Source organism: Limanda limanda, chromosome 6 (assembly GCF_963576545.1).
Source record: "Limanda limanda chromosome 6, fLimLim1.1, whole genome shotgun sequence".
NCBI lineage: Eukaryota > Metazoa > Chordata > Actinopteri > Pleuronectiformes > Pleuronectidae > Limanda > Limanda limanda.
The window spans coordinates 23,333,437-23,621,794 of record NC_083641.1 but is presented as its reverse complement, the minus strand read 5'-3'; the positions used below and the strand labels follow the sequence as shown (position 1 = coordinate 23,621,794).

Here is a 288,358-nt window from a genome sequence, read left to right as displayed (position 1 = left end):
CAGTAACATCGACCATGTACTTTCTCTATACTATGTGCGAGATGTTGCCTTACATGTAATTTATTCATTATCACACACCAAATATTAACACAAGCCCCACAACTTTCTTTAAAAGCAGGTATTGAAGTGATCATCCAACAAATCTGCCTTCTGAATATCAAACCCTCTTATCATCTGTGGACTTGAAAGGTTGCTGTGTAATTTAGTTTTTCTTTGCGTCTGTGGCTTCAATTCCCGTCACAATGCATTTCAGTGTTTAAGTTTCACGATGGAAAAAGAATCAAAGCTCCCATAAAGAGATCTCAGATTCTTTTACAGTCTAAATAGACTAATTCCCCTGTCATGTCCGCGAGGCGTCGAAAGCTCGGCTGCCGTTGCTCTGTGAAGGAAGAAACTACATTTTACTGCCACTTTTCAAGTGTGCAGGTGACGAGTGTTTGATATTGAAGGATTTGTGTTGGCGTACAAGATGGATCATATAAAGTGATTTTTGGGGTTGTTAAGAATACTGATGTCCAAATAAAACCAAAGAACTGCATTGCACACCACAACTGCAGCTGACACTTTGAGGTCTTGACTGTGTGGACGGTAAAAACCTCATCGACTGTACCGCAAGCACGTGGCACATAGAGTCGTTTTACTGGTGCATACGACAACACACACACTGAGATGTTCATACTGTTTCAATTAAAATAAGTACAAACACAGCATGTACACTAATAATAAGCTTAAATATAATGAACGTCTTCCCAAAATACATGTCTCTATATGTGTATATTGGTCTTAGAACGTCGTACCACACTATTGAGCAATATCAGACCAATGTATCCAAATGAATATGAAAGAATTGTGGAGGTGTGTAAAGCTCGCTTTGTATATTTATGATTTGTTGGAATCAAACTGTGTTTCACTTCGACTTTGAGCCCAATACCTGCTACAGTGGAATCCCACCAGGTGCACCAGCTTCAGCAGAGGCGCTTGTCATCTCATTTCTAAGCGTCGAACACTCGTTCTTAAGGTCTTGTGATCGGGAAACAAAACACTTACTTCCTACGCACGATGTCTGACATCGTCCCGAATACAGCAAATTACTGTTCCTTCATATTCTCCTACCGCCCTGCAGAGACAGCCTCCATAACTAATATCACACCGGCAGCAGGGAGGGAAGTGAGCCTGGCAGTAGGGGGCAAATTCAATTGGATGTATTATGATCCCACCCAACTGTAATGCATGGTAATGTGAGGCAGTACCAGGTGGAGAGGAGCCTGGCTGTGTTCACACTGAGCTCACAAGACAAACAATTTCAGGAGTAGCCCGGGATTATAAACAGGGTTGCAATGTTCTCAACAACTGATTTACTAAACAGGGTTCTGCCGAGGCAGTCAGCGAGAGAGTAATGGTTTAAAGAAGTGACCAACACCTATTACAGCAATCCCACTCTCTCTCCTCTATCTCCCAGGGCCGAGGGTATCTGCCCGGCTGGGATGGGAGTGAGAGACTATTAGATTTATAGGCCGGGGCAGGAGAGGAGGGATTAATATTACCACTTCCTAATCACACAGGGATAGTGTAGCCTAGTACGGATCAACAGCCCAAATGGCTTACTTCATCATTGTTTGCACACAGGCCGCAGCCGTGCAATTAGCGAGTGCTATTCAGGGGCTGCTCCGACCGCCAGACAGAATGAAGCAGCCATCTACAGTCAGCTGAAAATGCTCCTGAACAACAATACAATAACAACGTTTACTGAGCTTTTCCTCGATTCTAACTGGAATTAAAACTCTTATTGTGAATGATTTAAATGGCAAAAAGTCACCAATCAACTCATTAAAATAGCTTCCATCCGAATTTTGATGCACTTCTACTGGAAGGATGATTCCTTTTAATTTGGAATGACTAGAGCAGAGTAAGGAACTTTTTTCACATCTCAAGGGCCAGTTAAATTTTGAAGACATCATCCACCAGCTCGTACCAAATTATTGGACACACACCACACTAACCTCTGCACTGCAATGGCGATCTTTAATGGTATCTGTTATCTGTTGCTCCAATCGCAGACCAGACAGAAGAACAGGAAATTTCTTTCAGTGTCCTCCAGTGTTTCTTTTCCCGATATCTTGTTCCATATCAGTGATCGGCCGAGTAACCGATGCTTAAGAACAATTTTACCTTGTTCTATGCAGAGCAGCAACAACTGACCTTCAATCAGGTTTCTGATTCTTCTCTGTTAGCTTATAATCAAACCTGCCTGTATCATCAGCTGATTGTCGGGCATTGACAAGCAATTCACTCAAAAGCCTTTGTCCTTGAAAACGCTTTTGTATTTCTGAGTTTCTTTTTTTACAAATTGCCTTGCGGGGTCATATCATGAGATATCAGAGGTCAGTCCTGCTTTAACATGCTGAGACCTTAGATTAGCAAATTGTTTAAATCTAAAAACTTCAAACTGAAGAAAACAGTAAAACATTTTACCCAGATTATTTTGTATTTCTATTATTGCTGCAGTTGTTCTAACAAACAATTTTTTCTTGTACAATGAGGGATTATTGCTCATGTTACCTGTGTTTACTTTCCCCTTTGCCGTCTAATGAAGTGGGAGATAACACACTTAAGCTGTTGTCTTGTTGCTTGTGCTTTGAGCTAAGACGTCTAAATGAACCGGAATTATTTTGTAATGCTTCATACTCATAGCTTCTACGTCTTAGATTAAATGCTTATTCATTGTGGCTGCCAGAGTATACATGTCAATGTAGTGTATGTTGGAAAGCATATTAATGACTCATTTTATCTCAACTGGTGGAAAATAAAGACACATTACTCAGCATGTCTTTGTTTTTGAGTTATTTGCGTAGATCTAGTTTTACAGCTTGTTTTGCATAGTTTTCTCAAGAGCTAAGTTCACTGCTTTATGAACCAGTCTCCTATTTATGTCAAATTAAACCCTCATACCCTGGCCCGAGCAGGAAGTTCACACTGACCATGGGGACAAATATATTACACAAAATAATAGGGCACAAATTAGGCAAGGGCCTGACAGGACAATTGCATCACTGTCATTACGTTCAGTTAATTTGTTTAGACTTTTGTCTCGGGGCGGGGAACAAAGTAAGCGCTGCCGCAGACCGAGAGGAACGTCCCTCTCTCTCTCTCTGCTCCTGTGACGTATTGCTTACACACTCTGACTCACTTCTGACTGGTGAGATCTCTGGAGAATTGTCTCCAGCACTTCCCGTGTGTGTGCTAATGTAAGAAATGTAGGCCAAGTTTTCAGTTCTGCCAAACATTTGATTTTTTTTAAATAAACAAAATGTTTACAAGACAGACAGCGAGCACATCTATAATGAAGTCGACTTGGCGCCCTCGTAATTACTCAATCATGGTGGAAAAGGCTAGAAAGGCAGAAAATGCGCCTGCTGTTCCTCGTTCACTCCAATTAGATCATTAAGCTTTGTGCTACTGCAAGTGAAGAAGAATCAGTTTCTCAAATGTACTTGTCTTCATTTTGTACGCCTACGCCTTGTTAGAAATAAATGTAATGCATAGGAGCTGAAAAGTGTGGGAGGGATTACAGATGCATCGGTAACAGGGTTGAGTCAACATTAGGTAAAAACAGTTCCTCCCCAATTTAGAGCTGCAGTGAGGCTGTTATTGAATTAAATAAAGTTTTTGAATCTGTGGTTCTCTTAAAACATTCCTCTGCATCATATAATATGCAAAGCCCCTGTGAAATAGACTTAATTTAAGAAAAACTGTTACATGGCATTGACATCGTTATCAATAAATATAAATATGAGTTTTAATGATTGTGTATCAACATACTTTAAAAAAAATATTGTTTGTCTTAGATCAGGATGACACTCAAACATCCTCAGTTAGTGAAACAAATGGTCAAACAATGCATGTTGAAATATGAGCACTGTTATAAAAGCTACCATTTGGAATTGATTTTAATTATTACAATAACATTTCTGTAAGTATTCAAGATAAAGTTAACCTAAAATTAAACAACCTGAAGGTAACTAGAATCATTTAAGGATTATAGATTGTTTGTTGATTCACAGAAGTCCGTGAATCACTCTGATTGCAAAAAGGGCAACAATAATAATGATAATAATAAAGATAATACATTTTATTATAGTTGGTAACGTTGACATTTTTTTTGTCACTCATTACACTAGCATGTTCTTCCTTAGATGCCAGTCATTATAATACTAGCGCTGATCTTCCACTACACTACTATCAGGTTAAATAATCTCGATATTACACATTTGAACCAATAAACGATCATTTACCACCTATCTTTCACAATCTTTTAAATGATGGATTTATCTTAACATTAAAAAATGAAGCAGTTGCCATTAAAGACTGATGCAGTGAAATAACTGATTGAGCAAATGGCTAAAGTACTCTCACCGGGTATTACCTCTCCCCCTCCTCCTCCTCGCCACCCCAATCACAAATCCACTTGCCATACAGCGCCGGCTTAATTGCCACATTCCAGTCGCACGTCCTCTAATGAAGCGGATTACTAATTGCAGAGGAAATTACACATTACAATAACAGTGTTTTATGGCTGAATTTCAGACTGTAAATATGACACCTTAGAGTGATGGATAGAAGGGGGCACGTTTTATGGTCTGGGACCCTTTCACCTCGTTCTTCCTTGACTCGGCTACAGCTAACCTGCAGCGTAGCCACTTGATCACGTGTGGTCGTGTGTAGCAGTGAATGCACGAGCGCCTCACCCAGCTCCCCATGCCGCTCGTGTTTCAGTTGTTGGTGTGTTGAGGATCGTGGTGGAATATTTCCGGAGGTGCTGTTGTTAAAGTTTTTGATTTGTATATGATCAGTGTCGTCGCAAAAGGACAAGATTGCCTGCAGACGAGAGTGTAAATCTCCCCGTTAACTCGCCGTCCCGGGCATTTGGTTTGTGGAAGATCTTTGTTATTCCCCTCGGAAATGTCAGCAGCGAAGGAGAGGGAACAGCGTCTCTGGCCAATTGAGTTTTACCACTGTTGCCAGGAAAATGACGCTGCCACGGTCAGAAACAGAAATCCTTCACAAAGAACGGCAGCACTACATTTCACTAAAGCCTTTTTTCACCTTATTTGTGCCTCACTCTAACTCACTTTCTTTCGATATACCTCCTTACCTCTCTCGGCTCTGCGCAATAAAACTTTAAAGAGATAAGAAGCTTTTTTCTATTTCAGGGTCACCATTAGCCTGAATAATGCATTGACAAGAGAAGAGCAGTTTGAGTTCTGTGGAGGATAGAAGCGCAGCCTTCAATTAAATTATACATCATTATCACAGCTGGCAAGCCTAGTGCGACGGTACCCTCTCCATCCTCCACTAAATGTTCCATGTTACTGTCTTGTCCAATATTGTGTGTCTAGCAACAGCCTTTCCCTGTGCCAGCACAGAGCTGGGATGCAGATAAGACCGCCAGTGCTGGATGGAGATACACATAGCAAAACAGGGGGGGGGGGGGGGACAGTAATGCGGGGACATGGCTTAAAGGAACTGATGTTATTCTAACTCACTGTCATTAACAGAGATTGTCCCTGTCCCTAATAGACAATGACCTCTAGTTTGATGCTGTTGAATTGACGCAATCTTTCAGTAACAGCTCCAGTCAGATGCTAATGCTCTTTCCTGTTTGTGTTTCGTAATGAATGTTTGGCCGATAGTGTTCATCCTTGATTTGTGCTTGAGCATCTGTGACAGCTGACTAACTGGAGCTGAGAATTGCTTTGTCCACACATAAGGTTTACAAGATGAAGAGGTACCTTTGAAATGTCTTTCTGTTTATTCAAGGCACTCGGATAAGGAGGCACTGATTGAGGTGGCATTGAAATATGGTTCTTACCCAGTGTCTTTAATGCTCCAGCTCATGATGTCACCCACAGACTGTTTTTAAAGATGGATGAGGCGACTCCCCCTCATCGAGGATACGAATGCCTCCATCTTGAATCCCTGACGTAATTTAGAGCAAGTCCATATGCAAGTCAGTCTAAGCTGTCAATCACAACGTCTCACCACTTTTTCTATAGCATCAAATAACTGATTAAAACCAAACTTCAAACAATCAACATCAGTGTGATAAGAACTGAATTACAGAGATAACAGCAACCACCTTTGAGAATTTTTTTTAATTTAGTTCAGTCCATGTTCCATCCACTAACATTGAGGAGACTGGGTTAAGGACCTTTACTGCAGCCAAACACCAGGGGGCTGTCATGTCGTCCATCTTTAGATACAGTCAATGATGTCACCCAATGTAGGGAGTAGTCCCTCCTGTTAATTATGGAAGCAGCATCTGAACATACAGGACAATCTTATCTTAAAATATAAAGCTATTTGAATGAAAGACATAAATTGCTTTAGTGATTTTAATGTAGAACTTTAGAGGAACACGGCTGCACAGAGCGGCTGTATTTTTGATCGGCTGTGTCGGCAGATGGAACATTCAGGGACCAGGACTACTGTGTCTACATGCACGTCCATTTTTTTTACACATGAATAAAATGTGTAAACCCCAGTAATGCACTGATACAATTCTTTAAAGTAGCTGCAGACAGTCTTTTAGGTCTGATGTGGGTCCAGGGACAGGGAGCGAGGCGGCATTTTGCCTCTGAACCGTGGAAAGGATCCAACCAGATGCTGAATGTCATTCTGGACCCCAGGAGATGCAGCGAGAAGCGCCGGCTTTGTGGGAAATATGTTAGTGCAGTATTTATACGAAGCAAGGGATTTTCACCGCTAAATTAAGGTGTCCACAAATGCCCTCTTTACATTTTGCATTAGTTTGCGTTTTTATCCAGATCCCTTCTCCTGCCCTCACAAAGATATCACTGAAGTGGCTCATCGGCAAATTCTTGAAAATGCGTCTCTTTCTTGGAAACTACTACTTTTCATTAAATGGCTACAAGCTGTAACTTTTTAAAAACTTGCATGCTCCATGTTTGCTGGGAACATTATAGGAAGGAGGTGAGGCAAACAGTGTCCATGAATCCCATGTGCTTTTAATATGACAAGAACATATGTAGTAGTATATTATCCATGCACGTCAATATGCGATAACTGTGAATACTGATTTATTAATAGTAATCTTAATAAACGTTGTCTGTATAGCACCTTGTGTACAAGAAATACAGCTCACATTCTATATAGATAAGAATTGAAACGTAATAAAATGTAATTGAAATAAGAAGAGAACAGGTTTTGAGACAGCTGTGGCTGGAGCCGTGTTCCTGGTTCCATCTTCCTGTCCTATTCTTCTAAACACGACATCACATGAGGCAATGTGCAGGACTCAAAGAAGAACTGAGATATTTGAAGGTCAAATATAAAAGGTCAAGGCCACCGTAACCTCACGTCCATCACATTCTTGTGAAAACCATATACCGGGGAACGCCTGAAGAGAATTTTCCTCGCATCTGACACAGAGATCAACTGATTTGAATTTGGCGGTCAGAGGTCAAACATGTTTTTGCCATAATTCAAGAATTCATAGTCTAATTATTTTCTGTCCTCCAAAGTCGACATATTACATGAGCCTGGACAGACATGGCTGTAAACTGTAAACGTGACTGGTTGGCAGAGACATAGAACTCTGAGGTGGTTTAGTTATTTCTATATGAAATGGATGTAAATGTTTTGAAGCAGTAGCTAAGAAATCGGTTGTTGTTAGTAGCTGTCATGTGCTGTTAATATTATAAAAAGCTCCGAGTGTGTATTCATGTCAACTGGTTTCTACAACAAAATCACTTTCAGACCTTGTTTTGGATTAAAACCTCCTGGTTAGACATACACAGGTCATACAAAAGCATACAGTCCATATTAAAGTCAATAGCAGCTTGACTAAGTAGTAGGATTTTAAATATTTCAACTAATTAACCAACTAATTTCCCATGTCTTTTACTTTGCTACTTTTAATAAGCAATTATCAGTAATATAATTGTGCTAATGGCTGATTATCATGCCACCCTTTCATTCCATTGCAATGTGAATATTTTAACCGGGACAATGAATCGGTCAGTTGTGTTGGAAAATGTGTTTCGGGTGATTAAGCTTAATTCTGGTAATGGGAGGGCGGCTGGCATTCATTGCATTTTAAGAAACTGTAAATTGCTACTCTGGTGATTTCTGTTGTAACCGTTCAATAAAAGGAAAAGGAAGCAGTGACATCCTGACGATGTACTCTCACTGCAGAGCAACATAAAGCAGTGTTAATGTCTGTTTATCCTGAACAAGACATAGTAGAGAAACCGAATTGCCAGGATATATCTGCTGCTCTACTCCGAGCAGAGCTGAAGGCTGGAGTTGACAGGGAAATTTCCAAGTGTGTTATTACCTTTCCTATATTAGTGCTGCATTATTAACATTGTCCTTACCCCACTGGTTAATTAACCCCCAAGACCTTAATTTACCGGCGAATAATGCATAACAATGGATTAACTTCCTGTTCTCATTACTGAGATTGATTGATTAAAATCACAGCTGTGTTATCGGTCATGTTTAAATATGACTGTATTATCAGTGAGCTGCCGTTATTGAGGTGCTACCTGTGGTGAACTCTGGCAGCAAAGAATTCACTTTTCTAAAGTGGGACTCCTGGGGAAAGCAGACACATGAAAGAAGTTTTGAAACTGTAGACATTGTAAGTTTCTGTTTCAAGTTAGAGTTTAATATTTTACCCAGTTTATTCATTTTTTAAAACTCTTTTGAGACCATATTTATCATTTTTATAGATGGTTTAAAATATGGTTTATGAGAAATTCCATTTTAATAGGTCATGGTATGTTGTGTATCTGTTTATCCAACTCAATCCATTTCTCAGGGCCAAACACAGCATTTGATGGAGAGTTACACAATTAATTAACATTTGATATTGTGTGTGCACTGGCAAAGCTGAGAACTGGGAGAAAGATCCTTTAGCTACAAATCCAACACACATCGGCCTGAATGAACCAAAGGCACAGTGTGTATTTGGTGGTAAAAAAACAAACAGCTGTAATCACATGATATTTTTCACAATTTAAAAGTATTGCACTAATGAATCCTTCGAACTGCACTGAAGCAAGTTATGAAGTCATTAGTTATTTTAAGTCGTTTGTCTTTATACGGACCCTTTTTAGATATTTCATGTACTTCCTGCCACTGACCGTGCAATTAATCAAGATTTTTTTCTAAATGCCAAATCTCAGAGTATGTTTAAGAATTAAGTTTTGAGAATATAACAACCAGCGGCTCTTTTCCTGGCAGTATTAAAACAAGCATGCTGATTAATCGTAGGTTGGGTGAAAGAAAGTCCTTTTATTGTCTTCGTCACAGTAAGACAATCTAACAGTTAGGGTCCCCACTCGGCTGTTACGCCATATAGATTTCAATTATAAAAACAAGTGATTGTGTAATGAACACGTGCGTGTGAGTGTGACCACGGTGTTGTTGGTGAGCGCTCTGCTCCTGTGACTGGCAGTGTGTTGTTTTGCAGGTTGTCGGCGTGAAGTCATATTTAGTGCAGCATTATGCCTCCGTGCACTATTTTGTGCGGCTGGATTAGATTGCTTATTGTCCAATTTATCATGTTCAGTTTGCTTGGCGTGAAAAATAAAATATCTCCCCATCTCTGAATATGTAATGGCTCTGCTTTGCAAATACAGGGCGGCACATATTAAGAGGTGTGCTAAACTGTCTTCCAGCTGATACCCCGCAAAGGTTCCAGCGCACGGTTTCCTACGGAGACCGAAATAACTTGTGGAATATTAACCTAAAGGAAAATGTGTGTAAAATGAAGTAATCCCCAGGATATTGCTTTACCTGCCAAGGATCATTTTCCGTTTAAGCCCGGGAAATGTATGAAATGAGAAAAACGTTGACTCGCCGTGAACTTTGTGTTATTGTTTCTTCTGTGTCGCAACTGAGGCTTCTCACCTTTGCTTTCTGTCATAATGGCCGGCGAGGACGCACTGGCAGCATGAGGTGATATAAGACCTCGGATGCTTTGACAGATGAGACAGTGGTCTGCACGCCGAGGCGGGATTAGGAGTTTAATGACTGGTAAAATTGTGGCATTCCGTCCAAGGTGACCCCGGTGGAGAGGTGATCATGCCAAAGCGAGATGAAAAGTGAAGGTAATCCTTTCTTCCTCGTTCCCACATAGCTGTCACCATCGGCCGGCTTCGTCACCGAGGCCCAGGGCATGTAATTACACTTTTATTGGCTTTAGGGAGACTGCATCATTCATTTAAAGAATAATCTCACTTGTGAGCGCAAGCCACAGAGCAGATAGATCATACCTGCATGAGAGCCTCTTGTTCTAACTCGCTGCGGATTAATGGGCTTTTATGAATCTAGTTTTGATGCATTGTTAATAGTGTGTAGGCTGGTAATACCTCAGTGTTATCCAGAAATCATTCCCCTCTCCTTCTCAGTTGGACGTTTTTGCGACTTGAAGAGCAAGGTCCTGTGGGTGTGACAGCGGCAGCATGCGAGTGTCTGGGTCCACTGCCAACCAGCCTTGACACCATTAGCTCTGGTGACACATTAAGGTTCTGTTTGCCTTGTAATTTGTTTTGTCTGTCAATTTGATGGATGTCTTGTTTGCCGGCACTTCCTCACACATTGGGAAATGGTGGCTCGAGGACATTGTTAAACGAACTTCAAAAAGGGGAGCAGAAGGCATTTGTTTCCCTCAAACAGGTTTTTGTGTTAATGGGTGTGTGCAACAGTGTCTTGACTCCGTGCCACGCCAAACACTGGATAATTAAAGGTGAAAAGCTAATTTGAGGAGAAAGGCCGGGCAGCTCCAGGGGCTCAGGCGAGCTAGAAATAGAGATTCCCTTGACATTCTTGGCGTAAATTTCTCACCTTGCAACAGTGTGGAAATCGTAACTTCCTGGCTCGCCACTGCACAACCATATTTCCGTTCAGGAAAAACAGTTTATACCAAAGACTTGAATGTAAAATCACCATAATCAATTCTATCTCGTCTTTCTTCATCTAAAAGAATGTTTGCACCCGAGTACATTCATTTCACCACTAAGTAACCATCACTTATTCTACTGCAGATTCTTTGTTCACCCTATTGACCCGTTCTCTATGACCGATCCGTATAGCTGCAGTTTGGCACTCTCAAGGAGGTGTGGAGGTGTGACATCGAATGGCCAGACCTGTTTCTGCTCCGATGACGGGTCAGACAACCGGCAGCACAGGCCTGTTGAAAACCTCCCTGCTTGACTACTCGCCTCCAGCTGTGAAGTGTGGGAAGCCGTCAGAGTCCTCCACCCCCCCGGCTGAGGAAAAGTTTCCTGCCACACCAGCAGCTCCGCTTAATGAAGCACCTCACTTTTACCTTCAGTGTATGTAACACCCTGGAATGTGTGAGAATTAGTATTTTTGGTTCAAACTAAGATCTTTTTCAGGCATTAAACATGTAACACCCCCAGTTTCAGCCTCTAAAACGATGACTTTTGGGCATTAGGTTGTGTCTCAGATGTGACGAGCTGCTTTCGCACTTTCACTGCAGCCCTGAACTTTCACAAATGTCGACCCGAGCTGAATGTGTGAACCCAAATGTCCGAGTCAGATGAACTGGACAGTAAGTAGACCGTAACCCTGCTATCTCCCCAGTGCTTAGTCAGTGTCATGTCTGACTGAGCTGAGGTGTAAATAGAGACAGTCATTGATGACGTCTCTATCACTTCTCTTTGCGGCTGCTGAACAACTTTGATGGTGATAACTTGTTTCAGAGAGACAACCTCTTCTTTTTGTGCTGCATGTGTGGAAGGATCATTCCGGACAATGTCAATGTGAACATGGCAAAAATAAGAAAAATATTCTGACTTTATCTCTGAGTGATCTGTTTGCATGTAGCTGGAATCCTTGCAAAGATATTCTTGTTAACTTGATGGTGATTTTGTCAGACAGTGCAGCTTTTTCTTTCTGTACGTTTCTGCACACTATTCTATTTTACTTGTGCCTTAACGTCTCGGAGATATTAGTAAGTCAAACCTAATCAGAAACCATTGCGACGTTGCTTTCATCTTCATGTACGTAGGTTGCATGTTTGAGAGACTTTGGTGTTTGGGCGTGTCTCCATGGGCTCAACCATGCATGACAAACATGAGGAAATAAAGATTGTATAACAAAGTTTCCGCCCATTTTGGTCCAGGGCACTGCAAATGCAGATGACAGTGCAGAAAGCAGTCAGGTGGCCATCTCCAAAGCATACAGCTATTAGTCGGAGCTAGGCGAACAGTGTGTGTTGGGATATCAGGTGCCACTGTGCTGTTTTGTTTTGTCTTACTCAGTCTCCAAACCTGACTGAAGTAAGTAAGCCCGGTGTGTCATCGCTCTTCACTCTTTTTCCCCCGGTGCTTTCATTTGTTACAACAGACCTTGAAATTTGAGACATTGTGTGAAGAGCAGTTGTGAGACTGGAACAGACACATCACAGTCTCCATGGCGTCCCCCCTCCATTTTCTTTTCCTTCACATGTGGAGAAGATAATATGTCACAGCTGAGTCTTTTCACAACTCTAATCCACGGAGCAGGGGGATGAAATCTTATTTAGGGATCAGCACCAGTGCATCACTGCCATGATAGCGACAACATGCAACTCTGCAAGCTCGGTTTAAGAGCGTTAGAGCCCAGGAATGAATCCGTCAGCAGAAATACCTCTTTGCTCAATTTTATTTGTATTTGTCAACTAGAACAAAAGCGCCCAAGATTAAGTCCTAGAGTGTGTTACTGAAATGAGTGTTCATCTCTCCTCCATTCACACTGTCAACGATATCAGCCCTTAAATGTGTCTATACATTGAATATGGACGCCTACTTGCGTTGCCATAGGAAAATATTTGCGACAGAGAGCCTTGGATTATTCAAATACAAAGGCTTGGGGAATGAGCTTTGCTTTTGTACGTGTTTGTTTCTTTTTCTGTCCTTTTGAATCTGAAGCCAAGCTTGTCTCAGAAGGATATGCAAATTCAGAAGAAGAATGGCTGTCTGGCTCCCCGAGAAGCTCTTATCCTTTACTGTAGCTCCAACGCTGAATAGAGCCAGGAGATTTTTAATGTGCTACAAGGTGCTGTTTGGACAAACTCTAACATTCGAGCGATGGAATAAATGTTTGTTTCGTCTGAACTGGACCCTTTGGTAGAGATTAAAGCGTTTGTGTCTCTCTGCTCTGTTTTGGGAAGTCTGAATTACTTTGTCTCGTCTATAAATAGCCGTCTGTGATCCAGGATTCTGTCAAACCCCTTATTCTCAAATCTTATTTTAGGTGCTGCCGAGCTAGTATTAGCTTGAATAACACCTGCACCCACGGTAGAAAGGAGGGCACCTAACTCTGTAATGTGCAGAACCATCGGGGGGGCTGATCTCACTGCTCTGCCACACTCGCCATATAAATCCGGTGGAAAGAGTTGTTACTGAAAATCGGGACCTTGGCAGAAGTGTTACACTGCAAAGAGCCTAGAAGTAAAAAATTGCAGAGCGGCAATTTGACGATGACGTTCAACTCGGACGTGTTACTGAAGAAGCTGCTGTATGTGATTTTAAACCTCGCATGTTAAACCTCTATGGCTAAAAAACCCTTCAAATGATTCCATCAACGAGTCAAACATATTCAGAGACGCAGTAATTTGGTTTGTCGAGACCGTCAAATTCTTTTTGCAGTCAACATGCGTTTGCGATTAAGAAGATGGCATTAGCATATTGGAGCACTGTTCCAATTAATAAAGATAATTTCATCCATGCCCACACATGCCCCAGATCTGTGCATGGTGGCAGCCTACAGTAACAGCTGAGAGGATCGACTTTGACTCAAACAGATGAATGAGCAGATGTGAGTTGACAGTTGGCGACCGCAGGTGAATCTAATGATGGGGACATTATGGAAATACAACCGACTTACACCTGAGAGTATTAATGGTGTGTACTTTCCAACTATGTCGTGCTTTACTTTTACGCGTTCATGAGCCAAATATTGTATTACTATATTATATCTTATGTATAGCATTTCCTGGTTGTCCGTGTCTATCTATATTGACTCTTTCCCAGTGCTATATGACATGAATGTTATTCTTAAAATGGACCATGGTTATGATGTTTTTTAGTTTAATAGCTTTGCCAAGCAGCTGATAGAGGTTGATACATATTCATTAGAGTCATATACTGTAATTTATATAGACTGTATATCACTTTGGCTTAATCTAACTACAGCCTTCCAGACAGATGCTAACAGTGGCATACTGTGTTATCCACTTAGCCGTACTGTACAGTGGCTCGGATGAAGGTGTGGTGCTACTGTAAAGAGGCCGTCATGATCACATATGAATATTTTATCGTGTGTGCTGTAATGGGTTACTTCAGTCAGGCTCGAGGGAGGAGCTTTTTTTTTCAAACTCCACTTCCTGGTACACAGTAACCATAGCTGCCGGGTAGGTTAGGTTTATCCCTTTATTCTCCATTATCTCGAGCCCATGGTCATAAAACTATGGATAATAGATTCTAATGCTTTATCTATTAGTACATGCATTTGACTGTTTTTGTTACTATGTCTTTATGAACACATTTAAAGAACAAGTTTGATAAAGTATTGCTCTCGATAGGAGCCTGTAGCTGAATGAATCATATTGGAAAGGACAGATTCACAGGTTGTTTACACTGCTTGCATTTGGACATTGGACCTCTGCCGGTAAGGGTCGTCACCTTTTGTCACCGAAGTTGTAAAATAGTTGACCCGTCTGTGACCGACTGTATTTTCAGGTAATTATAGGCCTGAGTGGCCGACACCTCTATCACAGCACAGACATTTTATGGCTCCAAAGCCAAAAAGGTCCGGATGTGGAACCAAATCATTTTGTACCAGCACCTGAATTACTCATCTTCACAATTTGTGAAAGTCTAACTAAAGCCAGGACATTTTGCATGTATTGATTTATCAAATAATTCTGAATTGGACATTTTGGAGGAGCAGGAAAGATCACCCTTTGTAGATAATTCACTTTTTCCTCACAATACTTGTTGGCTTAAGCCCCCTACTCAGTAAAACCCTGAAAACCAGACAAGAGGCAGAGGGATTGGTTTTATCCTCAACCTCGTCCCATCGGGATGATGCGCTGTCTTTGTTATCTTACACCCAACATCAAACTCCTGATCCCAATCACAGCCTCTTTTTTTATCTGTCCATGCTGTGAGAGCACATTGCTCCCCCACATCACCCTAGTTGCTCTAACACTACTCCTCAGATTAGAGAACTCGCCAGCGCCCAGCTTTATCTCCCACCGTTCCCCACCAAACAAAATTGGCTCCAGAGGGAAGTGGGGAGGAGAATCACTAGGAGACGAGACAGGGTGGCTTTATCTTAATCAGCAACAGACATTAAAAAGTTACACAGAATTAGTTTTTTCTCGCTCCTCTCGGACTAGGGTCATTAGGGTTAACGCAGTAAAGAAGGGATGGGATGTAGGAGAGATTTGTTTCACTGTATTGTGACTTAGTACAAGGCTTCAAGGACAGCTGTGAATTAAGCACAGCTGCTGAAACACAGTGACGTGAGCACGGAGATAATTTATACAATTATATAAATTTCTGTTTTGGTTCTGGTGTCAAAGGGCTCCTGAGGAATGTCTATTGTATAATAAGTTTTGTCATTATCAAATGTCAGTAGAATAACTTGGACAGTTTGCTTTTCTCATCCTCACAGCAGCAGATTGTGTGGGTGAGCCAGGCTTTGTTCTGAGACATCTAGTGTTCATTCTTGTGCTGAACTTAAAGATGTTCCCATTATTTTCTTACTAATGAAGTTAAAGACACACTCCCTATCCACCATAACCATGAGATGAAGTCATCTACAGGGCCTAGGGCAGGTTTTAATCTCTGGGGATATTGAGAACAAAGATTCAAAATATTATATGGTCGAAGGATGGATCTACTGATTGACCTTGAATGAAATGCTTGGTCATTTGTTTGAATGGATAATCTGAATCTGAACATTTTCTTTAGAAAGGGAAAACAAAATTAGTGCAGAACACATCGCAGTCACAGTTCAGTAGGTTTATCTCGTACTGGCTTTAATTTGATCTTGATGTGAGATGTCCTCCTCTAGTAAAAAGGAAATGACCCCATAGGTCGTCCGTACAAGGAGGTTTTTATGACCCACAGTTACGTTTTATTGTGAGCCAACCTTTTAGTGGCTGTTGTAATTATGACAGGAGCAAGGAAGTAAGTCCAATGACAAAGGATAAAACCTAACGAAGTCCATGTTAGAATGTTGGGGGTGAATTAATGTATCGTCAAAATGAGAGACTTTCACACGGAAGACAAGTGTTTGTTTCCCATGTGTAATCAATATATTTATTTTATTCATGACCATTAACAACCTTAACTCCCTGTTTAGATTGTTACAATGATGACAAAGATCCTTACTTTGTCAAGGAAGTTCTTCCTGCTTATAGGTGGTTATAACCACCTTGTTCACTGAGTTGTACATCTTGTCCCTGCAAGTCTTTTACTTCAAACAATAGCCATTTGTCCATTTCTTTATGAAAGCACAGCATTCTTCGGACTTAAAACCAATACAAAATTTGGAATATCCAGAAAAAGAAAGATACCACTAGTGTCCCGAACAACAGACATCGAACAGCTGTTGATGACAGCAAGATTGTGAGAGCTGTGAGGAAAAACTGAAAAAAAAAAAAAAAGTCACATCAACACCAACCTCCACAGGGCAGAGCTGAAGATATCACAATCCATCACTGGAACAAGACCTAGAGAGCAGAAATATAGAGGCAATAATACAGGATAAAAATGCTACACAAGAATCAGAAAGACAGTTTGGAATCTGCAAAGAAATACAAAGATGAGATGCGTCAGTTCTGGGTTATCATCAGTTTGGTGATGTCAGTGTCGCAGGGTTGATGTCATTGCAATCAAAGGTTATGTAACCAAACAAAAATATATTTGGCTAAAATGTGCAAATGATATTGTATATAACACCCATTTTATACAACCTAGAAAAACACTTTGGCTGGTGCTGGATGGTATTTACTGTAAATATCTATCAAACTGTCGTTAACAACCATGTTTAAATTTTGAAACATGTTTTTTCTATTATATCCCTTCTGCCTTTCCAAGTGGAAAAAGCTCCCAGTTATATTCTTTTCTGCAAGCCTGGCAAAAGTCTAACAGTAGAAGATAATACATCTTATCTCCAATTTAGTTTAAGGTATTTAAATTGTATGGTGGCTGTATAAGAAGCAAAAAAAGGAAATGCATTCCATAGTTTCACTGCCCTTGACCTGAGTCCAGAAAATCCACCGACTCTATCTCCCTAATCTGCATATTGAGATCCAATCGTAATGCAGGCAGAATTGCGACCCATATAAAGACCCATGATTCGGTGTCATTATTGAGATAAAGCACCCAGACACAGACCGTATTTCAGACACAGATCACCACATTTTAATACTAGGTGGAAATTGGGTTTAACTTTTATCCAGTCGTTTTTTGTTCTCTTTGAGATTAACAATCACATCATTTTACTGTAAGAAAAAGGTTCGTAACTGGGTCTGGACCTTAAAACGTGTATGAAAATGGACTAATTCAAAAATAAATGTTTCTCATTCCTCTTAATTTCTCCTTGTGAATGCTTGGGTTTTCTTCGCTAAATCCGGTTTCCTCCCACAATGCAACACATGCAGGTCAACCAGGGACTTTAAATCGCCCGTAGGTGTGAACGCCAGCGTGAATGGTTGTTTGTCTCTATCCTGAGATATGACAGCAGCCTGTCCAGGGTGTAGGCCGCCTCTCACCCAATGTTGGCTGCCCCCCAACTATAGCTAATGAATGAATGGATTCTCCTCAGTTCTCACTGGATGGATTGTTCTGGTTTGGATGCAAACTCCCTGTGGCCCGGATCGAAAAAGACAGACTTCAACCCAGACAAGCGGAGGGCAGGGGTTATGGACGTTACCAAGTCCCTCGTCAAAATTTAGATTTGAAATGATAAGAAAGTGACAGATTCCCTGTGACCTTGACCCCAGCTGACATGGTAACTTTGATGCGCCTCACACACATGTCAGGCCTCCTTCAGGAGTCCTAACCTAAACGGGATGTTCGTCTCTTCACTCGTTGTTGTTAGCTGACACGTTGCCTCGCTGCATCTCTTCTGCTCGTCCTCTCTAACTCGATTCTCTGTAACCCCTTGAATCAAACCTCCCATTTGGCCTAATTTTCCCATGAGCTGCTTGTATTAATCAAGCCCGAGGCCTGATTGACAGGAGTTATCACCGGAGGATCAGTTTAGCTCTGCCTATCTGGGCCTCTCTGTCTGACTAGCAGGCTATCTGAGTCGCTGCTATCTCTTGCGCTCGCAGCCAGCGTCTACCACGAGGCCGGGCTGGTGCATCTGTGGCTCTCACTTATCTCTTCCATTTTTAAACATCCCACAATCAAAGAGCCTGTAGCATTTCCTGGCTAATTGCTGGAGGATATTAAATTGCAAAATCCCCCCCCTCCCCCCTGCCGATCCTCTGCCTTCACCTCCATCTCTTGTGCTTGTTGTGACTCACTGGCAGCAGGTAGCTAATAACCCGCTCCGTTTGCAGCCGCTCCCAATCGCTTGACTGTAAGCATATTCCGCATTAAGTTACACGTGGAGTGACCCACTTTAATGGAAAGTGTACCTGAATCCCTGAAACACATCAAACAAATGAAAAATTATCCCGAGCATCATTAGGGCCCCACCGGCCCACTCGATCTGCCAAGATGGAAATAAGGAGCACAAAGGCAGAGCTGGAGTTTTTATTTAAAGATATTGGTCTTTCTCATTGCCCCAATTTACAGGATTACTATCTTTTCATTACGAGCCAGTTATGTTACACCAGATTTACTGTATTTAAACAGATGGCATACGAGGGTGTCAATTTTGCTCGACAGGATTAGGCTCATCTAGCCATTTGGGTGTCTTTAAAGAGGCAGACGAATATTAAAAACACGCGCATTAGGCAAGATGCTTTCATGCAGTCTTGCTGAGAGAAGTACTGAGGGGTGATAATTACCACGGATACACCCTTGGTCCTAATAATGTAAGGCTTAATTATTCTTTGAAAAAGAAATGTTGCCTTTGGGCAACTGATGAGCTCAACAGCATTTCATCTAAGCCTTATCTAGATTCCTATAGTCTTTAATGGGCCTAATTCAGCATTTGTAAGCGTTCTGATATTAGACAACACTGGCCCATTGAGACGTATCTGTGTCAGGATGTTCTCTCTGATTATCACTTTAAGAGGAGCAATCTTCATTTTGACTCAAGTGTGACAGCTTGTTATTAACGGCATTAATTCATTTTGAAACGTCCCATAAGAAAAATGTTTTAATAGACACGCAGACACAACTTTACACAACTCCATCTCTCTTTAAAACAACATTTATCACGAAAGGCATTTACCGAATGTTATTTTATACTCTGTGCTAAAATGTACGACAGATTGTGTTGGTGTTTGGATTATGCAGTTTTTTTTTCAGGTCTCCAAGATTGGCACAGAAATGTGAATTGTTTTTGGGCATAATCTCTGACTCATGAGCAAAGCTGTTGTGAAGCATCTGATGAATATAGTTCATACGTATAAGCTGGTGAGAGCCGGTTAAGCCCTTGTATTTGTTTTGAGAAAGCACTTTATTTAGCTCCTCTAATTGTCAAAGAGGAGGCTTATGTCACATTACTTATTACAAAAGAAAGTTGTAATCAACAATTATCTTTTGGATTTCACGTCATTTATGAAGTTTAAACTATAATTGAGGCATAATCTGAAGTTAAATCAGTTTGCGGATGGATAAACTATGCCTCTGTCTGTCCAAGAAACTATTATTTCCTTATATAAAATTAGTTAATTAATACCTTCATCTTCTGCCCTTCAGTTTAACACTCTTATATGCTGAAGTACATTAACCTTGTTAAAAGAGCTGTTACAAACACTGTTATCTTTCACAGTACTTCACTGACTTCCTCGTTAACATGACATTTTTGTAAACAACACTGCAGGCAGACACTTGGCAAAGATCTACTTTCACACTGAAAAACAAATGTGTTTTTTCAGAATCGTTTAATAATGAACATAGTTTGAAAAGTGGAACACAGTTTAATAAAATACTGTAATAGAAATGTTATAGTACCAGTATTTATTGCTGTACAGTGTATGGATGGGTGTGATTAGTCAGCTTGACAACTAAACATTTCTACGCCTACAGAACCAGAAATACTCGTCAGTTATACTACTTATTAATTTCTGATTTACACACCTGCCCACCAGTAAAGCCACGTTTTGAGCGAATAAACTCTATCTCCAGGTGTTGTTACTTCTGTTGGAGACTCAGAAAGGTTGTAAAGGTCAGGGTATCCTTGAGTGAGATCATCTGCGGCTTTTCAATCTTCAGTTTTGGCTCAACTTTCATCTAGATATTATGAAATCCATGGACGCAAAGGATGGAGTCATGTGGAGCTACATTCAAAACTGTTGAGATTTCATCGTCCCTGATCACCGTGAATGTACCAAAATACCTGTTGCGTATTCGTGGGGACGCACATCCGACAGCTTTCAGTTGTGAGTGCACTTGACATACATCTATCATCGCCCCCCCCCCCCCCCCACTACATATGTGGCATTGCTTCGCTCCCTGCCCCTATCTGTCACGTGCGGTCTGGCCATCTGGGCGACCGGGAGAATTGTCACTGCATCAGTGGGCTGCCGGACCATCAAAAAAACCATAAAGTTTTTACTGCCCCTGTTTGTCTCTTTACAACATTTGCATACCACTGTCCACTGAGCCGCTCTGTAGCAGTTAGGAATTAAAATGTTCTGCAGTTTCAGCGAAGAGGTAAAATGCTTCCACATCCAGAGCTGGAACAAAAGGTTTCACTTAAAGGAGCAGCTGTCAGATCTTTGAAATGTTTGCTCAAAATATGTGATGCACTAAAAATAAAGCTGCTTTGCCATGATTTCTTTTTTAACCCTCAGAAGAGTAATCAGGCCGGCACTAGATAATTTGTTTGGAGGTTTGTGTCATGAAAGCAGAGCAGACACTGTACTGTATTTCAAACCTAACACATGAAGTCAAAGGTAACACGCTAAAGTAGTATTTATATATAATAACTATTGTTTTTTATTTACTGTCAATCTGTTCTTTTTAAGCCATAGAATGGGCTAACACCTTTTGCTGGGTGATTGATTAAACAATTAATTTAACTTCTAAGGAGACCTTTGACAGTTATCATTATCATTGTTAATTTTTAATTTTAATACATATTGATGGGATAACCCTCAAAATAAACTTAATTTTATGGCTGTCAATAAAAACAACAACAGCCAGATAGTCTCATAGCAGAAACAGTAACAACAACATAATATTACAGTGTCAGAACTTCATCTGTGTTTGCGTACATTCAGACGTGTCCTCAGGAGTACGCCCTATGCCGTGCCTGTCATTAGGGGATCCCGTTTTTAAACCCCCAATCATTCGCCTCTCCATTCCCCTGTCCCAGTTCCCCCATCCCTTTTTCCTCTGGGTGCTAATTAATGTGCGTGTAGGCTGAGAAGTTAAGCAGCAGCCACGTTGCAGCAGCATCCCTCAGTCTCCACGGCTCCTCCCAGGGCAGAAGATGCTACTTTTGATAACACCTGAACACATACGTGGATCTCGTGCTTATTTCTCAACTCTCCTTTCTTCACTTTTGATCTCACTTACTTAGGACATGCTGACACAAATATACAATGTACACAATACAAACCAGAAGTTTCCAAATGCTAAGCTAAACCCCAGTAGAAACCACTTTGACAATGTTTCTGACAAACTTTTCAGTTTTCACATACTGTCTAAGTAAGTCATTTCCGATTTGGCACAAATTCACTAGCAGGAAAGTGCCAATGCTCAGAAGTAACAAGGTCTCAGAATCTCATTTAGCCTGCGTCTTAAATAGGCCACAATGTCTTTAATACCTGTGATAAAACTTGACAAACAGAAATAAAATGCAATCAATCTTTAGTAGACTTTGTCCATTTAGCTCATAGAGTAGTAGTTACTTTATACCTGAAGGGCATAATCCCACCGGTTAACACAGTAAAGTAGTAATGGACAGGAAGTCTGCTCATAATTAAAAGCCTTGTTGATACGAGCACTTTTTATTAACTTAATTAAACTGACCCCAGGAAACCACACATGTCCAACTCCATTATGGAGCCAGTAATACATGCTGTAGAATCACTTGACTTAGAAGCTTGATGTTATACTTTTGTCTGTCTGTCAGTCCTTGGCTCTTTAATAATCCCTTTAAAAAAACCACTTTAATATCCTAACTTGTGTATGCATGGTGTGAATGTATTGCTTGTCACTAAATGTGTAAATGTTCATGACTGTACAATATTTTTATTAGTGTTAAGGCCAACAAGATTGATCTCGCATATTTGCAGCCAAAGGGCTTTTATTGATTGCAGCTCTTCAGATATTTAAGAATATAAATCCTTACTTACTGTATTAAAACATACTTAATCATGCCTAATAAGAATTATGAATTATTTGTTTAGATTGTCGTGCCTTCAGCCTAAACTATATAGAACATAAAGAATGCAGCCACTTACAAAGGAAGTTGTTTGGTAATGTTTGTGTATAGCAAGTGCTGAATGCATTATTGAAGTTTTACCGTGCTGCCTGTAATAAATCCTCTTGACTCCTATTATTCATTGCATAATGGCCTCCATTCATCATTGAAAACATGAGGTAAATTAGTTGCTGGAACCTGGTGTTTGGCTCCAAGGCTTTTGCTGAAAATCTTTCCAAGTCTTTGTCTGTTCAGTCATTTCTGAGAAAGAAATGAAATGTTAGAATAAATGCAACTGCTTTTTGTGCAATTGCATTTAATCAAAAAAGATATAGCCATACAGTGACATGTTGTGTGCTATGTATTGGGAAATATTTCTCAGACCTCACACATTACTCATGAGATAAATCTCACATTTGTGCTGTGTTTTTGTTTTTTAGATCATCTCATTGCTCGGATGTAACGTGTGTGTCTCCTCCCATTATATTCAACCCTTCCCCCAAAATGATAATTAAGTGACGAATGCATCTGAAAGCCTAGAAATTAAGTACTTCATTATGCAGCCTTCAAACATGCATTTTTCATGGTTTGGAAATCAACATTCTTGAATATTCAAAACGGCAAAATGTATGAAAAGTGTAACGTGAAAAGAGGCCGAATGTATGAATACAGGGATGAGCAAAACAAAATATACATGCAGGTGGTGAAGTAAAAGGTCTAATGTCACACAGTGTGCAGCCAGAGTTTCAGTTCATTCGGTTAGAAATGTGCATCAAGGAAGGAGAGTGGGTTTAATAATCTGATTAGGAAGTGAATGCAGGGCAGATTAAAAGAATCATCTCAGTGGTGCATGAAGAGATATTTCACCTGAAACAGCTGACCTGCTGGGATCCTATCAGTGGGGACTGTGGTGTGTGGTAACTTAACTCTGTGCATCACAAATAGGAAGACAAGTTAAGTTATGCAGAGTCTGTTATTCATTTGAGTTATTTTCCCATTAAACCGTTTAGCTCACAGTCAGTGCAATTGAAAATTAATTAATTTCGTCAATTTAAATATTTGCAAAAGATGAAAGTTCACATTTGAATTCATACTTAAATAACAACAATGGCTTTGTATGTGTGTCACAAGGTCTCACTAATGCTGTGTAGGCTCTGTCTGTTTGTGTATATACATCGTGTTTGTTTTTGGCTAACACCAATATGAAACAAACTCTATTAGACACCCTCACAGTGAATGGATTTCCACTCCACTCTCTTGTGCATGTAAATGGGTTTCAAGTTTATTTACTCTGAAGGTCATTCTGAGGCGAAAGGAACAGAACCGTGATCTGCACCTCCAGAAGTCTTCTGACTGTGACTCTGTGAACCACTGCCCCAGGAAAGAGCTGTTGCTGTGGCTGAAGGTCAGTCAGGCAGGTCGGCTGGGATGAAACAAGGGCTCCCAGTATGTTTCCTGGCCACTGCTGCTTCCGCCACCGGCCACCAAAACAAAGACGGTGGCCAGAGCCAGCACTTGGCCTCTCTCTGGCCCTGGAAGTCAATCACAAGCACGTGCACGCCCGTATGCGCGCGCGTACACACATTACTGTGCAGGAGACTTGACCAAGGGTCCCCATGAGGGTCTTGGCCTGTCATCTGACAAAGCCTAACAATAGCAATGAGCAGATGCCCGGGTTCCAGGGCCAAACAGATGGATGGGCCAAGTGGCTTTGGATAAGAATCACCCTCCTAACCCATAAAGGCAGCTTGGGGTTCTGGCTGTCAGGGTGCTATGTTTTTAGATAAATTAGCACAGTGAGAGAAAGAAACAGTGGGCTTTGCAGGAACAGCTTGGAGGAAGGCAGGCATGAAAGAGAGGCTTGCTCAGGGCCCAGAATCCCACCATGTCTAATCTCTCACCCATGGCTCGGAAGGCCAGAAGGGAGGGCCAGGAGCTCCCTGTGAGCGACTGAAATATTAAAGCAGTTATAGACCATCAGACCGGGCCTGTGTGATGGCTGACTTGGAGTGGTCACTCGATTTGAAGTGCCAGGAGCGGTGTGAGAATAAAACGACTCATCGCAAGGCGGTGCATTAGCACAAGATTAAAAGCGAATGTCTTCCTTCTTCCCTCGCTTTCATCTCTTGGTTAAAATTTGGCTTCTCTTCCAAGCTGCTTATTTTTCTGTGCCTGTGTCCTATTTCTACATTTGCTTTTTGATCTTTTCTTTTCAACCACATACTGCCAGCCTTGCCCACCCCTGAACCTGTGAAGTGAAGACACCAGTGAGGACGAGTCTTCCTCATAGGAGAACCCCCGATGTGCTGCCGGTGCGTCACTGTGATGAGGCCTGTGATTGGGCCTGTGTGGGCAGGCGGCTGTAATTTGAGGAAAAAGGACGCGTTGGCTGTCTGACCCCCGGCTTGTCAGGCGACCCTCACAGCGTACACATTACTGAAACTCTGGCAGTCAAACAGGGACGGGCAGGCGGCGTAATGGTCTTGAGTGGAGTGGGAGAGGGTGCTTAGCCAGGGTAATTTAAGAGCAGGACACGCGGATGGGATTGAGGGCACAGGAAAGACTCTGCAGGGCAGCAGTGATTAGGCAGAAGGGCTCTCTTGAGTGCAGCGATGGAACTTTGCCACAGTGACAGCAGAGGTGGGAGGAAAGGGGAACCCACCCTGTGACATCATCAAACAGGGTGAAAATGGCAAAGGGTGCTGACCGTGGAGTTTGGGGAATTTATAATCCAAGGCCTGGTGTCAAGTCCTGAAGACACCGCTGATCACGCTGTTTGTTGAAGAACAAGTAGGGACACCAGGTTGCTGGGCTCAGTGAAAATGTCTCTGTGGTCAGCAACGCACAACAGAGGTTTTTCCCAGAGGATGAGGACATTAGAAGGTAAACAATTACCAGCCCAGCAGTGTGATGCTGGACTGCAGCAAACAGGCTCCGTGCACACGCCATCAGGAAGAATTAAGAAACAGCAGCAGTCATCATGCAGTGGAGCTACAGGGTAGTTAAGTAAACACCCGGAGGTTCAAGAGGTCATTGTTGATAAGGTGGGAAAACACGGGAAACTTACTATGGCAGCAGGATGTTGTCGAACCTATCGAGCCAGGCTATGAATACACAATGCTCGTAGTCATTGAGCCCCCTGGCTCTTATTTATCTAAAGGTAAAACATAAATGGAAAACTGCAAATGGCACTCAGCACCTGCATGCTGCCCATGTCTTTTTGAACATTAGGTGTAATGAAAGCCACACGTCCCCTGTCGGGATGGATTGGAAATGATGCAGCTCAAATGAACCTGCCTCTCCGTTAAATGTTTTCACACTTCACACTCCATTATGGCGGTGCTGATGTGAGCGGCGGCAGGTGAGCAGCGGGATGAGGGCTGTCAGCGGAGGAGAGGGGCTGTGGTCCTTAGAGTGGGAGCGGGAGATGGGAATGGGAATGTAGCCACAGCTCATTGGGAACATCAACCTGCTACAGGGAAGAGAAAGGAACATGACTCATTAGGCATGGGCCTTTGCACTTGTTATACTGAGCTGCATGCTAATGTCAGGAAGACATGGCTGAACTAGGTTCCCAGCTCCAGACAGTCACAGAGCTAAAGAACTAGAGCTTTCAGCCTATTTGGAATTCAGGATTAAATAAGATGACAAGGTTCTGAGAAGCTGGTTCTTGTGATAGTCAGTCAACAACAGGTTAAGAAAGTCATGCAACAATCCCGATTGATTGAAAGTGGACTTGAATAGTTGATGAGAGAAAAGTCTTGGATCACACACATTACACCTGTTGAAGAGCATGTGAGCCTTGATGGAGACTGAAGCAGAGTGAAAACCTTTATCATACTAATGAGGGATATTAGCCGTACTTTCCAGGCTTCAACCACGCTGACAATTTTACACTTGACATTAATTGCCTTTCAGAGCACCGAAAATCTTTCTTTTCTACCTCAAGAGTGTCATTTTATATGGCTGGGTTAGATATTGAGGGGGCTGGTAATGAATGGGGACACGTGTCAGCCAGAAGTTTTCTATTTGCAAGGTTGAGATGTCAATAAAAGGGCTCCTGCGATGACATTAACAGACACACTAACACACACTAACACACACTCACACACACACACACACACACACACACACACACACACACACACACACTCACACACACACACACACACACACACACACACACACACGCATAGAGACATTTCTGTTTGTAATTCTAGAATTTTGAGTAGTAGAGACAAACCAATACTTTTTTGGGATAAAACTGATATTGGGAGGTAAAACATTCCGACACATTAGATTCTAGTGAGAAGACTCATTGAGATAACTCAGTCTCTTGCCTTTAACCTTAACCTCACCAATCTAAACTAATATAACCTGAACCTAATTTTAAGATGGACCCTTAAGGCCGGCGCATGCTTCTGCGTCGTCAGGGGCCCGCAGGCACGCAGCTGTAACGCAGGACTCGTTGTCATTCATGGTTCTCCAACCGCTGCGCGTGTTGCCATGCAATTCCCCGCCAGAACACTAGGCGCAGTAATGTTTTTTGTCGAAGTCGGTTTATTTACATCGCCACGGCGGCTCCGCAGAGCCTTTTTCTGGCGGAAAAATCCGCCGGTTAGTGACGGGTTATACTAGTGGACATAGTGTCGGATCTCTTCTGCCAAGTTCTCTTCTATCTGGTGCATATTCGTTCTTCTAAATCTTCCGTGGTTTCCGGGCATGAACCGGAAATGCGACTCCGGAAATGATGTAGTCAGCAGACCAATCACAGCCCTCGCGACCGGGTGACGCTTGCGGGGCTTTGCCGTCTAGTTAGAAAAATTGGCCGACGCACGTAAGGACGTAGGAAGGGCCGTGAGGGGCCCGGAAGGGCTCTCGCGTCTCCGTTCCCGTGAAAACGCAGAAGCATGCGCCGGCCTTTAGACAACATCGTAACTTTCAAATATTGTCCATAGTTGTGAGGACCAGCCAGACGGTCAACAAAAACCTGTCCTCACCACAGGAGCATGAACTCATAACACACACACACACACACCTTCCTGTCCTGTGTGTCGTGTAGAAATGAAGACAAGGTGACATGGATTCCGTCGCGGGGCTAAACCTTGTAAACGATTTACTCCGCATCAAATGCCGAACACGAGTATGAACTGTGTTTAAACACAACATAACAAATGAAGGCTTGTTTGCTCCTGAATTTTCTTTCTTTTCCCGGCGAAGACTAATTAGATGCTGGAGGATACAACTGATTAAACAACACGCCACTCTCAAAATTAAATGTCATGTGCAATTACAATGAGAGGAGTGACTGATCCTCAGACTACGTAAGCCATTTGCATATCTCTTCCCATCGTCCTACCAGCCCTCCTTTTCTTTCTTTTACAGTTTGTCTTCTTGGCCTTTGCAAAGGCATTCATTGTGAGACCTGTGCTATTATTGATCACCAGATGCCCTTTAATATCTTACGGTATTATATTTCACGTCACTTCAAAATCAAACCACGGCGATTGAGCGTTATTTGAAGAAGATGAAAATAGTTTTATTCAAATCTCAAACCAACTGTTTTATTCTCAGTACAATGTCCAATTTCTCTAGATAATAATAATAATAATAATAAAGGCCGGATCATTTCCTGAAACAGCTGGACTCTCAGGAAAACAAGAGGGATTTTATTAGGAGCAATATTGAGCTGTGTATTTGGCAAATATTTATGGCAATGGATGTGGCATTGATTCAAAATACACTACGGTGCTTCTTTGATATGAAGGAACATGTCTCCCAGTCGAAATATGTTACTTTACACCGGAGAGTGTTGATAATGATAGACGACATGATGGCTCCCTAATAGAAAAGCCAAAACATCTTGATTGCCTGATGGCTGGCTGAGTACAGATACATTCCACCTCCTCCAGGTTAGCAGATGGGACATGGGCCAAACTAAAAGTGGAAATTACAGATAAAATACACCTTTTTTTATAAAGATTGTGTTATTTTGCATAGTTCTTATCATACTGATTTATGTGTATGTGTTCTTGTTTTGATTTAGTTTGGGTTTAGTGGGTTTTAGTTATTCAATGTTTCAAACACAAAACAAAATGTGACGATTGACTTATGCTAGGTCAAGCGTGCGTATCGCTAGTTCAAAATGGCAGAATCCATATTATGGATTATTATAGTATCCAGCTCTATTTTAATGCACGGAATCTATTAATTGTTTCATTTCATCTTTTCACAGGGTTTGATAACATTAAAGAGAATTGAAGAAGCTGCACTATAGGCAGCATTCTTTATGTGTTGCTGATGGTCCTATATTCTAAAAAGAGATGTCCCAGTTTCAAACAGATTTATATGAGATTTAAAGTCCCCAACTGAGGTGGTGAATATTCCCTCTGGGCAGAAAACTCCCACTCACTCATACCAGAGTGAACAACAACTGAGAGCGAGCTCCCTTTGCAACCTGTCTCCGGCTTTGCGAGCTTTCCACTGCACCACTGTTTTTGCGTGTTGCTCACCTGCAGTGATTAATGTGTAAGCTGTACGATTTCTGCTATCATATTTTATTCTTATTTTTAGGTTATTCCTCCCTGCAGCAGGTGCAGGCTGGTAATTGGACCCAAACCTCGTTGCCACGAACACCTGGCACACACCTGAGCCTGTTGCATTATGGGACCATTTCAAACACATTCCATCACCGGGTCCCATCTCGACTCCTTTTGAAGAGGGAGTTCTGACTGAAGTGTTTTTTTGATTCTTGACTTCCACGAGGTGACTGTTTTTCTTTTTATCGCAGCTTAGCCTGCAACAGTTAATCTCGAGGGGTCTCCTTCAGATTCCCTCCTCTCCCGCTGCACTGCTGTGATCAGTCACCTGCTCTTAGTTTCACATAAAGCTTGCGTGGGCCCCGGCGCTGCCTTATAACTGGGAGAGGCTGCTTTTCTCCATAGTAATCCCGATTTACTCCTCCGTAGATCCTGCCCACCGCTGTCTGGATGGCTGTGGAGTTGTAGCATGTAGCTCGAGCCACCCGACTCGTCCTCTCTCTCGCTCACTACCCCACCCATCTTACATGCTCTTCATCTGTTTCCAGAGGTGAGCTTTGGAAGTGGGTGGGAGTGTGTCCAATGGCATTAACCCACAGTGGAGCTTGAATCACAGATTAGAGCAGAGGAGGGACTGTGCAGAGCTGGGTTGGGTGGGAGGTGATGCAGTGGAGAGATGGGGCTCCGGGCGCCTGGGGAGGGTGGACAGCTCTCATCAGGGCCAGCAGGGATGGAGGAAGAATACAGAGATGTGGGGCTTGAAATCCAAGAAGGGATAGGCTTAAATCTTCTTCTATTGATATGGAGCTTTGGGGCTAATAAAGGATTCCCTTGAAGGGAGAGTGGGAACTCAGCAGCCTCCAGAGTTGGTCGTGTCCCTGCTGGTGCAGCAGAAGACCAATTTATCAGCTGTGTTCCTCCTGAAGGCTGCCACATTCATGAAGGAGGCAAATATGCCTTCATGTCAGTGTAGTTAAGTCAAAAGTTAAACTGAATCAACAGTGTCTTATCTAACGCGTCTCTTTAAAGCAGCTTTAAGACGCCACATTGAGACATATTGAACCGCTTAAGTTCAAGGGCTCATGGAAGGAATATTATTTGTCAGTGCATTGAAGATAGATTTTCCTTTCCTTTCCTTTCCATCCTTTCCTTACAACTCCATCAGCACAATTTACTGTTGACCCACATACATTTCTAATAATGTACTTAATCTATGTTTCCTTACCGTGCACATTCTCCTTTTTGCTTGTGTTGTGTTATTATTACTATTCTTATTATATTCTGATTTTTTTGTTTTCTTCTCTTTGTTTTATTATAGTCGGTTTTGTCTCTGCTTGATGTATTTTAATTTTCAGATATTCCATCAGGGTACTATTAGTATCATTAAAAGATATATGATAATCATAATGTAATTCACTAGATCTGATCTGAAGAAGGATTATAACAAACAGATATCACAGAAAAAAGTTATATATTGTTTTGGTTTATTGGTTTGTTTGGTGGATTCTTTTCACTATTCTCAGAGTCTTTTTAACTCAATGGCCTTAAACACAGAGCAGGTGGAAGTGTGAAATATTGACAAAGAAACAAAAACTATCAGGCTTATTTATTGGGATTTCTTGCAAACAGAAATCAATGTTTAGTTCATAGTATGTTATTTTTTGCAGGTATTGGCAAAAAGACAAATCAAGAAATTATCATATCCCATGGTTCTCACAGCATTAATATCAGTCAGCGGCAAGAAAAATCTGTTTTTACGAAAATTATTTACATCTGAGTGAACTTTCAAAGTGGTAAATACATAAATCTTATACATTCTACTCTTTCCGTGTGTGTGTATGTTTCGTGCTTTTGTGTGTTTGGGGTGAATGAGTCCATCAATCTTCTTTGCACTCGTTAATAAGAGTCACGTTCATAAATAACAGGACCGGGGGGGGGTGGTTGGTGTTTGCATGCCAGTGGCATCCTCATGTCAGCGGCATATTAACGCCTGTCAAAATGCACAGTTCGTCTACACATGCACAAGTTTTCCCGTCGGCACACTCATGAGAATCACCAGGAGATCTGTCAATAAGGATTCTCTTGAAGAGTGTAAGTGAGATAAGAGGCTGGATGAGCAGTTGAAGATGCCTCAGCTGTTTGGAAGCAGGTGTGCGAGTCAATGTTGTGTAACTGAAAAGTGCGGCACTATGAACATTAGGGTGAAGTGCGTGGGCAAGAATGTTGTTTGTGCTACTTGAATATTGCTGCAGTGTTGAGCTGGTGCTTGATGAATAGCTTCAGTTGCTTTTCTTAAATTGGCATTTGCAGACGGGTTATTCGGAGAAGTTTCGTCCAGATGTTTTCAATTTATGTTGGAAAATGTGGGAAACATTCCCCCGAAAAATCCTTAAAAATCATACAAGGTTGTTTTTTTTGCTTGGGAGAAGTGAAAAAAGTTGATCTATCGATTACAGGAAAACACGATGGAATCAGATTCAAGAAACAAATGATGATGAACAGAAATCACACGATCACATTCATCTCATTGTGTTAAATGGCCCGTGACTGGTAAATTAGAGCCACTTACAGCATATATCAATGAACCATGGGCTAAACCACAACACATACATTTGCACTTTGTTTTTCCCACATGTGAGAGTCTGAGCAAGACAAATATATTCATATTTACTTTATTGTAACTAGTGCTAAAAACATATCTTTGCATTGCATCATGGTACATTTCAATATTTCTAGTGATTCTTTTAAAAAAATGTAGTTTATAAAAACACAGTAATCATTTCTGACTTTAGTTTGTCTTTCTCCTTCTGAATACCTTCAGTAACTCTGCAACCTGTCCCCCCCTCAAGTCCTGAAATTAGGATAACTAGCCATCGCCAGCCAGTTATTTACACTGCATTGAGGCAAGTGTTCATTATTATGCAAATGCATTCAATTGCAAAAGTGGGGGTGGGGGGGTAGTCGTATGAAGATGAGGAATTGCAGATAATTAGCAGCGAAGCATTTTGTTTGAACCCAGCCACTTGGACTCGGGGATGCGCTGTGAAGGTTGGGTGATAAACAAGCAACGGAAAAAAAAACACAAGGGAGAGAAGGAAAGAAGACAAACATGCTCTTTCATCTAGAGAAGCTCCCAGAGATAAGTCTGAGGAATAATCAACTGTTGTGTTGCTAAATGTTGCAAGTAGACAGCTGTGGAATTAGCCATCTCCAATCTGATTGTCCCCAGCACTTTAATCCCCTAATGCAGATAGATGTGCCTGTGAAGTCGTCGGAGGGGGGGGGGGAGTGGCTGCAGCAGCCCTGGGTCTGACCATCTAACAGCGCCTGTCTAAATGGCTCTGACTGTCGATAAAACGAGGCAGTGGCAGCAGCACTGATGTGATGTTCGCTTGCTCCCTCTGTTTGTCTGTTTGTTGTTCACTATAGGTATCATTGTTTCCATTCCATTTCACAGCAATCAGCCTTGGTGAGGGAAAAGTGCTTTTCTATCCTTGAGCTGTGTCTTTGTCATATCAAAGCCTCCAGCTTGAGCTTCAGATTCTGTATAAGCTCTGTGCGTGCGTGCGTGTGTGTGTGTGTGTGTGTTTGTGTGTGTGTCTGTGTGCGCGTGTGTGTGCTTTATCCACAGTACATGCCTTAAGTTACTGCAGTTTCACTTCATGGTGCATCTTTTTTTTTACTGATGTGCTGGAGTGTGTACATGCACAAGCATAGAATATGCTGCGAATGCTGATGGATCTATTTTGGGCTAAAAGAGTCTCTGACAGAGGGAATTGCATTAGTATGACAACAGACATTTCAGGCTTGTTGAAAGCACCGTCAGTAGAATAAAGAATCATTCCTCATCCACTTTTTACAAAATGTACGCAAACACCTTTTGTATTTTAAAGATGACGGATGGATGTGAATTCAGGTGCCAGCTGATTGTCTGGTTTTCGTTCGAGTTCCTCAGTGTCGCCAACATATGAAGCAACTTAATTTTGCAACTCTGGAACACTGTCAATGTTAATGGACGATTTCTTTTTTAATTTTAATTGCATCTATATAACATTTTGTTGAATGGTGCTAGAGGTAAATAATCACACACCTTTTTTGGGAGTTTTTTCCCAACCAACAAACAGACTCACAAACAGACTCACAAAGGGACATGGGGGTGCATGCACCACGCAGGGCTGTAGCGAATGTACTTAATCTATGTTTCCTTACATGTACATTTTTATTTTTGCTTGTGGTGTGTTATCATTACTATTGTTATTATATTCTGAATCTTTTGTTATCTTCTCTTTGTTTTATTAAAGTAGGTCTTTTCTCTGTTTGATGTATTTGAATTTTAAGTTATTCCATTAGGGTACTATAATTAAAAGATATATAATAATCATAATGTAATTCACTAGTCTGATCTGAAGAAGGATTATCAAACACAGATATCACCGGAAAAGTTATGTATTGTTTTGGTTTTGTTGGTTAATTTGGTGGATTCTTTTCACTATTCTCAGCTTTACTTTAACTCAATGGCCTTAAACACAGAGCAAAGTATGAAAGTGTGAAATATTGACAAAGAAACAAAAACTATCACGCTTACTTATTGGGATTTCTTGCAAACAGAAATCAATGTTTAGTTCATAGTATGTTATTTTTCGCAGGTATTGTTGAAAGCACAGTCAGTAGAATAAAGAATCATTCCTCATATTGAATCCACTTTTTAACAAATTGTACGCAAATGTGACGGTCTGTGCTTGTACTGCTGCTCTTTTCACTCATCTCTCATGACTCAGGCTTGGTAGAACAATTAAACTTTATTCTCTGAAACAACAAACAGCACACAGTCATTCGGTACTGTGGAAACTGCATCTGCCTAACACGTGATCGTATAGTTTTTTACTAATTAAATTTACTTCTACAACCAACATACCTGAAACAACAAACAGGACACAGTCATCTATAAAAGGAAAGTTACAAAAAATGCATATTATTAAACACTAAATTAACCATAATCAACTAAAACACTGACAGACAGAAGGGACACAACTTACTCGGTACTGTGGAAACTGCATCTGAGGGAAAAAAGAGGTTGTCTCCCGCTAATCCCCACTAATCCCCGGAAGTTCCTGTTGTGGCCCTTCAAAATAAAATAAACACGGCAAAATAAAAGAAATACACAAAAAAACAATGACTGCTGTTCCAAGTTGAACAGGATTTTAACAATCAGCATATTTACCCCGTTACACAAACACCTTTTGTATTTTAGAGCTGACGGATGGATGTGAATTCAGGTTCCAGCTGATTGTCTGGTTTTCATTCGAGTTCCTAAGTGTCGCCAGTATATGAAGCAACAAATTTTTGCAACTCTGGAACACTGACAATGTTCTGGGCCGATTTATTTTAAACCTTAATTGCATCTCGATAACCTTTTGTTGAACGGTGCCAGAGGTAATTAATCATTTTGGGGAGTTTTTTCCCAACCAACAAACAGACTCACAAAGGGACACGGGGGTGCATGCACCACGCAGGGTTGTGGCGAGGTGATCGATCAACCTGCGACAATGCTTCCGAACGCGCCATCGTTCCCACCATGGCTGCTTTCATCAACAGGCTAATTTGTCTCCCTTTGAAAGCCTCAAACATTATGAGACCTCACACATTTAGCCCCACACCTTTCCCTCTTATCTTGCTTCCCACCGCTTAATACAGCAATTAGAGAGCTGTGGAGGTTGCAGCTTCTCATTAACACTTGCCAGCTCAGGCTAGTTGCCACAGTCACGTAGTGTAACCTGTCGCCTGGTGTCGTAACGGCGAAAGGTGTTCGGCAGGAAAAAAGGCAGCGGGCCACATCAGCCCAGTTCCTTCCTCTTCACCTCCTTCTCCGGCTCCTCTTTTCATTACACACCCTGCTGATATTACCATTTTCCTCTCGCATGCAAGAATCATCGATCTCCCTGCTTTGCAATTCTCCCGTCTCCATGCACAGACTCGCCGGGTTGACAAAGCAATCACCGCCGCCGTAGCATTAAATAGGTAAACATATTAGCACTGCTGATGTGCTTTCTCCGCCCTCTCTCCCGTTTCTTTCTAGTTGCCCACATCTCATTTCTGTTTTGGCTCCACGTCGCTCTCCTCCGCTCTCGTTTACTTGCCGTGCTTTCATGTGCTTTCCCCTGCTCGTGCTCTGCCCTCCTCCTGCAATCTTTCATGTCGATTTTCAGAAACTGGCAAGTCCGCAGACGAGAAGTGGAATGGAGTCAGTTGAATAGAGCCAATTTCCTCGTCTCTTGTGAAGATTAGCCGAGGCTCATTGGAACGTATGCTTTGTGTTTAAAGAGCCTGCCAAATGGCGGAACACGGTTGGGGGATTCATAATTATCTTTTTATTACTCTGCATGTATAATGACTGCCCCCATTATCAAACTCAAGACGACGTACACAATTACATTCCCCCAGACGGCACTGAAGCAGGTGCATCTATTGTACATTACAGTTGATGTCTTTTTGATAACATGTTCGTTTTGTTGGTTTGTTTGTTGGAAGTAAGCGACTGAATGGCAAACGTGGTATTTTTACAAATAACATGACATACTATCAGATTTAATTTTTCTTGTTGACTAGGTGGACGTACAATTCGCAACGTGTTCGAACACTACAGACAAAATGAACGCAATTTCCTACACAGAGCGAGCAAATCTGTTTGCAGTTTTCACCATATCATCTGAATTATGTGTAATTTCGAGAAACAGTGAGACCTGGTGGTAAATAAAATATGAGGGCTCATATAGGGTAGAGCATCTGTTATAGCCTGTAGACATTAAGAAGTTCTGTGGATTACCATACAATAGAATAAGGACTGTCTTCCTCCCTGCTTTACCTCTATCGCTGTATAATTTAAAACAGGGTATGGAAAGTCTTTACAATATACCTGAGTGAACGTTTAAAAGCTTTGAGGGATCACAGGAGAAAAAAGAGGAACATTACAAAAGCCGGGGTGCAGTCCATGAGTCAGCATTACATTCAGAGCGTTTTGCAGATCTTGCCTTTGTCATTTTTTCTTTTTTTAACACACACACACACACACACACACACACACACACACACACACGCACACACACACACACACACACTGTGAATTTCAGATTAATAAGTATTTTTCTTAAAATTACTCCCCCCGTCCATTTTTTCATTTCCTGTTTGGAGGCCTGTCTCGCGGACCATGGCCATTACATCGGCCTGATTATTTTTGTTTTGTTTGTAATTATGTTTGTGTTGCAAATGTAGAACACAGCCGCCATGGGAGCGCACGTACATGCACACTGGCTCTGCCCATCGCGCCCAAACCGGTACAGATGTGAGCGAGGATCGGCTTTATGGGTTTCTGAACGAGGATGGGAGCGAGCTAATGGGCGGTTTGGCCGTAGTAGTATTTCTGTCATCGCACCGCAAACAGAAAAACAACAGGACTGCAGGCTTGTGAATAGACTTCGTTATTAACCCCATAAATCACCCAACTGCTGATGGATGCCATATATGAGACAATTCATCAGATTGTCTCCCTCTCTTTCTCATTTGCAGTCTCTCGCTCACACACACACAGAAACGTATATACACACACACACAAGCATTCATACACATGTGCGAAAACTTAAGCTGGAAAGACGGGAAATGTTGCACATCTTCCACCCACTAGCATGACAGTGCATCTTGGTCAAGAGCGCCACTTCCTCTTCTTTAACGTTTTCCTGCATATCCAAACTGAGACGGATGATTTTGTGTTAAATTCAATCACATCCTTACTGGTTGTAACTAATGCTGTGAGACAAAGCATTTGCCACTTGGGCTACTAAGAGTAAAAACACATTCTCCATGAATAATCCTGGTGATTCGCAAGAAAGAATAGAGGGTAGATAAGATTATAGGTAATGAAGAGGAATGGATTGAGGCAAATCCGATGGAAGTAGGGAGGGTGGGGGGGGGTTGTAGTTAACTTCCTGACCAGCAGCTTGGTGATAGTGATTTAAGAGGTCAGAGAAGGAAGATAAAGGCTGCTGCATTATTAATGCTGAAGGGATCTAACTGGATGTGATTGGAAGTTTCTGCCGCTCACCCAAAATTCATCAATTCAAGTGCTGGCGTGTGTCTCACATCAGTTCCTCCTGAAACGAGACGACATCTGAATATTTGTTCCAGTCCTTTTTCTGTTTTGCATGGAGTAAAAATAGCTCAGACCCTAATGCTTTTTATCTTTTTTTCGCCAGTCGCTCTTTTCCCAGGATGAAAGTCCACGTGAAATGAACTAAATGCATCCAAATGAATTTTTAAAAACTGTGCAGGAAGAACAGTCCTATTGTTTTTTTAATGAAACCAGAGAATTCTTTAACCGGAAAGGAAAAGGTTTGTGCAGAGCGCCGGTGAACGTGCACACGCACTCAGGTCCGTGTGCACGTGGATCGGTCCCGTGAACAGTGTTTGTATGTGTACTGAACATATTTGTGCGTGTGTGTGTTTGCGTGTGGGATTGAGTGTGTGAGCTTGTGGTTGCCTGTCGCCCCCGGTGTGGATTGATGGTTTACAGACAGGAAATATATGACCTCTCTGTGGCTGGCAGGGAGAAGGGTGACACCCGACTTCCCCTGCAGATGAATAAGCGCTGCCCCCCCGCCTCACCTCTGCATGTTTGTGAAAGAACAGATTAAGCTCTGCCTCTCTCTCTCTCTTTCTCTTTCCGGGCTTCTCAAAAGAGCTCCGCTTTCTGCTGATCTCCTCACCTTGCTGTCTTTGCTTTCATTCCTCATGCTCTCCAACACATACCCCCTCCCTCCCCTCCCACATGTCCTTCTTTTAGTACCACGGCTCCTTCCACCCTCTCCCACCCTGTTCATCGCCCACCTGTGGTTGTCTTTGTTTCACCCCCTCTCTCAGCAGGGAGCCGGGGACTTTGACACGCCAGCCATCATTTACAGAAATGTGCTGTGAAATCGATCTCACGCGAGACGCAGCCGTAAATTCGGGGAGGGGAGGGCTGCAGATTCATTTCAAGGTCTTTTGGGTGAAACACGTGCTCTGTCTGAGACACATGAAGGTGTGATATTATATTGTACTTCATCATGTTTGCAGTGCTCTTTCCAGCCTGTGTGTCTGTGCCAGAGGTTTATCGAGGGGACAAGACGGTTTCATTTCAGTTGAAATAAACATCAAATAGTGGCCGAGCTCGATCAATCCCTTCGTCCGAGCAAGTAATTCTTCCCGGGAGAGGAAAGCTGCACTGAGCCGGGCAGCAGCAGCAGCAGCAGCAGAAGTGGAATGGCGGAGAGATGTGTGTGTACAGTGGTTGACTGATGAACGAGGAAGGTATCACACCGCTGGGAGGACGTGTCATTTATTGTCAGTTGCCTGTCTTTCCTTGCGTCTTGTTTCTTTTATGGCCGTGATTACAGAGTGGATGCATGGACAAACAGCTCCCTTAGAGATCCCCATCAGCCATATAGGACACATACCTGCACACACACGCACGCACACACACACACACACACACACACCTTCCACAGAGGCACCACCAGGGCGGTCGGCACACGATGCAGGTTTGTCATCAGTAAAAATTGCATGTGTCAGGTCTGCTACAGGACCTTGTCTGTCCCTGATGTGATGTACACAGGTTATTCTTCTTCACTGTAGCAGGGAACTGCTAACAAGCACAACCCGTGTCCAGGAGACTCTGCCTGTTTGAGTCAGTGGCTCTTTCCCTGGTCAGTCTCTGATGGAGCTGTGTTTTTAACGATAGAGATATGTATATATATATATATTTTTTTAACAATATATTTTATTGCAGTTTCAAGTGCATATCAAACTTCATGACGAATTTACAAACATTTTTATTGTTTTTCAACAGCCACTCATTCACACAGACAAAGAAAAATAAATAATTAAATGACAATGACAAACAGACATCAAACTAATGGAGTAAAAAAAAAAAAAAAAAAAGGCAGGATCATTTTATAACCTCTTTTTCAGTCCATGTTATCTTTTTCATTGGTCAAAAATGACATAAATGATTCCCAAATACAAGCAAACTCCTCCTGTTTACCTTTAACAATGTATGTCAATCTCTCCAGTCCAAGACAAGTCATCAACTCCTTCTTCCATATTGCCAGTGATGGTGGTTCTACATTTTTTCCAATATAGTGCAATCACTCTCCTTGCATGGAGAAGTCCAAAGTCGAGATATGTATATTTCATAAATTTGATTATATTTCCATAAGGAATACAAATATTTTACAAAAAAAATATCAAATGACCTGAAAAGAGACAATAAATCACAGTGTTAGTCAGCAGATGGAGTTTGCCTGTGTGATAACAGGTGGTGGAATATGGAGACGTGAATGTTCTCCGTAATCTTTCTTGCTGCCAAAAACTCCCAGTCGACAAAAACATAATCATATATAAGACATTATTAAGCTTTTAAACTGCGTTGCTATTAAATACTACCACCACGACTTACTACCTACTTTGTTGGCTTTATGACATTCACTTCATGCCAGAGTCTTCAGAGTAAAATAAAGAATATGATATGCATGTAGTAGTTTGGGGAATATAGGCTTAATGGTTTCCTGCAATAGTTCTATTGTGATACCAGAGTTTGTTTTTTTCAACACGAAAACAATAATTGTGTTTTATAAATTACTTTCAGTTTGATTTACTCCTCTTCAAATACTGTTAACCTGTCAGACATCCAGTAGCATGCGTTTGAAATATGTTTTCAATCTCTTATCCCAAGGACACAGTTCTGGTGGAGCTGAAAAAAGTTTTTGCAGCGTGATGTTGTGCTCAGTTGCAACTTCCGAGGTGCGGCTCTGTTCAGCGTTTTCACACATCGTCCCCTGGCTCCGCGTCCCCGACGGAGTAAATGACCACAAAAGGCAATTTGCTTGCTATGGCTGCACTTCCTTCGCGCCATGGCAACAAGAAAGATGCAGCGGTACAGCTGCAGCTTGGATGTATGCAGCCCGGCTCGGCCGTAATTTCCCGTCCAAGGACAGTGCCAATTTAGTGGTGCCTGATCCTGACACTGTGCCAAGCCAAGCTCCTCTTTCTTGTCCTATTTTTCATAATACCACTTTCTTTCAGGGCTAAACAATAACAGAAGGGAGGGACTATAATAAGCCTTCGTCTCAGCCCTGTGCAGCTCAGGGGCTCGTGGCAGCAGTAACTGTGTGTATTTATTATTGATGGCCAGCACCTTGGCCCTGTGTTTCCAGTGGAGGAACGAAGCAGGAGAGAAACCAGGTCATCTGCTGCACAATGGAGAAAGTGCCGGAGGCCCAGCTGACTCACCCAACCATTATTATTGCATTATTATTGCATTTCTTTCATTACTGCTATCACCTGGCTTTTCAATACCTCTGGCTTGGAGTCACAGTTCCCATAGAGTTTACCGTATGGCCTTATGGAGAGCGACTTCTCACCACTACGTGTTCTCTTTTAGAGACACACACACACACACACACACACACACACACACACACACACACACACACACACACGTACACACTTTAATGTTTCTCTCCTCTCGATCCTCTCCGTTTCCACCTTGACTCTTTTTTTCGTCCCCTCCCTTCTCTTGAATTATTTTTCCTCCTCTTTGAAGAACATTGATTTGCCTTGGAAACGCACCACTTCCATAAACTTGTGCTAAGTTGCTTCGAGGTATAATTTGCTGAATCAAAATAAAATTAAAAAATAAGGATGTTTTGCTGCAAACGTTTACTCAGTGTTTCACTCTGGGGTAATAATCGAGGCTTGTGGATGATTATTTCCTGTTTAACAGCTTGGTTTTACATGTGGGTCTGTGCTGCGGGCGCAATTAGAATGGACAGAACGTTGTTGTGGAAAATTATGTTTTGAGGTCAAATACACAGTGAAGCACCTCTGATATATCACGTTGACCTCCTGTGTGTTGTTTGTGTTTTAGAGGGGGAACATTAACTTGTGTTGCCGGAATTATATTACGCTGCATATAACACCCACACATTTAAGGTGGAGTAATTATAATTTGTGGGTTGAGGATAATGGTCGTAGAGTTTGTAAACATTTTTTTAACCTCAGTCTTATTGCTCTCTTCGTCTCAGAACGCCGTTGTGGGCGTTTGATCTCATTAATGTAGCGATTAAGTGTTCATTGTCTCATATTTTTCAACTAGGAAAAGATTTCACTCTTTATGTGCCTGTGAATTGTAAACGTAATGGGACCAAATGATGCTATCACGTCCAGTAATGGCTATTACTGTTTCAGGGTAATTGTGTTTCCCCCCGAATTAGCAGAGGGTCGACCCATAGAGTCATCACACCCTGCGATCAACTGAAATCATTGCTACATTCAAACACTTCAGATATACGTACACTTACACTGCGGGAACATTGCAGCCATTTCAGATTTCAGTCGCTGTCGATGTGATTTTGTCATTGTGGCGTAAACCCAACAGACTTTGACATCTATGTTGTTGATATACAATGTGTCAGGCATGAGGGTTAGTGCTCTTTGACATAGAAACGAGTTTTTCAGAGCAAAAGAGCAATTCTTACAGGCCAAGACCAAATGAGGAGCTCGTGCTTTTGTCAAACTGACAAGGTTTGGGTGTGGAGAGTCTGACACAGAGCAGAAAACAAGTCAAGTTGAGAATTAAACAACATTTTAAAACTGAAACAATCGCTGTTTTTAGCTTTGACCCTTCACATAAGCTGGTTGTTGATCGTCTTCTCTGCAAACAAGGGAGAACAATGATATCATGAATAAGGGATTTATTTTCTCGGACTGACCATGAGGTGGAACTGTAACTGACAGTGAGTGTTAGCAACACTTTGCCTTCACCGCTGTCAGTGGAGTCATACACACTGTCTTGTAAACTGTGACATCCAGGCCTTGTCTAATGGAATGGGCGGGGCCATCAGAGGTCATGCGAGGCCAGAGGTGACCAGCGACCACACATTCCCTGGGTCAGTCATAATTACCCACCCTGCAGCCAAGGGGTGCCATTAAAAATGAGATAGGTCATCTCAATCTCTGCTGCTCAAGCTTTTTTTTCCTTTTTCTCCCTGTGCTGGTTTTAAATGTATTCAGCGACCCCCCACGACAAAGTGCTTCCATAAAACACCGTGCATGGTCCCTGGGCGTTAGTCGGGAGTCAGTCGTGTTGTCTTCTTCTCCTCTTTCCAAAACTAGTGATGCATGAAGGCGTCAATGTAATGTTTCTTCTCCTCTATTCTGTTTTAAATCCGGACTCTGGAATCTCTCGATGCAGACTCAGCTGTGCCTTATAGTACAATACAGTTGATTTTGATTATAAACCTGTATGTCCAACAAATAATAATTTATTGTGTCACAGCTGACTACCATTTATGTAAACAACATTGAGTTAAGCGCCATGCAGAGATGTCTTGCTCCGTAGAAAAGAGGGGCAGACTTTCTTTTAATTGTAATATAATTTTAATCTACAGCTGTCAAACTGGAGGATTATGGGCTCTGCTCCAAAAAATTGCCCGGACAAAGAGACCCGCTCAGAGGGAGATACAGGAAATGATTATGAGTTTGCGTGGAACAATCTGAGGTCAAAAGGTGTCAGTGAATCAGAGCAGAGTGGTTCCAGCATTATCGCTGTTCAACCATGTGATAAACACCCTCACAGAACACCAGCAGTGGGAAATATGGATGCTTTGTCGAGCCCGCGCATATCTAACGGAACCACAGTTGATTTCTTCCCCAAGAACATCCTTTTCAAATGATCAGCTCTCTACGACTAACTTGCTCCCCACATGTCACTTTTTAAGTCGTCTTGCTAAGCTCATCATTTATCTTCAGACTCCCACAATATCCAGACGGCCATGTCTTTTATGGCTATTATTAGAAATGGTGTCTGTCTTCAGAAGCTGGCACAAAAGTGTGAGTGGTCCCTTGGGCACTGTTTCATATCAAGGTTAACTTGGAGTGATTAGGATAAGGAGGCGAGCAGTTGCCATGGGGATGAGGGAAACAGCACTGGAGAGGATGATAAGACTGGAGTGGCAGAAGTTTGATGTTTCTATGGCTTTGTATACAACAAAGCCAAATATGCTCTTGTATATTATTTATTTCCCAGTGTTTTTTAATCCGGGCACCATTAGTCATGGTATGATGACACAAGCACATAGAACCTATCTCTTACATAATGATAATAGTTAAATAATGGTATTCTGATAGTTTGAGATGCTTAAATTCAATATTTCAATAGTAAAACTCAACATTACTGTAGTTTATTGTTTAATTTTGAAAATGTAACAGACCGCTGACAGATTGTTCAAAAACTAATCAAGGCTCTTAATATTTTCCATTCACTGATGAGTTTTAGTCGGACAACTGATCTATTGCTTTGGGAATTGTGCCATCTGTCATCGGAAAATATGTTGTCAGGAACATGAGTTGCTTAATGTAGGTCAATTCACCATTGAAGGGCTACTTTGAAATCACCATAGCCCTCAGAAATTCCCTGAAGAGTATTTCATCTACGCTACTGTAAACACTGAAAAGATCAATAATCCGCCGCCCGTCTTGGATGAAAACTCTGAGAATTGCTATTCTTTGACTAATTTTAGTGCCGATTATAGAGTCTTTATAATAAATCCCCCTCTTGAATCATAATCCCAAATTATGTAAAAACCCTAATCTCAATCTGTTACTATCAACTGGGTTATCTAGAACTGTCTATTTAGCCAAGGGATAGCTCACAATTACAGTATGTATGGTTTTATAAGGGATATGTAATTCTGTTTTCATTTGGTCACTTATATAATACCCTGTAGGTTAAGTCGTCTCTCTCAATGCACCTCCTCCTTCGATTGAGTTGATCCAAAATCCTCTTCAGTGTACTTTTCCCTCGGCGGTGCCTTGAAAACTGCATGGATAATCCTTGGAGGAGCGGGCTAATGCCCCCCGATCCCCCCCTTGAGAGGCACTATCCTCGCAGCCCGACTGCAGAGCGCTCTCCTCTCCCTGGTGCCGTCCCCAGCAACACAATAATTAATGAGCTCAACCAGCCTATCGCTGCAGAAACCTCCCTCCCCAATCTCCATTATTCACATCGCGCAATGATCATTTTACTTGCGTAGGTGCTAATTTCATATTAGTTAAGAGGCAATTAGGAAAATGTGTCTTTTTGACGGGCAGAGGGATTAAGGCTAAGCTGTGATGCCACTAGTCTTCAGAGGGTGCAGGCTTATACCGGCTAGGAAAGGCCCCTGCTTGGCAACACCCATTATCGGTCATCGCATTAATAACCTCATATTTCACATCTCCATTTGATGTGCTACATTTAATTAAAGTGCGAGGTTGTGTGACGAATTAATGCCTAATTGGAAAGCACCTTTTGAACATTCCCTTTGCCCTACACAAGATGTGGTTAATTATGGGGCGAGGGGAAGTTGTCTTATTTCTTTCTCCTGAAGCCAAAAATCAACCTTCCATTCTCAATGGACTACACACTACACATCAGTAGTAATAGTATGTAATGAGCACTGATGCACACATCGCTGTACCACCTACAGTAAGTACGATATACAGTATTCTCTAATTAATGCTGGATTCTAATATAACCTATTTTAATGCTAACTTTAGCGAGTATTTAAACAAATACAGATACACACCTCCCCTGCTGAAGGTTAAATCTGCATTGTTGTGAACTTGGACAACTGACCTCCATCTCTTTACGCATCTGTTATCCTCCATTAGTTTAAATCTCATAAAAATGTTAATCTGCCATACAGGGGTGGAGTGTGTGTCGAAGATGATTTATAAATACCTCAGACGAGCTGTGTGTATTCCTCGTGCGTTTACCTCTCCCTTTGAAGGCTGGCGGAGAACTGGAGCTAATCTGACATTTCATACATCTCAGACTATTTTAGGAGATATTTGATGATAGAGGTATTATTTCCTCTTCTACACGTCAACGTTTCCAAAGCGGTGGGAGGACGATTATTATGGAGTCGCAGGGAAGAGGTGTTAAGAAGTTAAGTTTCCTCACACTGTTTAGAGGCCAAAAAGCAATTTTAACCGCAGCAATAACCGTGCAGGATATTGAAATATAATCTATGCTCTGTGGAATTCTTTAGTTCTTGTCTATTGTTTCACCTGCTGTTCTGTTTAGACCCAGCCTCTCCTGACTGGACTGTTTGTCTTCTGTGTTCTGCTCTGAAGGAGACATAACAAATTAAATTTGCTTTAGAGCAGCAGGCAAATGAAGTCCCATTACAAACAAGTTAGCCCCATTTACTCCCTCGCCTTGTGCCAATTAAACCCCCTGATTCAAACTTAAATTGGATGTTAGATTTCATCATGTTGCACGACAGACACTTTTTCTTTCCTCCTGTTTGTTGTATCGTGTTTTTTTTTGTGTGTGTAAGACTTCTGCAAAGTTAAAAAGCCCAACGTAAGCACACACACAAACACACACACACACACACACACACACACACACACACACACACACACACACACACACACACACACACACACACACACAACACTGTTCCTGAAGCTTCTGAAACTCCTCGTAAGTGACCCGATCAATACTCAAGTCCCACCACAAAGTCATGGGACATCACAGCTAGTGGCTAGTTCGACCTTTAACAAAGCCAAGACATTTGCGAGAGCGGTAGTTGACATTTCACACGACAGACTGGAAGTGATTGACCAATCACAACAGAGTGAGCCAGCAGACCAGGCTTTATCGAGAGGGCGGGGCTAAAGAGACAGGACTTAAAAACAAGTGGATGAGGAAAGTCGTGTTTTCTGAACACTGTATGTAACCTTTTTCAAGTAATTAACCTAATTTAAACAATGAACCTTAAGCACATGTCTCCTTTAAGACTTTTCGAGGTAGCTAAAATCACTTTTTTTCAACGTCCGACGTTAGAAAACCTTATTTCAGTCTTTTCAGACGACCTAATTTTGTCCGTACACCTGCCTGAGTTGCATACGCTGCAGAAGCCGAGTGGGGATTAGAGACTTCTCTGTACACAGCCGCCTAGTTAGTGTCCTCCATGTGAAACATTTTAGGAACATCTATAAATTGCTGCACGCACCAGTCATCTGTACACGAGGCAGAAGGGGGACATCGGTGAATTGTAGCTACAGAATACAACCTCAGACCCCACCCCCCCCAAGCTGCACAGGTTACGTCTTCGCACGAATTACGGTTGCAGCGCATGACACCCACCACCCCAGATAAATTCTCAACACACCCCACCCACATCAGTCTCCTTGTTTCATCATTTGTGCCTCACGCTGTGCTGTAATCACTCCCTGGAACTTGATTAATGCAAGTATCGATTTCATTGTTAAATGCGAGATTAGATGCATGGACCCTATTGCTATTCATCAAAATGCACTGGCATACAAATTGTCTGTTTATATTTTATGAGTGTGCACGTTTATTAAATATTAAACTCATGTTGGTGTAGTCCAGCCACAGGACAGTAACGGAGAGCAGAGGTTGAAGCGTGACATCCATCTGGGGTGGTGGAGGTTAATCTGAAAACACAACATTAACACAGTCTCATTTCAGATGCCCGCTGGAATTTACTGCACAGGAGGAAAGGGAAGGGCATTATGGGAAAAAGATGATGTTAAATAAGTCTCTATAATACAGATTCACAGAGACTCTGAAGCTGTAGCCACATAAATAATTTTTAAAAAGGCATTAAAATACTCTACAGTGTTTTGAGGGAACTGGGGTCGCTGGAAGTCCAATGTGACATTTCATTTGTGTCTATTTAACAGAAATGTCACTTTAAGAACATAATCTGTGGGAACATTAGAAGAAGAACCAAAGCTGAATTATAAAGTAAAAGCTAATGACCTTTCGGGAGCCGGCTCGTTTTTTTAGAGAGCGCCAATGCTTTTATCTCCAAGTGAGTCACCTGATCCGCTTTCTCTTTCCTGATAACATATCCTCGTTGCTCTCTCCCTTGTCCATCATCCCTGCTATAGCTATAAAAAACATACACACGTACCCACCCCCACACACACTTACACCATTTCTGTGTACTGGGATTATGTACTGTGTCCCAGTGCATCCATATTTCAGAGTTGTATCTCTTGTGTCACTCCACATCTTGTCTGTGGAGGCAGCATGGAGGATCCAGCGCGTGTTTAAGCATGTTTATGGTGTTGACCCACTTCTTAGATTCCCACAGCATTATATATTTGACCGGGGTGGGGCAGCAGCGTAGGCATCATTTATTTCAATTTAGCTCTGCATTGCAAAGTGTGCACACGCATGAAGGTATATGTGGCTACACGTGCACGCAGTTACGTCCACACAAACACACACAACTCCACAGGAATAAATATGTGACGTGCACTTTCCCGTCTTAACCAAGCTGTTGGCTGTGATTCTCCCATTAGGTGTGTGCATTACTCGTGCTATAGGCCAAGCACGTGCACCTATAGAATGTTCATGGAAGCTGTAATCTAGCTCTGGGAGTAGAGTACAAGTGAGCTCATGATTGACGGATAATTAAAGGCCTCAACTGTGGAGAGGAAGTGTTTAGATAACCGGGGGAAGATGGAACCATGAGGAATGCTCTAACGTTTCCCCTTCACTTAAAACCCAATGTATTCAATAATGTAAAAAGCCCTTTGAAAGCTCAGCCGAGTAACAAGGTTGGGAAACGTTCGAAAGGCACAGCTTGTACCGAGCGGTGTTTGTGGCGAGTTCTGAAGCCTGTGTGTTGTGTATCTATGTGTGTGTTTGTGTGTGTGTGTGTGTGAGATGAATGTACAGAGATGTGAATGAGGGAACATTGAAGTGTATGCAGTCTCAGGATAACGTGAAATCACATCAAACGACAATGTGGCCTCTTCTCGTGCTTATAATTTTTGCGTTTCTTTCAACCATGATTGTTTTTATGTTATTCAAACTACACATTGATATTAATAATGTAAATGTTTAGTGCACACTCTCTCTATCCATTGACATGTCATCACCCTGAAGAGTCAGAAGATGAAGTCATACAGATGGAGTCACCGTCAGTGTTCAGGCTCTTTACTTCACTACAACCTAACGTATGCACATGTATGTTTTAACACCAACATCTAGATTCCTGGCTCAGTGTGTTCTCCCTTAATCATATTCACACATGTGTATTTGCACCGTTCCTTTAACCCAATCAAGCAAACTTGAAATGTTCTTCCTCTGGTTGTGAACTGTGTAGACGACACGTTCTAACACGGAACATCAACTGCGGTGGCCATCACTGCAATTACACCGTTCTAGCTTGTGGTTCCCCCATCGTGGAACAAGCTGCCAAATACTACTGGGACAGCCTCTTAAAGACTGTGAGACTATCTCCAGAGAACACCTGCTCCTCTAATACATCCAACGCTCAAATATGCCCAACTTTACTGTTGCTCTTCTGATCTCCTTTGTCTTATTGAACTGATTCTGTCCTGAAGCTTAAGGGTTCTCTCTCTCAGCTGGAAAAGCCTCTTTGGATTTGCTAACAGAGTCGGGGGTTAAATAGACGGGACCTAGAAAACAGAGAGTGAAAAGAGGAGAGAACAGTATGTTTTCTGAATACTGTACTTTTACAGTAATACACCTAATTAAAATGATGAACCTGAATATGAGAATGTCTCTTTTAAGACTCTCCAGGATAGATAAAATAACTCTGTTTAACTTTGGTAAATCCTGTGTTAGAAAGCCTCATTTCAGTCTTTTCAGACAACCTCATTTTGGGCCGTGCACCTGCCGGAGTTGCATACGCTGCAGTTACTGAGTGGGGATTATCTTATTGAACTGATTCTGTCCTGAAGCTTAAGAGTTCTCGCAGCAAATGTAAACGTAAATGTGAAATGACGTAGCTCGTATTCCAATGTATTCAATAATGTAGAGAGCTCTTTGAAAGCTCAGCCGAGCGTTGGAGCACCGAGGTTGTCAGCGAGGTTGGGAGCGGTGAAGGCACAGCTTGTACCGAGCAGCGTTTGTGGCTCGTTTGGAAGCCTGTGTGTTGCCTATGTGTGTTTGTGTGTGTGTGTTTTGAGCTTTTCACACATTTGTGATATTGTTATGTTTATTGATATAACAAAAATAGCAATATTGTCCTTGTCTGCGGTCCCGCTGAATGTGTTTTTCATATGCCACCACTCTAAGCTGCAGTAGCCGAGTGTTGTCTCCGACCTTTTTAATTGAACTGTGGCAGCTTTTTTTCCTCCTGTGAAGTGGTCCGCTGAGTGTGTGGACCCATCATGTTCTGCTGGATCCCCAAATAATGAGCCATGTCATCACCTGTGGAGAGCCGGGCTGGCTGTTCTCTGTGGAGATGATCTGCTGCGTTGACAACACCTATACTTCACACACTCACTCACACACACACACACACACACACACATGGCACTGTTGATAAGTGCTGTACAACAAGTTCTGAAACATTTTCCCTCTCGTGTGAACATTAGATGTACACGTGTCATGTGGAACAACCATATCTTTTACAGTGTGTTTATTAGCATTAAGGTGGGTTATCACCAGCTACTGATTGATACAAGCCACGAGCCGATTTACCCTCAATCTCACTGTCAACCCAACGATCTGCTGTCAGCGAACGTGTGACACCTGTTGTCCTGGTTGCAAAGTCTGCTGCTCAGATAGTTTTTGCAGAGATTGATGTATTCACAAACATTTACTGATGTGTCTCCCCGTGTGTCTGCCGCAGAGCTCAAATATTAAGAGTAGCACCGTTATCTTTGGATCTTCTCCCTCTGAGATGAAACCAGACAGTTGACATCATTGACCAGCTCCCCTTTTTCCTTTTCAGCAGTCAGGATGACACCATTTGTCCTCCTGCTCATGGCTCAGCCGTGGACAAGTAGAGTTATGGTGAATCCTTGAGTTTATGTGGGTCTGCCAGAGACTCAGTGTCGTAAATGTCCCCATCAGAGCGTGCACGAGATGCTCTTTGCACCTTTCTTACAAGGACGATTACTGCGCATGTGCTGGAAAAAAAACAAAATGGCTCAATTTGAGTGGCAGCGGGAAGGCCTGCAACCAACCATCCCTGTGTGCATCGTCACCAGAGCATAATTGAGGCCTTTAGATGGTCTTGGCAGTGCCGTCTTGGGAAGTAATTAGAATACACAGTCCTTAGGTCTTTACACAGATATGCTAATCCTCTACATTAATCTTGTCCCCTCGCATGTGGACGTGGGAGCCAGATGCTGCACCAGTCGCCGCTCACACTCTCAACTCAAACGCCTTCCTGTTTTTGCTGGGAGAGAGCAATCTATGTTGGAGGATAATCAAGGCCGCCTGGCTGGGACATCACTGTGGAAACTCCCATGACCCCCCACTGCGGAGGATCAGAGCTATCTGTGGATTAATTAGGACAACGGCTACGAGTCTGCCCCCTTCCATAACTCTTTATCAGTGGCCTCCACTCTGGCCGCCGGTTACACAGTGACCCGACGTTTGGATCAGTTCCACACTTGTTATTTTTAAAATTCGAAAGTCTGTGGTTTATTTCAACAACAGTCTAAAGTAAATTAGTAAAACTGGTTTGCCAGAAGCACTGAAATAAATTAAGCCATTTTCTTCTTGTAGTTTGTGTTGTCTCTTTACAAATATGTTAGTTCACACCGAAGTTATTCGACAGCTCTGTGATTCTAAATACATTTGTCCGTATTAAAACTGTATATTATTGGGTTAGGTAATCATTTTTTAAAGAATTGTTTTTCTATTGTAATTAATGTAGAGATGTATCAGACTCTTTCCATATTTCCATACACAGACTTCTTACACACATGCATAACATTTACTTCTCAGAACCCACTACACATTAGTTGTATACAATTCTAAAAAAGAATTGGAAAATACCAGTAAAAATACTTCCCTCACCAGAGGCTAAAAACACACTTGGAATTTCTTACATGTCTGAAAAATAAAAAGTGAAACCTTTTTATTGACAAAATCGTAAGAAAACCAAAAATATACATCTAAAAAAATTAAAATACTCCAAAACAACTCATTTGTGGTGAAGGCAGCTACTACTTCTGAAACCAAATGACGGGGTTTCTATGAATAAGAAGAAAAAAACACACAGGCCATAGAGCAGAGGGTTTACTCTGGTAATTAAAAACGGCTCCGTACATAACGCACCATTGCTTCACTGTTTATCCTCTGTGTAAATTCATGTCACCAGTAGTTGTATAATTTGTTTTGCCAGCGCTCTGTGTACACACTCCTCTGAACTCCCTCTCCACAGCATTGTGGCTTCTCTGGACCACTGACCATCACATGTAGCTGATCAACCACTTTATCAGCTCCATCGGTGCTGTGGTGTTTCATGGGAGTGGGGGGGTCGGGCATGGTGGTGGGGTTGGAAAGCGGGTGAGGAAGGGCGGGCGCGCTTTGTTTTCTTTATTCACTTCATGCTTTGGTAGCCACAGCTTTGTTGACCGGGGTCCGTCTGTGTGTGTGTGTGTGTGTGTGTGTGTGTGTGTGTGTGTGTGTGTGTGTGTGTGTGTGTGTGTGTGTGTGTGTGTGTGTGTGTGTGTGTGTGTGTGTGTGTGTGTGTCTGTGTGTGTGTGTGTACTCTGGGCTTGACAGGACAGTGCGGGATCAGTGGGAGAATCAGTGGAACAGAACTTGACACGAGAACATGAAGGTTCCCACTGGAGGAGGTTAGACAGAAAACAGAGTTTCTCCGTTTGTTTGATCCCCTGTTGCTCCGTGTTTTACCTCGGATGCTTCCTGATGTCTGATTTCAGATCGTATCATCACGCCCTTCAAAGTCTACACTCTTTTAGATTGTGAAATTAGGTCCTCTCGATTATACAAGAACCAGAAATGATTTTGCTCTAAAGTTATAAAGTATATTTTGAATGTAACCTCTTACTTAACCTATTTTGCATGTGGAAGTTTGTTTCCCACAGAACGACTCCGTACTTGCACTGAATTTTTAATCTGTTTCTTTCAAATCCCCCAAGACTTTAAATGGAGGGATATGCAGCCGAAAATAATCACTCAAAAAGTTCTGGCTTCTAACAAGTGATATTATTCAGCTGCCAAAGACCCATCAGACGTGTCGGAGAAGATCAAGTTTTGTTTTGGTTCAGTCTGTTTGGCCAAATGATTCGAGCATCTCATTAGCAGAAGATGGAGAAGAAGCGGCACAAAAGGACATAAGCCACAAACTGGATATGAAATCAGAGGCAAAGAGTATCTACAAAATGCACGATTTCAAATATAATCAGAAGGAAACACAACTTTCCGAGTTGTCAGTGTTTTTTCAAGACAATTTCTTTTAATTTCTTCTTTGAAAACACAATTAAACGGATCTTTCCTTTTTAAGGGGTTGAATAAATGCCAGAACTGAATCATTCACACATTAAATTGCCATATTAAAGTGTTGATATTACTCCTGATATCGACTCAAGCAACCAGCGCCTGATGCTGATCAGCTTGGTCACTCATTCAGGGAATATTTTTGCATTATTCTACAAAAAAAGTAGCACGACCATTTCCTGCTTATTGAGAGATTTCATAACCTCTCGCTGTGACTGCGTCTGTCTCGTAGGACAGACTCATTACTGGTTTCACATTCAAACGATGATTACCTTCTCGAACTTTGCTGACGTGCTCCGACTGCAGACGACTCGGCACATTGACGTGTGTGCGTAAATAGGATCTGCTCTGCAAACCCTGATTTGTCACTTGGCTGCAGGATCCCCTGCACCGCTGGCAGTGTCACTGTGTGTGATGGCTGCTGTTGTGATGAGTAGTTGATTATGGCTCATCTGCCTGCCAGCCTGCCCTCAATCAACAGCCACAACTAAAGGGATGAGGCAGAGGGATGTTTATCTGGGCCCCGGATTCTGTAAATGTCAGCGTGGAGACATAAGCCCTGCATGCCTTATTTCTAAGCTCAACTTTCGCTGCCTCCTCTCTCTCCCTCTCTCTCTCTCTCTCCTGTTGTCTGACTCTTGCTCTCCCTCGCTCCGTCTCATTCTCTCCCTGTCAGCTTTCTACTTCCCTCCCTCTCTCTCTCTCTCCTGTCCCTTCCGCCACAATCAGAGAGAAATGTTTATGAGCCAGGGCTTGAAATCGTGAACCAAGCCACCCTGTGCCCCCGGTCTCCATCACCTGATGTGTGTGGTTCTCCTCCAACCTCCTGTCTTTGTGCCAGAGTCAAATTGGCCAACCCTTAACATTTCCTGCAGCCCCAGCAGACAACCTCCTCCCTCCCCCAGCCCCCCCCCCCCCCCCCCAGCCCGGCTCAACCCAGTCTGCCAGTCTGCCGGGCCGCTCTGTGCTCGGCACGCTCCAGTGCGCTGTCGGCTGGTGACAGGCTATTTGGGATTTACCCACTGCTGCTGTGCCTGTCTCTTCATCTGCAGCCTTTCATGGCAGTAAAAAGCAGTCTCTCCTCCCCCTTATCCCTTTTCCTCCCTTCTCTTCTCCCCCCCCAAACGCTCACCCTTCAGCTCAACTCATTCCACCATCCTCCCACTGTCCCCACCCCCCCACCAGCCTCCCACCACCTCTGCTCCTAATCCCATCCTCCTAAAGACTGTAATTGAGCAGCGCGGCATGCTGGGATTATGACTGTTATTGGGGGGGTATTATCATTGCAGGGGAAATTTGGGTGAAAGTGTTGGGCCACTGGAATCAGATGCGAGCAGATGGCGGAGGGGAATGTGCAGTGTAGTGAGAAAGGGAGGGCGGGGGGGCTGAGAGAACGGCCGTCACCGGACCCCTGTTCTGACAAGGTCGATCTCCAGGTCACTGCTGATATCCAACAAAGTGACAGAAAATCCATGAAACCATAACGCTTAAACCATAAACCATCAGCGCACACAGCCCAGTGACATCAGATCGCCAGACAATGATAGACACGTATAGTGTTCTCCATACAGTAGCCAACATTTGGAATTACATCTCACCACTGTGATTGGGACCATTAGGGTGATGGATCACTTTAATGGGAATCAGAATGGAACCATGTCACACGGGAGATGATCTGTTGATCTGTAGCGAGATGATGTGTTATGTGCCGAAGCTATGTAACGTATGTCCTGGCACAACCGGGTCCGGGCTGGAGATTTACCGATTGGCAAGCAGCGCTGTTAGATGTGTTTGCCAATTCCTATTGATCAGGTCTTTGGCTTTTGATCCCGAGTTGCAAGGCAGCCCTTTCATCAGGAGATAAGATAAAAGAGACTGCACAGAAAGGCGGATGTGGAGTTTTTTCTCCCTCTCGCTCCCTGAGTTAATTGAGGGATTTGCCGTGACCCAGATGAATATTGATCCCTAATGGGAACTAGACTTCAATTGTCATGTAGGTAAAGCAGGCCATTGAAGCAGTCGATACCAAAATAAGAGCGTTGATGCACACGGAGCAACGGCCAACATAGTTCAACGTCGTCATGACGCTCGTTGAAGTTTACATTTGCATTGAAGTGTGCAGGTTTTTTTTATGATCGACGAACTTGTTATGAGGCCAGCATGAGGTGGGATGTCTTCAGGATTTAAAAAGTCTTGCAAACTGCTGTGGAATCATCAAGTTTATTTCCCTGTACTTTGTAAGCTGCTTAAGTCCTGTGCCAGCTTAGCATTGCCATATTAACATCACCCAGTGAGACAGCTCTGACAAGCTCCCTTCCTCCAGAGCTGCTTCCTGCTCCTATACTAGCTGACTGGCACAGGAGGAAAAAAATACAACTTCTGAACTCGAACACATCCAGCCTCGTGAATACACATAAACACACAGTTTTTTCTGCAACACACAAACACACTTAAATACACGTCGATCACACGTCGCTTTACATACCTCATATCCAGGCTTTGCATTTTGATATTAACGAACACTTACACAAGCCGGAGCGTTTGGCAGAAACGTTTTTTTTCTCTCACCTTAATGATACAGACACGTAGCTGAGGAATGTAGATGGGATGATTGACAAGGCTTAATGTCACGTTACCAGCTGATCAACGCCATTTTCACCAGCACTCACTTCCCTGGCTGAATTCCCTGTTTCCTGACTGCTGAGTTCTGTGCCAACATAAACTCGGGACTTGCAGAGTGAGGATTATAAAGTCACTGCTAAGCAAACATACGAACACGGCGCACTTCACTGCAATGGGCTGTTAATTAATGACACGGCGTGTAAGTAATTTGCATTACATCATCTTACGTGATGAAATCAGCAACCCTTTGACTGGACTTATGATGGATATGCTTGTTAATTTTGTTTAGCTCCAGGACAGTCACTGTTCCGTGTGTTTGCCAGTTTCATGTTTCCGTTATTGTAGTCGTAAATATAGAAATTGATGGCTGGATCCTTATATGAATATGTAGCTGCGCCTTTTTATATTTACAGTCTGCCAGATGTGGTAAAACACTGGCACTCGCTTTCTATAAAAGAATCCCGACACCTGCAGCTTGGCAAAGTAAAAAAAAAAATATATGTCATGTCTTTTGGAAGGTGTCAGACACTGTAACTTAGATGTTCGAGCTAAATTAAACCGTGTTTCACTTGATGCAGTTATAGCAAATGTCAAGTGTGTCGGAGCGAGAGCGGCTTCGACAAAATCATATCAGATTTTGTTCAAACTAAGTAGAAGTTATTGATTGCGTTGCTCTGGGTTTCGGTCGGGCGTGCTCTGTCATGTAATGTCGACCCTGCGGACTTCCACATCTGACCGGTTTTTATGAGGAAAAGAATTTAAAAAACGGGTGAACACGAGATTCGGCTTCTGACAGGTCCATCGTTTCCTCCCTCATCCTGTCGGGGACTAAATGCAACATGCGTGAGCCTCTTACCCAACACACGAGAAAACAAGATGGACTTTTATTGGTTCTCACGAAACAAAGGTATCATTATTACTGCTTGAAGTAATACGCCTGCACGGGTATGTTCCCCCGTCAGACTGATTTCTGAGGCGGTGCAAAGCAATACATTTGGACGGGTGAGAATGTAATTCTATTCATGGCATTCTATATTCCCTCAATATTGTAACATTTATATTATATGCCAGGCTGCTTTCCCTCTGGAGGCCCTCTTGTCAAAGCTCAAAGCTTTCTGTTTTCCTAATGAAGACCTTATAATGGTTCTCACACGCAGCACTCTGCATTTCCACGTTGCCTTCTATCAGCGCTTTGCAACTTTTAAGCATATTCCTATGGCCCACATTTTTAACATAAAGCCAAATATTTACTGCAGACCCGAGTCTTTTCTGGGCAAACGACAGCGGGGAGAATGGAGCCCTGCGCTGGAGTGTAATTTACAACACGCACTGTATGATTTGTCTGCGTAATGAGAACAGAGCTCTTTTCTAAGCTGCTCCACCCACCATATGCCCTGATTGATTAGGACCCGCAGAAACAAACTCCATGGATTCATGCCTGCCTTACTGCTCCGGACCCCAAGCTGGAATATTAACCTAGATGTATTGCAATAAAATATTCACCTCCTTGCGCCTTATAAATCACAAAGTGGGCAGAAATTACAGTGAGTGTGGTTGTGGTGTGATCAGGGTCAGCCTCATTTTTTCCTTTCTTCCTTTCCTTTTTTTGTTTCCGCTGCTTCTCTCATTCTCTGTGTGGCTTCCTCCTCTCTGCCCGGGCAGTAGGAGCATGTCAGAGACAGACCACAGGGTGGGGTAGGAGGACACAGAACCAGCCATATGCCTGCACTCTGCAGCACAGCGGCCATTGGAGGAAATGGGAACGCTTCCTAATGCATCACACAGTTTATTCCACAAACGGACAAACAGATCTCATTTGTTAACCTTCATTTTTGGGGGGGGGGGAGCTGTCTTTCCCTCCTTTCTTCGTATCTGTCTTAATTAAGAGTTAATAGTGTTTGTAATTATGGGATCACGTTCAGGGACTGCTTTTTTTTTTTAATGGATGCAGGTTTTGCACTCCTTTGTTTATCATTTTCCTAAAAGAGAAACATGCATGCAAATATAAATGGCTTGCATCATAAGCCAAAAGATACGCATTGTTGCTTTTGGTAGCCTGGTGCATTCCTGGTGTTTGGCAATGTATTCCGTCGGGCACTGTGCCCTGAGGCGGTGTTGTAGGTGAGTAATGGGGGTGCAAATGTAAACATTGTGTTTGGGAAGCAGTACAGTCATCAATCAGGGGCTCACGCTGAGACCTTTAATATTCAACTGGAATTTCAGTTTGACATAAACTTTCATAAAATTGACAAGAGACATATTAACACAGCCACAAACATAACGGGCTGAACAATGCCCGAACGCACAAACACACAAACACACACACACACAAGACAAGAAGACAAACAGTTCCTCCGATCTGCGCGCCACATTAATGCAATTCAGAGAAGAGTAACAGCGAGAAACCGACAGCATATTATCAACTAATGGCTTTGGTTTTGCCATCCATCTAAAAGCAAACGAACATGCTGATATAAATAACATTACCAACCGGGCTTGGAAAAAGAAAGGCAAAGAAATGACTGTAAAATAGCAAAGAGCAGTTCTTTTGACGGATGAATAAAACAGGTCAGGCTCGGCTCTAATGTTTAAATTGGACAGAGACAAAGTGCAGAGGAGGAAGACGGACGGCTTGTGTTGACGCTCAGACGTGAAGCTTTTCCACATGTGTGAAATGACATAGACGGCAGACATCAAAACCAGAGCAGCGGGATGAGGGTTGTGTGTCTCTAGGAGTGGGTGTGTCTTGACAGCAGTCACATTTATCAATCCACAATATGGATCCCTGGAGTTTTCCTGACTGACGTTTTATCAGTTCCTGGAAACAGCTTTTCTTTCCCCGGGATCACACTCTGGTTTATTGTTGTCAAACAGTGATTAGAGCTCAGTGATCAGGTGGAAATTTCACTCTCCCTGTCAGGTTTCATCATATGTTTCTCTATAATTGTGCTGCTCCTCAAAGCGTTTCAGGTTTTATTTTGGCGGAATCAAACGCTGCTTGCCAACTTTGATCAAAGTGCGACTTCAAGTAAAATTGGAAGAAAAAAAACCCCAGCTTCAAGTCTCCCGAGGGCCATATTGTGAAGTAAAAGTTCTTTTTTTTGACTGTAGGTTCCTAGATACAGAAAATATTAAATTCAGCAATATGTGTTCTGCTTTTTCTGTCACTCAGGAATCCAGCAATCAGCAGTATGCGCTGTACTGCACCGGACTCCCATTAAAACGGTGGAAATACCGAGTTGCATATTAACGAGAGGGAAAGAGACGTAGGTTTCACAGGCAGACTCTAAGCCTGCAGCAGTGAGCGCACCTGAGAACGAGTGCTTGAGTGTCTCTGGGTTATTATTGTGCCAGTCCTCCCAGGAAGGGAGCTGGTGGCAGGAGCTGCTCGGAGGTACAGGGAAACTAACAGGATTAGCAACTCCATCCCCCACGCGCCCACTTTGGCCCTCACATGTGCATAAAGGAGGCCATTTCTATGGTAATTCACTGTTGACATGAATGGAAAAACAAAAATCTGTTATTTGCCATTTTAGATATAACAACAGAGCAAAATTGTGTCGTTTTATTTATTCTTCTACACGAGATTCCTATCAGTTTTGTGTCTATTTTTAGTTTTCAAATGGAAAGCAAATTGATGTCCGTGCTGCTGATAAATCAGACCCTCAGGATAGTAAATAACTGGAGAGCAATCTCACCTCCATCTCAGGAAGCTTCCCCATCCCTACAGCTGGCTCATTTACAACATCTTTGTATTCATTTATATTCCTAAAATACAACACTTGTATTCCCCTGTTCATCATCGAAACGTTATTCTTTACAAGTGGGATATTTCAGCACAATCAAAACAGTTCTTTTCATTATACTCGTGAATGAAGAGCTAGTGGAACAACGGTTATTGTATTGAACACATGTGATACAGAGCAAACATCAAAATTGATTTTTACATTCTCACCGAGCCAGATAAGGGTTGTGTTGTGTTTGTGTTGCTTTTCACACATATGCAAGTCTCGATAGCCTGGACATGGAGGAGAAGATTAAATTAAATTATATATCTGCAGTAAACTAATAGTAATATAAGGTATCAATCAGTTCCTGGCTCAATTAGCTGAGTTGGGTATCAGTCACAACAGGGCCAGCGACCTTTTCATTCATTTCTTTGTTTTAATCATAGTGAGCTATTAACCTAGATGTTGTGTAACTGATGCCACACAAAAGCTAAAGATGTACGTGTGAAAGAAATGTAAAGAATGCAGGTGTAATGGTACATCACCAGTGCAGCAGACCTGACACACTGCAACAACCCACAAAGAGCAGGAGCAAAAGTTGTGTTAACCGTACTGGTCTCTGTTGCTCACATGCGCCCTCCATTGTTGTTATGCTTAATGATTTTATTGCAACCACAAATCGGCTGAGTCAGTAGCTTAGCGTTAGCTTGTAGCAGGAGCCGCACAGGTACTTTGTATTCTTGCAGTAAGTCTTCAAAGAAATTAGCAGTCCACAAACGTCCCGACGGCCACGAGAGTAACGCTGGTCTCTAACAATTAACTATAAAGAAACTGTAAAGCCAAAATAACACAAAATAATGATCACAGCCACTCAGTGAAATATACAACTTACTGATTAAACACAGTTATAGGATCAGCACATGTTAACAGCCGATACCTCAATCCTTGTATCAGGAGAGAAAACTGTAGTGATTTCCCTGTTAATTAAACTGATAAACTGTAAATAAATGCCAACATTCTCTGTTCTGTGACTCTGTGTCTCCAGTAGAGACTCTGATACTGTTCCTTGTGTGTGCGTGTATGTTTGTGTGTGTGTGTGTGTGTGTGTGTGTGTGTGTGTGTGTGTTTGCAATACAAGATGGAGGTGGTCTGTGCAGGTGCAAATACAAGCAATTTCCAAACAATGATAAAATTACACATTGCTGCCTGATCTGTGTAACTACCACCTCGGCCACTCAATCCACCTCCAGAGTCATGAAATGACACAAAAACAATGTGTGCCAGCACAAAAACAACACTTGAACTAAACAAAATTGTCTAACGTTCACAGCGGCTTTGCACCAGTAGACACCATTAGAGCCCACTGGAAAGAAAACGCTTCAGTTTCACGGGTAATGTAATCCAACAGGAAGCAGCTTCAGAATAAAAAAAGGGCTTTTTCTTAATGCAGGCTCTTTTCTGATTCATGATGTATTTCTAGAATGATTTGGACAAAATTTGTAATGAGCATTTAAATTTAGATTTATGAACACACAATATGTAAATGCAGATTTATGAATGTGTACTATAAATAATGATTTGTTATCCTTCACCATGGCAGAAAACGCAATTACACTCTTGATCATTTTTTGGACGAGCACGGTCGTTTTGCTCTGACAATTTTACACCTATTTGAATTTTTACCGTGAACGAGTGTGTTTGCTCAGCTTCGTCTGTGCACTGGTTAAACAACCCTGAGGGTTGAACTGGTTGGCATCGCTCCACATGGAAAAGAGAGAGACTGGTGAGTTGGCTGCTGTCATGTCTGCTAATAAAGACATCACATCCAATGGGCACGCATGCTCATGTCCTTGGTTGGCATGACAAATAATACCATTAACCCCACCTCCCAAAGCAGCCATTTTGATTGATGGCAGAACAAAAGTGAATGGAGTGTGCATAAATGTGTGTGTGTGGGCACGTATTCCTCATGTTGTGGGGACCGAAATCTGTTTGTACTGACACATCAAGGGGATTACGTTCCTTATGGGGACCTTAGGTTAAGGTTAAGGTAAAGGTGGTAGCGACGGTTAAGGTGGAAATCTGCAGTAAATAAGTGTAATTCAATGTAATGTCCCCTGAAATCATGGAGACACAGCTGTGTGTGTGTGATTGTGTGTGTGTGGATGTGTGTGTGTGTGTTGTTCCATATTGCTTTGACCTTTCTAATCTGTATTCAGCTGGTCAGCGTTCCAATTAAAAGTGTAAATGCTGAACGCGACGATAATGGCGCTGAACCCCGGATCAGATACTTGTTTGATGCCTGCACAGAATTACAGCTCAGCTTTCACTGCAGGCACATGGGCTGTCGGTGATAGATCACCAGGTGGCAGTGTTTATGTGCAGAATAGGCAACAGCTCCTCCAGTGGGTCTGAGCTCAGCCCTATAGACTCATTCAGCTCAGCTCATACACACATAGACAGGATCTCTGCACATTTCATACTGGAAAAGAAAAGTCTCTGTTCTGAGGACGAAACATCACGATGTCTCATAATTAAAAAATGGGAGACATTTAACGTGTATAAAAATTTAATGGCTCATTCATAATTTACAGCAACAGATGGACATTCTGGCACGTGGGACTGGGTGCATGCTAAATGCTGTCACTTTTCGGGGGGGGTTGTTGTGTGCTTTGTATGATCACCAAGTGATGGGGGTCATTTTTGAGTTGTTTACCCTGAAAATGATCCACTGTCTCAGTTAAACAGGAGGTGGTTTTTCGATTTGGGGATATAACAGTTGCTGAAGGTCAGTAGAAGTCAATGACGCTCGATTGTCCACATTTCTGCAGATTTTATTCCAGCAGCGATTTTTCCTTATTTTACTCATTTAATGCAAGAAGAGGTCACTCTCCAATAGCATTATTGATTAAACAGGTTGAGAGTGAGTGTGGTGGCTTATTTTAGTGGAAGATAGTCTGACTCCGGTTTGACTCCACTCTGACAGATGCTCTCACACGTTTATTGCACCTTTTTTTGCACCAACAGAACGAGTGCATTGTGAGCACTTGTGGCCTTTAGAGCTGCGTACGTCACCATTAAATCTGTCATTAAACAGCTTGTGAAATACACATCTGCTGCATTACAACCCCCCCCCCCCCACCCCAGCCCCCCCACCCCTCTGTCGGCTCCGGTAGGCCCCTCCCTTCGGTCAGTAAATGCCGTGCCGTCCCAAACTCTGTGAACAGGACTTGATGTGTATCTGACCGTTTTAATAAAGGAAATTGCAGTCAGAACACTCTGGATCCAAATCAAATTTGAGTGATGATGATTCGACTTCCGGCAAACACACGCCGAGAAGTCTTTTGTGTCCTGTGCAGCATGTGTCTGCACACACACACACACACACACACACACACACACACACACACACACACACACACACACACACACACACACACACACACACACACACACACACACACACACACACACACACACACACACACACACACACACACACACACACACGTAACTATGTGTGATTTGTGTGGCTGATTGCATTAGGTGCTAGGAGTTAGTCCCTGCGGAGGAGCCACATGCTCGTTGTACCCCAGCTGTAGCTGAGATCTAATATTCTTCCAGCAGCACCATTATGTCCTTGATGGGCCAAACCCAATCTTCTGCTTCTTTGTGTCTGCCTGGCAGGGTGGAGAGCAGAACAAAACACTGTGCGAGCAGGAAGCGCATCACATGCAATATTAATTTCTTATGAAGTAGTCTTACAACACTGGCGGAAAGGTAACTTCAGTTCAGGAGTTTTCTGTTTCCTGTACCTGGGCTTTGAGGGAAGCAAGGGAGGTCAAACACTTGTCTGAAGAGTGACACTTTAAAAGGTTACTGAAGCAGCATGTTGCTATTAATCATAGTCCTGAATAGGAACAATACCTTTTCTCCCTATATTCATCTTCCGTACTGCGTCTACAGCGGCCGACCTCTAACTTCTCGGTTCACTGCTTTGTTAATTTTCTCATTTCAGGGAATAGGCTTGCATCTATCTCTGCTTGTAGTTGATGTTGTCGTTGATGTTGCGCCTGAGGCTGTTTGCATGAATGCTTGCGGTGGCACGGTGTAGTGTGGGCGGGCCAGACACAGGGCACTGTTGTTACCTCTCTGGAAAATGAAAGTGAAAGCCTCCATTAGTCAGCGTTCAAGCTGTGCTCGATATCTCCATCTACCTGACGAGCAGCCCCCCCCGACAAACAGAGAGGCACCGTGCTCACCGTGCGCACATCAGCCCCAGTCAGCCAATTCAGTCTTCATTTTAATATGCTCCACCATGCCAGATGGTCTAAGTGCAAGCTATATACCCCATTTAGGATTAATTCTACAGCTGTTGCATTTGTTTAGCATATAATGAAAAGGCTCTGTCTATTTTAAGAGACGCAGTCCTTTGCGATCCCTCTGTTCGCCGCCGTTATGGCTGAGAAATTGGCCTTTTCAGCCTGTAATCTCACTCCATTGTCTCTGCTGATTCCCATTATTGTCATCAATTCATAAGCAGTTAGAGTGGTGCCATGTTAGTGTGACACAAGCAAGTTGAGAAGTAATTAACGCAAACAGCTGGTTAGAGAAAGAGTCGCGGCCTGTGCCATCCGTGAGGGACAAGGAAATAAATTCTGTCAGAGCAAATGCTCCTTCGTGTTGGGATGAATGATACCAGCTGATACGAGCATGTTAAGAATCTTGGAAAGTACAGTTTTGCAAAACATATGGTATCTGCATGCATTTATGAACTTTGCAGAGGAGGTTGTGTTAACGCCCGTGTCTGTTGGGTTCGTAGTTTGTGGGTTTGTGAGCCAGATTATGTAAAAACTTAAAATCAGGCACATTTAGGGGACTGATATCTACTGTATGAGCGTGTGCACGTTGATGCAGCTTGATTGGATGTTCAGGGACTGTTTGGCCTTGGCGGAGGTTATGCACTCTAGAACCATTTCAGTTATTGTCATTGAAATTACATTTTTGGGATATGCAAGCAGGCTTTTGTCGTCAGTTTACACAAACATAGTTGTGTACACTTCCACGGACCACATATCATTTTACCTTGACCCATCTCGGTTGTCTGGTATTTTTTTGCTGCACCAAAATAAGAGAGGTCATTATGTTCTTTCAAATATCTATTGGCAGTGCTAGGGGATGAAATATTGTGTTGCCTGAATGATTGGGGTGTTGAACTATTTTCCCCTATTTCGTTGCTATGGTAACGCTTATCATTCTGGCACCACAGAAAGGGTATTGAAGACAAATTGCCCATTTGCCACATGTTGGCTTTTTTTGCCATATGTGCTCATTTCTGACTCCAGATTTATTTGCACGCATGAGCAGCACTTAAGATACAATGTCTTTATACCGAGGTGTAGATTCATTCCACCAACGATGTGCTTGTTTACTCACATCTGCCTCGGCGGCAGAGGTGCTGTCCTGGACTGAAGAGTAAGTGCCGTCCTCCCGTCCAGGACAGCTGCCAAGTGGCCGGTCGGTGATCGCGTAAACCACTGGACTCCAGACAAGATTGATAAATCCAATAACACCTCAGGATTTTAATGTGTGAGCTGATTGCTATCATGATTGGATGCCCTTAATAAACAGAGGGCTACATGAGAGGACGTCCCCCACTGGGTCATTTAGAGGCGGCTGGGCCCAAACCTGGCTGCTCAGTGGCCAGATGTTGGATAACTGACTCTCCTCCACAGCAACGTTTCTGAACTTGTGCAACCTTCATTTTTTGGGGTATAATTAACACAGTGAGTCCAACTTTGAATATGTGGATTTTGTCTTTTCTTCAAATCAGAGCCTTTACAACCTATTTAAATAAATAACTCCCATCTTTAGTCAATATTATTTGTGACAACTTGAGTTTCCTCTATGTTTTAATTTTGATAATTGTTGACAAAATGGGACCTGGGGTGGCAGCAGCCTCTCAAGATCAAAGTCATGGCAACGGACAGAATTGATTGATTTAATAAAAAATATTGTAAGACATCAGTCAGCTCTTTTTATTTTTGTATACTTGTGGCATGAGGACAACACCAAAATCCCAAAGTGTTCCTGTTGAGTATGCCCATTGGATTGTGCCAACACTCAATCTTTACCATAAACCTTCTCTTCTCTCAGAACTTGTCTGCAAAGTTCTGTATTCCAAAGAGTTCATTAGATTATATGGATCAGATGAAAGTTTGCCTCTATTGCCTGAAAGCTTGTGTTGCTTATCTTGATTGACTTGATTGTGTTAACGTCACTGCTTCTCCAGATCCCAGCATTTAACCTAGTGAGTAAACTGGTCCCTGAAAGGACACCTTGAACAATCGGACGCTGGTAAGAATGGACAGATAAAGCAGCATTGTAGGTTGTGCCATAGTTTTGTGTTTTGTGAAAATGGTCTTCTTCCAATATCTGTAAGTTTGGACATTTCAGTTGAGTATTTCAGTTCATCACAATCACAATTGATTGGATGCCTCATTTGCCTATTGGTGATGCAATAAACAAATTGGAGCTGAGATCTAGACATTGTCAAGATGAGCTTCTTTTATGATTATATGACTTATTTTCTGCTCTTCTGTTGTTTGTCAAGCAGTGTAATTGAGCGTCATTATCTTCAAGGGGTGTTTTGATCACAGACGGAGGCAAAAGTCGAGAGTAGCTGATTTGACCGAATGAAAAGGAAGAAATAGGCTTTTATTTTTAATTCCAGCCTGTTTTGCCATTGGATTGTAATCACAGTTCATTTGAGACCTCGCTGTATGATCCATCCATCCCATTTTTCTTGGGATGGGGGGGAGAACCAACATGTGACCAAACTGCTGACGTGAACATGTTCAGGGTCAAACCAGAAAATTCTTATTCTTGAGCTATTTAAACTAGTTTGGATCAGGATTGGACCATATTGGTCACATGACTCATGCAGATGTAGGAAAACACAATATACAGCTTGTGCTAAATTTAAATAAAACATTAATTACGGATTCACATAAGTTAATGTGTTTATTGTGAAATAAAATGGTTATTAAGGTTCTGTCATGGGTAAAGAGAAATTGTGTCAGTTTGAATTTGGTATTTGCTCTTATCTGTATCATCATGCACCTTTTAAATTCAGCTCGTGTCATCCACATTTTTCCTCTCTTGCTATATTTCACGGCTAATTTCAAAACAAGTGCCAGACGCCAGACGTCTCTCCACCTTTTAATAAACCATTAGACGGTGGGACAAACCTCTTATGGCTGCTAATCCTGAAATATTAAAAACAGGAAAGTGATTATTTGAGATATTATACAATTTTCAATATTCACTCCCATGCGCTGAGATTATATGAAAATGTTTTATTGAGGTAATTTAAGCCTCCCTCAAATTCACGAGCATAGCTTTAGGACATAGATGAACTTGCGCTGATTGCGAGAGAAAAAGGCAATAAGAACAAAGACGCGGGGAATAACCTTTGATGATGATCTTCTCCGTCACCTCTCTTTGCCACCAGCAATGTTTCTGGTGAGGCAAAAGCTAATTTCATTAAGACATGGGGGATGGGCTGTGCTTGCCTCAGAGTTCTATCATTAAAGACTTATCCAGTGCTTTTGGCAAACGAGGAAAAGGATGATGGGGACATGGTTCTGTCGGCTTTTCACACCAAAAACAGGGAGCCGGGCCAAGTGACATCAAATTTTGTGCGTGTGTGATTTCAACCGCTGAAAAATCACAGAGGGTGGGAACCTCACCAGTTCACGGTGCTCATGTGGCCAGTAATGGGAACGAGAGTCCCTGCTTCCCTTAATCTGCTTCCTGGCTCTCTCTCTCGCTTCTATCTCTGTCCTGCCTGAGTTCGGGGGGGTGCGGCGTGCGGTGGACTGGAAGTGGGGAAGCACTCAGAACACGACTTTATCACTTTTCACCAGCTGCTCTCTGCTCCCATCTATAGAGGGAGCAGGGGAGGAGATTGCCGAGCTGTGGCAGGACCTGGGAAAAGAGAACGAGTCACAGTGACAGTCAAGTCCCAGCAGCATTGGATACCATAGGGGGGGGGGTTCACTACAAACCAATAATGGCTTATACCTTCGCTGTGCCCTAACATGTGCTGCAGTATAACCTCTGTCACAACTTCTCTGCACTACCTTACTATTTTGATGAAGGTGCAGGGCTCCCAGTACGCACAGTTATGATGGTGTGTGTGTCTGTGTGTGTGTGTGTGTGTGTGTGTGTGTGTGTGTGTGTGTGTGAAGCAGACATCACACATGCCTGCACAGGGGGAGGGGAGTGACTGTGCCCTCTGCTTTTTCCTTTTCAACATGTTAATTAAAGAATTATTAGTGCTGTTCCACATGTAGTCAGAAGCTGGTGATTAAAATGAAGAAAAAATAACTATGTTCAGCTTTTTTTTGGGGTGGGGGGGTTCTAATCTATGAAGCAGAGCCTCTGATATATAATTACAGCTGTGATATCGTTAAGATTGGAATTCTGCTGACATTCAAACATCTCATTGGGATCCATGTTAAGTTGAATGACAGCTATATTTGAGCTGAACTATTAGACATGCAGTCACAGTGGATGGAGATAGATGGTAAACTCTGACCCGAGCACTTGAAACCTTATCTGACATATAACGTTCATGTTTCAGTGCAGATACGGTGGCTGTCCTCCCCCGGAATTAAAAAATGGATTCTTGTCATGTTACTTGACTGTGAAATCAAATGTAAAAGCAACACTGCCTTTATTTTCTGCGGATTTATACAGAAAACTATCAGGGTCAGGCAGTGGGAGGAAGATTTTATTTTTAATTTGCAGTTCGAGGATTAAGTGGAAATGTTGAGAATAAACTTGAAATTTCAAGATTGTAGTAACATTTTTAAGAATACTTCAAACTACTAACAGCAGCATGTGAGGCGGCCTCTAAAAGTTGCCTTGTGAAGATGAATTGATGAAACTGCACTTCAGAATCTGATTATTACGAGTATTTTTTTTCAGACCCTGTAACGGCCACATTATGTGAAGTGGTGGTGTCGTGTTTTTCAGCCTTAAAAAGCTGCACCTCCTCAGACAGACATTTTAAAGTGGATTAAAATATAACTGAACAGTATTTTAAAACTTGGCTGTTTGTGAATGCTCGAGTCGACTGGCTGTTTATTCAGATTTTCGGATCCTTTTTTTCCAAACGGGATTCAGGGAAATGGACTCAGCAGGAATGGGATCATTGAGTATTATTAGTGCCTCAACATCACAGGATTTTCTACTTACAGTAAATACTGGATTAGCACAGGAAAAAGGCCAGTGGCTCTCAGACATTTCCAGGAATGTTGTGTGCTTCTTGTTTACGTACGTGTGACTGCAGATATGCAAGTATGTTTTGTAAATGGCTTTTTTTCCGAAGGTGTGTATTTGTGTGTACATGAGCATGCATGTGAATGTGTGCGCTCTTGGATCTTCAGTGTACCTGTGTGGAGTCAGGGCAGCCGTGCCGTCCTGTTTGCCCGGCCGTGGCCGAGCGGCAGCCGCTGCCTTGGCTCACTCGCCGGCTGCTGTCACATTTCAGGACACACTCTGACTCATTCAGTTTACACCCTCCACTGCTCCTGCACCTCCTCGGGCTTTTCACCTTTCCAGTGGGTTACCGAACTGACATAATCCTTGCATATGAATCGAGGAAAGAGCTCACAGTTATACTGGAGTTCAACTTTTTTCACACCATTGCCAGATTGGTTTCAGAATGAAAATTAAATCTGTAATTTATTCAGCCATATGGCGACAGGAAAGCAAACTGAAATGAAATTATTGAATTATTATTAATGCAGTTTATTTATACGTCTATATGAAACTGAACAACAGATGCATTTGTATCCAGTGGATAAATCTGAGTCCGATATATTTGTGTTGGTTTCCGCCAATTGCCAACGAAAGCATTTTTCTCCATAGCCTGCTCGATGCTCGATTCGTGTCCCCCCCCACTGCTCTCTGATGTCGTCTGTTTGCTCTGTGCAGCTTTGGTCAGGTAGTGTTGGTGAGAGCGCGGATCTGTGGCCTGGAAAATGAAAACAAGGATCCAAAATAGACTAGAAGGGCTCAGCGGGACCACGAGCCAGGTATCAGAGTGGAGTAACGGTTCTCTGGGGTGATCCTGCTCATATTATGCAAACTATTCATTTGTTGCATTGCTAATATACAAAATATTGATGAGCAAAGCTTTTGTTTTCTAGACCTATGACTCTCGTTGGTTTGAAAACATTTTATAGACCTAAACACATTTTATTTAGCAAATGAAAAATATATAGATGTCTGATTATGCTGTAAAACTGCTTAAGCATCTTAGACGCATTAAAAGCACAGATGCACATTCTCACAAAGAGTTTCACCGTTGCCACTCGAAAGACATGAGGTTTCTCTTCATATATATTTCAGTGTTAATGAAGCTGCATGGATTTAGTGACAATAAGCAGGTTTTATTGCTTTGCTGCGTCGTGAGCTGGAGAGCCAGAGGTTATTTAAACAAACCCCCCCTCAAACCAAGCATGGCTCGCTTTTTGTTTATCAGCGTTAATGCTCGGTTATATAGTGCCGCGGGCCCGGAGGGAGCAGGGTTCATCTCTGGGGTGAATATTCATTTGGGACCGACACCTGAGACTCAGCAGCTCCTCATCGAGCCCCATTCGTATCGACTGCATTGTTTCAGTGTTGTCGACACATTCATATTTGTGTCAGTGTTCATTCCGTATAGCTCTGTAGAAACGTGCTCGATCATTCTGAGATCCCATCCGTTTTTTAAACAGTTTAAATACAGCAATGCAGTTAAGTTCACGAGAACAAGATTTACAACAAAACGTAACAATGTCTTACAACAATATGCTCCTTTACACCATTCAGATTTAACAGTGTAATTTCCCCTTCATGTTAGTGAACTGGGAAGCATAGAATTGCGGCGTCTGTGCTTTTGAGCTTCCCCAGACGCGTCATTGTGTGGAATATAATGAAGGCATTGAGTGCTTTATGAAATCCATTTCCCTCTAGATCAATCTGGCTTAATGTCATCTGTCTCGTTCACATCAAACGGCCGAGGACTGTATTAATAATTGCATCGGCGGTATTGATTCCTATTGACTGTCAGAGCAGGCCTCTGTGAAACACTGTAGTCTTCAAGCCGGCCGGACCGTAAATCAAGTGACATCTCATTAGAACAGACAGTGGCTCTTAAACAGATCTTTTCCGGCTATAAAAATGGAAATGGGAAACAGCCACTAACATAAAAGAGGATTGTTTCTTCATTCTTTGCTGCTATGTCATTCCCTGAACTAGTCAATATGTCCCCTGTGAGATTCAGGAGAAGTCTCTTGTCTTTTTATTTATCAATTAACCTGAATACATGAATACAGTGTTTATGTTTTATCCTTTATCCCCTGTCTACACATTACACAGGGGAGGGGGGGCTACCTGCTTTTGCATTGAGACTAGCTGGCATCGTTGAAGTGTGTGGTTTTTTTTCCCAACGCTTTTGAAATCACATGGCTCATGCTGACACGATAAACTCATGCAATTGTTGGTTGAATTTTGTTTTGGCCATGTATTCACGCTGTGCAGCTCTCATTCCGCCTCGCCCCAAATATCCTGCTTTCCTGAGGTCGTCGGAGCCATTGTAGTAAAATGGAATTGCTGTCATTTTCCGAGAGCAATGTAAAGATTGAACACATCTCCTCCGGTGCCTCGTATTGACAAGTTGTTTGTTCCCACGTTGAAGCCCCTGAATGCTTGTTTTCTCTCATTCATTGCACCGTTCTGGGTAAACTGCAGATTCTGTAATGCATGAGGATCCTGGGAGGTGGTTGGAAATGAAGGGAATTTTCCTGTTTGTCCAGAGACAACAAACTCATGTAGATCTCAGATCGTTACCCTTTAAACCAAATTGGTTATAAAAAAATACTGAACATTTTATATGAATATGTTAAACGGTCAGCCGTTAGCCTATACTCACCATTTTTGTCGTAAAGATGTCAGGAAATGCGAAACTCAACAAATAAACGATGTGATCCTCTAAAAGCTTTTCCAACATTCCTCAGTTTTATACACATATTATCACTGATGCTTGTCGTGTCTGAACTGAAGGCTGTAGATAAAGAGTGACAATATGTGTGCTCCCCAAAAGTGACTGCCCCCTTGTGGCTACACTATAAGTCATTAACCATGTCTCCTCCATGTTAGCAGACGGGACATGTACCAAACTAAAAAGTAAAAGTACATCAAATAATCTTCTTTTCTCAATGATGGTTCCTGTAAATTTAGGCTGTTCTTATCACACTGATGTTTGTTCAAGTGTTCAGTTTTTTCCAGTAAAGTTTAATTTGTTATTTCAAGTTGTAAAAATTTTTATATATAATTTTTATATGCAGTCTTTGGATATGCAGGAGAAGTAGTAGCAAACAAGAGGAGATTTGTTCGTACCCCATCATGCCGTTACAAATATGTACTGGTCTAACTTTCTAATTCCTGTTTTCCTCTCTCTCTCTCTCTTTTTGCTGACGGATTCGTTCTTTCTGTGGCTGATCTTTTCCCGATTTAGGTAAGTGCAAAAACCCTATTGTATCATCACCCTCAAATTGCTGCGACACATATTGATATTCATAATAAACCAAAGGAAACCGAGGGAGCACGACTTCAATTGATGAAATATCACAGTGGAAAGAGGGCAGGACCTGGGATGGTTAGAGCTGCTTTCTCTCTTTCAGTTTAATGAGTCACTGGTGACTGGCTGCCACTGCAGGTTAATCTCTTACTGCGGTGCTCTCTTCCTGAGCACTGTAAAAAACAGACCTGGACAAGTTCATTACATCTGGTTCATTCACATCGTTCCTGCTGATGCTGTTAGCATCTTAACCATCAGAACAACCAGTTAACACATTCAGAGTAAATGGTGCCTTAACAATAACAGATATAATTTCCTTTCATTGTTGACAATCATACACACACATCAATTTCTTGTCAAAGTGGAGATAAATGATAAAAATTTACACATTTTTATATATATATAAAATTATAATGTCCATTTTGCTAACATACGTCATAAATCATGACTTCAGGTTTATCAGTTGAGACTGTGGCATGTTTTTTACAGTGAAACCAGGGCCAATATTAAAGATAATGTGTGGATGTGCTGCTAAATGAACACTTTATGATTCAGTGCTGCTCTCTCACGGCTGAGCTCGACTCGGTAATGAGCTGGTAATGAAATTTGGGTTGGTGGGTGCTGGGTAATGTGGCTAAGCAATGCGCAGGGGGCCCGTGGTGTTTGCTCCCTTGGTTGCCGAGCCCCGGCCTGTGATGAAACCCCCCCACTGGTTTTAATGTTCCGGCAGGTTTGTGGCATTAGGGGGAGATGGTCTAACGCAGCCTTATTGCCTTCGGATAGAAGATTATTGACAGAGGACGGACATTGTCCACATCTCACCAAGTCGCACATATGGAGCGATTAATGATTAATGAGATAAATAACCAATTTAATGTCTGTAATCATTTTCTCCAATTTAACAATATGGCCATTTGGTCTCCCAGCTCCCCCCCCCCTACGCTTTACATTCCAATCCTTCCATCAGACGGTTCTGCTGAAGGCAGCAAAACAGGAGTGCTCGTTTTCCTGTCTAATAGTCGTTAGATTTGTAACGGAGCGACAGCTTCATGAGTCCGGAAAGCTCCTTTATTGTGTTAGTCTGCTCAACCTTGTAAATTCCTTTGTGACTCTGTATAAATTTAAGGCATCAATTACACCGTGTGCTGAAGATCTGTGATAAATCTGCGAGGTGCGAGTGTGTGTTCAGATAGAAGATGGTTGTTGTTTTTGCATATGTCCCGAACCAGCCATGCATCTGAAAAAAAAACCTCGCTGTGATGTCAGTATGCAAATGCGTTTGTATTCATCTCACTATTTTCATGATTTATTGACTATAAAGTGTAAATGCTTACCCCAACACAATTCATCCGCAGCACGATTTAAAGGCACATTTATATACAGAGCTGCCTCAAACCTGGAGTGATTGCGTATATGCATGTGTACTAAACACAACTTTGTCAACAATCCGTCAGCCCTCTAATGTGACATGGAATGAATTATTGCAGCTTCAGTTTGTTGGTTGCTCTCGAGGAGAAGAGGCTGTTCCTGTCAAAGTCAGAACAATAAAGAGACGATTTCAGCCTCAGTCCCTTTACTTAAACATAAGCCACTTTCCTGCGCTGCCAGAGTCGAGCCCAGCTAATCCACTGCAGACCTGCCTTCCTTTCTAGTTTGCTGCAGTTTGCACTGGACGTGTGTATTGTGTATAGCACCGGGGCCACGCTCGGGCCACCTCCACCCGAGGGAAAGAGGAACTCCTGTAATGACTCGCTGAGAGAGCTGCATGAAAGGAGCACAGCGGAGAACAGAGACCAGAGAGCAGCGCTCAGCCGACCTGAGGATCACGCTCTGGTTTGGTCTCTCGGGGTTTAGATCACAACCAATTGTAGCAGCAGCCCCACTGAGCCGCCCTCACACACAGCGTGTTCTGAGCACGGCTGTTCACAACCCCACCTGCAACCCTGCCGCTATCTTTCCATACATAGGAGCTGAAAGAAGATGTCTACAGGGAAACAGTATTAAGGAAGAAATAGATCCTAGCTCTCCTCATCATCCCCCAGGTGATAGTCGCTGTTATAAAGTGCCCTTTTGCATTTGTCACACCATTAGATTCTACCTTATTTTTCCTTTCCTGTCGTGTTTCAGAGGGTATTTTTTTTCTTCTCCGCCCTCGTTAATATGCAATACACCGAACACAAGCAACTTTAGCCCCCGACCGTGTGTTCTGTGAACCTCATTTAAATGGAAATTGTACAGTTACATCCCCTGTGAAACTCCACCACTGTGATGAGAGAATTGAGACTTTTTTTTTTAATGTCAAACACGCATTTTTCGGGGGTAACGCTGAGTTTCTCTTCTCTTTTCCGTCAGTGGGGGGGGGGGGACGGGACTGATTAAGGTGTGTTTCGCTTCTAAACGCACTCCAGAAAAGATAATGGCAGCTATCACGCTTAATTTTTTTCCATGAGGCCCACACGCAGGGAGCCCATGAGCCTGAGTTGCACTGGTAATCTCGTTTCCTGTGTGACTCCCCACCTGTAACTGGGCCCGCTGGCACAATAGCCTCAGCACTTATCATAACCACCTGCCATTTACCCACAAACACAATCCTGTTCCTCTGACTAGGTAATGACTGTGTTTGCTGCATTGTTGTGTCTCCACCATGCTGATAGTGATGTCCGGAGATGACAGCTACTGCTGGTTCCCCCCCCCCCCCGAAGCCGCTCTCGAAAGCAGAAGTTCCATCTCCAGTCTCTTCGATTATTGTTTATCATTTTGAACCCAACTTAAATAGACAAACATGCACCGTATTACAATTTGTTTTCGCACTTACAAACAACATCTACACCCATTTGCTTTGTTTTGTGTCTGTAAATTGAGTCTCTGAAGTGTTGGGGGTTGTTATGCACAACCAGCAGCTATTCTTCAACACTACACTCCTCAGGTAGACTGCACAGTTGAAAGCATTCTTGTTTTTCCCAGCATGGCTACAGCTGCGAGATGTTTAGTTCAGGCCTCTCCGTAAATACAAGGCTTCTCAACTGCCCCGGATTAGCACTGTGGGGAAGGGAGGTTCTCGAAAAAGAGGATGGGATGCAAATGCGGTTTCTGGAAGGGAAAGAGCAGCTGTTTGAAGACTGTAAACGCCTCGGTGATGTAGGTCCTGTGCACTTGATAATGATGACCCTGGATCCCATTACTCCAGAATCAGGGAGTGGACGTCCCTGCCCTACAATTTAGAAGCAGGATTCCAGTGTGTAATGAGAGGCCCCTGGTCTGGACTGCATTGGACGGCCACATAATACAGGAAGTCGACCCGAGCTCCAGGTCACACAACAAACACACTGACCTCACTGTGACAGCTACTGCCCATGCATTAAGTGTACCATTGCAGACGTCAACATTGCATTTAGTTAAATGGAAACCATAATGATATAGCTTGCAAAACCATTACGTGTGGTGGGTCATATTTTCATCATATCTGTAAAACTATAATGGTTTATTAAGTGCACTGGCTCTTGATTTAGCTATAATTATCTCTATTAAATAACTGCAGGGTAATATATGCACTTTTTTAAAAACAAATGGCTTATATGGTTTTTAGCTATTTAATCATTTGTTTTCTTTAAAATGTGTGAAACTAATTTATTTTATCTGAAGATGTTGACAGAATTTTGTTCAGATTCCTAATTTGTGTTTATACATTTATTAGCAAAATAATCTCCATAACCAATGTGGAGCAAATCAGTGGACTCCACTGTGATTTTAGATAATGAGTAACAAATTAAATCTTCAACTATAACCTTTCCACAAGTGAATCACACTGTGTGTTTTTGCCAGGAAAGCTTGTATTACTTATCTCATGGGGGGGGGGGGGAAATGAAATCATTTAAAGGAAGGACAATTGGTCTCTGCTGAATTTTAAAAGTCATTTACTGTCTTTTGCCAATTTTGGACAGATGGGAAAGTGGCAATTCTGTTTATCTCCCCGCAGACTAAACAAATGAAATAGAGTGGGAGGGGTGGGGTCCACTGACGAGCTCCTGAGAATGAATTAACGCCACTCTTATCATTATTGTTCTAGAATATGTGCTGTGTAGGTTTCAGCTTGATGCACCCTGCAGACCCTGACCCCCCCCCCCCCACACACACAGCTGTAATTCACATCAGGATTAGATTTCCCATATTTTTTCCGGTTATATATATATATGAAATTCCATCTAGGTGCAAGCAGCATCCTGACACAGTTGATAACACAGTTTATTAAAACCAACCACGGTGGGCTTGGTGGAATGGAGGTCACATAGGACACTCTAACCTGTGTCATCTATAATTCATTGTCGGAATATGCTCTTCTTAGTGGGATTAAACTTTAATAACTCCACGGGCTCTGTAAATACCCCCTTTGTGCAGAGCTAGTGTCTTGCCTGGTGGAGGGACAGGTGCTGGGACTAGATCCTGTGCTGAGTGGGGGGGGTTAGCTGGGAGAGACGTGGGAGTATCCGCTGAGGGAGAGAGGAGGCGCAGTAAGTCCAGGTTAAGCCCTGGGAGCCCGACGTCAGCAGGCCGGTCTCCTGCGTGAAGACAAGCTCCGGCTGAAATGTGTTTCCCTGCAGATAAGGTCCGGTCCTGAATGGGGCCACGGAGGAGATGTGGCCTCATATCTGTTGTGGTTCTTATTGTGTGGGCGAGCGATTACGTTCGGGGAAATGTAATACGTCTCTGAAAGATTTTTGCTATGTATGTACCTACTGTACTATCTCTGGGTGAGGTTAGACAGGGTTGAGGACATACTGTATATGTCACTACAAGAATCGCAGACTTGTGGTTTTACAGTCTAATGATCACAGCGATATATATGTTTAGCAAAACTGCTTATTTAGTAGAACATAAAACAGCCGAAACACGTGTTTGTAGCTTGAGTGAAGATACGAGTGCATATACCCGACTGTGGCTGTTTGGGATTCTACTGTTAGGCTTTCTCAGAGTAAAGGCCAGGGCATGCTACTGCGTTTTCACGGGCCCGGAAGCGTAAGAGCCCTTCCGGTCCCCTTACGTGCTTACGTAACCCTTCTTACGTGCTTATGTGCGTCGCCCAATTTTTCTAACTAGACGGCAAAGCTCCGCAAGCGTCACGTAGCCGGCAAGGCTGTGATTGGTCTGCTACCTACATCATTTCCGGAGTCGCATTTCCGGTTCATGCTCGATAATACCGGCGGAAACCACGGAAGATTTAGAAGAACGAATAAAGACCAAATAGAAGAGCACTTGGCAGAAGAGATCCAAAACTATGACCACTAGTAAAACCCGTCACTGACCGGCGGATTTGTCCGCCAGAAAAAGGCTCTGAGGAGCCGCCATGGCGACCCAATCGCAGACCAAGATGCAAAAAAATCTTTTAATTTCAAAAATAGGAAAAACCAAGGATCCAAAAAGGCAAAAATGACAGGAGCAAAAAACAGAAAATCCAATTCAATAGTTGGCAAAACAGAATTCCAAAAAGGGAAAAAAACCAAGAGGATAAAAAATCTGAATGACAAATATCATACCAGATAAACAGACCTCAAAAACTCAGAGTCCTGGCATGGCTTCTCACAGACAAAAACGATACAATCCGACAGGAGACAACAGAAAGACTGGGCTTATACAGAAGGAGGAACAAAGACAAGACACAGGTGAACAAATCAGGCAAACACTCAGGGTGATGATAGGGAACAGGTGAGGGGGAAAAAGAGCGGGAAGCAGCAGAGGGCGGAGTCTCCGGACAATAACAGAACACACATGGCCTTGACCATAGATATATATATATATATATATAAAGACTAGATGTCTCATCTGCGTTGCCGGCTAACGGAGCCGGCAACCAGCACATGGCGGCCATCTTGCCAGAGGTTGCTCGCTCACCCATAACATTGTGTTGGTAGTGGTAAATAACCATAACTTTGAAACGGTCTGGTTTGTTATAAATGTGAGAGATGTAGTTATCACACTGCATGAATTATTAATTTGGAAAATAAAAGAATTATTCATAAGTGTGCAGTGTCATATCTACATCTCTGACGTTTATGACAAACCAGACTGTTTCAAAATTGGTTGAAAATTGAGCAAGTTATGGTTATTTACCACTACCAACACAATGTTATGGGCGAGCGGGCAACCTCTGGCAAGATGGCCGCCATGTGGTGACGTCCGGCTCCGTCGTACGAGACATCTAGTCTTTATATATATCTATGGCCTTGACAACATAAACACAAAGAGCACAACATAAATAAACAGGGGGAAACACATGGAATAACAAAACACATGCAGGAGGCACAAGGTAAAAAGTCTTAGATCGCCGTGATATTAACATCTACAGTCTCAGTGTGGCTGTGCAGCGAGATCCTGGACTGTCCATGGCCGGGCCTGTCGTGGTTATCGGGTCTGTCTTGTTTATGGCTGCATTCAGCCAGTGGCCTAGGTCATGGAGAGGAAACAACCTCTATGTGACCATCACTCAGCTGGGCTCCGGCTCTGTGCCGCAGAGTTTCCCCTGCAGCACGCACTGCCCGGCTATCGCTAACTGCATTATCAGTAACTTATCTCTGATTGAGGTGGCACATCACAGCACCACTTCAGTGAAGTGACCTTTCTACTTTATCCCTCTCCTGTTAAGACGTGCGTCCTTCTGATCCAACGTGTGGACATTTGCCAGTGGCTGATTGCTGAACGGCAGTGATCCCACGTCCCTGGGAATCTCTTGAAGTATGTCTTACGGTCCCAGCTCGGATTCGGCTTCTGTTGCCTCAGTTTGGCACCGGACCAAACAATTAACCTCTCTAAATGGCAGTTTGGATTGTTTTGAAATCCTTTTCGTCACATTCGGACCCCTGTGGTTTCTATCAGGGAACGGCGGGTAAGGGGTGGTGCGTTGTTTGAGTTTTCCCCTTTGTGCTTGAATGTGTGTGTACTTGCAGTTTTCTCACCGCACTGCACAAGCAAAGAGTTTAAGGTGTAGTCTCAGTGCCACGGCCCAGTAATTTCATTTTCTCTTTAATATAGCTTGAAATCCCTTTTAAGGCTATAGATATGTAAATGCACTCCTTCCATATACCCACCCCCCCTTAGTGGCCCCTCTCTTTCAGCTTTATGGAGCACATTATGGTCTAATTGCTTTGATTTGGATCCTGCTTGTAAAACCCAACCTGTGGTGGTGCTCTTCAGACCATCACCTCGCTTGAGAGTGGAAAATCTATCCCACCCAACGCTCTGAAATAGCGGCGGCGGCGGCTAGGTGAGCAGGAAGAGAGCGTCTCTTTTAACCCGTGATGTTGGCGTTAAATTGCAATTATTCATGATGAACGGGTCAGAGGAGCCGTTCTTTATCCTGAAGAAATAAATTCCCCTTTCATCCTGTTGTTGCATCTTTCATGCAAGCAGCAGGAATTTATGTGTTCTCCTGTTTCTCCTGTGTGTGTGTGTGTGTGTGTGTGTGTGTGTGTTAGCCTAGTGGTCTCACCACATAAAACAACTTGTTTTCCGGGTCTCTGGGGGGCTGATCCTTTGACACAGAATAGATTAAACACCGGTGCAGATATAGCTTTTGTGTGCTGCACTGGGCAAGTGGGCAAATAGTACAACGGCCAGGTAATGCTAGTGTAATGCATTCCCACCGCACCCCCGGCCGCAGCTTTGAGAACGTGGCCCCGGCTCTGAATGACTGCCGCCGTGTGATTTGTCACAAGCCTCGTGTTACAGTTCAGGGTCGGTTTGAGTGCAGGACATTCACACAATGCTGCAGCAAAGCGCTCGAGGAGAAGTGGGGAAGAAACACTCGGCCTGTTTCCATCACTGCCAGTGAGAGATCAAAAGACCTTTTGGGAAGATAAAAGCTCTCGGTACTGTTTCCTCTGTGGTGGGTTTCTATTACCTGCAGGAGCGGGTGGGAGTCTATCGCCTCAGAATCTATTAGAAAGAGACAGAGACAAACGTCTGCCTTTACCAACATACAGGATATCATCACATACAACATGTACATCATTTTCATCTTTAATTCCTGGCTTTTACCTTCATACTATTATCAGATTTATCGAAGCAGACATATATAATAAAATCGAAGCACCAACATGTCTTTCATCTGTCATTATATTATTTTTAAAAACTGTAGGAATTTGTGATAATCTGCAATTAATATGTATATAATATTAAGTAAAATAAGAATGTTATATTGATTAACTGGTGAGTAAGTATGTAGCAGTGTGAACACGCTGAATTGTTAATGCCTTAGTGCGTTCGCTGTATTGATTGATTTCATCTGATGAATTGATTCGGACTCTTTGCTTCTCGGTCTCGGAGTTCAGGTTTTTCCTCTTGGCTGAATATCAGCCTCCTCTTTGTTCCTGTGGTTGATCAAGTGCGATTGTTTTGTCAAAGATCTTCGCCGGCAATTCATCTTCCTCAGAGAACAATTGTAACCGGGACACTTCCTGTCTCTGTTGTTTTTTCTCAGTTCTCTTCATTTGTCTTCAGTATGGCAGCTTGTATTTTTTCTAGTCGAACATGTTTTTTAGAATCAAGCAAAATCCGGAAGGTCCTTACCCTGACTTCCTTGTGGTATATTCACACACACACATTATTAAAACTCATTAGTTCTGTAGTCGGCTGCAGTGGTGTAATGCTGTAAACATTAGAATCCAGCAGAGGGCACATTTTGCAAAGCTGCTTTTCTCCTTCATATCACTTTATCTTTAATTTACCAAACTCCCCCCTCTCTCCTTTACTCTGCCGTGACTGAATGTAAAATAAGATATTGAACTCACACAAATGACTAAAAGGCCTAGAGCATTTAAACCTTCCAACGTTTCTCTCACATGCTGCACATCTGATTGATTTTCTTTTTTGCAGTTTTTCTCTCTGAGGTCAAATCCATGATTGGAGCTGAAAGAAGTGGCCGTTTGGTTGTGGGAATAAAATATAAAAAAGTAAAAAGTTGCCCTAATAGGTTGAGTTACACAATGTTCTTAAACTTAGAGCTTCTCTTCAGATGACATCTTAATGGTCAGATTGTAAATCTTTTGTGGTGTGCCTGGGTTTAAGTTAAAATTTGAGACGCGTAGCGACAGCCTTGGCCACCTCGCTCTCATCCCAATTTATGACCACCAACATCGGACTCCGGGGACAGGAGCTCAACATCGTGGCTCGACAGCAAAATGGAAATACCCCCCCCCCAGTCACCAGGGCCACAGAAGTTCAATACTTGAAGCCCAGAGAGATATTTTGAGTTCCGAACTTTAAAAATCCTCAGAATTTGCTGCATGTTTACTCTTTGTGAGGCAGCTCTCTCAGTGACATTTCTCTTCTGGAGAGATCATGGTCCTCTTACTTCACGGCCCCCATTAGTGGAGCTTCATCGGCCTTTTAAAGGGAAACGTGTGTGTGGGTTGCGACTCGCCTCCGGCTTCCTGGAATTGCTGCAGCTCTCAAGGACAGATAAATAAAAACCTTTCCGTAGAAAACGCTTGTTTGGCAACATGAATGTATGAATTGATTTTTTTTTTCACACTGTTGCCACATTTGCAGACAGTCAGAATTTCACACCACGTATTGGGTTACACACAACTTCTGAGAAATCCCTCTTATTCCTGATTCTGTAATGGATGTATTATTTTCCTACAGAAATATCGAATTAAGTCTTCAATATCAAGCTTAAATTACACTTCTTTGTCACAAGGGTTTGATAAACACATGTTAGGAGTTATTTCATTCCATTTACTCCATTTTTAAACTCCATTTTAATTGGGCTGTATTTATTATGTAATGCTAGTTGTGCTTTTGATGAATGCATTTAAAGATCGGCGAAGAGATGACCTTTCAAAAGTGTACTCAGGGATTGTAAAGACTTTGAAAGCCTGTAGTTTTGACTTAATTCCCCCGAGCCTGTGAAATGTAGCACATTCAAGACAACCTGCTGTTAGTAATAGATGCAGCAGATTGTAGTAAACGCAGCAGTGGGGAGAATCAGCTACAGAAGATGTGCTGAAAGCAACAACTTCAGTGCAACATAGTCTGTGATATGCAATGTGTCCATGGTTTTGTTACATCCACGACTATTCATCTGAAAAGTGATTGAAATCTTATTTCTTCAATAAACATCTTTAGAAATCATCATTAATTTTGTTTATGCAATATTTTGTTCATATTTTACTCCTTCAGCAAACTAGTTTTTTTTCATTGGCAGTTCTGTAAACACGGTTAATGCTTCACGGCCAATGGCTTGCAGCGGTTTAATCCGGCTGTGCTATACCGAGGCGTGAAGCGTCTCCTTGTCTCATCTGGATTAACTAATCTGATTGTAGAATTTCGAGTGTGTCGAAAATAAAAATGCAAATCCACACGCTCCACATTATTTTTTATGTATTTGTTCACTCATGTTTGTCTCAAGACTGCGTTGTTGAATTTGTTTGTTTGAATCGGGGTCACCATCACATACTCGTGACCTACTTTTACTTTGTAGATATATTGTGATTATACAGTGAACCTAAACACCAGCGTGGTCATACTGTGAAACCCTCGTGTCGATTACAGCCCGTAATCCCGATGAAGCAGATAAAGCAGAGACATTGGAAGGTCGGGACGTTAAAGCCAAAGAGAAGTGAACATTCATCGTTGTTCACTTCAGACGTGTCACAATCCGTCTCTCTAGGAAATAACACACAGCAGAATTTACTGCTAACTTCCTTTAAGCCCTCTCCTCCATCCACTTATTTTCTCTTCCTCTCGTCCTTCGCCGATAACGCCCTCCGCAAACAGATTTTTCAGTATTTACCAACCAATCAAAAGCATCCTTCGCGTGTACTGATTTCCTCTTCACTTCACTTGACCACGACATTATCTTTGTAATGGCGAAATACTTCTTTGTGCCGGATGAGCAGGCTTCTCCTTCCAAGTCGTGTCCATCGCGCCTCCGTGGACCTGCATCATGACCCATAATCACCATCTCTGAAGAGAACATGCATCACGTCATACCATTACACCCTCCCCTCCTCGCCTTACAGCCGCGGTAATGCCACTTTTTTAGTGCTTGATTATATCCTTAGGACAGATCAGACAGTGACCACATTCCTTTTGCAAACTAATCAGCTCCAAAAAATTACTTATTGATCCCAGGCCGCAGCATGGAGGGGGATTTAGTGGCGGGGTCAGTGGGAGGGCTCGTAGTGCCTGATTGCCAGCCAGCGTTTCTGAATCATGAAGAACACACACTCACACACACACACACACACACACACACACACACACACACACACACACACACACACACGTATATGTATATATTTTCCTCCCCCAAAATGAATCAGTAACAGCCCCAACATGTATTTCTAATAAGCTCTTCTTTCACTAAAAAGTCCTGATGGTATCTGGATCTGGTTTCAATGATCCCCAGGCACAACATCTCCGCCTCTTAAAATACATAAATTGAAAATTGATTTTCTTTTATATATATATATATAAATATATATATATACGCTGCATGAAATTTAACCCAGAAATGTAATATGATGGGACTGGAATTGAAAAATCATCTCCAGTAGGAATGTTGACTGTATGATCCTATTGAGTTTAGTAATAGCTCACCGTGGGGGGTCAGACCTTCACTGAGGTGCTGAGCAGTTCTCAGATAGTCTTTTCGCAACATGCATTTCACGTTAGTGCCGTCACATCGTAACTGTGTCATTATGTGTGTGTTACACTTTGATACTCGCTCCATGTCCACTGTCGCCTCCCATGTTTTTCCTGTGCTATTCCCACAGCACGGCAACTTTCATCCCAGACAGCATTGATCGGATCTTTTAGAGATGAATGGATTAATTACAGGCAGTGAGAGGAGACGGAATACAGTCTGGCATGGGGGGGGGAATGGAACTGAGGGCTGGGGATTGAGAAAGCCATTAAGGCAAATTGAGGGCATTAATGACTGTAGCACTGCCAGGGGGGCCCCGGCGGCCCACCCTCTTCCCTGGCACTGGGGCTGTGTAATGGCTTCCTCAGCTGCTCTTTTCAGATATTAGTTGAGCAGCGGCTCGGTGGCAGCGCCGCTGACACGATGTTCTTTTTCACACCTCTGAGACTTTGCTCGGTCCCCAGCAGCTCGCTGTCAGACACCAGGAGAACCACCTGCACCACATCACATAAAGACATGAAGCCAAAGACACTGGAGGTGCAGCACAGGTTAGAAACGATCATTAAATATATCAGACCTGGGGCACTAGTGTCGAGTTCACGTATATACTCTACTTCCGGAGAAATACTGATGTGTAGCTTTCTTTATAATGGAGAGAAAATAGGCGCAACTAGGGAAACACAGACAAACTCCACGAATCATTGAGCTCAGGCCTTGCAGCGGTATGCTGACACACATGAAACAAGAGTTCAATAAATAATAGATTGCAAAAAGGAAATGTGGGCCTTGTGTTTATCTAATTAAACAGCATCAAATATGAATGACAATCAATTAGGGTTTGCTCTCAAGGCTTTAAACAGCACCACTGTAACATGGACACACGTCTCTTTAAAGTCATATAATTTACAATCTGCAATCCACACTCTTATCGAATAGATGGTAACTAGCGGTTGCCGGCTACGCTGCCACAATTAAATGTAATGCACACGAGCTTTGTTGATGCAACGATCAATGACATAAGTAATTATATCAAGAATTCAAATAACCGTGGTCCATGAGCTTCTCTTTGTTCTCCTCGTGTAAGTTTGTTTCAGCCCTTCTCAATGTCTAGGTTGTTTAAATCTAATCTAGCTGAACACATTACTTCCCTCACATGGCCCCAGGCTGAATGTAGCAACTCATAAAAGCCCAATGTTTCAGCCATATTGATTCCTCTGGTAAAATTGGTTTGAGCAATGAATGTGCCGCGGCGCTATACACTGAAATGTTTTGCAGCCTGGGGGGGGGGAAAGTGTGAGGGTGACCTTCAATGTTTTTACCCTCTTACTTTCATAACAGCTTTTTTTTTGTGTGTCCTTTCCCACTCTGCCTTTGAGCGTTGTTTCTGATAGCCTCACGTACGCTCTGACGCCAGTGACCCTTCACACGTTATTCACATTATTTTAACCTGACTCACGATCTCTATTCATGCCTCCTGAAGAGAGAAACAAAAAAATAATATCTGGATTTGTTCCTAACTTTGATTTCTTGGTTTCTTGTTTGATCTCAGGTGCAGATCATTTATCTGATGGTTTCTTTTCATCTTTTCATCTCTCTGAGCGAACGTTAGCTCTAAAGGAAAGTGTGTTATGTGCTTGTTTGTGATCCCTGACCAAGATTTCAGTTGCATTTCTCTCACAGCACATTGAATAATACACTTTGCTGATTGGGGAATGTAGCTTACAAAGGCAATTCAACATAAAGACGCCCGATAACTTCAGCTCTCTGGAACACTCGGAGTGTAGATGTAAACACATAATTCTCTTTTTATAACCGGTGAGGCAACGGTATTGTACACATGAGTTGCACTTTATCCCCAAACTTCATTAGTACAGACATCTGAAATATCACTGCTGCAGTTGTACTGTTATGTACAGTAACACTATGACTATTATAGATAAGCATAGTTAGAATTGTATAGATAATATCATTGGTACCAATACTGTTCCTTGGTATCAGACCCCACCTCTCTTATCAGTAGTATCATTGTTCAATACTACTATGTTTTCTTTGTTCCTTTATCAGAAAGGGGGCACGGCTGTTAGAGAAAGGTGTGAGATGTGGACAGGCTTGGTTACTTGCTGTTGGGACCAGTGGTTCAATGTTCTGGCAGAAAGTTGATTTAAAAAGAATAATTAATCATATTACATTTAGACCAAAACTGGAACATTAGAAAATACGAGGCAAACAGCACTTTTTGAGAGCAGAGTTCTGTTTCCTATTGGCCAGCAGACCACTGAAAAGATGTAGTGGCTTTGAGGTTGTTTCATCTCATAATGAGAGTTACCTTGACATCAAGACAACTCATCAGGTTATGGAGCTGCTTGCCAACTTTAGCTAGCCTGGTTGCCAGACGAATTTAGCCCCGCCCACAACAATTTTTGGTCGGGAAGTTCGATCTGGAGTCGCTCCGTTGGCGAGAAATTATCTCCGAACAGAAGCTGTTCGGACCAATCAAATTGTCAGGGCGGGCTTTATACGATGATGGACAGATGATCAACAGTTACGTAAGCAACTACGTCATCAAAGAGCGCTTGGGTTGACTTTGTTTTCCACAAACATGCCTGCCGCTGGAGAGCTGAGATGTGTCGATGCTGCCATTGAGTCTGTTTTATGAGACATCGACAACGCATTCATTTTGAAAGAGGAACAGAGACACGCGATCAAGGCGTTTGTAGATCGAAAAGATGTTTTTGCCGTCCTTCCTACGGGATTCATACATCACATACTACGTTGCTCTGATTGATTGTAGGTCTATCCAATTGATCGAAGAGGCATTTTTTTTCCTGGTGCTGTTGAAACACGCCCCATAATCACAGCCCAATGGAGCGGTCTCAGACTCATATTCTGACTAGAATTATGAGTATGACAATGTCAGGCTAAACTTTAGCCTGAATATCCCTGGAAACCATGTTGTCGTTTAGAGCCAGTACTGTCTGTGCAGTACTGAATGTAAATTGGAGCTTTTTTACTTGACATGCTGCAAACACGGAGGAGGCATGTTTTATGGCCTCAACTGCAACCAGCCACTGGGAGTTGATGATGTTTTGTGTCTCACTTTTTGGAAGCTGTCAGGTCGTTCATCTTTCTACACAGTCTGTCACCAGCCTGATGTGTTGCCCACATTTTACGCATCCGTTCACCTTTGCTTTGCCCGACAGGATCAAAGCAGTCGACAGTCAATAAAGACACATGTGATAAAGTCTCGCCACAAAGATGAATGAATCATCATTATCAAACCTGTCAGTTCACATCCTTCAGTAACACTGGATTATGTCATTCCGGGTGTGTCTCTGTGCATACTTGTGGTGAGGCCTGCAGAGCAAAGTGCGTTGCTTCATGATTTCTGTATCACACTGTTACCTCACCCTCACTTTGTCAAATCAACCACTCGGTGTAAGTCAGAGGTCGACCAGGGGGCAGTCTGCAGTGAGAGGAAATGAGTGGCGAGTGTTCCTCCAGCTTTCCGCCGGCCACAATGCTCGATTGTGAGTATTTTAAAAGAAAACTCGGCTCTATTGTACGAGTGCACATTGTGCTGCGGCTGGGTCAGAGCTGGAAGTGTAATGTTGAACTGTAATAAAGCAAAAGGGGTGAGACTCAAACTGGGGCTGATGGAAAGAAGCAGGAAATTGTCTGTCGGGATCTTTCAGCTGCTGGTCCATTGTGGTGAAATTCTGCAGCTCTCGAAAAAAAAAAAAAGTTCCTCCTGATGGATATAAATTGGCTGGGGGAGTCGGTACTGAGCCGGAGTCTCTAAAGGCCGGACCCGGCTTCTAAATGGCTCAATTTAGCTTTTGTGAGAACCAGGAACCGGCGCAGGTCACTGCCCGGCAACCTGCCACAGTGAAAATCAATAGGTAGTTTCAGAACAAGGGGCCTTATTAAAACAGGTCCTTTCTCTGTGAGGTGTTTGGATGACACTGTCACACAGGAATCATTAAGCTCAGCTCAAAGTGCTCACCACGTTTAAATTGTTACAATCCCTTTTTTTCCTTACCCACACATCCTCTCGTGTTTTCTCTCGTATCCTCTTTCTGATCCTGAAGATAGCGGGAGTACAATTACAATCAGCTGTAATTGTACGATACCACAGACTGTCGACATTAGTTTCCTCTGACACAAAAGGACAAAACTAAATATAGCAGCTCACCTCCAAATATAGCGACTCTTAATATCAGTGAATAGGATAAACTGATTTACAATATCCTAGATAATGCTGCAAAATATATATTTTTCTATCTACTAACTTTTAGATTGATAATTTCTTTTAAATGTATCACAGTTAGATGTTTTTCTGTCTTTTCCCTCTCTTCTCTCCTCTCCTCTCCCTCTCTCTCTCTCTCTCTCTCTCTCTCTCTCTCTCTCTCTCTCTCTCTCTCTCTCTCTCTCTCTCTGCTGTAAAGGTAACAACCTCATGCTTTTAGAGCAGAGATGACCTTTTCAGTTTGATGTGTTACACCTTTACAGCTCACAGTAAAGTCTCAAGGCCAACAGCACTGCACAGGCCCGCCCGTAGTTAAAAATCCAAATAGTGTTGTTGACCCAGGGGCCACATGCCCACACTCTCCTTCTCTTCTCCTTCTCTTCTCCTTCTCTTCTCCTTCTCTTCTCCTCCTCCTCCACGGTCGCGACAATGGCCACAGTGACATCGTGGACATGCCGAACCTTCAAGCTGCTAATTTCCTCCTCATGTTTGGAAGTAGGCTGCATGAGTCACAGCCTCACTGCAGAACCAATTCACCGCTTTGTGATTCCTTTGTTCGGTTGTACCTCCAGTCCGCGTTCATAATCTACACCTGCAGGGAACTCGTGATTCACTGTTGTGTGTTTTAACAGTGTTGCGTGTTCCTACTTCTGTTTTGTTTTGTGTAAACTTAAGAAAAACAGTGGAAGAGAAGTGTCGAAATGCCAAGCGAGCACATCACATTAATCCTCACGCAGACACAAATATTGGCATTGACAGACATTTCTTTGTGTTTCATTTCTATATACGATTACATACACCCACTCCCGTCTGATAAACCATAACATTTTGTCTTAAGCGTCGCCTTAAAACGCTTCTTCATGCAAATGTCGCATTAATGAATATTTCGCTCATTCCCCCAAAATTATACGAAAGAAATTAAATCTCACCGTAGGACAATGAGTGCATAACGAGATTTCATAATTAAAAAGGCACTGACAGCTCTCGTGTAACTTAAGTAAATCACGCCTGTCTGAATCGATTTGTGTACTCGGTCCACACGCTGTCTCGTGTTTTTCATCTGCCATTGTTCCCATTCTATATTTTTTTGGCTTTAACGGCCGAGTGGAAGACAAGTAACAGTAAGTGGGAGGATGTTTTAAGCAGAAGAAAAAAGGAGACGCGAAATCCGGTCTCTCAGCTTTCCTGTTTATTTTTAAAACCGTCCCCATCCACCTTTTATCTCGTCGTCATACACATGCCAACCTCTCCACCTCTGTTCAGAGTAAAAACCCTTTTGTGATGTGACGGATGTGTTCTTGTGCTGAATGCCAGCCTGTTGTCAGGATGAATGAGCAGCCAACTTGCCTTAGCGCACATTAATCATCTCTCTATAGCTGCTTTCAGACATGCTCTGATCTCCAGATATTCTCCTGAATTTATCCGGAGGGGCTGAATGTGAGAACGCAAATCTCTGAGTTTCCCGCTCCGGACATTTCTTGGAAGATTCTCCTGCCAGCCCCCTGGTGACATCTCCAGAGAATGTCTGTGTGAGCCCATGTAACAATGCAATAAAGGAGGTGCCACACCCGTATAAGATGCCAATGAAAATATAAATTTGGTAAGAATATGTGTTGATTAGGGTCAACGCTGATTTCCGCAAATTCATTTTGCAGTTACATCCTGCCTCCTGTGTGCTGCGTCACCCCTCACCTGAACCCTCTGCAGATTTTCTCACATATCTGACCTATATGACCTGCATTGTTCATATGTGGAAGGCAAAGTCCAAAAAAAGGCCCAGATCACATTGTGTTGTTATTTCCCGGAGTTCATATTTCAAAACGTTGGTTTAATAGTCCAGATAATACAAGACACACTACTCAGTGCAGGAATTGGACAGGGGATTTGAAGCATGTCCTCGTGGTGAAAGCAAAAGTCTTTTGAAGCATAATTTTCTCATCATGACAAAACAACAGTAAAGCTCAGGCGGGCTTGGACCCTACAGCAGCGAACACAAGGACCAGAGAGAAGTGTTGCCAGAAACCAAATGGTGCGGAGTCGGGTAAATGTCGTAACAACAGAGTTGTCCAAAGGAATAACGCTCAACTTTTATAAATCCAGATGTGACAAAGCTTTTAGTTCTGTCGTAATACCAGATGGGTTTTTTTTCCACTCTTTTCTCAACTAGCAATTTCCTTTGCACTGCTCACCCAATCTCCCCATTTCCACTGAGACCCACTAACCTAATTGATTAATTAATAAAAGGTAATAAAATTTATGTACTGCTCTGTCTTTGCTGAACACACCCTCTCCTGGAATGAGGCGTGAGAAAGTATAGCTCAGTCTTTACAGCTGATGGGAAAGTGACTGTAAACATTACTCGTAAAATGTTCATTCAGACAATATAGTAAAGGCCTGAGGCTGGATTGGTAATGTTGCTGTGATAAAACAAAGAGACAGTGAACGTCTGAAGAAAGAGCCGCTCCTGGAGGACGAGACGAAGTGTGGGTTAAGAACAAACCAGATTAAACCATAAAGGCAACGGAAAACAGTCATTTAGTGCATTAAAAGTCATTTAGTGCATTAAAACAGATTATGGAAGGATGTTTACCAACTTGAGTTGATATGCAAACGTACAGTATGTGTTTATAAAATGTAGCTTTAAGCAGAAGTGCAGACCCACTAAGCTTCTCTGGTGTTTGGCCTCATTCTATCACCTTTCACTGCCACATAAATAAATTAGAGGAAAATGCAGCATTTCCCTTTCAGCATATAAATGAGTAGTTTGACTAACATTGGTTGTTTCCTTTTCCAATTAGAGAAATCCTGTGTGCTGCATGAACCACCCAAAGCTGTGCAGTGTAGTTTAACATGTTTACACTATTTAAAAGTGCAATAAAACACCATGAATCAAGAGGAATTCAGATTAATACGTTGTGTAACTATGACACAATTTAACCCCCCGGTGCAGCATTTTTCTGTGTCGATGACATCATGGATTTACAGGCTGCTGTTTGAACAGCCGTTGTGTATTCATAGCTTTCAGGTCTGTTTGGCTTAATGTCCCGACGCTGCCGGCGGTATTTTTGGCGTGCTGCGTCGTCTGACTTCTCCAGTGCCTGTAATGGCTCTGCTGGGACGGCGTAAAAGTGCTTCTTCAGCGCTCATTAATGGAGCAAATTGAACAGGTCGCCCAGCCTCGCTCCATAATGAGGACCTCTTTCTTCTCCGCCCCCCCCTCCTCCCACTGCCACCATCGTCCTGCAGTCTATTGTTCACCTACGGTTTTGGGTCAGAGCGGCAGAGCAGTAATTGTATCACTCTGACCCTCTTTTGGTTTTTATTTTGTCACAGAGACCTGCGCTTTATCGGGGGTGCAGGCCGTCCCTCAGGTTGTAAAAAGCCACCGTGCCCCTCCTCCCACACCTAGGGACCGGGGGTGCCTGCCTGCCTGCCTGACTGCCTGCCAGCGATCAATATGCCACTGTCGTTAACTGGATTTGTTGCTGTGGTGCTTGCTTATGAGGCAGCAATTAGAGTGTGAAGTGGCAAGGCCAGGGCACGAGGCTGCGGCTGTGCAGGCCTCGGCCCTCGGGGGGGGATGGAAATGTCAGGGGCACGAGCCCAGTTTCATTAGGGGCCTGAAGAGACTATGACGATCCATACTGTCTGCGTAATTCTTCTTTCAGCCAAAAGGGGGGGTTGGAATTATTTGTGGGAGCCAGTTAGCCCGACACAGAGCGAAGGTCACAGGTCGGGAGCAGCTGTGGACACTTGCTTGCTTTGAAATCCACTTACACGCGGTGGAATCCACTTACATACCTCCATTGTTTTATCACCACACTCAGTGGTCGGAGGGGGGGGGGGGGACCTGAGCCTGAGTGATGCTGAGCTGCAGCGGCTTGCCATGCTATGCACTGTCATTTACAAAAGGAAATCAATCCGTCCTCCAGTGTATTCTGACGCTTCTGTGGAGTGACATCTTTTCCTTATACATGATCACCTGCTGCTTTTAGGCTTTTATTGTGTTTCTCAGTTCATGCCTAAAAGTAATTATAGGCCACCACGGACGGCCATTTCCAGTGATGTCTGTGTCAGACCATCACTCAGCTTCAGATTGGTGACATTGAAGCATTTATGGTAGTAGAGGTGCCTCGGGGCCCCCCCCCCCAGTGTCTGGCTATTTCTTTCTCCCCCAAACGGGTCATAGTGTCTGTGGTCAAGCATAGGGCCGGGTTGATGTGTCGTTGGGGATCGACTGTGACCCAGGGCTCTAAATCACTTTCCATTCCGGGGGACAATTAAGTTTGAACCTCTGATTTGTCGATAGCACTCAGCAAGCATGGGGGCGGGGCCGTCTGGTTAAGTGGAAGAACCCCTGAATTTTCAGTTCCAGAGTGTTTTATTCAATCCAATGCTTTCGGCTCATCCAACGGTATTGATGAGTGAGGACCTAAATGTAAACAACTGCCTCCGAGACGAGACATCCCGAACATCTAATGCAGGGGTTTTCAACCGGGGGTCCGCGACGGGATTGCAGGGGGTCCGCAAAATTTGCTTTGATATTTCAACACATTTCCAGATTACTCTTGAATATCATGAAAAATATCTAAAATAAGAAATATGTCTAAAATAATATAAAGGTGCTGGTGATCAGGAGGTTAAACTTAAGTAGGCCTCAATTGTTTGTGTGATATTGTATGATTATCATTTGTGACATATTCTGCATTACTTTGTCATCTTCCCTCTTCAGTTGTAGCCCCAGTTTATGTTGATTGTTATTGATCACCGTAACTTTAACGTTCTCTCAACATGTCAGCTACATGTCTTTACATTTAAGTCATGAACATTATATATTGATGTAAATATGGTTCTGAGATGCAGTACAACTACAAACTGCATTTTAATTTTGTTTTCAATTCTTAAGCACTGAAAATCAACCGTTTTTGTTGTTTTTTCACAGATTTTTCTAGATTTGTTTGAGGTTTTTAAGTAGATATATCTAGATTTGTTTGAGGTTTTTAAATAAAACCAACATGGAAAACCAAATGTTAAACTTCCTTCTATCCACATGCACGCACGCACACACACACACACACACGTAGGCACACCAGTGGGCCGCAGATTACTTTCTAGTCAGAATGGTGGTCCCTGGGACAAAACCAGTTGAAAACCCCTGATCTAATGTGTCATTTCAGTTCATTCACAACCGTGCGTCATCCCGGGGAGATCGCACATTGCTCCATGTAGCCGCACAACACAACACAACATAACACAACGCGACAGACTGGAACTGTGCAGCAGCTAGATTGTTTGTTTCTGGCAACAGGGGGCAGCAGAAGTTCAAACCGTCTCAGGCCAAAAGGGTGGTCACCGAATCCAAATATTGAGATGAGTGGTTTCCCCTCCCAGCATTCGACTGCAGGTGAGGAGCAAGGCCGGAGATTTAAAGCACGTGAGGGGGTGATGCTGTTTTTATAGTCATGATTACAGTCAGTTTACTGTGTGCGGAAGGGGACAGGGCCATTGGAGAGGTTTGAGTGGAGACAAGACAGAAGCAGTGAGAGAGGCACTTTTAATTCTGGGCTCCGTTCCAGAAGTGAGTTCACGGTGAGAGTGTAATGGCGTATACATATTTTAAATACGTTATCTCGACTGTGTGCAAGAAGAGGAACAGGCTGTTGGCAGATAAAACAAGGGTTTAATGCTTTATACACATTCTTAGTCACTGGAAATGGAATATGTACCTATTGCTGCAAGAGATTTTAATGTACAGTATTAAAGTTAAGAGTCTAGCACAGTGGGTGCCAAACACAATTAAACACAATAGTATGTATACTATATACCCCCCTCACAGAAACACACACACACACACAAACAAAGTGAGTGAGTGGACATCTCTTTGTACAGGTGGGAACACAGTGATAGTGATCAGATCACACCAGACCACATGGTCCACATTGGTTTAACAGCGTGGACACAAATCCGTCCTGGGACACATATGAAGGACCTCCTACTCAGCTGACTTCCTCTGACCTGCTGCAGTTTCACTATGAATCCACCGTGTTTTAAACCTCAGCCACAATATCAACACTGATCATCACACACTGATCAATACTTTCCTTAAATTGGAAAAATCTTTCTTCTCCAAGCAGCTGCACGAGATTCATTCAGCTCCTCTCGCTCTCCACCTCTCTCTTGCTCGCTCGCTTTTGCGGACACACAGACGCACACAAACAGAGACACACACAACACACATTACATTACATTACATTACATTACATTACATTACATTACATTACATTACATTTCATTTCATTTAGCTGATGCTTTTATCCAAAGCGACATACAATAAGTGCATTCAACCCCGAGGGTACAAACCAAGAACAACAAGAATCAAGAAAGTACCAATTCTTTAAAAATAAAGCAAAACTACAAAATGCTGTAAGTAAGTAAGTGCCATTTAAGTGCTACGAAATTGTTAGTTTCAAAAATTGTTAGTAATTTAAAAATTTTTTTTATTTTTTATTCAAGGTATACACTGAAGAGGTGTGTTTTTAGTTTGCGGCGGAAGATGTGTAAACTTTCTGATGTCCGGATGTCGATTGGGAGCTCATTCCACCATTTAGGAGCCAGAACAGCAAACAGTCGTGATTTTGATGAGTGTTTAGCAGTGAAGGAGCAACGAGCCGATTTGCCGAAGCAGAGTGGAGTGAACGGGCTGGGGTGTAGAGTTTGACCATGTCCTGGATGTAGACTGGACCGGATCCTTTCACAGCACGGTACGCAAGTACTAATGTTTTGAAGTGGATGCGGCAGCCACTGGTAACCAGTGAAGGGAGCTGAGGAGCAGACAACACACAAAATTACATCGGACACACCTGTTATGTCAGACTTGGTAAAAACAGCATGACCTGGTCTTCGTGAACAGAAACGATGGACGTGTTCATTTGCATATAGGCCGTGGAAACGAGATCCCATCATGAGATGTGGGTGGGGCCACATGTTAATAGCAGGTGTGTATGGGTTTTCGCCTCTGTCCGTTTGTTTGTAACCAGGATTACTCAAAAACTCCACAAAGCTCGGTGGTGGGGTTGGCCAAGGAGGAAAGCCACTGAAGTTTGCAGCAGATCCAGGATTTTCTTCCTTTAACATTGTGAGATTGGGCGTATCTTGACATTTAAGGGACTGATATCCATGAGTGTGCACAATTTGGTCCAGTTTAATTGAAATCACTGTTGACCCTTCAGCTCTACTGATTTCCATTCTAGTTTTTTAGAATGTCTTTTTCCCCACTGAACAGTTGAATCATTTTGCAATAGCAGCCATAAAAAACATTCGACTATTTTAATTAAATAGTTGCTGATCGATTCAACGTGTGACTTTTCCACGACGGTGTGAGAAGCTACTTCGTAAACCGTAAGTTATTTTCCATTCCAGGCCTGTGAATCAACCAAAGAATGAGCCCCATGTACAATATAATGCAATTCAATACATCATGCAATTCCATACAGATTAACACTTCCTCTAACAGAGAGATACTCTACTTTGTGAAGCTTAGAGTATGATGCTGTTTCCACTCTGCATTTGCTACCTGTTAACACAGACAATTAATTACATGACTTCCGGAAATTGAATATCCAGCAATCCTTAAATACTGTTTATTGATCACATGCCACCAGTGGAAAGGAGGTTTAATTAAAGTCTTACTTCATGCTCACACCCACTCTGCCTCCTCCAACAAAGAATAAGGGATATTTACAGCAGCTAATGTAAGGGACAGCCTTTACTCAGGAAGAGAAGTAAAAATGAATGAATGTGGTGCTGTAGAAGTTCTACTTTTTAGTATTGGCTATAAACAACGGCCCAGGAAAACGAATGCAAATTAGATAATTTATGTCAACACATTAAATTACATGTTAGAAATAAAGGGCTCAGTGGATATACTGTTGTTTGTGCTAATGTAAGTGTGACAATGCTGGCAAGAGGCTAAGTGATACAATCATGCTAACGCTGAAACTTTAATGAGATAATCTCATCCCTCTCTTATCAAAAACACATTTATTTAGCAGAATTGACGAAACAAACACTAGATTAGGAAAATGGCGCATATGTACATTGTAATTTTAATAAAGGTTAAATCGTGAGAAAGTCAAAGCGTGATTTATGGTTACTCAGTAGATCTCAGACATTTATATGTGGGGGGGCTTCCTGTTTTGTAAGGTTTATTCCACCAAACATGACTTGTAAATTCTTGTTCCTGATTGATGGTGGCTCCTGCCAAGTCTCGGGGAGATTTGCAGGGATGTTTTTAATGAGTCTACAGGTTAAATAAATAAATCAACTTATTTTGATTGTGAGATCGGGTGTCTTTCTCCGAGTTTCCTGCAGGGGAAATCAAAATGAATAACTTCCCATTCTTAACAGAGACAGCTGAATGTGAGGTTGACTCTGTGGGTTTCCTCCTGACAGTCATGAAGCCACGGTCTTAACAGTTTTCATAGTGTGGTCCGCGAAGGGGTTTTCAGACCAGAGGAAACGGATCCCGCTCAGAGGCAGTCTAATGATGTCTGAGGAGGAAGACTGCAGGGAGAGGAAGGACAACCTCCCAGCTGATAAGGAGGTTGGAGAGATACTTGAGAAACTCTCCTCCCTTCCTCTCGTTCCCTCCCTCCTGACTCGTCAGGGCTCAAGTATTCACTTCTCACTCATTAGCGGCCGCTGCCCCTCACTCACTGGACCAAAGTGTTTATCCCGTCCTGTCATGACAACGACTAGCACCCTGTTATCAAGGCCGGCCCTAGGTGGGGGATGACAGCTGTGATGAGTTTCCACAGAGGCAGATTACGTGGCTATGTTCAGAGGGGGGGCGAGAGAAGTAGGGCAGCTAATTAGCTGCAGCTCTCAGGACCCGGAGAGGAGGCTGTTTTTCACCGAGACAGGGAAATTCCATAAATGACAGGAATGTGGTTGAAGAGGAGAGGCTGGAATATCTAATACGAGTGGGAGGAAAAGAGAGGTTGACATGGAACAGCGGGGAAAAAACATGGAGGCCAGGAGACAGATCATCCCAAAACGTTTATGCAACTGAACTTATCTCCTCTCACTGTGCACCTCGTAGATTCTCCTGACATGTGTTAGACGTATCTTTGAAATGGCCTCTTCAGGGGGAGGAAACAGATGTAAGCACCTGTGTGCGGGACTAAATGTACGAGTTCATCTTCTACATGGAATGTGTTTGGTTCAGTTGTACTGACTATGTGAAGGACAGGGTTTTCTGCATATATCTCCCTGAAAAGACTCTGTCAGATTTCTATATTTGTGTTTCTGTCCTTGCTTTTCTCTCTGGTTTGAATTAGGCAGAGCTCGGATGGGAAGAAAAAGGTGACATCTTGTTTCCTGTGCACCGCTCACCTTCTGGCAGAATGTGAATCAAAAGGTGTTGCTTGGTTTGCTCAAATTTCCCAAATCAGATCAAACCACACTCACAAAGTCCTGATGAATAAGAGAAACTGAGTTTCATGGTGTTAATTTCAGAAGAACTAAGGATATCTTTGTTCTAAAACTTGTAAATACACATGGATACACATGCAACTACCTTGTATCTACCGCATTCACATTCGCAACAAAAATCAAATACTAGCAACTTGTTTTTTCAGTCATTCACTCGATGTTAAAAGCATAAATTCCTATACAGTAATCCCCGGTTTAGCAACATTTGATAGGCCGTCCGTATCTCACTTCCTGGGCCTTTTCAGTGAACGTAGAGGAAGACTGGGCGATGCATTACATCCAGAGTGTCCTGCTGATGGAGGCTTCTCTCCACACCGAGCTCAGGTGTCGTGTCCTCCATACTTTCTCCATCTGCCCGGGCTGCCTCCTTAAGCCCCTCGGAGGGAGTATCAGAGAGTACAGAATTTAACATGTGTCACACCGGCTTCCATTAAATGTTTTATTGCCTCGGATAAATCCAGATCAGCTGTTTAACGTCGAAAAAAGAAAAAAAAAACACGGGTTCTTATAAAAGTCTCCCACTTCCATGTATCATATTAAAGTCACAAGCCTTGAATAGCATCTGCTAACATTTCTGCCTTTTTCTGGACAGAGATTTGACTGAATCTGTAGCTGCTTAACCTCCTCGTAACCAAATGGAACTCGTTCATTTTATGCACAGAGCCATGTGCATTTTCGGACAATGCATCACTGTGAGAGGTGTGTCACTATTTCAGCATAATGTGGAGACGGCTTGTGTGTATTAAAGAGTCGAAAGAGAGAGGAGAGGAATAGAGATATCTGACAGATCTATTGAGTCGCTGTCACGCCAGAGCGGAATCGGAAAAACTTGCTAAATAAGAAAGTGATATTTCAGCGGATGCTCACACACATGTAGGGATGTGTTTATATGTGTGTGTGTGTGTGTCTGTCACTGTGTTGTACGGTGTGTGCCTCTGTGGGTGTTATTGCCGAGGACAGTGCAGAGCAGAGCACAGCTTAATATCTATGTTTGACATGGAGGCCCATTAATAAGGCTCTGATCCCGGCCCAGTGACAGTTCTGCTGACAGAGGAGGATCATGGGAAAGAATCATGCTCTGCTGAGGGAGCCTGGGCCGCAGGTAGAGCCACGCTGCCTTCCCCAGGTGTCATTACGGATGCTGGGGAGGGAGCAGAGGAGGCCGGGGCCGCTACTGACATCTACATTAATCACCCCTCCACATATCATCCCCCCCTCTCTATCCGCACACCAGCACCTCCAGCTCCTAATCATCCCCACGCAGAGACCCAAACCCAGGAAGGGGATACTCGGCCATGAAAGATATCCAGCTAAGAGCTCCCCAAATACCACTCTGATCTGATCGTGAGTGATGCTGCTACCTGAACCTCTGACCCGGCACACAATTAAAAACACTTTCCTCTCTCTCTCTCTGCCGGAGACTCGGAGGAGAAACGGCTTCGCTGAAACTACACATTCTGTCTCTGTCTCTCCTCCTGATTCATTGTTTGCATTTGATTTGCAAGCGGAGAAGCAAGCAATTAAAACGGAGAAAAATGTCTGTGCTGGAATGTGGTGGCGTCTCCAAACCCCCCCCATTAGGCGCGCTGCTGTTTGTACACCCTCCTGATTGTGGCGTAGATACCACCCTCTCCACTCCGGGACCCCCTATTGATCCTCAGCTGTGCTTTTTATCTACATAAACACAACAACACTGCAGCACTTTGTGTTCACATCGCTTCACTTTGAATTCCAACCACCAGATTCTTAATCTCTAACAGGGAGAATCAGAGGACGCAGTAATTAAAATCTGCAGCGTTGCATAGAAACAGGATTTCTGTCTTTCATTGATTCACAAGCTGATGTTTTCTAAACGAAGTCAGTGGACTTGGGGAATCAACTTGACCGATTGCAGTGGTGTCACTTGAGAAGTGGATGAGGATGGATTGGGGGGGTTTCCAGCCCAACAACCCTCCGTAATGAATGGCTCCGCCCAGGATTCGTCAATGAGCAGATGTTCTGAGAACAATAATGGGGGAATCATGTGATTGATTATTAGTTTTGATCCAATTAAAGACACATAATTGCACAGATATGTGACAGTAATTGTGGCCTGATTGGTTTGGGACAAAATAAATGATCCGTTACGACGTCTCTTGGTAAATTTAAACCAGTCTTTGCAGGAATGGAAATCAAAAAAACAACAATTGCATATGAGACAGTTTTTATCCTGTAGTGTTTTTCATTATATTTTGGTTTCATGTTGTTGACGCAGTCGTTTCCAAACCACTGCTTGTGTTTTGTTTGACCCTCAATGACGTCACACTCGGTCGCGTGTGGTCACGCCTCATCTGGCACGAGGTCTGTCGTCGTAATGAAAGAAGTAATCAACCCAGAAAACCCTGTTTGTCGGTAATATTATGAATGTCACCCTAATAACAGATCTGTGACATTCTCCCCACGGTGGAACGAAGCATAATCTCATATTATAGTGTCCCTGGCTTAGCACCGCCATCTCGTTTCTTATGTGGTGTGTCTTGCCCCTGAGTAAATGCAGCCTCCAGTTTAATTAAAATAAATCCACTTTCAGCTAATATTTAGAATGTCACTGCCTCTGCTACAGATACAGGGATTGGAAGTGTTGAATGAGAGGCTGGGCTCGAAGGAGAATTACACTCTACTTACGTTTCCATCAATGAAGCCATACACCCGGTTGTTTATGTTTGAATCGGGCTTTTCTTCTTAGTAAATGACCTTTCGCCAATTCTCTTTTCTTTTTCCCCACTCTTTTATTTCCCCTCAAACCCGTCGGCAACACTGATGACACAATAAATTTCTCCCTTGGCCCTTTGTGTGTGTGTGTTTGTGTTTGTGTTTGTGTGGTTACGCACATCTGGTTGAATCTGGGACACTGTGGAGGCCCTGAGAAGACAGCATTTGCATGCAGCTCACAAACAAATCGGGATATGAAGACAAATCACTGTGTCTGGCCGGGCTGACAGTGCCGCCCCCCCGCCTGCCTGCAGTGGGAGCGAGGTTTGCAAAACTTGCAACATGTCACAGTTCCCAGTAAGGCCTTTATAGGGCAGGCTGCAGCACGCGGCTCAACAAACAAACCATGAGCAGTCAAAGCTTATTATTAACGGCAATAGAAGTGGTTTCCTTTGCCAAAGCCGTTCTGTCATGGTGCTGGCCCCTGTGTGTTTTATTGGGAGAGTACGGTTTCCACAGACACCTTCAGGGCTTCCACTGCCAGATTTGGAGGCTTTGTTCTCCGGGCGACTTTGATGTAAATCATAAAAATGGGGAAATCTGAACCTTCGCGTTTGTGTTCCCGCTGGTGTTGTGTCTGTGAAGGTGGAGAAACAAAGGGAGTAACCGGTGAAATTAAAACCTTACGTAATTTTTATCTAGTGTGCTTTGTATATACAGATGTGAATTTAATGTCGTGTAATATTACTTAATGTAAAATCACGATAAACCAATATACTCTGTGGGGGAATAAGATGGTGGATTTGTTTAGATGTGTTAAAAGCTCCTTGTCAAAATGATTATTATCAGCAGCTTGAAGTGGTACAGTAAGTTTTCCTTACTACATATAATAGTAATTACGTTTTGTCGTCTATTACAATGTGTTGAAATATCTCTCCCTCTGTGGTATTGATCAAATGTGTCCAATTCTCCTGCTGAATGCAACAAACAAATTAAAATGATGGTGCAATTATGTGATAGCTGCTTCTTTAAATGCTGCTGTTGCTGTCTCCTCTTATTACACCTCTTGAAATGAGTAGAAGAAGCCTTGGGGCACGGATTGCTACGGCTGTCACCAGTAGGGGGAGCTCACAGCTCATAGCTCACCCTGTAATAAACCGGTGGGTGGATATGAACAGGACTGTAGCCTGGCAGTGGTGCAGACCACATACACATCCACACATCCACCTCTATCTCTGCACATCTACATAGACCCGCTGCTGCCTTCTGCGTCTCATTATATTAAATATTAGATTCTTCACATACTGATTCCTGTGTGTTTCTGCACTTTGTCCCAGATGAAGACACTTGTAATGCAGAGAAGCCTCCTCATGTTGTTGCAGGGCCTCGGTCACTCATTCATTGATTTTTGACTGAGATCATATTTACTCTTCTTTTCTACTGTTTAGCATTTCCCCACTGTGCATCTTTCATATGCCAGATATGGGCTCTATCGATCATTGGAAATTAAATTTATAATCACACTATGTGCAGTACATTTTTCCAAATGATTGCCTTAACCTTTAATATATGATCCTGTTACTCTGATACCTGTTGGCTCGTTTTATTTTGCCAAATGCGAGATGTGATTTCTCTGGATAGATTCTGACTTGATTTCCCAGTATATTGCTCACGTTGTGTGATAAATAAGGAATTGATGTCCTGCACAGATTTATGTGAGGCTGTAAAATAAAAAAAGCTAAATGTGAGTAATAAACTCTTGGTGTGGATTTTACCATCCAGCTCCACTGCGTCAGTGTTTATCACTTTTTTTCCTGCAGAAACAAAACGTGCAGCTTCATTTTCTTTATGACTTAGCTGGACTCAGCTCCAGATTCTCCTTGACTTCCTTTCCCTTCAGTCTCTCTCTCTCTCTCTCCCCTCTCCGGTCGCTTCCATCTCCCTGCACCCGTCCGCGTTGTCTGTGTGTGCATGTGTGTGTCTGTGTGTGTCTGTGTGTGTGTGTATCTCCTGTGCATGGAGCTCCAGTGTGGCTCCTCAGTGCGTTTTGGGTTGCGAGCTGTGCCGGGTGCGCAGAGGCAGTGCGCTCCTAGCGGCCGCGCTGTTCCCAAAGCAGACAGACAGAACGAGAGAAGAAGGATGTTCAAGTGACTTGTGGCGTGACTGCACTCCTCTTCTTCCACGTCTCTATATTCCCCAGCACATGGGTCTTCAGGGAGCCAGGTCCCTGTGTAATAAAGCAACTTTTGGGGGGACAGCGCAGGAGGTGCAGGCTGGTGGGGACCATGTGTTGAACTGGGGAGAAGATTGTGCCAAGGACGCGTCTCAAGGAACCGAGGGCATGCGGAGAAGTGCATAGCCTGTAGCTGGGGTTCGTTTTCCAGCGTGGACTTCACATCCTTCCCCCCTCGACTCCCTGTGTGGGCTTCATCCTGCCGGGGAATCCACCGGACACGCGTGGATCCTTTTACGCACACACGGAGAGTTCGGGTGGTTTTCTGGATCTCCACAGCCCGAGCAGCTCCGGGTGACCTGCGGTTCAATGGATCCTCTCTGCTCCTGGACATGTGCACTGGCTGCTGTCAGTCAGTAAACCTGACGCCACAGAAACACGGAGCCCACTCGGCTGTCGTTCTTTTTTTATTTTGGACATATTCCCTATTTTTGTGCGCTGAGATTGGAGGATTTTACGCGCCCGCCGTGGATGTTTAATATGCTAGAATGGGTCCGCTAGCGTTCATCCTTGTTGGTGGATTACTGTGTTTTCGAGCTGATGGTAAGTTTCAAAACGATTCGTTGAGTAAACAAACTTCCTACTTGTGTTTAAATTATTAGTTTATGTTTGGCAGAGACTTCAAACACACCCATTGAGACGCCACTCGTCCGCCTCAGCAGGGTTAATCTGTGCGTAATGTGGGTCTATGTTGTTGGAGGGAAGAAGATAATATAATATATATATTCCATCAATTCACTGGACTTTGATTATTAAAGTATTATTAGCTGCAATCAGGGAATTATGTTAATAACCTTGTGAATATGTGATTTAAATCCATGTTGCACCTTCTCAGGAGTTGGTGTCTCCTGATTTCGAAATTTAATTTAAAGTCACATATGAACAAGAAGTTGAATTCAGCTTCTCCATCCACTGCAGCTATTGTCTTTTTGAAGTGTCTGTCAAGAGGTTTAAATTTAGGATAGAGATTTGTTTTATCTTCATATGCAACAGATAGAAGAAGCAGAACAAGTCCTGTTTTCTTAGTATTTAACATTTCAAAAATATATCTTGTAGGATAGTATCTGATTATATGACAAATTAAATCCGTTAGGGATTTGCTTAGAAATGTTCCTCTGAGAGTAAGATTCTCTTATTCAGTGTGACGCACAGATCTCTGAGTAGATTGTCAGGTGCTGTTGCACTGGCTACAGGTTCTCTCTCTAGAGGTGGAGGCAGTGTTTTGCTTCAGGATTTTTGAATAATAGCAAACAAATCCCCAGCGTGTTTGTGGTTCCAGGAAAAACACAAATGTCAGACAAAGTGCTCTAACGCCGGAGAAAGTAGTTTTGTTCGGATCTGTGGGCACGAGGAGCTTCACTGGCTTGTAGGTGTTGTGATTCCAAACTGTCTGTGTCTTCTGTGGTCATTTGGCTTTTTGGATTTCACTGCTGCACTTGTGCACGGTGGTGTAAGCTGGCTTAAACCCAAACTGGGACAATGCCCCAATCAATTATTCCCATTTGTTTGATTAAACTTTAATAATGGTGATCTCTGGTGATTGCTGCAGCCAAAAGCTTCGGCTCCTTTTGTCCACTCGGCCCCTGACTGCAAAGTCAGCATTTAGAAAAAATAAAATAAAAGAATAATAATTTTACAGGGCTTTTTTGGGAATAGACGGCCTTAAAGAGAAGTGGTTGAACGGGAAATAAAAATCAACTGTAGAGTTAATCTGATGACTTACATTAATCATTGAAATGGGCGGCTGGGTGGGTGGATGGGTGGGTGGGGGGATTCTGGGACAGAAATCGTCACTGGGATTGGTCCAACCTGTGACTGGTGGAATGATGGGAGGGGTGTAGACGTAGCACCTTTTTAAAAATGCATCTGATTTAATTCCATTGGTGCTTTTGAGCTGGACACACCTTGGTTCTTTCTGAAACACACAAACAATGAGAACTTCGTAATGAAAACAAAAAGAATCACAACACTCCTGACCTTTCACATCCTGGGGCATTATATCTGCTCAAGGTCGTGAGTGATGAGTCACACTCCGGTTTGCTTTGTGCTGTTTGTACAAGTTAGCAGAACGTAAAGCCCAGGTTTTCTTCACACTGAATGCTAGAGGCTGCAAGGCCCCATTTTTCTTTTCTTTCACCTGTCAACTCTCGCTTTTGTCCTTCGCAGCTGCGAGTTTTACTCTTGAGGCTTTTTAGTTCAATCTCTGTGGCTTCTGTAGTTGGCAAATCCAGTCCTCTGTGTGCGGGGGTTTGGATATTTCTCTTTTTTATCCTCTTTCTTTTGCAATTTCTGCCGTCTTTCACCGTGCTCATCCAAACCCACTGGTTGCTAGGCAGTGGCTGATGGCATTGCTGGCTGCCCACAGGGAGAGGGTGCACATCTCCCCGGGAGCTTTGGATCCTCCCAATAATTTGCCTGTCACCCTCCTCCCCCCCCTGACCGTTTCCTTGCTTCCTCCCCCGCTCCATCCCAGCACAAACTTACCCATCACCCAGCCCTTTTCAGAGGTAATCTGAGGGTCCTTAGAGAGGGAGGGGCTTACTCTAAGAGTCCACTTAGGCAGACAAAAAGCTCTGGAGTTGTATTCACTGGGCAGCGTAACCGACAAAGCCCAACCTTGTGAATGGCGTCAGTCACTGTTTAGTGTGCTGTGATTAATACCGCCAGTGTGTAAGGCGAGGAGAGAAGAGGTAAGAAGGAGACAGAATAGAGGATGAGAAAGTGTGTTGGGTGTTGCCAGGGCTGGGAGAGAGAGAGAGAGAGGGGAGGGATGTTGAGACCAAAGAAAACCGGGGTAGCACACTCTTTTAAGAATCAGACTGATTGCAGAAGGAGATATTTCCAGGAATACAACGCTCAGCAGCTGCCTGGTTATCTCCTAAAACTCTGCTGTGCTGCTTTTGAAGCTGGATTAGAAGATGCTTTGCATAGGGACCGTGTGCACTCCTGACCCTGTGCTATTCTGAGACCTCCTGCATGCTTGTGTCTGATGTAGGACCTGGTGACATCACGCCCATCCCGGGTGACACACCGAGAGGTGCTGAAACATGCTCCCGACTTTCAGGACTGTCTAATCTGTCTGAGAGGCCGTGGCGACGACCACTCCGGTTGTCTGATGCCTCAGAAAGTGCACAGCCCTCTCTCTCTTTCCCTCAGCCAGCAGAGCTGTGGTTTCACAAAGGCTAAGTCTAAAGAAACTGAAAGTCAGAAAGGGTCTGAAGACGCATTACGAGTGTAATCAAATATAAGAATCGAGAGACAAGTTGTTGAACAACACGATCTTTTAAAAGCAACTTGGGCATTAGGTTTTATTACCGTCGCTCCCTGGAGACTAACAGCTCGGTTGATGGTCATGATTGAATGTGAGTGGTTGGGAGCACTGCCCTATAATGTGAAGTAAAGCCAGATTAAAATAGTCCCAGTAGCAGGCTCAAGTCATTGTGTGAGAGCCATTCCTGTGTCTCGTCCACAAATGTGATTGTTCTGCTCGACTTGGCCGCGTTTAGGTTCGCGTTATCGTAATTGCGGTTCATTTGCTGGAATGGGCTCGCTCTAATGATGAACCTTCATCTGGGATCTACAGGAAGCTCCTCTCCACTGTCTCCCAGGGTCTCATCACTGTCACCGAAGCCACTTCCCTCCACATCCAAGGGCACCGCTGTTTATTCTCCGATTAACGTCAAGCATTGAGCGGAGAGTAAAGACAATAACACTCAAAGGGGGGGGATTGCTAGAGGAAGGGAATGAACATGGAAGAAAGAAGAAGGGAAATCAGTTTACAGGTCTTTGTGTGAGTGTGATAAGTGTTACTTGACCAATGACTTGGGCCTGTCAGCTCCTGTGAGACTTTAACATCCAACTCTGGTTACTCTGCGGCTCGTGTTTCAGCGGCCGTCAATCCCACACGTTCAGGATGGACTGTGAAACACTGCTCCGTGATCAGTAAAAAGATTCACAGCTGTTTTAAGTTCTCCGGTCACGCTGGTCAACGCCCTTACTCTTCTTTTTTTTTATAGCGCAGAAGTGGGAGAGAGATGGAGAAAATGCACGTGGCTGATTTTCTCTGCGAGACCAGCAGAATGCAGCGGAGGCAATAAACCACTTCTCCCTGTTTTACCTCCGCTTTATTAAGCATCAGCCAAGCATACCCCTGACATTTACAGAGCAGAAAAAAGGCCTAATGCCACCATGTTTCTGCCCGGAGAAACAAAGACAAAGGAGGATTAGAGAACAAACAGGAAAAGATAGCGGTTTAATGCCATATCACACATATTTATATATATTTACTCCTGCATGATTTATATTTCCAAACTTCCTTAGCCCCATCCTCCTCCTCCTCACATACACACACATATTATCTCTGTGTCCGTTGTCGGTGTGCATGAGGGTGGAATTCAAACACCGAGGGGCGGTTGTGCACCTGCGGTGGAGGTATAGTGGGAGAATGTGTGGAGTCAGGGGTTGGGGGGGGGGGGGGGGTGGGGAGGAGTGAAATGATGAATTGAGCCTGCTGACTACAAGCGATGAGGGACTTCACCTGTCCCACACACCTGTACTTACAGAATACACACCTGCGCTCGCCCTCCCGGGCCCCGATACACAGAGATAATCCTCTCTCTCTCTCTATTCTCCCACCGCCTCTTGTTTCCCCAAACAGACCACGGAGAATTTCAGGCCAACAGCAAAGAATTCCTCTTATGCAACCACTGATGATGAGATGATAGTGAACAAATCCTTATTCATCAGCCTGCAAACACCCAGGCAGCAGTTCAAATGCAAACTGCCTGGGTGTAGGACAGATTACTCAGTTACAGTCTGAATGCGAAGAGAATTCTTATCTCCACGAAACCCGATTATTCAAAGCGCACGCCGATATGCAGACAGGAAGTCAGGAAGGAGCAACACACAAGTCTGTGAGTCCTTAAACTCACTGGTTCGCCTTTAACAGCGTTTTCATGTTTCATGCTGCGGTGAAACGGGTTCTGAGGAAGCGTCTAATTACTCTATATCTCGTCGCCCTCACTTCGCCCTCTGGTCGGCTGTTTCGCAACAACCTTCAGATAGACAAAGGGGGAATGTCAAGGTTGATTTACTCACATACATACATGCAACTCCAGTAATTATACATAATCACGAGCGTTAGACCTCATACGTATTGAAAGCATACACAGAAGCATTAAAACCAATGCAGGCGATCATGCATGCACTCTGGTGGCATCAAGCATTTATGTTTCAGCAGGAGAGAGTAAGGAGACATTAATGCACATGAGCTAATGTGCTGTATTAATTCACAGAAAATACCCACTTCAATTCATTATCAGTACATTTACCACCACATTCCTGCTGGTTTTTCTTCCCTGTGTTTTCACTCAGTAACAAACCTTCTTGTTTGTCATTGTCGAGCGTTAGCGTGACAGTTGTACCTGAGCAGAGTGTCTCACCCGTGTCTTGAGAGATGAGGTCAGGCCCGGTGATAAAAATGCATGAGCTGTCTCTCAGTGTGAGACGTGTGAAGATGGACAGGCAGAGCACGACACTGGAGCACACATCCGTCACACACAGCAGCAGTCCGCTGGCAGGGCGGCCGGGTGCGTGTCTTGTTCGAACCGTCTCCGTCCCGCTGAGCGGTCGGTGGATCACTCGGCCGTGACAGCCCGGTGCCTTTTCTTCCCCCGTAACATACTTGGGAATCGTAAACTACGGAATTGCATATACTCCAACCTACAAACTATCACTATAACCAAAACATAGACTGTTGATGAAAGTGCACATTGACTCTGGGTCCGGAAAGTGAGGCCAATGTGGAATTTCCCTAAACCCGCATTCTGTTATGACCAGCAGGGGGCGACTCCACCGGTTGCAAAAAGAAGTCAGTTTCTGTAGAAATCTCTGAGAAAATTATCCTAATGCTCTCAACATTTTTATGTTGGAAAATATGGTTCCATTTAGAATATAATGTTCAATAAAGCTTGATATGCATTAGGGCAAGGAAGCCGTGTGATTGACAGCTAGCCTCGTCAGATGGGTGCAGGTGTAGCTGGGCACAAGCAGTTCTCCAAATATGGTTAATTGTGGTTTAAGAAAAGGTTTATAAAATAATTGTTAAGTATGTATAATGGTGGTATACATGATGTGCTTCAGTACTTTGTCTTCTTGACTGTGGTACGTTTGAAAACATCTAGACACAGAGTTATTTCCCTGGTAGTTTTTTGTCCAGATAATCTTTGCATAAACAGATTGCAATACTTTGATGTGTGACATGCTAAATGAAGCACAAATGACAGTTAGAATATGATCATACTCTTACAGATATAAGAATTTGATAGTTGTGTGTGTCAGTGTTGTGGGAATCTGTTCTTGTTGTGTTCCTCCTGAGAAAACTTGCGACCCACACTGTCTCCCCGAGCCACCGTGACCCGGGGTGAGGTTATTTACTGCATGGAATGGCTCCTGGGGAGACCGGCTTTGTGGCTGAAGTCTGCGGGTGAAACACGGCACAAGCCAAGTGTCACACCCATTGTGGCAGAGAGGGGAAAAAAACGACTTAATCGCACTCTTGAACGTTTGAACTCACCAGCTTCACTTCCCGGGGGTTGATGAATTTTTCCGAGGGCTCGCTCCCGGGCATTCGTCAGCCAGAGACTCAGCGACACCCACCCGGCCAGCGCTGGAATTATGAAACTAAGTGATTGTATGTGTGCGATTGGTTTTTCTGAGCACTATTCATAACCATCGCAGCCTGTTGTTTGTTTTGTGTTGGCATGGATATACGGGCCTGAGAATAAATGTAATAAGACCTTCCTTCACATACACTGCCGGCCCCCCCTGACCCTGTGGCCCTCGGCGAGACCAGATGAAGTGTCCCCTGGAATAGAAATTTAATAAATCTCATCATGACTTGCTATGCTGTATCCTTAAAAAAAAAAAACACAACCACTAAGCTATGAGGGCCATTATATTACCTTGCAGTGCTCTCTGAGTCCATCACCCGGATGCTCTGTGATTACAGCTCTTATTCCTCATGTTCACCTGCCGGGCCGAGGGCTGCTGGAGGGTCTTGGGGGGGGGCTGGAGGGGCTGGAGGGTCTGGATTTGGCGACTGCCCTCATTGACATGCAAGGACACTGCGATGTGTTCACTACAGGTCGGCGCCCGCCCGCAGCACACCTCCAATTATCCACTCATCTCTCAGCACAGTGTATCATAGACACCCTCCACCCCCCCTCCCTTCTCCTTTGCCTTCATATCTGAAGCAATAAAGCAGTTATTTATTCCCCCCCCACCCCCCTGTTCAATCTGCAGGGGCAGCTCACAGCAATGCAGGTAAAAGAGATTACAATGCTTGAGGGAGAATCAATTGATGCCATTCATTTCATTGCTTTCGCCCCCCCCCACCTCCAGTAGGAACTGTCAGAGTAGCCCATGCTTGAATGTATAGGGGATCGGTGTTTGGATGTTTGAGCCCAGCTGCGTCAACATTCACACACACACACACACACACATATCTTGGGAACATCAACATAAACACTGCTCCTCGCTTATCTGGTTTTATAGAAGATGACCTGCTGTACCACTCCACAGTTCTCTGCAGATCAGCACTGCTTGCACACACACACACACACACACACACACACACACACACACACACACGGACACACCCACACACATACATATTTACACACACATCTTGGGAACATCAACATAAACACTGATCGTCGCTTATCTGATTTTATATCTGATTTTTTTACCAGTCCCCAATTTAGTCGCACTTAAATGGCACTTACTTATAGCATTTTGTAGTTTTGCTTTATTTTTGAAGAAATTGTACTTTCTTGATTCTTGTTGTGTTTGGTTTGTACCCTCGGGGTTGAATGCTCTTATTGTAAGTCGCTTTGGATCAAAGCGTCAGCTAAATGAAATGTAATTTAATATAGAAGATGACCTGCTGCACCACACCACAGTTCTCTGCAGATGACCACTGCTTGACTGGAGCAGCAAGTGGACGTTAACTAATCTTTATGTCTCCTCCACAATACAGGACAAGGAAAGGAAAGACTATTAATCATTTAATTCACCTCTTTAAGTTTTATCACTCAGTCCAGGATCTGAGTCGTTGATTTTCCACACACACGCACTTATTTTTTAATATCAAGGCTGCTGCAGCCGTAGTGGAAAGCAGAGGCAGGCGAGCACATGGGGTGTAGCAGGGGAAGAGAGCGAGGGATGAAGGAGGTGGGTGGGGGGGGAGGCGCAGCGGGCTACATGCTCGAGTGGCCCTGGCATCGGAAAATCATTTAATCTGCATCACAAAATCCAGTGTCCCCACCGGTTTTCCAGTGGTCCCACAGAGCCGGTGCTGCACTCCTTCCACTAATCAGCTGTTTGTCCAGAGCAAACAGAACCCGTATCAGCACATTATACACTTCATCACAAACAGAAAACCAAACTGTTCTCCTCTCTTCCTTCCTCTCCCTCCCTGTGTCTCTCGTTTCCCTTCAGCGATCTCTCTCTCCTCCTCTGCAGCGAGCAAATGTGCATCGGGCGTTTGCAGCAATACCAGATATTCTGTTTCCCACAGTTATCTATTTATATATTCCAACAGCAAGGAGGGGAGAGAGAGAGAGGGCAAATACACAAGATGCAGAGTCAATACGACCCCACTACGCCACTGCCCGAAATATACACCCGGTGTGGAATTCAATCTCATGTTTGTTGGAGGCAGGCAGGGATGCAGAGAGAGAGTTGGGAGCAGCTCCTAGAATTACCCCTTGTGTTTGCTTTCAGAGTATAGATCTTAGCAGGAGAGAGGCGGGTGGGTGTGAGGGTGAGAGGGGGGGTGCTGTAAGCAGAGCACTGAGGTGGAACAGAGCCCATCATGTGAGCCCGCTAGCTGGCCGGGCTCAGACTTCCTCCCTCTCTCCTGCAAGAGAAGATGAAGCGGAAGAACCTGTGAACGCCCTTCACTTCACTCTCTCTCTTCGCTGTGTATCCGAGGCCGAACCCTGTGGCTGAGCTCGGGATATTCTCCAGCAGATACAGTAGGTTGTCTTTAGTGACACCTCACCGAGATGAGCTGTGTGTCTGGTGTTGGGGGGTGGGGGGTGGGGGTGGACACTGACAGCTCGTCATAAAGAAGATAAATCTCGGGGTGCAGAGCGGGCTGCTGGCGAGTGTCATGGCCGGGCCGGTGCAGAGGCGTGGACGCCCAGTAACATCATCCCATCGCTACCCCCAGTTTCTCTCTCACATTTCCCCCCCTGTGATGACATGACGGATATGAGTCCGTCACCCTCACAGCGAGGCGAGGATGGAACAGGACAGGGAGCAAGTGAAGGAGACGGAGAGATATTGGAAAGGAGAGGCCGGAGATACATGGAGAGGAAGAGATGGAGTGGCAGAGGTGGAGGGAGAAAAATGAGAGGCAGGGGGAGAATACATTTCAGGATGGACAACATAGATCTCATGCATAATTCATTCCGTCTGAAATTTCTTTGAGGTTTTCATTTTTTTTTCTCTTTTGGTATTCACTGAGCTCACTGGGCTTCAGCACTTTCGGCCTGAAATGCCTCCACCGCCTCCCTCTCCACATTACAGTTCTACCGAGTCCCGGCCTGGACCTTGGTTTTTTTCCATGTTTGATGTTTTTATGGAGCCTCAGCGACTGGAACTTTTTTTTGCCTTGGTCTATAAGGTTGCCGTTGGTTACCTGTGATCAGCGCACATGTCTGTTGGCCCGAATAACTAATATCTCTTCGGGGAGCCCTTCCTTTTATGCTCGGGCTGAGACCGGTGCGGGTATTGATTCGGCTGGTGGGCTGGTGGTGCTGGGATTTCTCCTGGGAGCTAATAAAAATAATTACAAAAAGATCATCAAAGGGCTGACCTTCTGTTGCACACATGAATAAATCTGTGACAAAGATAATAGAAAAAAAATACAAATACAATTCCTTGTGTGTGGTCAGTTGAATCTGAGGGAGCGTGAGCTGCTGTGTTTTCGTCCTGGGTTTGAACATCAAATTCGATTTTTAACGTTTATATGCCTTTAGTTAAATTCCAGTGACAAATGTGAAGGGATTTGTTGGAAGATGGAAAAGACACAAAAGAGGGAGGAAGCACTGGACATTTCTTGGACAGCAGCATTACAAAGTAGCATCCGATTTCACTGAAGCTGACATAAGTAGCCTGAAAGAAAAGGGCCGAAAAGGATCAGCTTCCACCTCAGTAATCCCTCTCTCCGATTTCACTCTCCGTCGGCACTCTTGTTTGTTTGTTCTCTGGTCGCCGCTCTCCTCCAGGACCGGGGATGACTTCACAGCAGTGGTGAAAAAGTAATGGTGGTGTTATTGCAGACAGGGGAAAACACAGCGTTTTGATTGGAGCGTGTGCCCCGAGACCCGGTGAAGTGCACTCGCCTCAGCTCAGAGAGCACTTGATTGCACAGCACCAATGATCGCATTAAAAGGGCAACAGAAAGCCCATTTACCGAAAAGAGAGTGAGAGAGGGGGCCTGATAGGAAGCTGGAAATTGACTTTGGCTTCTGTGAGGAGCTTCATCGGATGGCGGCACGCGGCCTTCCTGGACTTCACACATTTTGGGGAAAATTTGAGCCACAGAAAGAAACAAGAAAAGACATATTGTAGGTTTTGAGAGTGAAACAGGGTTTACATGTTGAGCTTTTCCAATATCCAGATTGATGAGCCTCTTTTTAAACATACTCCGTGGCATATGGGGGTGCTTTTAACCTTTTCTACCTCTACACCCGACTGCCCTCGTCTCAGAAGCACTGACCAGGCCCGTGCTCCCGCCTACACCTTCTCTGGCAGTGAAAGGACAATTGTAGAGGCATCTGCTGTGTTCATTTTACCAGGAAAGAGGAGAGAGCAGATGGAGACTCAAGGTTTAAGTGATTAGAGGGCACTAGATTGGAATACAAATTAGATTTAAAGAAATTAGACTGATATAAATCGAATGGAGTCGCCGTAGTTTTTGCGCTGTGCATGCGCCCCGGCCTCAGTGGAGAGCCACCGCAGGGCCGCTGGATTACGGGGGAGGCAGATGCTCCGGTAAGATAAGAATAAATATGCATTTGACACTGAGCGAGACGGGGGTCTCTTCATGTCTGTCCTTTATCTCGCCCCTCCATTTATCAATGTCACGGTGTTAATTACTCCTTCATTTATAAAGTCACTTCCTGCCAGAATGCTAACTTGCCCCTGTGCCCTGTGGCCCTGGCTCTGACCGGGGTAACTGGCTAATTCACCGACTATTGGTGAAAGACGTTGGGTAGAATCTTGCCAGATACTGGAGGGTTCTGTTCGACTACCGATAGGTCATCTTCCGTTCTCCACATAATGCCAATGAGATTAGATCAGGGACTGCAGGACCAGGATATCAGCATCCCCCCCCTGACTTCAAACCCCTGTCTGTGTCCCCACTTAGTGCAAGACACCGGGGCTGATGACTAATCAATGACAGGGAAATGGAGGGAATTAGCCCAAATTAGGAAGAGGAGAGAATAGACTGCCTCCTGTTCTGGGGTCAATATGCTGCTGTCTGAAGCCTGATCCCTGTTAATGCAAACAGTGGACTAGTGCACATTCACACGTTTAAATGCATGTGTGTGCATGTGCGTTTGTGTGTCTGTGTGCACACACGTTCACCACACACAGAGTCTTTGAAGTGTATTTTGTGCTGATCAGTGGGATTGTACCTGCGCCTGTCCTTTTGCCCGCAGAAAAGACCGTGGCACAGCTTGTCCCGGTTTCCCCCGGGACATGCGAGTATGAGGGGTAGTGGAACATGTGCAGACCCAGCCAAACAAAGACCTGGACCCTTCCACTACTTTGCCTTCCATCTCGTGTTGAAATTAGCACTTACATAAGCACAAAGGCCTTCGTGGTGCACTGCTCCTCCGCACCGCACCCCCCCCGGGCAAGGGTACAGTCATCAACCCAGCTCAATCACATGCACACCTGCAACAACTCATTTTAAGACAAAAAAGAGTCCAGTGCTGCACTTAATATAAGCGGCTTGTTAATGACTGAGTCAGGGTTATTGATGATGGGTATTGAGTGCGGTTCAAAAGAGAGAAGATGAAGAAAGAGCTGTTGGAAAAACTTTTCCTCATTCCCCATTCCCTTTGCTGTGTCTCTCCTCGTTTGATGCTGGATCAAACTCTTTGATTGTTGCGTGGTTCCCATGGCCTCTGTGATGTAAATGTGTTGCTAACAGCATCTTATCTCCGCGGTTAAGACCCGGTCACAGTCGCACAGCGCACTCTGACTTGGGAAAGCATTATCTTGACTGCCAGACCCCCAGACCTCACCCACTGCACGCCCTAATGAAAAGCAGTGGGCCGGGGTGTTCAGCCACCAGGGGATTAGCATTTGACATCAGTCTGGACCCCCCCATTCATATTCACATCACATGTGTACTTCAACAACAGTGGACTCGTACTTGTTTGCACCCCACTGAAAGCCAAATATGTAATTTACGCTTGTGTAAAGGTCAGATGTTAGCCAACTGTATGCGTTCATTCACTGTTCACTCATGGGCCCAATTACCCACAAGCCCTTGCACATAGGAGAAGACCAGATGGCAGCTTTTTGGCCGGCCTGAAATGCTAATTAAAGGCTTGAATATATGTGTTTCACATGGGTCTTAACCAAGAGAAACCTAAATAACTGCAGAGCAATCTGTCCAGTTTTCCTCTCCAGTGTGAGTTCCTCTGCTTTTACACCTAGATTTGAATTAATGTTAACATCTCATTATCTTGTGAAAAATGCAGATAAGTTTGGTCAAGTTCTTGCAGATTCTTGTGGTTTCCTCCATCTGTGCAGTTGCTGCGTTTGCATTGCTTCATTTTCAGTGGAGTTGCTCTGTTATTCTTGTCCTTCACAGAACACATTGTTAACTTTAAAGATGTGCTTAAGCACAAGATGCTGCTCAGTACTTCGTGGCTGCGTTTGTAAATCAAAATGCATACGTGGCAGAATCATCTTCTCAAGAGAACACGTCTTGGACAGCAGTTTTCCTCGGAGGCGTGCAGATCATTAGATAGGAAAACACTTTGAAGTGGAAAAGTAGTCTGCTACTTAATTCCTGTTTTTTTTTTTTAAAGCTTTGTTTTATTAACCTCAATATCACAGATTTGCCTCAAGCGTCTTTGCTATCATCTGTACATATTCAACACCCTCTATCCTGAGGTTATTTAGTTACTCTTTATTTATTTAGCCGTTCAATGACATACTTCAAATTCTGCTTCATCGCAGCCACATCCTGTATATCCAGCTCCAGATGTGTTCTGAAGTTAAATGGTTCACTTAATGAACTTGTTGTTGTTAAGTGTGTTTATTCTATCAACCACTACCTTTCCTTTGTGTTCAAGGAAGAGGTTTTTAGCTTGAGAATGTTTGATTTAAATAATCAAACAGAAAACCAGTCTTTTCCTGTGTGCACTGTTCCACTGTTCTTAATTACACGTCTTCTCTTTCCTCCAGGATCCCGTCTGCGCCAGGAGGACTCCTCACCCCGGATTGTGGAGCACCCCTCTGACCTGATCGTCTCCAAGGGGGAGCCGGCCACCCTCAACTGTAAAGCAGAGGGCCGGCCGACCCCGACGGTGGAGTGGTACAAGGATGGAGAGCGGGTGGAGACGGACAAAGACGACTCGCGTTCCCACCGCATGCTGCTGCCCAGCGGCTCGCTCTTCTTCCTGCGGATCGTTCACGGCCGGCGGAGCAAACCGGATGAGGGAGCCTACATCTGCGTGGCACGGAACTACCTGGGAGAAGCTGTCAGCCGCAATGCATCTTTGGAAGTAGCATGTGAGTCAGGACTTTTTTTTATTTGTCTCGTTGCTGTGCTGTTGAAATAATGTTTTCTCACATGATTTATAAGTAATTTGACTGGACGACAAAAAGTCTCAAATTCGCTGCTTCCACAAAATGAAAAGACTGGATTCACATTCAATACAAGCCTTATATATATAATGTAATATTCAAGCATGACCTTGTTCTTTTTTTTTCGATTAATACATGATGGGAAATGATATTGGCTGCAGATTGACAGCAAACAAATAAAGATTTGATTTGAGGCAGCACTATTTTTAGAGTTGATTGCATCTTGCTTTCTGTGCTGGAAAGCACGCTGATCATTTCCTGTCGGCCTGAGAGGGAAAGTCATCCTCCACCGCTGATGATATTTTCCACCACATATTTAAATTAGATTCCATATAGTCTTACCTCAAGGCAGTTGTATTGATTTTATCTGCAAGATCTTTGTGTTTCATAAAGCTACACAGTCGGCCTGCATGTGGTGGTGGAGCAGACAGGGGTCTCTCACAGGTGGGTGGGGGTGGAACAACAGAGAGTGATCAAAGTCCTGATGGACATTTGGAACAGGCTGCCTGGACGGTGGTGGTGAGCACCGACAGGCAGAACCTGAGCTACAGCTCAAATTACCTTTGAAGATGAGCCTTCCCCCCCCAGCAGGCTCAGGCTGGGCTTCCTATGGAGCGGCTCCCAGGGGCCTCACACTGCCCAGGAAGTGGAGTGGAAGGTCTCCTTGTCCGTCTGCTGTTGTAACTGTCAGTGCTTTTAGTTGTATAGTCCTGTATTTCAAACAAGGGTTTCCTCTGTAATATGTGTTTTTTGGATGGTGGTGATTTGTGTGTGTGATTTGTAATGGTATTGGGGACTTTGAGATCTTGAGATGTTTACTCTAGGGTTAGCATCTTCTATTTATCTTCTAGCAAAATGCTACTCCTTCATTCTCTTTAAAAACAAGCAAACGTTCGGTTGATTTGACATTTGGACATGGTAAGAGCAGAAGAGACGGGAAGAACCATATCTTCCACATTATAAACATACAGTGCAGTTGGGGTCTAAGATGAGGAAACGGTAATAGGACGAGTACTTGGTTTGTGATTGGGAAATGGACTGTGCATTGGGGGAGGAGAAGGAGGAGAAGGAGGAGTAGAGGGTTGGTCCCCTGCCTTCCCAAGGGCCGTCCAGCAGCCCCCGTGCAGGTGCTAACTGTGTGACAGCAGCTTGATCTATCGATTGCTTGTAAGAGGGTTCTCCGAGTCTAAATGAAAATTCATGAAAAATTGATGAAGTCTACAGATTATTTTATATTTTCCCTCCTCACACCGTTTCTTCACCTTTCTTCTCAGTATTCTCCCTCTCTCGTGTAATGCGAGGTGAGCGGCAGACGGGGGCTGAATGGAGGCATTGAGTAGTCGCATGGCTTGAAGGTGAGGGGTCAGAGGTCAGTAGACGGGAAGTCTAGCAAGGTGAAGAAATAAGAGCAGACAAATGATCGGTATTAACAGTGGTACTGGGTCTGAGAGGGAGACAGGTTCAGGATAATACACATTTGGTATTTAATAACCAATTTCACTGAATTGTCTGAGTTCCTCTATTGTTCTGCACCAACACAGAATAATAGAGAATATCGCCGCCAGCCAGGATCCTCTTTGGGCACATACTAAATTAGCCACTGCCTGGAATACCATTGCCACCAGAGGGAAACCAAACTTAGGCTAACTACCCATCTACATTTCATTCTTTGTCTAAGTGTCTAAGTTCTCCAGTTCTTTTACAGGGTGAACTAACATTGGCCCTAACCCTCACACAGTTTTGCTCATATCAACCTGATCCAACCCAGCTTGAGACACCAGCCTCTAAACAGAGATCCCACTGCATTGAGAAGACCTCTCATTATCCCAGATTTGCTCGTTTACCCTGAACAAATCAAAGCTGGCATAAGTGTGTTATTTTTCCATTTTTATAGAAGCATGTCAGCTTACCAAAATCACAGGAAATGAAAAAGTAATGCATCAACGTCACCTTCTATCCCACCGTGCCTCCTCTGCCTGTTTCACACAGATGTTGATCTGCCTCTGTAGCTACCTCTGCTGTCGACATTAAGGCAGAACAATTCCCTCCATTCCACGTTTGTATATTTGAGGCAGAATAACACTGCAACTTGGAACAGGCTGTATAAAAAGGTGTATTGATTGTGATGAATCGTGGGTGTAGTGTCGTTGGGTCAATTGCAGTTCAACGGGGACAGTCGCCACACTACTGGATCATGAAGTGCAATGAAGTTTTATTAAAGTGGAATCATTTTTTAATATCAACTGTTTTATCATGAGCTGATCAGAGCCCTCAAAAGAGCTTCACACAAAGAGGAGGAGGTGGACAGATGGAAAGGAGTTTGAATTATGCTCGCAGGATATTTTAATGACTTTTTCTTTAATTTAATGACTTGCTGCAATTTTAATGACGAGAAATATTGGGTAGGGGACGTCGTGAAGCTGATCTGCAGGATTCGTGTCTGAGGGAATCAAGTGTCTGGTCTCGGGGAAACTAAATGAATGGAATCATCGCAGTCTAATTGGGATTTAACACCTCAAATATAATGTAGTGATGATCATGACTCTTACATAAGTAACATACAAATATTATCCTCTGCAGCATGTTTGTCTTTTGAGTATTTCATCATAGACTCGAAGGGACATTTCAAGGAGTCCATGTCTGGTTTGTTTTCGGCCCTGTCAGTTTCCAGCCAGGTCTTCGGGGGGGCTAGGGAGGCAGAATGAGGTGGGCTGCCAAATCCCACAGCGCCGGCTTACCGCAGTGATTAGCCTTATCAGGTCTTGACATCCGTCTAGCGATTGTAATGCGAAAAGCTAATCTCACAAGAAGAAGCTGCATGTAAATCTATAACCATGTTGAACTGGGTTTGTGTTTATGATATGTCTCTCTCTCTCTCCCCCTCCGGCTTCTGCCTCCCTTTCCTCCCTCCCTCCCTCCTATCGAACACACCTTTGCCCCCCTTCCGTTCACGAGTGGTTGAGCAGGACCCCGGAGAGATAATTGAATTGCAGCTCTGAAACAGATTGAACTCAGTTCCCACTGAGCAGAGTGGTGCGGCTGCATGCTGGACATCCAGCTGGGCAGCACTCACCACTCTCTCTGTCGGAGGAGGAGGAAAGGTGGAGCGGAGAGGAAGAGGGGGTGGAGGCCACGGAGAGGTGCCTCTGCATTATTAATGTGGGCCAGATTGGGGGGGACTTAGTCCTCCGACCAAGTGTTAGATGTTGAACACGTTTTATTCCTCAATAGATGGACGAGAGCATGAACTGCTTTGTGTTTTCTGAATCAATGGTGCACATGCAGAGCACCTCTTTGCTGCATTAGGGAAGAGACGTCGTTAGAGCTGCTGTTCACTGTCCTGTTGTCAGGAAGACGGAGAAGTTGTAAAGTGCCTCGAGGGCATCGGAGCAGTCTGCTTCGTAACCCTATTCCTCCTCCTCCTCCTCCTCCTCCTCCCGTCTCTCCTCCACCCACTGCAGGCCAGCTCCCTGGGATGGATACGCTGCGTAGAAGAGAGAGGATGTGCCCCCTTTTCTCTTTTCAGAATAAACTAGGTCAATGAGCAGGTTCATAAATCATTGTGAAGCCTGTGTCAGAAATGCTAGCTGCAGCCACTGCAGCTGAATAAATTGCTAGCACTGCGGATATCTATGTATATGTAAGTGTGACAAGGCACACCTGGGGCGATAGGCTCCCGAGGAAAATGTTAATTAGCCCCTTGTCTTCAGGTGGATGGATAGCAGGCGTACGCCGTGCTCCAGATAAAAGTGTTTAGGGTGAACATGTTGCACTTTTAATTGAGTGTTGGATGTGACTCGGGCCCTCTGACATGTATGTGGTTGTATGTGCATTAAATGCATGTAATTGTCAGCGGGTGGAGGTGCAGCAGAGGTGTGAGGACGTAGAACCTTGAGGCGTGTGCATCCTTTACCTCTGCATTTGTAACCTTTTAAAAAATGCAAATGACAGAAATGAAACAGATGTCTTGGGTTTGGCGCTGAATGCCGTTTGGAATGCGATTGGATGACTTTAAAAAAAGGGTCCTTTGATATCGTCTAATGTACCCCTACCGCAATTAAGTGAATCGTTAGGTAGCATTTGGAGCTCGTACAACAAGGTAATTAGCGGGAAAATGGAGTTGGGAGAGGTGTGAGTGGTGAAGAGAGGAGGAGGGTACCAAGCTGTTCCTGTTGTGTCCAGCATGAGGGGAAGCTAATAAAGGGACAGGCCAGGAGGAGCAGCCCAGGTGGGGAGTCAGGCTGAGCTGCTGAGGCTTTCACCCGCTCATCTGGACTCATTATTGCATTTCAGAGACGGGAGAATGGAGTGACAAGTGCACGCGAGCAGCACACACTCGCCCTGACTCACACAGATGTACACACACACACACACACACACACACACACACACACACCTGCCCCTGCGCTCCCATAAACCCCCGGTAGGCAGAGGTTTAATTTGCAGCAAAGTCCTTGAGAAATAATGAAGGGTAATGAAGGAAGAGGCAACAATGCAGCCATTATGGCACATCCGTGATGCATGCTACAGTTGGAGAACACAGTGCCCAAAACTTAGCTCTATAGCTAATCTTAATTTAAAAATGTTTATTTGTTTGTGTTTAGATATATAAAAACAAATAAAATGCAATCATTTCTTCACCTTTGAATGGCAGAGTTGTGGTTTGGAGCAATGTATTATCTCTGGTTTAAAGAAATCCTTTTCATGATATGATGAGAAGGATTATTCAACATTATTCTTTAATTTATATCGGGTCACATGGTGTCTCTCTCCTTCCACTTAATTATTCTGCTGTTTGAGTGCTCAACATATATATTGGTAATTGTAATGGCTGTTGTTGTTATGTTGTTTATTGCCTGAGCCAAATTGGTATTTGCTCAGAGCAGATCGACGCGGTGATGTGACAGAGGAAGAGCGAGGGAGTATGGATGCAGAAAAGGTGGGAGTGTTGTCCTGCGATAAGAAAGATGGCGAGCGCAGGCGAAGGTGTGAGAAATATCTCGGCCCGATAAACCGTGAGAGTAAAAAATCCCTGATTAAATGTGTCAGCTCTGTGTCTGTGCAGCTGGAGTTTGCTGACCTCTGTAAAGAGGTGTTGTTATCTGTTGGGATTTACTCACACGATGGCCACACACACACACACAGACACACACACACACACACTTGGGTTTCTCCGGCCGTACAGCAGAATGCAGATTGCTCTTATCTCATTTATCAGCCACAGATGGCTCCGGTAAATGAGAATTTCCAACCTCATCTCGAACCATGAAAGCGACTGACCTGCAGAATGGAAACAGAAATTTGAAGACTAAGTTCTCACAGGGATATAAATCACAGGCCTGCACTGCAGTGACTACCAGCACTTTGACCTTTCTCTGACACACACACACATGGAAGTAGCTCATTCTCACACACACGTTAGGTCCTGAGACTGCACTTTTTACTATCCTCAGCGGGCCCTCGTGTCCCAGCTCTGACCTCCCCAACTCCGCCCTGGGAAATAGACTGTCTGCGTAAGCTTCTTACCTTCAGAGAGAGAGTGAAGTGCTGAAGACGGGAAATATAGAACACCTATAGAAAACAACCCCGGCTGTGCCACTGGGCTGCTGAGGAATGATAGCAATAGTGGAGAAGTGCTGTAAGAGCTGTAAAGTGAGGTGAGGAAGTTCAGAATGATCGTTAGGAGAGAACCGAGTTCGTGCCGACCTCCGACCAACTCCCTCCGCCCCTCCTTTTCTCTCTCTCTCTCTCTCCACCCTCACCTTTCGACTTCCTCCGCCGTGTCACCTTCCGGAGTACAAACTGGATGAAACAAGTGTGTGGCACTCCGTCATGGATGCCACGGCCCATCAGCAGAGGAGTGAGCCGTCAAGCGAAGAATGCTGAGCCAGCCGCTTCTCACGCCCATTAGTGCCCGGCAAGATGAAGCACCCGTCGCACCGGGTTTTGTTGTGCCTCTTTTATACACCCTACTCTCGCTCCTTCACACTCTCCCTCTTTCTCTCTTTATAGTGACAGTGTTATTGATGGGCCCTCCACTCTGACAATGCAGGTCTATTGCTTTGTCTTTGCCGCTTGCCTCCTCTCTTCCTTGCCTCCCCCTCTCCACCCCACCATGTGACTGAAAAAAATTAATCTTTGCTCTCTGAAATGTACAAGCTGGGAAGTAAAAACAGAAAGAGTAAACAGTGAGCACCTCCAGATAAGCTTCGAGAAAATAAACTTGCTCTGCGCTGACACTTATTTTTCTCTAATCAGACGGTTTTCAATGTAGACGAAGCTGTAAATTATTGAAATCTGTCTGCAGGCGGATTATTGATCAGAATTAAAAAACAGACAGGGTAAGAGGCGGCTGCTTTCATGGTCTGATTGCACTTTGATTTATTTTTCTTAATATTGACTTTTTCACACCCTGTGTAGTTTTCAGTTTAATGTAGATTTACTTTGATCTTAATGGTACCTTCTGGATATACGTTACTTTATCAGTCTAACAGTCTCTCTCTTTCATGGGACGTGGTTGCACAGGTGTATGAATGTGTCTGATGCCACCCATTTGCTGACACGCGGACAAAGAGACAAGTGAGTGATAATAATATTAATCACAAGAAGGGACCCTGGGTGAAATCCCTGTAGATCTGTGTACTGAGGGTGGCTTGCCATTGAGTCCAGCCAGGATTGGGTCCTCTGACCCCTGAAGAACCCTTTGGCCTCTTCTATCCACCCCAGATCTCTGTCAAACCATGATTCCTTAACCCAGAGCTCCCCTCCGATGAATGTGTCCCCGTAGTGACTGACCTCCCCCACCCACCTTCCTCTTTCTCTCCCTCTCTCTCTCTCTCTCTCTCTCTTTCTGAGACTGCCAGAGATGGTAATCCATCATACGGAGCAGGGGAGGAGGTGTCAGGGTGGAGGGCTGAAGTTCACGCGCTAGCTGATATGGGTTAGAATCGAATGTCGCTGAAATTGATTCACCCTCTGGAGTGTGGAATGGTGTTTTATTTCTGCACTGATGTCCCTGGTTCAAATGCCCATTATTTCCTTGGTTACTTTCACACACACAGACACACACCCGTAAACACACATTTATTCACACGCACACATGCCTTTGTGCAGCACTGTAGGGTGCACAATGCTGCTGGGGGATTGATCTCATGAAAGGGTCAGGACTCGGCCAGACCCTCGGTTCAGCCTGTTTATTTTGGGTTACAACTGTCACACTGCACACTGGCTCTCTGATGGATACGTCTTGTTGGAAGCAAACACAAGTCCACATATACACTTGCACCCACACATACCTTTTTAGGGCAAACAACTTTTGTGGCTGTTTTTCCAGTTGTGCAGACACTAAGGACAGCCTCTCCTGAAAGTTGCCTTTTGTGAGACAAAGTGTTCCAGCTTCATTAGATCTGGAACTCAACTGTGTGAATAGACAGAAGGAAACTGGGGAAAGGGACACAAATTGCAAGTTTAGTATCTAGTGTGCGTCTTTGTTAGTTTTGTGTTTTTTCCAAAAGTTTCTCTTGGCCGTGCACCACAGCAGAGTTTTCATGGGTCCGGGTGTGTTGTGACTTTGCCATCTCTCCACGGCGTAGATAGATATCGTGTTTGTCTTGGACAACGTTTGCTGCACAGGACACCTATCAGCCACCAGAGCCCTGAACAGCTGCGGACCAGGGTTGAAACCTGATCGTCCCGTCTCTCTCCCTCTCTCTCTCCATCACTCTCTTTCCTCTTTCCCCTTTTCCACTCCCTCCCTCTCTCATTTCCTTTCCTGCTGTTTGAAAGTGATACTCAAAGCGTTTTGGTCACTTTCAAAAGTGAAGGGAGACAAGATCAAATGTTTAAGAGGGTGCTTTGGTAGACAGCTGTGGTTCCGTTCCATTTTACTGTCTGACCTTTACTTGACTGCACCGCTGCATCCAATGGGTTATCAGAAGAGGAAGTTGGTTGGCTGCTGTGTCTAGTTGAAGGTGACCTTGTGTGGCGAAGAGCTAATGGCTTCCCATTCCGCTGTGTCCCGACTGCTGCCTCTGCTTGTTAGCCTGTTCTAGGATCAGTCCGGGGTGAAGGAGGGGACACAGAGATTTGTTGTTGTTGGTTCAGGGGCCACCGGTTCCCTGCAGGATCCTCAGTGTCACCTCATTTGAGAAATAGACGCCTTGGTTCTCCGCTTCAGGTGAAGACGTGGTTCCATAGAGGGAACCTGAGTACCTCAGCTATGTGTGGTGCAGTGAGATGACATCACATAGTGGATGATACTGGGACTTGCGGTATGTTCTGGCCACCTGCTTCTGCAGCTGGCAGGATGATTAGCAGCTAGCAAGGCTGCTTATTAACCAGCCAGAATCTCATCCAGCCAAAGGGACAGACATACAGACCGGGACACTGACAGACATTGCACTTTGCCAGATAGGAGCCTCTACATTGGTTGGCACAGGAGACACCAGGCAGACTCGCCCAGACCACTTAAGCACTAGCATGGCCAAAGGCCAACTGAATAGGAATCAGAACACCCTATTCAAATGCTAAGCAGAATCTTATCTCTGTGCCTCTTGCTGCTGGCCCTTGTGCTCTACACTGTCCAGGGCAAAGCTATTAACCATCACGCAGGTGCCTCCTGTGTTTGCCTGTGTTTCTCTGCACTCGCGAATGTGTGTGTGTGTGTGTGTGTGTGTGTGTCTGTGTGTGCGCTCTTAGATGGGTGTATGTTCAGTTGTCTGTCTATTTCTTAGCTATGATGTTCTATTCAGAAGGAAAACTATTGTGAAAGATAATTCTGGAAAACACATTGTATTGTTAGTGTGTTTCCACTGATTACTGCTGATGTACTAGTAGAAACTCGATAATGCCACTCGGAACAGCACTCACCGCCCAGTGCGACAGAAATGAAGGCGGTGAATCATCTTAAGCTCCGCTGTAATTGCGGGGATTTGTCTTGGATCCACCGAGATCTTCTCATTCCACAGGAAATGAAATCTAATGACACTGAGTGATCACCGAGGGGTGTGTGGCTAACTGATGAGCGTGCTCATTTGACTCCACCGATCTTTAAAAGCCATTAACGCTCTCCTGTTTCATGCGCAAATTAGGCCTCCGCACACAAAGGCACACAGGCACAACAGCACATGGATCTCGGGGACTCGTACACAACACCTGGTTTGTAAATGCACGTGCACACACGTGTCTGTGCCCACACGTGTACACACACACACACACACACTCTGTAACAGATTCCAATCTGCCTCTTTGTCTTCCAACTGGCACAGTGAACGTTTGCCTATTTGAGGCCTAAATGACACAGTAGGGCAAAATTGAACCCCAAGACGCCGCGTTGTAATGGAGCTGAAAAGAAAATCTTAATTGGCCACCATAAGCCATGCCCGGGCATTAACTGTAAAATTTACATGTTAGCTTCTTTCCTGTCTTTCTTCTAAAGGTCCCCGTGGTATTCATGAGGAACAGACGCTTGAATTACAACTCTGACACTTCATGAATATCGATTTGGCTGCTGCTGCCGCGCGGGAGGTTATGGAAAATGACATTATTCAAAACATGTTGAGTGGAATACATCTGCAATTAATCTCTTGTTAGTAGTTTATGCACCTAATGTGTTATTAGTGTAATTGCCTGTTTTGGGGAATTAACTTATCCTCTCTCACACTTAACCTTGTTCTGAGAAAAACATCCTGAACATTGAAAATTAAAGTATTTAGAAATATTTGTTTACATATTTTTTATTGATTTTACAATCCCTGGATGATTTATGTTAAATTGCTCATTCTTATCAAATTCTCAGACTCCAAGCAGAAGGGAGCTGTCCATATGATTTAAATCCATTCAAAGCAATTCACAGGGTTGATTGGCTGCCTGTACCTCTGGGTCCAGATAGGCCGACCTCTGGCCGCCTCTCGATGTGACCTCTGACTGACCATCGATTGACCATCATCTGACCCCATCGCTTAAAAACAGAGCTGCACCCGGGTCCATTTAGAAGTCTGGAGATCATCTCATATGCTTCTAATGACGTTATGCTAGTGTTATTGGGAGATGTATGAAAGGAGGAATAGCCGGGGAAGTGCAGGGTTATTCCTGTGTCAGAGGAAGAGAAGCACGGGCAATTCAATAACCGGCTAAAGGATATGAGCAACCGTCAGCTTTTTCATTCTTATAGTACTCGAGTCATGTTATTACTGCAGTTACCTCAAAACTTAACTGCTTCATGACAAATTCAGCCCGGATTGGTTTTCTGACGTCCACAGACCTTTACCCTCTTTAAATTTAGCTCGGTTTATCGTTTTACACCACACTGATACTGTTTCTGCTCCGTAAGACATTTTGTGAAACTAAACCTTCCACATCCCTTTCTACATTTGCTGAGTGCCGGACCAGATTTTGTTATCTCTCCTCAGCATCTTCAACCCCCATCCCTCCTCCGCTTCTCCCCTATCCCCCTAACTGCTGCTCCCTCACTGGCTGGAGATGATAACAGTTTCAGCCCGCCAGCGAAAAAAACGCCCACCCCCCCCCCCCCCTTCTCGCTATGAAAAAAAAATCAAATACCAACCTGGTGACTTACTGCTAATAAAATTAGCTGGATTTCTCATAAACCTTAATATGTAACTTGACTCGATAACGGATGCTGATGAGGGCAGGAGACAGCAATGTAATTGGGAAGAGAAAAAATAGGGCAGAGGGGGGGCAGGGGGGTACCATTCATCTCAGAATCACTCAACGGTGCCAACCGGGGGTGTTGATTGTCGTAAATAATCCTGGACCTTCAATTGTCACCCCCACCCCCACACCTCACCTCACGAGAGCGTCTCACCACTTCTAACTGCATCCACACGCCAGCAACACCAGCCTCAAGCCCGTCTCTCTCTCTCTCTCTCTCTCTCTCTCTCTCTCTCTCTCTCTCTCTCTCTCTCTCTCTCTCTCTCTCTCTCTCTCTCTCTCTGCTCGGGTCCTTTCTCACACGCAGCGGGGGGGGGGATTGCTGGCCCAAGAAGGTGGCATCATTAACTTTGTTGAGTGGCAGACGTTAGACGTGCAGAGGGCTGTCCTGTCCCACCCCCCGCCGGGTGTCCCTCGACCCCCATCACTCCTCACTGTCATCCTCCGTCTCCGTGCCTCTTGCTCCTTGATGCTCAGCGGAGGGTGGACAAGAGGATGCATGAAGAGTTCACGTATATAATGTCAGTGTCATGGGTGTGCCATGTGATTGTTGACGTAGATTTGTGTCATACATGTTTTTGTGTGTATGTGCGGTCCTGAGAATGTATTTGTTGGCATAAATATCCACCCTATTGGATTGATTTGAGTTGACCCAGGACCTTGACAAACTGTGGACAGTCCACTGCACCGCACAGTGTCAGGAGTTCCTATTGTTCCCAGCAGTGTGGCACGTGCCGCTGAGCTCCCTGTGGCGTGACGCCGGGTCTCATTAATCACACGCCCTGTGCCGGAGCCCTGACAGCCCACAACCTGGTGGCCTACCACTTCCCCTCGTGTAAGCTGGGACGGCTCGGCACTGTTATCTGTGCACAGAGAGAAGCCAGCACAGCAGTGACACAGGCCCCTGGTCATTTCAGCCAACCCCCTCCTTTTTCAGTTGGAACCCTTCACGTCATATGTCTCCATCCGAGCTTTTTGGGCCGTCTCCCCCTCATCTCGGGGTTCATATGTTTTGAACCTCCAGGGCAAAGGTCAGTGGATTTGTCAAGTCATTACGGCAAACTCTCAACAGCATCAGATGTCAAGAGAGTTGGCTGACCATGACGGAGCAGAGGCAGGCTCAGACCTCTGTTCGGCCGGCCACTTCCTTCTGAAAGGACAGCAAGTGAGAGAACTGTCTTTTTGCTAAGCCCACTCTCTCCATCTTCCTTGGCGTCAGTTTGTGACCGGGGTGATGGGGGTTGTGGTAGAAGGGTTTTGTGAGGGGCTTGTTCGGGGTCCAAATCAGGCTTGTACTGTGGGGTGCTGGGGCTTAAAACGTGCCATGGTCTAGTTGTGTCATCGGCGTGTAGCTGAGCTGTCACTTGTCTCTAATTGGCTTAGATCATCCCACAAGAGGCTCAAAGCTCACTGACCCACCCTCTCTCTCTCCATCTCTGCCCCTGTTTCTATCTCTGCCCCCTCTCTCATTAGATCTTTCTCCTCAGCCAAGCCAAGACAATGATCTCCACAGGGTCCTTTCCATTGGGTGGTTTGATCCACACAATCTCTCTCTCGCTCTCTCATTGCAGCAGGCCTGCCATTCTCTGCCTGGCTCTACAGCATGTCCTATTATTGGGGTGAAATCCTCACAAGGGACAAGCTACTAGAAGGATGAGGGAGAATGCAGAGGGCAGCTTGATCCACCACTGATTGGAGACCTGATTGATCCGGGCCCTGGGGGTCGTCACAGGGTCAATACGCGGACTGATGATAGTACGGTTCATCGTCAGGGAATAAATCTATGGCGGCACTTTCACATGCCATTACACCTCATATCAAACCAAACAATTTATATGAGACGTCTCCCTGATCACAGTTAAAGATGCATTCCGAGCAACTCGTTTGCCGGTACTGCAATCAGTCAGCCTCTCTGAATCCTGCCAGAGTGGGTGTTCCTTCTCCCGGCTGTGTAGGATTTACGATGTGTGCTACAAGGGTTCAGGGGATGACCCTCCAGTGTGCATCTCTGATGATGTTCTAATTGGATGGGGTGACCTTTCCTCACTGTAATTTTGAAGCGTCCTTGGTCCTTGGGGTGGGTGGGTAAGAGATTAAAAATGCAGCAAGGGTGTGCTGATTGATGTGCGCTGTGGTTGGTGTGGCTGTGGATGGACAGTGACAGGTAGACGGACAGTAACAGACGAGTCCACAGCTGTTGAATGGGGAGGGATATACAGACTGATGCATGGGAGGTTGCTACAGCCGGCCAGACTGATTGCTGCCTGCTGGTGTATTATCCCTTGCAATGGCTGCAAGGAACTGCTACAGCTGAGTGGTTGGGGGAGGTTGATTGTTTGATCTGTGTATGCATCAGGGCTGCCTAACATAATTCATGACAACACCAACAACATGGCCATAAAAGTGGGTCACATGGTCCATGCATCGTGATGAAGTGCAGCATCATTTCCCATAAAAGGTATTTGTGTCTTCTGTGGATTGGTTGGGGTTTAAAACCTGACAGAGCTTCATCAAGGCCTCATATGGTTTCATCTAATAACTGAATTGATCTTGAAACAAGGTTCATCAGGATCAGTGGGATTGAGATCAATGACTGATTGATTGATCACATTGAGTGTGAGGTTGGATCTGATCAGAGAAGCGAACTGCAGCGTTGAGACAATAATAAAAACCTTGAGCTGAATGAAGAGACATTGTGTCGGCTCCCGGTCGGGATATGTGGAGAAAGAACAATCACCACACGCAGATATTTATACACAGTATACATATTTATGTTAAGATATTGAACATTATACTTGCATTCCCCCATCACAATAATACCCTGCAGTAGCATATTATTTTTATAGATATAAATGTACCATCGCTGTAAATGTTTGTGGGATAAATATGGTTTGTGTGTTTGTGTTTGTGTGAGCGGCTCCGAGTTTATCCCTGCATGATGCTGGCTTCTGTTTGGCTTTGCATTCATGTACATCACTGTCGCCGCGCTCACAAAGCTCCCGGCATATATTTGTTTATTGTGTCAATATGAAATTTGCCTTGCTTTTCTTTGTAGCTGGAATGAGTTGAAGTGTGGTGAATGGGCTTGTTTTGGTGCATTGACTGGAGGATCCTATTTTGACAGTGTGTGAAGCTGGAACTAATTCCCTGCATATTTATTTGACTTGGTTCTAAGCAACGTAAGCACTAACCCTACTTAATATTCCAGGGCACGCCGACAGGAACACCCTGTTGGTGTTTCAACGGCGTCAAACAGCCTTTGGAAGACAGGGAGTGGAAAAATGCAGCTGCCTCAGAATGTCAAAATAATTTATTCTCCTTCAAATGAGCATGGATGCATGAATTATTTTTGAAACTGGAAGAAATTTGCGTCCCCGGCTTTCTTTTACTATTTTAGTCCCTAATATGTGAACGCTGTGCTAAAGTGCTGAGAGGAAACAATCCCCTAAATAACAGATCGCCTTCTGCCAGAGTATTCCAGTGGCCGTTAACTGGATTCATCACCTTCTGCACTTTTATTGCTCAATATAGATGACGAGTCTTATTGTAAATTAGTTGTCGGGTCCGACGGTCCCATTGTATGTTTTATATACGTACAGTCTGTGTGCTGCAGCCTGTCTTTCTTCTCGTGTTCAGATTGATGCACCACTCATTGATCCAGACACCCAAACAACCAAGTTCATTTAAACCCTTCATCTTTATTTCCCCTGAATCTCTTTCAGCAAAAAGGGTAAAACAAGATAAAAGAGCACAAGGAGGGAAGAAAGCCTCATCCCTTTCTCCTGGCCATCTCCAGCAGGCTTGAGGCGCTTTTGTGTGTGTGTGTGTGTGTGTGTGTGTGTGTGTGTGTGTGTGTGGACTGTATCTGAACAGATCAGCTTTAACAACCTAAGCAAATATCCGTGAAAAGGCTTGTGAAAGGAGGGCATTGAACCTTCTGTAGAACAGGTGTGTTTTATAGCACTGTATTCCTCCTTTGGTCTTTAATGCTTTACAGTCCGTCATTGTGAATGTGTGTCTGTGTGTGTGTGTGTGTCTTGGAGGCTGAAGCTCCACTGTAGCGGTGAGCCGGGCCCCAGCAACAGACCCAGAGTCGACCCGGTGCCATGGGCGAGCGGCGGGGAGCGCGGCTAACGAGGTGTCCAGGCAGCTGACGGCTTTGTGCCGCCGCCGCTCAGTGGCCACGGCACAAAGAGTCTCCTGCAGAGAGTCCTGTCTGTTCTTTGTGTCTGCCTCTCTCCTCTGTCCGGCACTTTGGGCTTTACAAAAGGAAGCAGCGCCAGGCGGCGTCGTGGCATCAGGTGGACGAGGCGCTGCGCCTGCCCCCCCCCATTCTCCTCCTCCTCATCCGTTGACTCTCTGGACCCCCAAAGAAAAGCATATAGCTTTCATTTGGGCTATTGTCGTTGGCTCATGGGCTATTTTCACTGAAGCCTTGGCAAATATCTATCATTTCATCAGCTTCCCCATCCTCTTTTCTTGTTCCACCCTTCTTTCTCTCCCTTTTCTGTCATATTATACTGAAGTGAGTGATGATGCGGAGGAGCAGGCGGCGCTTTGCCACTTGTGTTTGCTCAGTCTTCCATCTTCCTCTCTTTGCTTTCCTCTCTAATTTATGAACTGCTACACTTGAGTGGGCCTAGCGCCTATTAAAACCAGCGCAGCGCCCATGTTTGCCCTGGCCTTTCCTGCTCCACAGGAAGCTCATCCAGAACCCCCCCACCCACCCCCCCCTCTAGTTAATGCCACTGCAGGGGGTGAGCGAGAAAAATGGACACTTTTGTGGATCCTCTGGCCACTGGAGGGAGAGCTTTGACGCTTCCCTTTAAAAGGCCAAAGTCATTTGTCTTTGTTGTTCTCTGTCTCCCAGGGATTGTTTAGAGAGAAAGAGACAGCCAGAGAGATAAGGAGTGAAAGGGAGTAAGAGAACATCCCTTTCTTTGTGGCTATGTGAAGGTTTTTCATCCTGGCCATTGTACTGGAAGCTGTGTTGTGCTCCACTCTACATTCAAGGCCTTCTGATAAGTGTTCCCAGCTTTCTATTGCCTCATCCTCACAGTTCAAAACACGAGATATGAAACGTGAACAAATTCCGCTGTCATATATTTGATAGTTTATTGTTTTTAAATTGCTCAGGTTTTTAGCATTTCTCTACTGCTATAACTCAAACTTCCCCAACTCCATAACTGTGTTTATGAGCCTGTAAGTCAATGTTTAATCATTTAGACAGCAGGTCTGAACAACAGTTAGAGGATTTACGGCACCTCCGAGCAAAGACTCAGATTTCCAACCCCTTCAACCTGTGTTACAGTCTTCTCCAGTGGCCAGAGCCGCTGTTACTGCTCTGGTGAGTCAGCTTCATGATCTGAAAATCCATATGGAAGCCAGACATGCTCCGGTCATGTAGAAGCAGACACCGGTTCTAACAAAGAATCCACCCCGTAGGCATCAAGCGTTGGATTCACATTGACAGCACAGCATCACTGCAATGTTTCATATGTGAATGTACCACTTGCTGAGCTCCACCGTAGTGTTTTCATATTGTTGCAGTAATCGGATTTAAAACAGAGGAACACGGGGGCAGACAACCAGGAGAAAACCACAAAAATCACAGAAAGGTTCGAATGGATGTCGTCCCAAAGGACTACAAATCCCCACTCCGAAATTTTATTGTTTGGAAACCATGAAACCGGATTCCTGTAACAAGTCTCTGATCAGTGGAGCCTCGGCCCAAAGGACTCAATTAGACCAGAACAGCCCTCTCTGACCGAGCCTTTATTTTGCCTCCTGCCCTCCTGCCCTCCTCACAGCCGAGCTGGTTAATGCCCCGGACTGGGAGCCAGGCCGTACAGCACACTGAGCAATCGCATCGCTCAGCCTTAGCCCATCTCATTACACCCCAGCACCCCCAATCCACACCAGGGTGTGTGTGTGTGCCGGCACGCAAGTGTTGCTAAACAGTAAACCTGTGGCACTCCCCTTGACTCGGTGCTTTAATTGGCGGCACAAGTACGGTAAACATATATTAAAACCACTGGCAGAAAAATAGCAGTTACTGAAACATCCTGCAGTCGGAGGCAGTAATCCAGAATTTAATTTCAGTCATTTTGCCCTCCTTCACTTATGATTAGACTGAATTATGATAATTTCTTGATTATGGTTTGGCCTCTGCCTGTGAGCCGGAGGACACTCCTCGTCTGAGCTCAACACAAGACAACACTAGGGAGCGTGTGCAATCCACTGGATGTGTAGTGTCAAACACTTCCACAAACACAAGCTGCAGCTCCTGTAGCACAAGATGGAAACGGTTCAAACACACTTTGAACAATGGTTGGTAGAAATATTTAACCCTTCATCCGTGGCTCCACATCGGATGCGTGTAAGTCACCTGTAAAGTGAATAATAATGAAAGGTGGGAAACAGGGAAAACATGAAATAGCTTGGCTGATATCACGGGTGCATGAATGATTGCATTTATGATAATGAGCGTGTGTGTGTGTGTGTGTGTGTGTGTGTGTGTGTGTAACGTGTCTCCAAAAGCAATACCACAGCGCTGATTCACATCCAATCAGTGATTCAATCTGCGAATCAGACATACAGACTGGATCAGCCATATTGCTTTCTTCACACGAAAGTCAATTAGACCTTCATTTAAAAAGCAAAATTAGTTGTTATAGATTGAATAAGTGACCGGGGCCGTGGCGGACCGGGGCAGCGCCTGGGAGACAGTGGCTGGAGGTCCGTGGGGAAATGAATGCCTCCTCACCAAAGCCCACTGGTAATGACTTCTGTTTAGTCTTGATAATGTCCACTAATTGGTTAATCAAAGACAATGGCTCTCTACATATACCTCCCACCTTAGCAGCTCCTGCGTGCTTCAATGAACAACAGCTTAGAGTATAAAGCCTTGAAATCCCCATTCACTCTCATCACTGGCAGACACACCTGGTCGGGTTTAGTGCATGCCCGCGGCAAGATGTACGACACATCCATTTGCTGAATTAATGTGTAAATGGATGTGCAAAAACCTCCCCAAAAACTATGCAGTGTTCTTCCTCTTTTTGTACATCGTGTCAGAGGATAATGAAATATTATAAAAGTAATACACTTCATCTGGTGCGAGGTGTCGACACTGGTCAGAAGGTCGATATAGAAAGACCCTCCGGGGCCGGACAGGCACGAGAAACCGAGCATTGACAAAGTGTCTGAGCGCCCCTCGGAGCTGCCATCATTGGGTGAGTAATACTCTGTTTTCTCCATAATCAATTAGTAAGCCTTCATTAGCCAGGCCATTCATTATGTTGGCGTGTCAGGGCCGGGACATGGTGCAGTGGTCGCCCCTGGTACGGGCACGTCGGGGGGGTGCTGATACATGACCACGCTCCCACAATCGCTCTTGCATCTAAAGAGGACGCAGCCATTAGTTTGCTGCACAGCCGAGCAAGCAGGTCTGTGCGTGGCCAGGTCGGCATTACTCTGTTATTACACCACCGGCCAAGTAAGCATTATTCACCTCACTTTCACAGCTAGAATAAATATTATTTACCGCTCTCACACAACTAAATATTCATTACATTGCAAACAAACCATTTGCTTTACTTTCCGAGTAGAAAAACTGCATCTTGTCAACATGGCTGCTGACTTGGCAAGTGTCTACGCCGCATATCTGGGGATTCTTCAGATGGGAAGGTGCAGGCACTCCCGTCTGTGGCTTTTCAAATGAACTACATTGTAAGACATCTTAAACACATCCCAATTACTCTGGTGTCTCATAGCACTAGTGAATATTACAGTTGCCTGTGAGCTGCACTAGGAATCATTAATGTAAAACAGATGTTAGCTGCGTTCCCCGGTGCACCAGCTCTCACCACTGGAGTCTGTACCACTGCATCATCAACTGCTCGGCTTGTTTGGATGCATATTTAATAGCGACATAATTTATTCCACTATATATATATATAAATATATATGTTTGTGTGTGTGTGTAGATCTGTGTGTGTTGGTTGTCAGCATTTGTGTGTCGGCAGTGTTAAAGATGCCCACGGCACAGTGTTAGCCCGCTCTCTGTGCGTAATGGCCTGTGCTATAGAATTATGATGAGGGGCAGACAGAGATTAAAAGAGTGGGATATTGAATAGCTCTATGATGGATGAGGGCTGTTTGGGGATCAATTAAATAATAAGAAATTAATCCTGCCAGCGACATGCTCATTAGGGACTTGGTGAAAGGAAGGCAAAGCGAGGAAGACATGTGTCACTTCTGCATTTTATAATTTTGTCCTTGCAGATTTCTGAAGAATAAAGATGTTAGCAGCAGCAATTTCATTTGAGTGTATACAAAACATGCATTATCAAGCACAATACATCAGTGATATGTTGTTTGCATTCTGTCTCCAGAGCTCTCCTTTATGTTCACCATATTGCTGACCTTGTGTAAAGGCCGTAGCTAAGTGCCATTTTGATTCTTCTCTGAAAAGAAGACAACAAAAACCTTGGATTCAACGATCAAGTTGCATCTTTGTCGACATACATTTACATTTTAAAGTGGTGTGTTACAAACAAAAACGACGGAACTGACATCCTATGCAACCCGATGCTTTTCGTACTAAATTGGCACCATCATTTCCTAAAGTGTTCGGCTTGATAACTTCACCGCAGTGTGAAAGCCACGCAGGCGTAAACGACGCGCAAATGATGCATTTGAAAAAGCTGAAATGTGTTTTATGCGGATGCAGCCTTTGTGTCGCCCGCTGCAGCTTGATTTGGCTGAGCGGAGAAACAGAGGCGAGTCGACTAATTACTGGAGCAGCTCGTATCAAAGGGCCGCTGAGCGCTGCAGTTACGGGAGCCGACAGATGTGAGCAACAGCTGTCACGTGGAGTGTCAACCTTCGCCGGGCTGTCAGTCTCCATTTGCCCCCGTGCGCTGGTAAATAATGTGTTGTCTTAATTCATTTGGCTTCGCTCGCAACAGCCGGAGTGTAATGGATTCTAATATTCAACATGATCCCGTTCCAGTGTACAATTAGTGTGTGGCTCCACCTATTAATGCTCACATATTAATGCTGTCTCCAAGGGTTTTCCTGGATGGCGGTTGTGGGCCTAGTTGTTGTCGGAATGGGACAAAACAATTGGCAGGCGCCAGCGGTTTGGGACCCGTCAGTCCGCCTGCCACTGAAAGCTCTGTGGAACTTCTCTGGTGCCATGGCAGAGTCAGCCCTCTCCCTCCCCCCGCCTCCATGGGGAAGGCCATCCTGGTGGTTGATCATCGGGGGGGGTGAGCACACAGACAGGGCTTCTTGCCAAGCCGGGCCAGGCCCTCTCAGTGCGCTCTCTGTCTGTCTGTGTGTGCAAGTGTCTGCTGGGGGGGTGGGTGGGTGGATGGAGTGCTAAGAGAGGATGTAGCAGGGGTGTGGCTGCTAAGTGAGAATGGCCAAGGGTGCAGATGGGGGTGGGGGGGAGATTGGCTTGCCGAACAGATGTTTTAGGGGTGTATGTTGTTCTAAGGGGTGTAAAGGGCAGACAGAGGACCATGAAGAGGACATTTGTTGTTCAGGCTGCTCCTCTTGTCCCGAGGCTCCTCGTTGAGAAATTAGAAAAGTGAGGCCGGAGATTTGACAATTGTTATTTTATCAACATTTTTAGAGCTCAATCGTATCTTTATCTCCCAATGTGTATGTATCAATGGGTTGTGAGATGCATCAATGGGATATAATAATCAACCAGTTTCATCCGTTGCCCTTCTTTGTGTCTGCTGTCGATAGCTGTTCTCTGGTGCACAGGAAAAAAACACAGATGGGAGATTTCTTTAAGGATGAAAAGCTGTCAGATCAGTGACAGCATTTGATCTGGACATGTGCTCTGATGTAGTGGAAGCAAACCAAAACCAAACCCAAGCCTAGAGAATCCCCCCTTATTCCATCCTCCTCTTTCCGTCTACATTTATATTACACCTGCGGTCAAAGAGAAGTTCTCTGGTGTTTGCCTGTTGCTGTTTTCCATATTTGGTGTATTTTTTTGTTGTTATAATTGGTGCATAGAGACGAGTCTATGAGTATGGATCATAGCTGTGTAACGAGTCTCTCAGTGTGTGCGGGTGTGAGTGTCGGTGGTGGACCGGCTCTGAATGGGAATGAGATGAATGCTGGGTGGAAATGAATTTCTAAAGGCCATGGTGCTTCATCACGGGCCCAGCTCGGCCCACCCCACTCCTGCCTGAGTAACAGCAGAATTATCACTCAGAGAGGGGGGGGGGGAGAGCGATGAATACCTCCGGCTACTACACCCTGGGGACCCTGGTACCCCCCCGCCCCTCCCTGCCGCTCTCCCCTCTACACACACGCACACACACACATTACTGAATGTACTGCACATTCACACAGGTAGAGATGGAGCAACATTATGCACTAATGGTGCGCTCCATTAATCATACAATGATGAAGGCCATTTCCTTTATTTAATTGGCTGCCAGTATCTCAGTGTCTTTTGTTGCAAGTCACTTCAGACTCACAACCAGGAGTGTGTTTGTGTCAGCCTCATTTTTTTTGGAATAAGCAGATAGAGACCTCCTGCATGAGAGCTTCGGCTGAGAGCATCAAACAAGTGTCTTTGTGTGAGTCTGTAGCATAATGTAATATGCTGATAGTACTGTCAATAGAAACAAGACCAGAAAGGCTTCATTTCCTTCAGGTAGTAGGATTCACTGGGCTTAGAGATATTAACATTAGAGATTAATATGTTTTAATTTATCAATAATAATCATCACTTGTTGGTCAAATTAGTTTCCGGACAGAGAACCTGTATCTTCAGACGAATGTGGCATAGTCTTGGTTTAATGTATTAGAATATTAATGTTTTCATTCTACAAGCCGACAGATTGACAGCGTAATTTAGGAGGGAATAGGTTTCGGGGGGGGGGCTAGCGCAACAGAAGCTAACAGACGGCGGGTGAGACCGAGGATTAAACAGTGACAGCAGTCTGATTTATAAGGATCGAACTTCTGCCAAGTCCTGCTCAGGGTTCCTGTATAAAACCGGGTGGAGATAAATAAAGTTTGTTCATTACTGTCAACTCTCCAGTTTCCATGTGTCCCGGCCTGATCCCCCCCCCCCTCATTTTTGGACAATTGTGTGTCCACTGTTCAGCTGCTGACTGCTACTGACGACTTCACACAAACAGCCGCACTAACACATAAACGCAAAGAGCAAACACACACCAGTAAAAACCATGCTCCTGGTTTTAAATAGATACACAATCACTGTGTTGATTTACACCTAGCACTTTTGAGAACATACTTTATCCCAAATTCCCGTTAGCTTGTGGCGTACTGAAATTTATTTTTTTCTCCAGAATTACAGACTGCCTGTGCACTCGAGTCTGTATCTATTATTTATACACCAGAGGAAATGATGGTACTTGTGTGCCACTGAACATATTTCACTTGGCTGTCACCGGAGACATTTTTCTTCTGCCACTGGTGGCCCACTAATAGAGCTGCATGTTAATGAAAATGATGTTGGGAATTAGACTGACAACAATTACAGATATTTTTAGTTAGCATAACATATATTTTTGACTGTAAAAAGGAGTATTCATTCATCATTTATGTGCATTTAGGATTAATAATCATATTTTCTGTTTTTTCCTAACAGAGTACAGTGCTTGGGAACAAACTGTGAACATGATAATAAAAAAGATTTCCCCACAGTTGCAGTTCCTTTATTGATCTGAAGCTTGATCCGATTTTGGCTCAAACTCCCACAGAAGGAAAAAAAAAATGCTGAAGTTGATATGAATTACAAAATATTACAGCAACTGTTATGAATCATATCACAGGCTGTTCCTAAACCCTAGATCTTAAGAGATTCCTTACAGAGAATGAAATTCAACTATGTTATCTACAGTCTTTTCTGTGCTGCTCCTAATTAGACAACACAGCTCTCACACTGCAACAAGAAGAGAAGCATACGAAAAAAGAGGTTATACAATTATGTACTGTACTTACAAAGAGCCCCTTTGATTCACTGCACACTTGGTAGCATGTGTATTATCATAATGCATGCTGCCTGTTCACAGTGTGGGGAGCAGAGCCGGAGAAGCAGAATGCTGCGGTTGGCTTGTTTTGCTCTTTGAAGGCTGAAGGAGGGCATGGCAATATTTACCGAGAGAGAGAGAGCCCCCCCTCGGCCCCACCCTGCTAGGCTAGCGTTCGAGCCTCTCAGCCGGAGGATGTGTTTTGCACCAGTACATCTCTTCCTCCACCCACCCACCCCCACTGCAAGCCCTCTACGGACACACTACACAGGGACACCCACTTCCTCATTAAAAAACCAACAGCCATTAATGTTAGATGAGGGCAAGAGGAGCTGGAGGAGGGAGAGCGGGGTGGGGGTGGAAAGAGGGAGGTGTTTTCCCCTTGATCGACTCCTAAGGACGCATGATGAATCCTCACAGACACACGGGCCGACACGCTGAGAGAGGGGAGGAGAGGAGAGGCTACACACATTTTTTTTATTCCAAAGATGAACCGACTGACATAATCGAGGTCTCGTAAAATGGCCGCAGCGTCTCGTAGACACACGCACCGATGGATCAGAGATTGAAATATGAAAGGAAAAAGTATAGTTAATGATTTATCTGTTTAAAAAACGCATCTTCCTCCCTTTCTCCCCCTTTTTTACATACACAATGAATACGGAGGCATCTAGTGCCCCATAGGGTCGGACTCTTAATACCCTCATGAATAAAAAAAACAGAGTTGGTTTAACATACGAATATTGGAAAAAAATGTGAGGTCAAACTTACAGGAAGTACTGTCCCACCTTTCACAATAAAACAAGCAGTGACAAGGGAAAGATTAAAAAACATTGACCTGCCCAAGGGCCTCCAGCATCCTGTTGAAACCTTGCAACTAAAATACTGATGCTTGCTTTTTCCGTGTTTTAAACGTGTGAAGCAGGTCTCAAAGTGGAAGGAAAACAGGAAAAGGAAAAAGTATAGTTAATGACTTATCTGTTTAAAAACGCATCTCCCTCCCTTTCTCCCCCTCTTTTACATGCACAATGAATATGGAAGCATTTACTGCCCCATAGGGCCGGACTCTTAATACCCTCATGCTTTTGCTCTGCAGGTCTCAAAGTGGAAGGTTCCCTGGAGTCAGAAAGTGACAGGAAGAGGGGGGGGGGGGTAGCACCATCTCAGCCATGTTTAAGGGCAGAGGGATAAAACATAACTTGGAGATTAGGCATAAACGAACATGCTCAGGCACTACAGGCCACAACCAGATACAGTCCCTGACAAAAGTCTTGTCACTTACCCATTTTGTAGAAACAACAGCTTATAGCCTGACTTTTAATGAATCCATTGGTTTTAGAAATGGCTCATATGAAAACATATAAAACCCTTCCAAATTATGTTTAATATACTAGAATACATTTGCTTCACTGAAGAAAGATTGATCATTTAACAAACAAACACAGAAAGGTCAGATTTTGGAAGACAAAAGTTTTGTCGCCTACAGAGAGTAATGTGAAAAATGAACAAATAATTAACTTCAAATACAAAAATATGTTGCAAGAGAGAGTTCACCAATCTTTGACATTGCCTTTCTTTGTTTCTTTTTAAGAGTGGTTCATCCCTCCAGGCATCGACCAGTCTGTTGAGACCCTTGTCCTCGATTCCACATCCACCTTCTCAAATGTGATAGACAGTACATGTCCAGGGAATCAATGCCATCAATATTGTGATTGACCCGAGCAGCACTGTCTGTAAGCACCATAAGCACACAGGCTCAGATCCTAAAAGCTCCGGCTTATTCAGATATTTACATGCTGGTGGTTCATGTTTATCACTTTTGCTTTGCCGCGGACAAGATGATCATTGTGCGTGTTGATGTGTGTGGGAGGAAATTGGGGTCATTGTTATTCCACTCTTTTTATAGAGAACCTCCAGGAAAGAAGCAAACACATTACAGCTCACAGCAACGTGGGTGGATGTTTCAGAGGGCATGTGTGTAGTTGTATTAGTGTGTGTTTTGCATCTTTGCATGCTCGTCTTTTCTTTCCTCTTGTTCATCCAACAGCGTTTGGCTTGTATGTGGAGTTCCAGGGCCCTGATGGGGAGAAGGAGGGTGGGGGGGCATGGCTACAGAGCCGCAGCCCTATAGCGGTGGCTGGTCTGCTGGGAGCTTACTGAGTGTGTGTGTGTCTGGAGGCCCTGTCTGTGCGCTCGGAGTTGGGGGAGACGGAGACGGAGAGAGTGCGGGCAACCAGAGCTCGCTGGCTGGGTAATGAATTTACTCCTGCGGCACTCTTTAAAGCATAATTACACTCATCAAAGCCAGGAAGGCCTGTCTCGCCCACTGACTCTTAGCTAAAACACAAAGGCAGAACGAAAACACGACGGCTCAATTCTCTTTCCATATCACCGTACCACAGCTACCACCACTAGGCATCGTTTTTATCGTCTTTTCATGTCTTTCGCCAGAATGCAAACTGAAAAGTCAGATTTTTCTGCGTAGAAACGACTGGCCCACGATCATTTGTGGTCAAAGGACGTAAATACTGCAGAGTTCAGTTTAACCAGTTTTTAAAAATACAGAAAAAGGGTATTTTTCATCTATAGTCATCATAAATCAGTCCTATAAGCATCACCATCATTGCTTCATCAAAGTTCACATATCAACTCTGCAGATCTGTGTGTCCCTGTTTGACTCTCAAATGAAACCTCACATCCCCTTTGCCGTGGGGGTCCATCCCCCTTGTTTCCCCTTGATCTTCCCCCTTTCACCTCCCATATCTCTGGGAAAAGGTCAGAGTTGTGTGTCTATGCACACCAGGGAGTGTGTGGTTTGCATATAAAGAGAAACCTTGCAGGGGATGTGTAAGCCCGGCTACACCTGTTGTAGCTCCGGGTGACGAGCGGGAGGCAGAGACCAGGGGAGCTTAGAAACCACCCAGCTCTGAGACTGGGATACAGACGATCAGACACTAGTGGTGGAAAATGAATTCACACTGACAGACACATGAGCACACGCCGATTTATGAATGCATTTGCAGTGTACACTATTATATAATAACACACACATTATCAACCTTTCACAATAATGACTCGCCTGCAGATCGACCCCAAAGAATTTGCCAGGGGACGGATATGTCTGACATCTGTGGGAACACCAGTGTGACATGTCAGCAGATGAGTGTGTGTCTCTCTCTCCCAGCAGTCACACTTCTGGAGAAAATGAAGCAAAACGCCTCCACTTTGATCAGCAGACACACTTCAGTTGCACCGTGCTCATTACATGAACCATTACGATTCCAAATCATAAAACTTGACATCTGGAGAGTGAGAAACTAATTAGGTGCAAGTCCCTTTTCGCTCCGTACGCGGGTATGAGGGAAACCACAAAGGTTGTGTCACGGTGCCGAACAGATTAAATATTTTTCTATAACCTAATTGCAATAAAGGCAACCACTTTGTTTGTGTTTGTGCATGCAGGGGTTTTGTGCAGGGCGTGTTTAGTCTAATTACTGCAGCCTTCTGCAGATTTACACATTGTTTTTCTCCTTTTTTTTTTGGGTGGTGGGGCGAAGGGTAAATATGAGAGAAGCACTCTCCCCATTGTCTCTCTTTCCTTCTCTCTCTCTCTCTCTCTCTCTCTCTCTCTCTCTCTGTCACCCTCTGTCTCACTCAATCTTCAACTTAACATAATAAACTGTTTCAGTGCTTTGTTTTCTCCTGCAAGGCTTCAGTGTCTCTGGAGGATTTATCGTCTGCCTACAGTATTTTAAGGGTTTTAATCTCCCACCGTTTGATTACCACCAGCTAATTAAACAGAGGGGCTGCCAAGCAGGTGACAGAGGGATGGAACAGTGAGGTGGCATCAGTCCCTGTCCCACAGCCAGGGCTTCTTTCTTATCCTCCGTTTCCAGTCGGTACAAATACTAAGAAATTGGCTTTGTTTGCCTACTATAATTGTACTAGTATGAATTCTAGTTTGTACAGTGAAGTACGCTACCATATCTTCAGATCTGTCCCATGTTGTTTTTCTTCTTGGCTAAACAGACCTAGTTTTTATTTTGCTTCGCCCTCACTGCCTGGCTGCCTGAGGCCAACGAGAGGGAGTAGGGCAGGATCTCAAGACTCTGCGGCGGAGAAGAAAGAACTGCTGACATCAACAAATTCAAAAGTCATATTAGTGAGAAGCAAAGGAGGGCAGTATCAAAAAAAGCTTACAGATTTATTTCTGTTAAAAAAATATATATATAGAAATAAAGGAACCGCAAAGTTCAATGTCCCTTTTGGCCATGGAGCAGCGAGTACAAATCTTTACCCGTGCATCCATTTGGCGTGACACCTTCCCCCCCACGAGGTTAGGGGAGCAAAATGGTGGAACACACACACACAGACAGACAGATATGAAGGGGACACTGATAAATGTCACCGATGACAATGACTTTGTCAAAGTCGAGAGTTGCCCTTTTCCCCAGCCCCTCCGCAGAGATGCTCTCTTCACAGGTTCTCAATCCCCTGTCAAGTGGTCGAACCTGCACATCCATATGCATACTGCTGCACATGAAACGCCGCGCAGCTGCTTGTCTCGCGCTCGCGTCTGCCGCGGCGGACAGGCAGACAGGATGTCCTCAGCCCCAAGGCCGCCGAGACGACACGGGATCTGCTGACCGGGAGAAAGGGGCCGCAGAGATCCTCAGGGCAAAACCGATGCACTGCTCGGACTGAGGCTGAACTCCTGCATCTAGTTTACAAAGTAGATTCTGTCAGCAGACCAGCGATCACACTGACCTCTTCTGGCAATCCCATCTTCCTGCTTATGGGAACGTGCAAGAGGGAAAGGACTGTGTTAGTTATTAAGGTAGAAGCCTCTGGAAGAGAGCTGATTTGTAATCTATTGTTTGTTCGACTGATAATTCGATAACGCCTGAAGAGACTTCACTACTCAACTCTTCTTTCATCATTTTAATAATCATTACAAATTATTGCGTTTATTTTTGTTCTGCTTCTTTCCATTTGGATCCTACGGGAAAAATATGTCTGTCACTAAATTGCTTCTGTGTAATCACGACCATAATCATCTGTCACAGCTGGAACTGGTACTCATTAACCACGGGAGAAATTGGGATATCTTTTTCATAGGTACTATCCGGAAAAAGGTTGACTAATGGTGTAATCTTTTTTCAGCATTCTCAACATTAGTAAATAAATTCCCTTTAAATGATGTTTCTGTATGGCTCTGCACATTAGCAATAATAAAACCCGCTATCTCCAATATGAAGTGCCACCAGCGCGACACTTAATTAATCCTAATGGCTTCAAAAGCAGCCCGCCTGCAGAATCCCCTTGTTTTTCAAAATGACTCTTCCCTCAACAATATTGCATACAGCCATTTTTCCCCCTGTCTTTCCCAGTGTGATGAAATGCTCTTTGCGCTGCTATCTATTCCTTATCCACTCGGTTCTGCCACACTCTCCTCTCCCCGGCTGAGGAAAAGCTTTCGGGGGCTGCCAGAGCCGACCCGTCATCTGTTGGCAGTCTATTTGCTGTTGTTGGTGGGGGGGATGAGTAATGGCAGCTCCACTGTCCTTATCACCAGTCCACACACCTGCACTCCTCCCTGTGCCACACACTTAATTGTCCCCCCTGTACCCCCACCCTTGCTTCAGGCCTCGATATCTGCTTATGCTCCACATTCCTGGATAGAGGCCTTATGTCCATTAGTGCTGTGGATGTACGGGATTTATAGGTTTGCCACGGCCGGAGAGCTCGGAATCAACATCTCAGGCCTGGTGGGGCTGGGGGATGCTGTTGTCATGGTGAACTGGTGAGGAGGGTCTTGTTCTTGTAGAGAACGGCCATGGAGCGGTGTCATCCTCCTTTGGTTTGCACTGGATATGCTGAGGGAAAAGGAGTTGTGACATTTGCCTGTGATTTCCTGGGCTGACAGATCCCCAGTGCTCAGGGTCAAAGCAGGCGTTCCTCCGAGGAAAACAATGAGGCGGGGAAAGCATAAAGCAAATACTAACAGAAGGCGTGAAGGAGCATTGAAGTGTCGTCCACACAGCAGCAGACAGGCAGGCCCAGAGTGAGGGTCACAACAAGGTACATGCAGATAAAACAATGGGACCCCCAGTGCACGTGCCATGAACAAGCACGAGCAGGTGGAGTGGGCTCCCTCATCGTTCTGATGCATACCCTTCCCTTTGCCTACCCAATCATTGCCCTTATATTTCCATGCAGATAAAGCAGATTTAAGTAAGCTATGAACAATTGCTGCCCAACAGAAGGAAGCTTAAACATTTTCCTCAGATTGTGCTATTCCGTTCGATATCAAGTCATCCCAGAATCGAGCTTTGGGATGATGGAGGCAGTTTTAAATGGATCTGCATTAGTTCAAGTTTAGAAGTGTTTTTATAGTGTTTTGAGTGGATGGACTGTGGAGCAAAGAGAACCTTTCTCTGTGTATTTGAATAATGTTCGCCAAACTAATCCCCTGAAGATGGTTGTGATGTTCAGATTTTGAATTTGATCCTCACACCTCTGTAACTCCCAGGTATATTGGATTTAATTGCACCTGATAATAGGTTGTCTGTCCAAAATTATAATAGGAGTCATCGGCGCAACGACGGTGAAGACCAGAGCAGATATTATATGTTTCTGTTTCTTTTTGAAGCACGTGCAGGACCCGAGAGCAGAAGCGACCTGTAAGCTTCGGTTGAGCTCTTTCTTCCCGAGGCAACGTTACCGTGGGTTGTTGAAAGGTAATTGGAGATTTGAGGTCCTGTGGTCGGAGATTCCTCGAGCCCGCTCCCTTATTTGACAGGCCAGTAATAGCCTTGTCTCTCAGTCACCAGGAGACCGGTAGACTCGACCCAATCCATCCTCAAGGCCTGGTGGAAGACCTCTCTCCGGAGACCATGATTGCACCTCTGTCTATGTGCATTATCTGTCTTTCTAATAATGGAGAGGCAGAATAGGTTATTGGCTCGATGGGTTTTTGTCTTTCCTTATAAATGCACTTGAAAGCATTTTCCTTTAAAATGCCGTTCTCTCTTATGTTTCAAATGTCACAGTTAGTCTTTTCCCTTAGCACCTCTCTTTTTTTATTTTCACTTAGACTTTCAACAGAGAAAATGGCACGAAAACCCCAGACATGCAAAAACAATCCTGTGTGTGAGATTGATTGCTGACACTTGTTTGAAGCGACGTGCATTCTCAAATAGGGAAAGTGGCAGCCGTGGATGCAGCTCTGGTGCAGCTATAAAAGGCAGGAGCAACAGCTTTAGGATCCATTTAGGAGTCTCCATCCTCTGCCGGGTGAATGCCCCAGAGAGCCCCTCCATTAGGGCTCCAGCTGGAGACAGTAGCAACCACAGTTACACCCTTGTCCTGGGACCGGTTTCCAGGTCAGGAGGGTGCTAAGATGCTGCTATTGGCAACAAATCCCTCCCCAGTGATAAATATCCAAGAGCTCACAGGTTGACACCAGATTTTTCATCATTAATCCGAGCCATTATGAGGCCGTTTCCCCAACATTGATCCCCAGTCCAGTGCAGCTGACGCAGCCCCTCCAGGCTGGATGTTTGTGGTGAGGTGGAAGGGGGGGGGGGGGGGGGGGTTATCACTGGGGGAACTGGGACACAGCCAGGCTGCCCAGTCAAGTGCAGGGTGGGAACGCGAGGATAAGCACAGATGTGAAATATTGCCTGTGCATACAAATTAGCGCCGGGCTGCACAACGTGTTTAAACACACAGATATAAACACAGTCCAATGCATGTACTGTATATGTACACAACACAAATATAAACACAAGATGCCGTGTCTGAATAAATTGACTCCTGCAAGGAATGAGATGTTGTGAATCGGGGCCAGATGTCCAGGTGTTTGCTGATAGTAAATCCTTAATTATGTCCACATGCGCTGCGCTGAGAGACCATTGCCTTTTTTTATTAAATGACACACACTCACTCACACACACACACACACACACACGCACACACACACGCACACACACACACACACACACACACACACACACACACACACACACACACACACACACACACACACACACACACACACACACACACACACACACCAGTAAGCTCAGAGGGGCAGATGCACAGCTATTGTCTTAATTTCATTCCCCCACTTTCTCTCGATTTGCTCGTTCTGCCTGCTGTCGCCAATTCCCAGTATCCCAGAAAAAAGAGACAAACCAAATGTATTACATCCCAGTGGAGTGAGGGATGTCGAGCAGGGAGATTTACCTTCTCCTCTTTTTACAAATTATATGAAATCGGGGGAAAGGAAGGTCTCTCAGCTGTGAAATTACGGATCATCCAGCTCTTTCTTGTTTCCGCTCGTCGAGAGAGAACCGCAGAGAGCGGAGGAGCATCGGAGGAGGAGGAGAGGATGGGAAGGTGTTCGGCTCTGTGGGTTTTTCCAGTCCTGCCATCTTCCTCTTCCCTGTCATCCCCGGTCGAGGACAATCTTTCCAGGGCTGATTGCATGTCCACCTTCTCTGATGAAGCCGGGCGCTGAGATTGTCATTGAGCGGCGTGCAGGCAGTGAACTTTACCTCCAGACTGACATTCATCATAATGAGTATTGTCCTCCAGGCATTGCCTTTCACATTCACCCTTAGTTTATGATAAAAACACCCAGGGATGACCTGAAGGTTAGAGTTTTAATAGAGCTATGTGTCCGTCCATACCATGCACCTTCAGACCAGTCAGCTCGGTCAGTGGTAGTGGTGGTGGTGGTGGTGGTGGTGGTGGTGGTGGTGGTGGTGGTGGAGTCGCCTCTAGAGGGGAGGGGGGTCAGATGGACGCGGTAATTACTCAGATCACTGAGCATGAAGGTGGGGCCATGGACCGCTGTCATCACCAGGCTAACAGCTGGAGGGCTAAAGCCCCTTCAACAGCTGGGTGATTACACACACACTCACACACACTCACACACACTTACACACAAACAGTCCACAAGAGTTATCTTCACCTGCACTGGAAAGAGACGAGTGGCCGGTGGCGATCGGTGATTGTCAGTGGCTCAGCCGGCAAACTCCTTGACTCTGTCTTTACAGTTCTTCACACTGAACTGAACCAAACAGTGAACATGGAAGATCTTCTCTGTCTCATACTGTTCATACAATCATTAAGATTGTACGATCGTGTGACCTCCTCCATCTCCTCTCGTCTTCCCGTGTGTTTTTGAGCCGTTGACTTGCTCCTCTATCCTCCCACATGAGGAGAATAGAGACATTAATGGAGCCGGCAGTCCTACTGTGTGAGTTATTACTCTGCTCTTTCCCCTAATGGAGAAAAATTTAATTATCAGCTAATTTGCAGTGTTGTCTCTGGTGACATGAAGTTCCCCATAGTGTCGGCTTCCATTAAATGCCATGCGTTGACTCCTTCATCCAGACACGAGGAGTGAAAAGAGCTCAGGTAGAGGTGCAATGCAATTCTGAGCATATTTGCCTTTTGTAGAACACATTGCTCTCATTGCACCATATGTTCGTACGTAAGCAATTTGAGAAGAAACAGCTTGTAATGGCAAAGTTCTGTAACCGATTATCAGCCTCCACTTGTGATCAGATTCAGACCTGATCAGAGGTGACGTGAAATCACATAATGGTTAATTTTTTTTCTCCGTGTTCATACAGTGGGGTCTTTTCTCATTTGTGTGCCGAGTGTTTCAACATGCACCACAGTCCTCCTTTCACAGTAAATTGGACTGACTTCATGATTACAAAGCCCAGATAAAATAGGAGCAAGAGTAAATCCGCAGAGTAAATAATTCAGTCTCCTTTGAAAACCCATACACAATGGACCTATTTAAAAGTAAGAAGCCTGCGTTAAAACCTTCACGGAGCCGGTCTGATTGTTATCCAGTATGTGTGTTCTGCATTTAACTGTCGGTTTCTGCATTTAACCACTGGGTATAATAATAGTCAGCCGCGGAGCCGTCTTCCTTTTCCACGTATAATGCGGATGCCATCCAGTGGGACCATTAAAACAATGTGTTATGATTGGGCGTCTTGAGCAGTGAAAAGGATTGATTTCCATTTACCCCCCATTAAATTCTCAGACATCTGCCGTGCCTTTGCCGGCGCGTCTCCAACTCCTCCTTTTTGTTTTCCGTTGAAATATTCAGGAGTACCTCTTGCATCTTTGCTCTTACTATCTCTCTGTCAAAATACACTCAACCCTAATTTATTTATTTCAATTTAGAGTGTGTGTGTGCGTGTGCATGTGTGTATATGTGTTTGTGCGTGTACACTTTGCACAGTCCTTTGACAGCTGTATCAAATTCAAGTGCCTTCATCTGACTCTGATTGTTTTACATCTCAGTGTCTAAGTGTGTTTTTATACCTGCAATGCATGCATAGTGTCTGCGAGTGAGTCTTTGTGTTAGTATGCGGGTGTGTGCGACTCTGCTCGTGCTACAGTGAGGCTCGGTGGATGCTGAGGTTGTGTTGTTGTGTGTTTAGACCTGCAGGCCAAGCGTAGAGACGGAGGGAGCACATGAAAAATACATGATAATCATCCCGCCACAGTGCACACACCAGCCCGACTGGGGAGAGGGCTCGCTCCTTATTTGTGCACGGAGAGAAGTGTCAGAGTCAGTTCATTAATCCTTTGTTTTATCTTTACCCTCAGATACTTGGCTGGAGGTTTTTTAGTTTTGCTAGAGAGCCAAAAAAAACTAATCTGCATTCAACACCACATTGTGAAAATCGTAGATATCGAATGCTTCTTAAGGATCCTTTGTTTTTTTTTGGTAATCTATTGCTGAGCGTGCGTTTTTTATTTAGTTTTATTTGTTCAATATCATTTCCCAAATTGTTTCACTAAGAATGGTGCTTCCGCGATGTGATTGTCGCAGTGGCTGTTATAGAAATGGGCCTGAGGCTCTGTCGACAGGGTGTAAATATATGGGTCAGGGGTGCGAAGTGTCGGGGGGGCGCTCTCTGCTCTCTCAGCCATTAGGGCTAACACCACACAGCTGCTTATCCGTGCATACCTCGCCCGGCAATACAATATCTTATCAGCTGAGAATCCACACTGGCCAAATCAATTAGAGCCTCTGAATATCTATGGATCTGCAGTGTGAATGCATCAGCACCCCCCCCCCCAGCCCCTCCTGAGAACAGCTGAATTAATAACCCCCTAAGTGGATAATGCCCTCGCTCCTATCAACATCAAAATTGAATTCCTGCAAACAGCGAAAAAATACAGCGAGGGCAATGTGGCATTGTGGGAAGTCAGCATTACAGGCTTCGCTTTGATAGCCGGGTGTATCCTAGGGTCTCGCTCTGCACATTGAAATTTAAAATGCTAATTCTCAACGGTATCTAATTGGCAGGGGGTGTTTAGTAGAAGTGTTCCTGGAGCCATTTCTTCCCAGACACGCAGCGTTTTGCCGCCGAGTGGCTCCGCTTAACAAAGAGACTGAGAGCAGGGATCTGCAGCGTGGAGAAAGGAAGCGGGTCAAACAGAAGTCAGGTCTACTGGCTAGCGGTGAAATCAGGGTCTCTCACTGAGGAGACGGGATCCTAGTGTTCAAGGAAATAGGTCGAAATTACAGATAAGTGGTTTTACATAAGTAGCCAAACCGTTCCCTTTTTTATAAACTACCCTCTTAGCTGTTGAGATCTCATTGCAGTCTCTTGTTTGTGCTGTTTTAACATTCCTTGTATGTTAAAACAGCAAACATCCAACAGAAGCTCAAGACCTACATTTCTTAAGGGAATGAAATAGAACGCTTGCTGACTTCAATGCTGCTTTCCCCTCTAACTTTATAATATTGTATTTTACAATTAAATGTAGATAGCCTGTTTAATATTTGAAGACCAATGTATGAATATGAGAATGAAAGAACAAGGAAATGTTTGGACAATCTGAAGTGGTACATAGCTGTTGATATTGAGGTGATATAATATATAGTAATTGTTGATTTTCAATCATAAATACTGACGTCTGTAAATACACACTTAAATATATTTCCCATATAATAACACTCATTCTTGCCAGAAGTGCCTTTTGAGTACTTAATGCTTTATATACAAGTCCTTGTATTGGCATCACATTGACTCATCCCATTCACATGTGCCATGATGGCCTTGTTAGTAAGGATTCATTTAAAATAATCAAGAGGACAAATCCACTTTCCTGTGTTTGGTCAACAGTATTTGAAGCAGCAGCTCATCTGAAGAGACTCTCTGTTGTTTGTCGCCTTGAGTTTGTTAAAGTGAATGTGGCTCTGATTAGTTCTTTTTAATAGTTCTCATGTTGCACTTTCCAAGGACTTTATGTCATGTTTTACTCCCTGTCATAAATTCAACTCAACACTGACCCTGATTCACACGCAACCTCTTCCTTATCCTGCTCAATCTGTTTTGCTTAATGAAGTTTTTTGCTCATTTCAAGGTCATATACTTCCTGATTACTTTTTTCTACCTCCCCATTTCCACTAGTCCTGCTCACCCCCTCCCTCCCCGTCTCTACCCCTCTGGATGTCCCCTATGTCCTTCTTCATTCGCCTCATCATTTCATTCTTCTCCATCATGAGTGGGAGAGTCAGACTAAGTAGTTCTTGTCTTTGTGCGTCTGCAGCATGTCATCCACGATGGCCCTTGAGATTGCCAAGAAAAATAGATAATGTGTTATTTTTTTTTCAACCCTTAGAAGCTGCAACATGGACAGAGAGGGCACTGGCCTCTCGTTTTCAATGTCAACAGAGAGGCAGTGGGAAACGAGTAGTAAATAACTGAAGGGGAAAATATATAAGAACCAGCAAAGATGAAGCCATTGAGAATATAAGGAATACATTAACAGATGTGTGGCTAGCTGAATTTAATCGAAACATGTGACCCCTTCTTGAACATGCAACACATAAAATAATACAAAAATTACACTCTCCATGGGTTTGTATTAAAATACCACACCTAAGGTTCGTAGCCCTGTAGTCTCTCCCAATATGTTCGAGACCTGCATGTCGTCTTTAGCTCTACTGGTTTCCTTGGTCACGCTGTGTTTTAAAGTGGTCAATGAGGCGGATGAAGGGTTAAGAAAGCCGCCGTCTCCTCTCGCCTTTGTCCCCCCCCCCGCGCAGCAGTGGCTTGTGAAGTTATTGGGATCCGGCTCGATCTGATAGAAGGGGAGATGGGGTCAGGTAATCCACTGGCCTGCCTGCAAACACTCTTTCATGCTAGACTGCCTTTCAATAAATAAGAAATGTTGTCTCCCCTCTCCAATATAATATTAACCTGATCCCCCCCATGGAGAGTATGGGGGGTATCTTCTGGGTTAGGGGTGGTGGAAAAGGCCTCTAGGCCACACTGCTAATGGATACACACGAACACAGTGTTTGAGGATTAGACGAAAGCCCATCTAGAGGGAATATAGTTCAGGAAAAACAAAGGGGGGGGTTGTTGGAAAGTAAAGGCATCTCATTCTGCTAATTTCAACGTCAAGTCACCGCCACAGACTCACACCTGCTGCTTGTAGAGTCCACAATTCACAATCTAGACGAATGTGACGTAGGTAGAAATGAAAACAAAGGTTTTCTCAGTGAAAAGCCTGGAGAGTGATTCTGTTTTAAAACAACATTTGTGCAGAATTGACACACGGAGGCGGAGAGAGCTGAACTTGAACTGTGAAACAAGGAGGGTGGGATGCTGCGGCTCTCTGAAGTGGCTTCATGCCGAGTTTCCCTTTGAATATCCCACACTTTGCATTCCTAAATTCACTTTTCTCGGGGAGACAATCTATTGGTCACAGTCTCGGTGTAAAGCAGCAAAGCTCAGGCTGCCGAGGACGAGCTCTCTGATTCACAGTCAGCGCCAAATACCCACACTCCTACTCGGGCTGATTCAAATCATTTTGGGGGTTAAACAGGATAAAATATTATGCTGGAGACACAAAGCATAATTGCTAATGGTGGTTTTTGAATTGCCTCATTCTGGAAATGAGAATGAGGGTGACAGGGAATATTTCATGTCTTTATCTTGTGCTTTCATTAATGCAAGTTTAATGGAAAGGATGCCGAGAGAGGAACGTTAATTATCAGCATTCAGCAGCAAAGGCGAGGATGGCTCCACTGGAACAAAGGTGATTCAGACTTGTTGTTCTCTTAACTTGGTCTTCAGTGCTGACAGCAGATCTGTCTCATCGCATGTTAATTTCGCCCACAATTGGCCGCTCATAAGAATCCACAAGATCACATCCGTTTCTTATTTTAGACAAAGAAAGCTTTTTTTATGCCTGTAGTCAGTCAACAGTCATGTGGAATTATTGATCTACTGTGAACAAAACCTATCTTTTATTTATATCTCCACCGGGTTCTGATGTGGAGGGAAATCGTCAGAAAGGTTGTGTTTGTGCGTCGGTCTGTGGAGGAATGCAGATGTGGCGCTGAATGCAGAGTGGATGCACCATTGTTCCCTGTGTGGGACTCGTCTATAATTTACAGGGTCTCCACCCCTTTTCCGTCACTAATGGATGGGGGTGTCTGCTCCGAGGCTGGGGGGGGGTTTTGAGATGGAGGTTGGAGGTTCGCGTTCTTGAAGACCTCCCTCCGCCACCGCAGCAGATAAAGAAAGACCCCCCCCTTCAGTTCTGTCCCACACAACGGGGTTGCCAAAGATACCGAGACAAATCTCGAATGCGGCGCTCAAGGTTTTTGAGGTGGGACACATCTCGTAAGGGGGTGAATACTTGAGAGAGGAGTGATGGAGATATGGAAGGGGTGGGGGGGGTTGTATTGTACAATGTAGAGTGTACACAGATCATTACCATCCCCTATAGCTCCGGGGCTCGTCATGCTGAAGGCAGGCAGATTGAAAGGGCTAATGGGAGCCAGGGTGATGCTGTGCGGAGTAATTTAGTGCAGGAGGCGTGGTGCTGGAGAGAATGGCGGGAGGGTGAGAGACCCTTAATCCTCACCATAAAAAAAAAAAGAAAAAGATATACCGTTTCACCTTAGAGTGGGGGTGCACCTTCCATACATGGAGGACAGGTGCTCAGAATGACGCCGGGCCCCCCTAGGCCTCGTGGAAATGACTGGACGCTGAAAGCTGCCTGTCCGTCTCCGTGTAGCAGAAGCTCCACAGAGAACAGCCTTTGTTGTTGGTCTGTTCAGAGCCTTGACACCAGATGTGAGTGTCAGCCACAGGATGAGGAACAGCTGCTGTGGGGTTGGGATGGAACGGCCTGGGTAAAAATACTCCTTGACTGTTTGCCTGTGAAGCTCAGTAGCCATGGTGATGGTGTGGCATGGCGAGGCTTGCTGGGCTGGACTGGGCCCGGCTCGAATTTGTTCTGAGTTTTCGATTTGTCCGTGGTTAACAGGAAACACCACATCTACAGCAGCGGCCATCACACGGCAGCTTACATGTCAGACCATGGACTGATGCGGACATTTATTCTTCTGTTTATTATTCATTTATTTGCTCTGCTCTTAGACGGACTAACCCTGCTCTTCACTTATTTATACAGGGAGGCTGAGCCATTTCTCTCCTGCCGGCTAGAGGAAGGATCAAGAAACAAGGGGGTTCCATCCAGATAGCTTTAGGCAGAGCCGTGTGATGAGAGCCTGATGAAATCATTGTTTGAATCTGAAGGACACAGAGGAAGCTGTCTGAAGCCGTTAGAATCAATTTAATTTGAGCTTTGGGATCAAAGTCAGGCCTCTGGGCTGCTCAGTATTTTTAGTCCTGTCTTTAAAGCCATCAGTCACTTTTAATCCTGATTAACTTGTGGAAATCACACGATATTTTTGAGGTGTTAATTCTCATTAGGTTACTGGTGGTAGACAACGACAGGTGCATTATTTATAACAAAAAAGACAAATGTTCTGTATCACGCTAAGCAGCCACGCCTCCTTTGAGAAGACCAGAGGTGTCATTGAATGCACATGAACCCGTGACGAGATATCGAGGTGTATTAGTATTTATAAAAGCAAGAGGGTCAACATACTCCAGTGCACCGGGATTAGCTCGTGTGGCCTGGCGGGCAACCTGCTGTTTTCTGCATCATTTCCAACCCGGGGAGTTTTTTCAGAGCGAGATTAGGACTGGGCCAGATTGCTGAGTAATTGGTGGAGAGAGGCCACGGCTCCCTATGATCCCATCAGGATCTTCACACCTCACTGGGATTCCCCTGAGACCAGTGTTGCACAGATAGACTTGAGCGCTCTGTCTGTGCATGCATGTGAGCGTGTATTAGCACTCGTGTTTATGTGTTGCAACAGTGACAGGAAAACAAGAGGACAGGATGAATAATTAGAATAGAAACGATTATGATAATAACATTTATTTCTGTCCCTCCTTCTCAAAACCATTTAGCAGTATGTAGAAATTATGTCAAATATCCTTGCGTGTGAATATTAAGTGTTATTTTTCATATTCAAACAAGTGTTTACTGTCTGTGATGATGGTGTGCGTGAGTGGAAGCTGTCTAGTGTCAGTGCTGGAAGTCTGTTGACCTGTGCGCCCGTCCCGGGGTTCACGCCTGGATATGCAATCTTTCCCCCCAGCTCCCCCACCCCCACACACTTTTGATCTCAGACGGATAAATTCTGCCTGACTGCCCCTCAGTCAAAGAGAAACCCAGAGGAGGGTTAGGCAAGGTCATGTTGAGAGAGGGAGAGAGAGAGAGAGAGACACCGAGAATAGAGAGAAGAGGAGACAGGAGAGGAGGCTGCAGGGCAACAGGAAAGAAAACAAAGACACCACAGAAAGTTTCACCCGTCATCTTCACACGTTGCATCAGCACCATAGACGGATTTCATCACCGAGCAAGCTGTTGACATCTTGCTTACATGTCTGACCCACCCTGCTGTTCAAAACCAAACAAGAGTAGATCCCTCTCAAACAAATGAATTAACTTCCATTCATCACTGCTGGCAAACACGCGCCTTCTAAAACAATTTTTTAACGTGAATACTTTCTTTAGAAACATTGAGCGAGCCCAAATTCCTTGGTAAGACCAGTAGATCGCAGGGATTAGCAGATGTAATACTAGCAACGGGCCACAGCTACACAAATAGCATCGACTTCCCGGCCTTACCTGCCAGCCCACATTGCCTGTCCTTATGTATATTTGCTCAGTGGTTAAAAACACACCGAGGCCTGTCATGTTATCATCCGGCAGGGCTCTTTATTTATCCAGCCGTCTCTCTTTTATGATTCTGCTCATGACTTACCTCTGTCCCTGACTTTATTTCTTTTGAAGTAGGTCGTTTTATAGACGGGGAAAGGTCATTCCTTCAAACTCCTTTGTGCAATGTCATGTTGTCTTGTTCTCCTCCAGAGTGATCGCTTTAATCTATGTAATGACTCCACACTGCACTGGCCATCTATCTATCTATCTATCTATCTATCTATCTATCTATCTATCTATCTATCTATCTATCTATCTATCTATCTATCTATCTATCTATCTATCTATCTATCTATCTATCTATCTATCTATCTATCTATCTATCTATCTATCTATCTATCTATCTATCTATCTATCTATCTATCTATCTATCTATCTATCTATCTATCTATCTATCTATCTATCTATCTATCTATCTATCTATCTATCTATCTATCTATCTATCTATCTATCTATCTATCTATCTATCTATCTATCTATCTATCTATCTATCTATCTATCTATCTATCTATCTATCTATCTATCTATCTATCTATCTATCTATCTATCTATCTATCTATCTATCTATCTATCTATCTATCTATCTATCTATCTATCTATCTATCTATCTATCTATCTATCTATCTATCTATCTATCTATCTATCTATCTATCTATCTATCTATCTATCTATCTATCTATCTATCTATCTATCTATCTATCTATCTATCTACAGTATCTACTGTATCTAGCTGTTACTACCTTGGCAGTTGTGAAGCACATGATGTACGTTGATGTAATGCTTGGACTTGGACTTGGACTGGAGCAATATTATTAGAGTGAAATGCTAATATCCAGATAATGTTGTTAGTGCTGTGCAGTAGTTCCAAGTGGTGAATGAGTGACTGTCGGGGGTCCTCTGCTCTGACAGGCCTGCTGACAGACTCTGTCCACATGAGTGTGTGTGTGTGTGTGTGTGTGTGTGTGTGTGCAAAGAGAAGGCATTCTTAGCTTTGTCACTCTCTAAGCCCTCTGCCTTATAGTTTGGACACATGGACGCATTCTTGCAATTAGCTGCTTGTGGACACGCACACACAAGCACATGTATGCAGTGTTACAGGCGTGTAGACCTTTTGTTATGAGGTGTCATTCATTCAGCCAACGAACGTCCACGCCTTTCTAGCCCAGTTAAGACGTCTGAAATCTGCGCAAACCTCTCTATGGACTCCATAAAGGACACAAAGGCTTAACATTACGTTGGTGGTGGTTACGCCGTTTATGCCGTTAGGAAAATAGCGGCCCCCAGTGGACGAGAGGAACGCGTAAACTATGAATTTGTCTTTATTCAGTTTAACTGTACATATATACAAACTTTGACAAAGATTGATGAATTCTTGTTAAGATCTCAGCAGTCCTTCTCCTTTAACATCCCTCAGTCGAGTGCTTGTTTTCATTTTCTTTGAAGACTGTATTTTGTTGAGCCTTTCTTCTGGAGTCCTTTGTGCTAACAAGTCGAGTGCTGAAGAGGTGGAAGGAAAAACAGATGCACACACAAAGATGCCCTCTTTCGCCTGCTGTTTACACAAGTGGTCTTTCTGCACAGCTACAGGGCGTTCAGGCAGACTCAGTAGGTGTTAGGTTGGAGGTTTGACCCAACCACCACCAGCAGCTCCACCTCTACCCCCCCCTCAGGTCCGTCTCCGTCCTGACCGACATCTCTCTGTGGGGCTGTATCCCCAGCAGCGATGGTCAATAAAGCTCCTGCACTGATCCAGCACTTCAAAAAACAACCCGCCCCAGTCCCTGCTCCAGCCAGCAGCATCATGAATAACAATTAACACTCTCCAGAAACAGCCGTAACCTCCGATAACTCCGGCCTCTCTGGCTTCTGGGGTGTATTTGCATTAATGATTCCTTTGCCTTCATCATTCTCTCTTTCAGCCTCTTTTTCTTTGTCCCGTTGGCCCTTTTCTGTGTATCGCTTTTTTTTCCCCACATGCTCTTTACCTTGTGGCCACGCTGTGCTGTTGTTTTTTTTTTTTAAATCTGTCAAATACAGCCTCAGAAGGAAGACTTGTAATGTAGCTACAAAATGCTCCGATAAAAGATCTTATGAGGGAAGGTTGTCTTCATTTTCTCTCCACTTCTTATTTTCTGCCAGGAGCCCCCAGTAGTAAACAAGATTACGTTTTTAGATGATGTGTAAATCCAGTCTGTTTCACTGCAGCAGTTAAGAGGCAGCATGCATTTTAGAGTGAACATAAACTACTCTCACAATCTTTTTTCATATTTATGAACCCCAGTACTCTGCCTAATGTTTCCTCCTTGTCTCTTCTCTCTCCTCCTCCTCCTTGCCGCCGCTGCTGCCTGGTGACGCCGTGCCTTCCCAATCTCATCAATCAGGTGAGTCATCTCTACTCCTATTTGTCATTTCCTCTTTATTGTATAAGTGATTGTGTTAAAAGTTTTAAATCTTCAATAATTCTGTGCGCTGGGTAAGTTTTTCTTCCTCCTCTCCTGTGCTCAGTATAAATCACCGAATGTGTAAATGAAGTTTCTGAGTTTTCAATGTACCCAGAACCATACACACTCATCCTGTATAGGCCCATATACTGAATGTGAACATGCAGACATGCACGCCTCAGTCACATCTACACCATCACTGCTGTCTGAATAAGCTGATACTGGAATTGTCCCGAGGGATCTGGCTGAAATAGCTGTGATATTTCTTTAAAGGCTCCTTTAGAGTACAAAATAATGGACCGTTTCAGCGAGCCTGTATTTTGTGCTGGGAAATTGTCAAGCAGTGAGAGGAACAAGATGGGAATCTGACAAGCTTTTATTATTTCTTTTCTCGAGGAACACATCCTGCATGTTTCACTTTCTTGTTTTTCCAACTTTGCTCATCTGCCTCTGGTACCTGCTCTCTGCTTTCCCCATCACCTTCCGCCTGTAGCATCCCATTCCTCCTCCCTCTTCCTGCTTTCCATATTTTTTACCCTCATACATCTCCCTCGCTCCCCCCTTTTCCTCCTCCCCCCCCATCCTTCCCTCCATATGCTGTGTCTGGGCTCGTTTACATGGCTGCAGGAAAGGAAAGGAGAGGGCCAGTCTGAATTATACATGCGGCAGCAGCAGAGCACCAGAGACCCACCAGATGCTTGCCCTCCAGATTCACAGCTTTTGTCTGGGTTACCTCTCTTTACATCCCTTCATTGTATGGGTGTTGCTTTTATTGTCTGTGTGTTTTTATGCGTAGCCCTTGTTTAATTATTTTAGAGTAGTTACACAAACTGCACTTTTGTTTGCTGGGCGGTCACCAGCCCTTGAACATGCATGTCCCTCTCTTGTGTTCATCACACATATGAACCCAACCTTTCTACAGGTCCTGGGGTCGCTGACTCCTATTTCTCAGGTGAATTTGATCAGAGCCCTCCTTCCTCTTCAGACATGTGGGTGTGTGTGTGTGTGTGTGTGTGTGTGTGTGTGTGTGTGTGTGTGTGTGTGTGTGTGTGTGTGTGTGTGTGTGTGTGCGTGTACCTGTATGTGTGGGACGGGGAGATTTACATGCTCTAATGATGAGGGATCAGGGTGAGGACAGGGCCTGTCACCGCCCCTAATGAGAGAGGGCCCGTAGCCTGGGGCCAGCGTAAAGAATTAGAGAGGAAAATGGGTGTGGGCTAGGGGGTTGCACTAAGCAGCGGGGGGGCGGTTGGGGGCTCCAAGGCGACAGAGGCTGGCATCTGTCTTCGGTGACAATGCCCTCATGGCTAATTCACAGCACCTGTCCTGAATTCCTCTGTACAGAAATGATGTGGATACAAGAAAGAGGTGCCTCTCTCTCCCGGGGAAGAGGACTCCTGATGAGGAGCCGTGCTAGACTCCGGGAGGATTGAAGCCTTTTCACTCAGGCTCACAATGTCGTCCCGCTGTCTCGGCTCTCCTGAATTATGCTGCTTATTGATTCAGAAGCCAGCAGTAACAACCCCATGCTGGATAACAGGTTTCAAACTGGAAACAAAATATATATAAATGAATAAAATCAAGCATCGGGGGGTGACTTCTAATATTTATAATCTATTGGAACCTGCCAGTAGTTGTTTATTGATTTCACACAGACCCATTCAATGGTTTAGTGTGGAAGTATTTTTTTAATGTTTGTGCCGAACAAGGCAGAATCCCAGGGATTAGCTGAGTCTTATACTAAGCCTCTAAAGATGCCCTGTAGACCTCAGGAGTTTCTCTACACTCACATCCACCTGAGGGACTGTTTTTCTCTCAGCTCCGCTTTAGTGTGAGCTGCTGGTGGAACATCACACCTATTTCTCTACCGTAGGCAGTCAAGCCAAATGTGTTCAAAGCAGAAATGGCAAGACGAACATCCCCAGCATGCTCCATGTAAGATAAATGTGACCTACCCAGGATGGACTCAGATTATCACACCAGCCTGATAGTTTCTGTATTTTCTCAATTTGTATTTTGTTATTAAATCTAGGGAGGATAATTCTGGAAAAACTGACCACACTTTTTAAATTATCCAGCCGATACATCCCCTCCCAGGTGCTGCAAGGTCTTCAAAATATCCCTAATACTTATAATGACATGGCTGATAATGCGAAGTGCATTAAGGCAGGCCATCGACTTGACCTTTGACACCAGCAACATCCTAAGGGCATGCCCTGGCTGTCGGGAGATCTCCCATGATACTCTGAGGCCACTCTGTGTCCACACACGTTGCAGTGTAGCTTTGCTAAAGGCCATTGATAATTCAACTAATGAGTGTGAGGGGATGACCAGGATTAACCCTCTTTAGCATCCCACTGTCTATCTGCCTGTCTGGCTCTGCCTCACTGAGCCGGAGCAAAAAGCACAATCAATATCTGAGATGTGTCACACGGAGCCACTGATCTGTTCCACCACAGGAGCTATTCTGAGCCAAAAGAAACGGTTCCAACAACCAGAAACTAAAACCAAAAATAACAACTGCTTCTTCAGTGCCAGTGTTATGCAGAATTGATGCCGTGCAGCCGTCTCTGTGGTGGTCCTGGTTGGGTAGAAGACGGAGAGGATAAGCACTAGAGGGCCTTCTGCAGAGACCAGTGCAGTGTTTCCACATGCAACAGGCAGGGCGCTGTGTGGGGATGAGTCCTGGGCCTGATTTCACCACATCAGTGGAGGAGGCCTCATCCAGCAGCTCTCTCTCTCTCCGAGCTCTTCTCCACCTCCCGACCGAGAGGACCGAGCTCGGGCCCTGCCTCCACAGCTCTAATTATAACAGGAGCACCACAATCTGTAATTTATAAGTCTGAAACACTGTAATTAGCTACAGCTTTTATAGCGAGTCATAAATATTGCCAGGAGTCTTTTTTTCTATAAAGCTAACTTCTCTGCTCTGCTCTTTGCTCGCCCGCTCAGTTTGGTTCGGTGTAACAAGGGGAGACCTGGTGATTATTACTCACTCGCCACCCACCTCTTCTGGCCTCATAACATCCCACTCATGCAGAAGAACCTCAAAGACTTTGGGAGTTTTTCCCGACGGGTATGGGGGGATTTTGTGGGGTTACCCGAGATTACATCAGAACATCTTGTCAAGTCCTGCCAGGTTTGGGATGTTTGACTTGGTGGTGAGGGGGGGTGGGTGGGTTGAGGAGCATTGGACTCATTTGCCTTTGGTTTTCCAGTTCTCCAACTTTTGGTGAGGGATCCCCCTGAATGATCCTGATATACTTTACTCTGGAATAGTGATGTAATTAATGACTCTAACAGAGCAAGCCTGAAAGCCACAGAAGGCAAGGAAAATGCTACCATATGGCTTAAGTAAAGGCAGATTTCTCTATAATGCCTTGAGAAAAGTATAGGACATGGTGATGTTTCAGATTAACAGTTAAGCAGAAGCTATATTATTTGTAGCAGCAGTTAAAAAAAAAGTGCCACCCTGTCTCTCCCTCCCTTTTTATATGTAAGTTGTGCAGTAGCAGATTTTTCCAGGGTACCTGAGATAGTCGGATATGCACGATAGACAATGGAGCATATGGATGATGGTCCCTGCTCTAATCAGCTGCATTGTCTGATGGCTGTTTTCCACCCTGCCTGTTTGGGTGGCTGGTGATTTATAGGGTGGTCTTTACATTTGGTCCTCAGGGAGGGACAACCAGCGAACAGGCTGGAACAGCTCCGCCCGACGTTCCTCCCCTGTCACAACAAGTCTTCCAACTTGTTCTCCGGGGGAAAACACGAAACAACCCTTACAAAGAAAGATATCGCCCTTCGTCCCCGGAAAAAGAGGCAAAACAATCTCTCTGTTTTGTGTGAGAAAAAGGTTAACAAAAGTGAGATACATAGTCAGACACAAAACAACAGCAAACAAAACCGAGTGTAACAAAGCCCGGGGCTGAGGAGAGACAGAGAGGTGAAGTGTGGGATAAAGAACGGGCCACCCTGGGCACAAGGAACGCTCTCAGCACCCACTCCCCAGGACTCAGCAGACAATAGTCCATCTGCTGGAGACACACAGGGGCATTCAGTCTGCCGTAAAGCCCCCTCGTTTGGATTCAGTCTCCCAGTATCTCTCTCTCTCCTCCCTCCCGACCACCCAGACAGTGCCACCACCCCATCTCCCCGCTCTCGCACATCGCACATATGCAGGGGGATGATTATAGTCCTCCCTGTCTTACAGCCCTGCCTCCAGTTTTTTTAGTATCCACTGGAGACAGATCCTGCTGATAGTTCAAGGCGAGCAGAGGAGCTGTTGGGCTGCAGCTTAAAGCCTCCTCTTTAGCTGACTATTCAGCTCGGAATCAGTTAATCTCAAGCCTGCCTTGCTAAAAAGGCTTGGAGGAGGGATTTTATTTGAAACCCTGCATTTTGTGTGGGTTTTTTTTTGCCAGGCAGCTGAGCATTCTGTTTCAGGTGTTATGAAGAGCTAAATAGAAAACTGATCCATCCCACAGTCTGTCTCAGGAGATAAAGAGAAACACTTAAAAAAATAATCTCTTTCTTCCTCTTTTACTTTTGAAGATGCACAAAATGAATGTGCACACATATGTCAGTCTGCTCGGCAGCCTGTGTTTTTTGCTTGTTTGTTTGTGCCTTTGTGCGAGCAGTGCCGCGCCTGGGACCGAGTGTGGCCCTCAGCGGAGCGGTCGGGCCCCCCGGGAGCCAGGACGCGGCTCTGGGGTTTCCTGCGCTCCCCTTGCTATGCCACGGTCTTTAATGACAATATGGTGACCCGGGCAGTGGCAGCTCCTCTGAGAGAGAGAGAGGGGAGGAGGCGGGGTGGGACGGGCGCTGATTAGTGAAGAAGCCAAAGATGTTTACCAGGCTTTACCGCTCACTGTTTTAACCCCTATCAGCCGCTCCGTGGAGATTAGGCTTTATTTTGATTCAGATGGTGTGCAGCTTAGCTTAGTTTAGCTTTCACCACCTTCGCTGATTCTGATCTGTTGTGGAACAGTCTTTTTTTGTTTGTTTTTTAATTTATTCATTTCCCGATGCAATCTTTCAAAAGTAACTTTAGGAATAGAGTAGCAAGTGCGTTAAACAGTATCTACACTATACTATCCACCAGGCTCCTAAGGAATACTGGGATGTTGCGGCCTGGATTCTAAATGTTTTTGGTGGATTTATAATTTGGGGTTTAATCTTAATGTGGTTGGCAGTTTGCCATTGGTCCGGCACTGTTTCTGCAAGGGATAACTGAAGTAATTTGATGTGTGTGTACGTGAACGTGTGTGCACGCGTGTGTGTGTGTGTTTTTTATGTTCTAGTGGATGTTACAACCAGAAAGCTCTTGACGTGAAGTAGATGTTAATCCTCCCTCTAACTAAGCTGCCAGCTCTTGGGTATAATTTGAACCAATCCAATCTAAATCTCAGCGTGCCCCTGCACTAAGTGGTGGGTTTGCGGACGGCAGTTTCCGTCTGTGCGAGGCAGCTTTTCTTTGATGACATAATGTGTTGACCCCACTTCTTGTGTTCCGAGCACTGGGCCGCTGGGTCGTACGGCCGCATAATCTGGAAATGAGCAAGTGGCAGGGAGTGGGGATGTTCTCTCTACAGCTAAGCTATCTGCCGAGCAGTGATGAGAGGGTTCAGTGTTGGGATGAGAGAAGCTCAGCACATCCCTGTGGTCTTACTCCTGCCACAGCCACTTTTCGGGGACAGACGGAATGGATGCTGGCAGATGAGGACAAGCCGCCTCCTGTCGCTGCTTCACAGTCGTTCTCCACTATGAGTCTCTATGGCAACACAAAAACACACACACTCACCTGTGGGGCAAATAGCAGCTGCCTGCATGACGAAAGCAAGACAAGCTGCATATCACTGCACAGTTATACTTCAGAGTAAATATATTTTAATATATAAATTGTATTCTGTGCTTGTTTCGTTATCAAACGCTGTAGTGCTCTGAACGCGTTAATATTTAACATGTGTTATATGGGGTGGTGCTAGACAGTGGTTCCATCTATAATATCTATAATCAAAAAAGGACCTGCAAACATGCCTCTGGAGCTGAGCAAGCTTACCATTCATGACAGAATCATGAGATGTAGCAGTGTGCTGAAGAAACGGAATAGATGATTTATTTGCTGAGGAAATCGCTGTCGCAGCTTCCCTGCTCTCGGCTCTTTCCCCCGGGGCCCAGTGGGCCAATTAGACCCGCCTCTAATCCAAGGTACAACACCTAACTATGCCACAGGAGAGGAGAAGCACACACAACACACACCGGCTGCCGTCATACACGTCCCAGCCTCGGAGAAACTCCCCTGTTTTTCCATTTTGCATTCTTCTCAACCTCCCCTCTGTCTGGGTTTCTTTTCCCCCTCTCTCCATCCCTCGTGGCGCCTGCTGCACCGTGGGCCACTCAGGCAGTATGGCAGTACGGGCGTTTCCGTATGGTCGCTGCCATGCTCAGGTGATTAGGCCTCATTATGAAGACATCCGTGCTCCACTAATTAACGGGCCTGACGTGTTGCCTCTCAACCCTCGCCCGTCCTTCCCTCTTTTGTGCCGGCCGGAGTTCAGTTTGTGCTCTCACCTGCTCCACAGCTTGATGTTTGTCCTTCCTCTGTAGCAGCAAGCAGATTGTAGACTTCACACTGTGGCTGGAACAACCCAATGCTGACAGTTAATTTGAGTTCACCTTAATGAAGAGCAACAATTAATCAGAAATGCTGTGACACTCAATCAGTGGACACTGGCTGTGAATCAAACATGGCTGAGGGGATGTTTGACACTGTTTTGAACAGATATTCATCTGTTGGCTTTCATCCCACACTGCGGCTGATTAGACATCTCCGTGACCGACCAGTGGAAACGGACAGTCGGTGCTTATCAAGAGTCATCTCTGGCAGCCGTTGGAAAAGCGGCAGCCTTCTAATCACTTCGCTGTTGCGTACAGAGAGAAAAGAGGCCCCACCCTGTCAATTCAGACCATAAAGAATGTGAATATCCAACAGAAGGGTCTAGGCTTCCGTTGTTGCCATTGGCCTTCCCTTGACAGCAGCACCATTAGCAACCGGTGTCAGGGCAAGAGCGAATCAGGGCGAGATGGGACGGTCTCCGGGGGGGGGGAGCCGGAGGCTATGTGGTGGCTGAGGACAAGGGGGATGGGCGTCATATTGCAAATCATCAAACAAAGCAATGTGATTACTGGCAGTAACCGGTTTTAATATTAGAGTATAGATATTGCCACAATATCCACTGAGGCAACTTAAAAATGTCAAACATGATTTAAAAGGTTATTATCCTGCCTAGTGGGAAGAAGACGAGATAGTGTCCCCTGCTTCTTCAGTCTCGTTTCGTCAGCTGTTTCATTCCTATAATAAATTTCACTGTTTTTTTCTCCTCTACCGTCATCTAGTCCAGATTCTGATGAGTGTATTAACAGTGAGAAACATGCTCCAAAACAAGTATTTCAATTGGATATATGTTGAAAAAAAACGACATTCTACAACATAATTCAACACCATATATAATACCAGATCATAACTAATTCAGTTCAAAATATGCCTGCATTATTTAAGGTCAATACAGCACAAGGTATCACAGGGGGATGGTCCACTTTATGAAAATAAGTTTTGCCAACCAAGCGTGCTCATAACATAAACTTAAAGATTGTAAAAAAAGAGATCCATCCATATATAGGCTATAGAAATCTGTGTATGTTGTTAAAAAACAACTTCCAATGTGAAATGTCCAATGCACAACACAGCTTTACATCTGACCTGAAATCTCACAGACATGCTCTATAAATTGTCTGGATACTTCAAGACCATCAAAGTATAGTTTCACCATTTTGTTCTCATCAAATACCTTGTCACTTAAAAGTGACGTTTGAAGCTTTTTCGACAACCACTCATCCAAAAACATTTCAGAGTCGACACGGCCAAGTTTGAAGTCCATTGAACGAGCGGTTGTCTAGAAGTCAAGTCTGAGTAGAGACAAAAGACAGACAGAGGATTCTCCATTTATTCACTGGAGCAATGTTTCTCCCATAGAGAAACTCTCCTGTCCATCTGACGCCCTTTGAAAAGAGCATTTTGTAGTAAATGTATCAGCTGAACTGAAGCTGTCCACTGTGCATCTCAAGGATCTGATCTCACCCAACCCCAGTTACTGTTGCTAAGATTTGCTTCACACGTACTCATCACAACAAGCCACACAGAGCACTAATGGGAATTCGGTTTTGGATTGGGAGGTCCCTGGTTTGGTTCTCATGTGTTTCTGGAAATATGGCTGGAGAAAGTAAATGAGCACTGAGATGGAGGGTTTAATAATCAGCTGTAATTGCAAAAACTGCAATGGACTGGGTTACACCTCATTGAGAGAGAAAAGGTAAAGGCTGATTGGGCAGTTTCTCCACAATGACTCACCCAAACAAACACCTTTGGCCTCCCATCTTTGTCCCATCCTTGTCTCCTCCTAGTGCTCGGAGTTTTGTCAGAACCAATTGTGTTCCCTGCGTGATGCCTGTATGATCTAAATGCACAGGATGCCCCCCATCCTCTTGTCTAACTGTGTTGTTGACATGGGGGGGCCCTCTGTAGGAACAGGCATTTCCAGGGGCAGGCCTTTGATACTCGCTGAAACCATTAGATGTCTTGCTAAAGCACATTAGTTCCGGTGCTGACGGGGGACGACTCGGGAGGACGGGGGGGGCTTGTACCTTGATGTTGGGCTCGAGAAATCCCTAGTTAGGCTGAAGAGCAAGACAGGCTGGTTTTCAAAGCCTAGACTGGGTTCAGATAGGCTACAATTAGCCTCAGCTTCCATTCCTCATATCCTGCAGCTTACTGTCCCAATTGAGTATTAATTTTCCTCCAGCTGAAGCTTGCTGTGTAAGTCAGAGCATCCATATGCAACGCTTTCTCAATCCCTCTGCACCTGCTCTCCTCTCCCCACTGGTTCCACATTTCAAGGCTTCTCAGGGGACGGCCAGAACTGATTTCCTTGCCACCCTCACACTCCCACCCATCACTACCAGTCAATCTCCTCCTCCTCACTCGGTCCGCCCCTGCTGGAATGCCAGCATGAAACGATGTTTGATGAAATATTGAGAAGGGGAAGAAAAGGGATGCATGCTAATCCGGCCTGGTGATGTGGCAGTATAAGTCAGAATCATACTCTGCTGCTGCTGTAAATGAACCCCCCTCTTTTGTTCAACCCCTGCATTCGGTGTTCATTGTGACTTGGCACCTGCGACAGGCTGGTGGGAAGAAGTCCTTTGTCTCAAGCTTGAATTAACCCCTTCTTCTTAATTTAGAATTACATTATACTAGAAACTTGGGACCTGGAATATAGACGTGAATGTGTGAGTGGAGCCAGCCGGCTGCTCGCTGCACGTTCAGCTCTTTTTGTCTGTCATCAGCAGGTTTGTGGTGTGGAATGGTGAAGTGCCTGCTCATTTACAAATTTGTTTGCTTCATAAATCATTGGCTTCCTCCACAGTAGATGTAGAGGGGAAACTGGCAGTGGGTGAAAAAGTGCTCTTTAAGCACCCCCAGCTGCTGTGCTGCCCTACACTTGGGATCTTCCTCATACACAAGTGAGGACTGAGGCAGTGCAAATTGAACCAATCCATCAAACATGCTACAATTTGCTTAACCTCCCTCTGTCAGATATTTGATGCCTCTGCTATTACATGTGTTGCAAAACGCCTCAAATAAACAGTTTCTACCCACTTAAAAAGTAATAGATATGAGTTAAAGCAGGAAGGAGGCCTGGTTCATATATGCACAGACTGAGTGACTAATGGAGTACCGATTGTTGCAGGAGGCGAGTTGAAGGGAACAGAGGAGTGCAGCTGACAGTACAGTAGCAAAGAGCATCAGACAAGAACCAAAGAGAATGCCGGAGAAAGAGAGTTTGCCGGAGAAAAGGAAAAAAGTGAATAATAGGGAATAATAAAACAGTCCCTGGAAGGCAGCCAGTCGGAGTGTGAGGGCAGGGTTCAGATAGAAAGAAGAATAGGAGACTTGGAAGTCGGCCAGTCAGATTTCACAGTTTCTTTTCCCCCTTCACCTCCCCCCCCCGTTTATTGTCAATGCCAAGATCTTTTGCCAGAAAGTAATGGAAACTCCCGTGTAGCGAGTGTTCCAATATTGTAGAAGAGCAAGTCTGTTAAAAGGCTACTTTTGACTACTGTTGTCTTATATATGTACAGTTTGCCTGGTTTGCCGCGATGGAGTCGATAACGTTCTCCACCGTTGTGGTATTACTGTACTGTGGCTGTCCACTGTACAACCCCACCAAACCCATCTCCACCCAACGCTCCCTGAATAAACTTGAGGAACTCCAGCTACGGTTGCTATGTTTTCTTCTGCATGTAGTCATCAAAAACCAATGAAAAGGCAGAAAGAGTCCGTCCCTATGGGAAGTTGGTTTGGTACTGGAAGGTCCCCAATTCGATTCTTATGTGTTTCTGGAAATGTGGCTTGAGAAAGTACACGAGCAGTGAGATGGAGGGTTCAACGCCCAGATGTGGAGTTTCTCAGTGACAAACCATAGCAGACTTGGGCGCCTTTCTTGGGTCAGTGTGAATACGTAAATGCAAAGCAGACTAGTGCTGGTAAAAGCCTCCAGCCAACTCAGATGATCTTACCTGCATTAATAAAAGATTGGATAACACTTGCACCCCTGGCCTCCCAGACATTCACCTTTAAAAGACAGAAGACGGGTGGGACATTTGCCGCCTGCTCTTTCTGTTGACACAATGACACTTATTAAACCGTGACAAGCAGGCCCTTGGCGCCCTGTCGCTGCCCCCCCCCCCCTGGTCCCCACCTCCTTCCAGAGCCCGGAGGATCGTTACAGCACCAGGAGGAAACCGCTGACATTGTGGGCCGCTGCTGTTGCTTGTTATTGCAGCCCACATCTCAGAGCTGTCAGGAGCTCACTGGTGGTGACATGAGGAAATTGGACTGACTGCATCCTGGAGGGCAACCCCCCCCTACTGTGCCCTGGCCTGAAATATGAGACAATGTCCACTAGTCACTGGACCATCACCTGCTGTAGTATTTGGAGAAGCAATGGCGATGGTAGCTTAACTAGAGGCGGCGGTAGCCAGTGTTTGTATTTCAAGGTTTATTTAAGAAAGGAACCAGGATCTTAGCTGTTTTCTCCCTCCCTCTTTCAGCTGAGGATGAAGTGAGTCTTGAGAGAGGGATCTTGAGTGGGACCCTCCAATGGAAAGAATTTATCAGCGATTAGTAAGATTGGATAAACTAATCCGTGGGAGCTACCTCCAGGCTTCTCAGTCCCTTCTCCTGGGGGATAGGGGCCTGTGTGTGTCACACAAATATCCAAATATCCGTTCTGAATCACAAACTACTAAAAACAGCAGTGCAAAATAAAAGGTTGAGTCATTAAACAAGCCTTCACAATAATGCAAATGTATTCAGATGTTCACACACATGCACACAATGAAACGCGCAAATTCATGCACTTCCCAGAGAATCCCTTCTCCACCACCTGCTAGCCCACATCCACAACGTTTTCCTCTCCCCTGCAGCTCATTAGGGATTAGGGAAATTGCCTGGAATGAAAGAAATATGTTCTTTGATGGGCTCTTTTTCATGCATATGGTGGCACAAGACACAGCTGGAGGTGCTTTCTGGAGCCAAGGAAGAGGGTTCAGCTGCAGCGAGCGCACTGAATGACAGGGCGTTGCATCCTGTTTTCTCACTGCTCCAATATGGATATTTTTAGGGTCGCGCTCTTTGTGGTGCTCATTACCTTCAAGTTTACCCACTTTTTTTTTTATACATTTCTGGCGCTGCTCCAGATTAGGCAAGAGTTGTTTGCTGGGGAGGTTTTACCATGTGCAGCTTTGTATTCTCTCAGCAGATGTTCAGTGAATTGTGAACATCCTCCAACCACAGTTTTGCCCACCTCTAATCTAATTGGCTCCCCGGCTTGCAGAACTGCAGCAAACGTTTTCTGCTGCGGTGCTGAACGACGCCGCTTTTATTCCACAAAGTTCACATTGCTTCTCCCTCGGTTGCACAACATGTGGGCAGCAGAGCTCAAACTGCCTGGCCAACTGGATGCCAGCAGCCTGATGGCGAGGGTGGATGTAATGACCCCCCTGTGTATATGTGGGTGGGGCTGAGAGGTCGGACGAGCGGGTAGCGCTCTGTAATTGTACCCAGTGCGACTGCATGTTGAGTGTTTCAATCGGCCCATCTCTTCTTGATGGTCTGCGAAAGCTGTGCATCCTGTTGGGGGTGTTGGGGGGGGCCAGGGAGGTAATTGAAGGGTGTTTGCCAATGTGCCACACATCAGGTTCACCGTTAGCGCCGCAGGAGCAGAATACATAAACATATGAGGGACATTTGAGTAACTAAATCCCAACTGCTTCCTGAGGAGGGAAAATTATGCAAGATAATGTTTCTAAATTGCCAGCATAACGTCCGATATGCAGTAATGTGTGTACGACTGCATCTTTTTCCTCTATAAAGCCCGTTAAGCTGTAATACAGTGAGGCAGTTAAAGATGTGAAGGTGACAAGATGTAATCAGATTAATTGTCAAGGAGAGATTTATGCAGCTATGAGTCATGTTTATGCCCCCACTCTTCATTTGGCTGCCTCTGCACCAGTCAATGGCAGTCGGAGCAAACATCGATCTATTAACAATGTGTACATATTGACAAGCTGGGCTGTAATGTATATTCCTGCAATTACTGGGCGCCTGCTCTCATCCTTATGCATTTCCTCACCTATGACCTTTTACACAGCCGCAGGCACATCAGGCTATATTCTGATAAATACATTCTGCTATTGTAAGCAACAGTATTCAGGTCGTCATGCAAATCTTCCAGAAGCTGAGTTATGAACTAAATTATTCATTTGTGATATACTTTTAAAATAGAACCTTATATTTAAGCTCGCATATTTGTTCAGCTTATTTTGTTCTTATTACCAATCTTTGTATTTTTGGTTCTGACCTGCTTTTCTCTGTCGGTCTTTCACTTAACGTAAACATCCCGTTGTGTGTCTTTCTGCGGGCTCCCTCTGGATGTTGGCTTTGTTCAAACCACAGCAGAGAGGCTTTGATCGTCTAGAGATGGACTCGGCTTATTTTAGGACATGTATTTAAAGTGTACGTTAATGATCAGCACAGAAGCAGATGTCCGCAGCAGAAACTGTATAGGCCGTGCAAAGAAGGTAGCGTGGGTGAAACAAATCCTACAGAGTACATGTGTTTGGGCCTTTGTGTGTTTGTTGGCTTGTTTCCTTGTGAAAATTATACTGTTAGTTTGCAGTACAATGTGGCCTCTCCACAGACTTGATGCTAAGGAAAAGGGAGAAAATCTTGCTCCATCCCACAACCGTTTTCCTTGCCCTAGTCAATTAAGGGTGGAACTACGGGGGGAGCAAGCTTGGACTGAGAGTGGACTCTCTGCAAGGGAGCAAGGGCTTGGTCCAAGAACCACAATCAGACCAGAGCTACTCTCTGTGGTCAGCTCAGCCTTGTAGCGTCCTGGCACTGCAGGCCAGTGGCACCGAAATAACAGCAAAGAAAAGGGAAGTCGTTATGGGGCCTGGGTTAGTGCTCACATCGGATTATTATGATGGCGTCCAAAATAAACATGACCACCACAGTTAGTTGGTTCATGAGAAAAGGTGGAAAATAATCGGGACTGAAATATAAATGCAATTATAGAAAAGTGCAATCGTACTTTATTTGAAATGTATTTTCCGAATTCCCATTCTGCTGTAAAATAAACCAAGAGTTTGCAGTGGGTTCCTAAAACACTCGACATAGTGTTTGAATGTTTATGTTTAATGTAGAAAAGAAAATTTAAAAGATCCAGTTAAGAACATAACTACAGAAAATGGATTTCGGGGGAAATTGGAGAAGAAATGTAAAACGGGTTAAAGTAGTCCTGTCCATGTAGCTCTTTTCTACCTCTCTACAAATACGCTGAACAAAATGTTGTCCGACACACACAGGTGCACATTACTGAGACCTTTTCCCACCCTGCTAATGGAGGGCTCGTATCTCCTCAGTCCCACAGGAAAGTTGTGCTCTATATATTCCCATTGTGGGGCTAATCTCTTGTTTATGGGCCAGGAAATGTCTCTTTCCAACCACAACATCTACTCCTTAAAAACTCTCCCACAAACCACACCGAGTCATATCTCAAGCAATTAAGTGAGCTAAGCCCAACACATAAGCTTCCTGCTCCCGGGCGCTGGGAGGCTAAGAGACAGCACTTGCATGGGGTCCCGGGATGGGGACTGCCCCGGGGGCTATTGGAATTGATTGGATATCCTTACTTAGGAATGGCCGAGTTTCTCTAAGCGCTTAGCATGCTGACCTACGAAAGATGAGGCCAATGTCCTCCTGGCAATTTCCGCACAAATCCACTTCACTACACTCCTCTGAAGCTGCCGACTTCAGTCAGCAGCTTCTGTTCATTTTAAGCCCAGAGAGAGAAGATGTGTGAAATGACATTGGGGTGGTGCCTCTCCCTCTTCGTCTCTCTTACCCCTCCCTCTGGTGAAGAGCAGCTTAATGCCCACCCAGGGTCGCAGCATCAGGCCCGCAGTGTGAAGGTAAAGAGATGTGGGGAGTACTGAGGCAGATGAATAATGAATGTGGGAGTGTGCCATGTGGTGCCAACATCCCGGGGCGGGCAGGAACAGTGGGGTGCACGAGGGCCTCTCGGCCCCCGGGGTCAGAGTACACATGGTTGGATGCGTGCCAGCGTGGCCAGATCACAACAGATCAACAACAGAAGGATCCTGATGTTCCTCTGATCTGCTCTTATTAGACCTTAGTGGGCGTGTCTGGGACTTCTGATCAAGGGAGTAGACGATGATTGGGGTGATTGAGTGACGCTGAATAGAGTGAAAGGAGTTTTTAACAAACTATTTATTTTTAAATGCAATTTTTTGTGAACAGTCTTTTGTTTGACAAACCTTTATTTGTTTGTACTGCTTCTTAACCACAAATTGTATGAATACAGTTTAATTTTATTTTTATTTTATTTTGCACTTTTTAGTGACAAACGATTTAGCTTTAGAAAAACGAAATCACAAGACCTGTCACACCATAATTTATCCTCATCATCCTCTTATAGCAGCTGTAAAGTTGACCAAATACAACGCCCTTAAAGTCAAACTGCTTCAGGATGTGAAGCTTTATCCTTCAGCCATCTGAGCACAGTCCAATGAGATACAAAGAATGATTTAGTGTCTGTCCGTCATGTCTTCTGACGTTTTAATGTGTTCTCATTTTACTGGACTCGCTTTTATGCAGCAGTCACTGTTAGGAAATGGATCAAGATTTCAATGCTAAATGGAAGAATGAAGTATAATAGGTTCTAAGCTGCAGTTCTGCTTCAGGGATGCAGGTTTAATACTTGATAAAATCTCTCTCTTTTTTACAATGAAAAATTGTTGTCTCTTGTCCTTTACCTTCTTTCTCCAGTGGGTATTTAAAAATGTTCTTCTCTCCTATATGCCCGAGATGAGATCAAATCCTTGCTGTTAAGTGTGGGGAAAAATTGTTTTTTCTGTAGCAGAAAATGCTCTGACCAGGGGTTTCTACAAGTTTTGCATGTTTCTAACAGCTCGGCCAATACCAACATGCAGCATACGCATTATCTGACAGTTTGCTTCATGTGAAAATTCCCATTCTCTGCAGGTATTAAGTAAAATGTAATTGCCACAAATGTGTGCTGCGAGTGTGAAATATGCCTTTGACAACCATGAAATACGGAATAAATAGCCATTTCCTGGTAGGCCTAAGGCAATATACATAGCTTATTATTGTGTTTGGTAAAAAAAATCACACAGCCAGACTATCGCACCATCGACACACATCACATTACAGCCACACATCCGTCTGTATACCCCCATCGGCTTTAGCCAGCAAGTGGATGTCAGTTCACGGGTATTTAAATTGTTTTTCTTGGCCTCAGACAATGGAATGATAATGGATAATGGTGATCTGCCAGGCATAAAGAGGGAAAAGAGAAAGAAAATGGTCAAGGTTGAGAGAGTAAATTTCCCGGGGTCAGAGGTCTAGGGATTAGCAGATGTCGGAGGGGAAACTGGAAGGATGCTGTGATGCATGGGCGGAGGCGGAGAGGTAGAGGGCATGTAGGAGTGGGGTAGGGAATACGATAGTGGTCTTAGACTGGGTTCTCACAGTAAACCCGGGTCAAGGTTGGTTCCTTTTAGACCCCATTCCTTGCTCAGTGAAGATTGCTGTTGCTTTCTGTTGCTTCAATCTAACCAGTTCCCATCTCTTTTTCTTTTCTTCCATGCCTGCTCCCGATGATCCTTCTCTGTAATGCTGATCTTCTAGGTAAGTGAATATTGATGTTTTATGAAAGTCCCAGAAATGTTGGCACACACGACAACATTGACAACACCTATAAGAACAACTGTTGATAGAGATGCAGAGACCATGACAGCTAGAGAGAGTCGGAGAAGAGCAATCAGTAGGCTTAGCACTAATGCCTCTAACAGGATTTTCAACATATGTTCTCAATGTGCCCCAAATTACACACTTTAACAAGGATCCAACCCAATCCTCCAAGGCTGAGCAGTTAATATTTGTTCGGAGGAACTGCCTGTGTGTGTTTAAGCCCAGCTGGGGTCCTGGTGGGTGTAGTGTGAGCAGGACGCCGAGGAGGAAATCAAATCTACAAAAAAAATCAGCTTAATTGGCTTGAATTAAAACGACACTGGAGGAATTGGCTCTGTGGTTCTCTGGAATGGAGCACTTGTACAAATGTGTGGGTAAGTGTGGGAGGGCACCACAGCGAGTTGCAAGTGTTCTCTTAGTTCCTTCCTCTCGCTTGCTTGGCACCAGATGGACTCTGAGTGAGGAGCAGATGAAGAGTTGATGAGCGCCGGCAAAGGCCCCCGTGCCGTGAAAACAGCCCCGCCCTCTGCTCATGTAGCTCCACCAGGGGGGTAGGAGGTATACGACCCTTGGGAGGGCTGTTAAACTTTCATCTGCAGTTGTCCTCCCACCCTCCACAGCTGGTTCAGCCCATATCTGTGGTCCCAGAGAGGCCAAGAGGAGGGTCACCAACCCCTCCACAGCCATAAAATATACATCACTCCCACAGAGGAGGATGTGCGTCTTCTCAACTTTCTCATCTGCCGTTACTCTTGAAACTGTTTTAGCAGATTCACCTTCACAGCAGTCTGGGCAAACTCTTAGTTTCCCCTGTTGCTATTTGTGTGGCTTTCTTTCGCCTGATTTCACTCTGGCGTTTTGCAAGCAGGCAAAATAAAGCTCTGCACTGTCTGATCCACATGTCGAGTATCACACTCCCCTACTGCCCTTGTGTCTCAATTTCTTACCGGCAAACAACATTCCTCTGTGCTGGTTGTTATCTATCCAGGGTCACTGTCAGGGGGGGAAAGGGAGGCGATCCAGACAGACTCCATCTTGTTGGACCACAGTCAGATAGCAGCAAGTGAGGGCCTCCTTTGTTCCGACGACCTTCTGTATCTCAGAGTGCAGGACTGAGAGTAGACAAGAAAAATAAAGACAGAGGAGGGTAGAGCTTTATATTTCTGTACACTGGTGGAGTGTGGAAGGGAAAATAATGCCTTTTGCAATCCTGCTGCAGCACTGATTTATCTTGCATGCTTTTATTATTACCAACACTTGATTAGACGTGTTGTCCAGAGCAGGAGCAGCATAATGGAAATCAGTCTCAGACCAGCACTGATTGTGTCCTGGCAGTTTTCTCTAAAGCATGCAAAAACATGGTGCTGGAGTTGTTGTTGAGACTTTTTTTTTTTTTTACTGTAACTGTTTCTTAAGCAGAGTTCAAGTTCAAACCACATTGACAGCCAAGCTCCAGACGAGACAATGAATCACTGTCAGACTCGAGAATGTTGGCCGACCCTATATTACAGTGGAAAACATTCAAAACACTATTCCTCAACAGGCTGCATCTAAGAAAACATGAAATAAACTTATTAAAACTGAAAGTCTCAAGAATAATGTTTGCCTGCATCAGTGCAGAATTGAATCCGGGCTTGTCTTCATTTGGGCCCTCGAGATATGAACTTCAGAGTGAGATCAACTGAGAGGAAAGGACCGTCCATAAAGATCACATGTTTCATCTATTGTGTTGTGATTATTGAAGGAGGAAGAGATGATTGCTAAATTTGAAGCGATTAATACAGATTCTGGCAAGCGGAAAATGTAGTATTTTATCGCATCAGTCGCAAGATGTATATATACATTTGCAAACCCAAGCAGTCTAATATGAATGTGCTACTGTATTTATGTTCATGAATTATGTTTATGCAGTAAACAGGAGTAGACAGCACACTGGCTGAGTATCAGGCTTCTCATCCTCTTCTTGTAATGCTGCTACATGTTCCACTCCCCCGCTCCTTAATGCTTGAAAAGTTTCCTTCTCAGATGACATACAGCAGCTCAACCACACACTGGTTCTTCATCTCTGCCAATCCACGGCAGCTTTTGCAGTTGGAATAAAAACTGAAAAAGTTTACAAAAGTAGTTTTGAATTCCCAGGCTGTTGTTGCTTTGTGCTTCCTTGAGCTCTGACTCGTCATCCTCCTCCGAACTCGACAAATGCAGAGAGGGCAGGAGAGGGAATAAGGTTTAGACAGGTTTTAGAAGTAGCTCTCCAGCCAAGCTGCAGAGGAACTCTGAACTGCCTGCTCGCTAACCCTGTCAGGAGCAGACAGAGGACTCCTGTGGAATGAGACCTCGTGATGACTTGTGTGTCACTCTTGGCTTATATCCTCTTCTCCACTGGCTTAGTGAGGAGACAAGCTGAAACATCCAATGCGTTGAGCAACATTCCGAACATTGTTGCCTGAGCCAGTCAGAGATAATTGTTTATTTGAATATTCCAGTGCAAGTCAGCTTCCCCATGACACTTGCTCAGAAAACAAATTACGACGAGCGAAGCGGTGATGAATGGACCTGAAAGTCCCCGTCTGCAAACTTGGCAGAAAATCCCTGCAGTTCATACAACACCCTTGTACAAACAGACAGGGATTTTTTTTTCTGTCTTACCGGTAGGGAAATGCAATCATGCCCTGACCCGAGTATTTAACCTGATCCTTTTAGTAACTCTGCACACGTCCTACCTGCAGAGGAAGGAGAGGACACAGAGTGGAGTGAGCTAAACGGCCCCGAATAAACATCGCAGACCTTGGATTTCCACATTTACTGTAATAACTAACTACACTTGAAGTTCTCCCATGGTCGTGTCTTTGCCCTGACGGTCGTGTCCACACAGAATGTCAGTGTCGGGCTGCGGACACATGAAAGACTGTTTACCCATCAAACAGTGGGTGCAGAGTGGGAGATGTTTATTCGGCCCTGGGATCTCATTCTGCTAATACGCAGGGATTCACTCTTGATGAATTGTCAAAAAGAAAGTACCGCATTCCTCCTCTGATGGCACTCTAAGCGTGTTATTGCTTTTTTATTGCTTTTCCTCCCCTAATGAGTGGAAAGGAGCCCAATTACAAGCAGAGGCCATCAGGTTTCATCTCCGTAACACATTTCAACCAGCGAGTATTATTATTGTTCATTAGGTTAGGGCCAGAATCTGCGTGGCTAATGAGAAAGCTCAGCAGCCAAGAACCTGTGTGTTCCAACAAGACCAACAGTTCAGTTAATTATAACATACTGCCTAATAACGCCTTGAGACAGAGAATGGCAATCATCACTCCCTGTTTCCTTTTCTCTCTTCCTCCTTGAAAGACACATCACAGTGACTCGCCTCGTGTTTGTTTTAACAGCGACTCTCGGAAAGGAGTAGAGTTCAGCGGAGGACTGTTGAAAGAGAGCTCTGTGTGTTTGTTGGCAATGAGAGGAGATTGGGAGTGGAGGAGGCCTGCCAACACCGCTGTTTAAGTACACACAGCGTTATTGGGTTACTCCAGCGGGGGTGGGGGGGCAGCCTCGATGGGCTGGGATTAGCACGGGGGCAGAGAGCGGACAGCTGGGTGTTTTCTGGTGGCACACGACAGGGCTGGGGATGTGTTCATAAGTCGGGCCCGAGAGGGAAACACAGAAGGAGGCAGACAGCGAGAGAGAGAGAGAGAGAGGGAGAAGTTGGGAGCATGCACAGCTGCCGCTCGACCATTCTCCCTGCCACATTAACTCCCTCTCCATTCACGGCCATTTGTAGTTTGCACCGTGGGGTGTACACGGGGAGCGACTTCCCTCCGTGTGAGAGAGGCTATCACCTCCATCTCCGTCCCCACTGACTCACCTCCTCTTCCAGGCTACCGGCGCCGGGCCCGCCAAGGTCTAATTAGCTCACCGACACAGAAGTAATTGCGCCGAGTGTGGAAACCCAGCCCGTAGCAACCTGGCTAGTGTACACACAAGGCTGCTCAAATAACGCGGCGCTGTGGCAGACAGCCACCACAATCTCCTTTATTTATTCACTTACTCATCCATTGAGTCACTTAGCCTCGGTTGCCATCCTCGCTCTGAGGCCCTAATCAGATTTACTACGCATTTAGGAACTGTTTCAGACTTTAGTTTTGCTCTCTGTGGCATTACTGATTTGTTTTTAGTTTTTTTTGTTATTATGATAATTTGGAACCGTCAGTCATTCTCCCCTGTCATTTTCCTCTTAGTAACTCTTTGACCATAATGGTGCCATTTGGGTCATAAACGCTAATCCTCTATGATCCTTTAGATGCCTGAGGAATCTCTCTCAGTTAATTGCTCTGCTCTTCTTTGGGAGAGTGCAGAGGTTGGACCGTGCAAACACTGGGAAACCCTGACATCCTCTTTCTGACAGACACAGTTTCACTCAAGCTGTTGCAGTTATTTATAAGACTCTGCCAGTGTTATGACTTTTTAAAGAATCACGAACGAGGGAACGATGGTGTACTTTGGAACTCACATTGTGGTTTTTGAATGTTTAACAGTCTCCAGGATTGTGCCACTTACCAAATAAAGGACCGCAAACACTCTCACAAACAGAACAAGGCACACAGGCAACGATACAGGCTGAAACTCATGCATAGTTTTCACACTGGATAAGCAAAACAAAGTCTTTTCCTAAATAAATTGAGAGACTATTCACTCCTCTCTGACAGCAGTGTTTAGTAATGTCACCTGGGGCTAGTGTGGAGGGGGGGTCAAGAGTCAGAGGGGGTGAAAATGGACCCATCTAACCTTCACCATCGTTCATCTTGATGGCTGGTTTAAGCAAGGGAGGTGGAAAAGAAGAAATCTAGATTAGAGAGGAGTGGAGTCGTAGCATGGCGGGGGGGTTTGGGACTCAGACCTGGCTTCCCTCTATGATGGATAGAGGATGTTTAAAGAGAAAAAGAGCGGTTGATGGCGGTATAACTGCCGAGCCCATGCCGGGGAATAAAAGAAGCCAGAATGAAATGATTCATCACGAGGGAAAGAAGGTATTAGTCTGATTGAAGGAGCCGTTAAGAGAGTAGAGGAGGAAGGGGCTGTGGACCGAGGGAGGGAGGGAGGGGCCACCGGGAGTGACTTAATCTCAAAGGTGTAAAGGTGAAGATTTGGTAAAAAAAAAAGAGGGAATTAATGGAGCCGAGCAGATGGAGCACATTTCATTCAGTGTTAAATAATCATGTCTGAGGAGAGCGGGAGAAATGGGTCCGTATTGTCTTATCCGCTGCCTTCAAAGTGCCATTTCCCCCCCGCTGTCTGTGGAGTGGTGGGTCCTGGGTGTTTTCGGGGGATTATGAGGGTTAAGATGAATGGTTGTCCTTTTGGATTCAAGACGGTCATTATCATTCCCACATGGTGCCACCAGATAAAGCCCCCAAATCCGTTTTGATTCACGCGGGTTTGTTGTCCGGCTCATTTTTCTTTTGTTTCTATGTATTCCCAGTTAATGTGGTACTATTTTACACCTCCTCCTCCAGCAGAGTCCAAGCCTGTCATAGCCCACCCCCTCTTTTTTTTATCTAATGCATAATTTTCAGCAAGAAATTAAAGAGTAAATGCAAGGGAATATTTTAGGGTGACAATTAATTTAGAAAATATAAATTTATTGCTTGGCCAACAGATAATTCATTCTACATTTAACATCGCAATAATAGAGTGATAGTGTTTGTTTTCACTGTTTTAAAAGCTAACATTTCTTTACTTGTGTCTGTTTCGAATCAATAAAAAACATCGGTGTACTAAACTAACTGAGCGTTTCCCACAATTTGATTCGAGGAACTGATGTTTATCTTCTGGAGTGAGCGACTGCTCGGAGATATGTCAGTGGATTAGAAATAATTGAAATAATTATGACCCCGTGGGCATGTTTACTCCTATTGTGACTTCATGAAAGCACAGTTGTTTACCAAAAGGAAACTATTTTGTCGGCTTTGTCATGTGTTGCATTCTTGCGTTTTTCTTTCCCTGACATGGACCTTGGCCGACCGTTACTTGTGTTTGGAGTGGAAGTCGCCAATATTTTTATTTCTCCATCTGTTGCCTTGGTAGCAAATTACAGGGTTGTACAACTCTTTCTCACATGGATTCTGTTAATGGCCGTCTCATTCTTTTCCAATCAGAGGCCAGTGTGATTAGCCATGTCAGCGGTGAAAGCCGCTCACACACAGTGTCCTCGGCAGTTTCCCGTCTGAATAGACTTGGGATGAAAACTCTCCGGTGGCAGCCTGAACACTGCAGCCATTCATATTCACATCCGCTTTTTAAAGTGTCACTTCAATATTGTAGTGTGGGTAAGCATGTTGACATTCCTCTCCACTGGATTATTGTCAGTCCCTTTGTTGTCCAGTCCGGGCGAGCTGCGCATTATGAATAATAACACACCCAGCCTCGCCACATGATACTCTCGGATGGAAATGGGGGTTTAACTGACAAGGAGAGGAAATGTCAGGCAGTCTGGCAGGCTCGCTGATAAATGTGACTAGTTGAGTTCAGCCCAGTCCGGGTGGTTTATTTGTACTTTATATATGTGTGGTGTGGACGGCTAGTGCTCATCTATCCATGCTGTTGCTTGTATTTGTTCATGTTGGGAGTTAAGGCACAAAGTTACCTCTGCAAAGGAGGTTTTGGTTTGGCCTCCTCCATTCGTTTCTCTGTTTTTTTTGTTTGTTTTTTAGCAGATTTCCGTGAAACTTAGTAGAAGGATGGGTGTTATTTCACCAATTTCCCAAAGAATAGTGCATGAATCTTGAGGTGGGACATTTTTGTCTGTATTGGTCTCAAGCTTTCCTCTTCTCCTTGTCCTTTGTGCTATGTTTGCTTAGCAGTGGACAAAGGCCTCTGCTAAGAGCATCTGCGGTGCTATGATTAAGTATTAATTCAGTCTTGTGATCGATTTTCCTCCAGCAGCTGCCTAAGAATTGAACACAGTGGACAATGCTAAAAGAACCCTAATTTTAATTAGAGTTTAACACGACTTTCCTCTGTTTTACTCTGGGCACAGGATTCACTGCTAAGCTGACCAGACAATACACGGAAACAGGAATTACTCTTTTCTCTAACCTTATTACTTCATGCTAACATTATTACTTCTAGCGAACATAATGACTTCATAATAATGAATAATAATCAAGCATTATTATAAAGTAATAATTCCTCTTTGTTTTCCCCTGTCAAAACACAGGCTCCCTAACACTTGTCAGAAGTGTTTTGGAATTTCATTTCTGCCTGAGTCTGTGTGGCCACCATAAATCAAAACACTGCTATATTGATACATTTTCATCCCAAGATAAGACTTAATATTTCAGTCTTTCTGACACTGACACGCTTCCCTATCCCTTCCCCTCTCTCCCAGCAAATCACTTGATCTCTGACCCCTGCTCAGGATAGATTGACGCTCACGCCACTCAGTCATTGGAGAGGCCCCCCCACCCCACCTCTAACCCTGCAGGTCACCAATTAGGCTGTATGTCCGTCATCCAGCCAGCCATCCCAAACCTCTTCTTCCTGTAGATGATTCCTCACCGCGGGGAGGCCTTATCGGTCCCGTCCATTTGTCTTCATCAGGACCTATCACAGTGGAGGCCTTTGTGGCCCCAGAGGGCCCCTACCTCCGGCCGTGTCTCACTCACTGCCTCTAACTTTCCCTGAGAGGTCCATGCATATTCTCATCAACCTTTACCTTGAGAAGCCAGCGATGGCAGGTCGAATGGCAACCTATTACGTCCTCGGCAGTTTTGTTTTCAGCATGATAATAAAGAGAGGGAATCGGGTGCAAACAGAGGACAGCACATTGGATAGTGATGGCTGTGGAGGGGCCGTGGTGCACTGGAGCGAACAGTAAGGCAATGCAGCCCAGTATATTGCCAAGAAACAGGCGGGTGTGGAACAAGACTGTAATGGCAGGCAGAGGCCAGGTTAATGGTCCTGTCAACACAGCCAACCTTGCTTTGAGTTTACTGTTTTAGTATCTTTTTTATTTGCCAGTGTGCGCTCCTGGCCACGTGACCTTACGTGTTTGCGCACGCGTGTGCACGAGGGCCGGCTCTCCCTCATCACTCAAGTTGAATGGACGTCAGCCAGCAGTGAAATTAGACTCTCTCTCTCTCCCTCAGTGGTGGACTGTCACTCCCGAGATGGAAGGAGGGTGAGCGCTCTGGTCCCAAGGCACTGTTAGTGGGGGGAACCATTTTGAAGCATTTAATGTTTGACACACACTGACACACTGTCAAAAGCACAATGACCTACAAACAGGCATACCCTCCATCAGAAAGGTATGGCTGAGCTGCAGCACATAGAGCCACAAACTCAAAGTCATGTCACCATTAAACCAGGCAGGCGGTTGCTCCTTCCTTCTGTTTATCCAAACACCTTTTTTGGCACCAGCTCTGAAACTAGCTGCTCAATTTACAGTAAGCCAATCCCTTTGATTGACCGGCACAGTAGGGACAATACCTTTTGTTATTCAGATACAGTAATTCTTGGGAGTAGGGGCATTTTTTTATTATTATTATTATTATTATATTCTTGAGCCAGAGACTGATTCCATTCTCTCCTCAAGGATTACCTAAGTGGACCAAACCACCAAAAGAGCCTCCCTGAGTTTACGCTTGCAGTAATATTAAAGAAAGAGACATAAACATCTTTATCTACCAATGAAACTCTATATTGCTACTTCCATGAGTTACACATACACACATGCATCTGTTTGCATTTCAAGCTCCCTTTCTTCACAAGCACATGATTATGAAGTTTTGGTAATTACCGTCAAACATAATCTTCATACTTTGCTGTTTGTGTGACTGCCTGCATTCCCTCCATCACTCTCTATGCTCCAGACATTTAATATACAGCTCACTCGTTTTATTCCCTTTCTTCTTCAGAAACCCACACACAAACTGTTATTTCTGTAAACATTCCTTTTTTTTTTTTAATTCACTCAATCATGTCCGTGTGTAGAGAAGCAGACCGGGGGGGGGGCTTTGAAACGGCTGCAGTCGCTCGGCATGTTGCTGATATTGCTCGTGCACTCCCCACAGCCTCTCTTTGTCTGACGGCTAAGTGGAGTGAGGTTACAGTCTCTTATTTTATCAGGCTTTTACCACTCCTCCGCCCCCCCCCCGCTCTCCCATTAAGGGTCATCCTGCGGCATCTCCCGACGCCGCGCTTAAATGTTTAAAAGCCTTTCTCCTCTTCAGCATTTACTGTTTGTTTACCTGTTTATTATTTTATCATGCCTCTCATTTATAATATTAGTCTATCTCTTCTTTTTGTCTCCCTTTTGTGTCTGGCTTGTTTTTCCCTTTTCGCCGACTTTATGTTCTCTGATAAGAATAAGTGCCTGGCTGTGGGTACTTGGCCTTGCACGTATACGAGCCTCACATTGATCCTAACACTCACACCAGACCCGATATGTCCACTGAGAGCTGAAGAAGCCGCTTTTCCTTATATATATATATATCTCTCTGGTATTTTATAAGGTTATTGGATTCCTCGGGTCCCATTCGCCGGCCTGTGATCCTCTCGTTTATACAATGTCTGCTCGTCCTTCCAGATTTCACCGCTTTAATTTCGCGGCTGCCCATAAACGCTGTCTTGATTCACGGCTGGTAATTTAGCCGCCGTGGCCACGAGGGGAGTGGACGGGCCCTTGTTCCTGCTCATTAATAGTGAGGCTGCAACAGAGTCAGAGAGAGAGAGAGAGAGAGAGAGAGAGAGAGAGAGAGAGAGAGAGTGAAAAGTCCTCCAGGCTCCATTGATTCACCGCCTCCGTGCTGCATACTGATGATGCAAGCAGCCAGGCCTAATGCCCCAGTTCAACGACCTCAGTGAGGAGCGGGAGCATGAGGAAGAGAGACAAAAACAAAAAAAGTGCCTCGGCCTGACACAGATTACTGTCTCGGCCGCGAAGGATCACAGCTTCCCTCTGCAGTTACACACACCACTCTCCAGAGAGGTGACTGCACTACAACCCTCCCCCCCACCCCCCCACCCGCTGTCAGCAGGTTTTTTAAGCCATCTCAAAGTGTTTAGAACAGAGAGGTGTGTGTATAGTGTTTTTCACACCTCCAGTTTGTAACGATACGTGTGCAAGAGCGAGTCCTGATGGAAACCACGGCTCATTAGCTTCCACCAAACAACTTTTGATGTTCAGTGAAAACAATCCTGACCTGGACGGCCCCTCCCGATGCCCCGGGGGGCTCGGGCGACTGAGCTCTGAGGGGTCAAAGGTCGACTGAAACAGTTAAACGGAGCAAGAGTCACACCTGACCTGACCCCAGGGTGAACTGAGAGGCAAAGATTGGCTGCTACTTAGAGTCCAGGCCAATCTGTCACTCCTCCAGACCCTCTCCTTTTGGCACAGCACACAGCACACAGCACACAGACACACACACACACACACACATACACACACACACACACACACACACACACACACAGCAGGTCAGGAACAGTGGAGGAAGCCATATTGAACTCGTGCTGTTGAGTAGCTTGACGGACATCTGGAAGTGCAGGGTGTGTTTTCACAGAGATAGAAAGGAAGAGAGAGAGATGTCACTCGATTGTAATTCTATTTCTGAGATGATATTGTTGAAATTAAATTTGGACCAGTATGCACAACAACAGATACCTGAACAGATTTGGGAACCAGGAACATGTGCATATGGTTGTTTTAGAGGCTTCCTCCCTTGTGATCCAGTGTGGTGGCTGTAGCTGGGTCTGTTTGGCCAGTGTCAGGACCACTGAGACCCCCCCCGTCCCCCCCCAGGGAGTCTCCTTCCACACTCACTTCATCCTCCTGCTGTTGCTGCCCAGTGGGACACGGAGGCACACACACAGAGCCCAGACGAAGCCACTCTTTCTTGGCCCTTCTCCATTCCTCCTCCGACGCTAATTACACCTCAGATGGTAATAGATGAGGCCTCGTTAGCAGCTCTCACTCTGTTGAAAGATTCACAAACATACATCAGAGGGGCCACTGATCGGTCTGAGCGCCCCGCTACAAAGGCCGGACTTCACAGGGAGCTGGGGGCCCCGATTCGCTAATTACACCGGCAGTTCCACCCGGCTGCCCGGCACGCCGCCTGCGCCAAGCAGACGGCTCTGCTCGCATCACCAGCGCCGCGCTCAGACAGGCCTGCCCCCTCAAACCCGGGCCAAGCTACACAGGCGTGATAAATCTATAATTCAATGATTAAATTAGCTCGATGGCTATTTTTGTCTCTTCCGTAAACCAGCTGCTAATGCAATGACACTGCAGAAAGCAGTTACTTCATAGACACCGAGAGTTTGAACCTCAATTTTTGAAAAAACTCCTGCGCATTTCAGAGAGCGGGCGAAAGAGCTCTGATGTCATTATGGTTCTTGGAGAAAATGCTGACATCTGTGCATTAAGTATGTCATTAGAGCTTCGCCTTACAAAATTACCCTAATTATGGATGGAGTTGGTTATTAAATTATCTCACTACAAAGCATTCTCGCTCGATATTAGAAATGCGATTTTTATTCTGTCGAGATCCACTTAACGGAATGAAAATAGATCTGAAATTTCAACTCGAGTGTGTCATCACTTTCTCAGATGTGTATTTGTGTGTGTGTGTGTGTGTGTGTGTGTGTGTGTGTGTTTGTGCACATCGCAAATTGCTAATTTTATTATTTTACGTTTTCCACCCTACCCTGATGAAAGCTGCCAGTACATGATCCATCACGATGCACAGAAGATGCTCCTCCGGCTTGTTAAACCATATGTGCATGTAGGATATTGACTGGCATATACATCTATCGGGATCTTTATTGCTTCAGACCTGTGGCTGGGCTCTCTTCATTGTTTAAGTGATTTAATTCCACACAATCCCATTAGATTTCATTATCATTTGTGTTTTATTCGCCGGCTGCTGTGAAGGAGACGGAGTCAACAAGGAGATTAGACGCCGCTCTAATTGTGGTGTGGTTTACAGTGGTGCCTGTTTGCCTGCATCGATCCGCTGCGAGAAATAATAATAAAATGGAAGCAAAGCGATGCAAGGGAGGGGGTGGGGGGGGGCGTCCAGCGAGCAGGCCCTCGTTACTGAAGGAATGATGTATTGATCGTGGACGACAGGGCGCTGTGGACCAATCAATCGTGACGGGCGAGCGCAGCCTGTTAGGAGATTCTCCCGGGTCGTCAGGGTCACTGCAGACAACGGGCGATGGGAGAGAAATTAACTCATCACGGAACATGTGGAGATGGAAAGATGGATGGCTGCATGAATAATCGAGAGGGGAAAAAAAAAATACGTTGAGGTATTTGTGGAAAATAATTTTGTTCGGTATCGTGAGGTGAGGAGGTTGATTTCGTATGAATAGATTATTTGGGCAGTGACACCCATACAGATGAAGGCCCTTACCCCCCGAACCGATCCATACCGCTACGGGAACACAAACACTCATTAAAATGTGCCGAGCGATTCGGTGTGTGGACGACTTTCTGTCCTGCAGGTTGCTCCTGCAGACGCTAAGTGGCTGCCTCCTGTTTTAAGTGATTTAAAGTTAGTTCACCTTGAGGAAGAAGGGACTGCGTTGTGTCAAAATAAAAGTAAATAACCACAGCAAAGAAGAATCCTGTGTGGAACAGGTGAGTCGTTTTAAATAATGATGGCAAATCAAAGCAGGAAGAGAGAAACTCATTTATGCACAGCTGCTGCTATACTAACATGTTATTACACCACGTGATGTATTACACCACTCTGTACAAAGTGATGTTAAAGAAGTGAAATATTTTGGTCTTAAAAGTACTTTTGATTTAGTATTTTTTGTGTGTCAATCCTTAACTTTGTGCAATACTTTGTGACTTGTTCGAAGCAGGCGATAGGAACTTGTAGTCTAGAAATTAGTACATAAAGCATTAAGTACTCAAAAGGCACTTCTGGCAAGAATGAGTGTTATAATATGGGAAATATATTTAAGTGTGTATTTACAGACGTCAGTATTCATGATTGAAAATCAACAATTACTATATATTCTATGCAGTGCTCACATGGTCTCGTACTGAACTGAAGCTGGAATGTTGTGCTTTACTTGAAAGTCGCTTTGCATAAAAAATCTTCCACATTAGTAAAAGTTACGTAGTTGTTGCGTATTTCTTTCCCTTTAAAGACTTTAAAGCGTCTAATGTTTTTCTTGCTGATGCAAATGTTTCCCAGTGATTAAATAAATCCACTTCATATCCACTTTAAGGTTTGAACGTAAACCAATAAAAATACAGAATCTATCCAATGACAGGGATTGAATTCATCTGCACTCGTTTGCCGCTCGTGTGAGAATCATCGTTATTGATAACCGACACTGACGTTAAAGTTTAAATGTGAAAGTTATAATAGCAGAAGACACTCGGTATCATCCATCTTCCGTGTCCAGCCTCCGTCCAGGATGCCTGTCTCTCCTTTCCCCTGGAGTACACTATGTGTCTGGCCTCGCCCAAGCTAATTGATAGCTTGTACGTTAATTGAAGTCAGACATGAGTGGTTGCTATTAATGAAGGTGGAACTCGCTGGCCTGACAGTGAGGAGTGGCTTCACGGGAGAGTGATCTACAGCCCGAGGCGCGGTCTGCAGGAGAGCGGCCATCGCATCTCACTAACGCATTCACTGAGAACTCGAAATGAATCAATTTTCATAGTAGAATCACCTCTATGAATTTGACTCGGAACCCATTTTCAGTAGAGTTCCTCCCGCCCTCAATTTTGCCTGGACAGAACCCATAGAGGATAATGGTGAAGTGAGCAGGAGGCCTCTCTCTCTCTGGCAGGCGAAGGATCGGGTATGTTTGTGCTTTATCTGCTTAGATCAATGGACGCGTCCGGCCTGGCATCCAATTTGCATTCAGCCTCCATAATTGCCGGCATTAATAGCACACACATTTACAAAGTATTGTCAGCCATGAAGTGATTATGGTAATCAGCCGATGATTTTTTTTTCGAAAAAGGCAATTTCAAACTGCCATTTTTTTCACCCGCAAATGAGTTGATCGACTTCAATCATCCGAGTGCCTCTACCCTGAATGATCCGTGCTAATGACGGGTTTTTAGCCGGAGCGCTGTTTGCACTGGGATGTGACAAAGCAAAACACGCGTGTATTATGTGTTTCAGCGTGTTTTGTCAGCAGCACAATGCCGAAAGGGTCGTGTTGATGCGGACCGTGCAATAATTACCCCGGCGCAACCGGACTCCTCGGAGAACGCTAAGTGTTAGTTGTCACCGTGGCTCGGGGGAGGTCAGGGGGTCCCGTCCCTCCGCAGAGTGCTCACATGTCACCTCTCTGCCGTTTTAAACAGCGGCTATTTGCCCCATCTGTTCTTATCTCCCTTCTTTCCGTCTCTCCTCCCATGTCTCCTCCCTCGTTTTTTATTCAGTAGCGGTCCAGGGAGCAGGAGCACCGTGTCGCTCGGTGCCGGTGACTCCTCCGAGGCCAGACCAGGGGCAGCCACTGATAATTTTGGTCCCAATGACTCATCTCAGAAGTGGCAGACATGTAAAGCATCTTTTGTTTCGTGCATCCACTCGGTCGAGGAGGGGGGTGCAGAGGTCCATGCTGAAATGGATGCAGAAGATGCAGTCATGCATGAGTGGAGCGTCTAGCTCTTCATCTAAAGAGCTCTCTTTTGCAGGATGCTTTCTTGTGGCTTGTTATGTTTCCCCCCCACACATTCAGACATGCTGTATAAAACTACCTCCATCCCTGCTATCATGGATTCAGTTATTCAGTTATTCATGGCTTGAGGCTGAATAATGAAAGATGGTGGAGAAAAAAAAAAAAACTACTTCACCGTGTTTCTCTCTCTCTCTCTCTCTCTCTCCCTCTCTCTGTCTCTTGACTGGATTGCCTCACTCACCCTCTTTCTCCTCCACGGGGCATCAGTAGCAGGGATGTCAATAATATTTGAAGTCATTAAAAAGCGATGCCTTAAATTCAATAATGCTAATGCAAATTGAAAATGATCAGCTAATCTATACTAATCCAATAATGTAAATCTGTCTACAGGGCACACGTGCACACTGCCTCTCTCTCTCTCTCTCTCTCTCTCTCTCTCTCTCGCTCTCTCTCTCTCTGTGCATTCCCTCACTCCACAGAATCCTACATGTTTTTTTACCCCTGTGCAGCCACACAGTGCATTCGGTGAGAGCATCAGCATCTCGACAGTGATCTGTGCCATCAAAGAACTCGGGCGTGATGCGGCACATGAATGCAGAAGTAGCTCTTTTGATGGCTGTGGTGCGGCAGCGGCAGCGGCTTGCATTGCACGGCTGCCGCGATTGCCACCTCTCTGTGTTCTGCTCTGTTTTATGCGGCGGTGGGAGACGGAGGTGTTTGAAGACGGAGATAAGCTCCTTGGTGTTGTGACAATGTCAGCCGCTGCCTGGTTCCCTCAGCTGCGGTGACTAGAAGGGAAGGAATCAAGCTCTGGACGTGCCGGGGGGGTGGGTGGCGGGGGGGAACAGCCGTAATCTTTATTTGATTACACGTGATACAGATGGAGGTTTCTGTTCTTACATCACCTGAGATCTCGCTGCTTGATTCCGTGTGTTTGAAGTCACACAGCAGCAGCATGTGGTTCCTGTTGTGTAGTGGGTGTCAATTATGAGGGAAGGCTTTCTACCTATAGCGTAATAACCAAAAACAAACACACAGTAATTTCACACTCATTTCTCTTGATTAAGTCTCACACATGAAAGCAGATCCAACTGTAAATACAGGGATCTCTGTCTTGTCTTCGATTTTCTCGACAGCCACTCATCCTGTCAACTTCAAACTTGACAGGTCTCTTCCTTGAAGACCCAAGGCTGAGCGGTGTCAACTGTGATGTCTTTGGGATGAACAGTCCTCCACAAAAAAAAGAGATAGAAACAGTAAAGGACACTTTTAAGGCACATCGCAAAAAGACGGCTGCATTCGCTCAGAGCATCGATTCCTTAGAAAACAAGGTGCAGTTACGCAACCTTTTCACTTGATAATGTAAATCGTGTGGATGTTTTGCACAGAGACCCGGGTTCTTACAAATTGATAATGCAGCGCTTCATTTAAAACACAGTGGCAGCAAGACGGCACCGCTTTGTTTACTTTTAAAGTCCACCCAGCAGGATTTATCAGGATTATTAACAGTCAGAATTTTAGTAATTTATGCACAGCTGCTGCTATACTAACATGTTATTACACCACGTCCTGGTCTAGTGATCACACGGTCTCAAATTGAAGCTGTAATGTTGTGCTTTACTTGAAAGTCGCTTTGCATAAAACCCTCTTCCAAATTAGTAAAAGTTACATAGTCGTTGCATATTTCTTTCCCTTTAAAGATGGTAAATCCTCTAATGTTTTTCTTGCTGATGCAAATGTTTCCCAGTGATTAAATAAATCCACTTCATATCCACGTTTAGGTTTGAACGTAAACCAATAAAAATACAGATTCTCTCCAATGACAGTGATTGAATTCATCTACACTCGTTTGCCGCTCGTGTGAGAAATCATCGTTGTAAACAACTTAACTCGACATTGACGTTAAAGTTAAAAGTGATGACGGAAAAAAGTATTGAACTTATATCAAGATACATTTTCTGCACTGATTAATACACTGATTAATTCTCTACATGTCCCTGCTGGACTTGTGTGTGTCCAGTAGGGGGCAGACCACCAGACTTCTCGTGGAGGCCGTTATCTGTGTGTGTAGCACTAACTGAGAGCGCTGATAAAACCACATGCACTAATTGGGTTTTACAGCAACCACAGTCTCACAATGCTCCTTCATTACCCAGGGGACAGTGTGTCTGGTTGTTTCTGTGTTCAGACATATGGGGGGGTTTACAGCATCGGTGTGCGTGAGGTAGTGTGTGTCTGTGTGTGTGAGTGTGTGTGCCTGCATCATAGATATGTGTGTCAACCACCCCCACTGATCTGAGAGTGCACTGTCTGTGGGCAATCAGGGATTCCGGCAGAGGCAAGAAGCAGCTCAAGTGGTGTCTGCCACGCTAAATGTCCACCCCAACTACAGACGTCCCCCCCCCCCAATGGCTCCCCAGCGTCCTGCTTTCTGGGGTTAGTCACGACGATTTCAAATGTCATTGCATCAAAGTGACCTTCAAGGACCTGGAATTAATCAAAGGAAGGAATGTGCCTTCTCTCTTAAATGGCAAAAAGAGTCACCTCTGCTCCGAGCCCGAGATGGAATCATTTTCTGAATTAAAGTGATTTTCGGATGGTTCAAGGTCTACGTTTACTCTGAAGAAGAGAAATCCGCTTTTGTGGGTTCTGTCATTACCTTTAAGAGAAGTAGTCACAGTAGTGCACAATACACAAAATGAGATATTTCAGTTATAATTTAATGTACATACAAAGTAGTTTCCTAATGATTTAACTATTTACTGTGGTACTAATTAAAAGTAGGAGAGTAATTTAGAGAACAGCTCAATTTAAACCCAATAAGACATTAGTATTGGGAATTAAATGGTCAATATATATTTAGTTGTACAGTCAACCATAGATAAAATTCACATTTGCCTACATCTTTGTAATCAATTTGAATTTATAATTTGAATCTAAACCAGTTCAACACGTAGCATCTCTATTTCACTTGCCTCTTAAAAAAAAATATGGATCTGTAGTAGAAAAACAGTATTTCCTCACTCATAGATTTCCAATTACTACTTTCATGTCTAAAATTCAAAATTTCATCTTGAATAGAATAAGAAAGCTGAGTTGCTTATTATCAGCAAGAGTTTGTTAATGCCCTCAATGCCTCTAATGTTCTTCTGTGCAGATAAAACACACAAGAGAACAAGATTCATATCTCCTCACTCTCACCAGACGCCTGCACAGAGCTTCAGTATCAAAGCCTCACACACACACACACACACACAAGCATAGTGGTCAGCAGTCATGTGGCAGACCTCAGCCAAAACCCACTCCCCCCCCGTCCCACCTCCTATCTTTAGCGGTTCGGGCTCAGTAGTTATAGCTCATTGAATTATTAGCTAATTGCCAGGTGAAAGCAGTATTGATCGTGTGTTGGGAGTATATCGCTGATCCCAAACTGGATTCTCCTACAGGGTGATATGAAAGCAGGGGGACTGTAAAGATAAAGGACTTCCGCGTGGGTGGGAGTGGAAATACTCTCACACACACACAAACACACAAACGTGCATACGGTGTGTGTTTGTTGTTGTGTCTTTGCTGCAGATTCTGTGCCCTGGAGAGCTGTGGGATCACTGTGCTCTGCTGCTGTTCAGCCACTGTCTTGTCCTTGCTATGTAGGTCATCGGTGCCCTCCAACGATATCTTATCCCATCTGCAGTGCAGTCAATACTGTTGACAGAACTTCAAATAGCTTCGGATTAGAAGTTGCCTCATTAACTTTGTTCCTTTGCCTAAATGATTAACCTCACATCTCCGGCCCGGCAGAGATGCGTCGGACAAGTTTTGCCATACGAACACAGCACGAAGCCGGGCTGATTAATCTGCCTTTTTTTGATGTGGTGCATGAGAAATGTGAAAGTGGAGGGATAAATCAAAAAGGAAACGGAGAGGTTAAAAAGAAAGATGGGGGTGTGGAGGGAGAGGGGGAGAGGATGGTTGGCTGAGGGAGAACAGGAATGGTTTAGACACTGATCCTGAACATGGCAGCCAGTGGTGTGTTACCGATTGTTTTCCATTTGCATGATAATGTGAGCATTGGTTGACACACACACACACACACACACACACGCACACACACACACACGCACACACACACACACACACACACACACAGACTGGTGGTTCCATGCCGGCCAGATTACCTGAGTGAGTATCCTGGGTTTTACTCCGTGCCCCCCCTCCCATTAGTACACGGGTTACATAAGCCTCATGTACAGGTATATCCAGCCGCACTGAGGCAGTAAGCTGATTACAGATGGAACTAACACAATTACTCCTCTGTAATGCAATTAACACGAATTGGATTGTGGAATAAGCAACCGGTCTGTCTCTGGGCTCCTGTGAAGATGCAGAGCTCTTTCACCGGGTGACGCCAGCGAAGCCGCGGCGCCGATAAATCACCGGGAAGCTCCGTGAAGCTAAAGTCAAAGCATGTCAGCACACACCCTGAAGTCCTGTGTATCCTGTGTAAATAAGCAAACAGGTATACAGAGAATCTTAGGGTGAGTTCTTTGCAGGATTGTTGTCTTAAAAGATTTGTTGTGCACTACACATCAATGCACTATAGAGTAGGGACGGGGGAAAAAATTGATTCAGTTACGAATCGCGATTCTTGTGTATGACGATTTTAAATCGCCATGCTGCCTCCAAAATCAATTTTTTTTTTTTTTTAAACTTATTTATTGGTTTATACGGGGGGTATATATGGAGGGAGCAAGTTGACCAGCTCTTGTTTTTGCACAAGAATGTAAACATACCCAAGCACTAGCATTGCATCTCCTACATGCAAACAACAATGAAGCATAGCCTACTTTGTTTTCATTTCAAAGTTTATATTCTAAGTAAACTTTTATTCATTCTATTTACTTTACCTTTTATTTAAGTAGCCTAAGTGGCATACATTTCTTAATCTGTCAGTTTGTGTGCAGTTGACAGGGGCTATACAATAATAGGGCACAATACAATATTCAAAATAAAACTTGTAAAGTTCTAAGTGAATTTGACTGTGTTGTATTTGAAGGTATGATTCAACTTTTTTCCATGGTCCAGTATTTAAAAAAAAAGAACCAAAAGAAATCGCAGGAAATCGTAATATCGAATCGCAATACTTACAGAATCGCAATACATATCGTATCGCCACCTAAGTATCGTGATAGTATCGTATCAGGAGGTCCTTGCAGATTCCCGTCCCTACTATAGAGCCATCAGTTTGTTATTAGCGCTTCTGTTTGTGCGTTTCTCTGCCGTATGCTTTTTCCAAATAAGCCGAGCGACTCTGCAGCTCAGACACTTGAGGTTGTAATTTGTTCCCGTGCGAGTGTGTGGTACTTAGGTGAGCCTAATGTAGCAATGCTTTGCCGAGCAGGCGGCATCACTGCAACAATTTATTCCAAGTATTTAGATATTATGTGCAGCATTCCATCATGCTTCAGCGGACGCACACATAAAGTATATAACACATCTCCTGGATGATGGCGGCGCTGCTTGCACTAAGGGGGAATTTTTTTCCGATGCACATTCTGACTAAATGGTGAATTACTTGTTCTTGCAAAGCCATAAACAGCTCACAGATACACACCCTGGGATGTGGAGATGGAGGAAAGGAAAAAAAAAAATCCCTCTCTCCGCGGGCGAGGCTGTTGTAAAGGTCATCCCTGCATCCCCTTTAATTTTTGCTCTTCCTCAAGAGTTAAGATCTATAAAGTGATCAATAAATCTCTTTAAACGTCCGAGCATCTCGGCTGCATGTGATTTAACACCGGCCCTGTCTGGTTTTTTATTTTTTTCCATTCCGTTTGCCACACTGACAGACCTCAACCTTCCTCTGCTCACAAATCTGGAAAATGGCCAGACCTTAACATTTGATGGATGTCAGAACTGGTTCAAAGTCCTTTGCAAGGTTCTGATCCGGAGCCACCGGACGAGTCCCGCTATGGAAAAGGTGTCACCTGTGATCTACTGGAGGGGGGAGAAAGTGTCCTTAGGTGTGGGGTTGTTCCTTTCAGGCGGTATTGATTGAAGGAAAGATGATCTGAGGAGGCCATTAGGAGGATTGAGGAGTGGGGGGGTGGAGGCAAGGACAGACAGTGATGAACACCTCTCTAATCATTATGCCGTGTACAACACTGCAGACGTCACACGCAGATCTACACACACACTCTCACTCCCTCAGCAGCCAGACAGGAAGTAGGATTAGTTCTGAATTTACGGCGGCGCTCCGTGAGATTACTACTCTCTCCCGTTTTGTTTATATTTGCGTTTGCTCCCATTTGCTGCCGCCATGTTGCCGGGCTGCCTCCTGCATCTGCACCAATACTCACATGGCTGCACACCACTGATGGGTGGGGCACTGTCACAATGAGCACAAGGCAAGACACGGCTATGGCACACACACACACACACAAAAACACACAAACACATTGCATTTTTATGATGCCTCCCAGTATCTTTGTGGTCCAGGCATGCAAGATGGGTGTCTGGGGAGGAGGGGGGGCTAGCTGAATACAGTAAACTGGAGCTATCTGCAGCTGTTGTGAAACACCTCCTCTCCTCCTCCTCCCGCGTGTCCTGCAGAATGCCGGGGAGCACACACTTGCACTCGGTGGGCTCATCAGACCAAGCCAGATAAAAGCTGCTCAACTCCAGCCGAGAGCTTAATTAAAGCGAAGCTGCCATCGCAGAGTGACACCTTTTTACAAGCTCCTAACGGCTCTCTGCCCGCCGCTACTGCCAATCCAATTATACACCAAAACAATAAAACAGACACGGGAAGGAGCCGCGGCAAATAGGGCTGGTGTACAGAAAAACTGTGTGTGGGGGGGGAGCTATTAAAGATTATATGAAGATTCGCACAGCGGACCGCAGAGCCGGGGCTGCAAGGGTTTCATTTTCACCAGAGATGCCTGTGTAAGTGTGCCACACCGGATAAACAACTGTGTGTGTGCGTGTATGTGTGTGTGTGTGTGTGTGTGTGTGTGTGTGTGTGTGTGTGTGTGTGTGTGTGTGTGTGTGTGTGTGTGTGTGTGTGTGTGTGTGTGTGTGTGTGTGTGTGTGTGTGTGTGCGTGTGTGTGTGTGTGTGAGAATCCAGCCCTGTTCTCTCAGCCTGGACACAGTTCAGCAGCATCCAGGGGATTATATTTCCCTGTGGAAGGACACGGTCTCAATGTCATTAGGCCAGGGCCCCCTTCACACATTGACACACACATTGACACACACACACACGCACACACACACATACTCATACACAGTCACATAGGTTCAAAGCACATTTCAGACTTTTCTCAGATCCAGACAAATTTCTGTCCCAGTGGCTTCTACCTCTGTTCCCTTTTTTTAATGGAGTAACTCCTCTGGTTCTTCTCTGTGCCACAGCTGGATTTGAGACTTCTGTTCCACTGGAACTCTCCTACAAGAGAGAAAACTAAACACTATGGGGTTAAACAAATTAACTCTAACAGAGGATGGAAAACGACTGCGATATTATGTTGTAATATGGCAGATTGGCATTTTGTTCTGTATCGTAGAACATTCAGTTTTTCACTCATGAGGGAAAAGTTCCGGGAGTGTGTTTTTAATTTTCCATTCTAAGACCTGTGGGCTCTCCCAGACATAATAAATGTGAGGCTGAAGGCTCCATTAGAGTCCAGTCATTTGGTAACTCACAACCAAAGAGTCTGACTTAATGAGAGACCCATGCTCCTAACGTGTTGCACGGAGCTAATTCAAAGTGACGTGTCTCTGCCCGACTCTCCCCAGACGTTGGAGGCCCAGAGACCACGAGAGTTAAAATTACCTTCTGGGCCAAGAAAGGAAACCATGTCCAACTTTGTTTTACAGACTTTACTTCTCGATAAGAATCAATGCATCGAGTCATAACAAGACGTGGAGAGAGTTTTCCTTTTTAAATGTTCCAAACCACGTCATCCGACCCAACTCCCAACTCGCCCACTCACTCGTTCTCTGGCGTAGTTCTGTTGCACTAATTAATCGTAAAACCTGCATCGCTCTCAATCCACCATGTCCAGATATCACTGATGCAATAGGAGACTAATTTCTCAGAGGGAAGACATTAGCGGGAGACATCCCCCCCCCCCGTCTGCCTGGATGCACCATCTCCTCTCCTCTCCTTCCTCTCACTTTACTTCCTCTTCCCTCGTTCCTCCGCCCGAACGCAGGAAGCAGAACCACCCGCTCTATCACGACGCCTGGCTACCTCTGTCAGTGCTGTCTCTGTGCTGGAATTGGCAGGAAATCAATCCCACTCTCATCTAGCCCTTCCATCCCTCCACCACCACCACCACCACCACCCCCCCTGCCTTCTTCTCCTCCTCCTCCCCTCACGTCTTACTCCCCCTTCCGGCTGTAAAGTGTCCGTTCTGGACGGAGCACGAGCATCAGCACAACATCGCGCCTTATCTGAGCCGGCACAAAGACCCGTGGGCACATTGTGTGTCAGTATCAGCCAGCTCCGGTTTCAGGGCAGCGTGTGCATCTGCCAAACCCCGGCAACACATTCACGGGCGTAAACAAGACAACAGAATGGAAGCTGGAGTGGCCACCGAAATCATATTTTTTTGGGGGGGGCCAAAATGCATCTTTAATTGTAGCGCCTGTTAATTACTGAGTGCCACGAGAACGGTGGAAAGATAGAAGCAGGATACGGCACATTGCTATTTATTATGTAAATGTATTCCGTTCTAGAAACAATTAAGTGATTGGAAAGCTGTCGCTCTCTGCCGTCTTCTTTCTCCTTGTCCTTACGTGTCTCTTTTTCTTTTTGCGTTTCTGAATATTACTGTAATGAAGCCATTACTTCTTCAAGTGAATTTTAATGAGTTTTTAACTAACATTTTAATGAGCTATACATTACCATAAAGCATGGATTAGGCCAAATTGAATTGTGTGTCAGCGTGTGAATGTTAATGTATGTGTGTGTCTGTGTTGCTGTTGTTAGAGGGTGTAAAGGGAAGGGGTTCATTAAGAGTTAATTATATTGTTTCTCAGGGGCCGCGGCGGCGACACACATTTTTCCTGGATCGGGCAGCAGACTCGCCCACCGAGGTCCTGCTGTCATTACCGTGCTGCCCAGGGGCTTGTTAGGCCAAATTAGCCGGTTCCGTTTGAAAAATGAGCTTTGAACGGGGGGCTGCTGTTTAAATAAAGATGTTTGTTTAGGCTCATCAGCTGAATCGGAGGTACAGGCACAGTATGTGGCAGTGAGTGTGATGGAATTCACCCCATTCATGTACACTGGGCTCCATCTATTCAGCACCTTTGTACCTCCCACCGACTCCTCAGTTTGACCTTGATCAGGCTTCCTCTCCTCATCCCCTGGTGTGTGCTGTTGTGTCTTGCCTCTTTCTGCTTCCTCACAACCATAGATATATATTAAGACTAGATGTCTCGTCTGCGTTGCCGGCCAACGGAGTCGAACGTCCGCACATGGCGGCCATCTTGCTAGAGGCAGCTATAGCTCACCCATAACATTGTGTTGGTAGTGGTAAATAACCATAACTTGCTAAATTTTCAACCGATTTTTAAACGGTTTGGTTTGTTATAAACGTCAGAGATGTAGATATGACACTGCATACTTATGAATTATTATGTTATTTTATACAAAATTTAACAATTTATGCAGTGTCATGACTACATCTCTGACGGTTATAACAAACCAGACCGTTTAAAAATCGGTTGAAAATTGAGCAAGTTATGGATTGACGTCCGGCTCCATCGAACAAGACATCTAGTCTTTATATATATCTATGCTCACAACAGCCCCTATGCTCTGGCTCTTTCATTCCCTCTAAGGCTCTATTAAAGATGCACATTTCATACGATATCACCACCTGTGATTTCTCTCCACTGTGGTATCACTGCCAGCCGTATGATTCCCCTTTACCGGCGCTCTTTACCATATTTCCTGCATCTTATCTGCCAAAGTGACAGTGTTATTTACAATCCCTTAGCTCAGGACTTTTGCAGATAGGGAGAACGGCGGTGGAGATCATATCGGGCTCGGCCGTGGTCTGTGGAGAACGATCTGTGTGCATGCAAACGGCTTCATCTGCAGAACCTCATCTGCAGTCAGTGCAGTGAGAGCGCTGACAAGCCGCTGGAGGAAAGTGGAGGGGGGGGGGGCAAGATGCAGCACATGGGGCAACGCTACAGGGGCTGGAAAAAAAGGATGAACCGAGAAAATGGAAAGAGAGAAAAAAGAGAGAGAGAATGGCCCCCTGATGGTGGTGAGAGGGAATAAGAGACAGAGAGAGAGAGAGAGATGGTGATGAGTTGTGCTAATGATGAGAGGCTCTGCTCAGTTCTCGGAGGAGCTGCAGCCACAGGCACCGGCAGGCGGCCATATTGTTGCAGCTGTTTCCCCGGTCTGACCTGCAACCCCTCAGCGGAGGACTACAGGGGGGGGTGTGTGTGAACCTGCTGCTTGCCTGCCTGCTGAGGGGGTAATTTCTGCATCTGGATGGGGGGGCAAAGGTGAGCTCAGGCCGGTGGGAGGGCAAATGAGCGAGTCGGAGCTGGATGAGAGTCTTGCATCCGGACAAATGGAGCCCATCTCCATGGTGTGGCATTCTCCTCCTCCTGCCCTCAGCGTCAACAGTAACACAAAAACACCAACGACAGCACACAGAGGAGGTTTGGTGTGTTTTGTCAAGTGACATATATATCGTCTCTCTTCTCTCAGGCTGGAATTGAAAATGGCGTTATTGTAATAGCACTCTGCCGGATGAAGCGCAAAAAGCACTCGAATGAAATGATATTATAGCTCGGAGCTACCACTCCACAGCTCGCCCTGTTTGTGTGTGTGTGTGTGTGTGTGTGTGTGTGTGTGTGTGTGTGTGTGTGTGCATGGTTTATTTTCTAATCAGAGTGTGGGTAGAAGGTGGTGGGTCTGCCTGCTGGGTTATGGCCGTGGGCTTGAAGCTGTTGTAATATCGCGTAGTGTTTCTTAGCCCTTGACCCGGGAGAATATCTCTGAAAGCACAGAGGGTCTTTTTCTGCAGTAAATGGGGATGGGGATGGAAAAATAATAACAACGGCAAACATACACAAAACTCCACATTTGCCACATTACTGAAAAGATACCAAAGCCCTGCAGCTCGTGTAAATGCCTCTCAGTTTGTCAGGGTTGTGTGGTGTTTTTTTTCAGTGTGTGTGTGTCGAATGTCTATCAAAGTGATGTGAATGTCAAACCGGAGAGGAAAGGGGGAAAAAAAAGAATTTGATTTTAGACATCAGTCTGTGGTGTTGTGGCAGTGAGCGCAACCTTTGTGAACCGACGCCGGGCTCTCGCTCCTGTAGGTGAATGTGTTTGTCAGCACTTATCTCAGTGTGCTGGCTGCTGGAAGCTTCAGTCAAGGCTCTCTCCACTAATCTTGCCGACAAGCGGTGTCACCCTCCGCTGAGTAATCTCTCGGGCGGGGGGGAGAGGGCGCACTGTACAAAATATCTCCCTCTCATCCCGCCCTCACCCTGCCACCCTGGCGCTATACGTCAGGTGTCTGTGCTGTCGTGTAGCCGTGTCCGGCCGACTTTGTTTTGTGTGCTGACTCTAGGGGTGTCACGATACCAAAAAATCAGTAGTCGTGCCAATACCAGTAAAATAACACGAATAATCTCGATGCCAATTTCGATACCACGGTAAAAAAAAAAGGATTTTTCTAAGATTCCAAAAATTGCATTCTTTGGATGTTGTTAATGTCATGTACGGTAGTTTAATGTGCTTGCGCAAATACTGTGGGTTATACGGTAGTTGCGGACGCATTTGAGGGACGTATGTGAGTGACGCATTAAAGCAAGCTTAGCATTGATTTACATTTAATATGAATCAGAACTCACCTTGAATTCTTTGAACAAATCCGGATGACGGTCTTTCAGGTAGTTTGCTAAATTGGAAGTATTACCTCCCTTGTTCTGAAGACCACGGTAGCATCGTTAGCATAATGGCTTCTGCGGATTAATGATAACGCCACGGTCGTCTGCCTCAAACGCAAAGTACTTCCTTACACGACTGTGCCTTTTTTATCAACAAGTCGAGGTGGGGCGAACGCAAATAGCCGCAGTCGCCATCTTGGTTTTCTGAATGTAAACATCGACTGGCGCAGCACAGATGCTAATGCTAAGTTGCTAACAGCTACGGTGCCTCAAAAAAATGGGCATCGTTGGTGTTTTGTCATCTTGTTTTCGAAAGGTATCGAAAGTATTGGTTCTCGTGACATCCCTAGTGCTGACTCTATCTTAAGTTAGAACAAACACACACACACACACACACACACACACAGAGAGACCTCCCTAATAGTTGCCCCCCCCTGCCAGTGTAGGGCAATCAATTTTACAAAATTACTGTGTGGGTGTCTCCTTTGTGTTTTTTCATTTTGGCAAAGACCTCCACTCTCAACCCCTCGGCTGTTTCACAGAGTGCAAGTTGCAACTCGAATCCCTCCCCTGTAAGTTCAAGGTGTTGAAACAGTGCCAGCTCTGCCATGCTCTGCCCCCCCGCCTGCTGCTCCTTCATTCCAATCAGCCCACCCCTCTGATACTCGGGGTAATAAATAAATAAATGAAAATACAAGGCAGATTAATTTGTATCTTTTTTTCAGATATGAGTTTCTTTTTTTTTAGCCTGCAGCCGGATTGGCAGATGTAGCACTTGCCAAGAGAGAGGTGCAAATGTGAAAATATATAAATATTAATAAGCGAGCAAGCAAAGGAGGGCAGAGTTTTGGGGGTCTGCTGGAACTCCGCGGGAGGCGAGATGTTTTTTTCCGTGGAAGTAGACTTGCGTGTTTCATGGGGATAGAAAGGCAATTACCTTACGTCTGTCGGCTGATCCGGGGTCTGCACGCCTACAGGCCCTCGGAGTTGGAGCCAGAGTTTATCCTCACACAGCACATGCACAGACCCACTCAACGATTCCCTCATATTGAATGGGCCTCACACGGACTAACAGAGGAAACTGGCATGTTGTAGTTCTGATATTAAAGCCTTCTCTTGCCGTATGATTTTCCGTGACTTGTTGCAGTTGAGCCTGTGGAGGAAACGCATGCTCATACTGTAATAGAGTAAAGGCTCCATTATGCTTCTCCGAGTCCGTGGCGCGTGGAGAGACGCACGGATCCCACGGATTCTTTTTGATTTATTCTTCTCGGACAACTTTACGTTCTGAAAACAATTCACCGCCAGAACAGTAGGTGGCGCAACGACCAGCCACCGTGAGCCGGACAACTCCGCTGGCTTAACACACATTAATCGTAGAATTGTAGTTGTGTTTGGGTTTATTGTGACATAGGGGATGAAACAGGAAGTTACTGGAAATGATGTTGTTCCGAAATGCTGTCGTTAGCGGACCAAGAGCTAAGGTTTTGATACCAATTACACCTTGACTTTATAATGACTTTTTGAATTTGAAGCAACAACGTTAGTTTTTCATCGTTTCTTCCTCCTCCCGTCTTCACATTTTATTTAGCAATTGAGTTGAGTCATCAGCAAAGCAGAGAATCCAATAATCCAATCTAATAATTGAGTGACAGGAACAGAGGAGGCTTTTACAACCAAGGCTCATTGGTTTATTGTAAACAAAATTGACAACCTCCCCGTCTCCATAGCAACTGGTGCAAATAATTCAGGTGTTTGCTAAAAAATGCCTTATATCTTAATGTAGGAGTAACTTGAGTCATGGTTATATCCAACTTGGGCTCCGCAGGTGCTCAGTTTGTCTCCATCTGTCCCTAGGCTCTCCGCCATGCCAACAGATAGCTAGAAAAATCAGAGGTGCACGAAAAGCTCTCCGAGGCGCTCGGAGAGGGCGTTCCACGGCGGAGAGGGCGGTCCTATCTGTCCGTATCCGTAAAAACGGAGAAGCATATATCGGCCTTAAGGCAGACCTTTACTGAGGGGATCAATATTTGAGCCGAGTGTGTGCTTTAACTGTCGGATGTGACCTTGGAGCCTGTGGCCTTGTAGTTAGGATTAGATAGTGGACTAAAGTGTATTTGGATTGAGCCCACCCCTCATTTACTTAGTGAATGTACCTATTCACCGCGTGTGTATCAGCGAGCCTTGAACCAACACACAGGGCATAATCCTCTGACCGGTGTCGGGTCATGTGTTTGTTTGCTTAAAGCTGTTTGTAACCCACTGTTTATCCTGCCCTCAACAATGTGTGTTGTATTTGCCGCAGTGTGTGTCGACTCTGTTTTTATCTGTATTTATTTAGATCCTTGTGCCGGGATGCATTCACTGCCACACATACCCGGTGTAGTATCAGATTAGATTAGACAGCGTGGCACTGGCACCGTAATGATGCACCTAACCACTGTTTCTTTTGTCACTGTTCTGTTTCAAAGGAAATTGATTCTGACAAAAAATCCCACGGGTGCTATCAGCAATGAATGGAAAGGAGCAATTAAATCCAATGTGATCTTGAAAACAACAGGCAGTGTACGGTCCAAACCGGGCTATGATTCTAAGCAGCAGGACTTCTGTTTGTAATGCAAATACGCGGAGCCCAGTGGTGGTGGCTGTTATGCCCATCATGGCCTGGGGGGGGTGGCTGCCTCACTAATTACCTTAGCTCTTTAGATTAGAGGGCAGCCCTGCATGAAAAGAGAGAGAACCTCTACCTCCTTGTTTTATTCCCTCCTATCACCCCTGTGTAAAGATTCCTTTTGAATTCACGTCACACAGGAATCCATCTCGGTGGCCCGGTTCATCCCCAGGATAATTGGGGTTGAAAGCTTCTTCTATTTCTTCTCCCTGCTTCCTTTCCTCTAAATAAATAAATAAATAAATAAGAAGACAATGGCTGCTCGGCTTGCTGAAGACAAGTGACTGAAGAGATGAGAGGAGCCTGGACCACGGGGACCAGTTATCCCTCTAATAATCCTGGCCCTCCCTGTCATTGGCCCCATGTGCCACGAGGAATTTACATAAGAACCTGTGGTGGTGCCCTTAGTTTAGCTTTACCTCAAGCATCTTCAAACATCCTCCAACCAGCTCGCTCCTTTCATCCATTAGAGGAACCACGTGCCTCTCGATGCAGCAGAGACGGACACGCAGCTGCAGCCGAACATCCTAAAGTGCTACGACAAGGATAAGATTTATTCTAGATCAAATGGAGAAAGCTCAGTATGAGAACACACAGCAGGCGAGAGTTTTTTTTTCCTTCCATCAGTTATTTTATATGTTCGCTCGATTTCTGGATACACCATTAATTAGGGCCCGAGCACTGACATCAAAGGTCAAGTGAGGCCCTATTGAAATTGTAAGGATTATTATTATTATTATTCAAGCACATGAATTGGCTTATTGAGGGCTTTACCATGCTCAAATTCTTACCAAAATTTGCAGAAAGTTAGAAAGTGGTGAAAATGTACGTATTCTGGAGGAATTTTCAATGGGCGTCGCAAAATGGCTCAACGGTGACCCCAGAGACCCCCGGAACGTGTTCACACTGACTGATCTTCACAAAAATCAATACACAGGTGAATCATGACAAGACAAACAAAAAAGTCTACAGTTGCAATTGGAAAAACGCCACAGGAAGAATGCTATTTTGCATTTAGTGGCCATTTTGGCCATATTCCACATTTTTATTTTGATGTACTTGTACTTAAGGATTAGATTTCCTCCAGTTACTTTAGTATGTTTTTCGTAGATGTTCATGTTAACATGTCCGTGCTCATGCGTGTGCTCGTGTGTGAGATCAGCTTTTCTGATTGTATAATAAGCTGATACTGTGTGTTCCACTGAGCACCTTGCAGGGGGGAGAGGTTATCTCCATGGTGCAGGGCTTTTACCTGAGGGTGATCACATGCAGGGCCACAGTTGTTCATCAGACCACCCACTGCTTTTGCACGTGTGTGTTAGAGCACATATCTGGTTGTGCGTAAGCGGGAGCATGTGTACATGCCAGTGTGGCACCATGTGGGCTCTCACATGTGAATGACACCAGGCTTCAGGGCATTCTGTCTCTGTTTGTTCTTCCACCTCCACAGGGACTTCCATTAGCTCCAATTAGTTTCTGTTTGTGCTTGCCTAGTCAGATGAAGCTGCACATCCCATTTGGAAAGCCACGATGAATCCGTCCACGCTGCGTTGTGCACACAATTTAAGAAATGTGAAAACATTTGAAAAATAGGGAATATTTAGACAGAAACAACATAACTGCACTCGTCCTGAACCCTTTCCTCCTTTCCCCCCCCCTCAGTGCTGCGAGATGACTTCAGACAGAACCCTACAGACGCGGTGGTGGCAGCAGGAGAGCCAGCGATCCTGGAGTGTGTTCCCCCCCGAGGCCACCCGGAACCCACCACCTACTGGAAGAAGGACAAAGTGCGAATTGATGACAAGGATGACAGGATCACAGTGAGTGGCGTCTGTTTTCATAACTGCTGAATAGGAAGGACTTTTTTCGGTTCGATGTCTACTATTAACTTTATTTTTCTAGTGTTTGGCCTCGTATAAAAAAGCTCTTGCTCCTGGAATTTGACAGTTTTTTCATGTGTTGGAAGCCTGGGAGGGTTCCTTCCTTTGTTGCTGCCCAGCTAATGGTCTGACAGGGAAGAAATTCTGCACATAGACGAGAAAAGGAGGAGAAAATTGGAAAAACCGCAGGGAATAAATCAAAATGCAGAAACTGAGTATTTAAGTGATTTTTTCTTTTTTTTGCCTTTAGATCCGAGGAGGGAAACTAATGATCTCCAACACGAGGAAGAGTGACGCCGGCATGTACATCTGTGTGGGCACCAACATGGTCGGAGAGAGGGACAGCGAGACGGCACAAGTCACCGTGTTTGGTGAGCCTCACTTTGTTTCTCCTCAGCGATCAAGACGAGCCACTTCCATGCTTATTACTACATTTTCCCTGTGACGGCATAATTCTCCACCCGCAACATGTCTCCAAAGTACATCAAGCTCAAAAGTGGTAATACTTTCAAGGCATGTGTTTTTACAGTGGAATTTTAATCCCTGACCACCGTTCTTTTCTGAAAAACCCATGTGCTGTACATCATATTTAATGTTCGGCCATTAAGCTGTCAAGAAGTTGAATGAAATTTACGGTGAGTTAAAAAAAATCCACAGCTCCTTAAGTGTCAAAGGAGCCAGTTATGGGTGTCGTCGTGCCGTTGCTATATTTCTTCCACCGGATAATGACCGCGGGGTAACAAAAATTACAAATGATCGCAGAATGTTAATGAACAGAACACCACTCATTAGAAATTTATTATTAGAGATTTATGAAACATTCTACTGGAAGAGACGGCTGCGCAGAGAATAATACGCCTACTGTGCGGTCACTGGAAATGAAACGATCGGCTTTCTTCCCGCAGAGCGACCGACCTTCATCCGGAGGCCCATCAACCAGGTGGTCCTGGAGGAGGAGACCGTGGAGTTCCGCTGCCAGGTACAAGGAGATCCCCAACCCAGTGTTCGCTGGAGGAAAGACGATATCGATGTTCCTCGTGGGCGGTAAGCATTCAAATAGGCTCGATTTCAGGAGAGAACATTTCTCAAAGACAGCGATACGATTATTTCCCTTCTTGAGCAGCCGGTGTGTGTATTCCTCTGTGCATGCCAGTGTGTTTGTGTGTGTGGGTGTGTAGTTCTGATGTGACAGGCTGCACTTAATGCAAAGGAGCTGCGGAGGCATTGATGTCAGTCTGAGTGACTGTTCCACACTAATGATAACTCACACTGCCAGCTCTCACCTGGCTTGGCTGCCACAGGGCAATAAATAGCCCCATTAGGCTGTACACCGCGCACATTACACATTCTGGATAAAATGACTCCACCCGTGGGTGCTCCAGGAAACTGACTCGCACAGTCATAGGAGAGATCGACGGTGTCTCGTGTCAGGAAAGAGCCCGACATGAAGACAAACAGATTTTGAGCTAGACAATTAAAAGTGAGTGACAGCGAAGGTGGGAGGGAGGTTGCAAGAAGTGTTGAGAAAAGCGACGGAGAGAATGACAGGAGATTGGAAGAGAGGGAGCAGAGATGCTGACACGGGCTTCAAGTGTCTGCGTGCAGGTGCAGCTGCTCAGGTGGAGCTCGGGCACAGGCACAGGAAGATAATCACTCCCCCACTTATGCATTTAACCCTTTGTCACTTGCATTCACTCACACTCGAGAGACGGCAGAGACAAGCAGTCAAAGTCTCAGAGCAACAGAAGCACGCCTCCACCATCGCCAGCTCGAGACTGTCTGACTTCCAGCAAACAGCCACTGATGATATGGTGAGACTGTTGTTGTTTGGGTGCACGATGCGTCAGCCTGTTGCTCCACCGTGACTCACCGGACTCACAGTCAACAGCGGTGTCATTTTCCGGAGTGGACTTCAAAGAGACCAGCGCTGTGTGTGTGCCCGGCCAGCAGGCCAGTCACACACACTCGCTTGGATCAGCTCATAAAGCATACACTCAGAGGACCTGACATCTCTCCAGGCAATAGAGCCGAGCGTGGGCGGGTTGTTTGTGTCTGATAAGGATTCGGATCGCCGGGCAGTGGGACGTGAGCGCCGTGCCAGAGCAAACACATAAAAGTATTTCACTCGTGTCTTTGATAGGGAGTTGGCTCTGGAAGTGACTTCATTTTGTAACACTAATTAACAGACTTATGTAGGATGAGTGTTATGTGCCTGTATCAGCCCCTCCTTTGAAGTTTGGCCTCATTCGGAAAATGGGTAAATAACCGAATACCTGAAAGAAGAAAGACTGCCAAAAATTAATAAACAATAAATATTGCAGTGTTTGTAATTACATTGGAATAACTTTTGTTTTCCTCTGCAATCATTAATTCTCCAGTTTCGCTTTGATGCACAAAGGCAAGCACGGAGACTGTGATATTCTAATTTTGACATTTTCCCGCCGCCTTTTTTTCGTGGCGTGCCAAAATGAGGACTTTTCATATTGTTAAGTGACGATCTGTTCCTGCTTCCTCGGCTTCTGATCCTCTCTTGGCAAACATCAAACATGGCTTTTGCTCTAACTGACAGAGGAGCTGTTTAAAATTCCACGCAAGACTAGTTTTCAGTATGATAACTGGCAAGCGCCCCGGAGAGGGAGCAATAAAAAACAGCTACTGTAGCTCAGCCATTGTGTCATTTACACTGTGGCCTTCTGTTGCTGTATCTGTAGCGGTCGTCTAAAGATCAAGAACTCCTATATACAGTGTGTGTGGGGGGGGAAGTCTTTGATTGTTCTTAAAGCGAAAAGGTTACACTGTCCTTATTATTATGATAAGCTATAGATCGAGAGATACTTAGAGAGGCCAAGTCTTCTTTAACATCAAATACTTTCAACTTGTCTTGGCTGGTCCCTTAACATGCATTGTGCACGCTTGTGCCTTTATGTGTGTGTGTGTGTGTGTGTGTGTGTGTGTGTGTGTGTGTGTGTGTGTGTGTGTGTGTGTGTGTGTTTGTGTCCTTGTGTGTCTGTGTGTTTGAGAGTGACACTTTTATACTAGGATGAAGGCAAATGGAGCCTCAGCTGAGTAAACAGGTCTTTAATATGCTCAGTGGCTCCAGTAGCCTCCCAGGCAAACACACACACACACACAACCACACACACACACACACACACACACACACACACACTGGCACACAGATATAATGTAGGCAGGATAGCACTGGCTCCAGTCTCTGTGGGATAGAACGGGAGATAGAGACAACACGACACTGGTTTCAATTAGGGGACAGAGACAACAGTGCTGCTCTTTTTGTGCCCCACTCTGTGTGTTCCAGCATGTTTGTAAAAAAACTCTAATCACCAAACAACCGTATCTATTCTAGGACACTCATCAACAGGCTTTGATACGGCAGCATCATAAAATAGGTTAATTCCATATCCAAATCCCCGTAGATATCCCAGTGAGACCAATAAAACCACCGTACAAGTATCTGCATTGAAACAATAAATTAAAATGCCAAAATGCAGGTGGATTATTCAGGATTGGGAATTTATAAATCATGAATTACTGACAATGAATCTATGAAGATATTTAGGTTAAGTTGTTTACATGAGTTTTTAAGCACTGTCCTTCAAATGAATGCCTCGGTACTTAACCTTAAATCTTATTTGTGGTTTATATATTTGTCGACAAATTTCACAGTAAAATTCATACAAACCCAGTTCGGACAGGATTAATATTCCATGGGGAGGAACTGGAGTAAAAGTCATTCCACCCAAAGCCAAAATGCAGGACTTTTTCTTTTCAAGAGACAAAGATATTTCTTTTTTCCTGTTACATGTAAGGAGAGGACCCAGGTGTTGGAGGCAATAGTTATATACACCTGTAATTAGTTATAGGAAGGCAGAAAGGCTGAGACAGAATAATTACCTGTAGCTGGAATTAGATCAGCCCATTTTTTGAGCTAGTAGGTTCTGGCTCTTTTAATGGCTTTTTCTTTTTTCTTTCTTTTTTATAATATTCATCATGTGGGCTCCCAAATAGAAACCGCATGTTGCCAACAGGTCCCAAAAAACCTTTTTCAATTTCTCCCATTGTCGCACAGAACTCGTGACAACGTGCTGAAAGAAACCAAATACCAGGTCTCTTATTAGAAAGGACCGAAATTGTAAGAGCACCAATAAGTGCGCCGAACAATGGTTGGAAATTGGGGCTTTTATTATCACCAGGGTAAGAGGAAGAAAATCAAATATATCCGGCTCTGGGCGGGATTAAAATCACTGACCAGCACATGCAAAATTAAAATCACCCGACCTCCTCTAGAGAAATAAGTCCAGCACGAAAGGGATTCACTCTTTTTTTTTTTACTTATGTGCGATTAGATTCAGAGAGTGGAGTTGTGTGTCGTCCCCAGGGAAAAGCTTTGGAGTGTGTCTCCGAGCAACTGAACAGCAGCAAATACTGTCAAGACTGAGAGACAGTTCCTACTGAATCTATGATGCTCTTCACTAATTCAGCAAAAATGTATAAACTCCATATGTGTTTCCTCAATTCTTACCATTTCTTTAATTAGTGAACGTTTCATCATTTGGATTAAAATCAGTATCAGAAAATAATATCCGCCTGTCGAGTGTCTCTGCCGAATCTTGGTGAAAACACACAGTAGCTGCTTCCAATTCTGCCGAGAGCTCTGACTCCAAATGGAAAAGATCCTGTGGTAGAGTCTGAATCCCAGAGAAAAGACTAAAGGCAGCAGTGTGTGTGTGTGTGTGTGTGTGTGTGTGTGTGTGTGTGTGTGTGTGTGTGTGTGTGTTATCTCCCACTGCCCACCAGCTCAGCATGTGGACCGGGTCTGTCCCGCCTTTGGTTTCCCTCTCCTGCCTCATTTGCACTGGACCCTTGTGCCCTCTCCTGAGTCTTATCAGAGGCCCTTTGGTCTTGCAGTCTATCTGTATTCTACCCCCCCTCTGTCCATGTTGACCTCCACAGCACAACCCCTGCTACATTCAGCAGAAAACCTTCCCTTTCTGACTCAATCCCTTTATGGTGTGCGTGTGCTTGTGCGTGCGTGTGTGTGTGTGTGTGTGTATTTGTGTGTGTGTGTGTGCCCGTGTGGGTCATTCTGTTTGAGAGAGCTGTTAAAGCCGGTGTGACAGGAGCCTTTTTGTTATGCTGACCGTCCGGTTTCAGTTCATTTCTCACCTCTGCAACTCAGCAGAATAAGAGACAGCAGACTCTGCTTCCTGTCTCCGATACTTCTCCTGATATATAAGTGGATACATCTGGTATTTATGAGGGCGTTTGTATACGGGTTGGGGGGTGGGGTGGAAGGGGGGTGTTGGTAAGAGAAACGGCAGCAGGGTGATTGGAACTGTAATTTATCCTTTAGGTTTATTGACAGTGATTGTGTCAATAGCAATAAAATACCTCATCGTGTGTTGTAAGGACTGTAGAGAAACAATGATTTAGCATTAATTAGGAAAATGTGGAGTCACTCATTCATTATGTGACGGTGCTTTTCATGGCTATTCAATCCTATTCTTGACTCGCTGCATCGGACATGGGAAAAATATCGGCAGGGTTCACAAGTGATTTGTCAACGTCGGTGTCTATCCACACATAAGAGTGAGTGGTTTCTGATAAATGTGGCAGCTGAAGACAAATGTCATTTGAATATCTCACTTCTTGATTTAGAGACTTTAACCCAAGAGTGCACGACATGGATTTGAACAATTGAGGGTAAAACTTCTCTATTATAGATTATATCTCAATTCTTTACATTAAGGTTAAGAAATATACCCTAGGAAGTTTTATTGTTATATATATATAAAACATATTTGTAGGTGAATACTCCAGTCTTAATACACAGTATGGTCTAGTCATAGTTCTCTGACTCAGCCTGATAAACACACAAGCTGATGTGAGATGTATCCGTAGCTCCTTCTTACATCCACATTGATAAATGGCCGAGCTTTAAATAAAAATAACCATAGGCCCAGTTTTCTGTCATTCATTAGTTTGCAACTGAGGGCGATTTTCAGGCATCGGTCAGTGAGCTGTACTTTCCTTTTTTCCTCTTTTCCCGACATATGTGTCGCACACAACCGTTCCATCTGCTCCAAACCACTTTGGCAAAGTAGAGACTGCACTGCTGCAACTGTTGCTGCGGTTATGGAACTCTTTTAAAGGCAAACTTAGGACATATCTGCGCTCCACAACCCCTTCACCTGGCCACAGGCTGGAAATCCCGCCAAACGGATCTTTGATTAATGTGGGATAAGGTGATGGACGTCACTCGGACGGTTGAGAAAGCTCTGACCCTGCTCAGCCATTAGAGGTGCCAAGACGGAGAGGAGCTCTGGCTCACGGCCTCGCGGAGGGAAGATGAGAAGCAATAGCTGTTAATTGATTCCCTCTTAAGGGTGACAGGGCTTGGCGAGGTGGACTCCAGCCCCTTTGATCAGGAAGAGGTAAAGTAGCAGTCAGACGGTGTAAGACTGGATCAGACTGTCAGAAATAAATGGAGCAGAGAGGGGACTTTGTGTCCGAGCAGTCGAGCCAGAGACCAGGCTGGATTCAGCCCTTCACTGTATCTGGAGTCTGACTCATGTGCTCTGTTTAATTCTGCCTGCCGCTGGCCCCGACTCACACGTACACAGAGGAGATAAGATCCTCACAGATTGAGTCATTTTGTGGATGAGTCTAACCATTCACAACCCGAGAGATAAGAGTCTCTTAATGTGAGTGAATTGCACAAGTCTGAAGGTTTAACAATGGTCGACTGTGTCCCTGACAGACAGTTCAAAGGCAGGACCTTCAAGATGATCTGCGGGAGTTTGGAAATCGAATTCTTTTAAAGTGCGTCCAATAAAGTTTTCATCTCCGTTGGCGTCTCTGCTCGCAGCAAACACATCGAGGCGACAACCCAGAAAAATGCTGTTTCTTCTTGGCACTTGCTTACATTCCCGTCACTCCTCATCTTCCTGCTTGGATGAATGACTCTGCACATGTGTGGATATGTGTCGGATGATTGTATACTTTGTTCTGTGTGCGTGTGTGTGACTGTGTGTGTGTGTGTGTGTCTTTTTCGTTTGAAAAGGAGGACGAATCCGGCCCGGGCGAACTTGGCTCTTCTATCCTTTCCACAGCCCTTCTACATGTGCAATTACATTCCTCCTCTAATAGAAAACAGAGCTCTGCCGCAATCCACTCGCAATAAAGAGCTACTGTTCCTTTGCTCTGTGTACTCGCGTGTGTGTGTGTGTGTGTGTGTGTGTGTGGCCACAACTACCTCTTATCCCTGAGTAGTTCCACTCATCTTGTCATCCAGGCTGATTCCATATAGGAAGCTGATTACAGATTGATTGGGCTCGTGTTTCCCTCTAATATGTCATGGACCGGCAGGAGGTTCTGTTTTGAGAGACTGATAGAGACAGGACCAGGAACAATACGCATGTTGTTCAGTGGGTGCAGACGCAGGTTCTCCACACTGCAGAGAGTTGGTGATGCAGTGGTTGGATGATGGCTGTTGGAAGCCGATCGAGCAGTAGAACTGTTTGTGTTTCAACCAGAATTGACAATATGTGTACTTTTCATGCCTGGTCATAAAGTAGGAGATCAAAATTGAGTTAAAGCATGGATAGGTCTTTGCATGACAGCTCCATGTCATTCATTCAAGAAGTATTTAATGGATTGCTACAGTTAAAATGAAAATATTTGTGGTCTTGAGAGGATGAACTCTGGTGACTGGATGATCCTCTGATTTCTACTTATGTGCCACTGTGAAGTAGTTATTCTGCTGTTTGCTGCATTACCACAAATTGTGGTACAGACCTTTATTGTAGCGAGAATGAATTTCCCTAAACTAGCTAAACGTCAGGCCACAAATCTTAGTTTTTACTTTTGGTTTTCATTCTCTTAAACTCTTGGCTCTATGTAAAACTAAGGATATTCTTATCAGCCTTGCTTGCACTTGCTCATCAGCTAATGTTAACATGCTGACATGCTCAACCTACACGGTAAACATGTCTGACCTAACACAACCTTAAGATCAGCACGATAGCATTGAGTTCAATGCTGTACAGCCCCAGAGAGCTGCTAGCATGGCTTGTTTTTACAATATTTTGTTTGCAGCTTCTGTATCTGCAGCTGTCGATTTGAAAGAATTCAAACCTACGTCAGGTCTGAAGCAGCCAGAGTCTTAAAGGAATCATTGCCTTCCTTCTTGGATCAGTTGGTAAGAGAAGGTTGATTGAGAGCACTGGGAACTGTATACCTGTTCACTTGTTCTCATAATAGTTTGTCAGGGAGTCATAATGTTTTCCCTAAGCCCTGACTTGTTGCTGTCACTCTGTTGCTCCTCACTCTCTCTACTTGCAAGTCAGGACGTCATGTTGTCTACCCATCTTATAGCTGGAAGGCACAGAATGTGGAGAGGCTCTTTCTATTAGCTTGTTTGTTTTTCATCTGAGAGCAGACTTGTCCCGAAAGGTGTTGCCTCATTCCTTTGGATGCCACTCACTCAGAATCAACAGTAAATGCTTTATTCGTGTTCCCTACCATTACCTGAACTGTACATCCCCTCTTTCTAGAACAAAGCATTCAGTCATGACTCAGTCAAATAATCATTATGGCTCTTTAAGTACCTGTGTGGAGAGGTGGAACTGGCAGTCAGAGTTGAGGAATGTGCCTCAATAAAGCTGCCTTTGAATGGTTGCTGAGGAAATGTCATAACAGGAGAGGGAAAAAATAAGACATGGATAGACAGGACAGATTAGTTTTGCAGCTGCCAGTGGCAAGCAGCCATCAATACACCTGATGGCCGACCAGAGGGGTCTCTCTCCGCTCGGGGGGGAAATGGACCGGAGCGAGCTGTTACTCTAAAGTCGCTTCAGAAAGTATTGCTTTTGTAGTTTATTGCTACATCTAACTATCCAATGTATTACCCAGAGTAAACCTTTTTTTTATGTTATGTTCAAAAACCAACTGTAATAAATGGCTTTATCTTTTCATTAATCCCTATCTTACCCCTATATATCTGAGTAACCGAGCCTGGTGCAGTTTCTTTCTTTTCCTTTAGAGCACCGTTGTCATCCAGAAGCTATTAGAAAGCTCATAAAAGAGTCATGCTGGAGCGTAGGGTGGAATATTTCTTCATTATGATCAACATGGATTGTGCAGTTTGTTCTCGAGCCGCTGTGTGACGGCACTTTCAATCTCTGAGCGGTTACCTCTGCGTTGGGCACATATCACTGCTCTTTTATGTGTTTTTAACAGTTGTTATACTACAAGTTTGGGGTTTTGAGGCTCAGAGGCCTACACTATAATAAAAAATGGAAAAAAAAAGATATTTAAAAACCTTGTTTGAATTGTGACTTGTGGGATTATAAGTGGTAGTATGAAAAAAAAAGACACTGTGGCAGACTGCCGTGCTTACTCTGCAGAAAAGAGGAAAAGCAACACATGCACTAATCTTTCTATATATTCTATAATCAAATAGAAATTTTGCAGGATGGCTTTAAAGGGTCGTCGTGGTGTCAGGCTCAGACGGAGTGGCCCTTTATCTCTTCATCTCAACGCTGCTCTCAGTGTCTGTGAGTGTCAGACTGTGGACAGCAGAAAGCTGTCAGGCTGACAGACCACCATCACACAGCCCCCCACCACCACCCCCGCCACCACCACACTACTTACTCACTGCCAGGCCGGCCCCCCCTTCAATTACAGAACAAACAAGACCACAGCTACAAACCCAGACCAGCATCATCCCTCCCACCCCCCTGTCAACTGCCATACAATTTATATAGGTCCAGGGGTCCAACCACGTGTAAACACACAGAAACACAAACACAAGAATACTGGAGTCGAATGGAAATCAGGACCATTTTTGCCTCAGTGTAGTTCTATTGATTCCCTCCCTCAAAATAATAACCAGGTGTTGCTGCGTATAGATTCATTGCCAACGTACATTCAGGAAAACAGCACAGTTATATACCTCACAAACACAAACACAAACTCACACAAACACACACACAAACCTCTGAATATGGCTTGAAAATACACACACGCAAACACAAACCTCTGAATATGCCTTGAAAATATAGACACACACACACAGAGTGAACCATTTCATGAATATTGAACAAGTCTAGTGCGTTCCATCCGAATGCACAGCTCCGTGTCCTGTGTGTCATTGTTGAATAATTGATCCTCCTCCCTGCAGTCTCCATTTGTCATCATGAACAGTTGTACTTGTGTGCACCTCTCCAAGGAGAGACACACTTTTCACGGCCACTGCCAGACAGTCCAGCCGTCGTGGTCGAAGTCTAGAATAACATCTTATTCGTCTCTGGGTTAATGTTTTATGTGAATTTGTAGGTTTTTTTTGTGTGCAATGCTGAAAGGGCAACTTGAATTTCATGCTGCAACATTTTTTTTGTCGACAGGTATGAGATCAAGCACGACAAGGAGGACTATGTGCTGAGAGTGAAGAAGGCTTCCGTCAACGACGAGGGAATGTTCACCTGCCTGGCGGACAACCGCGTGGGAAAGCTGGAGGCCTCGGCCACTCTCACAGTCAGAGGTATTGTGTTCTGTTATTTTTTCACATTAGCCAGCACCGGCAGCACTTAGAGAAGCCGTGGTCCGCAGTGGATACCAATACGAGAGTCGGATTGACAGTTTGCTCCGTAGGGTCCACCCCTACACAAATGGAACTCCAGAACGCTGACTCCCACAGCCGAGAGAGATGTAGACAGTCTATGAATCTGTTTAATTATTTACGTTTCCAAGTGCGCTGTCGACACACTCCGCGACCCTCCCCCCCCCTTTCGAGGTGGTCTGCTGGCCACGCCACCCCTTCATGCTGCAACCACCAAGTCAGCAAAGCCATTTCACAGATTACTGGTGCACACCGCCAGCCTCACACCTGGGGTTTGCAAGGTTAATAAAAACATTCTAACCATAATTTCCCCTCTTTTCACCACTCTTCTTCCCATTAAATCCAAGTGTTTAAGGTCCCAGTGGAACGCTTTAGAGCGACACAGGGGGCCACAGGGAGGTAAAACAAAGTCTGGGTTCATTTTTTCTTTTTTACCCTTTTTTGAGGCATCTTTGTGTTATATTTGACAGCGAAGACGTTTACAGTAACACAGAGAATAAACCACCTACATCAGCTCTTCTGAATACAGTATCGGGGTTTCAGAAGCCCTGAATACAACCCACATGTTGTCCTTAAGCTTTTTATCTTCCTTGCCTCCTCTTCCTCTCTTTTTTTCTGCCCTGTACATCAGCACCAGTTACAAACACATCTTCGCCTTGCAATTGCAAATACACTCCGCTCGTAGAATTTTAGATTTCATGAATGCAAGCAGAGAAGATCCAGTAGCAAAATTGTCTCTAAAAAGCAAAGCGACTGCTCCATAGGGATTTCTATGCAATTGAACATTGTTGACCTGTAGTGGGCGCTCATTCCACAACCCCCTTAATCACTGAGGGTCGTGAGAAACAGAAGCTTTGACCTAAACAACAACAGAAAACTGTCCAGTGGACAAAAGCTACTGAATCCTCTCTGTCATGTTTCCCTTTGCCAGAAATGTGTTGACCCCAACACAACATGTCATTCGTTCTGACTTTGATTTCTTTTTTTTTTGTGTCTTATTTTGCTTTGTTTGTTCTATTCCTCTTCTGTCGTTCTGTGTGTGTATATCTGTGTGTGTGTGTCCCTGTTTGTTTGTGTGTGTGTTTGTGTCCTATTTTCTTTCTTTTGTGTATCCACTCCTCCATTGTTGTGTCTCCAGCTCGCCCTGTCGGTAAGTACCCATCCTTCTGATTTGATCCCATCCCGCATGCCCTCATACACGTTACTGCACCCCCGACTGCTTGACAATCAATCACCATTGCTTAACATCACTGTGTTCGATTAGAGCTGGTGTTACATTACATTGTCTAGCCCTAAAAGTACTGTATGCAAATTGTGTTCCTTGTGTTTAAAGTCTAGTTCTATGTGGTAGTTCTACCTAGTATACTAACACACAAAAACACGACTTTAATATGAAGCACATATTAAAATGAGATGTTATAACAACAGGTAAGCATTAGTTAGTATGTCCTTCAGTGTGTGAATCCCACAATATAAACGGCAGCCACAAAATAATCGACTTTGCCAAGTGCATTCAGGTTTTTTTGTAGTTTCTTTTTTATATTTGAAGCTGCGATGGTGATATTTTGTGTGTTTATCTGTGTTGATCTGTGTTTATCTATGTGTGTTTGTGTGTTTTGGAGGCACCTACTCTGCTGAAAACAGAAGTGGTTTTGAGTGGGCTGCTGTCATGAAACTTTGCAGGTGTGCAATTGAGATCAAAATGAAGGACGTGTTCAGAGACGTGTGGTCCTATCACAGGACTGACTCCTGAGTTCTCACCACTGAGGGGTGTTGGTGGTGTTGACGGGTGTCGCAGCTGTTGTGCTGTCTCAAGATGCTCTAGTTACAACTTTCCACTTGATCTCAACCGGCAGCTGACGTTACTTCTGCAGGTTTCAGTCACAACTTTCTACAGCGCAGATTTATCAAATCTAATAACTCAAAGGTTCAGTTACTAGAGCAGCTCTGAACTGAAGGCTCTTTAGATTCTAGACCACGTCCTTCAGGATGAGTGAGTGGGCTGGCAGCGCGATAGTCTTCGACATTGTCATCTCATATGGTCCAGAACGTGTTTAACTCGCAAGTCTTGAGGCCATCTGTGGATTGTTGGAACACAAAGCAGAGATCTGTTTGTTTTGGACGAGCTTCTATCCTTCTGAGCCCTGCAACACTGAGCAGAGAATCTCATTTGATTTCCCCATAGATGGAAGAAAAGGTCAAGGCAGAACCGAATCTGATACACTTAAGAAATAAAAATTGTCTGAAGAAGTGAATGGAAATAGGAGTGTGTACAGAAAGGTGGGTTTTTCCGAGTGCAGAAATCTGGAGACAAAAGAAATAGAGGAACATGCCGCATACGCCAGGACAAAGGAGGACGAGGAAAAAAGACTGACAGAAGTGTCAGTCAAGACAGACTTGGCTGCCAGAGAAACCCAGACACTGCCTTACTGGCAGGACTTTGGTTGCCAAAACAGCAGTGGCTGTTATACGATTGTCAAACTTTCAGCTTGGAAGAAGATGGAGGAAATTACACAGTTACCCTGCCTGTGGGAAGAGACAGTAATTGCTCTCGACTCCTGAATAAAATATGATTGAACGTGGGATTTTTTAAAGGAGGAGGTAGAATTGCCTCTTGAGTGGGTGCACTGAATAGATGTCTTTCTCGCTGACCATTTGTTCTCTTCACCCTGACTGCTGTTTTATGCCGAGATCTCGCCCGAACCAGGCGGATGTGACTTGTCATGAATTAAATATGGGTGCCTGATCATGTGTTTCCTGAGGAGGGGACAGGAAGAGGCCGCTCACATGTCATTAAGTCCCTGTGAATCAAAACAGGGCCAGTGTGAGTTAGCCCTGAGCCAAGCTGTGAAACTGTCACAGACTGACTTCCTCTTGATTTGTCGGCGTTTTTGATCTATGCTTCTCTGTGGGCCTTCGCCTCTTGAAGCATTCCCCGTCAGGATTTAATTATTTTTTAAAGTTAATTCAAAAAAGGTAGAAAGGGAGATTGAAAGTAGCGCCGCAGGTCTAGAACCAGCTCAAGAAGAAACTCAGGCCACCAGGAAAAACTAAGCAAAAAACGTAAGGTTAACAGAGTCCAGCACCATATGAAACATCTTCATTTAATTCATATCTCAGTCAGGAAATACCCTCCATAACTAGCATGAATGATAATATTTATTCCCAGTAGATTTTGGGAGATCTAACTGAAGAACACTTAAGACTTTGTTTTTGACACCCAGCTGTAGACAATCATCCCTACAAGCAAAACCCAATTATAAACCTCAAAAACATCCACATACGCAATTCTGCTTGACAGCGCTGAGTGTCGTAAATTCAGAGGTAAGGAAGGGAGGAAATACTAATGAGGAGAGCGTGAGAAAGGATGGTCCTGACCCGCACGGTGACAGGACCCACTCTGTGAGGTGTTAGAACTTATTTCTAGTCAGGAGTCATGAGTGTGTATATGTGGGATAGAACAGAAGAGAGGGGAGGGAACTGAGTCCCTGCCAGAGCGTGATTTAGGAGCTCTGTATCAGGCCCAGCATTGTGAGAGCCACAAGATATCCAAGCTGCACAAGGCCAAACGGAAAGGCAGTAAATCTGTAGCCATCTGTACCATTCCCAACTGTGTGTATCTTTGACAAATACACATCCCCCAAAAAGGAATTACACGGAGAAACCAGCCAAATGGGAAGAGCTCGGCCTTACTGGAACCAGCTGGCTTGTCAGTGAAAGGACTTACAAAGAAATCTAAAGAAACAAAGAGTGCAAGATGTCGCTTTGCAACAATTCAGATTTCTCACAATTTTACAACAATCTGTAGAATTTACTTTATGTCTGTCTGTAGAAAAATGTCTTTAACGACCTATCGTCTGCACAGGTTACGGCAGGAACCTTTTAATTTGTTGACTCTCATTATCTCGGCAGGAACCATGTTTCCTCCTTTATGTGATTGATGTCTTATCTTGGCAAACACTTGTCAACAGAGAACCCCCCCTCAGTGACAAGTAGAATAAACAAGTAGAGGTCTTGGGTCAGGCAGTAAATTACCTCAGGTCAAAGTTCAGACATGTTCAGAGTTCTAATTTTATAGCTGCAGTAATTGTGATAATAACCTATAGTTGCACGTCTGATGAGCATTTGGCTGTATACAGTAGCTGTTATTGAGAATATGAAGAATGTTGAATTTTATTTCTCTTCTGTGCTGGATTCTTCATCATCTTTACACAACAACACTAAATCTCTGGGCTTCAGTGCTTTTCTGAAAGTAGCTTTACTCTCAGGCTGGTCAGGGAGGGAAGAGAGAGGACGCTGCACACCAAACGAGCTGCTATCTTATCTCCAAGCTCTTCACTCTCTATTAGTGAGCTGCGTCTGTCGATCAGAAGTGTCTCACTCCGTCTGTGACTGAGAGTGTGCGACAACTGCTCTGGCTCCTGATGGAGTCGTAAACATTGACCGAGAAAGCTTCACACTCTGTTTTTGAATAGTTATATATCGTTTGAAACCTCTTCTCTCTTCGATGGAGAGTTTCTGTCTCACACTTTGATCAGCCACCTCAGATCTTGACTTTTATATGAGATCTTGCATATGAACAGTCACGATTAGCTCTGTATGTCTTTACCTGTTTGTGGATGTGTCCGGGCCATGGCTGTGCCTTTGTCTTGTCTCAGATCTAAAGGCCATAGTGACCAAGGAGCCTCCACATGTGAATGCCTATGTGGCTGTCATTCATTCAGCCACTGTCTCACCTGGATGAATGGCCATCCTGGTTACCATGGAAACAATAGTGATTGGTGTCTTCCTCCCCCCCCCACGTCTGTCCAGAGCCATTAGAGAGCAAACAGACAGATACAAAGCTGCATGGAAGCTCTGTACAGCACTCCCAGTTTGATTTGACCATATGGTATATTGCTTGTTTTGGTGCCTGTAATCCCCCCAAGCCCTGATAATCTCCAGCCCTGATGTTTGACCTCCTTGTGCATCGCTGCTCTTCTAACACTGCTGCTTGTGCCCTTTGACTCCAGCTGCACCCCAGTTTGTCATCCGGCCAAGGGACCAAATCGTGGCTCAGGGCCGAACCGCCAGCTTCCCGTGTGAAACCAAAGGAAACCCACAGCCGGCTGTCTTCTGGCAGAAGGAGGGAAGTCAGGTAAGAGGAAACAAACAGTGTGTGTAAAGAAAATGACAAAAATGTGGAAAGATCATTTCTCAGGGTCGGCAGCTTTTATTATTCACTGGCCATCAAGTCTTAGTGCTCAGTCCTTATGATTCTCCTGCCAAGAACACACCTACACTCACACACATACAGTATAGGCAGCACTTCAAACTTCACTATCTCTCATCAGTATCTGTGCTACACATGCACCTTTGTTCTCAGGAGCAGTCAAACGACGAAGTGCTAATGGGTTTCCCGTGACCCTGCACTGATAAGAACGATCCTATCCCTCAGCCAGGCAGATAACCCATTCAAATACCTGGGTGTCCTCGCACCACTCGACAACAGCGCCAATTAGGAGCCTGTTGAGGCTTGTAGATGAGCCAGAGATATGACTCAGCTCTGGCTGAGGTTCAAACACACATAAACACACACACACAGAGGCCAACAATTACAGCAAAGTAGGAAAGAGGAGTGAGACACACACGGTTCCATGTTCTCACAGACGTTTAGTGGGATACCTTACCCGCTCTATGCCTCACCAGTGGGTGACCTGAACGTGTGACTCACTGCTGAGTAATGTTGTGAACGGATTTGTATCCAGCTCACATTGTCATTAAAGAGGAGGTTTTTGAAATGAACGCAGCACAAACACTTTGGTACAAGCAGTTGCACGTTCGTCTCCCCACTTGTGTCCGTGTCAGCTGAGGTCTTCTCTGGCTCCGTCACACAGACAAATATATAATGTACAAAGGCATTTGTGGAGAGAACAAATTAAAGCTAATTAAGTAAAGTAATTAAATGACAGAACAGCCTTTTTCTCACTCTTGAGGATAATGGCCTGTATATCTCATGCGCTGGAGATGCGTAGTGCGTAATTAAAAAAAACATCAACATAATTTGTTGCATTAGAGCGATTAGTGGGGAAATTGAATACGGCTAATGTATTTTCTGGGTTACATTTGGGAGTGATTATGAGGAAAAGGGGAATACTGAAAGAAAGAGCTTGAATAAGGTGACAAAATAAAAGATAATCAAAAGTAGAGGTGATGTTTTTCAGTGTCATCGATTCCTCTGATCCTCAATATTTATCCTCAAATACATAAGATTCATTATCACTTCTTCTTTGAGCAATGTTGATGAAAGCAGTTGAACGTGCTTTACATAATGCATGACAACAACACAAAAAAGAAAGAGAAGCATGATAAAAGACTAAAATGGAAAATAGGTGAATATAAACCTTATTTAGAATATGGAAAAAGTTAGTTATTTAGCTAGGTTTATGTGTCCTCAAGATAAACTTTACAATATTCAGCATTAGTTCAACGTGTGTGGGGTGAGTGTGAGTTAACCGCTGTGGACTGGAAGCAAAACTGAAAGAAGTCATGACGAGGAAAAAAGAAGCTTTCATAACACAGTGGAGCCTCTGGCTTGGCCCGAGAATAATTATGAAACCAAATCATCAAACTGTGGACAGGTTGTGGAGTTTGTGAGCTCGGTTAACCAAGCGAGAGATTCAGTTGCTCAGATTATAGCTCTAGGAGTCTGATGTGTGTGTATGTGTGTGTGAGTGTGCGGGCGAAGAGAGTGTGATTGTTTTGTCTTTTTTCCAGGTTGTACTGGCTCCATGTTCTCACTAATTGGCTGTTTGTTCGTCTTCCTGCAGAATTTGCTCTTTCCAAACCAACCCCAGCAGCCCAGCAGTCGCTTCTCGGTGTCGCCCAGCGGAGACCTCACCATCGCGTCTGTGCAGCGGACAGATGCTGGTTACTATATCTGCCAGGCCCTGACCGTTGCAGGCAGCATCCTCGCCAAGGCTCAACTGGAGGTCACAGATGGTGAGGGGGGGGAAAAAACGATGTATAACTTCTCCAGCGCCAGCACACTACAGCACATTAGGACATGATTTAACACCACTGCACCGTGGTGACGCTGGTGCATGATGTGGATATAAACACAGATGTTTATCCTCTTTCAGCGTTTGATTCTCTTCCACATGCATTTCATCATTTATCCTTCAACAAATAGATTTTTTTAACTGACGTATGGTTTTACTTTGAAGGTTGTCAGTGGGAACAAAGAAGTACAAATATGTTTTTCTGTATATAACATGTAAAATATTCAATTCAGCTGTGGTTAAAGAAACTCAAGTGTGCCCATGACTTTTAGTCGCTGGGTTTTTGCTCTAAGGTATTTATTTCGTGTTTTTTTTTACCTGACACAATTTAATTAAAAATGTCTTACATTTCCTTTCATAAAGGAAATAAAGCATTGCCCTTGAGTTCCCTTCAGGTTGAATGATGAGAGCTTGGATGAGTGGGCGAGAAGCAAGTATGTGTGTGAGGGAATCAGCCACAGAAAGAGACACGGGGAAAGAGGAGGCGAGCGATTGTGTTGTTGACTGACAACGGTTTTCTGTGGAATGAATAATGTTGTCCAGCGAGCTGTGGGAGTTGTGTGAGGGCGAGATCGACGGCCATATGTCTGCTGAAGCACTCGCTCGCAGAAAGATTAAAAGCACCACAGGAGCACAACGAAATTGGTGTGTCGTTCAAATTCAACATCCCCATTTTCCACACGTTCGGTAACCACGCAACCGGCGGCTAACCCCTTCTATTTGTATTTACTGTGGGTTTTTGGATTCAAAATGTTTTTCTTCACGAGTGCAGAGTAACAAAAAGCCGTGTTAGCAAAGACAGGTGCTCGGCCGGTCGGAGAGGAAAGCAGGGAGAGGAGGAAAGAGTACGCCAGGGCCAGGGTGAGGTCACGGCCACACCTGCTGCAGTCTTTATGTGATTTACTACCCCGAGCCCTGACAACAGTCTGTGGAGTTCAAGGAGATCTGTAATGAGAAATTCCAGATCCAGGGAGCGACGGCTTCAGTCGAGCCTCGCCTCCTCCCTCTGTCACTCCTGCACGCCCCCCCCCTCCCACCCCTACGCACATGCATCAGACGCATAGAGCGACGCATCCGGCCCAAGCACTGGCATCAGTCAAAATTAGCTTCCTGTCTTCCCTTGATAAGGAAAACCAACCAACATCATCACTTATGCACCTCATGACGTAAACTGTGGAGTCATGAAACAAAAGTCTTCATATTCAAATTATTGTATTTGCCCCTAATATACTGATAAGTTGAAAATAAGTGAAATATCATTATTGAAAGTGTCTGGTTTCTTCCTGCTCAGCTTTTCTCTTTCTGCCGCTGCTGACCCAAAGCAAGGGGCGATCGCACCACAGCGTTAATGCATCATTCGAAATCACTTCCTTCTGTCAGATGTGGCTGCGAGAGAGAGGAAATCGGGGTGGAGCTGAGGGTGTAGTAATGTGTTGAAAAGGTTACGAAGGTAGACTCGGTAATTAGCCCCCGCAGGTCTGACATCATTAATCCATACCTTCTAATTAATGTGGCTTCTGGGATGCCGGGGGGACTCCACATTATTCAACTCTAAATATATAAACTGCCGGTGTGCCCCGGTGCCAAATCTCTGCGTGATCACCTCTGACATCGCCACTATTTCACCGACGGACCCCAGCGGCTTTTTGTAACAAATGAAATTTCTCATGAAATGGAATTCATCAAGGCATTAGCATTCACCCGACTAGAACTGAGGGAGAGCGAAATATAGAAGGTTCCTGCTCTCTGATTATTTGATGTAAAGATTGAGCTGGTGCTTATATGAATATCACAAGAGTTGTTTTAGTAACACGTAGTTGAAATTGACCTTTTATTGTGTCCCACGCTGCACATAATGAAGTCTTTATCTGAACCACACTGAGTCAATGGGCAAGCGTCTCACCGCCAAACTGCACCACAGAGTCTAGAGATGTGTGTAAAAATAAAAAAGGCAGTAACTGGAAACTGCTTAGCATCCCTCGGCCACATCAAGGGAAAGAGAAAACGCTGCTCAGCTTTTCTTTCCCTGCTTCCTGGAAATACAGGATATGGTCATTGTTCTGTGGTGCAATTACAAGACCTGCAGAGAAAATAGTCCACTTTACGACAGATAACCACATCCAGCCCCGGTGCGTTTTATGAGCAGTGCTGTCACTCAGTTTCTTCTGTAGTCAGACGCCTTTATGTTCACACGTCATTCAACTTCCAAGAGACACAAGCGCGTGCTCACATTTTTTTGTCTTTGTTTCTTCCGCAGTGCTCACAGACAGACCGCCGCCCATTATTCGCCAAGGCCCGTCCAATCAGACGCTGGCGGTGGACAATGTGGCCCTTCTGAAGTGCCAGGCGTCGGGAGACCCCATCCCCTCCATCAGCTGGCTGAAGGACGGGGTCAGTCTGCTGGGGAAGGACCCGCGCATGTCTCTGCAGGAGCTGGGCAGCCTGCAGATCAAAAACATTAAGGTAGAGGACTCCATCGTTCTCCTGCTTCTTGTTTTCTCTTCGATGCAGACGTTAACTACCACTCTGTTTTCCCTTAGCGGTCAATAGCGTGTATGTATCTTAATTTAAGATGTTTGTGTGATCTTCCAACACTAATGTATGCAACGTTTATAGGTTTAAGTGCAGCTTTGATGAAAAAGAGGTATCACAATACCTCAAAGATGAATTGGCAGCATTGATTTTCTTCTTAATTGTTTGACAGAGTCACTTAAAGGCAGGACAGCTACAGAAGGGCTCAGCTGGGCAGGGTGGGACAGACTCCAGCTGTAGCATAGAAACATAAATGCACTTAGAGATATACACAGACGTGTGTATACGCGTACACACTTGGACCAGATTCGATTTAGAAGGCTCACATCTTCTTTTCCGCACTCTGAGGCCTCGGTGGAATATCTATTACGCTTGATAAAGCTGCCGACCACTGACATGTTATTTAATAAATGGAAGCAAGGCACAGGGACAAAAAGCCAACCAACAACCAAAGTTACCCTAAGAGGGATGGAGAGTCAGGCCAGCTGTCATCGGTCCAGGGGGTTCCAGCAGCCCACCCTAAATTAATTAGCCTGGCTTTGTTGTGGTCGGCAGGACAGCGGAGAAACAAGGAGGGGGGGGGAGTGGAAAAGTGATGGAAGGGTGGTGAGTGGAAAATGGAATTCATTAGGAAATTAGTGTCAGCACTTTGAGGCACTCACATATGACACACAATTTGGCCGGCACAAGGCGAGCCCGTGAAGTCGCCCCATCACTTTAAGCGTTTCTGCGGAAGATCACATAGATGCAGTCATTGATCCTGCTCTCAGAGTGTGTGAAGGGAAATTGTCCTTTCACTGCAAAGTGTCATTAGATGAATCATTAAGTTTTTGTGTGTGTGTGTGTGTGTGTGTGTTTGTATATGTTGGTTTTATTCATATATTTATGTGTATTCTGTGCATCAGCTCTCCGACTCTGGGATTTACACGTGTGTGGCCACCAGCTCCAGCGGTGAAACATCATGGAGTGCTTTCCTGGAAGTCAAAGGTACAAGACGGCTTCATGATTCCATGTATTTAAATACAGAACAAATAGATATATTTTATTCGAGAAAGTGGGTTATTTATCTGTCTCCTCCTCTCCATTCATTCAGAATCTGTTGGAGCGATTGTCATGAAGACCCATGATGAGAATGAGCTTCCAGGTCCACCATCTAAACCTCAGGTCACCGACGTCACCAAGAACAGTGTGTCCTTGTCCTGGCAGCCTGGGCTGGCTGGGGCTTCACCCGTCTCCTCCTATGTCATTGAAGCATTCAGGTTTGCTCTCTTTAATTAGTAAATGCACTACAAGGTTCCACCTTTATGCCTTTGGAAAATATTATGGAATAACCCTGGTCTTCTTCTGTTTGATTGCAGTCAGTCAGTGAGCAACAGCTGGCAAACGGTGGCAGATCACATCAAAACCACCCAGTTCACTGTCAAAGGTCTCCGTCCCAACACCATCTACCTGTTCATGGTTCGAGCCGTCAACAGCCAGGGCCTCAGTGACCCCAGCCCCATGTCGGATCCGGTCAGAACACAAGGTAGCTTACATTGACATGAATATGGAAAGTACTAGTGATGAACTCTGGTGATTGTCGTGTTTATGGAACACGTGTAGAGTTGTTTCAGGACCTGTAATAATCCCTTTGACTGTTGGTATGTGCTTCTCTTCTTCTTGAGTGTAATTTGTGTTTCCCCTGATGGGGTAAGGTCATTGTGCACCTCTTCAAAGTGTGATACTTATCAGCTCCTCTCATCAATTTGCTCTGAACAGCTCCACTGAATCACCGGACAATTTTGCAGAGGTCAAATTCCCCATCGGAGGCCAGCTCATTAATGCTACACTTTAGCAATTATGTAAAATAACCATGTCTACTTCTGCAAGTCCTAACTGAGTTAGTGCTATCCCTGCTATGTTAATGATCATAACAGGGAAATATGACTGCCCGCAAACCCAACGACGATTTGATTACAGCAACGGACAGACCACAGTCTCCAGATTACACTGATATGATAAGTCCCCCCTGCAAAAGATGTAATATAATAAAAAAAGCAACCCGTGGCCAAGCTCTGTCAAATACAAGCCAAGGGTGTGTTAGAAAAAAAGGAAAGTGGAGTCAGTGTGAATTGCTGAATATCTCTCTCCTGCTGCGGTGAAGGTTTTGAGTTGATATATAGACGTGTTTATTGGCGATGGCGTGCATTGATGACAAATTGATTTTTCACTTCTTTCTAACTGTGTTTGGCCTGTCTCACCCGGTTAGTGGGGCCTGTGATTCATGACAGTGTTGGGTTGTTTCAATGGAGCTTTTTGTTGAAATATAATTTTTGCTTTCCTTCAGTAAATAACTCAAAATGTGGTTTTCCTTCAGCCGCACTCAGTATCTCATGCGCTGGAGTATTTTATTGCTTGTAACAGGAAACAAATGCATGTGTGAAATGGGAAATGAGCTGGAAAATAGTGTTTCAGTTTTCCATTTTCCATCCAGAATGTCTCGAGTCTCGATTTCAGAGTTTGTTCATTGATATAGTTGTTTACAGAAAAGTCAAACATCTTAGAAACTTCATCGACCCTGGTCCGTTTCCTTTTTCTCCAAACATGACAAGTTCCTTAATACAAAATGTAATGAGGTTATTTTAATGTAGATGAGGTTGCTCCTTTTCAAATGAGGAACTTAGTGAAGCATTTATTTCTTTTGTGTGTGTTTCTGTCTCACAGACATAAGTCCTCCAGCTCAGGGGGTCGACCACAGGCACGTGCAGAAAGAACTTGGCGAAGTCATCGTTCGGCTGCACAACCCGGTCGTTATGAGTCCCACAACCATTCAGGTCACATGGACGGTGAGTGCAAGTTGTCATCTTGTGAATATAACTCTATTCATCTTATGCTACACCAAGAATATCACTCCTCTGTTCAAGCTCGAGTATCCCACTGGAAGAACTTAGATACATGAAATCATTCGCTATCTCTCGGTTTCTTGTCTCAGCTCTACTTTACATCTTTGATATTTCAAAACTGAGTCATAAAGTTAAGGTAGTTGATGTTAACACTCTTTAAAACCAAGAGTCTTCTCCTTGAGGCAACATTCTAGTCAGGTTTTTCCCCGAAGCTTTGAAATATTGTAATTGGCGACTTAAAAGTAAACTGAAGATCAAATGGTTGAACATAGTTTCTTTGAACCACTGGGAACATTAAAAGAAATGTCAGAGACATCTGGTTGTTCATCAATCTTCCATGTGTCTTCATCTGCTTCCCTCTTAAATCAAAGACTTTGCAAAGATAAACTTAGCTTGAAATTGTAATTCAACTCTATTTTGTGAATGTGTTTTTTTTTTTTCCCTGCCTTGAAGCGACGCATTAATCTTCTTTTCAAAAACAATACAAACACACATCTGTTGTTCCACCATACACATACACATATACACAAGAATCAGCAATGTCTCAAAATTTGACAGGTTTATTAAATGTGAAAAATGAACAGCTACAGCCTTGTCTAATTTTTTTTATTTAATTGTATGGTAATCAGGATAAAAAGGCTATTTGTATTCCTCAAAGCTCGGGCATTCATACAAACTACGTGCTGGTTTGTTCTGATAAATCACTCAGATGCAGGTATTTACAGAGCACAACCCTCACTTAGTGCCATGGGGTGCCGGATTCCATTTTCAAATGAGCCACATTAGCACTTTTCCTGGAGACATGTTTATTGACCCCTGTAATAAGTCTCCCCCCTGGACATGGTGACAAATTTAATGCTGAAGCATTTCTTTATGATTGTAATGTACAATCAACACGAAACATGGCTACACAATCAATCAGGGGCCCTTTCAGCAAACAGAGGGGCCTCTCTCAGAGAGCTTTTATATTCCCAAATCCTTCAATTAATAAAAGTCCCGCACTAAGCAGGGAATCCATTTTGCTGATTTACTCGGGCTACACTGGCGGGAGAAAAAAAACAGCTGCTTAATATCCCACTTGAAAGCCCTGCTCACTTTTTCTACTGTTAACAAGCCATTACAATGAGTTGTGCACCCACTCCTCTTCTGCATAAATTCAGATTTTCATGTCTAGCTAAATTACCCAAGTTTCATGGGAGGGGTCCTCTGTGGATTGCAGGGGGGCAATCACACTTCCAGTCCCTCCATCTTCTCTATGGGACAGATCTTTTGTTATCACCTCTGCTGCGTATTCCCCTCATGTCCCCGGGGGGGCTGTATTTGCTGCTGCATGACATTCGCGTACTCACAGCCCTTATTAGATGTGGGGAAGCCTGATTTCCAGTGTCACCAGTTAGTGTTTATATTACACGTGAGACATGAATATGTCCTTTAAGGCGGAATTAGAGAAAGTCTTTGTAATGGAGGAGGGAACCCTTGCTTCGGGGTAGGAGCTGTGTGTACGAGGTAGTGGCAGGGTGTTAATTGAGCTAAATGTGTCATAGCTGGTGATAAAAGTCCCATTAAACCAGTAACAGCCTCTTAAGAGTCGTGAATGTGATCCAGTGAGCAAAATATTCTATTGTTTAATCTAGTGGCAGACCCAGGTAATGCCAACCAATCTCCTCCAATCAGCTCTATTCTTTTTACAATGGAATACAGACCTAATGTTTTACCGTTCACTTTCTCAGGTGGATCGTCAGTCCCAGTTTATCCAGGGCTACCGAGTTCTGTACAGGCAAACATCAGGACTGCCTTCGCCAGGACCCTGGCAGACCCAGGATGTGAAGGTCCCGTCCGAGCGCAGCGTCATCCTCTCCGCGCTCAAGAAAGGAATCGTGTACGAGATCAAGGTTCGGCCTTATTTCAACGAGTTTCAAGGCATGGACAGTGAGTCCAGGACGGCCCGGACGACTGAAGAAGGTACGGAGAGATAGAACTCACTGAGCAGTCAAACTGTGGTGTGGCTAGGGCGGGGGGGTAATGACCCAACAGGTTGCTTTAATGTGTCTCGTGGTATCACATTGGATTCTGAGAACTGAGGGTGAATGGTGTATGTGTGGATGTTCCTGCTTGTCTGTCTGACCTTCCTTTCGTGCTATTTTCTAATGATTGGTGGTGTTAGTGCCAACCTTCCTCTAATCCATCACCCAGCCGCCACGGGCTGAGCTGTGATTGGACACAACGAACACTTCCTTTCGCGAAGATGATCTGTCGCCCCAAAGCTTGATTCATACAGACTCTGACAAGGCCACAGAGCAGTGTGGGCACAAAAAAACTGCTCACACAGACACTGGTCAGTATTTGAATGAATTATCGATGTCAAAGCCAAAATGCAGCCATTGGCATTGCACCGTTACCTTTCCTCAACCTTCAAGTCTAATGAAATTAAATCTGGGATTTGATCTGAGGTAAAGACGAACCTTCCCACTACAGCACAAACACAGGCTCCTTTCTGCTGGAGACAAAGCCCCCCCCTCTTGCCACAACGTATCCAGGCCTGCGTGTTCAAGAGACAGTTCACATCCTGTCCGGGTGACAGACCCATTTATTTTCCCCTTCTCAAAGGGGTCCCTATCTCCTGTGGCCAGCCAGTGTACCCGCTACTGTAGTGGAACTGCCATCACATTACACCCGTCCCCAACACACACGCCCACACTGAGACATGTGTACAGTAAACCCATACATACCGACACACCCCCTCCCCCAGAGGCCTCCGGAACCTGCATGTCACAGCTATTACCGATGCTGATAACACTCTGCGCTCGTGCTCTATCTGCATCCCAGTCCCCCAGAGAGCTCGGCCACTTTCTATTCCTGTCACAGGCCCGCTGCTGCTGCACCCGGTCAGTGGAGATAGCTGATACAGCGTCAGCAGCAAGGCTCCTCGGAGACCTTGGGAATACGGAGAAGGGCAGTTAGACGGATAAGAGGAGAAGTCTAGTTCACAGGGTGATTAAAAGTTGTTCGATACCTAACGCAATTAGAGAATCCCCAGAACGGGTCCAGGCGGATTCTCAGAGATCAAATGCTGTGTCCGTCCAAATCGTGTCTCTCATTCTTTTTCACCCAATGTCTCACTTCCCCATGTGGACAGTCCTGTTGTGACTGATGCTTTGGATGAACTCTGGCTTCCCTCGGATTCCGACTGAATGATTCTCTAAGAATTTACTATCGAGTCCCTTAAAATATGCAAGATGAAGCTTACTTAGGTGAAAGAAAAATCCCGCTTGTCACATATTGTAATTTCTAATGGACATAATGATGGAAGGTCCACATCTTTCCTCCCACACTACCCTCTGGTTTACATTAGCTGTTGGCTTCCCTGTCTGGTTATGGTATGAAGTTATTCCTTCCTTCACGCAGCTCAGCACTGTGTGTGCATGAGAGACAGGGGGTCACATTCCTGCCTGCCATACATCACTCCACTAATGGCTCTATTAGCACAGCCTCCGAGGACGCTAATGAAAAATGTGTATTGTTTAGCGCAAATATGCATGATAATAAGCTGCTAAATCATTCATAGCATTAACTTTGAACGACATTGCCTCTGATGGCTGCCACGCACCATTCCACCACTCTGTCACCTGGATGTAATTCAGCGGCGGCGAGCCCTGAGCACGACGGTTGATCAGATGCTCCCTTGGTAGATTGTTTCTAATCTGGCCGAGGTGCTGGGTTCATCATTGGACCCATTCGTCTTCCGCCGTGCCAGGGCTCCCCGGCTCTCTGGGGGACCGTGTGGCCAATCGCACTGAGGGATGAGCACAGATTTACAGGGTGACACGTGCCATTTTGGACGGAGGCGAGGTGAGGGAGAGGCAGCTCAGGAGTAATTGACCTGTCAGTATTCTGCCGTGGTGCCGCTCCCCTGCCAGCCACTGCGGAAATGAGAAAACATTATTTTTAAAACGTTATTTCCAGTTTGGGCCAACTGTTATTTATTTTTTCCTCCGTCACCCCTTGTGGGGTCAGGAGATTGTCGCCATCAGAATAACAACAGAGTGAGGTTTATGAAAGCTTGGACTTGTCTTGTTTCTATACACTCTCCGTTTGTCTGAGGATGGAACTGATTCATTTAGATGAGCCCGGCTGTGGAGCGTCCGTCTTATCCTGACCTACTGGCTTTACTCTCCTCTGGCTGATCGATGGAACCCGTCAATATGTTTACCGAGACCATGTTTCCTTCCCCTAAAATGCTTTTTTTCCATATTTCCCTCTTGTCCGCGCTTCATCCTATAAGCCCGTTGACCTGCGTGCTACCATGGCTCGGTTAATACTGGAGTCTTAGCTTTTCTGAGAGCTCCTGCCTGACTGTGCCAGGATGTCATTCAACGAATCAATACCAGTATTCTTTGTGCAGCTCCACCACCCCCGAGCAGAGGGCGCGATATATTAAATCCTAGTGAAACGTTAAGGATCGGCTGCAGCCGTGTCAGACCTGCCCTGGTCCTCATGCAAATCCCTCTTTTAATGAGACGTCTTGACAGCCTTCAGGCACCTGTGCCATCCCCAAAGAATAACATTCCTTGGAAAAGTGTGTGTGCGCTTGTGCGTGTGTCGGATTGTACGTATGTGCATATTTCTGAGCTCTTAACATATTCAGATGTAAAATACTACTGTGCATCCCAATTAAAATACGCCGCTGCCTGAACTGTAAAATACTACATTTGACGGTTGACCTGGTTATCTTGTGTGTTTCCACTTCCAGCTCCCAGTGCTCCTCCTCAGCAGGTAACAGTCCTGACTGTGGGAAACCAGAACAGCACTTCCATTAGCATCTCCTGGGACCCCCCTCCTGCAGACCACCAGAACGGCCTCATACAGGAGTACAAGGTTTGTCCCCCTAGCAAGTCAGCGTGGACATTTTTGAATTTCAATCACACAGAGCCAAATGGAATCAACTGCAAATCTGTTTTCTTCCCCCCTCCGCTCTAGATCTGGTGTTTGGGCAACGAGACACGTTTCCATGTAAATAAGACGGTGGACGCAGCCATTCGCTCCGTGGTGGTGGGGGGGCTGCAGGTGGGAGTGGTGTACCGAGTGGAAGTGGCTGCCAGCACCAGCGCGGGGGTGGGAGTCAAGAGCGAACCTCAGTCTATCATCATCGGTAAGAGTGATTGTTATAAAGCATTCCATACTTTTTAACTTCCAATCTGTTTTTCCCAATTGCACAATCCGTGTGCACATAAAACCAAACTGTATTCCAGTGTGACAGGAGGAGTTGAACAGAAGAGAAGACGGTTAATATGTTCCATCTAACACCAGGAATAACCAAATTGATATTCTTCTTATAATACCACTATTTTGAAATGTGGCGTGACCACGTGTGATTTATGTGGAGCCGGGGCAGATTGTGCCTGATTTGACCCATAACTGATGGCTTGGCCTGCAGCATGTTCTTATTTCCCCAGTGTCACTCACATAATCCATCTCCCAGAGCACAGCCCCAAGTCTGCAGTTGGAATATGTTGTGTGTTTGCAAGTCTGTGGATGTGCGATTGCATAGCCCTAATGTGGGTCACACTGTAATACGATAAAGAGCTTTTGTGCATCTTTACACGCGTGCACATTTAATGTTTTAGGGAGGTTTTGTTACGAGTGTGTTTTTTGTTCCTTTTATGAGGGAACATTTGTTTGTTCTCCAAGACATAGTGTCAAGCAGACAAGTCAGGGTGAGCTTGCAATTGGAGATCAATACAGACCAGGATCCTCTCTCTTCTCATTTCACATGCTGTGTTTTACGGGCAATAGAGTGAATTAGGACCCGAGCTAAGCAAACAACCTGCTCATCTGGGGGTTTGTTATAAGCTTTTAGGCTTTGTCTTTTTCAGTCTGCACATTATATTTCACTGCACATCCTGTAGATCCTGTCCTGCTCCCTTTGTCAATATCTCTTGCTGAAATTCATCAGACCTCCTTCCTTTGAGCTTAATCTAGCCCTAACCCTGCCTGGATGCATCTGTAGGTGTTAGTGAAAAGGTGCAACACTCTCAGGGCCTTTGGGCATCATACGGGCAGCTGTCTTAACTTTCACCTTGGAGCAGCAGCTCATGCACAGCAGCGTTGTTATTTCCTGTTTCCCTCCAGTAGCTACCCGCCCAGCATCACATTAACGCCTCCTGTTTTCCCCTCCCGTGCCCTCAGGTAAGGAGTTTCGGGACGTGATTATACATGGAAACCGGAACAACAGCATCACGGAGCAGATCACCGATGTGGTGAAGCAGCCTGCTTTTATCGCGGGGATCGGCGGCGCCTGCTGGGTCATCCTCATGGGCTTCAGCATCTGGCTCTACTGGAGGAGGAAGAAGAGGAAGGGCCTCAGCAACTACGCAGGTCAGACTGATCATAGTCACCTATGCAAATTGCCGCCGACATTCTGCTCCCCTGCCTCGGCAAACAATGGGAAATTGGTCCAGCACTCAACAAATAATTATGTTTTTCTCTATCAAAGCATGAATATTTTACCAGCACATTAACATCTCGCCGTCTTAATCAGCGCAGATATAATGGAATAATGTAGGAGCTGCTGGTGGTGGTGTTGAGAAGGCTGTGGTGTGTGAAAGCTCAACAGGGAGACATATGTCAGCGTGAGTCAGATCCACAGGGCTACACTTTCTGACAAATCCACCCACGGTGTCGGTTGATAGCCCAGGGTGGTGGAGCTGAGTGGGCAGACCGGACTCTCTGCTGGTCACTGACGCTGGAGGTCGTCCAGCTTGCCTCCCACACACTGACCCTGACATCTTCCTCGAGCGACCCCCCCCCCAAGTCAATACTAGCAACCACCAAGTCCACATGCACTGCCAAGGGTTCAAGATTTAATTAGAGAGCAGAAAAATGCTAATGAACTGACGCATCTATGTTGTGTGTGTAAATGTCTGTGCAGCATAATATTGTAACATAAGTTCTTCTCTCATTAACAAGCAGAACTTCCATAGAAGCACACTTTTATGTCTCTATTTTTGTGACTAACAATTAGGGTTGCAAAATTCCGGGAATATTCAAAGTTTGAAACTTTCCATGGGAATTAACGGGAATTGACAGGAATGTACTGGAAATGTTGTGGGTAATTTATACTAACTGTATTTACCTTGTCATATACAGACATAAATATAAACATTTTGTTTTGTCATAGGCTGATTTGAGCCCTGAGGAAACTTTGGGCACTTGACTATATGCTTCTGCATCGTTGTGTCATTCTTAACATAGGTCTTTGCACAGTATTTGCAAATGTACACAGTCTTTCCTTCTACATTGGATGGGGTGAAATGTCTCCACACATGAGATAGTGCACGTGGCATTGTTCTGTAGAATAAGAGGAGAAAAAAGTTTGTAAAAAAACGCTAATGCAATGCCAGAGATATAAATAGTTAGCCAAACAATTGGAATTGTCTGTAAAAATATTTTACAATTGATGAATAAATGAATGGAAATAGGCTAGATGAACAGATGAACAATCCTCAATCAGCATGCTAATATATTTTCCCCAGTAATATCATCTAAACTGACCTGACTACACTACAGCAGGCCTCAATAGCCCTGCTGTAGAGTGAAGGATGCTGGGAGTTATCTGTGCATGTGATGGAAGAATGCACAGTGGAGGGTTGAAATGCAACGTGCAGCGTGTGCTGCATTCCATACATCTTTAAAATAGAGTTTTGTATGATGTTTTTATTGCTCAGCACCTAATTTGCGTATTTATTTATTCCCAAAATTCCCGAGCTTAACTTCCCATGGAAACTTTCCGCCCCTTTGCAACCCTACTAACAATTAAAGAGTATGTCCAGAGTTTGCTTGGTTTATTTGGTTTTATCATTTCTGTTTGTTACATGTGTGTTTTCCTTGGTTTGTGCCACCGTCTCTACACCTCTTTAGCTTCTGAGCTGGCTGCTTCCCTGCCTGACGCTCTGCACTCGGGGCGACACTGTGGTCTTCCACTGTCGGACCCCCCCGGCCTCTCGACTTGGCCCCGGTCCCCGGTGTGCAGACAACCCCCCTAAAGCTCTGCTTATCTCTGCAGGCTTTTAACGCACAACTTCTCTGTCTTCTTGTTTTGCAGTTCAGTCCTTCACCTTCACCCCTGCAGGTACTGTTCATTTGTCCCGTCTCCTCACCCCCCCCTCAACGCAGATCCATTCCCCCCCCCCGCTTTATAGTATATGTGCTTGGATTGTCAGACTGATGGTCACTGCTAATGCAAACAAAATCCAAACCATATACTAATGAAGGAATTTTAAACCCGGCAGAGAAACAAATTTGTTATTGGCCATGACCAAATTTCAATTCTTATCCCCGCCCAACTTTTTTCCGCCTGATTTACATGTTGTGTTGTATTTGTGTGTATGTTTGCTTATGAATGAAGTGTCATCCTGTCTAGTGCATCTTTCTTTTCTTTCCCCTCTAGAATCATCGAATCATTTTACATCTAACAGATCTATTTCTGTAGGTGTCATTTAGCAGCTCGGTGGTCGATTTGATTGTTTCCTCTCTGTTTAGTTGTGATCTTGTGACAAAGGAATGTCACCGACTACTTAACGTAATGGCAAAGAACAGCCACTCTGAACGATGTCCTGTCTCCAGCTGCTCTAAGCTTATTGAAGTAGCACCCACAATGCAGTGTGGGGATAGAGTGGATTGAGTCAATAGCTCCCAATCAAAGATAATGTGTTTTCAAGTGCTTTGAGTTTAACAAAATACAAGACATTGAGGATTAAATACAAATGATTCCTTTAATCTGTATAATATCAGTGGAACTGCAATACACAGGGTCGGGGGTCAGCACATTCCTATATTCCCTGGACTTTTTAACCATCACTTCCTAATGACATGTTTGTTGAAGTTATGTTGTTTGTGTGGCGTTCCAAAACTACAACAACAGATATTCGAACATTAAGATGTGAGATAAACTTCATGTAAACTTACTAAAGTATAAGAGATAAAACAGTTGTTGAGGTGATATTCAGAACCTGAGCCACAGCACGTCTGAGGAGTCACACAGTGCTGCTCTTCTCTATATTGACAATTAGTTGATATACGGAGAGTGTCCAGTTTCAGTCTCCTGTCAGTTCCCGAGAGGTAAATCATGACACTTTTGTGGCATGCAGCCAGCAGGAATGAGATTTGATGGAATTTTTATACGCTGATTATGTCCACCCCCCCCTTAATGCTTATTAAAGGGGATTAATCTGTATTCATGTTGGAGAAAGTGCTTATCTGGAAGACAGAGGCGAGAAGCACAGCTGTGCCGCCATGTCACTCTGACTAACATAAAAGTATTCCACAGCAGCCTAGAAATGTGCCTGAGCGCAGATAGGGACTTCAGAGGCCCCCCCCGCTGCCGAGTCCCCACTCGCCCCCCACCACCTCCTTCTCCTGTCAGTCCTCTCTGAGGCAACGGGAGAATTTCTCCAACGCAAGTTTTGTCGGTGGTGGAACAAAGACGAACGGCTTTAGCTACGACTAAATAAAGCAAAACCAGAGTCTGCCTCAAGCTGTCAAAGCTGCGTTGGATTCACACAAACTTGCAGTGTTTGTTTTATCTGAGTAAAACTATTGTTGGCAGTAAGCATTTTAATTCCAGTTGCTTGTATGCAGTTGCTTAAATCCGAATGCAGTAAATAAACCCTTAAACTGTTGTGATGTGCTTGCTAGACAAATTATGAGTTGTGTTTTCCTTGCTTAGAACTCAGAGGAAATTGGATCAAATAGGCCCAGGTAGTGTTGATGATGCATTAAAATGTCCTGTTAGCAGCCTGTGTAATCTACGGTGGGAGTTTCCTCTCCCTGTCATCCGCATTACAGCGTCACCCACAGAAAAGCCCCCCCCTCTCCCTCTCTCTCTCTCGCCCGTGCCCGGGCTTGTTGTGGAATCAACCTGAATGAAACAGAAAAGGGAGGAGGAATGCCGCCTCCTCTCTTTTAATCTCCATCTGTGGAGCACATGAGCCAAATTACTAACAGCTCTCCTTCTCGCTCTTGAGTAAACCAGCTCTCCAGCCCCCCCCCCAACCCTCTCTCTCTCTCCCTCTCATCGGTATGAGGTGGTTTCCAAAACTCTTGCCTCTCCTCCGTGTTCGTCCCTGTGATCCATTGAAGTTCTTAACACACTCAGAACTCTCGGTGCTGCTTTGTCATCATGTTTGTCGAGCGGAGATAAAATGGATCCTTTCAAATGCCGTCGCTCACTTTCAGCCGCGGAGTTTCACAAACCGCCGTCAAAGAGAGAGGCCCTTGCTATCGGGACATCGCTGTTATAGAGCCGGTCACGTGCTTGGATTCTGGGGAGCCCCTGCAAGCTGGAGCATCAGCAACTCAGCCATCGCACTTCCAGATAGAAAATCCAACGTGATTAATGAGCCCTCTGCCTTTTCTAATCATTTTTTTGGCTGAGAATTTAATCTCAAATCTGATAATAACTCAGCAGCAAAACAAGAAAGATGAAATGAGTTTTCCTTCTCATCAGGCGTCTTGTCCTTGAGGAGCACATGACGTCTCCGCTTAATGCGAAGCAATATGCAGTCCTCATCTTTGCACTTTCTTGTTTTTTAATTTTCATGAAAGGCAGAGGGGACATCCGCAAGTATTATCCATCCAGCTGTGTTAGAAAAGTGAACAGATGAATACATAGCTGCTGAAACATGGAGGGAAACAGGACAATACGGAGAGTGCAATAATGTGTCTTACTTATGGAAATAAATCCTGCTTGTTCCTTATGAATACTAGAAAACTTAATCTCTTTTGTTGTCCTTTTTTCCCCCCTCCGTCTTCTCCCTCTTTCTTTCTTTCCGTTCTGTCATCAGTGACGTTCCAGAGAGTCGATGGCGGCCTGATGAGCAACGGAAGGTGAGTGTCCATCCAGAAAACAAAAACCACAACACCAAACCAGACCATTGATATTTGAGCAAAACCAGATCTTCCCATCATCACCATCTTCACATGCCTTTCTGCACTTCCTCCACAGTCACGCATCACGTCCACCGCGAGCTGCTCTCGATCTTAACGCTGATAAACGACTGATAGATTGATAGATAACCGATACCTGTTTGTGCGGCGACCGTGCAAATCGGCGTGCAAATCTACGTTTTCTACCACATCTCCATCCGAGCATCGACGGATGAACTCGTAAATCTCCCCACGCGGAATTAAGAGAAACAATTTAAGCAGAGAGTGTTTTTATTTTGTCATTTATCTTCGGCTGCCGGCTGCAGGCGGCCCAGGAGCCCTCTGGAGTGATAAATTTGCCTGTCACCTCGCGTGGGCGGCTGGGATCTGAGCACATGTAATAATGTAAAAATAATTACCCAGGGGAGAGGTGCGTGTGCAGGTACCCCACTGCCACTTGCACCCCCCGTATAGCCTGCTCCATCTCAGTGTGTGTTAGTGAAAGAGAGAGAGAGAGAGGGGATTCGGAGAACAGGGCACATCTCAATGACACCAGTTACTGAGCCTTTGTGGGTATTCAGGAGACTCCCTCGAGAATCTGGTGCTTCCCGCCTATCTACTGCTTATCACACCTGACTGGGTAAAACCTGCTGGACTCAAACCCCCGACGAGACACCGCCGACTAAATCTGACCCCGTGTGTCTCTGGGCTTCTGGGAATGTGTGCGCTCTGCAGTCTGCATTTCTGTATTCGTGCTTTTTGTTTTTAACCCCCTTTTACTCCGTGCATATTAGATTAGATTAGATTAGATTAGATTAGATTCAACTTTATTGTCATTGCACAGTACAAGTACATATACAACGAAATGCAGTTTAGCGTCTAACCAGAAGTGCAGAAAAAGTCAGTCAAAGTGCAGAGTATTGTGCATATTAAAGTGAAAATGTAAATAAATAAGTACAGTAAAATTTGTATCTGTACAGTAGAAATATATATGGAATATTACAGTATTAACAGGAATTGTAAGATATAGGGACGATGAATACACTATGAGCAGGATAAAAATATAAATATAAATAAATATGAATGCACTATAGGTGGGATAATACAGTAGTAAAAAACAAAGTAACAGTCAGTGCAAATGTAGGAATGTTCAAATGTTCAGTGGTTGGAGGAGGGTGTGTGGCAGTCCAAGCCAGGGTGGAGGGGGGAAGTATAGTCATATCCATATGACTGGATGCCACAATGGACGATTTTGCCTGTATTGTTCAAGGAGCTGCCAGCAAGCTCTCAATGAATTAGCCACGCCAACTCGTCGTTGCCGTTTTCTCATCTACGTTCTGCCGCAGTGTTTTTTTTTTCTTCAATTTTCCACATAAGTGCTTCTGATTCTTAGTCCAGCCAATAGGATTTGAAATGTCTGTATTTGCGCTGCTCTGTATTTGTCATATCTTTAGTCGGCAGCAGCAACTGCCACAATTTTTCACAGCACTGGAACAGGATGCGGTCTGGAGAACTCGTTCCTCTGATCCGTTAGTCACTCTAGCGCCATCCAATCCCAGATGTTGCAACTTCCCCATCTGCCCCGAGAGTGAAAAATACGCAGCACAGTATCAGAGGCAAAATGTGTTCATTTGTTACATGAAATGTTCATTGCATTAATTAGACAATAGCAAATGAAGCTGCGTCTGTTTCCCGTTTCTCATTGGCTCCTGCCAAATTGCCCTGACTGAACAATTACACTTAATCGATCACAAAATAAATGATTCATGGAAGATGAATAGGCTGCAGATCGGTAGGTCTGGACCATTTGATTTTGGCTGCTCAATTGAAATTGATAAAAGCCGATATGGGCTCATTCGTTATCCCCCTGCCAATAGGGAGATGGTAATTACGAGGTAGTAATAACTTCCTGTCTCGGCTCTGATCAATATTTTAGCATAGCACATTCACTCCTGTAGGCAGAGAGAACAGGTTTCACTGACACTGTTGCTATGGAGATTTCTTTTACAATCCGGGCTCCGAATGCTTAATGACAGCACGCTGCCTGAGAGTTCATCTAGAAAACTAATCCAGGTTTCTCATTGCTTTTAGTGCTAGCTAATGTCTAGACTTTTAATCCAAGTTCCATTCACTAGTCCATGGGACCATAAACATCTGATTTATGAAGTTGCTCTGGAATTAATGCTTCTCACTTGGCTTATTTATGGGAAGCTCAGTGTCGGGGTCTGAGGCTGTATTTATGGTTTCCAACCCATCACAAGGAACTGAAACGTCTAAGAGCAAGCGCTCCAAATCAAATTTTATCTGCCAAGGTTGCTATCCATCCATGCTCGGTGTCAACTTTTCATTAGACATACGACCCAGTGTCCACCTCCCGCCCGTTCCCCATTCCACCACCATCACACACACACACACACACACACACACACATAACAAATATCCCCAGAAGGAATCAGTCTTATTCTAATTATCCCCGAGCAGGAGTTCTGCTGTGTGATGAATGCAAGGACGATGCAGCCATTCCCACTGTCAGCTCCTTGTCTTTCAAATGGTCTTTCTCTAGTGGGGCTGGGGGGGGCACACAGGGCCAAGTGAGAGCGGCGATAAGACAAGGTCACGGTCTTGTATTTTAGACCGTGTACCTTTGTGGTGTAGCCTTGCTGGAGTCTGCAAGAGAGACAGTATCCTCTCTTCTTTTGATCTGCTTTTTGGGCTGACAGATGCTGAGCGCACAGGAAGTGGTGCAGGAGGGATAGAAAGAGGAGATGGAGGTGTAGGTTTGGGGGGATGATAAAGGGAAGAAAGGGTTAGGGAAAGATGGTATGGCCAGAGAGAGAGAGACAGAGACAGAGAGAGAGAATGATGGCAGTTTGGAAACATTGCAGCCAGAATCAGAGGGAGAGGGATGGGGGAGAGATGTATTACCCTATAAAAGTGCATGTGTCTGATGCACAGCCATCAATTTGAATGACTTGTCCCCCCCGAGGGCCTGTTTTGGCATTCAGGAGCCACAGCGAGGGTTCCTAGCTTGCCAGGGCTGCAGTTCATTTGGACTCCCCCCTGCTGCAGAAGCTCTTCTCATTTAGAACCTGTGGCTGAGGGAGAAGCCGACTGAAGCGCACCCCCATTACCTGCCCTTGTCCTCGGGGCTGGACTCTGTCCCCGTCCCTCGGAGCCATAGACACGCCCCCCGGTGGAGCTGAGAGGAAAAGCCCCATCAGGCAGCCAGACTGCTAACTACTGTGTTACACCGTCTTTCAGAATGCACCGGTCTGCCTGTAGTCTGCTGCACATGGCACTGCCGGGCACTGGCAGCGGGGGGGTGCTGTGTTTCTGAGAAGGCAGTTTCCATCCGCTTCACTGCACGGGCTGCTGGTCTGACCGGTGCAGGGTTTCATCTATCTGAGAAAATGTCTGTGGGTCTTTTTGTCTGTTTCTATCCTTCCTCCACTTCATAAACTAGTGGTTATACACATAGATATATATATAAAGACTAGATGTCTCGTCTGCATTGCCGGCCAACGGAGTCGGACGTCACCACATGGCGGCCATCTTGCCAGAGGTTGCTCGCTCACCCATAACATTGTGTTGGTAGTGTTAAATAACCATAACTTGCTCAATTTGCAACCGATTATTAAACGTTGTGGTTTGTTATAAACGTCAGAGATAAAGTTATGACACTGCATCAATTATTACATTTTTTAGAAAATAATATAATTATTCATAAGTATGCAGTGTCATATCTACATCTCTGACGTTTATAACAAACCAGACCGTTTAAAAATCGGTTGAAAATTTAGCAAGTTATGGTTATTTACCACTACCAACACAATGTTATAGGTGAGCGAGCAACCTCTGGCAAGATGGCCGCCATGTGGTGACGTCCGACTCCGTTGGCCGGCAACGCAGACGAGACATCTAGTCTTTATATATATCTATGGTTATACATATTTTAATTGATTTCAAAGCTAGCTAATTAAAAAGAAGTGGAGTATGTTTCATAAATTGAACATAAACAGCCGCCTTCAACTCGACTCCATCTGTATTTCCCGTGGTAACGAGGCTCAGACGTGATTGTACAGTGAAGTGGCCCTAATGGCCTCCCAGCAGTCACCCATGACAGGTTAAAGTCTTAATGGCTGCTTTTTATGGTCCTCACCCCCTCAGGAGGGACGCAACACCTGTTCAATGGAGCTGCCCTCACCCATATGCAGGCGTCCCACAAGTGGGGTCGGGGGGGCAGCACGGTGGGGGCGACGGCTGAGGTTTGACGTCTCATCAAATAAGATTGAGACTGTCTGGACATCACCACAAGGGGTTGATGGGAAAACGCAGCAGAATGCCCGAGATATTAACGAATGAGGGAACGTATATGCATGTGGGTGTGGCAGTGCATTGCTGCACATGTGTGCACAAAGTGAACGTATGCATGAGTGTCTCCACTGTGTGCTTTTGCATTAATAACTCTTGGAATGTGACAAAGACACAGCAGGAGAAGCATAGAGATAAAGGGCTGCGTGTGCCTGAAGGAATTCCAACTCTGTGAGAAAATAAATGTATCCGTACAGTTCTCACCCGTATCTCAGATGTGTTTCATTAGCTTCAGAGGCTTATGGCAAGCTTATCTCACAAAAAACACACATTCCTCCGCACAACTAACATTTAAACATATGTTTGATTTTTTTTTTGTCTTCATATTGCCTCTCTGCTGATTGCTGTCATGTTTTTCATCTTTTATTTCTAAATCCGGTACCATAATGCCAAATTCAACCATGCGTAATAAGGAATAAGGGATGTTGTTAGCGCTATAAACTCTGTCACGACAATGTCATTTCACCGGCTGTGTTTAATCCTGTGTTTTTTATCTTGTGTTTCTGCTCAGCCGACCGGGACTGTTGTCTGCCGGTGACCCCGGATACCCCTGGTTAGCCGACTCCTGGCCAGCCACCAGCCTGCCTGTCAACAGCGGCTCCGGGGGACCCAATGACCTGAGTAACTTTGGGCGAGGAGGTAAGTGCCCTGGTGCCGTCCCGGGCGCTTTGTGAAAGGACTGACAGAGATAAAAGATGACGACCTGCTTTCCTTTCTGCTCCTGTTGTTCACCATGTACATATATGCATGCAAGATGAATACATCGAGTATACGCGTATTGCATGCATGTTTGGGTATACATTTATATATATCACATAGGGACCAGCTAGAGCATTAACATTGGGGGCCTCCACTGTCACCAGGCTGAGTAATGGCAAATAGTCCGGTTTGGTGTCGTTGCCCATACCTCAGAGCAAGAGAAAGCGAGGGGAGAGACAGGAAGAGGAGCAGGGGGTGGATGGGTGTTTGAAAGGATGGTGTTGAGCAGCCAGTCGTGAAGGACAGGCGCAGCTTGACTGGCGCAGATGCGGACACTTCCGCCACGGCTCTACATCATCTCCCCTTCACTGGGCATGCAAACCAGGCACTACGGAGAGAGTCTGCTCGCTCTCTCCCTCCCTTCCTCTGTCGTCTCACACGCATGCAGAGCGGCAGCATTGTCCCTGATGCATATGAACAGAGAAGGGAGGGGAGTGAGATATCCATACATGTGGAGGGGAACAGGGATCTGTGAAATACATAAATAATGGGGATGTTTTCTTTCGATGAGATTTAGCTGTTAAGTGCTGTTTCTTAAGATGTTCGAGGACCTGAAAGCACCCGGACGCAGACTGTAGTTTCATAAGTGTCAAGGAGCCTTTGCCGGACATGCACTTGGATAGTCCGGTTCTCTCTATCTGCCATAAAAACAAAACGCTTTTGATGAAGTACTGCAGGGATAAAGGTGAAATGAAATGGCAGCGTTCTTATTTCCCTCCCCTCCTTTGTCTTTGCAGATATGCCCAATGGTCAAGGGGATAAGTCGGGCACCATGCTCTCTGATGGAGCCATCTACAGCAGCATAGACTTCACCACCAAAGCCAACTACAACAGCGCTGGCCAAACGTCCCAGGCCACGCCCTACGCCACCAGTCAGATTCTCCACACCAGCAGCATCCACGAGCTGGCTGTGGACCTGCCCGAGGCCCAGTGGAAGGCCTCGCTCCAGGCCAAGCAGGAGATGGCCAACCTGGGCTACTCCCTGCCCGACAAGAACTCCTGCAACAACAGTGAGTTATACTGAGAGCGCGAGCGTGCCAGTGAGAGGTTTTTTGGGGACAATGGTTCCCTCGTGTGTGGGAGGTTTAGCAAGTTTTATATGATTGTGTGTCAGACGTAGAGTCATTATTGTCGTCCAGTGACATCAAAAACAAAGTCGTTTAACCACGTTCTCACACTACAAAGTTTACAGTTGAAAAATAACATGGTCATTTGGTATTTAAACTTTTCCACCAAGAGACTCTGAAGCCTTTTTAAACCCCGGCTGCGGTGGTGGGAGGCTTCTTTAAAAAGACTTGTTTCTCCTCCAGCAGACATCAACTTGGTCACTGTCCAAGGTTGAATAAACATATTTTGAGGGAGAAGTACAGTTTAGTCATCCATCCCTTTCTTCTTGCTGGGTTTCCACGATATCACCGCTCCTCCATGGGTTTCAGAGTAATTGCCAATCTGTTTTAACTTTGAGTAATATTTGGGAAAAGGATCCAAATTAATTACCGTGGATTAATTATGGGACTTTTAAAGCAGACGGGAGCTTCACACTTAAGGTGTGATGAACATTCCTTCACTGTATTCTAATACATATTTATGATCACATTTTCTAAAGTCTAAAATTGATTATTTATGGTTTTTACATAGTTCCCACTCCTAATGCAACGGACCCTTGGGAACTAATTTTCTTAAATCTTGAATGCATTACTTTAAGAAACAATAATTATCATATATTGAATTCAAATCTCTAGCATTCACTCATTTATAAAAAAAAATTAGATCAATATCAAATCATGTTTGTCCAGCAAATGTTTAGTCTGTTGCCTACAAATCCCACGTAATGTTGAATCAATCCAGCCTGTTAAATGTGTGACTCCTGAATATATCCTGCTTGCTTGATGCTCTAACTGCATGTTTGCATGTGCTTGTGCTAAGAGCCAATCACCTGACGCCACTGTGGTTTTTGCCCTTTAACCCCCACTGTAGCCCTCCTTTTCATTCCTGACTACCGATTGGCCGATGGATTGTCTAATAGAATACCACACAACCAATCACAAGATTTCAGCACCACCAGCTCTCACAACAGCTCAGAGCGAAGCGGCAGTCTCTCAGGTGGGTTTGAGTCAAAGGGAACTGGGAAACTCTCTGGGGCTCTGCCGCTTGACTTTATGATTGATGGGTGTCTTAATTGCTTCATTGATCTGTTATTTGCATGAACAAACCTGACATCTAAGATTTCTTTCTTCACCTCGTCCCTTTCCTTCACCAGAGATGCTTTCCTCCCTCAGCTGCCCCTGCTCACAGTGCAACACATCTGAATGCTATGTGGTTATTGTTTAACTAATATGGGGTATGAGTTACTGGAGCATAAAGAAGCAGGACATTTAAATAAGAGCGAGTAGAATACTGCTAAGGGCTCCAGACAAAATATTGCTGCAAGTGCTAATCCTGGTTTTCTGCCATCACTGCTGCTCTTTGTTCAGGCTTTGTCTCTCACTGTGCGGCTGAGGAGACGGGAATTGGGGCAGAGGGAGTCTTTCAGACAGAGTGGACTATACACACACACACACGACATTAGAGATGCTTGGCTGGGTAAAGTGGCAAAAATACCTCCCTTTTCCCCTCTTCTACTAATGGTCACCGACTACACTAAAACCTATGTTCAGAGAATTACAATGTCATTTATAGGACAAGGCAGCCCTCAGCCTGCCTCCCCTCTACTCTCCTCTTTTATCTAGTTACAAGCCACTGCCTTAACTGGTCTCTAATTCAGTGCTCCGGCACACAGACGGCTGTAGAGAAGGATGTGAAGTGGCCGTGCCTCACAGGCAGATCCTTCCCATAAGGAAATCCCTAACTGGGCTTCACACATGCTGTATTTTGATTTCATGAATTGAAAAGAAACGGGGGGAAAACTAATGTGCTTTAAAATTACAGTTTCCTGGTTATTGTCAATAAATAGATATGAAGGTGGGAGTAATCTTGCTTCCAGTAGATGGATATTCTCAATTTCTTCAAGAGTTCTTAAAGAATTATCTTTGGTTTATTCATTTTCACTTATACTCAGACATGGTGTCCTATAGTTAAATGTATATTGTATAACATACAGGCGTCTACAACCTCATAACTTCTTTTAAGGAATTACTCAGCCAGTGATGGTAAGAGATAAATATCTGCATGAGATTGAAATAACCATCTATTATTTATACCTCTCCTGTTGAGGGTGGACTGGAGCCGATCCAAGCTGACACTAGGCGAAAGGTAGCCCAGAGTGAAATAATAATTCAAATATGTATTAATAACGCTATAAAAGTGAATGGATTAACATAGGCTATGATATTCTTCCCTATAAAGAATAAGGGATGAGTATCAAACTGAGTTCCTGACTGTATATCTTCTATATAATACAGAGCGTGTTATATATAGTGATGGAAATTTGAATCAGCACGAGCTGGGCTTTGATTCAGACCTCAGCCAAAGTAAACTCCCCATTTGAAAGGGGGGGAAAAGTAGAAGTTGCAGTGTGTTGCGCTCCCTCCGAGGAGATGGAGAGAATAATGAATGTCAGGTCTGAAGGAGGGGAGCGGGATGAAAAGGAACTGAAATAGAGCGGCTTTTATAGCAACGAGGATCTCCACTGGGGGCATGAAGCTGCTCATTAAAAAGCTTTCATAGTGTAAGGGAGAAGATGTAGCTGGTGTGTTCTCTGTTTTTTCCGTGTCTGCTCGAGACCCCGAAGACCCCCCCGTTCCCCTCCACTCTCACTCATCTGTCTGTGAGGCTGCAAAGTCCACGATTGTATGTTGAAGTCCGTGGTTTGTGTGTGTGAACTGTCCTGCACCTCCAGTATGTGTTGCATCTCACCTCATTGTGTAACTTCTTTTTTAAATTAGGATGAAACATGATGATAGATGACTTTCAGTTGATTCCTCCTCTTTCTTTAATACGTATTCTCCCACCCGTAAGTTACTGGCTGCATATTCCCAGTCTCGGCTCTGTGGCTTCCCCCTCAGCACTGACGCACCCAATGAAAACAAAGCAAGCTCAAGGCTTCTCAGCCCTACAGTTATAGGCTGGGGCCGCCCAAGCCTTGGGTATAAATACCCAAAGTTGGATCTATATTTAGTGCGAGTTCCCCTTTGAAGAGAGGCCCAGTTTTGTCATAGGGGATGGCTTCGCTGTGTAACTCCTGTATAGCTCCTAGCCACAGCCTCTCTCTCTCTCTCTGTATTTTTCATATTTGGGGTGAGCTGTTATAATTCCAGTGCCAGTCCATCCTTCCCTAGAAGAGGCTCATTTACAATATTGATGGCCGGTCTTGTGTGGAGAGACTAAGGATGATTGAACAATCACGTCAGCTCCACATTTATTGGGAAAAGTCAAGCGTCGCCCAGAGGTACAATTAGGAAACCCAATTACTTTCAGACTATACCTACACTGGTGCCGCCTGCCTTGGGCTTACAGTTGTTTCTTTTATCACTTCCATTCTTTATTAATCTCATTTCGACTCCTCTTGTATCTCCACCCTGCCTGAGAGTTCTTTCCCTCTTTCCCTCTTTTTCTGGGTGGAAATAGATTTTTCTAAATGTAATATGATGAGAATGATCTGAACTCGAAACACACAGCGTTCATGACTTCTCTGCCATCTGGCCTCCGTGAAAAAAATCAATGGACATGTACCTCATTGCTTCTGTAAGTTTCTTTTGATGACAGTGATGCACTTTTTTGGTTTACAGCGCCTCAGTCAAGTCCGTTTATCAAATTACATCTCGGTGCATCACGTTACATTGCACAAGATGCAATATTGGCAGTGTTTCTGTGGCGCTGGGGGAAGTGATTACAGGCCTTTGGCAGAGAAGCCTAACCAGCAGATGACAGATACAAATGTGTTCAGCAGAGTTTCCCAATGATGGCTTTCACTCGTCTGTGTGGCCGCTGACGTCAGCTTGAGGTATTTTCTGGATTGAGATGTGAGGTGTTTCAGCCACAAAAGTATTTATATATATATATGCAAACACTATGTATCCTTACTTTACCCATATGCCCAGAGAAAGAACGACATAATGCATGTATGGAAAAAAAATAATTATAACTTTGCGCTCAGAACCATTTGTGTGGTAAAGGGTTGTCGACCTCTGAAATAATGTACTAGTCCAGTGTTTAACCTTAATGTGCAAATCCAACAATTTTATGGATGGTAAGAGTTGGCTGCTGTTACATCTACTTACGATTCTCAGTAAATTTTTAGACATACTATATATAAAATAAGAGATATTGCTTTTTCCCCCCACTATTCTTTTCATGATAAATAAATTGCCAAATGGATAAGAACAAAGGACACTGAGGCTCTAAAATGTTGTTAAAGTTACTGTTAATATGCTTTAAAATCTAAACCGAGTTCGAGTTTGTTTTGCTCCGGTGTGTCTTCAGGAAATTACGAATACCATATATTCCTCTTAAGTTGAAAACGGATTACGGCTTGAAGCCAAATGTGTTTTAAAGAGGAAAAAAAAGGTTTCTTCCACGGTGACCAAATCGTATAAAACCCAGTATTGACCTGGCTGGCAGATTTATAAAGATGGATGGGACAGGGGAGAATCGGGTGTTGGAGGGATATGAGTGGGAATGGATGGGGTTAGCAGCGCTCCGGTGTAATAAAAGAAATGAAAGTAGTAATAGACTCTCAGTGAATTCCATTAGGGACACACTGACACTACACAAGCCATTCATTATGATGATGCTGTGAAGTGAGATATTTCATTGTGGAGCCCAAAGCCTGGTGTGAAAAGGGGACACTGAGGAATGGGTGGAGCACAAAGGTCCGCCTCAACTGCGTTTACTGCCGCTCTCTCCTGTTTCTATGGAGATTTGAGGCTTTTCAGCCAATCAATCAATAGAGACACGCTTTTCATCAGGAAACCTTGAACTTCTCTGTGGAAGCACTGTGACAGACCAGGAGCCCATTCAATCCCTGTGTTTGAAAATTGTGTACGACTTCCTAAGAGTATGTCGAAATTGAGTCCAAATGGATCCGTAAGTTATGTGTTTAAACTAAATTGAGTTTCTTTAGAATACACATTTACACATCTAGTGTTTTTTTGTTGTTTTTTGAACCCACTGTTGTATTCGTCTTTTACAATTTATGTTTCTCTCAAATGCATCCTTTCCTTTTGTAGGCGGCAAGGGAGGAAAGAAGAAGAAAACCAAGGCTGGCTCCAAACCCTCCAAAGCCAATGGCTCGAGCTGGGCCAACGTTCCCCTGCCCCCTCCCCCTATTCACCCGCTTCCTGGCACTGAGATGGACCATTATCCCAATGAGCTCCATGAGGGAGGAGGGTAGGTCTACTAGTGATGAGTACTAATACACATGTGAACAGATAAATGTGATTTAAACAGCCACAATTATACAAGTGACTGAAGATATATACGTTTTAGTTATTCATCACGGTCAGATATTGAAACCTGGGACGTTGCAAAGCCTGACATTAAATGAAGGGGCCGTGTTAAATGTTTTTTATCATTATCAATATAAATTATTTTATAGCCATTTTGCATATTTCGTTTTCAGATAAACTTGTACATAAACTAATGAGTGCAAATGAGAAGTGAAAACATAAAATGAAGCATTAAAGTCTAGATTTCTGCGCCGTTCTTGTGCGTTTCCTCTGAGGAGACGGAGAATGTAGTGTTTTTCTCTCCGAATGAAAAAGACAATGCACAACACTACACTTTGTTGTGTGTAATAACCGGGTTCAGCTCTGTTTCCTCTGCTGCTAATTACTGTACCACTGTACATCTGGAGAAGAGCGAAGGATCAACGTGTTTGTTTGTGTGTTTGCGTGCAGCCACATACACACAAACACATCCTCACTTACACACTCTTTCGCAGAAAAGCTCATATACAGATGGCTACTGCAGATCCAACTATTTGCTAATCCTGTGCTCAGTCTATGTGATGACTTCCTGACTGGAAAACAAATGAAAAAAAAAAAAAGCAATGTTGGAGCAGAATCCTGCTACGAGCGTGTAGACACACAGATGGTTTCAGATAAGTCTATCTGCTGAATTCCACAATTGCAGTTGCATTGTTTCATAGAGAGAAAAAGTGTCAGTCAGAGAGAGAAGAGGATTTATACCAACAAGGCTTTATCCACCAAATGAGATTGAAATAGACAGTAAGATATCAGACTGCATATATACATGTTTCAATCTGCTTCCTTACTTTGTCTACTATACAGACTGTTTACATGACTTTTTCAAAAATAGCCAAGATCCCACTGTGTTGCAGGGATAAAGTAGCAGCAGCTTATTCAAGTATCTTCATGTCTTTGCTCCAGCAGCTCCCGTGTCCTCTTCCGTCCCATTTCCAATCTGGGAGAGTCATCTGCTTTAATAGTCTATCTGGCGAATGAAGAGTCCAGTGCACTGTAAATCTGCGGCTGCTCTTAACGGCACCAGATTAAAACAGTTAATGTCCTCGGGAGTGTGCGGTGACAAATTCTTTTAATGAACATTTTCTTTATGGCCAGTATTATCTCAGCATGTATAAGCACGGCTATGAGGAAGTGAAGCCTGATTAGCTCTGCAATCCCACTCAGGACACTCGTATAACAAATTCTTGAAAAGGTTGGACAAGGTCACAAAGATCTGTTAATGTGTAAAAGATCCCTCTTAAAATATTAATGTTTTTATATCCATTATCTTTTTTATTTCCGACTTCCTTCAGTTACATTTGGAGACCTTGATAATATCACACATCTTATTTTAACTCAAACCGACTGTAGGTCTCACATCACTTAGATACTTGCTTCCCTTCACTGGTAAATACTTATTTTAAGATTCTTTTATTAACTTTCAAAGCTCAGCATGGGCTGTATAAACTATTTGTATAAAGGTAATGGATCAGGCTGATTGCTTATTCAATTTCACACATTAACCGTAAGAATTTGTGCAGTAAACATCTCCTCTCACCCCCAGGTATGAGAGTGACGGTTGGGGCCCCCCCATGCCCGTGCAGACCTATCTCCATCAGGGCCTGGAGGACGAGCTGGAGGAGGAGGAGGAGAGGGTCCCCACCCCACCCGTCCGAGGAGTGGCCTCCTCCCCGGCTGCTGTGTCCTTCGGGCAGCAGTCCACGGCCACGCTCACCCCTTCTCCTCGGGACGAGATGCAGCCCATGCTCCAGGCCCATCTGGACGAGCTGACCAGAGTTTACCAGCTGGACATGGCAAAGCAGACATGGTAAAGACTGTGATGTTAGAAGAAAGTGGACCGATTGTATCCATCTATCAATCTATCTGCCTGCATATCTATCTGAGCATCCATCCATCAGCCCCTCTGCGTTGAAGGATTTATTGTCACGGTTGATAATAAATGCATTGCTGTCATTTTAAAATGCTTACTGTACATTCTGCCCTGTGTGTATTGCTGCCTGGATTTATTCGGGCCCTGCAGTATGTCAGCTGTGTGTCAGCTGTGTGTGCAGTGGAGATATAAACCCATTTATCGTAGCATTTTAATGGGCCCGTGCTACCACTTAGGTGGCTGCTGTATTTTACTCACCCTAAGAGAAACAATTTCCTAACCAGTTGTTTACTCCTCCTGCACCTATACGGAGAATTTCCATTGTTGTGGCGCTCATGCAAGTCAGATGAAGACAATTCTTCATTCTGTCGGTACCGCAGCATCCCGAATTATGGCCTTCATTCATAACAGTGAAGCGGTGCTGCTGGCGGTGGTGGCGGAGGTGGTGGGGGGGGTTTGTCAGGAAGGGTTGTCATGTTACCCAGTAATGACTATGTTGGTTAGAGAGCATCTCTGACAACACCAGAGGAGCCGGTAATTACAACCAATTCCCACTGCAAACTGCGCCAAAGACGCCGCACTCTCCGAACAAACGTGGCTGTCAGCGGAGTCGGCCGCCGCGAGAGGTGACTGCCATGTGTCGACAGGCCGGGGGTGCGCGTCTTTGTGCCGGCTACAGCAGCAATTAACAGGTCATTGTGTTAGCATGTTCGTAGTCGGCGCTGAAGAAGAAGTGGGATTTGGTCGTTTTATTCAGCACTTCTGTGTGAACGCCGTCTCTAAAATGAGCTCTACATCGCCATGTGCACTCTCGTATATATGTACCTCACCTTCATAACTACTGAATAATCCCTGTTTTCTCTATATTGGACTCCCCTCCACATGCCTTGATGTGTACTGTGTGCACACCAGCAGGATTAAGATGTTCTCTCGTTCTCTTCCCAGGCACATGCAGAGCAGCTCCCTTCCTCCTCAGGCTCCCGCTCCTCCAGTGGGCTACGTGTCGAGCACAATGGTTTCTGACCAGGAGACTGACCTGCCGGATGAGGAGGAGGAGGAAGAGGAGGAGGAGGAGGATGAAGGCTACGGAGCCAGGCATCCCCGCGGTATCGAGCACACACCGGGGTCGAGCATGGACAACCTGGACAGCTCTCTTACAGGTAAGGTGTACTGGAGAATGAATTGTGACTATTGCGATGTGGTTTATTAATATTATTGCTTTTTTTTCAGTGTTTATCACATTTTAATCAAATATAAATTAATTCTAATCACTTTGGTTGGGTATTTGTATTCAGCTTCTTTCGTTGTTTATACAGTAACTGGATAGTTGTTCGTGACATGAGACTGCTACATATTAATTCCCAATGCCTACTGAGTGCCCCTCATTCAGTTTTTTAAAGCACTTTTGGTGGACTCTGGAGAATTATAATTATCATTCCACCCAAAAAAAAAAAAAAAAAAAAAAAAAAAGAAGAGATAAGAAAGTCCATGAATTTTAAACAGGATAGTGAGCGGGAAATTAAGAGGAGAGGGAGAAGCAAAGCAAGCAGGGGCGAGCGAGTGTGATTGAACCAGAGGCACCCACATCCTCCTGAGGAGATTTGAAATACATTTCACGTGCGGCATATAGAGGCCCCATTTCCATTTTTACAACTCACTGAAAACTTTTATAGCCTTCTGTCAGGGGGGGGGGGGGGGGGGGGCACATGAAGGGCACAGCAGCAGTAGAGCAGGCCTCTGGTTTGCTGTTCCCTCAGACTGACCAGGCCACGCTGTCCATCTGTTTACTGGAGGTTAGGGGTCGGCTGTAAAAATGTTTTACATGTGCCCGTCATGTATTCATAGGGACAGGTTGTGATACAAAGAACTGGTGAAGTGTATTCCAGTGTGTGAGTATCTGTCAGCTCTTCCATCAGTGTCTGTGAGTGCTGAGTAGGGTTGCAAAGGGGCCGAAACTTTCCAGTAAATTTCCAGAAACTTTCCATGGGTAGTTAAGCTCGGGAATTTTGGGAATCAAAAGTCAGGTAAGTTTCAATGATATCACTGGGGAAAATATATTAGCATGCTGATTGAGGATTGTTCATCTAGCCTATTTCCATTAATTTATCCATCAATTGTAAAATATGTTTACAGACGACTCCAATTGTTTGGCTAACTATTTATATCTCTGGCATTGCATTAGTGTTTTTTTACAAACTTTTTTCTCATCTTATTCTACAGAACAATGCCACGTGCACTATCTCAAGTGTGGAGACATTTCACCCCATCCACTGTAGAAGGAAAGGCTGTGTACATTTGCAAATACTGTGCAAAGACCTATGTTAAGAATGACACAACGATGCAGAGGCGTATAGTCAAGTGCCAAAAGTTTCATCAGGGCTCAAATCAGCCTATAACAAAACAAAATGTTTATATTTATATCTTTATATGACAAGGTAAATACAGTTAGTATAAATTATCCACAAAATTTCCAGTTTATTCCCGTTAATTCCCGTTAATTCCCGTATATTCCCGTTAATTCCTGTTAATTCCCATGGAAAGTTTCCAACTTTGAATATTCCCGGAACTTTGCAACCCTAGTGCTGAGAAATAAAAATCTATAACGGGGGAAATGTACGTGTGGAAAGAAAGTTGGAGTGAGCCGACAGTGAGGCTGGAGGTGGAGGGAGTGGAGAACAGGACGGTTGGCCGTGCTTCTCTCTCGTAGGTCTTCCCTGTCAGCAGCAGACCTAAAAAGTAGTTTTCTCCCTGGGATGATGGAGCAGCGGTTTTGGTAGCGCTGACACATACTACTGCTGATGTATTTAGAGGAATATAAAGCAGCAGCTTGGCCCTAATCTACTGCATCTCTCCGCCACTGTATTACTCTGAAGACAGCACTATTTCTCCTTATCTCCCTGAGAGTCGTCCTCGCACCCCATCGCTTGACAACACAGACACGGTCCCGGCTCCGGGGGGCGAGCAGCAGGAAGAGAGGGAGGGTAGGGGTGGGGAGAAACCCGGGGAGATTTATTGCGGCCACCATTTTGAGACTGTACAAATAGGGGAGGGTGGGAGTGATGCTCCTGCTGGATAGATTTGTCATTGTTTTAATAATATGGAAATAGGTCTGTTTTCATAATGTTACACCAAAGGCCGGTAAATCAAACGTTTCCACCGATGCTCCAGAAAACAGAAGCAGCTTCGTCCTCTGGGGCCATTTTTCATCCCAGATTGTCTGCGAAGGCCAATGGGAAATTATACAACACAGGTTTTTTCGCCAGATAAATGTAAATCCCGATGTTGGTGGGTGCTGCACTGTGGCCTGGGTCAGAGATGAAGGGAGCAGGGAGGTGACACCCGGCTCCCTGTGCAGGAGGTGCTGGTCATGTAGAGCTGAGACGTGGTGGCAGGGAAGCTGTTACAGCGACAATGGGCAGAAAGCGGAGCTGTTCTGGGCGATAACTCTCCCATAAAAGCCGTCCCAGGTTTGTGAGGAGCCGGGGGTCACGTCTCCTGACGGCAGGTAGAGACGCCTGCTCATCACAGGGAATGATTCTCCTGCTTAATGACATGCAGATTAGGGTTTCCGTCCCTATAAATCAGATTTAGTGGCAGGAGGGACCTGAGCTGTGGTTTTATTGCCCCCCCAACCATCTCCCGTTTACTGGCCTTGCTCTGTCAGTGTGTGGAACACGTCAGGGACCAGTATGGGGTTTTTAGAAAACATGGTGTGCCCCATTGCTGAGGTGCAGGACAAGATGAAATGACTATCATGGGCTGAACCTAGGTCTGGAGCATCTGGAGAGAAATCACATTTCTAGGGCAAAAGAAAATTGATTGAATTTTTATCAAATTATAATCCAATGATCAGCGTTTGATGGACTCTCATTCTGAGCATAGAAGTGCTCCAGAGGTTCAGCAGTAGAAAGTGGCAGGTAGCAGGACAGAAAAGTCATTCTGAGATGTGATTTGCTGAGGCGGTGTTCCTGAGCTGAGCCGGAGGAGCTGGAAGCTTCAGTGCTTTGGCTCACGCGGCCCATACTTCATTATCTGCTCTATTCTTTGTGGGAGGATTGGACCCAGTGGAATTGCTGTCTTTCTTTCTTTCTTGAAGAAAAATCTTAGAAAAGAATTTCAAAGAAAATTGCCAGACAAGATGGAGGGCTCAAGGTAGTTACAGCCGTGGAGTTCAGTTAGCGCAGTACAAATGGATTGGGTAAGGAGCTTTTCTACCTGATGTAAGCTTATATTTTATAGAAGGTTCCAATAGACTGAGAGTATTTCACTGCATTAGGTGTGAAAATCTATTGCAACTTCAGCTGTTGAAGGTGCAACTGCCTTGAGTCACTTCAAGCGACTGAGTTAGCGCCTCTCTGAAACATGCGATTACAGCGAAAAAGAGATTCACAGATGGAAAAATGGAAAAAAGTCTTTGAAAACGGATGTCCGAGTGTATCTCAAAAAAGAAACCACACGTTCCACGTCAGGGTTTAAATGTTGTTTATCCAAGAGGTGGAGGAGAGTCGTCTGAGAGCAGCTGAGTGTCTGGTGGTGTTCATTTGAATCACTGAACCCTGTGAGCCACCGTGGACTAACCAACCCCTTTATATCACACTCACCTTTTAATTAATCCTGCTGCTAACTTTTTGTCCCGATCGCTGTCTCAACAACCTTAACCCCCCCACCCCCTGTTTAACCAGCCTGTTCAATCACATCGCTCTTGTGTTCTGTGTGAGGGCGAGATTGAGTGTGTGTGTGTGTGTGTCTGTGTGTGTGAGCGGAGCACTTGGGTTCAGGCCACTTCAGCAGAGTCTGCCAAACCAGTCCCACTGAAAGCTGTCACATTAGCCGACTGTTCCGTGTTTTTTGCTTTGCTAAAGTGCCATATTTTTATTGGCAGGCTGATAGTTTTATATTTGAAGTGCTGGCCTTGCCTTTTTTTTTCTGTGTTAGTGGAAAAAAATAAAATAAATCAGAGCATGAAGAAATAATTACAGTAGCACGGATATACAAGCCAACGGTCAAAAGTTGTACAACATATATATACTTCTCCCTCATGTGTGTTCTGTCAGCTCCATCAAAGAGCTGATTATGTTTGTGTTCTGATAGGAAATTAGATTCAATCTTCCATTTCAACCATCTATGAAGTAGCAATTGAGCAGAGGTCTGTGTAACTACAGCAGCTTGTAAGTGAAACACCTTAATGAACCTTTCAGTCAGTGGTGGCTGTGCATTTCAAACTGCAATAAAACAAACGGCACCAGGTGTTGGATTCAATCCACTGTTCTGTGAGAAGCTTCATCTGTGTCACCTGAGGCTGTTGTTCAGCTCACACGGCTCCACACAGGTGTGCTCATTGTTCTCTGCAAAGAAAGAGTCAGTTGATTTGCTGCTGCTTCACTTGTAAACTCTGGTGTGTGTTTATTTACATTATGTTGTGGGTATGTCTGTGTGTGTGTACTTGCGCAATATATGTTTTGCATGTGGTTGTAATAGATGAACAAGGGCAGGCCAGAACAGAGCGAGTACACACAACTACCCACCTGCAAGAACAGAAACCCCCTGCAGCCAATCTGAATTCATTCAAGTATAGATATTTATCTCGTCTCTAACATCTGTAAGATCTATCAAAACAGCACAGGTGTTCGGCATGATAGATAAAATATAAATTATCCACTGATAGAAGTATTCAAATACAATCCAAATCCAAAAAGCCTGTAACCTGTGGTGTTCCCCAGGCTCCATGGTGAATGGGTGGGGCTCGGCCTCGGAGGAAGACCGTTATTACTCCAGCCATAGGTCCAGTGTGGGCAGTTCGTCCGATGGCTCCATCTTTACCAACTGCAGCTTTGCCCAGGCCCTAGTGGCCGCTGCAGACAAGGCGGGCTACCGCCTGGAGGGCACTAGCCTCAGCAAGAGAGGTTGGTGTAGGGGGGGGGCAGCTTCCCACTGCTGGACTGGAACTTCTTCCAGCGGCGGATGACTTGTTATTTTCTGCTCTAATTGTTCCCCCCCTGTCAGACACTGGCTGGTGCTTCCCACATTGTGCTGCCTTGTGGTTTCCTCTGCTGCTTGTGGACATTGTGCCCAGGTTGTGCATGGGACCTGCTGGTAATGGCTCGATTGCGGGTATCTCTCTCTCTCTCTCCTTCACCCTGACTCCGCCCCTGTGCTCTTCTGACTCGGCCTCAGACTTTGTTCTTGCTTCATCCTTACAGGCTTCTACCAAAGTGCTTTCTCTTCTAATGAAAAGCTTCATCTTTGTTTTCTAAAAGGGTTTTTGGATCTTGATAAATACAACCTTCTCTCTGATGACAGCCTCAGCTCCACTGTGTGTTGGCTCCTTAATGTCTTTATTAACCGGCAGGCTTTGTGGTCCATTCTCTTTCTTGCAGGTAAAGGCTTGTCCCACCGGCCCCGGCCCAGCAGTCCCTTCTCGACAGATGGCAGCACAGTCGGCACACACAGCTTGGGCCACCAGAGGGCCCCCCGACCCACACGCAAGCCTCGGAGCCAGGGCACGGCCCCCCACCGGAGGGAAGCTGCCGCAGACGGTGAGGCAGCGACTGAAAATACATTTGAAATAGTTTATGTGGAAAGTTCTTGAGGTTTTTGTGTCAGGTTGACAAAGTTTAAATGTATGAATAACATGAATTAATTTGACTTACTGTGTGTTGCATGGACACAGACCTACCTCCTCCACCTGAGCCTCCTCCGTGTCAGGGGCAGGGCCGTATCCAGGGGGCCCGCAGTGTAACCAGCATGGCGCCCCCTACAGAGCGGAAGGCTTCTTCTCTGGAGCGTACGCCATTATCAGGACCCCTGTCTGGGCCGGAGGACATGAAGAGCTCCATCGACAGACAGACACGCACTACTCTGGAACATTACCGCCAGGCTCAAGACAGGCTGGGCTCCGTGGACCGGGCGGAGGACGGACGCAGGGGAAACAAAACAGGTACAGGTTAAACTAGACTGAAGTCTGCAGCCGGGCAAAACACACAGGCTCATTAACCTGTTGACTTGTACGTTAACATGGTTGTAGTTGCGATCGTTTTTGGTTTCGCTTGCTGAATCAGCATATTAGCGTTAGCATGTTAGCATTCTGTGAAGGGGGGAAAAGTCTGGAGATCCCCAAACGTACTCTTACCAAACGAACTCTTATCCAACCAAACACAATCAATCAAATAATTTGGCTTACTTAAAATGGCCAAGGGAATAAAAAACATTCTGCTGTACATTCTAAACAATACTTAAGATCTGAAGTGGACATGTCCTTGTTTAGACTTGAGACTTTATTCAAGTAAAGAGATCCTTTGTTTCATTATATAAAGACGGCAGAATTTTCCTGCGGCTGAGCCTTTGTAGTGAGTCTCTGAGTTCTTCTGTTGGAGTGAGCTTCCATGCTGCGTCGAGACCAGGCTCCCATGAACAGATTGCACTGTCTGCCACTTGCGCTGGTTTCCAGAATGCCCTCCCCCCCCTCCCTCTCCCCCCCAAGCCTCCCCAATGCCCCTGTAACTGTTGCCAATATTGGCTCGCTCTGCTCCGAGTAAGGCAGGAGGCCCCAGCCACTGAAATGCACTCTAATCGCTTCGGCTTCCATTTTTCACACAAACAGGAGCCACTCTCCACCCCCCATCTGTGTGTTCATGTGAATATGCATGTGCGTTTGTAACCATTAAGGATCTCCATGCTGTGCACCCGGCTCTCTCTGAGCCAGGACTTCCTCGCACAGTTCATCTGAGACTGCGAGACAAAGACAGGTGCCACAATCAGCATCTTTGCCACAAAAACCCGGAGGTAAATTCCCATAAGTGTCATACTGCTGACTGATTCACAGTGGCATCTACCGAGGTCGGGGCAGGCTCCATTACAGTCATTAGCAGAGCAGTGGGGAGCAGTTTGATGAGATTTCCTGCAATGACGGAGACTGCTGAGGGTCAATGTTATGCTGCCCCTGTAGCGGGGGTGCCTCGGCAGCCAGTGGTCCCTCTGTTATTGTATTTACCCCCTCATAAGGCTGCTAGCTGCAAGGCCATGTGTGAGGCAGAGAGCTTTCTGTGGCACACCCTGGCTGCTCCTCTTGGCACCGCCACTCTGCAGATGTCCGGAGGAGAGGGCTGTCCAAAGTGCTCTTTGTCCCCGAGCATCAGATGTTAGATGTTGTTCCGCCACAACAATAAAAAGTCACGTGATGTCTTTACTTTTGAAACTCACACTGTGCCTTCTGTTCCCTCCTGCTTGTGTTTTCCAGAGGAAGGGTGCCTGCCATACAGTAAACCATCGTTCCCCTCCCCTGGTGGACAGAGCTCCTCCGGCACAGGCTCCTCCAAGGGCTCGACCGGGCCGCGGAAGGGGGAGGGGCCACGGCAGCCACAACAGTGGACCGCCACAGAGCACGCCGAATTCCTGGGGACCAACGGACAGGGACAGTACTCTGGGGAGTTATGTGAGTAACTCATTTAAGTAATTTATGTTTTTTACGAGATACTTAAAAAAATGGTCTGACTACTCTCACCATCCGATCATAATCTAATCATAATATGACGATAACGATAAATAAACAAGACACAATATGCTAATGGTGTTGCTGTTGCTTGTTTGTAGCTGTTTTCCAGTCTATAAGCTGTTTGCTAATGTGTTTTAAACTTGATAAAGTATCTTTGTTTAGCTGGAAATTAATCCTGTGCATTTTCTTGAAAGCTTTTATAAACTACAAATAAATTCCTTGAATTTGGCATATTTGGCCAATAAGTTTTCATTTGCTTTATTCTAAGCTAAGTCAATCAGCTTCCTGCTTCAGTCCTGCATTAGACGCACAAATATAAAAGTGATATTATTCTTCTCAACTAATTTTCCTGTCATGTGTCATGTTTCTCACAGAGTGATCTGCCCGGGATGTGAACTGGAGGAAACTCAGTCTGTCCACGAAAGAATGACGCCCTCGTTGTCGGGGCAACGAACTTTGCCCTGAGCTGTGTGTTCCCAGAGGGAGGGGGTGCAGCCGAGGGCACGGCGGAGAGAAGCAGTGTCACAGAACTGTAAATGTGATGTATAGACACAGACATACTGTACATCTCACTATGTTTTCGTCCTCAAGAAAATATTTTCCACCTCCTACCTTACTTTGATTTTTCTTTTTGTTAGAAAAAGGCAAGTTTAACAAAAAAAAAAAAGAAAACATATATGAGAACACATTTTTCTGAGAACTGCCCTCACGAAAGAGGGAATTCTGTTTCCTGTAAATATAACCTGTCACTTGTTGTTGCATTGCTATGCAAGCCTAATTCAGTTTGAGCTTTTGATTTCCATATACAGGAACAGTTGGTTTTATCTGGTTATTTGTATTATATGTGAATTGCGTGGCTGCCGTGCCATAAAATAATTGTTTTATAATCCATTGTTTGTTAATAGTTACCATTAATTATGATTATCATTATTATTATTATTATTAATTATTGTTTTTGCACTGCAATTTTTGGTGATAAGCACAAAAACATAGCTCCTGCTGACATGAAGAACCGGAAGAATATGTGAAGAGGAGTTTCTGTACTGTAAAGAGAAGAAAATTATATACTAATGTACAGAGAGATATTAAAGAGTAAGGCTTTGCTGACGCACAGCAACAAATAACGAGCCCATTTCCATAGTGTAGACGAATCGGGTGGCAGACACACAAGGTTCCCGAGGGTCTGAGGAACAGAAACCAGGCTGGAAGAACTATATGCAGACGATACTGTATTTATTGCTGATGGTGACCGAGTTGATCATGTAATTCCTAATTTTGCTGTCTGATAATAATAGTTTATCAGAAACATTTAGAGTTCATTGCTTTGGGGGCAGCCCCTAGGCTTTATTGTTTTTCCGAGACAATGTTCTTTTCTTTTTTTCTTTTTTTGTTAAATGGTCTCCAAGCATTTCAATTTGTTATTGTTTTTCTCTTGTGATTTACTGCCTAAATAATTTTTTAGCCGCACAAAGTTTACGCTCCTCGTTCGGCATAACGGCGCACTCACCATAAAGCAGTCACAGGGAGGGAGGAGCCGCTGGGATCTGTCGCTGTAGCTCAGTCGTAGCACTTACAGACAGATTTATGATTCTTCTCAGGCCTTAATAGGTAAAACACGCATCACAGCAAGAGGGAGGAGTTACTGTGATCAGTATCCATTATACTGCCAGACTTACCTTAAAAATATCAGTGGAGCAATATCATTTGTTTACATCTTTTTACGTTTTGGTTATTTTTTGTTGTCTTTATTAATTTCCATCCATTTTTAATGTTGTTTGCTTTTCAGAGCACTTACCGTTTAATGTTCATTATATGAGACTGTACACGGTCGTTTAGAGGAAACAACACATCGACCTGTTCAGTTCAGCGGAGGGCTGTTAAACTCAGATGATCCGTTATAAAGCAGTTAAAGTTTTGGTGCCTGAGTTACCGAAAACCTCGATGACCAGCACAGTCACGTGTCAGAAACTTCGAGGGAGAAATCGGTGTGTGTGTAGGATTGTAGCTTTTGAGTTGGTGTTTGAAAAGCCTTGTACAGTGACGAGCAGGTCGGCTGCTTCATGTCTCCAGTCACAGTTTGGAGCAGAACACTTTCTCTCACACACGTCTGCCCGACTCCTCAAACCTCGGATTCCCTCAATTCTTTTTTATCAGTTGTCCTTCTATTGATGAAAAGCTTGTTTTTCTTCGTATGCCTTCTCAAGACTCAGAAAACTCTGATTACAACAACGTTTTTAATATTACTGTTTCAGGATTTTTTGTGGTTCGATGACTGTTTGTTTTTTTTTTGTCTTTTTTTGTACCGCTAATGTTGATAAACCGGGGGGGTTGGGGTGGGGGGTTGGGGGTGGAAAACTAAAGGCCGTCAGATGCTGTTGTACTGTTGTTGTCATGCCATCGTCATTTTATATCCTCCGCCCAGTGGCCAGTGTTCTGGAAATGAGGTGCAAAGAGTATCTCAGGTTATTTTACATTCTGGTGGTGTTTATGTATGTGTATATATGTGTATATATCCATACACATCTCCACTCGATTATGCCATTCCATTGTCATTGACAGAAACGTCCCTCTCACGTCGGATTCTTTCATCCCCTCTTTTTCTTTCCTGCCGTGGATTTTGATTCCGAGTATAATGTGCTGGCTCAGCCACCTAAAGACAAGATGTCAGTTAAAGAACATACCAAATTAAGATTGATATTTCCAATGTCTAATGCGTTTTGAGTGTCTCTTTAATACTCATTGTTTTCTTTTGAATCACAGTGTCGTTTTGTATTTATTAAAATGATAATAAAAAGTATATTGTGGAAAATATGCATAAAGATTCGTGGGATATAAAATGTGTTTTTTTCTGTTCCTTGTAAAGTTTGCTGTCAGAGCCGAGCAGCGAGGCCGTGAGGAGGTGACCGGGTCGCCGGGCTCGGAGCACGGTGAGGTGCCGGGCCGGCGCTCGTCTGAGTCACTCTTCGTCCTGCATGTTCACCACACTGCTCCTCTCATGTCAGAACTAAAGAAACTAAAAAACCTTTCTGAACACATGAGCCAAAAAACGATGGCTCACAATTTGCTTGTCAAGACATTTGAGGAAAAAAAAAGGTCTTTTTGGAAGGATGAAAGTACTTTGGCTTTCCCCTCTCTTTTCATTTTCTCAATATTGTTGGTTCTTTGTAGCCTCTCTGTGTGTTGCCTTTTTGCTATAAAAACAAGATTAAAAATGACAAAAAGATCAAGTTGTTGGGTGAAGTCTTTCTGTACAGTACGGGTGGAGGGGACACCTCAGTCCGACGCCATTTCTACAGTACGGTACATTCTGCCTTCTTTTCTTTTTCTGTAAACCACCTTCTTTATTCACTTGCATGTCCTTGTCCAAGAAGAGAGTGGATCAAGAAAATAAAAACTTTTACAGTCTCATCCCCATGTCCTGTAAGATAAATCCATGTTCCTTTATTTCCTTGTACCTGGATCAATATCAAATAAAATATTTTTGAAAAATGAAAAAAATGCCTGAAATGATTTGTATCTGATATAAATGATGTTCTGCAGCATTATTAACAGATCCAATCCATTGAGTGTAAATAAAGATGGACGACATCTCTTTTGAACAAATGGAGTGATGAGAACTGAGAATGACCGCTACCATCTTCAAAAAAATAATATTTAACGTGCTTTGACTTTTTATTTTTGTCCCTGTCCAATTCACTAACCTGGAGAAGGTTGGATTATGACTCATACGGCAGATGGCCACCAGTCTTTTATCAAAACTGAAAGTAAAATTAAAAATAAGGAATCACATTTATCTGTAACTGAAATGTTTGTAGGTTACACTGTTATAGCTACAAGGAAATCTGGCAAGTTTGCCTGTTTCTCCCAAAACTGGACCCCTCTCGTCTTTATACTGCTGACTCTGCAAAAACATGTGCAGCTATTTAGTTATGTGTGTGTTTGTTTGTGTGTACATCTGCACTAAAGACGTGAAGCTAACTGTGTGTGTGTTTGTGTGTTTAAAAGAGCTCCTGACTCAGCTGTGCTTTCATGTCAAACCGAGTCCGTACCTTGATCCGTGCGGAGGATTCAGCATCAAACACAAACTTAAATCTGCTAAATCACTCTCACACTTTCAAGCTTCCTCCCGTGAAGCTCAAAGGGAAAAATGACTCATGGAAGAAATTATGCAAAACTGTTTAAATACAACCGTTGTGATCAGAATTACAAGCAAATGTAAATGAGCTGTTCCTCATCTCCCCACCAAACATATTCCATAGTATCTGAGGGATCAGTCTTTCTACTGGAACAGTCGACACACAGACCACACACGTGTTTCCCAGGCGAGCGGTGAAACGTGTGTGTAGCTGCTGTGGTGAATTGTTCACTGAGCGGTGTGATGTGTGAGCTGACCTCAGAAAGAACAGTGTTCACCGTCGTCTCATTGATTCTGGGCTGGTGGAGGACACAAGGTTCAATCTGCTGGTGTCTGACCATCATCATCATTCGTTTCTTCAGGGAATGTTAACGACGCTGTCCGACCTCCCAAATGAGGAGAATGAAGAAGAAGAAGAAGTTGTTTCTTCTCTGGTGCCCATAGACTCTCTCCTCACCGCAGAGGGGCTGCGCTCTCCCTGCAGGATTTGGACGTGGTGATGGAAACTCTGCAGCTGGAGCCGGTTCATCCCCTTCACATGTTCCAGCGCCAGCTCCAGAGGGTCGTCTGCTGTCTGAACACTACGTGGAACTAATGGGCCTCACGGCGTGGGATGCTCCTGCCTGTGTGGGGTTTGAGGCCAGATGTTTGCTGTAAATGACAAATTCAAGGGTGCAGTTTTGTTTTTTTCTCAGATCAGAGCTTAGAGTTCACTTAAGTTATCTTTTTGAAATGAGAAAATCATTATTGTTTGGTGCAATATTACACAGACATCGCTATAGCATCATCTCTCCCCTCACAGGTTTAATCACAATGCTCCAAATATAGACTGGAACCATGATATCACATCATTTTGTGGGGTTGATCTTGATCTCAAGGTCAAAGAACCAGTCAACCATTTAGACAAGGTGGCATCTGCCCGGCAACAGGGGAGCTCAGTTAGTAGTAATGACATAAATATCTAAGGCAATATAATGTTTATATAAACAGTCAAGTTTCAATTTGCAAGCAGTGATTCCTTACAGCTCTGAAAGTGATAATTTAATCGATCTCTACCAACATTGACTCTTTTTCTGTTTTTCTGCCTTGTTTTTTATTAATTTTGTGGAGAAATAGTGTCCAAAGGTTATATGTTGTTACCTCAAATCTTTTCAGACAAAGAATTATACAACATTAAAGGTTTATGAGCAGAGTCCTTTAGAAGGATGGCGGTTAAAGCTGTGGCTGCACCTGCCTACATCTGATGGACTGCTCCCAGACACTGAGCAAAAAGGTGAGTTCCATTTGTTGTTTTTAATGTTTGTTAATAACTGGTTTAATGGGAAGAGAGACGGTTTTGCAGGCTGTTTATTTACTGTTGTGGTTTTCTGTTGGAGTTGAGCCATTTTCAGTTTGGTGGCAGCTGCAGGCGTCTGAAGGAAATGTAAATTCGAAGTGACTCACGGGTCTGAGGTATTTTTTAAATGATCTCTGACAGCTAAAAAAAATTGATATATACTGTTTTGACATATAATTTATATCATATGATGACGGGAGTCGAAATCAGGCTTAGATCTTCTCTACAGTCTGAACTACTTTATTTATTTATTCTGTACTTATTCATACTGAATATATGGTAGAGTGATTTTGCTTTGTTCTTATTTGTTTTGATTAGATATGACACAAATATTTGCTGTGTCACCTTTTCATGTTTAATGTGAATTATAATATAAACATGAAGATTATTGTCTTTTGTCCATTTCTCTAAAATATGATGTGACATTAATTTCTCCTATAATTTCTCTCCATGATGAAAAAGTAACTCAGTAGAATCTGTTTATATTATGTGATTATTATCTGGTGTTTGTGAACCAGTTTAGATTCAACTTTCTTAGTCTGTTTCTTGTATATGTCAGTAGTTTTCAGTTTTTTGGTTTTTATCTCAGCTGAGTATATTTATGCAAAAAGACAGAAAAGTGCTTCTTGTTTATTTGGCTGTTTATCTGTTAATGACTGATGCTGCGGTGGGAGAACCTCCTCCCCTCAGTTTATCCTCATGTGTTCATGAGAAATTGCCTCCTGTTCTGCTGTTTAAGTTTTGCATTTAGAGTGATTAACTGTTTAAAGTGATGCTGTTTTCCCTTTGCACTGATGACACTGTGATTCTTAATCTGTCTGAAGTGACTGTCAGGCCCTCACACGTGTTCCAGCCCATATTACTCAAGATTCAGGATTTGGATTTAAAACATTTTATTTTTAAAAAGCAGAGCCATTAATGCAAAAAAGATGAAATAACCCCACACAGTCAAAAACGGTTTGAGACGGTTAACTGTTTTTTGATTTCATATTTGGAAACGGTTCAGCAGTCCATCCCGACCCTAAACAAACACATCAGTATGTGGACTGCAGGATCTTCTCCTATTTCACACCTCTTCCTCTGTGTGTATATGTGTGTGTGTGTGTGTGTGTGTGTGTGTGTGTGTGTGTGTGTGTGTGTGTGTGTGTCTGTGTGTGTCTGTGTCTGTGTGTGCGGTGTGTGTGTTTGTGATAATGACTGCTCTACTCTTTGCCAACACAGCAACTTCCCCACTCCGCTCCCATCTCTTGTTTCCAGCCGTTTACCAGTGTGCACTCTTCCACCTCTTCCTCATTTCTCACATTGCTCCTGATGTGCAGCAGCTTTGCAGTTTGTCACGTTACCTGTTTCTCTGCTTTCATACGAGCTTGTAATTGTTGCATCAGGTGGAGATTGTCTGTGGGGGGAGGAAAAACCCTGGTCAGCCAGGCAGAGGGAAATCGAGCTTTGCTCAGCAAATTCATACTGCAGTGAAGTTATTAGGGTGTGAGTGAGTGTGCATTTGGATGTTTGGATGTTAGATGAGTGTTTGAACGTGGAGAGGGGAGCTTTTGTGTACATGCATATGTCTGTCTGTCTATGACTTGTGTGAATATTATTTGGTTTGAAACCTTCAATGTGAAGCAGAGCAACAGAGGGTCACATATGCGTATTTAATATTCTTTTAAAAATAGGATTTAAATTCATTTACAAAGGATTCTGGGCATTCAATACCCCGACATTATAAATAATTATTTGAATATGTTATGTCTGTGTGTATCGTCTGTTGTAAAAGGAAACCAAACACTTAATAAGCTGACATTAGCTAAATTGCTTCAGAATGGACAAGTGACATTGCAGCTTTTAAGTGGCAGCAGAAATGAATGGATTCTGCCGAGGACCAATTCTGTTTATACAAAAAAATTTTTTTATTTGGGATGAAGGGACTTTGGGGCAAATCACAACACATGATAGCTAAATACATTCCATTTCCCACTATAGTCAACCTGATCAGGTGTAAACATCAGTGTTTCAAGACGTGTGTGTGAGACACTGATTTCTCTTCTTTCCTTTCTGTAGCCATCATCCTACATGACCAGAAGAGGTCCCACATAAATGAACTTGTTCAAGCTGAAATATATTAAAGTTTGGTTCAGAAAATCTGGTTTCTCCTGGCTTTTAAAACGTAAATGAAAAATAAAATATAAATATTCTTTTAATATCCCTGCAAATTTGCCATAACATTTCACTGTGTGTGTTTTTAAAAGTGTCTGATAATCCTGTCAGTCTCCTCTTGTGAGGACATTTTGAAGTTGCAAGGACAGACCAAAGTGTCCTCAGCATTGTCCTCAGTGTTGGACGTTGACAGCTTCAGAGGTCTGTTTTAGGATTAAGGTTAGAAGAGGTTGAGGATAAGGTTAAGTACCTGTAATGGATAATGTAGAGTCTGTAGGGGAATGCATTCTGTGTCCTCACAAGTAACAGAAGACCGTGTGTGTGTCTGTGTGTGTCTGTCTGTGTGTTCTGATGAAAGGAAGCATCTTCTGCTCGTGCTGCGTCTCTTTCCTCCTCCTCTTTGTCTCTGTGCTGGTGACACAGAGTGGAGGTGAGAGGGCAGCACTACCAATGCAACACCATTCATCACACATGTCAAACAGCTAAACCAGCTGCTGGGGGCAGGCGGCATGGATTTGCATTTCATCCCTCTCTCTCTCTCTCTCCCTCCCCCCCTCCCTCTCTCTCCCATCCTTTATATATTTCCATCATAGCTCCACATTTGATAAACGGCTCCTGAAGCCACATGATTTTCCAGCTGTTTGGATGAGAATGTTGCTTTATTGACCAACACGTTTCCCTGTATTGAGCTCTGAGTCACAGAGCAGCCTGGTCTCCTGTGGGTCTTCATTAAGAATCAGAATCATGGGCAGTGTGGTCACCGGGTCTGAGGACGGGTTGTACTTAATGACAGTCTGTTGGAATGAGAGCGACTGTGTTACTGGCTCATGTTGAGAATAAATACACAAGGGGGAACATCCGTGTTCTCATCAGGGGTTTCAACTAAGAGTTATCGGCAGTGATTAATATGAAAATTATTTTTACATAATCCTCTATTTTGTCAAAAAGTAAAAAGCCTGAAAAAGAATTACTATTATAATGTTATCTAATCAATTAAGAGTGAAAATGAATAATTGTTTTAGTGCCGATCTTACATAAATATTCAGCTTCTGTTTAGTTGCAAAAACTGTATTTGATATATCCTGTAAATCCCTCAACACAACCCAACAATGACAATACATGACTTTGCCTTAAAAGGTACTTCACTTTAAATACATTGGCGACACGTCACCGAACAAACGTTTTAATCTCAGATCCCATCTGGAAATTGTCTGAGGCTAAAATGACCTCTGAGGGCAACAGACAATATATCAAATGTTTTTCCAGTTGAAATTAAACCAGTGAAACTTTTTCTAGGTGTTTTAGGTCCTGGTGATATTTGGACTCATCTCTGTTAACAGCTGTCTGCATTTGAAACTTCAAACTAGAAATCAGAACATTTCATCCACAGAATCCCGTCTCTCACCCACAGATTTTGAACATTAACTTGCAGAATCTGATTTATTACATTTCACACCCTCCTTATTAAAAGTAACCTGTGTCATCTAACAAGACAAATGCGGTGACATGCGAAGACAGAGCTTAACAAGTTTACTCACAACACGTTAGTATTGAATAAATGTGATGTTTTCCTTTGGCTGAGCACAGACACATTATTCTGTGTTTGAGGAAACCAAATTACCAGAGTGTGAACTGTGTCGATCATATCATAGAATATCCCTGCTGCTTCGCAACAGTTAGAAACTCGTGAAGCTCTGCAGCTCGTGTGTGTTTGACATATGTGATCATGCATTTCACATAATAAGTATTAGAATGTGTCCAGATGTGTCGACTTCTTGTTTTTTATTAGGCATAAAAAGTGCAGGTCACGCAACATGTCATAGTTTCCGTGCTGCTGACGGAGAATCAGCCTCACAGAAAGTTTAAAAGGGTTTTTAATTCGTACATTTCCATGACATGTTTAGATTTCTCCAGCTCCTCCGACAGACTCATGAATGTCTGTATTCTTCTCTACCTGAAGGTTATCTCTCTGAACGGCTCTTTTTTCATTTTTCATCCCACCGTATTCTTTTCACATTCACCGACATCCTTGCCTGCCCACACGTTTCCTTTCTCTCCACTCATCTGCTCTCCTTGAGCTCTGCAGTTGAGTTGTGTTCAGGTGTGGAGTGGGAGGCGGCCTTACATTTCACCTTGCAGTCTTTTCAGCCTATTCAGGCTGAGAGCAGGGACGTTGGTGAAAGCTGAGAGGCTGAATTCAAGAGGAAAAATGGTGTCGGGAAAAAATAAACAGTAATTGATTGCCGTTGCATTGTAACAGGCATCGAGAGAAGCTGGAGAAAAGAAAGCAGTGTTTGCATGATTTTAATTTTCTGACCTGTGTGTGTTTGTGTGTGTGTTTGTGTAGCCACTGGATGTTTGTATCTAAGTTCACTTGTCGTTTACTGACAGAGAGCACAAGTGTTTGTGAGTACGGAGCCGTGGGTGCTCGGCATCTTGCTCCCGTGGGCTTTTAATCTGCCACTGGCGGCTGGTGGGACGACTTGATGAACAATCTCTTAATCAAAGCCTAATTGTTTAGCATGATCCTGAGTGACCCGCTTAATGGAAACCCCCCCTTGATTAATGATGTGTGTTAACGAACACAGTGGGAGACACCCCAAAACCTTGTCTGACTCTCGTTAATTAAAGCCTGGGCCCAACACTGTCTGGAACACGCCGCATAACGTAATGGAAGTGGAAACATAAACCCCTCAGCTAGCTGAGGCCGGTCGTGTAGCTGTGATGGATTTAATGTTAACATAACGTTCTCTTCAGTTTCTCTTTACTGAGGTTTTCTGCATGTTCTGTAAATCATCTTATTTTATAGAACATATGTTTTTTTTACTGCACATGTACCGTGGTTTATATGTGAGACAATCAAAGAGAAGAGAAATGTTTTCTTTGACCGTGAGTCCAAACTACACATGTCCCTCTTCCTTTAAATCATGTCCATGAAAAGGAGACATTTATAAAAACCCTGCGCTCGGCCGTGTATTTGAAAACCACACGTAGGAATAAAGAAGCAGCGCGGCCGTGGCCTGGCTTTGTCTCTGGTCGTATGAAGTGGGGAGGAAATATGCAAAACTATCCTTTCCTGCCACTCACACACACACACACACACACACACACACACACACACACACACACACACACACACACACACACACACACACACACACACACACACACACACACACACACTCTTCATTCATGTCTAACTTTTGTGGAAGCGTGCTCATGCTTTTCATGCAGTGGCACTTCAACACATGTGATGGGCAAAGGTTTTGCAGATACGAGTCTTCACTAAGCACTAAGTTTCAAGGCTGCAAGTCGTTTTTCATCAGTGCCGCCACTTAAGAGCTGCATTTTTATAAAGAAAAATTTCGATTTTATAATGAAAAACATTATTTAATCTAATCTGAGGTTTATAAGAGTGGGCTGCACTACTTAACAATTCAGTCAATATACTTTCTATGTAAAATGACTCATTCATCATAGAATTATTGTGAGATTCTAAAAGATTATTAGTCCAAGATATCGGCCAATGTATATTTTCAAAAAATGGCAATGATTTGATAATGAAATGGTGTTATCAAATAAATAAATATATAATTACGAGTCAATGTTTTACGGTTTAACCATCAACTGTCTTATGATTAACTATGAATAAAGAGAACATGTTTTATTCATTGGTCATTTTGTTAATATTATTATTTAAAATCTGCAAACATACACATCGATACCGTTATTTCTGTGGCTCATAATTGATGAACTTTCATAATGTGTAAGGGTCAGGGCTAGGGTTAGGGGTTACCTTCTTCTGCACCATTTAAAACAGAGTCCAAAGGTTCTCTGGTGAAGATGATTTGTTCTCTGCTGCCTGTTCCTACATTGTGACTCAAGACTAAAGGTTGTTTACAGTCAGGACCCCTCAGCTCTGGAACTCACTGCTCGAGAATCTGAGACTTATAGAATTAGTGACATCCTTTAAATCACTTCTTAAAACCTATATTTGTAAAAGAGCCTTTAAATAATTCTTGCATAATGTTGGATTGCCAACATCTTCTTCCTTTTCCTTTCCTCTTTGTTTCTTATCTATTGTTTTAGTTTGTTACTGTTGGCTTGTTTCTTCAAACATATGTCCTAATCCTAGTTTATACATGTTAATTACTCTATAACTTAATTTTGAAAAGTGCTGCATAAATAAACTTTAGTATTCATGTGCTTCATGTTAAGAAGTTCTGTGTCCAGCAAGGAGAAAGGCCTCCGAGCCTGAACGTCACCGCTCACTGATCCATGATCAGTTAATCTCTTCCAGTCAAGTAAGGTGTTGGGTTCACACGCTGCCCTAACATCTATCTTCTCCTGCTCGGGCCACACAGGCTGGAAGTGGAAAGGAGGCTGAGGAGAGTATAAAGTATACGTTAAAGGAATGTGTCTTTTTATCCTGCATCTAGAAAATGTTTCATGTCTTGTGATTTATTGCTTAACTTCTTCAAAAATAACCTTGTTGTATACGTTTTCACTGACCTGTCGTAGCCGTTGTGGCTATGCAGTTATCTGGTGACGAGGATGAAGATGTTACCTGCAAGCCGCTCCGCTCTCAGAATTCCTTTTCCACTCTTTTTTTCCACTCATTACTTCGGTCACGGTCAATAGCAGATGGTGCAGCTGCTGGTTTAATTGTCTTCATTACCAAGGCATCTGCTTTCTGCTTTTTTAAACCCACATCACTGTGGCATCACCCAGGCAGAGGAGGCCATGTTTGTGAAATCAGAAAACACACACGGACAAAGAAAATGAGTTTCTGACGACTGCGGTAACACCGGCTCTCAGCAAATTACAGTATTTTGCGTGTATCTTCAGGCAGAACAGCGCCGTGGCAACCTCTTATATCTCCAGTGTAAAAACACGAGCAAAATAATATTAAACGTTATTGTCTGGCTATGTTTTCCTCTTGCCATCTGCCTTGCATTTGACGCCTACACCCTAAAGTCTGTAAACGAGAGAAGGAGAATCCCTGTGGCTCTGTTCGGTTATTTTCTTAGCAGCCGAGATGAGTTGTATCAAGCTGAGGCTGTGGGAGAGAAAAAACAGCAGATGTTGGGCTTCCGACAATCCTCTCTGCCTTGGATCTGCCACAACAAAGCAGCCGAGGGAAAATGTCACCGGCGCATCATCCTCGACGGCCCTGCGTGAATGAATAATTACCGCGACTTTGACTCAGGTCAGGGAGACGGAGGTGAAGACGCCCACCCTCACCCTCTTTCAGCCCAGAAGCTCTGCATCATGACGTGTGACAGGACGCCGAACGCCGAGGAGCCTGTGACACGCTGAGGTGCTTCAGAAAGAAAAAGATTTTTCTTGTGGCAAAACGCTCGGGGAAATGAAATGATTCATCCCAGCAGCTCGGTACGTGCTCTTTCTCAAAAAAGATGAGATGGGGACACGGGGGGTTCATCGCAAAGGGGGGGGGGGGCAGGAGGACGTCAGAGGATTGGCTGGGCCCGTGTTGAGCTAACTGCAGTCGTGTCGGGAAGAGAACACGGCTTTGGAGATGCATCATTGTCGCCATTATGCTTAATAATTTGAATGACATCTCAGTGCGTGACTCACAGGCACTCGTACAGGGGGCTGGCGGGGGTTATTAGGAACGACTCCCCCCAATGATGCGTGTCACTGAAGCAGCAAATTAACATGAGGAGATGGAGGCACGTTGAAAGCAGCGGAGGAAGGGGGGGGGAGGCGAGGCGGAGGCGGAGACGGGTGGATGTGAAGGGGAACAGGGGGGAGACGTGCACATGAGATGTTGCTGTTTTCATCGTCTTTGTCGGCGGCGGCGTTCGGCTCGTGGTGAACCAGCTCCTGCTCTGCTGAAGCTTCCTGTGAACACCAGGTGCTCCCATTGTGATAAATGATTCTCGACTGGGCCCAACAATGGCGGAGTCGCCGAGACGTGTCGCTCATCCTCACGCAGCTCCTCAGCTCCTCAGCTCCTCAGCTCCTCTTCCACCAGCTACGCAACAAGCACGCCGCAGTTGTGCCAGTGGTTGTTTGTCTCATTTCTGCTTCCTCATGAACCTTGTTGCTCTCACGGGAGCTGACAGTCGCCCTGGAACACACCGGAGGATTGTCAATCAATCAATCAATCAAATTTTATTTGTATAGCCCATATTCACAAATCACAATTCGTCTCATAGGGCTTTAACATGGTGTGACATCCTCTGTCCTTAACCCTCAGCAAGAGTAAGGAAAAACTACAAAAAAAACCTGTTAACAGGGTAAAAATACGTAGAACCTCAGAGAGACACATGTGAGGGATCCCTCTCCAAGGACGGACAGAAGTGCTGCAGTGACTGTATATGAAGATGATCAGTGACTGTATATGAAGATGATCAGTGACTGTACATAAAGATGATCAAGAACTGTATATAAAGATGATCAGTGACTGTATTTGAAGATGATCAGTAACTGTATACAAAGATGATCAGGAACTGTATTTACAAATAATCAGTGACTATATATCAAGATGATCAGGAACTGTATACAAAGATGATCAGTAACTGTATATAAAGATGATCAGTGACTGTATATAAAGATGATCAGTCACTGTATATAAAGATGATCAGGAACTGTATATAAACATGATCAGTCACTGTATATAAAGATGATCAGTGACTGTATTTGAAGATGATCAGTAACTGTATACAAAGATGATCAGTGACTGTATTTACAAATAATCAGTGACTATATATCAAGATGATCAGGAACTGTATACAAATTTGATCAGTAACTGTATATAAAGATGATCAGTGACTGTATATAAAGATGATCAGTCACTGTATATAAAGATGATCAGTAACTGTATATAAAGATGATCAGTCACTGTATATAAAGATGATCAGTGACTGTATATAAAGATGATCAGTCACTGGATATAAAGATGATCAGTGACTGCAATAGATGTCAAGTTGTAAGAAAACATCATCAAGATTACAGTTTTTTTGCAGCATTGATAGGGTCAACATTTTGAAGGATCACTTCAATACGGTATGTCAAGCAGTCCCGCTGCAATTATAGTCTCTGGTCAGCAACCAGCAGGATCATGATCCACCATCCGATCAGAGGCCACTTTAGTCCACAGTCATTGTCCACTGCCGCTTATTAGGATCCATCATGGGCTGCCGCCTTCCGATGCCAATGCGACAAAGGATCTGTGCCGCCTGTTTTCTGACCAGCTCCTCGACCTCTCTCTATCTCTACTGTCCTGTTCTCCTCCTCCCTCCGCGATGTTCACCTCACATCCTGCTTCCTCCTTCCCTCTCGTCGCTCAGCCCTTTGTTTCCCTGTCTCCCGCCTCTGACAGCAGACAAGGCTTGATACATGCACATGCCTTCACCTTCTTCCACCCAGTAATTTATGCTGTCAGGGGTTTTCCTCTGTGTGGATGGCCCGGCTTTCATGTGTGTGCAGAGGTGTTGACATGTTCCTTCATGCTCACCATGAAACAGAGTGTAGCAGGTAATCAATGGGGGGGGGGGGGGGGTTTACTGCCACCGGCGTAAAGAGCAAACTGGGAGGGAACCAGACAATTAGACCGAGAGAAGGTGGCAAACAGAGGCGCAGGTGCTAATTGTTGATCATGTAAACAAATTTAAGTGGAGATCAACTGTAACATCAGCAACACAAAGTTGTCCACTAACTCCTCTGAGCTAAAACTAGTCTTCATCCATCCGTTTACATAGCTGAGATTTAGACTCTTGTACATGTCTGGGTACGAATTGAGATTGAAAGTAAATTTTTTACGTCAGAGATAAAAGTAGAAATACAATTGCTAAATATTGTTAGACGACCTTTAGCAGCTAAGTCAGGACGGGAGCAGAGGAGGAAGCTACATGGGGTTTGCAGTATGTGATAGAAGGACTCTGACACAGGAGACTGTCACTCATTTCCCATTTGAAACAGAAAGCTTAACATGGTATTTTTATCATTGTAACCATGGCGACAAAGTTCCTCTGACCTTAAGAAAGTACTTACTTCAAGCCAAACCACTCTTTTTTTATTTTCTATAAACCTAACCATGTAGTTTTTAAGCTTACGCCAAAGGAAAATGTGCCCATTATCTAAAAATAGGTAAGCGAGTCAAAGAAAAGTCAGTTGGGGGAGGGGGTGAGATGTATTGGTTTTATAGTTTTAAAGTGTGGCCTGCTCTCGCTAACGTTTCCAGGATCACCAACCCTAGCTGTAAAAGATTGTTCAGATGATGAGTATTAAATCACAGATATCACATCCAGTTCATTGTACACTCCCTATTAGGGCTGGATGATTAATTGAACTTTAATTACGATTGTGGCTTCGAATGATTATGAAAACAAAGTAAAAAAAGCTTTTTGTTTTGCAATTGGTCTCTTGCCTAAATGTGTAATATATTCCCTACATGAAACTTGTTGATCCTAACCCTGCAGTGTATTCCTGAAACCCCTTCTCTGCTTTATGTCTGTGAATCTGTATGTCGCCACAATACCTACATGCTTTAAATGAGACCAGCTCTCCCAGACCTCCTTGTCCTCAGAGGAAAAGTGCTTCCTTCCCATCCACACAATAATCCTGTTCAGAATTCAGCCGGGCATATTGGTCAGGATTCTGCCAAAGTGATAAAACCCCATTTATCAGCTGCAGCATCCGCAGACTGCAGATGAATCCCATCTCTTTGCTTTTGATGCTGGTGTCACACCAGTATGATTCTGGCAGGCTTACCGAACCCCCAGTGGCTACGCGCTCAAGCTCCAGATCTCATTACCAAGTGGTGTTACTTGCTAATGAATTTGTTTCTAATGATCTTATTTGTATGAGTCTCACACAACTTAAAACATGCTACAGTCGTCCCAGCAGGAGCAGAAGTTAATGCCCCTCTGTGGGATTGTCTTTCACCAAACAACTCTTCAATCCATATTTTTTGTGGTTGATTTGGCAGTTTATTTCCAAGGGTATCTAAATAGGAATTCTAATTGGAACGGTTTTGAAACAGTTGACTGATGAAAACCATTAGGATTTTATTTTCATTATTTATTTACCCTCCATTTGAAGCAGCCTGAGCCTCGGCTGTAAACTTCGGTGTCTTCTCTCCTTCGAGCTGACGTTGAGTTCTTCCTCCCACCTCCAGGTTGATTACTGTACCTGGTAACATTTGATCATAAACACTACGCATATGTAATAAAGCTTTTATTTATTTTTAAAATGTGCCCGAGCAGCATTGTTCTAATCGTTTTGCAAATGTTGCCTCAGAGGAATAAAAACCGCATCACGCTTAGATCCAATTTGTGCTACACTCACCAATTACTTTCACGGTCCACTTCCCGTCTAATACAGAAAGGCCAGATTATCCGCTGGATGTCGGGTTGCTGCACACCCTAATTACAAACACAAATTGGAAAAACGCAACTTGTGACAAAATATGCAGCATGTGATTTGTCCTCTCCCCAAGAAAAATATTTGCGCTAATTTACTTTGTCTCCGTGTCCTCGATCAGATTACGTGGAGGAGCTCCTCGTGTAAACATGTGATGAGTTTCTGATCTTTCCATTGGTCTTGTAATCAGATAAAGCTGTAGCATGGATGTGCTGTGTAATTGGGTTTAATTAATCCTAACAGCAGTACCAGCGTAGTTCATTACATGACTGATCAAGAGGATATAAGGAAGAAAGACAGAATATGAGGTTATCAAATAAATAGTGTCGTGAAGAGCTGTGTGAGTTTTTTAAAAAGAACGATAACTCCATAAACTGAAGGTGGCGCTGCACTTACAGCTTGTTTTGCTCTTTATTGTTGTTGCACGCGTTCGGTGCAGCTTCTCCTCTTCCTGCCGGCTGCACACGTCTCGTGCCCGGGACTCACAGAGGACACGGGGGGGGGGGACGACAGGGCCGATCGCGATGCAGCTGAGGAGAGAACCGGTGGCGTCGAGTGGAACGTTAATGCATGTGAACTCGGAGTCACATCCATCGGGAGCTTTGCTCTTAACGCTGAGTCGAGCTGAGGGACGGGTCCGACCTACAGAGGCTGAGACTGGGACACAGGAGACTTGATGGGAGGTTAAGTGGGTCAAAGATGAGGAATTATGATGAGCACATTAAAAGTTTACAGGCGGATCTTACTGGGTTTTGAATTTTCTTCTCCTTGAAAAATGTCCTTAAATGAGGTAATTAACAAGTTAATTTGATGGATTTATTAAATCTTTTGACATTTTTACTTCTAGTTCCAGTCATTCCCCATTAATTGCACCTTTTTCTAATTATAACCAGTCATTACAATAAATGAAACAGACTGATACAGCATGCACACAAAGGATTTAGGACCAGAAAGTTAAGTGTGTGTCCTTTTACTTCGCTAAATTCAACACCAGCCAAACTTTCCCGAGACACAAACGTACAGATGAAGACACACAGACCCTCGGTGAGTCAGAGAACTGCTATGGAGACGCAGGCACTCCTCAGCCTTCCAGGAGATAGATGCGTCCTGCCAGCGTATAAATTGGCTGTCGGAAACATTGTGTGAGGGAAAAGCCGCAATTGCCGGGAAGTTAGCGGTGGATTGACAATGATGGAGAGACCAAAAGGAGGGGAGGACGATGCGAGGGTCAAAAGGGAGGGAGGTAGTGAGGTGAAAATTGGGAGAGGGCCAAGGTCAGTGTTGAATGAGATTGCTAGACAAACCGTTTCAGGATAGACGACCAGCGGGACAACAAATGAAGACAGAGACGTTTTAGATTCAATTATGGACGAAGAAAGCACAGAGAAGGGATTTTAGTTTTCTGTTGTGAAGTAAATCTACAGAGCAGTCAGCAACAAACAGGTATTAAAGCAAGAAGTGCCATCATGATCACATTCATAATGACTGCTGTTGTTTTTAGTGCCGCTATACTTTACTTACAGAATGCATCCCCCGGGAATTACATAATAAAGGCTGAACGATGACTGGCTTCAACTCAGAACAATAAAGGAAAGAGCCACACTGTAGAGGAGCAATTATTCAAAGGTTTTGGCAGGTCTGATAAGAATGAATGAATCCGTATGACTTGGCCAAGTAGCTTCATGGATAATGCAGGACTTCCTGGACGGAGGTCAGAGTTATTGGAGGAGTGTTCCCCCCCCCCCCGGTGGGATCGTAGCAGTGATGTGGCCGTGCTCTGCAGAGGTCCGCCGCACAGGGAAGGAGAGATAGGAATCTTCTGCCGCAGGACGGAAGACGTGAGGAAATGAGACTCGGGCCCGGGGATCAAACTCTGACCGGGACGCCAGTGACAGACTCAAAAGAGCAATGCCGAGAACATTGAGCAGAATAAAGACACGATGGCTGCATCTCCATTTCTTCCCCTTGTGTGAGATCTTATTTGAACCACTCAGAGGATCCTCACCTACAATAGACAGAAGATAAATTGGCGTCCCAGTAATTGCCTGAACCTTTAACCTGCAGGCAGGATGTGATCACATGACCCTGGGAGGGCTAACGTTTGGCCTCTATCATAGAACAGCAGCAGCTATTGACGCGCGGCGGTAATGGTCTACCTGAGGGCTGCGAGCGTCACGCAGAGTAATGACGAGCCTGCAAGCTCCTGCTTTTCTTCTCATCGATGCAATTACAGCACTGAGGCATGGCTCGGCCAGAAGCCCCTAAAGCAAGAAACAAGACCCCAGTTCCCTGCTGCTGGTCCTGAAGCAGCAAACAGCACAAAGACCAACAGGGACGCTCTAAAGGTGCAACGCTAATTGGCTGATCTGTGATATGGAAATAGAAACGGACGATATTCTCCACACAGGTTGTTGTGATGCATTAATTATCGTTTACACTCCTTCGCGTGTGTTTGGCCTCCAACCAGCGGAAAAAACGAGATGACAAAAGAGGTAATTTCCTCTTTCTCTCAAGATGGTGTGTAATTGTGTGAGCTCCAGTGTGAAGGGGGCTGGTGGCGGATGGGGGGGGGGCTGGCAGGGGAGGGGAGGGTCTCTCCGTGAGGCTGCTCCCTCCCCATTCCTTCCCACAAAGACTTTAATTCACCGTAATTATACAGATGGGTTGAAATATACAGCAAGACAGGGAATCACTCCAATTATGCAGAGTTGATTAAAACTTGGACCCCATGCCAGGCTTGTGCAGGAGGAGCATGGGAGGAGTCAAGATGTTCACGGCCGAATCGCTGAACACAGAAGAGCGGTTAACATCTGCAGCACATTGACCGGCTGAGGGTTTCATGCGTTTGAAGCCCGGAGAGTAACAATATCCTGTTTGATGGTCCGGTGCATACGGGACGAGTTTCTGCTCTTGACAGAAGACAAACTCCTGGTGTTGAAATCTCATCGCGTCTCTAATGAAGATGGATCAACGCTATTCATTTGCTGACAACCGCACACACAGTGTCGAGCACCAGCCCATCTCCTGTGTTGTGTCACCGCGTGTGTGTATATATATAGCTGCGGCGTTTTCACACAGTCGCAGGGATAAGTCCTTGGCATCTGGAGACCATGGTCAGCGGAGGAGAACGAGCGAGAGACAAAAGGGAGGGAGGAGAATATGGGAGATGGTGAGTTAAAGGGAAACAGACGCAGACACAAAGAGAATGAGATGGGGAGAGAAAAAAGATCACAAATAGGGAGGAGCGGAGCGAAAAGGGCAAGACATTTGTCACCCGCCCCTACAGGACTAGAGGAAGAAAGAACAATATCATTAATCTCCTGACATTTCAATATTGTATTAACCTTTCTAGGGGGAATTCTCTGAGCTCATTAGTCTTTTTTGAGGGGGGAGAAGAAGAATAATCGATAAAACAAGCTCCGGACACGATCTAGAAATATACACCAGTCAAATAACATACAACCCGAAGCCAGTCATGTGACGGCGGCCTGTCTTTAGCAATCGCTCCCTTTATCTGCTTTGAATGAAAAGACACAAACACACGGCGGGAGAAAAAAAGATAAATGGAGGTGAGAGGGCGTAGCTGTTGCTCTCAAGTAGGTCACCGTCATAAAAGAGAGGAATTGCCCGTCTGTAAAAACAACAGCTTTAGACGGCAACACAAGCGCATCAGGCGTCTTATGATGGAATAGGAAAAAGCCCCAAGGCCACACACGGCGTGATGAACCCGTGTCTCGTCAGCAGCCGGCCGGCCACGCCAGGATCCAGAGGAGACGAGGGAAAGAGAGGTGAGATGAACCCAAAGGTGCCGACACCCTTTAAAATCCACAGCCGTGATCATCCTCCTCCCCTCACCCTCGTCCTCACCCTCCATCCATCAGCGCCTGAAGAGCACCCGCCATTCACATCACACCACAGCTCCCCAGGTCATTTGACTAAGAAAACACTCTAATTTACACCCATCATGTGGCCTCGCTGCACATTAGGCAGCGCCAGGCGCTTTTTGTCTGTCGCCATTTACATTGTTTCCCATGATTGGTCGTGTCAGGGGGCTTTGCTGAGCGTTTTCTCGCTTGTAAACTGTTAGGATTTGAAATTTTGAACTATAGTCTTTGCTGACAGAATTCCAACCAAATAAAGCTAGAGGTAGTTTTAGCTAGATAGTATGCTTTGTACAAATGATTTAATATAGCCTTTTCCTTCCTAGTGTTTAATATACAAATTAAGAATGAATGTTTCACTTGTTCTCATTACTAACTTTTGTATTAAAGTGTAATTTCCTTAGGTTCATTAAACTCACATCGATTTCGAGCAGCGGTCTGATAAGTTCTGGAGGTCGGACAGACTGACTTTGTTGACTTAATTTGATGACATTGTTTGGGTTCAGTTGTTCCTAATGTATACACAGTCAGGATTGTTTTGATGAAGCAGAAAACATAATAATATTTTCTCTAATTGTAAACACCTTTCACCCTCATGGCATCTGCTGAGTCAAGGCCTTTCATGAAGTAAACAGGTTGCCAGGCAACTATCGCGTCATTGGGAGTGTCTTCCTGTTCACTTCCGTATTCCAAAAGCCAGGAGGATGGATTACGCCTGCGCACTTCCGAGGAGGGAGGAACGAAGATGTACTGTTATAAAATGGACAGACCCCGGATGTTTGTTGCGCTCCTAATACGACTAGCGTGTTGGAAGCCCATTGTTTTGCTGATCCATAACCTGTTCATTGCCTCCTAAATAAATACTTGATAGAGAAAAAACGAGTTCAGCTCCTCTTCTCTTAAAGGATAAACGAACACGCATAACAAAACGCTGCAGTGAAAACACGTCACTTCTGAATGGTAAGATTGTGTGTTTGCATTGGACATTCCAAACCTCGGGTGGGAGCAATGTGGGGTGAAAGGTTATTTCAATACTGTCATTACACGTTTACCCAACACCTTGAAGAAGACGAGAGCCTTCCAGTGTTTTCCTCTGGATTCACAGGGAAGTGAGTGGGAGGCAGATTCACACAGGGTCTCTCGGTGTGAGGGGACTTTTAATTAGGGCTCTGTACTGTACCTGTACCAGGAGAAATGCTGTATTGACAGGAGACGGATTAAAAACCCACAGGGGGCAGACACAATGATGTTCATAGTTCTAAAGGATCGTGAAGTCGACAGAGCTGAGGTATCTGGTTTTTAGTAGGAACGTTTACATTAAACCATCTTGTTATAAATCAACCAACACGTTGATTATAGTATCCGTCAGAGGAAAAACCTTGATTGGTGAGGTTTTACATTTTCTGCATTAACCAGAAACAACCCCATCTGTTTTTAAGCTCAAATATTCTGTAATGATTAATCAATAGCAAATTATGACCAACAATAGTGATAATCTATCATTTTAAGTAATTAATCAAATTAAAATACCAAACATTTAAATGTAATACTAATAACTTATATGTGTCAGTTACAGTTCAACTTTTGTTAAAGTAGCTAAATTTGCACTAGAGCCCGAGGGATAAAAATCCTTATGCCACAGAAATGTAACTGAGATTTGATAGTTTACAGTTATTTTAAATAACCATGAGTAAAAACAAAATGCAAATGCTACCAAATATTTAGAACTTGAGTTTAGAGAGTAGAAAAACCTATTTGGCAGAAAATGTTAACGCACATCTTTTCTGCATCATTCAATCTGTTGTTTCCGTTAATCTCGGCGCATATCGGTAAATGTGCGGCCTGCGTGGGATCAGAACATTTAGTGCCTTGTACACAATCATGAGAATTTTGAAATCAATCCTGCAGCTGACAGGAAACCAGTGTAGCGAGGCGAGAACGCCTGTAGCTCATATCGAGTGATTTTTATTTGACAGCTGATAAATCATTTTGGCTCTAATTTGCATAATTAATTTAGCAGTTTTTTTACTTTATCACTTAAGTGTTATAGAGATTGCTTTGTAGGTATTGTGCTGCATTTTGCATGTAATGGGAGATATTTTAGTTTGTTTTGTTGTTTTTCCACTGTTTCTCTTTTATCTTGTGAAACTTATTTCCACTGAAGTGAACTATTTGCACATGAGACAGATATGAATGTTGCAATATTAAATTGATAGATATTATTGTATCCATATTGAAAACGGGTCTTTAAAAGTCAGTCTCACATGGGAGGTGGTCGCATCATCGTTCAGACTTTTCCGGGATTTCTGCAAAGTGAAGTGAATCCTGTAATTTCCCTGTGAATCAAAGGGCCTATACCAGTATTAATAAGTGTAAGCACTTTCATAAAGACCATGACTCATTGATAATATTAAATGGTTGATGGTGGGTTCGGCTGATGATGCAAAGAGGACAGCAGAGAAAAAAGCTGAGGTGGGAAAGATCCGAGGAGACGGCACGCGGAGGCCACTTCCCTCTTGGTTAATTGTGCGGACCCCATCGGCACTAAATAAGGACGGTTAGAACGACTGGCTAAGTGACGAATGGATGAACAAATCACCCAGATTACTTCCCAGTTATTAAAAAAAAAAAATCATGGATTTGGCCGCCGTCCACCCTCCCTCTCTCATTACATCTGGCAGCGTCGCCACTGACGGCCATCTTTCACCGTAACTCATCTCACTTCAATTTCCACAATTTGGAGAACGTGCGCGAGTGTTTAACATTGATTAACAACAAGTTTTTTAGTAATGATGTGAGATTGCGACGAGTCGGTCGCTGAGATCATTAAAACGTAAACTGAATTTTGATTGATGGCGGTGAAGAGGTGGCGTCTGACCTGCAGCTGGAGTGTGAATGGCTGTGGAGAGTTGCTGGTGAGCCGTCCACACGCCCGAGCACCTGTGCCTGGCGGCTTCCTCGCCGGCGTTCTCCAAGCGAAGTGTCGGGCGGCGGCGGCAAGACGAGTCGTCAGACGGCTACACAGCTGTTCCCTTAATTACCTCCTAGTTCTGGAAGGAGGTTAATGAAGCAGATTGGCGATCAGAAAAACGAGAGACAGCCTGAATGTGCACAAAAGAAATTAGTTTCTGGATGCTGGGACAGAGTTGAAAGCGGCGGCGGCGGTTGAAATCATTGATTGCATAAAGTGAAACACTGGGGACATAAAGGAAGAGGAAGCTGATGGAGGTGGAGAGGTTGGGGTGCTCCACAGATTTGTACATGTTTAGCATTTCCCTCCTTGTGCAGAGTAATTAGGTGTCGTACTGACGGCGGCTCTGAATGTCTGTGAATGTACTTCCTTCTGAGAAATTACTCATTTTCTTCTCTCTCTTGAAACTCGGATTATAGCAGAAGCAGTGAACCTGATTTGTGCAGGTGTTTTATTTTTAGCCCCTAAAAAATATTGTTTCTTTGGCTTCTTAACTGGACTGGTAGAGACTGTGTGATATTTTTAGGGTTGTTTAGATTATTGTACTGTATTTCTGTTGGTTATGCTCCAGTTTGGGACATTAGGTATCTTTACATGGAGCCTAATATTCTGATTATAAAAGAGCAAGTCAAATTTTTAATGCTTTAACACTTCAGTTACAATAAACAGACCCTAAGATATTGAAACAGATTCATCAGCTGCAGAGGGAAAAGTCCTTCTTCTGATTAAACACCTAAATATTCATCTGTTTCTAAAAATTACACATTTGGACGTTTGTTCCCCCAATGAAAATTCCTTTCCAGACTGTAATTGTGATTTAACTCTACATCTTTGTCTCATTTAGTATTTTTGCATCCATCAATATTCAAATTAATCAACATTCCTCCTATTTAATTCAATTCTCTGCAGAGAGTTTGTTTTTTAGTACACACTAGAACTGAAGAGTATTGGATCATAAGTACTGGATAGTAACGCCAGACAGTAGATCCGTCTTCTGGGAGCTGATCAAACCCGTGCCAAAGGGATGAGATACAGACGAGAGATGAGATACAGACGAGAGATGAGATACAGATGAGAGATGAGATCGCCATTAAACAAGACGAATGTATGACATGTTCATCACTTCTGATGGCGACACACAGCTGCTGTTCTGATTAAATGTGTCAGCATGTGTAAACACCAGACTGTATTAATCACACCCCACGTACACAGTTGATCCTCAATCTTCAATCAGAATGAATTCCATCAGAATAGAAGAAAAAACTCTACTTGTAACTGTTGTTGTTGTTGTATTTGCTTTTGAAGCGATCAGCTCAGTGTTAGTATAGTTTGTCACATTTAATATTTCATCCCAGTAAAAACATTTCACTTCAGAATTTGATGCAGATCCAATTAAAAGTCTGGCTCTAGAAATCTAAATGTAGTTTCATATGTGTTTGTAAAACCAAACCTGTTTTTTCACTGTAAGGTTTTGGTATATGGACTCTACTGGTGGCCATTCTAGTTTTTAATGTAGCTGTGTTTATATTTTATATATACATAATCTTAGGTATTGTTACTAGTGAGGGAGACAAAATACAACATTGTAATAAATGCACCTACTCTCTGTATTTCTACTTCCCCCAGTTGTAATCCTGCTCACATGCCACCACACCTCGGAGCTCCCCCCCCCAAGCACACAGGTAGAGTAACTGTAAGGACCAGACTAAAGACCCTGCAGCCTCATCCTGCATATTCATGGGGTCTTTGGGGGGGGCAGCCAGTGGATCCCATTAATGTCCTTAATCACCTGCATCTCATCGTGGGGCCTGGACACACCTCCACTCATTAAAATGATGGATGGAGGCACAAGGGGGGGGGGGGGGGGATGCTCTCCCCTGTTCCAAATTTGTTCTTGTTTAGAAAGGTGCTTAATAGAGAACACCTGGGGGGAAATAAAGGTGGTGCTGAAAGAGCTGAGGAGGAGGAGGAGCAGGAGCAGGAGGAGGAGGAGTGGGGGGGATTCAGAGACCACAGTTGTCATCACTAAAACATTACTGAATTACACCGATCTGCTTCCACTCTGTCTCTGTCAACACCGAATGCAGCAAAAATGTTTAATGATTAAAGTTCCTTGGTGTCAGCCCTATGTTCCCACATTTCTAAGGGGTTTTTTTTCACTGACAATTTTGAAAATTAGGCCCCTAGTTCCCACAGACCTATGTTCCCAGATTTATTTTGAAAAATTAGTCCCGATGTTCCCACATTTCTAGATTTTTCAGAAAATTTGGGTTAGGGTTAGGGTTAGCGGTGTTGAGCTCAAGAGAGGGTTAGGTTTAGCAGTGTTGAGCTCAAGAGAGGTTTAGGGTTAGGTTAAGGGTTAGGGTTAGCGGTGGGAGCTCAAGCGAGTTTGGAAGCTAGCTAGCTCCTTCAAATCGCCAGCTACGGAATGGTGAACCCTTCACTACCAGGTAGGGGTAGAAATGTGGGAACTGTAGGAACATAGGGCCTAATTTTGTAATGAATATTGGAAATGTGGGAACATAGGGCTGTGGGAACATAGGGCTGTGGGAACATTGGGCTGTGGGAACATAGGGCTGTGGTTAGGGTTAGGGCACGCTCCCAATTCCTTGATGACACGTATTCACTGCTGAAAACGCAGTTTCCAACTACATAGGTAAATTCCTGTACTGTCGCCATCAAAACCCACATTACATGTCTCTAAATGGGCTAACCCGTTTCAAACGGTGGCAGTCAGTGAGCGTAGAGTACGTGGATTCTCTTCTCGCTCGGTCGACTCGGAGCGCTCGGCCTCTCGAGGCTCCAGCGCGTCGCGTCGGGCAGCACTCTTCATTAACTTGTAAAAACAGGACTTCCATTCCAGTTGTGCGAGTTCTCATGAGGGAGAGAGTGAGCGGGAGGAGCCCGACTCTCTTTCTTCATCAGGGATGTTTGAATAAGCCTGGACGGACATTAAGGACTCCCATCGGCCGGGTTACTGCCTCTGAGAGGACAAGCAGTTGGCAGGTTAGATGTAATAAACTGGAACAAATGCATCTTGC

The 288,358-nt window shown here is 44.4% G+C and overlaps 1 protein-coding gene across 1 annotated transcript; it reads left to right on the top strand.

The window, feature by feature from the left end:
• Positions 1-101,628: 101,628 nt before the first annotated feature.
• On the top strand, positions 101,629-263,764 carry robo2 (roundabout, axon guidance receptor, homolog 2 (Drosophila)). Its single transcript, XM_061073494.1, has 31 exons — positions 101,629-102,321; positions 115,279-115,605; positions 205,301-205,458; positions 205,769-205,889; positions 206,424-206,562; positions 215,943-216,079; positions 217,296-217,307; positions 221,170-221,294; positions 222,967-223,138; positions 225,455-225,660; positions 226,635-226,716; positions 226,823-226,988; positions 227,088-227,254; positions 228,433-228,554; positions 230,342-230,573; positions 233,362-233,486; positions 233,589-233,760; positions 234,798-234,986; positions 236,713-236,739; positions 239,453-239,495; positions 244,417-244,544; positions 245,402-245,674; positions 246,642-246,767; positions 250,832-250,991; positions 252,633-252,896; positions 253,905-254,119; positions 258,680-258,862; positions 259,337-259,495; positions 259,630-259,896; positions 261,196-261,390; positions 261,825-263,764. Coding segments are annotated over exons 1-31 (4,749 nt in total). The 5' UTR covers positions 101,629-102,266; the 3' UTR covers positions 261,827-263,764.
• The last annotated feature ends 24,594 nt before the right edge of the window (positions 263,765-288,358 follow it).

Excerpts from the sequence above, each read along its gene's own strand:
- robo2 (XM_061073494.1), top strand. The coding sequence starts at position 102,267 with ATGGGTCCGCTAGCGTTCATCCTTGTTGGTGGATTACTGTGTTTTCGA. Across the intron at positions 205,890-206,423 it reads GGCACAAGTCACCGTGTTTG|AGCGACCGACCTTCATCCGG; the intron begins GTGAGCCTCACT and ends TTCTTCCCGCAG. Across the intron at positions 206,563-215,942 it reads ATCGATGTTCCTCGTGGGCG|GTATGAGATCAAGCACGACA; the intron begins GTAAGCATTCAA and ends TTTTGTCGACAG.